The sequence below is a fragment of the Tyto alba genome, unplaced genomic scaffold (genome assembly GCF_018691265.1).
Source record: "Tyto alba isolate M040663 unplaced genomic scaffold, T.alba_DEE_v4.0 Super-Scaffold_48, whole genome shotgun sequence".
Lineage (NCBI taxonomy): Eukaryota > Metazoa > Chordata > Aves > Strigiformes > Tytonidae > Tyto > Tyto alba.
Window position 1 is genome coordinate 1,981,925 of NW_024881324.1, and position 223,962 is coordinate 2,205,886.

Genomic DNA, 223,962 nt, shown 5'->3' on the forward strand with positions numbered 1-223,962 from the left:
GATGATTTAAAACATATTTCATAATAGTTACTTGCTGAAAACTTACAATAGTAATGTTTTATTGTATGAATGCAAATAGACAGTTTATTCAACATTTAGAAGTGATAAGTAATGGCAATTTTGTTTGAGGCTTAGGCCAGTAGGTAGACAATGCTATTTGTCTTGAACACTACATTTTACAAAACAGACATAAAAACATTTTAAATAAAAAATAAACTATTTTTACTGTAATTATCCTTCTGACAATCAGAGCATTGCAAGCTAAAGTATCTTTGCTGTTTAAGGCCTTACCTGTCCTACTCCCAAGTTTAGACTTTGTGTGATTTCTATACAAGTTTACAATGAGGAATCATAAAAACAAGTAGAAGCTTTTTAGCCTGTATCACTTCAAAGACTGCTTATTTTACTTGTAAAATGTCTCTCTGGTGATTAACTATTAAAAATATATGAACCGAGTAGATTTAAAAAAAAAAAAAAAAAAACTTGTTTAACTGTCCTCTCACTTGTTTCCCTTAGGGAAGATCTTTGTCATTTAAGACCTTCCTCATCTGGGTTTTAATCAGTATTTACCAAGGTAGGAGAGAGAGTCCTAATTTTGCTGAACTGAGAATTTTTTGTCTGCTATTAGCAATATTGTTTTTCAGCTGCAGGTTGAATTCCCAAAGCTTAACATTTCATCAGCAGTTATATATATTGCTTTCTGTTTATCTCGTAAATCGATATTCCGGCAGTGTGCCAGGCCTATTAAAAATGCGGTGTGGATTTGTATATTTATTGATGCGTGTCGCCTAAAAAAAGGACATGTTTTTAATTAAATGCTAATCCAGAAAAATTTTAATGAGTGCTTATCACATTGCATATATTTACACAGTAGTTTTCTTTCATGGAATGACAGAAGTACCATTGAAGAAATCTGAATTATGTAATCAGTTAAAAGTAATTACACTTTCAACAGTATCTCATTTATTTGTAGCACTTGACAAAATGAGGTTAATTAACAGTTCATCAGATATGTTGCCCTAAAAGGTGTTGAATTTTCTAATAGTTTTATTTCTTCACAGCTTTACTTCGGTTGTTTTATTTCAAATGCAGAAAGTACAGTAAATATCACATTCTTTTTATAGAAAGATCGATGTTGTTGCCTTATAAAAAAATTACTGGGCAGTTTTTCATAATAAGCAATCAAATGTTCAGTGTGCAGTTGTAAAAACTGGTACACTGAAATTTCATTGCACAGTGTATTGCTAACTTTGTGTGCCTTTCCTAGGTGGCATTCTGATGTATGGAGCCCTGCTGCTTTTTGAATCGGAGTTTGTGCACGTTGTTGCCATTTCCTTCACTGCCCTAATCTTGACTGAGCTCTTGATGGTTGCACTGACCATACGAACGTGGCACTGGTTAATGGTGGTGGCTGAATTCCTCAGTCTTGGCTGCTATGTGGCCTCTCTTGCATTTCTAAACGAATACTTTGGTGAGTAACATTAAAAGTATTTTAGCAAAGAACTGTGCTTTCTATTTTTGATATTTTTTTTTTCTCATTTTTAATTAAGAAGAGGTGATGTTGTGCTTTGTGAAATACAGCTTTCTCCATAGGAAATATGACTGGGTTGAAATTAGGCTTAATTAATGTTGGGTTAAAGTATTCTCGTATCCTTTTCTCCTAGAGTGTCGCAATCTTTGTTCCCATTAGTATGATTTATCTAGAAGATAAGCTTTACGCAAACCATGCATGCTTTTCCCATCCTTGATCTGATCTTGGCAGTCCAAACTGCATACTTTAAATTGGCTTTGAGATTGTCACTGTTGAAATGGCTATGATTTTTAAAAATCAGGATCTTTGACTGAGTTGGTGAATTACTTTGTGTGCCAGACCGAGTGGACCTCATTAGATCTATCCCACAATCTTAAAAGAGATGAAGTATTGCTAGAGAGTGAGGCAGAAGGCTATTAGAATAGATACTTTATATAAGAATCATTGTTTCATAATTATAGTAAGCTTATATTAAGCTTGCTTTGCATTAAACTGCAGTATGCCATACTGTGTCTTAAGGTTCTGCTTGTTCACCGCTCACAAGATGGAAGAACACATTTTATCTGCAAATCTTAACAGTCAAGGATCTGAGCATCAAAATAATACATTCTTCTTTTTGTATCAAATTATCCTTTCAGTAAAAACAATTATCTCAGTCTTAATGCGATTTTACAAACGTGACTTTTTTACAGAAATACATATAACAATTTCAATTCCTCACAAGGAATAGAAGCCAGCTCTTTCTCCCTCTGTTTTCCAGGAGCTGATGAGTAAGGAGTTGTCCTTCTTCAGTTGTCACTTCTCATAGCAGAATTAAATGTTACATGGTAGTTTCTAGGAGTCTCATAGTTCTGCTTTCACTCTCTCATGCTCCAAATGCTCAACACTAGGGTAGAGTATTTACATTATATAATTTTTTTTCTAATCAGTAAATGCTTCACTGCCTGTCACAGGTGTTCTGTTACTTCCCAGATTTCTCAGGAGTCAAATTTTAATGAAAAACCAACCCTGCTGGGCTTGGTACTTGTGTTGCACATTGTTTCAGGTTTGCCAGAGTACCTTTTTCTTTTCTTTGACACTGATGCACAGACTCTTTAATAGATATTATTGGGTTGATCCCTGAATCTCCACAGCCAGCTTACAAATTAAAGGAACAAGCAAGAACAGACACAGGCACTGGCTCTTTAGTCTGAAATTCCAGGCACTTCATAAAGCAGAACTTGCTGCTTCACCTTTGCAAGTCTCTGGCGTTTGTGCCAGGCAGTCCTCCCATCCATTGTAGGTGGTGTTCAGTGAGAAACACTTTTAGGTGGTCTTCACAGATGTGTAAAAACTGCAGGGACTGTGTTTCTTGCAAACCTTTCCGTAGAAGGGGGTGCTTTAGTATCCTCGTGTCTTTGCTGGACGAGTCCACGCAACTGGGTAGATAAATGGTTGCATGCCTGGGGACTTAACTTCTGTGGTTTTCATCATTAGGGGTACTGAAAAGGCTGCAATTTCATGGGCTTTTGTAAAGATGTATTTTACTGTCTGTTATCCATCAGTTAATCTGAGAAAATGAATTTTGATTAATCTCACTTCTGCTTAATGCTTTACTCTTATTTAATTCGTCACATTATAACCAGGGGGAGGGAGCCTTTTTTTTTGCTTTTATTGGTGCATGTAAGGTAGTAGAAACCTACGTGATGATTTACAGTTCAAAGTATAGACCAACTTCCATGTATCAGGGAAAACAATCCAGACCAATAGTGATTGGCTTCGTCAAATAAACTGTTTCTTTCAATTAAGTTACTTATAAGCATCATCTCCTCCCAAAGCAATTATATCGCAAATATGACAGGGCACTCAAAAAGACAAAATTATTTGATACTGCCCTACAGCTCTGACTCCTGAAAGTAAATCGGTTTTTGGGTTTCTGAGTTATTGCACACATTGGCCTTTTTAGGCATGTCTCTGATATATTATGTAGGCTTTTAGTATGTCTAAGCAGGCTTAGGCTAAAACTGTGTAACAAGTTTATATGTTGATCTCTAATATACAAAGTATTTTTAATGAGTGAAGTTGGAGCAGTAAAGCATTTCTTTACTGCATTTTCTGAAGTGAATTTTCATGCACATTAAAACAGTTCTGATCAAGTTGTTTATACGGTAAATTATACCTTGAAGTCAAATGTAAGAAAACTGCCTACCTACTCACAACCTTAAAACATGACCAAATATAAAATCTCTGTATTTTGAAAATGTTTGGGTTTAATTGCTGTTTGAAATATTCCAATTGTCATGTGAAAGGCAGTAATATTCTAGTTAATGCTGCTAACATCTTTTCCATTTTCTTTTTGTGTAGCTAACCTGTTTGGGGGGTTATTTAAATAGAACTTTCATGTTTTCCCTAAATCTATATTTTCATTCTCCCTCTTTGTGAAACAGGTATAGGCAGAGTGTCTTTCGGAGCTTTCTTAGGTAGGTGAATTTTAACTTTTCTTGGAGGTTTTTTTTAAGTCTTTAAAAAATCATTAGAGTAGTAAAATAATTAATATACACATTTGTAAAGAGTGGAAAAAAGCAACAATTCTTCAGGTTACCTGGGTCCTGAGATATTTCCATGATAATTAAGTATGACCTGACCATTGCAAATACGGTGAAAAAATTTCAGCAGCAAGTGTAGAGTGTCACCATTCTTGTTTGTCACAAAAAACAGCTTTTCAGTGTGACTTGTGGCAATATCTCTACATTGTTTTCCCTTAAAATTTTTGAGTTCTAATTTAATCTCTAAGGTTTTAAGAATCATTCAGTCTAGATGTTGTGACTGTTTCAGAGAAAAATAATCTGAGTATGGAATAAAGAATCCAAAATGGTAGCAGAATTTCTGGCTGGGAACTTATAACGGGTAAAAATTATTCTTACTAGTAGAAAAATAAGCTGGTTTAACTTTTTATTATGAGAGTCTTGCTTTTAAACTGAGATTCTCTTTCCCCTAAAATTATTTTGTGCTGCAAAACAGCGTAAGGACCATAAAGGAACTCTGAAGTTCCTGTCTAAACAAAATAGGCAAAAACAAAATGTTGAGGTTAATGTTCTCTTTCTGTTGTTTTGTTGCTTTTTTTTTTTTTTTTCTCAAATTTTGCATGGTCTTGAACAACAGCCCAAGCAAACAGTTCAGGGAGTTGTATTGACTTTGCACTATGGAAGTTCCGCTTCCCATGTTACCAGCTCCCATTACTTTTTTCCTTTTTGTTTCTGCAGATGTTGCCTTTATCACAACTGTGACCTTCCTGTGGAAAGTGTCAGCAATCACTGTTGTAAGCTGTCTTCCACTTTACATTCTCAAGTACTTGAAGCGCAAATTTTCTCCTCCAAGTTACTCCAAGCTTACCTCATAAAAGTAATTATATTCCTCTGGTTTTTCACTCGCACCAGTCTGCAGATTGCACATTCACTGTCCTTTAGTATCCATGGATTGATGTCGGACTAAAGAAATTAAAAAAAAAAAAAAAAGTAAAAAAAGCACGATAGAGCACAAAAAGAGGAGGAAACATCTGACAGGTACAATAACACAGAAGTTACACTAACAAGACTATCAGATATAAACATCTTTTTCACTTTTTTTTTTTTTTTTTTTACATTCAGTTGGTATGATTATAAAATAAAACCGAATTTGACAGCGCTTCTGAATTGGTTTCATTGCTACTGTAAAGAATTTTTTGCTACTGTAAAGGATTTTTTCCTACTGTACTAATCTTCTGCAAGTTGAATTGAAAGTTTCATTATTTATTACATAACTTCCCTTCTTTGATTATTACATAACTTCCTAATTACAGCTCTTTCCTTTAATGTTTATATATGGGAAAGTTCATTCATCCATGCTTACTATAACAAACCTAATACCTGTAAATGCCCATGTCTGTATTAGCAGCTAACTACTATTCCTCACCAGACATTGAGTAATATGCACTATTTGAATTATGTACAGATGTCTGCATAGCACAGTATTATTTTAGGAGCTGTTGTCCCATTCTGTACTCTCCATTTCTGGCACCAGTAAATTACAGATCTGTGATGCTGACAGCAGTTCTTCAAATGCACATTACAGCCAGGTGACTCAAAAGCTGCTTAAAAATTACATGATAAATTCTGTACATAATTCCACTGCACCTACTGATCTGTACAGATATCAAAGACATGGCTGCTCAGTAAATATGTTTTAAAATTCTTACTCATTTTGTATTTGTAAAACTGCAAATAGTGTCAAAGTACATTTCTATATATGAGAAGTCCAGTAAACCTTGTATTAGCTAATATGTTTAAATTGCCTTGTAATCTGTTTACTTAGGTTACTCAGGTAAAAGAAAATAAGACAAACACATGAACATTATGGTAGGAAAATCTGTCATCTTCCAAGCTGTAAATGTTATGTTTTTATAACTTAGTTTGGGTGCAAACTTGTTTAAAAAAAAAAAAATCCAAACATTTTTTGCTTGTTGTGAACTGTCAGAGTTGAGTATCTTGGCTGAGTTATGACACTTTACAGCGGTTGAAGATTTGTTACAGAAGCTCATATACTCTGATACAATCTGAAGGGTCCAAATATTGCATAGTGTAATGGAAAATAGGATATATAGTTTTCCATTGTGATATAACTTTGCTTTCTCACGAAGTACTTATAATGAATCTGTCATGGTCTATTAATCAGCGTAAGGAACAGCATAATTATCCATGCTTTATTTATTAAATATTTATGCGTGTGTTTCTAAAAAACACTTAATATGGATGTCATTTTTATGTTTGACTGTATGCCTTTACAACGTAATTCCTTGTTTAGTCTCTTACAACTTTGCCCTTAGGTCATTATTATATTGGATGAGTGATATTTAAGTGATAAATATAACTACTTCCTGGGAGAGCAGAGGAAACTGCTGCAGAGCTATTTGGACTCCATTAGTTTTTGTTTTGAAAGTTTTTCTTACTAGCTATTTATCTGCCTTTTTTTCTTTAATTTTCATTCCTCATTATAAAAGCAATAAAACCTAATTTCTACCAAATATTACTAATGGTATATGTATTAAATAAACTACTGAAGTAGTGTTTATTTTAATTACACAACACTGCAGATCAGTTGGCTGTCTCTGTAAGGTCACTTCTGTAAAACCCCCACAAGATGTCACTGTTCTTGCATCCTAGCAGGAGCCCTTCTTCATTTTAGGTGGTTTTGGCAAGATACTCTTGGTTTATATTTTTAGTTGAGTCCTGTGGTATTTTTGTTGCCGATTTGCTTTAATTTTCTGGGTTTCCCCAGTAAGCGGTAATCACTTTGCATCGATCAAGACAAGTCACCAGCGTGCAGTTGTTTTGAAGCAGTGATGATGTTTTCTTCAGACCTTTTTGTCCTGTACGTTGTGACCTCCCAACCGTATGCATAAGATTCAATAGATAAGCAGAAGCTCAGAGTTGGTCATCCTTCATCTGTGCATCACATCTTTGACACTAGGCAGAAAATGAAGGTGGGGGGGAGGAAACAAAAAACAAAAACTCAAACAGAAGTTAAACTGGCAGTCTGAAGGTGATAGTGTTACCGTAATACAGCCGTATCCACGTGTACAGCATTTATAGTGTACCTGTCTTAATCCTCAGCATTAAAACTGTGAGGTGCAGTGTGAGAGCACACGTATAGATCCTACAAGCAGATACAACAAGCCTTTCAAAAGCGGAGCCTGCTCTTCCTAGAGTGCCTGCTTTCTTAGGGAATTTTCAACATACAGCAAAGGTCTAGTTTCAGCTAGCGCTTTATTTTGAAGACCGCTGAAGTATGCTGCCCGTGGCTTACCTTGCTCCTGAGGTTCAGTCACCACGAAAGGGTGTATACCAGGAAAGCCTGCTTTCTGCTCATTCATGTGGCTCAGCCACAGCCCTGCAAAGGGGCGGCGCTACCCTATCACGGTGCTTTGCAGGTAACAGTGTCGATACAGAATGGAAGTGGTGTCATATGGCACCTTTCAGTAGGAAGCTTGAAGGTGGTGTGGATTTCAGTACAAAGCAAGCTGAGTTACCGTCACAGTCCCTGGCTCTTAAAACAGATGAGAATGGTAACGTGGCTGGTGTGCAGGTGAATAAATCATTTCGTAAGAATCTCACACTGTTGTCATTTCACATCGGTATATGTCAGGAGTAAGTCCGGAGCACCAGACCAGTTTACATAAACACAGATGTAGGCCTTGGATTTGCAAGTTACACCCAGAAGGACCTTAGTTTTGTTTGGTATTAAATAAATGTTTACTTTTGTGAACTGCTATATCAGATAGGTATTTCTGAAATGATAACCATGTCTCTTTGAAAACCTATTTGGAAAAACAGTTTAAGAACTGGGATAGGATGGAGGAGCGAGATGTGAACAGGAAATACATCTTCACCAAAGTAACATACGAACAACACTGACCTATTTGGACCATGCTTAGTAAGTGTATGAGCTAAACATCTGCTAGATTTCCTGTGTAGTCTGATGGAAGAACACAGGGAAAAGGAGAGATCCTGCAAAAAAAGGGAGTACTAGTAATTATTATTTTGGTTTCTTCTGATGCTATTCTAAACTTATGTGTTCATGTAATTGCTGGAAAACATTTTACTACCCAAGGTATTAGTTTGCAAATGGAAGCCAAATTAAATCCTTGCATACTTAACATGAAATCTGTAGCACTCTTCCATGAATGCGAGTGTTTGCAGCGGTGGTTTTATGTTCAGACTGAGCTTACTGACACCATCCAAATGCAGCTGCGTGGCATCTCCTGTTTTCTTCTCCCTAAAATTTCTGAACGGTTGTCCAAGAGCATGGCACTGCTTTTGTATGTACGCAGGGAGTGTGTATTATCTTCATGAGCAGCATCTACGCAAGCCAACCTCTATTTTAAACGTCCTCTACCTCATGCCCACAAGAGAGTGTGAGCTTAAACAATTTTCTGTTCCCCTTTTAATACTTGTCTGCAAGAGGGAACTCTGCACCTTTTCGGGCTGGACCCCCGTTCTGCAGGCGTTTAAGCAAGAATTTTAATATTCACCTGTGTAGTTAAACAGCTGTTAGTTATGGGAGTCGACTTCTGTAGACAAAGAGGAGACGATTTCCCTACATCTTGCTCTTACTGATGCCCGCCGGTGCGTGTTAGAGACCGAGCCTGGGCCGTACAGCCTCTGTATTCCTCTGCAAACCTCTATTGCTGTCTCGAGGCACCGGGATTGCTTTGAGGAAGAACCGGCCTCCCCTCCCGCAGGCGAGCTAGGCAGTGCAGTCCCGGGATCGCCCTCCGGCCCGGCACCCCCGTGGCCTCGGCCTCCTGCCGTGGGGCAGGCGGGGGGTGCCTCCATCGCCGGGGCTGGGGCTGCTCCCGCATCCTTCGCGCCGCTAACGAGGCCGCTCTGCCCTCCGTCCGTCACACCACCTCCCCCCTTTTGCAGAGCTCTGTGTTCCCGGGGTTTATATGGGCCGGATAACTTGCCAGAGGCTCACGTCTGTTTCGCACTTGGCATGGCCGGAGGAATTCGTGTGGCTCCAACAGCCCCTGCAGGGCACAGGGATTTAGTGCAGGGCATGCGGAGTCTGGAGAGGCTTCAAAAGGGACAGCCACGGGGGGAGAGGGGGCTGTGCTGCTCTCGCTGCTGCTCCAGAAGCTCCTCCTTGTAGGTCCTGCTTACCCTGACATCCACTTGAATTTTGGCTACTGTGGAGTTTCTCCTTATTTTCACTGTCTAGAAAGGCAAGAACGGGGCCAGCAGCCCCTTACAACACTTCGCTTAATAACCTTTCTCTACCTAGGCTGTTAATATTATAACCCAGTTGAAACTTGAAGGCAATCAAAAAAGCCCTCCGATACGTTAGCCCCCTGTAGGGAGGAAAATCAGTATGAGAGAACAAAAACGACACAGATCGAACATCCGATGTAAACAAAGAGGAGGTGTAATATCGTTAACACGGTGTTAAAAAGCATAGGAATTCCTTTTGTAAACAAAACACACTCAAAGCGAGAGGCTTCCCAACAAGTATTAACTACCCACCAGATGCCCTCAGCAGGGTTCACAGCTGTTATTGCGAGTGGGAATTTGCTCAGCCAATTGCTAGCAAAATCCTTTTCAGAGAGGGAATTGCCCCGAAAGATCTAATCGGTACGGCATCGAGCAAAACCGTAATTTTGATCAAAATGTTTTACAGCAGAGGTCGTGAAAACCGGATGGCTTGAACGGGAGGGGAGCACGCTCCGCAGTTGAGTTGACAAATTCTACTTTATTCTCCCATTCCTGACCAGGTTTTAGCAAAACTGCAGCCGAGATCTCTCTGTACTGTAGCCTCCTCCTGTCCTCCAGCACGCTTTCAACTTGAGATCGTAATCGGCAATGGCAAACCTCTAAATTGCTCAGGAAAAAGCGGGTGTGAGGAACGCTCAGCCTCTTTGCATTACTGAGCTGTAAGAAAGATCATCTGCTCTAAAAAGAGGAGATACGGTTTTCTATAACTATGATGCATCATAAGTATTTATGGCCCTGCCTTTATTCTTCTAGCGGTAAACTATGTGCATTTCCTCGTCTCTTGACAAAAGCAGTGAGAATAAAAATAGCTTTGGTTATAATGTTCCTTTAAGCAAGCAGTACACAACATAGACTATTGTAATTCTTACTTGTAGAACTGCTGTCCGCTGTTTCTCTGTAATGCACACATCTAGTATTTTCCATGGGCCCGATGTGTTTTGCTCCCAGTTCTCAGCATGAATTTGATTTTTCAACGTAAACACACGTTGCGTGGAAGGAAATTGCAGATAACTACGTCAAAAGTCTGTTGAAAATTAATTCTTGGCCATTTGTGCTGGAAGGCTGGGGGATGTTCATGGATGAGCAGACCTATAAGGGGTAAGTGCATGTACATATGTTTTGTATTTACTGCAGTCATCTATTGCCTGTTTGAAGGAGAGAGCTGGGAATTTGCGAAGATGTTCCCTTGGGGAAAACCTCTGCATGGCGGTTGCTCGGTAGGGGAAGATGAGCTGTTGTCTCCCCTGCATGTAATCGCTGGTTGCTGTTTCTCTTGCTATTGAATTCCAAATTCATCTGCAGGAGCACAGCTGCATCTGTACTTCCCCAGCTTCTGGCTCCCAGAGCACTGCCTCCTTTTATCAGAATACTGACTCCTCCATGACAGTCCTCTGAACGTAAGTGTTGCTTGTCTTGATCCCAGCTGAACGGAGTTTATCCTAGCTGTAGGAGGAAGTTTTTCCATCTGAGCGTTATGAGCAAGATAGCTGACACAGGCATGGTCTAAGACATATTTATCCCTATCCAAATGCAACTAAAGCAATTGTAGGCAATCTGTGATTAAAAAAAAAAAAAAAAAAAAAAAAGGAAACCACCAGACAAATGTACAATTTATCAAATTCCATGAAAAAATTCAAGGGAAATAAGATTTAATGGCTTTGAGACTTTTACCCTGTGGCTGTAGTGGTTCGGTGCCTTTCAATTTTCAGCATCAACCTCTTCATGTGAGGAGATAGTTAAAATTTTTCAAGTTATTAAAATAGTAATAATCTGATTTTTTAAAATGTCCTAGCTGGAGGCTTTCACATTACCTTCCTACCTGTGCATCGCTAGTTAGAATTCTGCTAGGTCCTTTTACATTATTTTTGATAGTGGAATAGATGGAGGGCTGATAGTTGAAAGCAACATACGAGGACATTCTGTATGTTTGTTAGGAACGGGATGCTACAGTGAAGGATGCCAAAATTTCAGAAATAAGTATCCTGAAGTGTTTTAAACATACATATTTTGTATGAGCTTAGAAATAAGGGCAGGAGGGGGAGAAGAAATCTGCTGCTCGCAGTAACAGGTTTGTGATGCCCTTAACTTGTGCAGACTTGACCAAACGCCCCACGTGGCAATCTTCTGAAAGAAAAAAAAAAAAAAAAAAAAAATCAAAGTAAGCCTTGTCAGACAACCCACATCTGAATGCTTGGGACTACCGAGGGAAATCACGCTTTTAACAACCCATCTCAGGACCCCGAGCCCGAAATCCCGTTTCAGCCCGTCAGAGTGCCCTTTCTGCCCGGCGCTGCTCTCGGGTTCATCCCTGCTTGCACGGGAAGAGATGATGTTTCCTGGCCAGGCGTGACTTGGTGCTTCGGTCCGGCTGTGCCCACCCCCGCAGGGAGAGACACGGGGGTCAGTAGTCCCCAGCCAGAGCGGTTCTCCAGTTGTTGAGGCAATCGGCTTCCGTGTAAACCGGTTTGTAGTGCTGGCAGGGAAGGGAAGCAGGGCAAAGTGAGTTATCTCTGTATAAGCCGAAGCAGGTTCCTTTTTGGGGGGGGGTGGGAGCAGGAAGAAAACCGAGCTGCAAGTCGCATCGCCACGCTACCAGCTCACCACCTCTCCCAAAGCAATTACCTGCAAGTGGCAGGCGAGGCAGGAGAACGAAGTTATAGCTCAGCTGCAACACAGAGCCAGCCCGAGCCCCTGAGCTGGTACTTGGCAGCGTGGGAGTCCCTCTTTTTGACGTGCAGGTTACTCACCCGGCCAGCTCGGAGGTGCCAGCACGGCCGGTGATGGAGTTCGCTGCTGGAGGATCAGGAAAAGGCGTCTTAAAGCGAAGCCTGCCCTGGTGTCAGCCGCCCCGGCGCACGGGAGCAGGGGAGGTGCCTGAAATGGCAGAACTTGGCGTGTTCTGCTCCGCCACGGGAAATGCCTTCCGAGGCAGAAGGCTGGGGGAGAAAATGAAAGCATGTGGGGAAATCTCATTTTGCCTGAGACCCAAGAGAAATATCCCCTCTGCCCTCGCCCCCCCCCAGCCCCTCACAGTGCGTTGCCCAGTGTGGTGGGACAAACACCCGGGCTGTGCCGCGCTGCGGGGTCAGGGCAGCTCTCCACGGCTTCCACCAGCGTGGCAGGAAAGTATGGACCGTGAGAAGGTGTTGGATTCCTGCTTTTCTTGTTTCATCCTGGGCCCAGCTCCCTTGCTGCCTGCCATGGTTAGCAGAGGGAGCTAGTGCCTCCCAGTCCATCGGGGAAAAAAAAAAAGAGAAGGCTGCTCGCAGTTATCTTCAAGAAACCCTAAGCTGATGCTGTGGGGCTTGTCTGTGTGGTCCTGTGGTACCCAGCATTCACACGGAGGTGCATCCCCCAAGCGGGGCGTGCTGCTTTGACACGGGTTGGAGCCGGACCCTGCCCTCACAGTGAGCCACCCCGGGGACACTGGGCCGTCTCCCCCCACGAGCTGGTCTCCCTGAAAGCCAGCCATTTCATTTCATTGCCCTAGCCCTTCCTCAGCACCTGCCTCCCATTCCCACTTCTGTTCTCCTCCTCCGAGTGACCTGGGTGTCCAGGGCCTCTTTGAAATTGCAGCCTGCTGATCTGGTAGCCGTTGACTCAAGCGGAGTCACATCTGCGTGCGGGTCAGGGTTGGTGACTACGGTCACGAATTCATTTATTTGTGCTGTATTTATTTTTAAAGATGGGACACAAATTCCATGAGATAGATAATCATCTGGTGATCATGTGAAGAGGGTGACCAAGCCGCTGCTCGTGGCTGAGCTTCTTTCAGGCGAGCTGAATTCAGTTCAGCTAAGGGTGAAATTTTGGAGGGAAGACACCAGATAAAGAGCCCTCCAGCAACTCAAGGAAAACAAGAAAAACAAAGGCCTCTCTATAGCCTTTCCTGCTACCTGCCCGTCCTGTTTGAGTCCAGGACATCTCGCAGCTCTTCTACTTTGCATCCCTCCTTTTCGGGTTTGATACTTTTCCAAGGCATGAAGAATGGGGGAACTGTACCGCTTCTTAAGAGAAAGCAGGAGCTGGTTGCAAGTCTGGAATACAGCCTCATCTCGTGCAAACTTCAAGGGCAGCATCAAAACTCGAGGCAGAAACTAAGAACTTAAGAGATATGAGGCAGATGAAGGGGGAAGACTAATATTTCCATGGTTTTGCCCATACAACCATTTCTATTCCCAGTCAGAGGGGGGTCTCCACCACAAGTGACTGGTGATTTTAAATGCTCCTATTTTTAAGATGTTTGCTTTGTGAGTCAGAGCCTGGTTTCCAAAAAATGCTAAGTGTTCTCTGTCGGAGCCTTCAGTCTCTTGACAGATCTCAAGCCGGTCAACAAAAATGATCAGCCAAAATGGAATAAAAGGAAGAGTATAGGAGCAACAAATAGATAATCATTGTTGGTATCACATTATGGGCCCCAAGCAGGATGCTGGAGGAGGTGATGCAGGTTCTTCAGAGAGAGGGAAAGAGCCCCTCCACCCATTAATTAAGAGATGACAAGGGAGTAGGTTTTGCCATCAGTGAGAACGGGTGGAAGCGAAGCATGGTAAGAATAGCAAGATGGGGGTAGAGCCAGTGGGTAAGGAGGAAGGTTCTAGGGCCTCGCTGAAGTGACTTGGGAGGAAAGAAATGGTACCTTTTTCTTACAAGGAGTCAGAGCTTTCATCGAGGTGGTAAACCTGCTGACTTAAAATCTTGGGCATATGGGGGCTTGATGGTGTCATTTGCACAAAGCGTAAAGGAAGGATTTCACTTTTAACCTGAGACTTGATCATCCTGCTTTTGTTTGACTGGCACTTCACCATAAGGATTGCTTTACTTGTGCTTTCTTTTTTTTTTTTTTTTTTTTCATGAAAACACAGCATGATTTTTAACATATATTCAGGAGTGGCCACTCTAGAAGTTAGCTGGTTAACTTCAGTGTAATTCCTTACCTGTCAGGCTTTTCTTTCCATCCTCCTGATTACTGCATTTTTATGCAAATATGTGCACTTGGCTGTAGGAAATACATCAATGGGGGCTTCTGTCCTGCTCAAAGCTCTGACCCCGTACTCTGGCTTGGTGCTGCTTTGAACGGGTCCCACCTCCTGCTCTGCCCCCTTACGTTGCCCCAACCCCTGCCAGATCCTGGCTGTCGGTTCCTTGCTTTGCCCGTCTTCCAGCGCCCAAACTGCTCGATCTCTTGTTAATGCTGTCGACAGAAAAGCACGGTCGCACTGTCAGCCGTGATTAGCGTGGGACGGAATCAACAGAACTGAAATTCCTTAGCACGGCGTTAGGAGTGAAATAATAGCTGTAAACTAGTGTGAGGGAGTCAAAGGCAGAGACAACTGGACGACTCCCCCCCCCCAAACAGGGTTTCACACGCCCGAGGCAGCACCGGCAGCCTTTCCCTTCCAACCCAGCATCCACGCTTCCCAAAAGTGGGCTCGGGTTCTGTTGGTGTGACTGACACGTTCAGGTAGGTATGGGGAGGCTTGCCTCATGGTTTCTCTTCTAAAGGAAGCTGCAAGACGTTTCTTGGGGAAGCTGGTATTTTTACACAAGCCAGAAGAGGGCGGTGGAAGCTAACAAATAAGTAAAATCCTGCCTCCGCTGTCCTAATAACCCAAGGGAAAAAAATCCCCTTCTTCCAAGGTACACAGCGCCCGTTTTCTAAAATTGTGTCTCAGTAGTATGGGAAAGAAAAGTTTCTTTAATGGCTTAGTCTTAAATCTTCCAGACGAGACAGAAATCACTGTTCTAGAAAGGATTTATTTCCAGTGCAGTTGTTGTCAACCACCAGCAGCCCAACATCTGCCGCTGGGGATGCGGTCTCCTCCGAACAGGCTGGTTTATCAGCACGGGTGTTGAAGGGTGGAGGGGTTTCTGTCCATCCAGGCTGGCTTCAAACGAAAGTCTTGGGCGTTCAGAGCCATCCCTCTCTGAAGCAAGTTTGTGGTTCCTATTGAAGCTTTAACTGGATGAAGGGAGGAGAAGAAGCCCTTAAGACAAAACTGCTCAAGGGAGTGCTTTAGTGTGATAACCTAAGGATGGCGTTTCAGTAGCCGTGGAGACAGCTGGGTCAGGACAGACTTCACGTCAAGGCCCTCACTGACCCCTTTTTGTCAGATTTGCTGGCCAGTAGTGCCAACCATCGGAAGCAACTCCCTCCTAGCAGGGCGGGATGTTTTGTCTCAGCAGGAATCTCCCCCTCCTCGCCGCGCACCATCGAGCTCGGCAGGACTGCAGTGCCAGAGCCAGCCTTGCGGTTGGGTCCGTGGGCCCACGTCCCAGCAGCTCTTCCCCTGCCCCTCCTGCCCTGCTCCAGAGCTTCGCACCGATGTTCCTGAGAGCCCCTCTGGCAGCTCGTGCTCTGGCCCCTCCACACCGACCTCCGACTACCCCGCCTTTCCTCTCTCCTGACCCACCACTGACACTGGCCTTAAACCCCAACTTGGCTGTTCATCCAAGCCAACCCCCGGAGAGAAGGGGTGTCTTTTACTGGTCTTTGTCGCCAGGCAGCCACCCTGAACTACCTTCAGATCCCTCCTCAAGGCAAATTTCTACCCCGAGGTGACCGAGCCTAGCCGGCCATGAACTCCAAACGGAGGAGACGGTTATGTGCGCGTGCGTGCCCACTCGTGCACAATTTCTCTCTCTGATCCCTCGGGTCACTCTATACCTGTTGGCATTCAGAGGACAGGAGCCTCCAGACCCCCACGCAGCACTGGGCCGTTCCAACCCAGCGACAAGTGGAGGAGCTTTCCAGGGGTGGGAGCAGAGCCTAGGTGTGGGTGGGAAGGGCCTTTCTTTGTCCTGCTAGAGGTTGCTGGCCACTTCTGTCAAACCGGTCTGCATCCACTTACCGGACTGCATCCAGCAAAACTTGGAGCCCAATCCCAAACTTGACAGCTTTGACTCATGTAGCTTGAGAAACACCAGGAAAAGTATTTCACCGTGGTACGGCTCTTAGGGACTGCTCAGTGCATCGGTGCCGGGCAGCAAGCAGGCAGCAGCCCTTCAGCAGTAAATGCAAGTGGCTTCACTCTCAAAAACTCACCTCCAGTGACAGATTCTTCAGCAGAAGTCCCAAAGTGTCCTCCGAAGCAAATTTTAGCCCTTGCCTTCAGTCTGCCTTTCTAAGAATAAGCTTGGTGGCTGGGCCCAGCCTGCATCAGTAGGTCAGGGAGGGTGTTCTGCCATTGCTCTACCTCTTAAGGCATTACTGTCTGCATGTATCTGTCTATGCAGTTTGTGTTCCCTCACACCGCACGCACGTCTGTGGGGAGCCTCCTTCTCACACGCTGCTGTTGAGAGGCTTCTTTAATTTCATCATTTACTTAGTGCCCTTAAAAAGCAACCTCAAAATAAATTTAACTGGACTCTTGGGAGGAAGGGAGTAGAGAGAGGAAAGTCCTGGAAGCAAAGAAGGGGAAGAGATTAATTTGTATCATCTTCATGGTTTTCTTTAACTGTTCTGGGCTTGCATTTGATATTCCTGCATTAACGTGAGGAGGAAGAGTCTGTCGATGGAACCGGAGCCACAGAGCAGCCCCAGTGCCTGATGTCGGGAGCCTGTGCATTTTCATAACGCCTGTACTTTCAGTCGCGCTGGAACACAGTTTAGAGCAAAGGAATCATGAGGTGCTTTCTGGCATTTTTGTTAACGATGAGGAAAATGATTGTCTGGCTTTGCAGAGCTGAGAGTCTCAGGTTTGAACCGCCGGGCTGAGGAGTTTGTCCTGAAAAACTTTTGCACGGCCTTTGAAAAGTCCTGCTCTGTAATGTGTGCCAAGTAACTGCGATGACTTCACACATTTGGTTTTCAGAGACTTGACTGAGGGATCCCAGATAGAAGTTTGATCCCACTAAAGTTTGCAAATGTGTCTTGTTCTAGGTGCTGGTGAATTTGCACTCTCCCATACAGCCGCAGATGCAAGACGAGAGATGGGGCTCTTCCTGAAACTTTCTGGTTCTGCATACTCATTTGGAAATCAATTTAATGCATTTTAATTGCCTATTTTTCTCCTCGGTTTTCTCTTCACCGCTAAACACCAGCAAAAAAAAAATAACAAGGTAGAGTCTAGCCAGGCAGGCTGCGAATGAGGAAGCTTGACTCATGAAGATTTTAATTTTGAGCATTTGTTCTTCAAGATAGCTAGTTCAGCATGCAGGGATGTCACAAAACAGGAATGCTGCCATTAGCTGATGGAACAAAGGCATTGGGCTCGTACGTCATTTTGTTGCATGAAGAACCAAACACTTACATCCTTGACCGAACTCCAGGAGCCTGGCAATCTGTTTCAGGATGCTGGTCCCCTCAGCCAAATCGTCCCTATGAAACCCCACGCACTGTACATGAAGTACGGTGTGAAAAGGATGAGGGAGATACAGTGCAAGCTGTGAAGAAGGAAAGGTGTGTGTTGAAAGCTCAGCCTCTTGCCAGCTTTTCCTGGTTCACCCTGGTGAAGAGAAGCTTCTGGCCCTGCCAAGCTGATCAAAGGGCTTCTCAGAAGCCCCCCATCCACGGGGCATTTCGGTGAGAAACGGGGTTTAGCCGAGGTCTGTGGCATCCCTGGAGAGCCGGGGCAGGCAGGGTGGCACGCAGCTGGACTGGGCGTTAGGATGAAAGCCAGGCCGCTGCCGAGGTGCCCCGGCTTGGCAGACGGTGCGGCTCAGGAGCGACCGAGGCACTTTTAGGCTGAAAAGCTCCAAGTTTCATCCCTGTCCAAGGCCACTGTCTTCGGAAACACTGAGCAGCTCAACGTTTGGTGAAAATAAGAGGGGAGGACAGTATGTTGCTTTACACCCTTGGGTTGCCGATCGGCACTGCCTACCTTATGTGAAATGTGAAGGACGCTCCTCAAGAGTACACAGCCACAGGCGAGTGGACAGAACCTTGGCACCTCACTTCATCACCTGGAAAATATTTCCTTTCTTCCGCAATACTTCTCATCCCCTGGGCTGTCCCATCATGCTGAAAGTGCTGGAGAAAGGGGGAGCAGGACGGGTGTTTACAAGCATCTGGTGCAAGAGGCCATAGTCAAAATTGCTGCTAGAGTAGTCCAAATCCTATTCATAAAGTTTGTGAAGGTGAGCCCAGAGAAGTTTAAAGCAATGATTTTGCGTTTGCTGGAGTTTAACAAGGTTGCTGACTCTGCCTCAGAAAATGAGCTCAGAAAAAAAGTATACAAGTATTGGAGTATTGATATTAGAAGGATAAACTTGGGTTAGAGAAGAGAGAAGTGTAATAAAGAGGGCCGTGCAGACGAAGAGAGCTAACAGGCCATATCTCCCAGGGCTCGGTGCCGGGACTCATTCTGTTTAAGTTTTGTACAAATGAGCCCGAGGTTGGCGCGATATGCTGGGTGTCCAGATGCGGATGACATCATGATAGGAGGGGAGGCTGCTGATAAATGTCAGGAATGCACCAGACTACGGGAGGATTTGGAGACGCTGGGGGAACAGGCTCATACGAAGGAATTCAATATTACACAACGGAAGGTTATTCACGTAGGGAGAACCAATAGCACATTTAAATGGAAGTTTAATGAACTAGAGCAGGAGGAAGCTCATGAAGGAAAAGGCTTGGGCTGGTGCTGAGGAGCAGTGGGGATAGCAGCAGCCCGACCAGTGAATAATAGCGCGGCTGAGATTTTGGAAAAGAGGGCTCATGCTGCAGCTGGGGCGCCCAAGGCTTCGCATCGGGTTGCTCGTTTCATGTGGCGACCGGGGTGTTCCTGGCATTGAACTCAGAGTCCCAAACGGGTCGGTCCCTGATTGCAGAGAGGGAGTTGACACGGGCTGCCTCAGCGCTGCTGGGCCTGATCCCTGTGTTGGGACAGGGAGCCTCAGGTCCAAGAGGAGATGCTGGCGTAACGCGCGTCTTGGCGGAGACAGCCAAGGACGCATTTGGCCCCCCCAGGGCACCTGCTTGTGACCACAGCTCAACACCACACGCCACCTTTGGTGTAAATCAGACTGGTCTCAGTCTCCCCTGGCTGCGGGGAGAGATGCACTCGGGGACCAGCTACCGGCAGAGGAGAGAGGATGAGGAGGAGGTACAGGGCCCTGTCGCTAAAAGCAGCAGACTTTCCAGGGGATGTAGAGCTTACGGGCTTGGCAAGAGGGAAAGGAGCCCCTTGGGCAGCAGAAGAGCCGTGGGCAGCCTTTCCTAATCCCCGACCACCCCGGGCTGCCAGGTGAAGCAGCGCTGCTGCCCGTGCAGCCGCCCCCCATCCCTCCTCCCAAGGGGTCAGCGCTTCCACGAAGCCTCCCGCAGCAGCCACGCTCCTCCGGATGAAATGCAGACATCTGGGGGAAAAAAAAAAAAAAAAAAAAAAAAAAAAAATCCCGGAGCTGCCTGAAAACGAAAGGGGCGATCCCACACCTCGGAGGATGGATGAGGTGAGAGCCACCGTCCCCACAGTGGGTAGGAACCGATACCCAGCCCAGGTCCCAGCCTCCCGCAAGACATCATAAATCTGACGTTTCCCTTCCCCCGGAGAAGGGTGGGCTCGGCTGCCAGCTTGGGTCCCCGTGCACCCAACCAGCCTTTCCTTCATTAAGTACTTTTGAGCGAGGCAAAAAACTTGTTACCACCCTCTGTACCACCAATTGGGGAAATCTGAAACACGTTAAGTATTTCTGGAGCTAAAATACATTGTCTGGTAGAAAACTTTGTGTCACTGCTACTTTGCAAGTCTGGCTATGCTGCACAAGTATAAGAATTTGCCAATTCTTCAGTACTATTTTGCAAACAGAGCGTTAAACGTGCTCTTATTTTTTAACCACCCCTTATTTTAACCACCTGGGTATTGCACATTTCGGGGAGAAACACAGAGGATGGGTGCTTTCGCTTTTGACGGTCGCTCTGTCGTGGGAAGGGGGGCACCTGAACCGCCGTGGCGTGCATCGTTACGAAATGATTCCTCTGAACTAGCATCTCAGTTTAATTCAGTCGCAGCTTTCCCTGTGTGGGTCTGGTGTGGCTGTCTGATGTCTGTCTTTGTTTTAAAAAGTCGGTGTCTGAACGGGTGACTGTAGCTCCAAAAAGGTTTAAGGTCCTTTGCCTGCAGTCCCTGGCTGCATTCCTAAAGAGTCGTTTAAAGAGTCCACTAAATCAAAAGCCAGGTAAATCAACAGAGCACTCAACGTCGTAATGAGACCGGTTATAAGGTAAATTACAACATTATTCAAGCACACAAAATTCCTCCTCTGGCATTTGTCCTGCTAAGTGCGACGCACCTTAAAAGTAGCCGAAATGGTTCCTGGCAGCCTGTGAAAGAGGCTGTGTCTGGGGGACAGGAGGCTGAGCCCAGCCCCTGCCTTCGCACCAACCTCTAACTTCGGGGGACCCCGGGCGTGCTCCAGGCCTTTGCTGGGAAGGTCCCTGGAGCCCGTTAGCGAAACGGCGGGGTACCGGCCCCAAACGCTGCCCACGTGCGCTCTCACTTCCCAGCAAATCTTGGTACAATTTTTCAAAGCAGGGGATTAGAAAGACTTTAATTAGGGACTCAGTTAGGGAGGCTTGAGACTTATAAATCTTTTGTTACAATGAATGAAATTCTGAACAGATGCTGATGCTTTTGAGGCTGCCAAGACCCAAAAGATGGGCGCGCAGACCCTAAGGAGATGGCCATTATTGTATATGCAAGATAAAAAAGGCTGTAAGGACGAGAAGCCCCCAAACAGAGCAGAATTTCTGTGCAGAGCGGGGGTGGCTTTCTCTGATCCATATCTTGGATTATGGGATTCTGTGCATTTCTTGTAAGAAAATATTTCACATTGGTAAACAGTGGAGAGAGGGCTGTGTGTCCATCCTCCTCCATCCCCCCCCCCCTCCAACCCCGCTTTCAAAACAGTTTTGTGAATACAAAGCTGAAAAGTTCTCATTTTACAGGACACCATGAGGAGAAATAATTTATCCCAGGTCTTGCAAGCATGTCGGGGTGTGCGTCAGGAACGGCAGCTCTGCCTGCCTGTTGCACCGTGCTCTGAACCCGGGTCCTCTGGTGAGGCGAGAGCGAAGGCGTTTGGTTTGAATTAGGGGTTCCCTGAGAAATGCTGCAGTTACCATGTCCAAAGCTCCACGCGAAACATCCCTCCCAGCCTGCAGAGGCCCAAAGAAAAGAGAGAGAAGCGAAATGCAGGAGGGAATACACACCCTCACAGGACTTAATGTGATGTGAAACTTGGTGAGCGTGAATCAGACTCTTTGGTGAATAAAAGGTCCTATATAAATACTCCGCAGGTTTTGGGGTGGTTTTTTTAAAGGATAGCATAACATTTACACACAACAGCTGAGGCCTGCGGGCAAATTTATAGCTTTGCTTGCAAAGATGAACAGAAGGGGTGAAAAGGGATCAAAAAGTGCCCACTCAGGCCTGTGGCACTTGGCTCCTTTTTGCAGCAATGGAAGCAGGTGTCGGAGGGCCAAGCCAACGGGGGGGGGCAGGCGGCTCCAGCATTTGGGGTGGGAAGCAGCGCGGAAGGGAAGGGCTCCTTCCCCACTCCCGCCCTCCTCCCTTCGACGATGTGCAGCTTCTTCCTCTGCCTGATTTCTCCAGGATGAATCGCTCGCTGTCGGGGGGGTGGAAAACCGGCGGGAACGCAAAGAGGCAGAGAGGCTCTGCAGCCTGTTCTGCTCCCCGCTGCACTGCCACCCTCCCCCCCCATCCCAAACTCGCCCCGGCCTGCTGTCCCCAGCATCGCCTGGGCGATGGAGCAGCCGCCGGGACGAGCTCCTCAGCCCCTGCGAGCTCAGCCCCCGCCGCAGCGGGAAGGTAGAGCGGGGCAGCCGAAGTCTCCCTGGCAATTAACCTAATTATGGGCCGAAAGCTCAGCGTCCGGCCTTCGCGCCCCAGCCGCCATGCGGGGAGGAGCGATGCGACAGGGAGCTGCCTCCTTCCCCCTGTACCTGGGAGGCAAAGAAGTCCGGCAGAAGAGCTGTCGGTCCCACAAAAGGCAAGAGGGGGGGTCCCATTTGAAGTCCCCGCTGACCCGTCGCAATAAATTGCTCCAAAACCTCCAAGACTTTTTTTTTTTTTTTTTTCCCCTTCCACCCCATTTCGTTTTTACTCCTGAGGAAAGAGTTGTAGGGTTTGGGTGTCAGAAATCCCAATTAATTAAGAGTGATTGTAGCCACAGCGATTGGGGGGTAGGGGTTTAGGCAGGAGACTGTAGGCAAGCGAGGCAAAGAACGCAGCCGTGTGCACCGAAGAAAGGAGCTGGTATCTGGGAAGTGGCTGCTCAAAAAGGGCCGGGGTGCATTCGCTACAATAATCCACTGAAACAACAGCCGGCTAAAAATAAGGTTGTTTTCGGTACTAAGCTCCTTTTAACTCCGTTAGTCATCGCCAGCTCCCAAAATAAGCTCCGTGTAACAGCCCTCTCCTAGTAGCGGCTGTAAACAGGGGGGGGGGGAGGCGGGGGGGAGGCGCAGGGGAAGGGGAGCCGCGGGGCCTGGGGGGGGGGGGGTGGCCGGGGGGCGGTGGCTGGCGGGACGTTGGAGCGGAGCCACGGTGGTCCGGGCAACGGCATTAAACAGGAGGAAACAGCCGGGGATTCCGTCATTTCAGCGGGGAGCGGAGCGAGGCGGCGGCGGCGGCGGGCAGGAAAGGAGAGTCCCGCCGGGGGCGGGGGGGGGGGGGGGGGGTAGGGGGGGTGCGGAGGGGGGTGCGCGGCTCCCCGAGCCCCCGCAGAGGTGACGGGATCCCCCCCCCAAACCCCAGCACCCCCCCCACACACACACACACACGGGACCCCCCGGGCCGGCCCACCGTTCGCTCCGTCGGGGGGAGGCGCTGCGCCCCGCGCCGCAGCGCCCCCTGGCGGCGCTCCCCCCCCCCCCCCCCCCCCCCCCCCGGCGTCATCGGCCCCACCCGCTCCGCGCCCGCGGTTCTTCCGCGCGTCCAGGCGGGTGTGGGTGTGGGTGTGGGTGTGTGTACACGCGCGCGACACGCGGACTGCGCTCTTCGGTGGGGAGCGTCCCCCACCGTGACTTAGTGGAGGAGCTCGCCCCGGGAGCAGGCAGGATTTCGTTTCTATTGGGTTTTCAACCACATATGGGTGTCAGGCGCTAGATTTATGATTGTTTTATTTCTTCTTCAGACACCAGATACGCTCAAAACCACCCCAACTCTCCGCACGCCTCCGTCCGAGAGGAAAGTATGGACCCTCCCGCCAGCTGTGGGGGCAGCGGCGGGACGAAGGGGGGGGGGGGGGGGGGGGCTCGAAGGGGCGATTTCGGCAGCACCTCACACCCCCTCCTCCCGTCACCCCCACCCACCCGTGCCGGGGTGTCGCGGCGTGGGCAGGGCCGGGGCATCCCGGAGGTGGGAGGTGGAAGGAGGAGTCGCTGCGGGTTGGAAACCTCGCCTTCCCCCCGCTACGAAGTGATGAGTTACAACTGTGTTGCTGAGATATTTACAGAATAATAATAAATAAAATAATAATAAATCTGGAGCGACTGAAACCGAGTCCACCGAGTCTGTTAGTAATTTAGCAGAATGGGATTTTCCTTTCTCTCGCCTGCCAGTTGATGCTCTTTTCCAAATTTCCACAGCGGGGGAAGCCTGCGATTTTTTACATAATGATTTCAGCATGCGAGGCTGCCTCGCTTTTCCCCCTCCCTCCCTCCCTCCCTCCTCCCTTTCCCTCCATGCCTACCTCCCCCCTTCTCCCCCGTCTGCCCTCTTTCACTTCGCGACCCCGGCGCGCCGCCCCGCTCCCCCAGGGACGGGACCCCGACTCCTCGGGGGGCGGGAGGCGGTCGCTGTGCCCCGCGGAGAGGCGCGGAGGGGCGCGGAAGGTCCCGCCGGGGCGCGGAGGGTCCCGCCGGTGCCCGCCTCCCGCTGCCCGGGGCCCGCCTGACATCACGGGGCCGGGGCGGGGAGTGGGGCCGGGAGGGGAAGGGAGGTGGGAGGGAAGGTGGTGGAGCGGGGGGGGGTGGGTGTGTGTGGGGGGGTGTTTTCCAGCTTTAAAAAGGCGGCGCCGGGCGCGCAACCCTGCGTCAGAGCGAGACTTCCCCGCTCCGCACACCCCGTTCCCCCCCCCCCACCCCACCCGCGGCGTGGGGCAGCGCCCGCCGCGGGCAGTGCCTCTCCGAAGTCCCCACGCACACCCGCCCTGCTCTCCATGCCCCGGCCCCGGGGGGGCGGCGGCGGCGGCGGCGGCGAGCTCCTGTGCCTCCGCGGGCGCGGCTGTCACGCCGGGGCGTGAAGGGTGGGTGGGTGGGTGGGTGTAGGTGTGGGGGGGAGGGGGAGGGGGGGTGTCGTAGCACCCCCGGGCCAGGCGACCGAAGGGCCGGCAGCGTCCCGGGGCGCGGCGCCGGGGGCTCGGCCGCCCCGCCGGGTGGATGCCAAGCGCTGCCCCGCCGCCGCGGGACCCAGGCAGCGGGGGAGAGGGGCCGGCGGCCGCCCCGCAGCGCGGCTCCCGCCCGCCCGGCAGCACCATGAAGGCGGCGGAGGAAGGTAAAAGGGCGGCGCTGGGGGCGGGAAAGGCGGGAGGGTGTCCCCCGTCGTCGTCGTCGTCGTCGCCGTCGTCGTGTCCCCGTCCCCCCCGTCCCCCCCCCCCCCCCCGGTGTTTCCCGGAGGTTTTGCCGGCGGCCGGGCGCTGATCGGTATCACCGCCGCTTCGCTCCCGCCGGGGCTGCGGCGCTGATCTCCGCCGGCGCGGAGCTGCGAGGGCGCCCGGGGTACCGGGGGTAGGACGCTGAGAAGCGGGTTGGGGGTTCCCTCCCCAGCCAGCCCCACGTTTTTTTGTTTTTTGTTTTTTTTTTTTTGGGGGGGGGGCGGCGAGGTCAGAATACAACCTGTAATCGCAGCCTCCCTCGCTCTGAGGAAAATAAGGGAGCCTTCTCCAAAAAGCGGGTGCCGGGCGCGCACGGACACGGGTGGGCATGGACACGGGTGCCCACCCCCCCCCCCCCCCCCGCCGGGGTTGCTCTTCCCCAGCCCCGCGACCGCCGCTCTGTGTCGCGACTCCTTTCACCGACGCCCCGGCGGCGAAAAGCTTGCTGAGAAACCCCTCGCGGGAAAGTTTCTGGAGAGAAAAATATCGTGGGCGCGGGGTTTGGGAAGCGATTCGCGGGTGGCGGCTCGTCCGGATGGAGCTCTCGGTCCTGCCCGGGGCAGCTCTCGTGCCAGTCGGGACATTTCCCCCCCCGCCACGGCGAGCATCGTTACCCTGCACGCCTCTGCCCACTGGTGAAACTTGGGCAGCTCGGCGCCTTTCGGCACCGGTTCGCCCCGGGAGCGGTACCCCACGGGCGGTATAACCGGGCATCACCTCCCTGCCGCCGCAGGTGCGGGCCCGGGGGCTGCCGTGACCCCACGGCGTCTCCCAGGCTCCCAAATGACCTTCCGATCCCGTGGGGCTGCCACTTTGCCTCTGCCGGGGCTAAAACGACCCACGGGGCTCGGGCAGGGCACAGCGAGCCCCCACGTCGTAGAAAGAGAAACTTGGGGAAAAAGTGGAGAACAGGGATTCTGGGGTGGGGAGGGGTGTCGTGTCCACGTCCACAGTGGTTATTCCACAGCATGGGGGCAACGGGGATCCCTTCCCTGGGTTTATCCTCAGAAAGCTGGATGGGCACTCAGGACCCAGATTTTTTTTTTTATTTTTTTTTTTTACCACAGATGTTTTCACTCCAGGGGTTTATTTCAGTTGACAGGATCCTGCCAGTGCAAAAGCTCCAAGCGCGGCGGTGACTGCGGCTCCACTTTTGAAGCATGCGAGTGCCTTTTTGGCTGAAAGTTAATTACGTTTTATTTCATAGCGCTGGCTTGCGCGCCTTTTGCACGCTCGGACCTCCGAGGGCTGCACCGCACGGTGTTTCCAGCGCTCGGGGCTTCAAGGGCACCGAATGCCCTAACTTGTAAAAATTATACCCAGAGGCAGCTGACACAAAAAGTTTACTGGAGCCTCTTGTCACAAAAAAAAAAAAAAAAATCCCCCCCCTCTCTATTTCTGTGGCATTTCTGATGCCTGTGTTAAAATGTCGCCAGCCGTCGGCGGCAGTTCTCTTCCCTGTTGATGCCTTTTGTAAAGGACTGAGAAAATGAGGCCAGACAGAAAGTGTGACCCAATCCAGGAAACCCGCAGGGGAGCCCTGCAAATCGGGATTGCTGCCTGCCAATTAAGGTGCCCCTTGATTGCCAAACGATGACAATCAAAGCAAATACTCTATTCCTTGCTTAGCCTGGAAAGAAACTCTCGCAAAGCGTCCTGGTTGGGAGGACCCCGCTTTTTTTTCTTTGGGTTTTAGTGAGGTGCGGAGTCCTTCGCCTCAGAGAACCCGCCTGGGTTCATGCCATGCACAAGTTAAATTGTGCTAAAAAAAAATCACAATAAAGCCCCCCTTCAAGGCCAGGGGGCTGCTGCAGCCCATGTCGGGTCGGTGGGAACCGCCAAGGTGCCTGACGGCACGGGGATGGGCCTCGGCCGAGGCACATCGCTTTCCCCCTGACCACTCGTTTCCCTCTCCCCGGTTTAATGACAGGGTTTTAATTTAGATTACGAACCGGCATGCCGCTGTTATTCCGTCCCCACATGTGGCATCACTTTGGTTTTACCTTTCCATAGTACGTCCTTCCTCTTTCTCCAAGGGAGGGGTGCCGGTTGGAACCGCTCATTGACAGCACTCTTGGTTCCTGGAACTGGCAAATCCAGCCATCCGTGGAGAGTTTGGGGCCAATTCAACAGTTCACCCACCCTGCAGGGACCAGGCGAAGGAGCGAGAGCAGCGGGTACTGGGGAGCTGCTCCGCCGCCGGCACCCCGGCGGGACATGGGGAGCAGACAGCGGGGTGAGCCTGGTGAAACTGGGAGGACTGGGGGGTGAGGCATCATCTCACCGGTAGGCCCTGGGCAGGGGACAGGAGGTGCGGCAGCCCCCACCGTCGGGGCAGAGCCTGAGGGATGTGAGTGGGTCCCTGAGGCGTGATACCCCCCCACACACCCCCCCCCGGCCTGCTCTGGCATCCCCAGGCGAGCATGGTGGGCCAGTGGCCGCAGGCGGGGGGGTCCGTAGCTGCCAACGCCTTTTGGACACTGGGGTGACTCAGCCCCGGCACGTTGGGGGGAGCCCTGCTGCCCCCGAGGGTGCTGCACGCAGCGCCCGTCCCCAGTGGGGTTGGAGTGCCCGATGGCAGCACCCACTGGGGGTGGCCCCGGGGGCTGCCGGTGCCAGGGACGGGGCTGCAGCATGGCTCGTCCCGCTGAGGAGGGGAAAAAAGTGTAACGGGCTCCGATGGAAAAAGACTGTGTTTTCCTGGCACTTGGTAACGGAGGCTTCAGCCGTAAGCCTGGAAAATGGTATTCCCTGGGTTTATAAGGGAATACCATTTCCATAACCGCTTTAAAAAACCATTCCACTTGAAACCCGGCCTGAAGCTCGGGGAGCTCGGGAGCGGGGGCGAGCCGAGTGCTGGGAGCTCCTTGGCCTGGCGGAGGCTTTTCTAGCGGGACGCTGGAATCCGACAGAAGTACATTTTTTTTCTGAACAGAAAAAGGGGCCTCGTTTTTTTTTCCCCTGCGCGTTTTTTTTTTGTTGTTGTTTTTTGTTTGTTTGTCTTTTTTTTTTTGTCTTTTTTTTTTTTTTTTTTTTTTTTTTTTTTTTTTTTTAGCGCGCCGGGGGAGCACCGTGCCTGCCCGGCCGCCCCGTGGTGTCACGGCGGCCTTTTTGGGGAAGGGGCCCCCGGTGCTCTCGGCCTCGGCCCGGGGATTTTTTTCCCTTCCCCCGGCGCAGGGAGAGCAGCCGGTAACTTTAGGAGTCGCGCTTCGACGCGCTTTTTATAGCAGTTGGCACTAGTGGGTGCTGCGGCTGAGGCTGATAGATGAATAATAAAGGGGGAGCGGAGCCTCGGAGGGGACCCCCGGGGGGTGCTTTACCAGAACTCGGCGATGAGGGGGACGCGGCGGTGTCCCGGCGGGGCGGGAAGAGCCACGCACAACCCCCCATCCGAACCCCCCCACGCTGAGGGCGGAAAGCTACTTTTGGGGGGGGGGGACGGGGACACGCGGTGCCGGTGAAGTCCCGCTGCCCGGCTACCCCCGCCCCGCTCCCCTGGGTGGGGGGGTGTCCCCCTTCCCAGCCCTTAGCAGCGCGCAAGTTGCGCACTAGGGGCAGAACGCCGCGGGGGGGGGGGGGGGGGGGCGGTTGTTTGCATCGACCCGGAAACATCAAACCGCGGGAGGGAGTGAGGCGGGAGGGAGTGAGGGCGGGCGGATCAGGGGCGGCGGCAGATAGGCCGCCCGTCGGGGCCGGGCTCGCGTTACCGGCCGCCGCCGCCGCCGAGGGGGAGCTGGGCCCGGCCCCGCCGGCTGCAGGTGTCGGGGCGGGCCCGACGGGGCGGGCCGGGGGCGGGAAGGGGGGGGTCGCGGCGGGAGCCATGACGGGCGTGGAGGCCGAGCAGGAGTTCGACTTCGATTTCCTCTTCGAGTTCAAGCACAGCGATGAGGGCGGAGGTGGGTGGCGGCCGCGGAGGGGTTGGGGGGAAGGTTACCCCACCCCCCCATCCCCCCCCCGGGTTTGGAGGGAGAGGGGGCGGCATTCCCGCCCCCGGAGAACGGGAGGTGGTTCTGGAGGCAGCCGGTGCCTAATTTTTAAAAGTTCGGGATTGTTTGAGTTGGCCTTGTAGGCTGCCCGGCGCTGGCGGGGGTTCACCCCCCGCGCTCCCCACCCCCACCCCCCCCCCCCCCCCCGCCCCCCGAGGCGTGGAAGTGGGCATCTGGGTCTTGCCCATTCCAGAGATGGGCCAGTTCCGAAAGCCACTTCTGCTCCCCTCCCCTTCCCCTATCCAGTGAGCTGGAGCTACTTAGGCTCCGGGTTTAGCTTGAAGGTCATCCGTAAGTAAAAATAACGGGCCTGGATTTATCACGGGTCACACCGTTCCCAGCTCTGGTGTCCCTGTCCGTCTGTCTTCTTTTTTTACGACTTTTAACAATACTTGAGGTGGAAATGAGGTGAACGAGCCTGGGACTGAGGAAAGAAAGCTGCCGCTTCCCAGGATGAGGTTGATTTTGCTTCGGCGTCGGTGCTCGCTGGCTGCCATCAAAAACTCTCCTGCAGGTAGAGGGTTTAACACAGCCCAAGAGTAAGGCTGGCTTGGTGTCCGCACTTCATCTTTTGCCTTTAAATCGAAGCAGGTTGCCAAGTTCTTGCCTGCGTATCGGAGGCTGCCAGGGGGCAGGGGAAGGCGGGGTGCTCCCCTTCCTCACGCTCCCCAAGCACCCGGCTCCCTAGCACACTGTGGGTGTCCACATGGCTGTCCAAACGGAGCCTCTCCGTTTTTAGAAAAACGTGGTGTTGAGAGTTTCACACCAAGCCTTTCAGCTGAGCGCCCTAGTAATTAGACACCTGGCAAGTGGAAGGGCCTAAGCAAATTAAGTGTCAAAGTCCTAGTGAGAAAAGTGCCTAACTCCATTAGGCGGATTTGAAAGCATGAATATAAACACAGACCTAGACGTGGCTTCATCTTTAGAAATGTAAAATAGCCCTCACCTCCTCTGAAGCCCCTCAGCGCTGCAGGTGTTCAGCATTCCTATTTAAAGAATGTAAATAAAAACTGATGGTGCCCAGTGCCTTGCAGGACCAGCCCATTAATGACAGAAAGGAATAAAACCTTTGCTCTGTGAAGTTAACTAGAGAAAAAAAATATTTTTCACGTTGTCACAAAGTGAAATGTAATATGTGAAGTTGTACTCACAAATCGATCTCTTGTCCTAGTTATACTTAACGTAAGTGTGGATTTGTTGGAACAGAACTGTCGCAGACCTGCCCTGCTCTATCTGATACTGGGGTTTGGCTCAAGATAGTAAAATACACCACTGAAAGTATCTTGGTAGTACGTGCACGGGTCCCGGGGGCCTCAGTGGAGCACGGTTGTGACAGTGACTCCAGGTTAAAGTGCTACCTTTAGTCCCTGTCAGCGCTGTGAGAATACCCTGCACGGCTGCATTACGTGGTACAGTTCCATGCCTTTGTAGCCACCTCCATCTCCCGCCCCTGAAGAAGGGCATTTTATTTCTACATGTCTAGTTCACCCTGGTGAGGACAACGTCAGCATGTTCCGAATGTTGACTACATATGTGCATTTGGTGAATTTTGTAAATACAGAAGTTGCGGAGAAGAATGTGCTTTTTCAGAAATTGTAGCTGGTGGGTTTTAGCTCGCAAATCAAGGGCTCGGTCCTGTTCCTAGCTCTGGCTTTGGGGATTTTATATTTGGTGGGCATATTTTCTACACGCTGCCTGAAAATTCAGGATGCCTGAATATATTTGGAAGGCTCTGTATCTTCCTTCTTTCAATTTTGGGTGCTATTGTGTGAGAAGTTGTATGACACGTTATTTTTCTTGGCCCTTTAAAAGTTGACTTTCTAAAAATATGCATTATAGTTCTAAAAGAGGCTATTCTTTGCCATGTGCATTAGGAGGACTTGTTGCTCGGAGTGCTTGAGGCTGTCTTTTAATTTTTTTATATATATATATTTTTAATGGATTCCAAAGCCTGGTCTGAGCCTTTATATTGCCTGCTTGGCCTGGGCTGCAGATCTCCAGTATTTGAATTTCACCCTAGCCCTGCCTTAGGTTTTAAGAGAGCTGCAGGGTTCGCAATACTTTTCACGCGGGTAATTGTTATCCCTGCTCTTTTGTTCGTTTGCCTCTTTATTTTTAACAGAAGATCTGATGGCGCCGATTCTGCAGTCGGCAGATGCTGCTGTTGCACCCCCTGTTTGCAAAGCCCACCCCGGGGGGGTGCAGAGCCCCCACTCTCCTGCCCGGGACGACGGACCTGGGGGGGGGGGGGGGCCCAGCTCTGCCATCCCACCCACGCGGCAGAAGGGCCCGTGGGGCATTTGTGGAAGAGGAGGCAGCATCCTGGCAGCAGCGTGGTGCCCAGGACATCGCTTTCCTCCGGAGCTGGGCGAAGGAGGGAGGGGGTTGAAGCTGCCTCGAAGGTGCTGCTTAGACCTTTTCTCTGAGCTAATTTCTGAAGGTCTTACCGCTGTTACACCACTTTGGGTTTTTTTTTTTTTGTTTTTTTTTTTTTTTTCCTGCAAAGAGGTGGTTGTGGTGACACTGAGCCATGTGGCAGGGCAGCAACAAGGGGGAGTGATTCGGGAAGTTTTGGAAGGAGGGGACTCTGATTCTCCAGGCGGATCTGCGCCCCGCTGCGACCACTGCAGTCGGATTATCTGTGTCGAAGTAGCGGCTCTTTCTCCATAGCTGCTGCCTGCCTTGTTGTTTGAATAGAGCGGTTTGAATAATCCGGTTTTATCTGTGGCATGCTCCGGTGTAATTTAATGACCCTTCCTCAGTATAATGGCCGGTCTCTGAAGGCAGACTGGAGACTGAGTTCAAAAGGTGTTGGTGCTCATTGTTCCTGACCATTGCTTGACATGACATACATCAGCCAGAGCATCGTGGAGTTGCTGTGAAACTGCGACAGCACATTAATTTTTCCTAAGGACCGCTTGCCTCGGCGGCGAGAAAGGCGAGCGCAGGATTGCCGGAGGATGACACCAGAGAGGGCTGAGCTGATAAACAAGAGAAAGAGAATAGCCGGCTGCGCTGGCTCAGAGTCTTGTTTGCATCCACGGCGCTCCTGGGGAGCGGGTCACGGTGGGAATAGCAGCTGCGGTAATTAGGATGGCTTTCCTCGTCTCCCTGGGGAAGGTGGGCAAGGGTGAGGGCCAAGGGAGCTTGCCCCCTGGGAGGGAAGGGGGACAAAGTCCAGGGGGGGACACAGAGTTTCCCTCTGTCCTGCAGGAAAGTGCTGCTGCTGTAATAAAACGATCCAGGAAGGCTGATGTGCTGAGAGCACAGCTCGGGGCTGGAGCTGGGGCTGGAGCTGGAGCAGGTTTCCAGCCTGCGGAGCAGCGTTACCCCAGGCTCAAAGTTTTTGAGAGAGGTTTAGAAAGCTTTTTGCTTTCTAAAAAGGTTTTGCTGCCTTTTCCCAGTAAGGCAAGAGGTACCGGCGCTGGGGGGCTCTGGCCCACGCATGCTGGTGATGCAGAGCCTCCCTACACCGCAAGGCACGGGGTTGGCGACTCCTGATCCCACCGCTGCCCAGAGCACAGGGGGCACGTCGCCCTCAGTTGGGGGGCTGCCCGCCTCCCCACGCGCGACCCACGGGTGTTCAGTGGGTGGCACGGAGTGACACAGGTGGAGCCCCGGGAGAGGGGAGCGGAGCCGCAGGAGCCCCTTTGGCAGGCCGGCGGCAAGGCGAGGCGAGGCAGGGCTGCTCTCCTGCTGACAGGCTTTGAGCTGCCGGTCCGCGTGGCGCAGCGGGGACGGAGGCCCACGAAGGGCGAGCTGTTCCCCCACCCTGGCTCGGGGAGCCCCTCAGCACAAGTCTGCGGTGGGATCCGGGCATTTTCCGCGCCGGCTGTGTGACTCTGCCGTTGCTTTCGTACGGCCGGAGCTGCGCGATGGTTGGAGCGTTGGCCAAGGGCAGTGCTGGACGCGGCACGCGCAATAACCAGCAATTTCAGTGGAATTTCAGCTGTCACGGCGTAGCGAGACATCCGTGTTTATCCTTCACCTGGCCTCTGCCAGTTGGGCTGGAAGATAAGTGGTCCCAGAAACCAGAGCAGGTCAATAGATCTGCCTCATTCCAAAATCCTAGTTAACTGGAACCAGTTGGAAACTTGCTGTAATGGAAATTTTGGTTGTGTATCATTTTTTTAACAGAATGCAGTTGATCATGTTCTTCACTTTAGTCTGCCTCCACTTTGATTTTTTTTTTTTTTTTTTTTTGGTCCTGCGTTTTTTGTGTACTCCAACTTTTGAGGGAAGGATTAGGCTTGCTTACGTAAAAGCAGATCTCTTGAGCAGCGCTGCCGTCTCTGAGCGCTGAAGCAGTGTTGTTTGGAGACTCAGATTTTTAGCTCTGAAGGCTCACATAAGAAGAGTGTCCTCGAGACAAACTCAGGCCGTGTACATCCCCGTCTCAAGGTAGCTTCTCTTGTGCTGTTCAGTCAGTGGCATTTTCAGGGACGATAGCCCACAGCATCTCCCCAAGCACGGCACACCTGTGGGCTGGGGTGTTGAAGAGAGCTGCACTTTTGGGCGTTGTGCCGTGTCCCCCCACCCCAGCTGGGTGTGTTACTAAGCCAGCGTATTCGTGCAGCACCTCATATCATTCTTTGTTGTTTGTTTGTTTTCCAGAACACTATAATTACCCATCTTCAAATGTCAACGCTGGCTTGCCTCTAAACGTGGCGCATTCCTCATTGTCAACCCCATGTCACGGCCTTCAGACATCAAATCCCGTCATTTCAGTTGTTCCATCAACAAACCATCCTTCTGGATACGGAGGACACATCGATGGCGGGGCCTCCGAGTATTACCTGCCACCAAACATCAGACCTAACGGAGCTCCAGCGCTGGAGAGCCCTAGAATTGAGATCACTTCCTACATGGGACTTCATCACAACAACAACCAGTTTTTCCACGATGAGGTTGAGGAGGCCATCCCGAACGCCAAGCGGTCGCCTTCCACCGCCACTTTGAACTTACCAAACATTGAGGCGTACAGAGACCCGTCCTGCCTGAGTCCAGCCAGTAGCTTGTCTTCCAGAAGCTGCAACTCCGAAGCGTCTTCCTACGAGTCCAACTACTCGTATCCATACACTTCACCCCAGACCTCTCCGTGGCAGTCCCCCTGCGTCTCTCCAAAGACCACCGACCCAGAGGAGGGCTACCAGCGCAGCATTGTGGCCTGCACTTTGCTCAGTTCCCCGAGGCACTCTCCGTCGACGTCTCCCAGGACGAGCATCACGGAGGAGAACTGGCTGGGGGCTCGCAACTCCAGGCCTCCGTCGCCCTGCAACAAGAGAAAGTACAGCCTCAACGGCCGGCAGACCTCCTACTCCCCCCACCACTCCCCCACGCCTTCGCCGCAAAACTCACCGCGGGTGAGCGTCACGGATGAGACGTGGCTGGGGAACACCAACCAGTACACCAGCTCCGCCATCGTCGCCGCCATCAACGCCCTCACCACCGACAGCACCATAGATATGAACGACGGGATTCCCATCAAGTCGAGGAAGACTGCCATCGACCACACCCCGTCCATGACTCTCAAAACCGAACCGGCCGCCGAGGATCACGGGACCATATCGCCAACTGCCGACCTGTCACCGGAAGACTTCTCCAGCTTTCAGCACATCAGGAAAGGAAACTTCTGCGAGCAGTACCTGTCCGTGCCACAGCATCCCTACCAGTGGGCCAAACCAAAGTCTCTGTCTCCGACATCCTACATGAGGTAAGGAACCCTGACTTAGAGGGCAATGCTGGTACTATCTTTATTGCATGCCTTTTTCATTTTTTTTTTGTTTTTTTTTTTTTTTTTCCCCTCCTTCCACCTCCTGTCTCTCCTTCCTGCCAGATCTGCCCATCCACTCATTCCACTTCGCTGTGTCTCGTGATGCTGCCTTGGTTGTTGGTGTGGCGTCACCACGAGGAAAGCCTCGAAAAGTTCAGGAGGCTGTCCTGGGAGCTGGCCCTGTGTGGGTTGTAACTGGTTATCTTCTTCCCGGGGGATGAGCCCCAGCCCAGGCAGACTGGAAATGGGGTATTCAGAAGCTCCTCAGACAGCAGGACAATTTGGTGCCATCAAACCCGTGGCTTTACTTCAGTAGTTTGTCATGGCTTAGTACGCTTTTATTGCAGGACAAAGAGATGGTCTTGTTATTGTGGCTGTTACAGGGCCTTTTACATTTAACACTTTATAATAGGCAGTGAATACAAACAGAATAGGAATATGGTTCTTTTGTGCTTTATTTCAGCTTTTACTTCATCTGAAAGCTGCCTATCAGTCTTCGTATCTTATCTGTGTTGGACAGTGATTTTCTTTTTTCCCCTCTTCCTCACCATTTTTATGCTTAAAAACCAAAACCTTACTTGTCAGCTGATAATACTCAAGGTACTGGTCACGTTTTTTTTATTATGAGAGGATTCCGGGTAGGAGGCACCACAGAATAGCCAGAATTTGAGTTACATCCACTGCTTTCTCTTTCAGTCTCAGCTATGGTCTTTATTTTGAAGTCTTCTAAAGGCAGTATACGCAGAAGCATGTGATGCAGGAAAAGAGTTTGGCTTTCCAAAAGTTTGCAGGCTGTTCCCAGTCCCTGTCTGTGATGGCCACCCTTCTCCTCACCTGCCTTCTTGCTTTTGACAGCAAAGTTGCCTTTCTCAAAATGAAAGAAGCGGGCATGTAGCTGAAATTTCTTAATTAGCGATACATCCCCTGGCTCTCAGCCCGCCCCGTCTTGCTTTTCTCCAGCCAGCACCTCTCTGCCACATCCCACCTCCCAAAACTGAGGGTGAGCGGTCCATGGCCCTTTGTGTTACCGCATGTAGCGCTGTGGTCCCCTTCCTCATCGTTCTCCTCCTCCTCTTCCTCCTCTCTGTGTTGCCCAAGGTCCTTGCAGGACCCCGGCGCAGTCCAGCGCTGGGAAGTGCAGCAACCCCTCTGGGTCTGGCCAAGCCATCCAGAGGTAGGCACTCGCTGCCTTTCGGAGCTGGGATAGGAGCTTTTACACCAAGCAAATCCTTCAGAGCCTTCCCCCTTACTTAAAAAAAAAAAGCCTTTCATGTTTTTCCACTGAAGTGCCAAGTAGCCCACGTTTGTCAGAGAGGCCAGCGGCTGGCTTCTGCGTCGCGGGGGCTGCTTTTTGCCGAAGCTTTCAAGGGCAATATTGGGACAGTTTGACCAAACAGGGTTTTATCTCCGCGGGCGCTTTGCTGCGGGCTGTCAGGAGGCACCCGGCATGCCCGTGCCCTAACACAAACAGGAATGGTGAAGCGCACAAAACAGAGCCCCATCACGTTGCGTCTTTAACATTTTTTTCCACTGTTTCGGTCTCTTATAAAATATGTTTCCTGGTTTGCAATATGTTTCCATGTGATCTCATTAACTCGTGCTCTAGGGCAGTTGGAAGTTACTGTCGAAATGTGATTTTAAGTTATTTTACCAATCAGATACACTGACCATGCTTCCTTCCACCAAAAATACCTCTCATTTTATGTATATGAAAGTGCTGGGCAACTGAGCATGGACGTCAACAGGATCACAGCCTACGCAACAGAAACTATGTTATTTTAAATCCTTCAAAAAAAATTGGTTAAGAATTTGTCACAACAGAGCTGGATTTTTTTCCTGTTATGTTACACATCTGTTCTATTTCAAACGCAAGGGCTGGAGGGGTGGGTTCCAACAAACAACTCAGGCTCCAAAACCTACCCGGTCATAATGATTTTGAGATAACCAGATTTGATTACCTCCTCTGTCTCTTCCTGAATACACGGTGCAATTTTCATCAAAAGCCAGCGTGCCTCAGAAAATCACTGATGCCTTTTTCCCTCCCTCTCTGGCGTTCCCATCTCTTTGGGGGCAGGAGGGAGCAGGCTCGGGCAGGCCGCCAGCTGGGGGATGCCCGCCTTTCCTGGGGTTTGATAGTGGGCATCGGCCTAAGAGGGAAACTGCTTTTTTTTTTTTGCATTGATTATAAAATTGATGATGTTTTTCATTTGCTGTTATTAAATCTCAATCTGCTTTAGGCTTTTCAAATCTTGGAGCAAGGGAATAGTAAGAATATATGATAAGAGCACAATAGTGCCTGCCTTCACAGAAACACGGTCTTTGTGCCTCGGTGCTTCTCTTGGTTGCCAACGAGGACCGTGAGCTCGGAGGCTCATCCTGGTCCCCAAGCACCGAGCAGGTTTGGGCTCACACGTGCCCCCTCAAGGGCTCCGAACGCGTGACTCCATCCCGGCGTGGGGCTCGGCACATGGGTGCTGGGGGTCGCGAGGCAGGGTGGGAGGGCAGAGCCCGGCCCCGCGGCTCAGGCTGGAGCTGCACAGGGTAACCCGGGCCCGGCTGGCAATTTGGCTGCGGTGCTGTGGTTGCAGCCCGGGGCCTCGTGCCAAAACTTTGGACTTACAAAATATTTAGAGATTGAGCAGAGATTTTTCCAGGGAAGCTTTGGAACAAGCCCCGAGGTAGCGATGGGAATTGTACTTTTTCCAGATCCAACGGGGTTACCTACATGGACCAGTCTGCCTAGAGACCTACTACTGGAGGTAAATCGTTACGCAGAGAGTCGAGAGAAGGTCTTTGTGAAACTCTGCTTTAGCTTTTAGCTCCAAGTTCTTATTTCAGTATTTATGCATTGGTGCTGTCTCACTCAAATGCAAGAAGTTTCCATCTGTAGACCCTCTTTTACAGTTGATGTAGCAAATAATTTAAAAAGAAGCACAGTGGCAGGCAGTTACTGGATGAGCAGGTGATGATGCTCTGTGTTCCACAAGCCCTTGCTGTCTCAGGCGCGTCCCTTTCTCTGACATTTCTCCGTCACTCCTCAGTGCTGTGGAATGCAGAGTCTCTCATGGGCAAGAATGGCAAAGCCAAAATGGAAGGACAGGACTGGCCTTCTGCCCTCGGGTATGGGGGCAGTGTTACTATTTCCAAAACTAAAATCCCATTTTTATTTTTTACCTGCTCTATAGCATGTCCCAAGTCATACTATATTAGAAAAAAAATATGTATAGGCACTCACAAAAGTGCCGGATTTCTAAGTATCATACACATTTTTTATTACTTCCTCTTTAGCTACTGTATTTGACTAAACGCAACCTGAAATTTCCTAGAGACAGTGTCTTACTCACGGGAAAGCGATGCATTGTAGTTATTTCAAGTGTCATCAGTTTAATCCAAGAAGCATGTTGGCCTGTAACACTTGAGTTTTCATTAAATACAGTGTTTTTTTCCGGGGGAGGGGAGAAAAGAAATGGTTGGGTTTGTTGGTTGGGCATATGGCATGTGTGAGGTCTACCACACCAAAAGGAGCTTCCAGGAATAGGCACCCAGTTCCAGGTGGCTTATAAATCTCCCTACGGTATTTTCTTGTACAGCTTATTCTTTTTAACCGTTGAAAGCCACATTTTCTTTAGCTGCTGTCTCTTTTTCAACCTCAAAAATATACATGTGTGTTCTTGACCTCAGAGGCATGAGGTCAGGTAGTTTTACATGTGAAGGCTGTAGTTTGCACCCAGAGAAGGTAGAGCTGGATACCTGTCTACCAGTTGCAAAAGCACAGTTGGCTTTTATCTGCATCAATGGGCTTGTTTATTTTCTGTGGATTTTTTAGATTCTACTTTTGTGCCAGTGACAGTATTAAATTCAAGCATGCAAAAATCATTCATTGAGGCCCCAAAATATATGATTTCCTTAAAAATCGTGATTTTTAAAATAATGTTGTGTATTTTTTCCTTCTTTTGGTTTGTGAACCTTTCAGCTGCTTTTTTTTTTTTTTTTTTTATTAATAGAGGTTTTGGTCCAGATGATGAGATAGAGAGGACAACCTTACTTGGGAGAAGTTGAGTTTCTCAAGAAATTGGGGTTTTCTGAAGGTGGAAAAGGGCACCAGCTGCCTTGAGATAGTCACGGCTGCAGCAGCACCGGATTTGCTGACCTGTGTGTTTATGGCAGGCGGGAGGAAGTTCCACAGACAAAAGGCAGGGCTGTCTGGGCAGGACCCAGCGACATGGGGACTTGTGGCTCTGTGTCGGTTGACCGTCTCCCGGGACTCGTTACTGTTAATTGAGGGGTAGGGGGAGCGGGCAGGGAAGAGCCCGCAGTACCTCTAACCTTTTTTTCCCTCTCTCCTGCTATGTTCGTGCTGGATGGGGATATTTAGATGCTTTGACAAGTTCAGTTTGCCACCAGGCAGCAGCGGCTTTTGATTACGTTAGGTTGCTGTACCAGAAGGCTGAAGGCTGCTTGGAAGCCTGTCTCAGTAAACTGATCTTTTGTTTGTTTGTTTGTTTGATTTAATCCTCCCCACACTTTCTCCCCACGGTTTTTCAGTTCATTCAAACGCCCCTGTGAGCATCTTACTAATGGCCTTCCTTCATCATCTCGTTTTAGCACCCGGTGATTCTAAATTCAGAATGAGCAGAGATGCGATGCCAGCCACTTGTTATCTCCAATTCCCACGGCAATGGTTTCTTGTTCTTTCCCTAAACCAACAAATGCAAAATTTCCGATGCAAATTGACCTCTGAATGTGAAATTTTAGGGCAGTCGTGTTAAGTATGATCTGGGAGTCTGTCGACGCCTTGCATTTTCAGACCTCAGTGTGAGGAATTCCAGTGCGCCGCATGCACTCCACGAAGGAGCTACTTGCTCCGCATACCAGCAAAATACAGCCAAGTCTGGGGTGGGACGCAGCATCTATTTTAACAGCTCGCAGCCAGATTGCTCAATTGTCAGACAGGAAATTAAAAAAAAAAAAAAAAAAAGAGCAAAATCTACCCACATTAACTCAAAGGTGAAATATAAAGCAGGTATATTTTTCTGGTCGCAGTCAGGTTGGTGGACACGTAGGCATCACTGTTGTTTTCTTACTCTTCAAAAAAATCTTTAACAGGCATAAGCTTCAATGTGAGACACGGGCAATAAATAATAAATTATAACCATATTTGCATTTGGTGCACAGTTGGAGCAGGGGCAAGCTAGCAGCCTAGTAAAAGTTTCAGCAGCCCTGTGGTTTCTCTAGTTTATGTTTTTGTTTCTACAGGAACACTCCTTGCTAGAAAAAAAATAAGTTTAGCGCAGGGCACCCAGTCTCTGGCCACACTCCTGCTCAGTCCCTGGCTTTATTTGGGGCACTGAGAGCCCCTTACCAGCCTGCTGCTCCAGGCAGTGTAATGGTAATGGTAATTTAATTCCCAAATGCAGAGTAGTCATGTGACAATGGGGCTTAAACACCTTTGCAAAGTTTAGTAGAAGTTTTTGGCTTTGTTTCCTCCCTGTCTATATTCCAGTGTGCTGCTTAGTATCTTTTTTTTTTCTTTTTTTTTTTCTTTTTTTTTTTTTGTAACTTGATAAATCTTTCTGCTAAAGGCAGAAGTCAGCCAGACTGGATAATCTGTTTTTGATTTAATCATATTGTGTATCTGGTGTATGCAAAATAAATCACTATTCATCGGTTTTGTAATCTGATTTATGTAGGACGGAGTTACATTGGGCGAGTTTTCTACAGCCTCACACCAGGTTTTGTGAACCCACCTTGAAGCAACCATGTCTCATTACAGCATTTAGGAAGACTACAGTTAGATTTATTGTGGCGTAGAAAGGAATGGGATAAGTTTTGAGTTGGTGGAAAATTTGATCTGAGGGAAATGCACTGATGTATATGTGATAGGAAGACTGTGTGAAGACCTTTAATTTCTCTTTTTGACCCCTGTGGGGGGGTTCTTCTCCCCTCCGTGTGATGCCAGTGAGATGAGGTAGTTTGGGCCTTTTCAAATTGATAAGGTTTCTTTGCAGCAACCAGATTTGATTTTACCACTACACCATTTGCTTGGTGACTTTTTCCTTTAACCACGTTTAGCTGCAGGAAATTAAGTGCATGATGAAGATAACCTGACATAGGAAATAGCTCTGACAGCCCCAGCCCATGACACTGTTAAATGCATCACTCTGCTTCCTTTATCAGGAAAACTGCCATTAATTGTCAATTTATAATTGGGCAGGTGGTATTTTGGAATTTCGATGACAGATTGCAGGCTACCAGCACACTGTATTTTTATTTTCAGGCTTTATTTGAGAACGTGAATTTTACAACTTAATTATACTGACATTTTCAGGTGCTGATTTGAAGGGGTTTTTTCTTTGTGGTTTTTTTTTTTTTTTTTTGTGTGTGTGTTTTTTTTTTTTTTTTTTGAAGAGATGTCATTAGTTATGGAACCATTGCTTCCATGTATCTTAAAAAAAAAAAAAATCACTAAATCACTCTTCACTTGAGGGTTATATGCTGCTGGTCAGAGTTGTCCTTTTTAATTAAGTGTTAAAAATTTCTAATCTGATAGATGTGTCCTCAGGAAAAAAAAAAAAAAAAAAAAGACCCATCAAGTGAGAATTTACTTAAAACCAGAAACATCTGTTTAAAAATGTGTGCTGATCATCACTAGGAGAGACACAGCTGTTTTGCTCTGCTCTTTGTCATTTATCATTAGTCAAATACAGTTTATCCAGAATTTTTTTTTCTTTTGGAGACTTTTTCAGACTAAAGTATGTGTACCTAACATGCTAGGCAAAGAGTAGTGGCTGTATACAACGGCCAATTGCCTGTAATTTTTTGCCATCTCTTCATTCTTTGTGTGTCTAGTAGCAGAAGAGCTTCTCTTCGCCCCCAGGGTGGGCCATGGCCATTTTGGGGGAAACGTTTGCACAGGAGCTGAGAAGACAAAGTATCCTGCCTTTATCCAAGGCTGGGGCTCCCGTGCTGGGTGGGGGGATAGCCAAATTCAGGATTTGTCCCTGGCAGGGTCTTGCCTCTGCAGAGAGTGCCCCACTGTCTCCTGGATCCAGCTATTCGTGGGAGCTGGGAGCCCTCACAGAGGCATCTTTCCTTTGGATCAGCTCCCTCTTGGGCCAGCTGGGAGCTGTATAGCTGCTTTCTCCTCTCCCCCTCTGTTATTTTTGAGGATGCTCCGTGTCCTGAGGGCTGGAGAATGGAGTAGCTGGAAGTTCGGAGCCTGCGACTCGCCAGCAAGCCGTGCTGGGGTAGCAGGGGGTGGCCCAGGGAGGGACGGTGGGCCTGGTCCTCACCCAGGGCTGGGACGTTGGCTCCAGCTGACCCCTGAAAGGCCCACAGCGCATGTCTGTAGGCATTCAAACCACAGGGCTCAAAGTTATAAGCGGGGAGGAAAGATAATGTAGAGAAATGTAGCACCACCTGGCCATCCCATCAGCGTATGTGCAGATGTGCACTAGCAGATATGAGTTAAATATGCTGGGGATAAAGGGCTGGAGAAGCCCTTAAAAAAAAAAGCTGGTGCAAGTGGGTGAAGTCTCTGTCCTGCAGCGGGAGACAGCAGGGATGCTTTGGGGGGATGTGAGAGCTCTCATGCTTGAGGAGCCGCTGGTGTGTGGGTCGCTGGGACGGTAAAACGCAATATTCGGTGGGGAAGCTCTTCTGCCTCCTTTCCATCTCAGCCGTGATTCATGTGCTCAGCCTGTCCTTGCAGCAGGGCCGGAGCAGCGGGGCGGGGAGCTGGTGAATCCCAGGCTGGGGCCAGAGCGAACTGGCCCTTGAGCTTCCTCCTCCGCACGCTGTGGGGAGACGAGCCCGCTCGCGATGGTAGTAGCCCCGGCCCGCGGATTTTTTGCATGCTGGTCGTCTTCTGCAAGCTGATGTGAGAGATAATAAAGTTCGATGTGAGAGGGCAGGGTAGTATGTTGTGGTCGTGCCATTTAACTACTTGGAAAGGCGTTTGAAGGACACCTGGTGAGGAGAATTCACCAAAGGGAGGAATATACGATATACAAAATTAGTGTTTTCATCGTGAAGCTTTTTGCTTCGATTTTAAGATCAATAAGTTTGTCTCAGGCCTACTGTTTCTACAGTGCTTGTTTGTTTCTTTTTCATTTTTTTTTTTTTCAACCCAAAGTGTCAACTTGGCATTTCTTACAGCCAGGCTCTGATGAGTATTTTCAAGTGTGGTTTTACACTGGAAGTGGGTTTATAAGAATGACACTTCTCCACCATCGCATGCTGTCAGGCCTGCTTGCTTGGGTGATGGTAATGAGTCCTTAATATTTTAGTTAATTGCAGAGTCAATACACGGCCGGAAGAGCAAGCTGGATTTTCCTTGGGCTTGTGCATCATCATTAGTAGGATTTGTAAGCAATTTCTGACTTCAGAGCTTGCTCCCTTGCAGTGCATGAACCAGAAAGAGATCAGCTTCACTTTGAGACTCTCTGACGTGTTTTATGTTGAGAAGGAAGCTGGGAAGTGGCTGTTTCTCTTCTTTCTGCCCCCTGTAAACCGGGCAGATTTGTCGGAATCAAATGCAGAACTCCTTCAGAGCTGGTTTGACATTCACTTTCGCAACAGAAATCCTCTTCCTTAAATTCCTCTGCATCTTTCTGCCTACCTTTCTCATTTTGGTTCGAGAATCGATATATTAAGATATTCGTAAGCCGTGTCTTAACATTTTTCCATTTTGTTTATGAATCGGAGAGCATCTGGGCCATCAGATATACTCAAACCATACATCTTCATAAAATAACCATTACCTTCTAAATTACTTCTGTCGTGGCATTATCCATATCGATGAAATTTTAAATGTAAGATGGTGAAGGATGAACTGCGAAACTCAGTCTCTAAAGTAATAGTCCTGGTTGCTTGTGGTTTATGATAGTGTACTTGTTGTTAATTTTTAATACGTTTTCCTTTCCATTATAGCCCATCCCTGCCTGCCCTTGATTGGCAGCTGCCATCTCACTCAGGACCTTACGAACTGCGTATTGAAGTGCAGCCGAAATCCCACCACCGAGCTCATTACGAGACGGAAGGCAGTCGCGGGGCTGTGAAGGCATCTGCGGGGGGCCACCCTATCGTGCAGGTACCAAACCGTGTAACGAGCAGCACAGGTTGTTTGGCTCGGCGCTCTGTGGCGAGCACCCTTTCTTCTCCAAGACCGAAAAGCGACAGGAGATTCTTTCCTGTCCTCAAAGCTTTACGGCGCCTGAGCGCGCCTTGGAGCGTATTTTAAACTGGATGGACCAAGCTTCTAGTAAAACAAGGTGAGAGCATCCACTTGCTCTTAGCAGTGGGACTGCTGCTCTGTCTGTGTGTGACTGAGCAAGTGTTCCGCTGGCAAGGGCTGACCGTGGACCTCTCTGTGCAGTTAGGTTCCAGACATGCAATTTATACTGAAATCAGCTGGGGACGTGCCCCAGTACATTTAGTCCTTAACTTGCAGTCGGATCTAATGAGAGCTGCGAACATGTGTTGGAGGGCAGAGCTGTAGCAGTAATGTGTAAGTATGTTGCTGGTTTGGATGTTGCAGTGAATGCTGAGCAAAGCGAGGCTTTTCGAGTTTCTGCTGTTCAGTTTCTTAAAGCCTTCCAGCCGCTCTGGAAAGCATCTGAGGTCGGAATCTAGTTTCGTGAATTCTACAGAACTCTTCAGTTACTGTGTATAAGGCATTTAATTCAATAACGCTGTAAACTGACCCTTAGTTCATTTATATGACTAGTCTTATTCATTTCTAAAGGACTTTTCTCAGGAGTGTGAAGAACAAGATTGAGTTGTTTAAAACAAAACAAAACAAAAAGTAGCAGGGGAGAGCCAACTGTGCTCGTCCCTCCTCAGCTGCTTCTTTCTCACCCAGAAGTTAAACTTCCAGTGCCTTCTGTCGGGGCAGTGACCCCCCCGTGCAGCAGAGCCCAGGTTTTATCGCTGCCCGCTTGCCGTGGGAACCACGGGTGTCAGAGCACTGTCTGTGGGAGGGAGGCAGGCGCTGCCCCTTGGGTTCGTGCCACAGCTCTTCCAGCTGGTCGAAAGGTGCCGAGCGGACCGGGCGTGCAGGGCTCGTGCGCAGCCGTTTCCGTGCCGTACAGCCCGGGTAGCGGACGCGCGGCGGGAAGGACGGATGCGGCTCTGAGGGGCACGGCGGGCAGGGAAACGCCGCTGCGGTGGCGGGAAAAGGAAAGCGAGGGGAATCGTCAGCAGCAGGCACAGTTGGCTCCTTGGCTCTGCCAAAACCCACCAGTGACACGGGGTTAGGGAAGTCATCTGCCGAAAGACAAAAAAGGTTTTAGCAGAACATTTGTGAATGATATTCAAGAGGGGTTTGTGGCAGACACGCCTGATGGCGATTAATACTTACTGCATTTGCGGCTCGATGCAAGGAATTGTAAACGAGGAGGCATCAATTCACAGCGGCCAGCCTGGCGTTTAAAGTTTCCTACGTGCTTTTTGGAAAGACTGAATGTGATGCCAGCATTTAATTGGACTAAATGCGTCCAGACATTTCCCCTCTCATCCCCTGTCCCGGTCTGTCGGGAGTGAGCGTGCTGCCTCCAAACACAAACAAGTGTCAGAAAAGAGGAGAGGAGAGGAAACTGCGGAAGGGCATGAAGGGAGAGGGGAGGAAGCAGCCAGTCCTAGCCCTGTCAGTTGGCTCTACCGGTTTAATAAGGATTAATGTATTTTTCAGTCCTTTTACTACAACCTGAACATCCTTTTTTCTCCAAAAAGAACAGAAACGTAAAGAGGGCCAGAAAAAGCTTCTCCATGCTGACATTGCCATCCCAGCCAGAGTTACCTGTTTGAGGAAATTTTTAAAAGCTTCTGACTTAGACCAGAGTTGGATGGATGGATGCAAAGTACTTCCAAAAAGAAAGAAAGTACTTATAAATTATTTTTTTTATAAGAGAAATAGTAAGTACTTATAAATAAAGAAGTACTTTAAAAACAAAAGCACTTATAAATAAATGAGAGGGAGGAAATCTAGGGAGTAACTTCTGATAAGTCAGTGACTAGCAGAAGCTGTAAAGTGCATCTCTGAATCATCGTGTTGCAGGTGTTTGGGTCATGTTTGATTCAGTCCCCTACATCACCCGAGCTTCAAAGGTCACACCCAGATATAAGCTGGAACAGTATCCGAGTGTCTTCAGGTGAGAGGTTTTGGATCAAGCATTTCTCTCTAATAGTTCCCAGTGTTTAGTCAGGTCTTTCTTATGTCGCTGCTTTGGGAGAGATTGCTTAAATTCTTCTTTTGTTAAAGCTCTTCCCCTTTGCCTCTGAGAAGAGGAGAATGCAGAGGAGGTCTCTTCCTCCTCCATCGCAAACCCCCTCTCATTAGTATCCTGCTTCCCAAACCAGGAGATTTTCTCATGCTAATACCTCCACGTATCTATAGGGCATGCTAAGGCAGAGCAGAAGTAAATCCAAAAAGCATCCACTGCTCATGGCACGGTTCCCTGGCCAGATTGCCAGGAGGTTGCCTTCTCTGCAGCTGGAGCGTGTTTATCTTTTTTTCCAGGCAGCATTAGCTTCCTCGCTGCTGCTCCATCTCTTCTTGTAGGCGGTGGAAGGTCCGAGAATTGAAGGTTTGCCAAGGCAGGCGTGCTGAGTGAGGAGAGCGGTGGTGTAGGAGGGCGGGAGTCCCTCGTGGGTGTGAGATGAAGTCCAGGGTTGGAGACCAATTTTTTCCTTGGCTCTAGTGACTTCTCCAGGGCAGTGACTTTTCTCTGGAGCCGGAGCGGGCCACATGGAAAGCCGAAGAGCTTTGCACTGGGACCCGTCAGCGTGCTGAATGCCCGTTGATGTTGGAGATTATTCTCCTCTCCCAAACCTGAGCCTGGGAAAGGGCAGGCTGTGCTGAGCGTGGCAGGCTGCCGGCGGGGTTTATGCTGGCCCACAGAAGGGGCAAGCCTGGCCTGTGCAGGCAGCTGCCCACACCAGCGGAGTCTTGCCCCAGCCCAGTGCTGGAAGGCACCACTCACTCCGTATTGTCTCTCCATCATCTGCATGGGGTTTGCTCACTGGAGGCTCCTGTGGGCTGTCTCCCAGGCGTATTTCATGCCAGTAGGATTTCCTATGGATTTCCTTCTGCGGGATGGCTGCACCCTCCCTTCTACGCTGAGGAACGAAACGGTTTTGAGCGCTTCGAGTAGCCTGCGAGGGCTAATGAGCCCGGTGACGCAATATTCCTCTCTCCCACATTTCTGCTTCGCCTGTTTGGGTGTTTGGCTGCCGCGGCAGCCCCAAGCTATTGCTGTTCTCGATTGCTTAAACATTTTGAGAGTGGGATGAGCCGGCACACCTAGCGAGCTGAAAATGCTGCGGAAGATTGGCAGGCGAGCGGTGCTGGTGAGCTCACGGCTGGCACCAGCTTCTACCCCTCGGCTCAGGGAAGTGTTTTGCGAGTTGTCATTGCCTTCGGTGATTTCAGGCCGGAGTACTCCCCTCTCCAAGGCAGAACGGGGGGCCGGTGCCCCCGCTGGCACTGGGTGTTGCGATGCTGCACACCGTGCCAGCTGAGGGTGAAATCCGGGACCGCTTTGGGGAGCAAAATCACGCCTGTTAGCATCCTGCTGGCACCTCCGCGTTTGCAGGAGTTCACGGCTAGGGTGAGGATTTCTCTGAACGAAGCAAGTTGAAGGGAATGAGGACTGCAGGAAACCCAGTTAGAGAGCTGCAGCCATATTTTAAGTGAGGTGAATTTAATTCAAGGGGCTTACATCTAGAACATCTTAAAAACATCCTCTGTTTGGACCTATCTCCCATTCTTCATTTTGAGAGTGGTGGTGAGGAGTTGCACAAGATGGGGATGACATTCCAGCCAGCGATGGCTCTGTTTCAGCTCCAGGTAAATAATCTGGCAGATAAAAGTTTGGGCTCCCTGAGGAAGGATGGCACCAGATTATAAATGTATGGTCTACAGATACTCTAATTAATAACTCATCTTTGGAATAAGTCAAGCACTTTGGCTCCCTGAGATGGAATTTTTACAAGCAGGGTGCGGTATATCTGTGAGATAAAATCCAAATACCCAAGAATGTTTAATTAAAGGGTATGATGTACTCCCATGGAAGACTGGAGTAAATGGTGAAAGAAAATACTCAAATGCACAAAGTAGTCTAGTAAGCACTTTTAAAAGTCATGATTATTATTCAGTTTTTTGACACAAAATATGCCAGGAATTTTCTTCCAGATCAGTCTTGACGTGGGGTAGATAAATTGATTAGAAAAAGGAGAGAAAAGGAGTTGTGGGGGTTTTAATTTTTTTAGCTAGGTAACCGGTACTAACCAGAATTTATTTTCCCCTTGGAAGAATAAGTTAATATTGAAGATACAGTGAACGCTGCCTTGCCTTTCACCATATCACTTTGCAGTGAGATAGTAGAGGTTGTGTATGGCTTGTGCGCTCCAATACAGAATTTGATCTGAGCCTGTGAACAGATGCATAGTCTGAACTCCCTCGTTTTACAGGCAAAACACAGTGATTCGTCTGGTAATTTGCATAGTCAAAATGTTGTCTGTGCCAGGAGACTTGCTCACAGGAGTTGGCTGCGTCGTTTCCCGACAAGATCTCAAGTAGGCATTTTGGGTCCAATTTTCAAAGGCCTTGAGGCATATGTTGGGATTTTTAAATCCCCTTATGACTAACAAGTGTCAAGCTCTTCTCTAAAGCAATTGCTGCTTCAATATTTTTGTACATCTCCACATCACCCTAATTAGTCACCAACATGCCTCTGAGCTATTTGTGCACCCCAGTAACACATGGAGCGTGTTATTGTTCGCTTCATGGTTGTTTGATCCATGGATCTGTTGGTATTGTTGCTTTTGGATAACAAGCTCAGGTAGTCCAGGTTGAGGTGCTGGCCACCACAGCTATCTATTAGAGTCCTTTCATCTTCCCAAGAGCTATGAATACCTTTTGTAAAGGCCCGAGGGAATAGAAAGCCTTGTCAATCAAAGCACTGGTAACTTCAGGGGGCAGCAGTCAGTCCAGAGGGCACTGAGGTTGGGGCTTTATGTTTTAACGTCACAGTCTCATATAGCACCTCTCACGTGCCCAGCTTTGCACAGAAGTTGACAGCGTGAGGTAGCAGGATTGTGCAGTTACATGGAAGGCAAAATGGGAAGAAGAGAGGAATGAAGAGCTAAAGGAAGAGACTGGAAAGAGGTGTTCACCACTGGTGACAGGGGGGAGATGAAAGGATAAGGAAGCTGAGAGGAAGGCTCTTCCAGGCTGAGCGGAGCAAGACCTTCGCAGCAGCGCTGTGGTGCTGCCCAGCATGAGTGAGCCCGTGGTTAATTTGAAGGCACGTAGCGTGGGACTTCTCATCTACCTGCAGTGCATGTGTCAGAGGTTTTCTCGGTAGGGGTCCCCCGGTGCTGCAAGTTTGTTTTAAACAACAGGGCTGCCAGCATTGCTGGGTGAGTCAAGGGAATTGGAAGGAGAAGGGTCCCCGGTGGGTCCAGCTCATGGCCATCTGACACCTGACTGAGAGGAGTGAATGCGGAAAAAGTCGTGTTAGCCGCTTTCCCCTTCCCTCTCTGGGTCTGTCAGAGCAGAGAAGAGGGCATATTCTCGTTAGTAAGCAGTGATTCAACTTGTCATGCCACAGTGGACTTCCTCTCTGAGTTGCTCTTAAATTCTTTTTAGAAGTCAGCGTCACCCTTTTATCCAGATGGAAATACAATCCTTTCTTATGCTGAGGGTATAAAGGCATTGGCAAGCACCTGTTAGCCAGGTTGCAATTAATAGCACAAAGCCATGCAACCATACAACAAACCAGACAGGGAGCCTACATTTTATAGCCTCGTATTAGACAGCCGGTACTTCTTAAGAATAAATCTAAGCTGAATGGCGTTCTCACTTCTTGCATCTGTATAGTTAAAGCTAACCTCCAACTAGCAGTCAGATAATCAAAACTGAAAAGTAGAATGGTTTGGCAGATGTTTTAAGGCTGCTATCGCTTCTATAAATCCAACAAATGGAAGAAAGCCCACTGAAAGCTTTTTATCACCTTTTTTCGTTGTTAGAAGGTTGTATTTTGGGAAGGGGGAGTTTCTCTTTTTTGGTATTTCACATGAAGTTGGTCCCACAGGGCAGCTCCACAGGCACAGCCGTGCAGGGAGCTGATGGCCTCCCTGAGAAGGGCCGAGTCCAGAAGGGAGCCGTTCTGGAAAGAGTGCTGCTGCCTGCCAGTGACGACTTCACGACCCTGGAAATGCAAATTCAGCTCTGATTTATGAGCAGTCCTGGGGACAGGCCTCTGCTGTTTGGCGCAACAGCTCTTTCCAAATGAAAAACAAAATTTCCACCAGCCAGAGCCTGGGGGATGCACTCTGCTCTCCTTTAAAATCGATACCTCACCCACGCTCGGCCTGACAGAGGCCGCAGTACAAATCCCAGCTGTTAGGATCCCGGGATATTCAATCTGGCTTTCCAGCCCAAAGGATTTAGCCCAGCGTCCTAGGTTTGCCTGAAGTTTGGACTCGCTGGCTGCTGGCAAAGCAGAAGTCAGTGGTGGCCTTGAGGGAGGAGGGGGTGGACAGCATTCCCATTCTTCCCCCATTTCTGCCTCCGTCCCCTCAGGAAAAGGGATGGTGATATCAGCTCCCAGCTTTCCTCTTCCCCGGCCTCTCCCGGTTTCCTTTCTGCCTCGTCCTTTGCGACAGGGGAGTCGGTGGCATTGCTCTCGCTGTGTGGGGTATCTTTTAGCTGTCTCCAGGTGGTGGTTGATAAGGCAAAGACCTCCTAGGTTGGACCTAGGAAGGAAGCAGAGGAGTCATCTTTATCTCCACCACTGCTCAGTGAGCCGTCCTTTCTGCCTCCCTTGTCCAGCTGGTTTTGGTGACCAGCAGCACAGTCACCCCGAGTGTCTGGAAACAATGTGGTGGAAGTCTCTGCAAGAACAAGAAGGACAGAACATAAATGTAGTAGTCTTTTGTCTCTTACTCCTCATTTACTTTGTCCTCATGCCTCATGCTGCATCCTTCACCCAGTGAATTGTTTGCAGTGTGGACAGAGCTTTTTCTGCACACTGTCTGAAAGGGCGATTCATCATTATTTTGGAAGCATACCTCAAAAACGTGTATTGCTGCTCTCCAGGGAGGAATCAGGACTCATTCTTGACTGTTGGAGTGCTATGATTTTTTTTGTTCTTTCCATCCTTTTTGCCCCCTGCTTAATATTGCATCATTCCTGCTGAAAGTTGCAGATGCCATGTGTCTTGCTCTGTCTCCAAATCTTCTTTCTTTCTACAAGTTGCCATTCCCCTTTCCCACAAGCGGTTAGGTCCCAAGCAAGATAAGAAAAATCCCCTTTGCCTTTTTTTTTTTTTTTTTTTTTTTTTCCTACATAACCTAATCAAGTGCAAGTGTGTTTTTGGGCCCTATCAGTGGATGGTGTTCAATGAAGATGGAAACAAAAAAAATTAATACAATCAGCGCTTGAAATAGGTTATTTCTTTGCAGTGGTGTGCTAGAAAAGTACCTGCACAAGCTGCAGCAGCCTGGCAAAGACGTTTGTGGTACTGCAAGTGAGGCTGCTGCAAATGTGCTTACGGAGCTAAATGTTCCCAGTTCCTTCCTTTGTACTCTCTGTCAATATCTGCTAGAGCTCAGGAGCCCGTAGTGTGATCTGTTCTCTCTTACATCTCTTTTTAAAAGAAGTATTATGAAGAAATGGTTCAGCTTAAATGATGCAAGAAGAAAAAAACAACAGCCAGCGAGATTCCTGAGGGTTTTGGCACATTTGAAAGCTTAAAAAATGGTCATAATATAAAAACAAAAATTGGTAATGGCTTAATCCATGCTCTAATAGATCTTTGTCTTTTGGGAACTTTATTCGAATGCCTGAGGTATCGGTGTTAAAAGATGGCCCCTGCCTCTGCATAATGGTTGTTTTCTCACAAGGACAATTGGTAGTGGTGGTGTGTGTGGGGTTTCCCCTAAATTTGTGGTAGAGGCACCCTTTCACTGAAAATGCATGCATCGGGGGACACAGTGACGGAATCAGAAGGATGCAGTTCTGCAGACCACTCTTGAGCTTCAGCAGCTCTTTTTCTGCCCTCCCAGCATCTGAGAAGGAGCTGCTGGTTCTGGTTAGCCAAAAGAGGCTAGCAGTAGTGCCACAAACAGCTACCCACTTTTCTAAGGAAAAGTACCGACACAGGTAGACCTTGTGCTTGCCTCAAATTACCAGGCCTCAGTTACAAAAAAATCTCCCTCAAACCCAAACCACATTCAAAGCAGTATTGGGGCACTCCTGAAGTCAGTCTGTCTAGCCTGCTTAATTCAAGCACATACTTAGGACTTTGCTGACTCTTAGACAACTTAGCTGTCTTTAAGAAAATAAGACCGTGGATGGGTAAGATGTTGATGACTGGGTTTAAAATGGCTTTACAGGGAGGCTTAGGTGATACGTGAGGCTGTGGTCTGGGTGTGAACCACAGTTGTTACTTGACTTAGTTTTGGTTGCAGTTGAGAAGACCTACACCAAAGTTACCAATCAGGAAATCTGCTCCAGACTTGTCAGATTATTGTGTGTTGACATGCGCCCAAAAGCTGAAATGAAACACAGTTAAAATTAAAATGCAGCTTTACCAAAAGCCAGATGCTTCATTATGAGCTGAGCTAACCTACCTGCCAAATACTGCTAACCTGCATGAGGCAGGTGATTAATTTTTTACAAGTCTGCTTTGGCAACTAGACATCTGTCCTCTATTCCTAAAAGTAATATCACAGGGCAAACTTCTTTTTTTTTTTTTTTTTTTTTTCTTTTTGGTGCTCCAAATTACATAAAACATATATATAGTGAAAATTACACAGTGTGCATTCTGTATGAAGATATACTGGGGGCCAGTTTGTGTTTCAGATCACTTTCACACCAGTGTAACTCAACTGAAATAATTTCTGGGTTTTCTAATTTTTATAAGTAAGAAGAGAAAAACCATCACATGCGTAACATACCTTGTAATCTGGAATGTCAGTATTTGTGTTCATAATATAGATTTTCCATTTTAATCAGTCATTGTTCCAACTAAGAGGCTGAATCAGTGGAAAATATGGTCTCAAATTACTCAGTTGCTCTCTTGAAGTACGTTGCAGCTTTCATTATGAGCAGGGTTTTATCATTTCTTTCCTTGTGAAGAATAGCTCGAGATCTTCTTTGATACGTGCTGTGAAAGGGAGATGATCCATTACAGCATCTGCTATATACATACACATAAGTAAAATATGTTGCATGCTGTCAGTGCAGCAAAATCAAATAAACTTTCTCCTCCCTCCACATGTTTAAGGAATAATTTAGCAGGAGTTGCCTATTTTCACTGAAACAGTTGAAACACACTAGTGATCAATTTACTTGCACATGGTAAAAATAATACAGATTGCAGACAGATTTGTAATACAGTTTTAAAACACCTGTTTTTAATGTTTCAATACCCAATAAAGCAGAGGAACTCCTGCTTTTGGTTGTTTTTTTCTTTTTTTTTTTTTGCGTTTTGGTACAGACATGATATACATTGGGATTTAAAAGTCTACTGCTTAGGTTTCAAACACAGCCCTGTTCAAAGCAGTAAACAACACTTGCAGGCGCAAGGTGGGTATGTTTTTGGGAGTTCCTCGGCACTTCAGTTACAGACACCAAAGTCCCCCTCAATGACTTTTGCTCTTTGGGCCACTGATAACACAGTGTTACTGCCAAATATGAATCCTGGCAAAATCCCATCGTCCTCACCAGAAAGGGAGCTCCTCCAATACCGCTTGTAATCGTACTCATGTAAAAATATTGCTGGTCCAGTTCTGTGTAACGTAAGGGGGAAAATGTGAAAAAGATTGAGCAGGGTGATCTTTCTGTTACAGTGCGACAGAGCACTTACGTACATCCTTAAATTTTCACAAAGTGGGATTGAAGGTTGGACATGTGCTTAAGTTTTCTGCCAAGCAAGGGCACATTGATCAACTGGCAATTCATTGCATCACTCACTGTCACTCAGGCTCCTCAGGTGGGAGATGTGGATTAAGACACTTTCACTGCCTTGTGTGGGTGTGACCAGCGGTTGGGTGGCGCACGTGGGGCTGCCAGCCGCCCGAAAATAGCATGGAAAAGGGGAGCGAGTTGCCAAATCCGCACTCAGTTCTTGCAGACCTCTTTGCTGCTTTGCAGGAGAGCTGATGGGGTTTCCCTCTTAAAAATCCGATGCGCTTTGGCCATCGGTTGCAGGTTCCCCCCATGTAGCTGTTTTCTTCTGATGGTTTTCAGGTGACTGCTGTTAACAGGATCCTCCTTTGCCTCTGCCTCTGGTCCCTTTGATTTGGGGATCCCTTAGGATGATTGCGTCTTTTTTTTTTGTTGTTCCAACACCATTATGCCTGCCCACATCCAATGGGCATGAAGTCCCCATGTCTCGGAAGCTTTTACTGTATGTCTTGATAGCAAGTCAGGCGCAATGATGCTAGAGCCAAACTTCCCATCACCGTCCAAAATCTTCCCATTACTTTCCTCTGTCTTTGGGCAAACTGTGCCTTTCTTCATGTCGTTTAAGGCTGTAATTTAGACTGGTCACTGAAGCCTGCTATATTTAGCGAGTTCCTGTCCCCGCACCTGCATCAGAATAGCAATATCAGCACATCATGTGCATTCTGCGCAGGACACGGACGCCCATATTCGCTGTAGTTAATAAGCCGCCCGTTCCTGTCCCCTCGGCTCGCTGCCTGTGACAGGACAGCGGCTAACATTCGGGAGGCCCGCAGCAGATCGTGGCTGGGCGAGTAGATAAGTAGCTGGACGGGAGCAGGTTGGAAGAGAGATCACGTTTCATTTCTGGAGAGCTGCTCAGAGCCAAGCCGCACGTGAAGCCCAGGCGCAGCTCAGGCGCAAAGGGTTAGTCCCAAGTTTTCATCCTCCCCCCCTCCTAACGTTTTCGCGTGGGGCCGCTGCCCGATTTAGCGCGGCAAGGAGGGAGACCTGAGCCCGAGGCGGTGGCGGCACGTCAGGATTGAGAAGGTTGAGCCGGGCTTGCGTGGCGTTGCCTGTGCTGGCCCCGGGGCCAGGACTCCCAGCGCCGCAGCTCGCCTGTCGCGGGGACCGAACGCTTCGCTTAGGAGCGCGGGGCGGCGGAGGAAGGGATGCGAGCGGCTGGTTCGGACGGGACCTGACCGAAGCGAGCACCGGCGAGCGGGGCAGCAGGCACCCGCAGGGTGCTGGATGCGGCCGCGGGGCCGGGCGCTGCACGGGTGCTGCCATGGCGTGCCCGGCACCGTGGGCAGCACCGGGACCGCTGAGGGGCCGAGCTCCCGCCGCCACCCCCCATTATCCCCCCCCCCCCCCCCCCCAGATCCTGGCCTGGCATGCTGTTGTTATGATTGCTATGGAAATCATTCCAATATGTTTTGTAGCTCTGAGATGCTGCGTCTTGCATTGTTTGGCTGGAAAGCTGCTTGACTGGTTTTCGAGGGTGACTGTACATGCACAAACACTAGCTGATTTTTTTTTATTTTTTTTTTTTTCGTGGTGGAAAGTAGAAGATTCACAGCATGGTTTTAATTAGAATCGCTCATTTAGTCTTTCACTGCAGTGTGTTCTTCAGTTGAAAGATAATTTAATTTTCTTTGTTTTGGAAGATTTTCGTGCTTGTCTGTGTGAAATGTCTTTATTTACTGTGCCTCATTGTGCTTTGTGCATAGCTTTGATTGTGAGGAGAGTTAAAAACAAAAACTTCCCTGGGCTGTATTATTTTCCACCTGCTGTGGCTTTTAATACAGTCTCACTGCTATATATGTACCAAGTGCCTGCATTTCTAGGAGAAAAACGCCAGAGAAAATTGGCAAAGCATGCACGGTTAGATTTAGCTGTAAAGCTCTCATTGACTTGAAGAGGAGTAGCACATCTAAGAGTTGTGAAGTACTGAAGAAGGGTACTGGTATGGGTTTGGTTTTTTGCCTTGGAGAAGTCTACAGAAGATAACACTTGTTGAAAAGAAGGCAAAAGCCATGAGTCCTGCCGCTCTTTGCAGAACTCTGTATTAAGATCTTGTAACACCTCCTGTGCTACAGAGAGCATTTGGTCTGCTTGAAAAACCAATACATTGTGGAGCAGTCGTGTTTATATGTATAACTGTATTTAGCTAATGCCTGTCATCTCAGAATTAAAAAAAAAAAAAAAGCTACATAAAAGATGTAAATCTCTCCCTATATATGCAGGAATTCATAAAATGGCTTGGAATGTGCAGCTTTTTTTTTCTTTTTGAAAAAAATTATATGTAGATGGCATTTATTCATCAATAATCCTTAATAATCCTGCAATAATCTTCCAAATGGCTTTCAAATGAATTTTCAAACACTTGTTTTGCAATGTTGTTATTTTCATTATGTGGGCCTTATGTGTCTTGGCTCTTATTTGCAGTAATATAATCAATTAGACTCGATACAGACTCAAATATTGTTACTTAATATAGGTTATAGAGTATTATTGACTACAAAATGGTATACAGTAATAGAATTTTACATGAACTCCACCCATCGCTGCAAACATGAGTTGCCAGGGACAGATTTAGACCACAACTTGCAGGCACATGTGCTAGCATCTAGGTACACAAGTAATCTCAAGCACATGTCCTGAACACATCAAAGCCTCATTTTCTAATCCCTCCCGGTTGTGAGGAAAACCTTAAAATATGTGAACTGACATAGCCCCACTGCTAGCTGCAAGAGCCCTACATGAAATGGAGGCAGGTTGGAGAGGTTTTGCAAAGAGCGAGACAGTGCGGTGGGGATGCTGGCGCTGGGCTATGGCTCTGCAGTGTTGGTAGCCCCAAATAGATTTTACATGGGTAGTTGCTCTAATCACAGGGCAGCATTAACCTAGAAGGCTAGTTGTAATAGCAGATGTTTTTAGGAAAATCGTCTAGTGAGTCAAAGCATTCTTCTCTTCCTCCAGTGTTGAGTAAAAGAACATAAATAAAATAAAGAAAAATCTGGCCTCTCGACTCTCTAGTTATTAGTGAATGCTCTTTTCCCTTTTTCTATTTGAAAGGTATGTAATATAAGTTTGAATTTAGCATAGAAATTAACATTAGCAAGAGCACTGCCTTTTTATTACGATTTTAACATGCACTCCAGTTTTGAAACAACAAGGCCACCCAGAATGTACCTGACGCTGCTCCAGAATTTCCCATGTGCTCCAGAGCTGAGCTGGGGAGCGCTGCTGGGACCGGGGCAGGGGAGGCTGCTGCAGCCTTTGCACAGGAATGAGTCGATCCGTGCAGCACCTTTCCTCTGAGAGAGGGAAGGGTTATTGGTCCCATCTCAGGCACGGGCAGGGAGGCTGGGGTGGAGCTGGTAGAGTGTCCGTCGTCTCCCAGCCGTGCCCACCTTCTGCCCACTCTGTGTCAGGACTGACTCTGTAGGTCCAGGGTACAGCAGGCCCCCAAAACCAGGGCGGGAAGAAGGCGAAGCGCTGAAGTTAAGCTATGGTGGAGCTGACTTCGACTTGGGTTTGTGGGACACTCATGCTTTGAACTGTGGCCTGGACTGGTTACAGGGGCAAATCTACATTTTGGGTTTGTTTGGCTAACCGTAGATGTCTGCAACTGAGCTAATTGCCTTAGTTTCTCTCTGTAATCACAGGAAAGCTTGTCAGTATAGAGTTTAGGGAGCTTTTAATTTTATTCTGATGTGAACATCTGAAGCAGTTTAGGTAAGTCACACCTTCAGAATGTGTGTCTCATTTTGCTGGCTGTGACGGCAGCCAAGGTGACTAGACCCTGTTGTTGTCCAGCCTGTATGTGTTAAAAGTCAGGTAGCATGACTCAGCTGGCTTTTCTCCGTTTCTTTTTGACTTGATGTGTTGTGTGTAATTATGTGTAACTGGGCCCAGCAGGCTTTAAGATCTTACCAGTTTGCCAGGACTGAGGTTTACTTCTTAGGTTAGATACCCACGTAAGGCTTGAGTATGATGGGGAGGAGCAGTGCCTTTTAATCGGTGTGCCTATCTCTGGCTCGGGACGTGACCCATGTTTGAAGCCTCATGTTTGATGTCAGCAGGTTGATATAGATGCTCTCTTGGTTTGGGTGTAAAAACACAGGTCCTGGTCACCAGCACTCATCCTACCTCCCTTCAAAGGAGAAAGTGTTACCCCTCAGCATCCTCCTCACATCCCAGTCGTACACAGACATCCCGCTACGCCGACTGCAGCAAGGTGTCATCCATTTGCAGCAGCAGATAAGCTACTCTGTAAAACTTTTATTGGCGAGTTCTGCCATTAATATTTGCAACATTTTATTTGGCCGCCTTACAAGCTTTCAACTGGGTTGTGGTATTAGCTCGTCAGTATTTGGATGAAATTCCAGTGCAACAGCTGTTGCTAAATAATGTTACTCAACGTGACAATATTTAGAATGATTGATTAAAAATAGTCCATATATGTTGAGAAAGTTTACCTAAGAGTCTTTCATGCTTATTTTATTCACTTGCTGTTGGAGATCACAAACCTTTCAGTTCATTTTAGCCCATGTGGCCTGTTGGGCAGAGCTACTCATGGTAATGTTTGTCGGTCAGAGGGTCTGGTCTGTGGCATCCGTTACTTTTTTTTGGTAAATGGCATCACCGTCGCTCTCAAACAACTCACAGTGTGGAATCCAATCTCTTTGGGTTTTTCACAGTTTAATTGGACTGTCTTGGAGGTCAAAACCTTGAAGCCGAGCTATAAGATATACCTGACCTATTTTTATTGCTGCATTAAGATGCTTTCCATGGAAGGCATGCTCTCAGATAAAACTGTAGCGTAATTGGAGCTCTGGGACCAGGTGGATCAAAGGTGGCTTGTGGAGGGAGAGTAGGACCAGAAGTGTGTAGTGACCTGGCAGAAAACACTGCCTTTTTCTGCTCTGAGACGGGAGGCACAAATAGCACGTTAATGAATCATGTACATGTGATGACAACACTTTTTATGGGTTGAAACAATGGAAGCCGAACCTGTCCTGAGGAGCATACACGTGCAGACAGCACTTTTCTGACTCTGAAGAGCAAGAGGGGTTGCATTAATCTGCTTTCTTCCCCAAGGAAAGTGGGTGTAATTCGCACGAGGATTGGAACCTGAGGGCTGGGAAGCGCTGCATTTTCCATAGTGAAGAATGGGTTACCCAGCCACATGGCATGGTTACTGGCTTTTATTTTATCAGAAGGCTGAAGCACAAATGGATTAAACATAGAGCAGGCTGGAAAAATGTAAAAAGTTGTTATGAAATTTTCTCTGCTCTAATCAAGTCATGTATCTGTGATGGAGCAAAAGCTATCTGGCAGAGCTGCAGATGGGAACTCAATCACCCTATGCCCAGCTTGCTACTCCTTCAGCTGCAAAGCCATCCTGCTCTGTGCTTTAATAAAATGCCTTGAAATTCTCTCCTTCTTTTAATTCATGTCTGCATGAAAAGAAAAAAAAAAGGACGGAGGTACTGTGAAATTTGGAAGCCATCGGTATTCGTGCAACTTGCAGAAGAAGTAAGGAGGTTCATTTCAGACCTTCAGACAGCCTCCCTTCCCACTGCCTTCTTCCCCCAAAACCAGAAGGCAGTCAGGGCTTGACTCATGGTCTGGGTGATTATTGTAAGTCCCACTTGGGACATACAGCTACGTAGCACGCTAGTGCACTGCGTGCTTTGCCTGCCTCTTATCACTGACTTTTTAAATCCCTGCTCTGTGCTGTGGCCTTTGACTCGGATGGCTAATTAAATCACAGGATGTCTTACATAAGAATTTTTTTGTCTTTTTAAAGGCGTTCTTGGCAAATCAGAGAAATTAAGAATTGAAAGTGTATTTATAGTAATTTTCATGGCAACAGAACAGTAAGTCCAATATTCATATTATGAATATGGCTCAGTATTTATAGCTCTCCAAATATTTACAGAGATAAAGCCTTTAAACATAGCCCCAGCTTTCTGTCTTCAGTAGCAGTTTAAATAAATCTCATTGGGATAGGAGTTAAAATTTAGGGGAAAAGCAACCATTTCTGGTCTAATACCGTCTCACTGGTGTCTATGAACCCCAGAGGTATTTTGCCTGGAGCTGTATTGCCCCTGTCCCGTGTGAGCCAGTGTCCATCTTGACGTGATGGAAAAGCACCTCAAAAGCATTGACCTGTAAGCAGATAAACCCCTGAGGGTGGCTGGGTACCCTGTTGCCCTCGAGCTTACAGGGCCGGGAATTCAGAGCCGTGCAGTTAAGGGCAGAGCTAGTGAGCCACCGAGTGATACTGTGGCATTCAGGGGCCGCGGGGTGTTTTGGGTTTGGGAGAGGTGGCCGGTGGATGCCGTGTCTGGGACGGGCCCTGGTGAGGGCATCGCGCCCGTCCCGCTTGCGCTGACGGCACCTGCCGCGCCCCAGGCTGCCGCGCCAGCCCGGGCTCACCCACCACCGGCAGCGGCGCGGCAGCGCCTGACGAAAGGCAGGTTCACAGGTATAAGCTTGCCCAGGGCATCTGCCTAAGAATATGTAATAAATTCCTGTTGCAGTGCTCCCATGAATATAATTTTTTTTTTTTAAAAAAAAACTCTTACAGGACCATGGGTATGGCTGTCCAAGCGGAAAAGCTGTTAGGGATGCTGAGGGCGAATGTTTGAATGGAAACTGAGTAGACGGAGGGGTTGGGTAGTTTCAGGCAGGGCAGTCCGTTGCGTTGAACTTCCCCCCACCCAAGACCTGGTTTTTAATCCGCCTTTTTCCAGAGCCCCTCTCCCTGGTGTCTGCGTGCATTTACCGAGCTGCGGTTTGAAAGGCTCCCGCCCTCCCGCCTCGCACTGCTGGGGGTCCCACCCCAGTGCCGACGGGGGCAGGCGGCTAGGGCGGAGAGCCCCGGGGAGGTCACCCGTGGCGGCCGTGCCGCAGGACAGGCTGTCCAAGGGAAAGGTTGTCCTCCCGCCAGGGCTGGCGGCGTCCCCGCCTCGGGGAAGTGCGGGGCTGTTCACGAGGAGGAAAACTGCATGCAGGTGGACTGCCTGACGCGGGTGCCAACCTCCATCCCCCCCCCGAGGGAACGACTCTCCCCAGCCCTGTCCTGCCAGCAGGTTTTGGAAGCGCCCGTGGCTGCACCCTGAGAGGCCGCGGTGCGGAGAGGGCTGGCTGCCTCCCGTCGCCTGGAAGAGGGACTGGGGAGTGTGGGGAGGCAGCAAGGACTAGGGGAAGGACACCCCTTCGGGCTCACAGTAGAAGATGGCACGAGAGCAGTAAGGATTTCCCAGTGTCCCGGTGAATAAGGTACCCAAACCGGACAGATTTATTAACTTCTTTGCTGATGGGCATCCCTCTTGTGAGTCTAACAGTTTTAGAAGGAGTGGGACTTGGGTTGGTTTCCAAGTACATGTATTTTTGAGGAGGAAAATCCTTCCTAGAAATAGGGAGCAGCATCTTGTGGCTGTTTAGACAAGGAGATTTCATGGCTGTGCTGAGAGCCAGCAGCCACGAAGGCTGTTTTTGCCTGGATAGAGACGGAAATTACTTGTGAGCCAGTGACTGAGTGTACAGCATCTCTATTACATTAAGATTAATAATTCCTCACACCATATTTGCAGCTGGAAGTTTTATATAGATCTTTATTCATCATGATGTGAACAGCTGCTCTTTCGCTGCACTGTTGAATTAAAGTCCAAGTGGCAGCACTAGAAAGTGCCACATAAAACACACTCCTGCTGTTTTCCATTCACTCCTTCTCCTGTCCAGCTCTCGCCCTCTGCCCAGGCTTAGCCCTTTGCAGGAGCAAGCCATCTTATTTTTATTTGTGGACCATCTCTGAATACATTTGGATCTTAAAACAGAGTTTGAGCGAATCCAAGGAAAATTAGTTTTAGAAAGGAAAAATAAACCTTGAAAGTAGCGCAAAAAACCATAGGAATTCCTGTTACATTTTTATGTGAAGTAAGTGAAGGACTAAGGGGAAGTGGCATGTAGGTTAGGTTGCACAGGGCATAAATTATACACTTTTTTTGGTTAACTGTGTCAGATGAAATTCAGGAGAAGCTATCACAGCCAGAGGGTCACCTCAGCTCCTAAGGAGGTGTTTTATTTTCTGGTTTGTTTGTCTGTGGTTTTTTTTTGTTTTTTTTTTTTTTTGTTTGTTTGTTTGTTTTGTTTGTTTGTTTGTTTTTTGTTGGGGTTTTTTTTGTTGTTGTTGTTGTTGGTGGTGGTGTTTTTGTTTTGTTTTGTTTTGTTTTTTTTTTTTTTTTTTTTTTATTATGAAGTCTGCCTGCTCTGCTGTTTTGAATAAGACACTCCTCTTTTTTTGGCTTGCGCTCTCACCGGAGAACAGAGTGTAAAGGAGCATCAGAGTGGCACCTCCTCCGAAAACTGGCAGCCCCTGTAGGATGCCTGGTTGGGATGATGTGCCTCTCTCTGTCCTGGGTACGCTGAGGCGAGAGAAAGCTGGGAAGAGAGCTGCGGGGCACCGAGCCGTCATGATCCCTCGCCTCAGGGCAGCTGGGCTGTGTTTTACTTCCCTCAAGCCTCCCCTAGCAAAGAGATTCGGTGCCAAAATGGGGTGGAATAGGTGAAGAGGATTTTCCAGGTCTCCCGACCTCACCCTTGGTGCCTTTGCTTCACGTGGCAGTCAGTCATTGCCCGCAAGAACAACTTTTCCTTCTTTCCGTTTAAACCCATGATGTAACGGCTTGCGTCTTCTAGTGCTTCTCTGTGGCTGCTGAAAGGAAATTATTTTTTTCTGAAAAATCAGATTGATGACCCTGTTTTTATGCATGCTTGGTGCTCACAGCTGAAATCAATACCCCAAATGCTGGGGCACTTTCTTTGTTGTTTGGAACAGTTTGAGCGTCAGTTTTGTTTTAAAAAATCAGGACAGCAAGCATGCGCTGGTGTTCTTTTTTCGGAGGCTGCATATTAAGTACATTTTTAAAATGTGACAATTTGTTTCATTTTATCATTCATCATGTGTAGTTACCGTAGCAAAAGAAAGACCTACCGCTTGAGAAAATTAGCACTAAAGCTATTTGGTGTACAGCTCCTGAAGCTCTGCCTTGAAGAGGCAAGCAGCAATTACTTTAAAAATGTAACTATTTTATAGATTTTACCCTTTTTGACCTTTTTGAAATCTTTGAAATTATATTCCGATGTTTGAAAACATTGGAATTACGTTAATGGGGAAAAAATGGAAAGAAGCCCCCTTTCCCCAGACTCGGTGTTTAGTCTCACTAAGGATTCTCACCAGACTGACTCAGCGTATTCATTGAGCAGTTCTAGAAGTGCAGGTGGGACAGATGGATGTGTAAGGCATTGCTCAGCGTAAGCACTGCAGTACTCGCCACAAGCAGCATGGCCATGGGTTACATGGTTGGATAAGAAAATGTAGGTATTGTTCTTACTGTTTTTAGAGGCATAAATGGGTGTATTTACTTGTGTCGTGGTTTGGGCCTGGTTGGCAGCCAACCCCCACAGCTGGTCACCCTCCCTTCCCCCTCCCCACCTGGGAATGGGCACAAGGGGATCAGAGGGGTGAAGGGAGACTCACAGGCTGAGATAAGAACAGTTTAATAATGGCAATAAAACGAGAACAATAACAATGATAGGGGGAAAACAAAAAGAAATATATAACCAGGCAATGTACAGCGTAATTGCTCCCCACCCGCTGACCAACCCCCAGCCCGTTCCCGGCCAGCGACCCCGAGATACCAAGATCCCACAGTCGCAATCCTGGAAATGAGAGAGAGAGAGCGAGCTCCTTCCCAACCACCCCTCCTCTATACAGTGAGCACGACGTTCCATGATATGGAATATTTCACTGGCCAGTTTGGGTCTGGTGCTCTGGCCGTGCTCCCTCCCTGCTCCCTGTGCCCTTGCGCACGGGCAGGACAGGGGGAGTCGGAGAGTCCTTGGAGTCTCGGTAGCAGCTGAAAACACCAGTGTGCTATCAGCATTCTTCTCGTACCAAACCCAAAGCTAAATCCAAAACACAGCACTCATCTAGTCCCTGAAAAGGAATATTAACTCTATTTCAGCCCAAACCAAGACAACTTGTTATCTTTATTATGTGCCAAACGTACAAAGAGCTGGCACACACATTTGTAGCTGCATCACTGATATGGATATTACCTATGGATTTTTTTGGCAGAGGCACATCATTATCATTAAGGATGCAGCCCCTCGTAGCCTGGGGAGCCTCAAGCACAAGCTGCTGACTAGTTTAGAGGGTGAATACTAAACCCCCTGGTCGTGCCCCACTTTGTTATTAGTGGGAACTCTTCCCTGAATGCATTGGGATGGGCTAAGCCCTAAATCAGCCACTACGGTCATTTAACATATTTTCAGAGTCAGAGTCTGGAGGGATGCACTCCTGCAGGGTTTTTACCGCCTTCTCCTGGAACTCCTGATCAGTACACTGAAAAACTCTTCTGTAGTGTGGCTCCCTTTTTCCTGACGGTGTGGGTGGCTGCAGAGGGTGTACCTGGCTGGTGTGTCCCGTCAGAACGGGACCGTTCTTTCGGTGGCCTCCAGGAGCCTCTCCAGGCACAGAGGGCTCCGTGCCATGACAGGTAGCTTTCTGAGCATTTCAGCAGAAGCTTTGGCATGCCAAGAACACAAAGCGCTTGGAAGGGAGCACACAGAATATTTCAGCCGCACTTCTTAAAATAGATGTTGTGGCTTCAATAATAGAAGTTTTCCTCACAGGATCTAGAATAACCACCGATGCTGAAAGAGCGTTTGAGTTATTGGACACGCCGTTTGCAAAAATTCCTTCAAAATTTAGTAACTAGAGCGAGGTTTGGGGAGGTTTGGTTTTGTTTTGGGTTTTTTTTTTTTTTCCCCTAATGCTCATGTTAAAAGCACCTCACTGCCTTCTGCGCATCATTTTTTAAGTCTGTTTAATTCCGATCGCCAAATTTCACAGAGACATAGCAGGCTCACGGTTGGAACCCAGGCAGGCTGGGTACGCTCGCGTCCGTGATAAACCTCAGGTTATCGTCGCTGCGGGACCGAGTCAGACAGAACCTTGCAGTCGGGTGGTGGCTGCCAGGGGTGAAGCAGCGCAGTTTCCCGCCCGTTTTGCTGGCTGCCAGAGGAAGACGCCCGGCATTCAGCACCGCCGGCGCCGGGACGCGCGGAAACCTTCAGCCCCGGTGCACGGCGCGTCCGCCCGGGGAGAGGCTGGGGTTTGCTTTGGCAGCCTGCGCCGAGGTGAGCGGCAATCTGCTGGTGAGAACCGAGAGGTGTTGGTGGGAGAGGGCGTTGGGAAAGCGGTGACGGAGAGGTGTGGGAATCCCAGGGGAAGCTTGGCGCGGCGGAGCCGTCGCCCGGCCGGCGCAGCCTTTCCCTGCGCATCTTGCGTAAGACCATGTAAGGTGGCAAAGAGCTTAACTGTGATCGGTCCTGTTCTGCTGTTAATTACCAGTGACTGCATCGCTTTTGATAGAATTAGAGGAGTGCAAAACAAGCCCACAATTAAGTCTGATTTTGATCTTAGCATCTTCAGACAATGTAAATGCAAGTGTAATTTGAGACCAGTTCAAATATTTTTAACAGTGTTGCTCAAAAAGGGAAAGAGCAAAGTAGTCAGTGGTTGGTCAGAACAAGAGAATACGACCTACTTTCATTTGAAAACCAAAAATACTGGCCACAGAGGTCTTGCCTGCATACTTCAGTCCTGCCTGCATATATGTATTTCCTTTGTTCTAAACCGGGTGACTGCTGTATCCTCACCTTTATTTGGGGAGGAAAACTCATTCCAAAACGTTGTGCACCTGATCCTTATTTGCAGCTAAGTCCTCTTACACTTCCACAGCAGGGGAAAGTACAAGTCTTTCCACTTGGATATACGTATCGCCAAGCAAAGCATGCTTGGTAGGAAAGGCACATCCTTTATTGTGAATGCCACAGCGGAGAGCAGCCTTTGCTACCCCCTACTCAGCTGCTGAGTTATTAAGAGAAGAGCTTCGGACTGTGTTACACAGAGGAAAGATAAAAATAGGGTGTCTGACGCATGCATCCCATGTCGCACACCAGGAAACAGAATCGCTGTACCACTGAGTACAGTATTCCAGAGCATGCCTGGAAAATATGCATGGATGTGAACGCGCGAGATCTTTCCTCACCGAGAAAAATACTCAGTCCCCCTTCTCCCCCACCCCATTTTAGATCTGTCGTGTTCAACATTCCCTTTACCTGTTGACAGACCTAACAGCCTCGAGTACCACAGCTCTGCCTCCACTGCCACCGCCCCTCTCCTTGTCTCGCTGGACGATGTGACAGGAATACCGCTCTCCTACATTTTGAGGGAGCTGCAGAATATTCTCGCTGTGCCCAGCTGAGAGTAAGCAAAATCTTGCCCATTCCCCAGACACCTGCAGCACACCGAAAACTCCCAAAGCTCAGCGCTGTCTCTCACAGAAATTGTGCACTGGGTGCGTAGTCTAAAATTAGTCACCTACAGTATGTGCAGCTTTAAATGTTAATCCTTGCATCGTTTTCTTTTATTGCTTCTGTTGGCATACGCGATTGTGTGACATAATATAAAAGTAAATAATGTGATGCAATGGGTAAAACTCAGAGAGAAATACATGTCGGAGATCAGATGCCTCCTACTGCAGAATACGACATAAAACTTACAGTGACACGAGTGCAGATTTTGCCTGCTTCGAGGACAGCAAAATCAACCGTGTAGTGATTACTTTAGCCTTTCTGGATGTTTCTGACACTTCCCAGCTCATGAAAACTCATGTTTGTTCAGTGCTGTAGACACTACTTGTCTTCAGGTGCAGAAGAAGCTGTCGGGGAGTAAGTAACTGTGGGTAACGGATCCAAAGCAAAGCCCAGCATGGCTGTACAACGGGGCCTTTAAAAAAACCCTGAAAATTTAGTTTAAAGATCATGAACCTTAGAAAACAATGCAAAACATGCATCTGAGATCTTATTATTTATTTTCCAGCATGTGAACACTTCTCAGGGGAGGGCAGGTACGCAAAGCTGAGGACATTGGGTGTTCTGTTGCCTCCTGGTAGGAAACCTGTGGGAAAAACACAAGCTGAGACTCAGCAGTAGGTTATGAGATATGGCAGCAGCCAAGTTCAGATTTAAAGATAAAGCCTGAAATAGCAGAACCCAATGCAAGACCAACATTTTTTGACCCCTTCGCCCAGATTCAGTAAAACATATGGGTACCTCAGTGTGCGATTTTGCTTTTGCTGAATTGAGGTTTGAGTTACTCGCTAGTCTATTTTTACCTTTTAAGCAGCCTTGTAATTCAATATGTGTTTGTTTTAATTTTACACTCTCCATAAAAAGCACCGTCCGTGGTGAGTAGGAGAAGTGACCGCTGGTAATGCATAGAAATTTAATTGGCTGGTGTGTCACACTGTCTTACTTCTCCCCCCCTGCAAACCTGCGTGCCGCTCTCCATCCAAAACACCCTGGGATGCCTCGCGTCTCCTCCGTCACCTCGGCTTTGCCGCTGAGGCTCCAGAGATGCCGAGGCGGGGTGAGATCAGCTGGGGCCGAATCCAGGTCACCCCGCCGGCCCCGCTGGCGTGCCGGTGCCAGCGGCGAGCGGCCCGGGCTGCGAGCTGGTGGGGCCGGGGCGCCGAGGAGGAGGAGGAGGAGGAGGAGGACGGTGCCTTCCTCGCAGTGGCCGGCTGTGCCTCACGGCACGGTTTTAAAGCCGGAGAGCCCTCTTTTTTTTCAGCGGAACGCGAGCGTTGGCATCGAGGGTGGTGGGAGGTGGGTGTTGGTGGGGGGGCCGAACCGAGACGTGCGGCGGCCGGCACCCTGCTGAAGGCAGCGTGCGAGCTCGGCTCTGCTTTTCTCTCTCCGCCGTTTGCCCAGTACCGCAGATTTTCAAACCACCGCTAACATGTTTTCAATTTGACAACGCTGATATGGAAACCACCCCCCCCCTCACCCCCCCCCCCCCCCCCCCCCCCATATCATATCCCAACCCCCCGGCTCTGAGCTGCCTTCATGCGGTGTCTCAGCAATGCAGAGCTGAGAAAATACTGTAGTGCTGGAAATGAGCCTCCTCCTCCTGTCCCTGTGTCCTTCCAGCATCCCTGCGCTTTCAGTAAGGATGTAAAAACTGCTACCACCAAATAAAACAAATCAAAGTGCTTCTGTTTTCCTCTTGGCTCTTCTGACCAAAGCGTGGGGTGAAGAATCTGCACTACGCCCGATTAGTGATGGAAGACGTGCCTAGGCACAACGTCCTTCCTTGCTCGTGCAGTGGTCACCGTCATCCCTGAAGCACTGCCATTGTGCATTCCTGTTGCCATCAGCGTGTTCGATAGCAGTGGGACGGCTTCGTGCCCATGTTTGCACTCACCAGAATTTTGCAGTGCTCAAGGAGCAAAAGTGACTCAAGATTGTTGTCCTTAATAGCATTCCTACTGTCAGATGGTAAAATACCCTGGAGAGATAGGCCTTATGTTATTATGAAGCCACAAATTACTTTTTAAGATTTAAGGAGAGTGAAAGCAAGCAAAACACAAATGTCAACAACATTTGATACAGGTTTCACCACTTGCTTTCGGCTTTATTTGGCTTTGAACTTGCACGCACCGTAAATTAAAAATGTTGCCTCTTACCAAATTACGATCAGTGGTCTGATTTTGATCTACCAGTTTTAGTGATGGTAGGTAACCCGTGCCCAAACCCGCCTGAACCATTGGCAGGGGAAGCGAAACCTCCAACAAAGTGGGTGGGTTTGCTCCGTGATGGCACGTCTCCTGGAACAGCCCACCTTGCCCCCGCTCCTCTCGCCTGTAGTTGCTGCGTCCTCCTTTCCCTTGAGACACGGCGTCACAGCTAACTGCTGCAAGATAACTATTTTTGTGAGACTCATCTCCCAGCGTCGGGCGGCAGTGTTAAGCAGGGGTTGGAGCTCTCTGGGGACAGGTCCACCCGTGGTCTCCTTCGCGCCCGCATGAACCTGGAACAGTTTCTTCAGGAGATGGTGGGGATGAGGGCAGACTGCTCCTGCTCCGTCCCCAGCCTGGGGCAGAAATAACTCCTGTTGTCATCAGAGCGGTCACTGTAACGTGGATGAGGTTCAAGTCAGGCCCGGTAGCTTCAATGAGATTTTTGTGCGATTATAGCAAGAATTTGACACACGTGGTGAGCTACTAGTGTGTATATGTGATCTGTCTCCATGATGTCCCAGGAGGTATTTACCAGCATAAAAATCAGTTAATGAGGGGACGTGTCACGAGCAGCAGCCTGCTGCTGCGCAAGGGGTGACCCGGGAAGCTCAGGGACGGATGAGCTGTGTCTGTCCCACTTGCAAACTCCATCGATTTTGCCATCCTCGGTACTGGGAGGGAGCATTGACTTCGTTTAAGGTTTTTTTGCTGAATGCCACAGCAGAATTTATGCAAAATTTTCTGTGGATGTAGCAGGAGTGCTCAAAAGCTCACCCCATCTAAAGTGCCTCGGGTCCTTAACGATAACGAGACGTTTTCTGAGTGCACCTTTTTATTGTACCAATATTACGTTACAGGAAAAATGGAAGGAGGGAACTTAACACATAGCACCTGTCACAAGTTCTCTCCTTGAGTTAGGCTCTCCTGCTTATAAAAATTTAATTGATTCCTAGCAGTTTATGTGCATGGTGCTCAGTGGGTGTTTTCTGTTCTCTTGCCAGCTACACGGTTACTTAGAAAGCGAGCCGCTCACGCTACAGCTGTTCATTGGGACTGCAGACGACCGCCTGCTGCGACCCCATGCTTTCTACCAGGTTCATCGAATCACCGGGAAGACCGTTTCCACCACCAGCCACGAAACAATACTTTCCAACACCAAAGTCCTGGAAATTCCACTTCTTCCAGAGAATAACATGAGAGCAATGTAAGATGCAGGCACTGTACCTGACTCCTAGCAGTTCCCTCTCAGTCGCCTCACTTGCTGTGTTGTTTCGGGGGTTTTTTTTGTATCCAGTTTTCCTATCTTTTTTTTTTTTTTTTTTTTAAAAGTCCTCCCTGTAATAGTAAGTTTTCACAACTTTCCCAGGAGAAATTGCCCCTCATCAGTTTAACAACAAAATGAACTTCACAAATATTTATGACAACTGATTGCTTTCATTCTAGAGTTTCAGCCAATGTGCTTATTTGCCATTTAAAATAAGTACTCAGTTACCAAGCTGTAAATATCTCCTACCTCAGCTCCTGCATTTAGTTTCTAAATATGACACCTCTGGCTCCTCTACACACTAGCACAAGGAACAGGGCCTATTAAAATTTATCTTTGGATGTCAAAGGAAACTCTTAGAGAGCATTTCCAAGTACCCTAGTGGTTTTTTGAGACAGATAAAACCACTCTTGTTACATAATAAAAATCAACATTTTTCATGGCATTTGTTTAGAAGCAGAGCTGCTAGAACCAAGGAGTAAAGGTGATAGAGTTTACAGACTGGAGTTGTTAAACCGGGGTAAGTTTAGCCCTATGCAGAAATGCAGACACGGATGTCTTAGGATCTCTGAATTAGTAGGGGTCTGAGTGATAACTAAGTGCCCTGTTAACACGCAGTTAAATCTCATAACAGGATTCTATATAAAGGTTCAAATACCCCACTGTGGATGAGACACACATGAGATCCTCCACATGATTTAATCGCATCCTCCCTGCTCTCCTCGTTCAAACGATCCTAGCCCTTATCTGAGTTGCCTCCCGCCTCGCTCAGATGATCCTAACCCTTATCTGAGGTGTCTGCCTTGAGAGGAATTTGTGCGTGCTTGCGTGCATGTACAGCTCTCAGTGTGTGTATGGATATGAGTGTATTCTGATTTATATATAGATGCACGCACCTTTGTGTGTATGTATAGGGAGACAGAAAGATAAGGAGGTAGGTAGACAGAAAGCACGCAAGAAATCCTGGCCTCAACAAACCAGGTATCCCAGGAAAATCCTAGAGAGCTTACTAAAATTGCAATTTCACTCCTTGCTATTCACACAGTTCTCTGAACCTTAACGAAGTGAGAAAATGGTATCAGACACCTGAAGTCCTTCCTCATGTAGTGGTTATTAGAAGCTGTTTTGCAATGTCATGTACAACATGCCCCCGGAGTGCCTCATGTAAACAGAAGAGCTAGAATGTGTTTGGCTGCATTGCCAGCTGGGCTTAGGGTGATCACTCAAGACCTGAGGACCTCTGTCAGTGCATTGTGTTAAAAGTCATGACAAGCCTGCAAAATTATTGGCCCCATTTGCTGTCATTGTAAGCTGGCATGACTCCCATTGAGGTTATTAAAATTTCACCGATTTGCACCCACGCGATATTTATTTGGTCCTTTATTTATCCAGTTTTAATCACATTTTTGGCCATCTGGGAACACTGTTACTGTTTCAATCATCTTTCTCCCCAGAATAAAGGTAGTTACACTGTTTGGGAGCCAAGCTGAATATTTTTGTGACGTGTGCCAGATGGTAGTAGAGCTCTCTCAAGAATCACAAACAATGCTTTGGCATATATCAGCCTTACACATCAGTAGTCTAAAACCTCATGTAGCACTAACAACAAGTTGAAATTTGGAGCCAAGGACTTTTCTCACACATATTTGGTGTATTCAGACCTTGATTCAATGAAACGTTGAAGCTCATCTGCACGTTTAAACTTTTGCACATTTAGCTACTCCTGGTGACTTCAGATTTCAATGTCCATGACTTTACAAGCTTGAATTTAAATGCTTTTTCTCCTGTGAATTTTATTGGCTCTAAACTAATAGTCATGAAGTACTTCTTATTTATTTTACAAGTGTTGCTATAAGAGAGACAATATTGAAAAGCACACCGTTTCTTCTGTATCTTCCATACCTTTGTGTAGAATTTTGACGTGGGTACAAATATTTCATAATTCCTATGGCTTCGCCTGCTAATATGTGCTGTTGAGAAGCTTTAATACTTTCATTAGTTTCTTGGATCGTATCAGCAAGGGCCTTTTTGTAATTCTGAAATCCATACTTTAGAAAAAATGCAGATCAAAACTGTGCTGCCATAGTTCTTGTTTGCAGTTTGCTTCAGAACAGAGCTTCAAAGGTCTGGAGGGGGAATTAAACTCTATGAGTGCAAAATAAAATTAAACTATGCATATTCAATGTAATAAAATGCATGCCAGAGACCAGTACCCAGAAGAAATTGCTATACAGGCTTTGTAGTCATGGCCAAAGCAGAGGTATTTTTGCAGTGGATTTTTGAGTGTGTATGTTTATATATCTTTTGTTCTGGGACCTTCCTCTATTGAAAGCTGCTTTGACAAAAGTCCTGACTTGTAAACTCATCCAGGAGAAAACCAAAGTTAAAAAAAAAAAAAAAGAGAGAGAGGTCAGAAGTAGTGATAGTTCTGTCTGACAAAAAGCACGTTTTTCCCTAACATGGAGGGAGGACTCATGGGCTTAGGTTTTTTTCATGCAGAGCTTCAGCTTGGGAATATTTCCAATTTACTCAAATACAAACACATTGACAGTAGAATTGAACTCAGAGAGAGCTGTGCTCATTAATAACCATTTTCAGGACTTTGCCCTCGGATAAAAATCATGTCAGATTTTTCTCCAAATTAGCTATAACAAGTGAAATCATAAGCGAGCTTGTATTCTAGGTCAGTAACACCTTGTGCGCTACTGTCTCACCCCTTGACTTTTCTCATCTCGCCATTTCTTTGGGCTTTGGTTAATCTGTACGTTCCATCCTTGCAGGATGTGTTGGGGAGGAAGGATCTTTAGATTTTCTTCCTCTGGGAAATGAAGTAACATCCTAAATTTGTGTGCTCAACAGCAGCTACTATCTGTTACTACAGATAGCCCCAACTTGGCTACTTGTGAATGCATGTACTAGGCTTAACAAAGTCTGCTGCGTTCAGCCTGGTCGTTGGGTCGTGTCTGACTCAGATTTTTAAGAAGGATGTACAGGAGAGAGGGAAGGTATTGCAAGCTAACGGGTCTTCCTGAACCCTGCTTGAAATGAACTGAATTGCTCTGTGTTGCCTTTTGGATAGCATTGACTGTGCTGGGATATTAAAGCTCCGAAACTCTGACATTGAGCTGCGCAAGGGAGAGACGGACATCGGTCGGAAGAACACGCGCGTGCGGCTGGTCTTCAGGGTTCACATCCCACAGGCCAATGGCAGGACCCTCTCCTTGCAAGTAGCCTCCAACCCCATCGAGTGCTGTGAGTAGCAACAAACATCCTTCTCTTGCTGGGTATTGGGCCACCCCACACGCACTCTTCGTTCACCGACATGCTGTACATTGGTTGTGCTTTACCTGTCTGGTTGGTGAGCCTCAGTCAGCTTCCCAAAAGCACCTGGTTTACACTGAAGACAAAATAGCCATGTCTTAGGAAAAAAATGCATAGCTCTGTGCATTGATTTCTATAGGAAAGAACACACTTAAAACAAAAGTAGAGTGCACCTAAGCTAACAGTAGACCTGGGAGTGACGATGTGTTTTTATTTTTTGGTGACTCCCTGTCACACAAGTAACTACTGTAGGAGTTTTGGAAGACACCTATCGTGTCCTTTTCACACTCTGTCTCCCCATCATAAAGCAAAAACCAGCAAACAAAACACCCAACCCCTTTGATGAGGAGCTAGCAGTATACTAGAGGTGACACACTGGCAGAATCTGCCTGCAGCTTCAAAAAACCTCCAGAAACCAGCTTTCCGCACTGGGGTCTCTTTGATTGAACACACTGCTTTTTATCAGATACACTGGGGCACCCTCCAAAGGCACCCATATCATTCTTGCTCTGTAAGCCTCAGCAGCTTCCCCACGCAAAACAAAACCTATTTGCTCTGTGTAGCTTCAGCACTCCAGTACAAACGGTAGAAATTGAATTTCAGTCTAGCTAATTTGGTCGGCTGGATGGACTGAAACAGTTTTTTAAGGTTTTGTTGGATTCCACGAAGTGACTCTTTCTGATGCCGACACGGTAGGGAGTAACAACATCCGGCGGGTATGTGGGGGGTGAGCTCTAGGGGTGGGGAGAAGAGGGGATGGGGAGGAAGGCTCGACCATTCCTATCTCCGTGCATGCTGGAGGGTCCTGTCGGTGCTTGTCCCTGTGTCGCTGCCAGGCTGGAGTCCCACACAATGTGTCTGGCAGGTCCTGGAGCGTGTCGGCGTTTGATCTTTCGGAAGCGTGGTGCTTTTTCAGGGGTTGTTAATAGAGGGGTTGCAGGAAGGAGCATCCCTGCATTCCTCTTGCAAAAGCAGCGGCACTGGTGACAGACTTTCAGAGCAGTGACTACTCCATCCTCTTGCTTAGGGTAGCACCGCTGCTGCTCTGGTAGCCCGAGTCTGCAGGAGAGGCAGGAGTTGTAGGAAAGGGCAGTGCTGTTAGACCAGCAGTGCTAGTTTCTCTCCTTCACTGTCATTCATTTAAATAAACAAATGAGCATTGGCACTGGGAAGGGAGTTACATTAAGATAAGTCTGTGTTACTAATGAAGAATAGCAGAGCCTTCTTACCTATAGCAGGTAGACTGGCATAAAGCCCTGTCTTCTGTCCAGAATATGTATGAGGTGAGTAATTTCCCTTGTTTCTTATTCAAGGGCAAGTTCTAGGCTCACAGTCAAAGCAAAAAATGTGAGGAGTCATAGTTTCATCCTACTCCTGTATGAGAGCTTTTCAGTTGCTATATAGCAAGATGAGGCACAGTTTGAGCACATCCTGAGCTGGTTTGTGCAAAGGCGGCAGGCTCGGGAAGCCACTAAATATGAAGCCAATTGGATTTGCATCAGTGAATTGCAGTGTTGAGGGTTGCGTAATGAGCAAAAGTGTGGTACGTGCCTCCTGAAAGGAGCGGAAAACAGGAGAAAAAAAATAAGTGCTAGTGTTATTTCCAGTGCAGAATGTGGAATAAGCGGGTGCCAAAAACTTCATGCATCTCTTAGTGCATGTGACACAAGGAGGAACCATGTAATCTGGATAAAATGTCACGTCATCCCTTGAAGCACAGCCACGCTCGCTTCGTGTCCCAGTTGGGGGGGAATAAAATATGTGCCACGAGAATACCGGATTCTGTTTGCAGGGATCCACGTGTGCTTTGGCACTCAGGTTGTGGTGGAAATGGGCTCTCTAAACCGTGAGCTTCTGCTGGACCGCGAGGCCCATGGCTGCTGCTGCGGCGGCGGCGAGACAGCTTGCAGAACTGACAGTACAGTCTGTAATGGCTGACACACATTTTGGACATGTATGGTCTTCTTGTCAGGTGTGCCTTGTAAAAGGCATATATGTTACAGATAATGTAAGAGAAAATTATTAAAATAAACAAATTTCAATAAAAATATACTTTTTGATACAGTACAGATCAAGCTGAGTTTTAAAACCACTTGTTCTTTGTGAGCCTTTTGGATCTGTACTGCTGTGTTGGATAACCCTGTTATTTATGATCAAGGCGCTTGAAAACCAACCACATTTCCTGCAAACCTTCTGACCTTTCTTTGTTTCTATATCAAACTCAGCTTATCTTGTGAGGGTAAACATTAAGTAACTTACTAATGCAGTACTTCTTTATTTGTGTGTGTGTGTGTGTGTTTGCTTTTTTGTTTGTTTGTTTTGTCTTCTTTATAACTCTCCAGCTCAGAGATCTGCCCAAGAACTGCCTCTGGTGGAGAAGCAAAGCACTGACAGCTTTCCTGTTATTGGTGGGAAAAAAATGATACTGACTGGCCATAACTTTCTGCAAGACTCTAAAGTCATCTTTGTGGAGAAAGCACCAGGTATGTCTTTTCAATCTAGACTCCGGTCTGCCTTTCTTCCCTCATTTTAAAATCTCAGCCAAATGATGAAAGCATAAATAAGGTAATGACATTTTCTTCTGCACCTAATATGTTTTCCATGTCGCTGGGCAAAGCTGTGAAAGTGATCTGAGCCGTTCCTAACGCTGAGATTTCACACTGTAGCAGGTGTAGTTACAGGTAGACAATAGTGACATTGAAAGTCAACGTTTGGCATTTGTTTTTGTAGCAAACCATGGCTGTACTGGTCAGGACCCTCACCCGGTGCTGCTCGGGCGATGCATTGGTGGTGGGACTGGTCCTCGGGGAAGGGTCCCGGGCTGGGCTGAAACAGGGCGAGCAGGACGGGGTGGGAGCTGGGGCCGGAGCAGGAGGTGTCTGCAGGAGCGATGTGTCGCAGGGTGACAATGCGTAACACACGCGAGCGCAGGAAAAGGCAGTGGGAGCGGAGCTGTGAGTCAAAGTCAGGCTCTGAAATGAGATCGTTCAGGGTAGTTTTGAGCCTTGTTTTGGAAAGGGTTTCCGTGGCGCTGGCACAAGCCACGGATTCCTCAGCTGCTGGCTGAAAACCCACCCCCCACCCCCCCTGAACTTTAAACAGGCTTGGGCTCTCCTCATGCCGCCAGCGCTGGCTTGGATGCTGCGCCCGTTTAACCCTCCATGTCCACGAGGTTCCCGCACCGGGGCCGCGGGAGGGGCTGGCGGGGAGAGCAGGGGAGGCTCTGGAGGTAAAGCCATCCGCCTCTTGGGACTCAGTGGGCGCAGGGGAAGAGCAGAAGACTTCCCTGAAGTTCCCTGGCGGAGTCCTGGGTCGGTGAGGTTTAAGTCACCAAAAGTACACGTGGGGTGGAGGTAACGCGCTGGCCCCTCGGTGGGAGCCGGTCAGCACCGTTCCTGTGACCCCCAAGACCCTCAAGTACCGCACCGCGTGTGCTGGGCTGTGGTCATGACAAGAGCAGAACACCCTTTTTTTTTTTTTGTTTAAAAAAAAGGTGGTACCGCAATTAAAAAAACACTTCGCATGGCACGAGGGGAGGGAAGAACGTGACTGTGTCCTTTATAGTCAAACTTCCTTTGCTGCACAGAAGCGGGTTAGTGTGACATGTCAGGAACAAAGTCCTCGATCTGTCTCATTACAGGAAGGAAACCATGTTAAAGGGTGCTTTCCTTCACATTTATTTTCTCTCTTCTTCCTTTATTGAGTTGGACAAATTTTGAAGTATCGCATCCCAAAGAATTATGATGGTGATGCCACTCGCCCACCAGCAGGTACTGCAGTGTGGATTTGGAGACCGTCTCCCTTAGCATTAAGTACACAAAAGCAGGATGTTCACTGTATAGCCTTAAATTACAAAAATGCAAAACGGGGCCAGCCTTGTACTTCTTAACCAGACAGATACCTCCCTGGTGCAAAAGGAATTTGAGGCTGCACAAAGACAGCATACAGGTAGAAAATAACTTATGTAAGCGCCATTTTTTAAACATTGTGAGAGATGAAGGAGTGTACTTCAGCACACCAGGTGTGCTGATGAGGAAGAAAATGGTCAAAAGGCCTTGCTTGTCACCCTGAAAAATTCCTGGGGTGAACTCTTAAGAGTGCACGGGTTGACAGGATGGACCAGTGCAGGAGTGTCTCTTCGAAGTGAAAGCACCACAGGAGACCCCCTGCTGCGCTCTTCCCCCTGGCATGGGGCAGGGGGCAACGGTGCTGGAGTCAGTCAGTGAGCTGCTGTCATTGAAGAGTAATCAAGATCATTAATTCCATACTGAAAGATCTGATCTGAAACTGCCCTGCCTGGTTTTAATTGACTCACAGTAGATTTGGGGCGGCTGCAGGGCTGTCCTGTCTTGTGGAGGTACACTGCAGGGACCAAGCCTTTAAAGCTGGGAGTGCTCAGCATCTCCAGGAGCTGCAGTCACTGTCGCTCCGAACGGCACACGAAAAGCAAAGTTGCCAGCTGATCTAGGCCGAGCAATTTCTAGGGTTTCTGTGGTGAGTTGTGTGCTACGTTGCCTAACGCAGTTCCACGCATTGGGAGCAAGCAAGTGCCATGCATCCTTCTCTTAGAGGCAGACTGCTCCAGCTCACTTTTTAAGCAGAGCCGCTGTATTTAATGTCAAATGAACAAGCATTACCAGCCTTCACTTGGTTAAATCAGCACACGGTGTTTCTTTCCCTTTCAGCTCTTGCACATCTATGGAAGTAGGTCAAGAGAGGGAACACCAGCATAGTTTGTCTGCCTCTTAGAAAGCTGGTTATGAACTTTTGTGATTAGCTGGAGACACTCATTAGTTTGCTGCTTTTGTTTTTGAATTCGAAATGTTAGTCACGTTCCTAGTGGGTAGCAGCCAAACACAGCTATTACAAAGTAATAGGTCACAGGAATCACTGAACTCATAAAGAGAACGTATCTTTTACATAAAATTTAAATATGATATTACGTGAGCTCATGCCTTCAGTCCTCACGCGGGCAGAGTCCCCAGGCCAGGAGGCAGTCTCCAGGAGCTCATCTAATTCGTGCTAGTCTGCATACTTAATTGGTTAACGCAAAGAGTTTGAGAACCCTTTTTGTTGGCCCTTTTTTTTTTTTTTTTTTTTTTTCCTTCTGTCTGAATAATTTCTTTAAGTCTGCTGAGCACATTGTGGTCTGCTGAGTGTTTTTCCAAGCATGAGTCCCCAGCTCTCCGTCTTCAGGGCTAGCCCTCAGCTGTTGTAGTCTCTGGAGGAATGGCATTATCCTGGCCTCCTTGCGTGGGGAGTCTGTCTGAGCAGTGACTCATACAAGAGGGAATCCCTGAAGAATGATCAAATCAATCCTTCAGCCAGGGAGGCAGCGGCTTGGTGCTTCCAGCTTAACCCCTTACTGGCTGCTTCTCAGCCAAGAAGCATATGAAACGGAGCAGAACGTGCTTCAGAGCCCCGCACCTCTGCCTCTCGCAGAGGAGGAACAAGGCACGAAGGCGAGGCGCGCCGAAAGGACCGCGGGAGGAGCGCTATGGGACCTCCTCTGAAAGGAGAACCCCGCACGGTGTGGTCCAGCACTCGGGCAGAGGGCACCCCTTTGGATAAATAATGAGCCTGTTCAGAAGTGGGCTAAAATTTGCTCAAGCCTTTTACAGTACTATAAAAAAGTTCTCATGTGTTGAAATGAGTCCTTATTTTATGGGACCTTGGTCTGTGTTTTATTGCTTGCACATCAGACCATATTTTCCAGTGATGAACGATGGTATAAAACAACCGTCCAAGAAACCTAGTGGTAGTAAAAATGTGAATGCTGACTGTGCTTTGAGAGGTTCAATCTCTTAAATTCAGAATTTCCTTAGAATGCGGAGTCCCATGATGACTTTGTCTCTTACAAATTACACTAATAATTGTTTTTCTTACCTTCTTTCACTTTCCGTCTCTTTGTAGTCATGCTTTTCTTTTCCTGAGTTTCAAAATGGTCTTGTGAGTCTGCATGTCATGCTTGTTGGGTGCTAGGTTTAGCATGTCCAATACCAATCTGGTTTCCATCAGAAGAATTAGTACTTTCTAAAATATTAAAAAGTCTGCAGCTTCATATCGGCAAGGGCCTTTGATGTCTGTATGCTGATATTCACTGTGGCGGCAAGGTGTGCATTTTAGTTACAAAAGTAGGTGAAATTCAGTTGATGTTTGTTAGCTGTGGGGTGAGGTGTTTGGCTAGGGGGGACAGAATGTTTCCTAACACACTCATCTGCAAGAGCACAGATCCTGATCTGGAATTATAACAAAAGACACTAATTTATTTACTTACCCTTTTAAAACTTATTATGTCATTTCCAGATTATCGGTGTTCCAGACAACAAAAATCTTGAGGGAAGTTCAGAAAATACAGAGGTGCTTGGAGAATATGTTTTAAGGTCTATATATCTGTCATCTACCTTTTTTTGGTACCAACTTCTGCAAACACTGTGTATTGGTTTTCAAAGCTGTTTTTTTGAAGGCAATCTGAGTTACTGAACACAAAGCAGCATGAAAGCCTAATAGAAATGACCAGACTGCTGGCTCTTAATATATCAGATTATGATTAGTGATCTATAAAACTGAGTGCAGCGGAAAAACTCCTATTTTCTTGTCAATCAGTTCACAAAATGGTTCCGGTAACTGACAAGTGAAAGCTCACTGATGAGACACAAAGCCAATATCCCAAGCACCAAAGCTTGGGAAAATTATGGGCGTCTTCTTGACATGCTCTAGGACATTGTAGAGTTGCCCAAGATATTTGGGGGTTTAGAAAGAGTCTTGCAGTAAGAGCTGAAAGAGTTAATCTACCCCCCCAAAAATCACTCCTTGCTCAAAAATTGCTCCTTATTCCTGTAGCTAGAACGGTTTTGGCACTGGAACTAGCTCAAGTATTTATGGACTTCACAGATTTGGCCAAGTCTAGACATACCTAAGAGATCAGGTTAAACTGACTGAAATCTTCATTATTAGCAAGTTGTGATCTATGGGAAGAAATGGATATGTGGTGTATTATTAATAATTATCATTCAGTTGAGTTTCCACTAGTTAAGTTAGACCTCCTAACCCATTTCTTTGGTTTTGTGCTTAGTGATCAGAGCTCAAGGCAAGAGTTTTAAAGAGCGAAAAGGCAGAAATGTAACACCCAACTTCACTACAGGATTAGTTTCTCAAATAACACTGACTTTGAAATTCTGATTCTGGGCTGTTAATGTTGAGGGCCATTTTGTCCTGGTCAGAGGCCCACATTTGAGCTTCCTTGCGACAAATGCCCCTCCCTGAATATGCATCACTCTCTTTGGTGGACATTAATAGAGTTCACAATTTGTAACACACTATCTCTGCATAACTCCAGGCTTACAGACTGGTTTTGAAGGTGGTGTTAATTACTCTGCCTTCAAATCAACAGTGAACCTAGCACCTACACACTCTGTAACCTAATTGCATAATATCCTCAGCTCTTATGCCCAAAGCCTTTGAAACTCAAATTCCTGAGAGACAGAGAAATAAACAGCACCTAAGCAACATTTCCTCCAGGGATTTTTCTCTTTTTGAATATTTTCAAACAATGAAAGAGTTTCTCAGATTTAGTTATTGCTTCAAACTCTTCATTCTGCTGCTGTTTTTATTTTGTTAAATGGATTTTTCTGTCAAAACTCTTCCTCTTCCCTGTTGGAACAGGTTTTGCCCTTAGAACATGAAGGTGCTGACGTGGCATGGTAATAGTTATATTAGAGCAGATGAAAGATAGCTTGGTGAAATCACTGAATTTTTTGGTGTATATGCCAAAGGAAATCACACTATTCTGTAAGTATTTCAGATGGGAAAACTTACAGTTTGCCTCCTGTTAGACGTGTGGTCAAGCTTGGTCAGCCAAATGTTTTCACAAAGTAAATGCGATATGGAAAAGGAGGAAGCTGGATGAAGTCAAGTGTCCACTCAAGCATTTCACGGGTTTTTTGTTCCTCTCAAATTTCACTGTCTCTGGCAAAGATTAGACTCTGTCAGTTGCTGCTTTGTGGTACAAATGTCAGTCTGAGAAATTCAGTTCTGTTTCCTGTATGTTGTGTGCGGAAAGGTTACCTTGTTGTATGGCAGGTAGCTCAAGTGCAGTATTTTAGCTTCAGGAGAACTTATAAAAAAATCTGGGAAAATGATATGTTGACGAAACATTTGAGTGGCATGTGGATGGAACGGATGCGTTGGGGAATCATGTGGGCTTTTTGGTTTGACTCAGCTACACTTTGGAGCTCCGGGTTTGGAGTCTGTTTTGACGTGATGTGATGTGATGGGGAGACGGGTGACCTGAGTCTTGGCAGAGCTCCATTTGGTAAAAGATCTTACATTCTCAGAGATCTTTCCATTGCTCTTTCCATTGCCAGTAGCAGTCACAGTTTGGGGGGCAACTGGCCAAAAAGGGGTCATGTTTCACACCGATAATCATACTGTGGCTCACATAATAAATAAGCAAGCGGCAAAACTCCCTTTCCCCTTCTACTCAGATGGACAGATACTACATAATTTTGTCTTTGTCTGCCTGTTTATCCAAGTTCAGGGCACATGTTCCAGTTGGAAGTGAGCGGTTGCACACCGACTCATGCGCAGTGAGGTTAAAAATTCTGGAAACAAGATAAACTGGAAACTTCAAAGGCATACAAGTTGGGAGCACGGAGTTCATGTGAAGGTCACTTGAACCTATTTCCTAGAGATGTATTGATAGCTGAAGGGGGTTTTGGCCACTGCCCAGAAACAGATATCCTTGGGCAAATAGTGTCATCAAATGGTGGAGTCATTTGATGGTGGAACCCTTTCACGCGCACGCAGGAGCCGTGATGTAGCTTGTAGGAAATGTCAGCACGTTTCAGTTTTTCCTGGCTGTTCAGTCTAGGGAATGGCAAAGACAGAGTGGGAAAGCAGCCATACGCATGAGACGTTGTCAGCAGCAGCAAGCCTCATCCAGGGTGTTGCTCTCACAGTGAAGAACGAGATCAATCAATCACAGATACTTACTGTGGACAACAGAGAAATAAGGAATAACCAGATGGTCTCTAGTTAAAAGTCACTTGTCTGAGTAATCCTGTAAATTTTTAATTACTATAGAAACTATGACCGAATGCTTGAAGTTTATTCTTTCAAGTCTTTTCCAGACTATGTGGCTTTAAGCAGCTGTATCTGTGCAATCAAAGCTTTGTCTCTGAAATTTTATAACTAGCACAAGATTTGAGATAGTTTTTACCATTACTGTTCCAGCGGGACCCTCTGTCCAAACAAACAGGAGTTCACAGCCCTTACCAGAAAGCCGAGAGTCTAATGAAGCAATCAGTGTCTAAAGACAGTAGATGAACCGAGTGTGGTGGCTTGACCTTGGGTAGCTGCCAGGTGCCCACCAAGCCTCTCTCTCACTCCCTCTCCTCAACAGGACAAGGGGGAGAAAATAAGATGAAAAAGCTCATGGGTCAAGATAAAGACAGGGAGATTGCTTACCAGTTACTGTCACAGGCGAACCAGCCTCTGCTTGGGGGAAGTAATTTATTGCCAATTAAAAATAGAGTAGGATAGTGAGGAACAAAGGCAAAGCTAAAAAACACCTTTACCCCCTTCTCCCTTCCCAAGCTCAACTTCACTCCTTCATTCCCAAATTCTACCTTCTCCCTCTGAGGGGCACAGGGAGGCTGCGGGCAGTCCTTAACAGCTCCTCTCTGCCACTCCTGCCTCCCCACACTGTTCCCCAGCTCCAGCATGGGTTGCTCCCGTGGGAGACAGGCCTTCACGAACTGCATCAGCGTGCCTTCTCTCCACGAGGTTCAGTCCCTTCAGGAACAGACTGCTTTGGTGTGGGTTCCCCCCCAGAGCCTGCTCCGGGAGCGTGAGCTCTGCGTGGCATGCGGGGTGGATATCTGCTCCGGTGTGGTTGTCTCCGTGGGCTGCAAGGAGACCATCTTCTTCACCGTGATCTTCTCCACGGGCTGTAGGGGAATGTCTGCTCTGGTGCCCAGAGCACCTCCTCCCGCTCCTTCCTCACCGACCTGGGTGTCTGCAGGGTTGCCTCTCACATGCTCACACTCCTCTCTCCCACAGTTGCTGCGCAGTGTTTTTTACCTCTTAAATACGGTGTCAGAGAGGTGTCACCAGCTTTGCTGATGGGCTTAGCCTTGGCCAGCAGCAGGTCCATCCGGCTCTGTCGGACGTGGAGCCAGCTTCCGACATCTTCTCTCAGAGGCCACCCCTGCAGCCCCCCAGCTACAAAAGCCTTGCCACATAAACCAACACATGGGGATACCTCCAAAGTACTTAGTTTCTGGAGGGATCGTCTACACCTTTTGGAAAAGCACAACCCATTGCCTCCTGTTACTTCCCTGACATTGTTAAGAGTTGGTTCGTGTCTCAGGTGGGCATCACAGGAAAAGTGGGGAGAGCTGAGGCAAGAGGAGCATGTTCCTTTCAGGTCTGCTGAGAGAGTAAGATTACACCTTCAAGAGCAATGTGGAAGAAAGTACAATGACATTTAAGAGAGGAATAGAGAGATAAGACATTTCCAAGGTGTGCCTCGTTGCAGGGAAGCTGATGTCGAGGCAGATAATCAGGGGAGAGGAGGAGGGACCTCTAAGATTGAGCTTGACCTTCTGGGACAAGAGAAACATGAAAAGGGACATAAGGGGCACAATGAGATGTAAAAATTAAAAATGCTGTTTCAAAAGCTTACTGTTGAGACTCTGCTAAAAAGTCATAAGGGGTTGCCATAATAGGATGTCTCTGGAAGATGAGAAGTTGTGGTCATATAGATAATGAAGAGTCTGTGTCTTAAAAAATAATCAAGAGGGAAGAATTACAAGCATTTGGATCATACTTCCATCTTAAGATGAGAAAGAAGTAGGAGTAGCTGTAGTACAGGTGGTGGTGGTGGCATCAAGCACAGAAGCAGCAGAGGAAAAGAATTGTTCATGGAAGGAAAATGTGGAACTTGGCTTAAACTGGCTGTGAAGTTTGTTACTCCAGTAGTCTCTGAGAAAAATATGAGACAGATTAGACTGAGTAAGGTGGACCAGGAATGTTTTACTCAGTTTCAGCTGCAAAGTCGAAAGTTCAGCCTACTAGAGGTTCCCCGGGGAAAGTAAAATTGTGAAGACAAGGAGATGACACAAATGTAACCAAAGACAGAGTATAGCATTGTCATGACTGCTGCTGGGTATCTTGTGCTGGGTGTGCTTGGGTCAACCTGCCTGCTCTAGAGAGATTTTGCAGGGATGTCAAGCTACAGTTTTACTTGGAAGTTGAGTGCCTTAGAGCTGGAATTACTGAGAGTTATTAAATAAAACCCTCAGACCAACAGTGATTTGAATAGGGGGAGGTGGCAGAGAGCACAAATTGCATAACCAGCTTCCATTCTGCTGAAAATACGATCTGGCAGGTAGGTCATTGTAATGGTTTTGGCTCAAAATGAACCCCGATCAGTCAGTTGTCAGCACAGTGCCTCCTTTTAATTACCTGGACTAAAATTACAGTTCATTTGCAAACACTTGAACCCAGAATAATTAAGTCTGTTAGACGTGCTGTGGTAAAAGCAGCTAAAAGGGCTCCCACTTCAGGCACAGTGAGTCCCTCAGCTTTTTACTTGCCCAGCTGAGCAACCAGAGAGGAAGCACATGCCTGGCACAGATGCCACAGAGCAGTAAGATACAGTTTGTAGTGGATTTTCATCACCTGGTCCCTGCATGACTTTTCTTTTGTTAAGGTAAAAAAGAGAGAAAAAGTAACTTGGGAGGGTCATGTGCGTGACAGACACGCTGAATATTCGGCTCAATGCTGCAAAAATGTATAGATGAAGGTACAGACAAAATCCATATGCTGCAAAAATGCTCATGGAGGGACACAAACAAATACACCAGCTTTAATGTGGAAATACAGATAGGACAGTTACACATGACCCCTGCTGCGCATGGGCTGAGGCGTGCCAGAAGACGTGCCAGGGACAGGGAACAAAGCTGTGGGGGGAGTCTCTACATCAGGCTCTGAGGAAGGCAGAGAAGAACAGCTCGGGGTCTTCCTGGCAAGGAAGAGGGAAATAAAGTAGGCAAAAATCAGCCCAGCTGTGTGATCTTACACCGAAAGTAGTGGAACAGCAAAGGGGAGATGAAGGTGGCTGGAGAGGCAGACGGGGGCGAGGTGCCGGGGTGGCTCTGGGCACACACACGACCTGGAGGCATCTCACTCCTCATGGATCCCAGAGAGACAGCAGATCTCGGGAGAGTGAAGTGCCACTGAGGCTGTTGAAAGAAAGGTCCTGGCCGCTTACACTGTAGATACTCTCTGCTCCCTCTGCATGTCTGAATGTTTGCTTGCTCTCTTCCTGCCCCGTCCTTGCCTGTCCATCTGACGTCCAACTGTTTGGCTGGTCCTGGTTCCTATCCGTATAGCCAGGCCCTTGTAAATGTCTTTAAAATGTGCACTGGTGTGTAAACACGGGCATAGACTCCCACCCACATATTATTGGGCTTGCTGATGTCCCTCTGGGGAAATGTTGTTCACGGCAAGAGCGGCCTAGGAAAGTGCCCCAGCTCCTGTGGCACCCTCAGACCCCAAAGGCTGCTGCCTCTGGAGTGAAATCCAGCCAGAGTCCACCCGTACCAGTGCCTGTCCGCCGGCAGGTGAGACTGCCCCGGTGGGTCGTGCCCAGGGCTGGCGTGGGGAGCGCTCTCCTCCAAGCCACAGAGCCACCTCTTTGCCTCTTCGATCGCCAGCCCAGGCACAGATCTGCCCCAGCCTGCCCTCCGCCTGGAAGCCGATAGCATCTCTTTCACCCAACTGGATGAGTCTGAGGTCTGAATGACAAGACTCTGCGTTAGCCTTCATCCTCTTCTCTGGCTGGAAACCCATCCTTTCCTTCCGGACGTGTTCACAGCGCCGTGAGTGTACTTCCCAGGGAAAAGGGGCTGGGGTGCAAATTGAAAACTTGCAAATCCTTCCCTCCAGAGGGATTTGAATATGCATTAACAGGACCGAATGGGAAGGCAGACAACCTTTGCAGAGCACCTCAGAATTATGCTGTCTAATCATTCCGCATTGCGTCTGTACCCTGCCTGTTGCAGACATGTTAAAGTAATCTGGGATGTAATACAGGCATTATTGTTCAGGGTAATCTCACAACACATTAATCAAGTAGTGGGTCCCTTTGGGAGGGTAGAGCTAGTTTCACCATCTTACTTGCAATATATGAATGTAAATACAGATTTACAGTCCAGCCAGTGCAGTCAAACTGTTGAGCTTCAGGCTGCAAGAGTATAAACTGTGTGCTGTGTACAGGCAGTGAAATCCTAGATAATGTCTATTCGTCTTGTATTGCAAGTGAACACAGGACTACTAAGGAACATAGACTGTTTTAACCTCCTGTAGTGAAGTGAAATCACTTAAATATATCTGAACGCTCCCATTATGCCCATTTCATAGAGGCAAGGTTTCGGTGATTGCCAGATGTTATACCCTCCCGAGTTTCCAGGCTTGGGGGTTTTTTGGTACTGTATATTCTTTCCCCTTTCTGCCATCCATCGATCTGTAATGAAAGTTACGCTGGTGGTTTGACCGTTGTGAACTTGTGAACCCCTGGCGCTACTCTTGCAGTTCCCCGGGGTACGAAGGTGAACCCAGCCCAGGAAACCCGCGGAAATCTGTCCTGATGGGCAGCGGGGAGGGGAAGACAGCAGGCAAATCTCTTTGGAAAGTCTTTACAGTTCTTTGTGTTGCTCTTCCATGAAGAAAATCCATATGTTGTGGTCTGGTAGGCTTTATGTGTGAATAACTGATGCCGCTGGATTTACACAACTACTTTTTAGCGCTGCTTCTGTGTTAAAACAGGCCTCTACAGTGGCTTTTTTATGTGGAAATCTTGTAGCTGGGTGTGGTGGGGAAGCCGTTCGGTGACTCATACTGCAGGGAATTCCCTGATGAATTAGAGTATTTTTACTTCTGGACTTGTGCGCAGTTTCCTTTAACTCCGGAGCAGTGGCTGATAAGGGCAGACTACAAAGGCCCATTCACCATTGAGCCGCAGCATGTTAAAACGGGGTGTTTATGCTTTGCAAAGCTGAAAATCCACCCCACGTAGCGTGGTAGGTTCGCGGTATTTTTGTCATGAGCAATCCCAGGTGCTCCGAGTGTCACAGCACCAAAAGGGAAAAAAAAAAAAAGAAAAAAAAAAAAAAAAGAGAAAAAAAAAAAAAGAGGCTAAAGCGGCTGGTGATGAAGTGCACCCGAAGCAGGGATGGCTATAAATAACAGGGATAGGTCTGTAAATGTCAGGCTTCCTGACAAACCCTGACTTCTTCAGCGGGTGGCAGCGCTGATGGCCGCCTGTCAGAGTGGGGGAGCCTGTGTGAAATGGGGGGGGGACTCCCCGCCCCAGCACCGCCGCGCTGCCTCTTCGGAGGGACTCGAGGGTCCCGCTGCAGCCGCTGGCAGCGGGGCTTCTGCCCTGCCACTCTGGGCATGGATGTTTTGTGTTTGCTTCCCCTTTGTAAAAACAAACAAACAAACAAAACAAAACAAGCAAAAAAAAAAAACAAGCAAGCAAACAAAAAACGGAAAAACAAAGACAAAAAAATCAACCAAACCCAGGCTAATACCTTGGCACAGCTTTTTAGCTGTATAAAATGTCTTTCTGTTCAAAATATTGTAGTATAAATCTTAAAAAAGCCAAAACAAAGCCAGGCATTTGGTTTGGAGAAGACATTTCTTATGACTTGGTAAAAGTAAATAGCAGAATGAAAGGGAATGAAATAAGACCTTTGGAAAAGCCGTTTTCTCCCTTCTCCCTTTTCCTCTCTGCCTCCTCCTCTCCTTCCTCTCCTGCCTCCATCTCCCCCCCCCCCCCCCCCCATATAACAACTGCCCATTTGGGTACGGTAATTCCAGAGAGTAAACTTTAACGGGAATGCCTGAAATGTGTCTGCTTCAGCTTTGTGTTATGTCTGTAATTTGAATTATTTGCATTTTGGAAAGGTATAAATTGCTCTGGTGTACTTTGGTTGGCTGGAGGCCAGGAGGGAGTTGCCTCGGGCCCCGAACCAGGCGGGCTGCTGCAGATGTGGCAGCCGTACAATGGAAACTTTTGTGGTCGAGCAGCCCTCGCTCCTCCAGCACACGCTGACGGGAGGCGGCATCCCGCCCGCTTGCCAGGCTCCCCGGCCTATGGGCACTGGGGGCAAAACCGTTTTCTCCAGCGTAGGCAGATTGTCTCGGTGCTTCAGGCTCCCACAAACCCTTCCGGAGCCATTATTCCTTTCTCTTTTTTTTTTTTTTCTTTTTTTTTTTTCTTTTTTAATTTCGGCTGAACTGTATAAACCTGCAAAACATGTTTACTGTAAGAGGTTGACGTAGTGGTCTAAGGTTTCCCTCCTGGAGCTGGTCCCAGTCCGTGGGCGTTGAGATTTCCCTCTTGGTTCACCAGACGTAATATGAGGAATTGTCTTTTTTCTTTTTTTTTTTTTTTTTTTATTTTTTGTCTCTTGCTTCATAACAACTTTTCCTCCCTGTGTTTTTGTTAAATGAAATGTCAAAAGCTGTTAATGAGTTGTCTATTCCCTACTCCTTCCCTCTCTTCCCCTTCCCCTCAGTCGCTGAGCAGCAATGGTCTGGACAGTCTCAGGGGAATTTCTTGGAGTGAAACCCGTATTGTTCTTCTTAGCTTCCAAAGTCGAGCCACGGCTCTGGATTTTTATTTTCCTAATAGTTTAGATTATAGCATTTAAAATATTTCTGAACAAACTCTCTTTGTCATCACAAAAATTTCAAAAGCGCATAAAGGCAGTCCTGCGTGAAGTAATTGAAAGATTAGCTAGAGATGGAGTCGTTTTGAATTTTACTGAAGTATCGGCAGGAAATAAAAAACAGAAACCTGAATCAGATCATTCGTCTTGCAAAGCAGAAATTAAACATAGCAAAAAACCTGAACTTCTGGTAATCCGTTTACAAAGGCAAATTGAACACATGTTAACTACTAGTCTGGACGTCTGTAGGTTTAAAAAAAAAAATAAAAAAGCACCAACAAACTCCTTATAAAGCAGAAGTTCCTAGACTTTGCAAAACGTGTGACAGTGTTGGTGTTGCGTTACTGTTACAACTGATTGAATTAATTGGGGAGGGAGGGGAAGGCAGGGAAGGGAGGGCTATAAGGGCTCTGTAGGGAGGGGGCGGGAGAGAAAGTAGGCTGCTCCCAGACAAGGGATGTGTGTCCTGGCTTAGCTGAATTTCGGTCAGGTTTTTTCTATTGACAGCTCGGGGGAAGCATCTGTTGCATAAATCGTGAAGCGACCGCCAGTCCTCCCCAGAAGCCTGCTTCATTTCTGGCACTCTCAAACGGCATCGCTGAGGAGACTCAGGCACGATCTGGCTGTTCCTTCTCTACCCCCACCCGAACGTGGCAGTACCAATTAAAGGGGTTCCTTTTCCAGTGTCACAATTTAAAATGTAGGAGGAAATGAAGGGCAGATCTGTTAATTGTTTCCTACAGAGAGACCTGCCAAATACACGGCGCTATTTGTGCTGCAGCTTTCACGTTGCACTTCTTTCCATACATTAAAAAGAAAGGGTTTTTGGACGTTAAAACAATCGCCAGGGCTAGTCCCTCAGCAGCATTCCTTTCACAGTAGGACAGCTGTACACAAAAATATTATTTACAGACATTTGTAATAAATCAGGCCGTTCTAAATGCGTCACCTCCATGCTGGCCATGAAAGCGAAGAGAGAAGAAAAAGTGCATTCACTCTTTTACCTTGCTGAGAGCTGTTTTTCTAAGGCAGGCCCACGTCTATGTGACGAAGTTCAAAATAACTAATATTTGCATGTCCCGATGCTGCAATAAATATACAAAAGAGATGACATAAAGTCTCGTTTTCCTTTTCATTCCAGTGACATCTGACAATGGTGGGACTCATGAAGCTACGTGTGTCCCCGCTGCCCAGCTTAGACAGCAGTCTGCTTGTGGCCTTTTGTACACGTTTGTGTTTTTCTAGGCCTGCAGAATGGAAACCTTACATTTTGCATTATTTTTTCTAATTTCTTTGCTGTTGAGTTTTGAAGCCACAGGGAAGAAAAAAAACCCTGTTATTGACCAGTGACTTCTGTATCAGTGAGGCACAGGAAAAATGATGAAACCAACCCAATTCCTTTCAAAAGATGGGTCCTCAGAAAAAGTGATAGCTGTGGCTTACATCTATGTTTGCTTGAAAACAGAAATACAATAAATTAGGAAGACCCAACACACCCAGCTCTAGCAAACTCTAGGTGGGACCACTGTAGCTGAGCTAAACCAGCTTTAAAATGGAGTCAAAAGCTATGTTTTCCAGCTCATGGCCTTGCCTTTTTGTCCAAGCAGCAGAATAATGACAAGCCAGACTAGGAGTATATTAAAATTAAGTACTGCATGGCTGAGGAGCTTCCTTAATACTACTTCTTTTTGTGTTGTTTAATATTAATGTTGAATATGGCTTGCTGCATATGTGGTGATCAAAAAGCCTCACAGGTAGCAGTATTTTTGTCTGAAAGTTTGGGGAACTGAGGTGTAGAACAGCTGCATATTTTGTGCAAACTAGTGGCAGAATAAACTCCTGGTGGCTTCCCCCCATCTCAGTATTGTGCTCTGACTCGTGGTTCCCCCCTTCAAAAAAACTAAGTGAACTCTGGTAGCAGGTTACCCAGACGGCCTTCTGGTTGGGCAACGCTTGGGCAATGCATTTTGAGAGCTCGTTTTCATATGTGCAGTGCCCCACCAGAGAGATTTTTTTGCACAAGGCATTCTTTTGTAGGCTTGGGAGAGGAAAAAAGGACAGAACTAGGTATCTTTTTCTTTTGTCTTTTAGATGGTCACCATGTGTGGGAAATGGAAGCCAAAACCGACAAAGAAATGTGCAAGCCAGTAAGTCTGTCTTAAATATTTTAACATCAAGATGAAAAATATATATTGCCTTCTCCAGCACTGTTACTAAAGAGGGATTTCCAAGGCTTTGGCACCGTGTCTCCCCACTGAAACAGAACAAGTACTTAGGCCTCCCCTCCTGGAAATCTTTCTTTAATGGGAGCATGGGGTAAAAAGCCTTCCTTGGAAGCTATCCCAAAAGTAGGGGAGACCATTTGGAAAATATTTTTTCATTGTCCAGGATGGGCCAGCCCTGTCTGCTCATCTTCTGTCTTGCTGGGTCAGTTCTTCCCTCTGCTCCCAAAGCAATTTCTGATCATTTTCCTTGGCTTTCGTCTACCTTTGGCAGAAGAAATGTGACTCCCCTCACAGGCGATCAGCCCCATGGTTGGAGAAGTGTGGCTTCCTCAGCCATGACTGTAAGTGGGAAATACGGCCACTATTCCACCCCTGCAGGAAAATGCAAGTTTGTTAGCTGCAAACCCGCTGGTGACATGCAGGCAAACAATTTAAAGACCTCAGCTGAATGCAGGCCAAATGCTAAGACGAGCGTTCCCTTTCATTCTTTCAAAAAGTGCCAAGGGAGGTTTTGATGGCCATAGCAGATTTCACTGTGCGTTTCTGTAAGCTGATGCCCTAGCAGCTAAGTCATTCTTCAGCCCCATACTGCAGCATTTGGTTTCTGACAGTGGAAGATTATCTGCACGCTCTCCAGCTCTTCTTCCTGTTGCACTAGATGTTCTTGCAAGATCTCCCATCCACAGAAACTAGCATGCTTAAAACTTCCTGAGTTGTTATATGAAAGAATATTTCACTATGGAAAATGGAAATATTTGAATAATCATATGCCTGTCCGAATTCTCCTTTCAAAGGAAGTTGTGTTAGGGTGAGATATACTGGGGATGACCTGCCAGCCAAGCAGTTGTGCTTTCTCCTGCCGAGTTAAAGACCACAATTTGATTGCAGTCCCAGATTCTTGCGGGAGGCGTAGAGCCTTGTCTGTACGCGGTATCGTATTTGCTGTCGGAAGGGAAGTGGGGAAGGCTAGTGATTTTGTAAATACCTGAGCCATGCTAAAATCTTATTTCCCTACCTCTGGAGTCCTTGACATGGACACCGTGGGTGGCAGGAGGCCATCCCTGCCTGTGAAGCCCACCAGTTCCCCTGCAGAGAGTGTGTTCCTCCTTGTGAGCCCAGGTCCCTCCTTCTCAGGGTTAACAGCTTCATACTATTGTACAGCTCAACTGCCTTAGTCATGCCTTGACTTTCTGATGCATTTCTTTTGCAGAATTCATTGGTGGTTGAGATACCACCTTTCCGCAATCAAAGAATTACCAGCCCTGTTCAGGTCAACTTCTATGTCTGCAACGGAAAAAGAAAGAGAAGCCAGTACCAGCTTTTCACCTATCTTCCTGCTAATGGTAACAAAATATATTCTGTATCTCTGTTAGTAAAAATGAGAGATAATGATGATTACTTAGAAAGATATATGGCTCTGATAATTCTTTAGTAACCTGAGTAATTTGGAGGTAGAGCTGGTGCTATGACTTGAGAGTGAGAATCAAACCACGAGAGCTGCCTTTCTCTCTGCTGCCCACACAAGAGACCTTCTCTGCAGATTATTTGCTTTTGTATTGGTGGCGGAGACCTGTTGGAACAAGGACTTTTTCTGCTTTTGGGAGCTGAAGAGCCCCAGCATGAGCTCACAGGTGTAGCCGCAAATTGTGAGTGCGCTGAGCTCCCTGCTGTATTGCTGTCAACCCTCGGTCTGACTTTGTGGCCCCGGAGGGTACACTGCATTTGAAGAATACTTCTGGATTCACACCACAGCACTGTAGGCGTGCTGGGCGCTGAGCTGGAGGTGGAAGGATTCTCCTTCCAGTCATCCTGCACCTCGCTGTCTCATGTGGGGTCAAAATAGCGCTCCAGGCTGATGCTGCTCTTGGGTGGCAATGAAAAGCACGATGTGGATGGAGATCAGAGTGCTCCATACAAAATGCTTCATGTATAGGAAATGTTCAGGAACATGTGCACCAGGTTTTTTTGGAAGTTTATATTGGTGGCTGTGAAGTGACAATAAAGTTGCTCGTTCTAGCTGAATTCCAAGCAGGCTCGTATGAAGATTTTAATAGCAAGCAAATTTAAATTTTTTTTATTATTATTATTTCAAATGTCTCTTTTTCTGAGAACGCTTTTTGGGGGGAAAGTAGGAAGAAAGGGTCATTGTTTTGTTGTTGTTTTTTTGGAAGGAAGAGGAATTAGAAGAACGGTTAGGTTCATGCTTTTCTGTAGACTTTCCAAGTGAAGATAGTCCTTCTCAGGGGAATTCCCACAAAGCAGTACTTCAGTCACATGACTTGAAGAGACCTGCCAACTTTTTGCAGGTGAAATCCCGTAAAGTACACCTTTGGAATTTCACCCAGTTAGGTTGCATGCACTCCAGACTTATCTGGACTTTAGTTTAAGATAAAAGTACAGGAAACCTGACATGGACAACTGACAGTGTATTGTGTATGTACAGCGTAGCTATGCTTCACTGAATCAGCCCACTTATGCAAACTCCATCCCCAGTGGGTATGTCTGTGTATATTTAAAGACTGTTCATTTCTTAAATTGGAAAGTAAAATAGTTGTTATTCTCTTGCACAACACTTTTCAGCAACAAAAATCTGTTGTAGAGGTCAACAGGTATTGCCTTGCCACCCAACTTTCCCTCATAAGTATTTCAGATGCATGCCTGTTGTTAACTGCTGTTTATTATGCAGCATCTTTCCTCGCCAGCCTTTACCTAGGCCATTTTTTACCATTTTATTCTAAACCATGAGAATAGTATTCACTACTGTGAAGTTGGTTTATGCTACCACCATTCTGAGTTTGAAGCAGCTCATGTTTCATTTGATGTGAAGAGTTGGAAGTGTCTACCTAGTGACAGGCAACATACAACCAGCCTAGGCTTTATTCTGCAGAGACATCTTTAATTATGGTAATTGTTGAAAACATTGAGAATCTTGTTTAGTCTGCTGAACTGATTTAAATTCATGTGAAATCTTTTCGTCTCAGTGTAGGGAATCCTGAAAGAAAAAATTCAACACCAGAGTAGGGTAAAGGGTAGCAGGTATTCATAGCAAATATGCCTTCCCCCCATTCCTGTTTGTTTGTCCACTCATGTTCTCTTAATATATATGTATATGTGCATATAGGTAGATGAAAAACATCTTACATTCTTTGCAGATTCTCTCATAACAGCGGTAAGAGTGAATGTCCTTCTGCAATCATCAGAAGTAGTAGTATAGTATGTTTTTATTATGCTTGTGTTGTAAGCTGTAAGGTTTTACCCTTACGGTGCTGGGTTTTTTTCCATCGTGCCTTTCAAAGCTAGATACGATCACCTTGACTATGTATTCAGAAATCATATACAATGACTGAATCAGTCATTTATGCTGCTGTATTTCTAGGAGACATTTTAGGATGTTCTGCTTTATTTGCTTTAAGTCACAACATTCTTTTAATGTTTCAAGACATTGTAGAAAACCAAAGTTTAGCTCATGAAGAAAAAAATATTTGAGTCAACAGCCACTGTGTGAACAGTGTGAAAAAATGTAAAGGAGATAAGCATTATTTTGGTCCAGGTAGCGCTTTGTCTCTACACAAATCCCACGAACATAGGTGGTGTGGGTTTTTGTCAAGCAAATGTCAGAGTGATCATCAAGTGTAAGAGGTGGTTTTACGAAAATCACATGGCATCCTGTAAGCTGCTTCTTCTCCTTCTGTGCTTTAGGACTAGTCAAAATACTAACATTTCAGTGCCCACCATAATTTTGCAGGTATTTCTGCACAAAGAATCTTTTAGAAGCTGCATGACACACAGTAGACATATATTTTAGAGATCAGCTGAACTGTGCCAAAGCAAAATACGGACTAAAGCCTAAATATTGTGTGAGCCCCTTGGCCGTGCTCCTGGGTTGGCTGTGGGCATGGACATTCAACCAGCAGCAGAGCCCTGGGCTGGCCTATGCGCCTCCCACCCCGACCCCAGAGAAATAGGGTTGTTTGGTTTTGTTTTTTTTTTTTTTTTTTCCTGTAGCTCCTGTTTCTCCTCATTCCCTAGGGGAAAACAGCCAGTGGATCCAGGGACATGTGGCCTCACTCATCCCACCTCCCGTGGATGGTCCTATAGCGTCTCCATGGAGTACAGCTCTGTGACATGCAGCCAGCACTAGCTGCCCTCGCCGGCAGAGTGTTGCGGTTTCGCCACCATAAGGCTTCTCCCGTGCTGCGGAGATATGGCAGGATTGTGCTTTTCCTCTCTGTTAGCTCGAGTGTTTTGCAGGGCAGGGACTTCCTTGGTGAAGATGAGTTCCTGCCTCAGCAAGAAAAAAAAAAAAAAAAAGCTGTAAAAATGAAAATCTTACTGCTTTAAATGAAAAGTTTAAATAGCAAAACAAAACAGAAAGTAGAGGCTTCACAAATGAGAGCCAAGGTCTGGAAAATGGGCTTGCTTAAATCTTTGGCTAGGGACAGACTGTAAACATAAGTACTTGTAATCCTCTTTTAATTGAAATTTTGATTTACTGTTCTGCTGAATTTGAGCAATCCCTGAATCCTGTATTAGCCTATATTGCACAGAAATGACTGTAATGTCATTTTTAAAAGTATTGCTTCACTATTACACATCACTGAGCAATTGCATATCAGTTTTGTCCTGGAGCCTGCAGGCTCTTGAGACTCCTCCCCAGACATGCCTGGCACAGAAATATAAGTAGTTTCCATACCATTCTGGCACAAGTGAATTCCCGCAGCTCCTACGGTAAGTACTAAGATGTTTTGCATTGCCACATCCCATCAGAATGTGAGGAGGAAGGCGCGGGACCAGACGCTGCAGTCGGGAGTCTGAGCAAAGCAGAATGAGCAGACACTTGGCTATTCGGCTTTTAAAGTCCCTGCACTACTGCAGCTCTGTGCAGGCATGCTCTGCAGCTCCAGTATGTGCAGCAGAACATTTCGGAAAACCATTGGTGAAACCTACCCTCTAGAAAAACGCTTGGTTTTCATTTTTGTTTATGACTGCGTATCGTTTTGCTTCTGTAAATTCATTACACCGTTGGCCCATATATGCATTTCAGACAGGAGGAATATTCCTCTGAAATCACTAGGCGTAAGCAGTAGCGTTTGAGGTATAAACTAATCTGGAGAGGCTGAAGAGGCACACAAGCAACCAGACATGCATGCTGTGGTTCCAAATCTTGTGCTTTCATCTGCTAAGAAAGCTGACGGAGTGCTCCAGCTCAGAAGACTTTAAACAACACACTGAATGATAAGGGTTAGGTATCTGTTTATTCAGATTTCTTTTAAGTAGGTACATCAAAATAGAGGAAATGTTTTCAAGAATTTATGTTTTGCAGATAGTAGTGAATGCTCTTTATGATTTCTGTTATCTAATGAATATTGATATCAAGAGTGGTGAACACAAAAAAGTTTTTCATTGAATTTTATTTAGACAAGTAGTGATATTTGAGTGAGGAAAGACAGGCACGTTTGTCTAGGAAATATTTAATAAGATGGAAAAAAGAAAGTTGATGTGTTTCTTTTACTGGAATGAAAAATATGCTTTTGCAAAGCGTTGATGATAAAGCATTTCCGGTTTCTGTTTCTGTCAGGCTTCTTAATTGTCAAAGCATTATTAAAAAATCATTTCACTACTTCTAGTATTTGTTAAAATGGTGTTGATATGCTGGGCAACTTTTACTTTGAGACGTGTTTCGGCACCCGTAGGGCCAGATTTCCAGGTGCACAGCCTTCCCTTGTCGAGCCAGCTTTTCCGCAGTGTCTTTGCCTCCCTGCAGGCAGCCTGCACAAGCCGCAGGGTGCTGAGCTCCTCGGAGAACCTGCCCATGCAGACGGGTGACTTGGTGGGGACGGAGCTGTGCTGAGAGCCTGCAGGTGGTGACTAGATGTGCCTTAGGATTGGTGTTCACAGCCCGGCAGCGCGGGAGTGAAGTCCTTGGTGTGCTTCTGAAAAAGGGGGAGCTCTGCTGCTCACTGCGCTCTGCTGACAGCATCCTCCTAACTTCCTGCTCTAAAATTATCTCCTGCCTGCCCTACAGATGAGTACAATCAGCAGTTTTCTAGTGATTGCGTTGAGCAGCCTTGCCTCTGTTTCACCTCGGCTCTTCCGCCCCCAGCTCACTTTCTACGTTAAAAGGCGAGGTCGGACGCCTTAGCAGAAAACAATAAAATGAGGATGCAAAGCTGACACAACACAGAGCATGGCTTTAGCTGATCGTCTCCCCACACCTCTCACCTCTTGACTCTTTGTTGAATTTTCATGCTTCAGGCTGGCAAAATTACGTCCACAAGATGCTGGCAGTTTGGGGGGGGGTTGGGAGAGCGGGGCCAGTGTTACACCCTGGCGTGCTTCTGCTCCCAGTTGCTGGGCCCCCACCAGAGCTGCCCACGCTTCATCCAGGGGACATCCCGTCTCAGTCATCAGCCTGAGCCTAGCCAGCTTGCAGACGCAGTCGTCTTGATCTCTAGAGGCAAAACTCTGCCTCCCTGTGCAGCGCTCCATCTTCATCTGGAGGGCCAAGAGGGAGCATGACCTGCGTGATGTCCCTGGACGAGCACTACAGAGAAGCTCGTCTGACCACGAGGCTCTGTCGCAGCAGCAACGACCACCCATGCTCGGTCACTTCCAGTGCATAAAGCTGTCTTTTGGCAGTACCTCCCTTTCCAGATATTCCCCTTCAGAAGACAAAAGCGAGCCTGTAGTTTTGGTCACCGACCCCCTCCGCGTGAGCACTTCAGGGACTCCCTCCCTTACTTCCCAGTGATTTCACATGCCTCTATTAGCAAGCGTGGGGCTTTAGGATCTTCCAATTAGCTTAAAAGCCAAAAGGTAAAACTTGTGTGAGGGAGAGCGGGGTTTAGAATTACATGGGCAGGATTACAGGAGATGCTTATTTTTGTTCTCCTCGAACGGCTGATCACCATAATTAATCTAGCGCAGCGATTGATCCAAAAGGGGACACGGTGGTGATGGCTGCGGGAGGTGAAATGCGCGGGCGAGGATGTGTTTTGCTGGCTGCGGGGGGGGGCTGCCTCCACCTCTGAAGACGAAGACCATGTCAGAGCTGAGCTTGCCGAGGTCAGCCGGGTGCAAACCCCTCTCTGGAGAGGACGGAGGGGGGCAGAGCTTCCCCCGGGACTGCCGGGGATGAGGGGCATCGGGCTGCCCCCATCCCACTGCCTTGCAGGACCCCTACTCGCGGTCCCCACTGTCCTGTTCTCCTCCCCTCGTCGGGAGAGCGGGAGTAATGTCAGCGCTGGGGGTGTAATATTGTGCCGCACGGTCAGGAAAAAGCATCACCCCAGCGAATTTTACCGTGTGGGTCAGAAATGCCGTAGGAAGCCTTGGCCTGTGCGGCCTGGGTGGTGTGCACAGTGAAACCTGCGGGTCACGGCAGCGCTGCAGCCGGGTGCTGCGCCGCGGGAGCAGCCGTAGAGCAGCCCGAGCGAGCATGCCACAGGATTTGGTTTATCCTTTTCAACATTGTAGGGTAGAATAGTTGATGTGATGGAAAACGAATTGTGCCTTTTAAGAATTTTCCCGGTTTCTTCTGTGAAGGAAAGCTTATGCATACCTCCTGTACTAAGACAACCCAATTGCCCTCCGCTCCTCCCCACCCGGTTTAAGGGTGCGTGCACCAAGCTACCATATACCATCTTCTGTCTCATAAATATGCATTGAATAGCCTAATATTTTAACAGCTGTTGAAAAGCATTTAGTAAATGAGTTAGCTGGAAAGCACTTTCTAATCAGATAATGGCACTATCCGAGATTATAGGCTGAGATGTATGCGCAAGGCTTCCACCTACCTGGAGGCTATTCTCGTATAAAACTGTACATATGCATCTGATCCCATCAAAATATATACACATAAACTCAAAGAGGGCAGGCGGGCATATGCGAGCGGTACCAGTAGCAGTGGACTAGCGAGGGAGGGGAGTGAGTTCAGATAGTTACGTAGATAAAAGCTGCGATTGCACATGTGTGCTGCCCACGGCTTCTTGATAGCACGAGGCTCCCTTTGTTTCCGAGTCGCCGTGCACAGGTCTTATTAACTAAAAAGCAAAGGCTCGATAGTAGCCTGACCTTTAAAAAATGTTTTGGTTGAGTTGGTGCCTGGGGGAAAATACCCAGTTCATGGACAGCATCTGCAAAGGCCCCTCAAGTGACTGTCTCTGGAGATCCCTGGGGTTGAGTGCCTGTCCCTTGTCACTGAGATTGCCACTGCTGCAGATACGTTGTCAGGGCGTTTCAGAAAGCTTTGCTGGGCCACTGCTGCTCTGGTGTTAGGAGGCGGGGGGATTATAGATCCCGAGGGCGGCCAGCCCGTTGCCTCTCCCCAACACCAGCCTGCTCCGGAGTCCGGCCAAGGGGCGAAGTCCTCGCTCCGCTCAAGCCCGCTTGGATCCAGGCCACAGTGGCCAGGGTTGTGCCTTTGGCACGCGTCCCGAGCGGCGAAAGCTGGAGGTGGAGATGCGCCCACACCCCCGCGGGCGTCGCGTGGCAGGGCGGGCAGCCCCGTGGCGGCGGCAGCGGGGATGACCCGCGCGGCGTCTTCGGCAGGAACGCCGGGTCCCTGGGGAGCGGGGTGGGCTGCCCGGCCCGGGGAGGGTTCCCAAGCACTTCACGGCTCCGCTGGGTAATGGCGATTTAACCACCTAACTCCTCAGGCTCGCTGAAAGTCCCGTCCCACATTCTTACCAACTCGGAGACGTTTAGTCCAGAAGCTGAAGAAATGTGTGTGCGCACACGATTAAAAAGAGTAGTGCTCTCGTTTTTCATACACTAACCAAAATCTGTGTGCCGGTGCCAGGGAACTACGTCATAGTCTGCACCGTGAAAGGTGGCTATTTTGTTTGATAGGTTCAATCAAACTTAAGGGTAAAATAAATATATTATAGCGCCGTAAATGTCTGCATTGATAATACTACGTGGAAATGGGAATTTGTTAGTTTAATGTTAATCAGGGTAAACATCTGTTTAATTTATATGATTATATTTTCTCAGTTCACATATTTTAATAGCACCCCACCCCCCCCCAAAAAAGTTTAAAAACCCATCTGGATTGCTAAAGTGTAAAAGCAAACAGACTTGTTAGAATTGTCAAAAAATACATATAATTTATATTTAAAGCACTTTCTGACTCCCTTTACTGAATGTGCATGATTTATTATTTTTCTTCAAAGTTTGATATATTAACTTTTTACCTGCTAGAAAGGCCTTTCATTTAACTGTGGGCTTGCAGAACTGGCTGAAATATTTCTCCCAGATTCAGACCCACACAGAAGGACCATTGTCTTCCGCCCAGTGCTCCGGTATGATGTCATAACCGTGGTCTCTCTGAGTAAGAAGCTTTGATTTATAGCCAGGGCTGCTGCCAACGCACGGTTCTCAGAACTTCGTATTAAATTGGATGACATAATGACGTGAGTCCAGAGTCTAAGAAGGCATCGTCGAACCACTGAAAAGCAATTAGCACAGATTAAGTTGCTTATCAGACTAATTGAGAACTGTGAGGTCTGTCACATTTTAATATTCAAAATCAGGGACTATTTAAAATCATCTGTTGGCTGACCCTCTGCATTGTGAAGTAACAAGCATTTAAAAATTAACCATACAAACCGAACTTGTGTTCATTTTTTCCTTTTTATGGCAAGGGCCTGATCCTTCAGCAGAATAAGGGTCTCTTAAATAACTAACATTACTTTTGAGTCTGAGCGTTACATAAAAGCTGCATCATCTTTTCTGTTTACAGTTTCACAAATTCTGGCTTTGTTGCTGCAATTTATTATTGGCAAATCTCAATGTATGGCAAAGTCAGTCACAGTTTTTCATGCTGGCCAGCTGGGAGTCTGCAAGACTGGGTGTTATCTCAGCACCACAGAGCAGCTTTGAGACAGAATGCTTGTTGCCATTTGATATGACTCTGCTGAATTTAAGAAATAGCCTGGTTTCTGCTAAAAGTGCTTGCAGATTCTGAACGGCTGTAGGGCTTTCCAGTTAATTGCCAGTCCAGGCCTTCTGTGTGACTAGAGTGTCTCTTTTGGCTGGCAGGTTTTTACAAAATCATTCAAGATTTGAAATATTGGAGATAGAAGTTAGTCAGACTGATACTGTTCTCTGTTAAATATTAATCCTGAGATTAATAATGAGTTACACTCTGCGCAACACATTGCATCTCCCTGTGCAAAATACTCACTTGTGCAAGCGAGTGATGATGGAAATGGCTATGTGTTGGGGCAGCTGGCTTACTGTGCCTCCACAGGGACGTACTTGGGAATGTAACCCCTTTTTCTAGCTCGGGTCTGTAGTGATTTGCAGTTAATCAGGCGTGAGTCACTAGGTAAGCAGTAACGCTAGGCCACGGCTGGCCGGTGATCAGCCCTGGCTATCCTGGAGAGGCCTGCTGGGCTCCTGCCTAGGAGAAAATGGTGATGGTGGGCACATAAGGTTTGTGTCACCAGACTTACATCAAACCTGCTTGCCCCAGCGGTGGGTCTCAGCCCCCCAGAAGTCAGTGAGGCAGTGGGTAGGGTGTGCTAGGAGCTGGTAGCCTTATTACATGCAAGTATTTTAACTTGTTTGAGTAACACCGTAGACACCGTGATGGTAAGTGGGTAGCCAGGGAGTACAGGTACAGGCTGTTCCTGCGTTGGTTTTGGAAGGTGTGCCTTGAAATACCCACAGCTCCTGCCTTGGGCCCTCTGCAGTCCTTTGCAAAGTGGAAGTAAACCACTGCCTTTTTTAAAGGAAGAATATAAGGAGATTTACACCAATTTTTGACGCATTCAAAGTATTTTCAGAACGACCAGGAGGTCAGACCCAGAGCTGGTTTGGGTTGAGATTGGAAATACAAACATTGGCAAAGATTTTTGGTCTTTGTTAACTCCCTTTGGTGAAGTTATATAGGCTGGGAAGAAGCAGATACGGGATGGAGTGTCATAAATAAACTGTTAACTGTTGTAATGTAGCAATTTATGGTATATCTGTCCTCCATGATTCAAGTAATATAGTTATTCATGGAAAACACAAAAGTTGAGGTCAAGGCAGAAAGGGAAGTGTTAATATCTTACGCTTCTGCTGACATGCTCAGCTTTGCAGGTCTGATTCCAGCTCATCTGGATCATTAGTAATGATTTCTCCAGGGGAAAAAAAAAAAAAAAAAAAGAAATCCTATAGAGCTTCCTTCTCCAAACTGGTACCCTGTGAAGACATTTACACTCTTTTAAAGGGGAGTGAGTGGCTGCCATCCCAGCTTGGTAAGATCCTTGTGTTCACTCTGCAGAGTGTTAAGTGGCTATACAAATGGCAGAGCACTGAAAAGTCAGATACAAATCCCTTCACCATTTCAGCATTAATACTTTTTATGTCTTTCAGTGTAATACCTATTCGAGTGATGAGGTTAGCATGCAAACAAAATAGAGGGTACTTAGCAAGGGGAGACTTTTTACTGAGTTGAAAAAACACATTAAAAAAGGTAATGGAGACAATTCAGCAGAACAAATTCCGACACCTCTAAGCCTAAGTCCAGGTAGTATCTGTCCATTTAAAGAAAATTTGTTTCCCATTATATGAAATAACTAATGCTCAGGAGTATCAGTTCAGAGCAATAGAAGGAGACAGTGTAAACAGATGTCAAATAAACTGGAGGTCCCACTTAATTTCATATCCCTCCTTGTTTTCCTCTCTGGCTACCAACCTGCCATGAGCAAACAAGCTACGACGACTTAACCTGACTGGTCCTGTAATTAACACCAGTCTCTGTTTTCCCTCCGAACTCTGAATTTATGGGTAGCCAGGAGTGTCCTTGGTTGCTGTCACCATCTCCAAAAGAGTTTTTAGGCTAGCGGGTCCCTTCCACCCATCGGTCCTCCACCCAGTGCAGGGTAAGACTTACTGGTTATCCTCTGTTGGTTGCGGCAGGTGTATTTTAGTGTAGCTGCATATGAAAAATGATTCCTGATGTTCATGGCCACTAATCAGACGGCCAGATAGACCCAATGGCATTGCTTTTATAGAGAAAAAATTCAAAGTGAAGTGACAAAAAGTGCCTAGTAAACCAAGTAGCAAAGATGTGCCGTAGAAGAGCTACAATGAGAAATCAGCCTGAGATCAGGAGCCTGCCTTCTTTAAAGCCTCCAGCCTGCCTGCCACCAGGGCTATAACCCTTTCCTAGGTTATAACATGTCAGACAACTCCAGGGTTTATTGGAGTTGAATTGCCAGTGGTTGATCTTGGAATTATTTAGCACAGGTGTTTCTATAACAGTGATATATTGGGAAAATTCAGTGTTCAACAACCATCATATTTCCAGCTGTGCTGTGGTTAGTGCTAGTACAGTGAACCTAATATAAAACATGTGAGAATATTTGCTAGCTCAGGAACTTGTTAAAGGTATTTTCTTACAATATCTGAGCTGCTATGTTTATCTAGGTGTGTTTCTTTGGTCTTGCATTTTCATAAAGGGTGTGATATTGGGTTTATAAAGCTGTCACTGAACCTGGAATCTGCTTCTCTGCAACCAAGTGCATTAGTAGCCCTGCTAGCCAGAGTGCAGCGCACGAGCAGGTGAAAATAAGATTATGAGGAATCCAGTGACAGTCCATTATCCTTACCACATTCATCTTGAGCAGCACCTGTGCATCTGTTACATATATAGACGTGTTTTTACTAGGGGTGCTAGAAATCTTGAAACAAGTGTTGCAAGCATCTATATGTAAAAGAACATAAAAGGAGCAAAGTTAACAAGAGGCTGGGGGACTGTAAAACAAGGGTAGTGAAGTGCATTCACCAGCAGCAAAATGTGTGAGTGTTAAAAGAGGTTTTATATGTACGCACGCACACACGTGCATTTTTAGGGGTTCAGAAGACTCATACACGAAAATAACAAATGACTGGAGAATGTATAAGGGTATTTGTAAAACACGTGCAAATAAAAATACAGTCGGAGACACTCATGCAAACCCGCCTGTGCTCTGAGCTGAGTTGTGCAAAGATGCTTCATTAATAACTTTGTGCCACAACAGGTTGGTTATTCTGATATTCTGAAAGATATTCTCTGGTGTCACCATACGTTTCCAACAGCACCTTCAAGTGATGGCTATTGCTGTGGATCTGTTTTTGAGAAAGACAATAAATGCCACTGTGCAGCCAAACTCAATTGTCGCATGCGTTACAGTTGCATCGGGCTAAAAAATAAATGCATCTACAGGCTAGCTTGGCCCTATTATTTCTAATTTTCCTGACAGAGAAAGTGGGTGTCCTTTACCTATGCACTGCATATGCTGTAGGAGAAACAGCAAAGGCGCCTCTCTCTGATTTGAGAGAGAAAACCAACACGAAAAAGACACTTTGATTCAAGGAAGTATCTCTTCTCTGATTTGAGAAAGCAGCTCTCCATTTGTTGTGACTGAGTTGACGCTCATAGTCAGTCCTTCTGTCCATGTGAGGGTGGTAGTTCGAGACGTGGATTGACAGCTCAAGTAGAGCCTCCTTTGGGACAATGGGTAGAGCTAGCAGAGATCTAGAATAGGAGTCACGTTTTGTTGGTACCCAGAGACTGAGTTAACATTTGTTAGGAGCTGCTGGCGTTAGCAGTTTGGATCCAGCTTAGAATCACTGAGAGTTGAGTGCAACTTACTGAATATTTTATACCCATGGGCTGGTTAGTAAGATTAAACACAATCACGTAGAAACTAAGTAAGTTGAATTCTACTCTTTCAGAAATACCCTCCTAATTGAAAACTTCTCGTACATACTAGTTTGTCATGGATCTTTGCAATTTTACTTTCACTGAACTCCGAAAGCCCCATCTCTACCTTCTTGTGCTCCAGTTTACCGAATGTGCAGACATTTATCAAATGGGCCATCAGTAGCCGTAGAAATGCAGTAGTATATCCAAGTTAAAATTCTTGCTTTGATTACTACAAATCCATGGAGCCCTTGGGTCCAAAGCTTCCACTGAAGCACGGCTATTTGCAAATAGATTTTTATAGCACATTAGTGCTGGAGGAGAGTCCAAAGAAAATAGTCCTTTTCAATATTAGAACCAGCTGTGACTTTCTTGTGCTGATGACTCATTCATTTTTTTTTATAGGGTGGGAGAACTAGGCAAAAGACACACAGAGTCTTATTCAAGACATTGTTTGTTTTGCAAAGGGTATCCTAGCCACAAGCCAACTTGATCATACCAATACGCAACTCATGTTTATTTAAAACTTTTTTCTTTTAACAGTTCCAATTATAAAAACAGAACCCACAGATGACTATGAGCCTGCTCAAACCTGTGGACCAATGAACCAAGGCTTAAGCCCTCTCTCTAAACCATACTACAGCCAGCAGATCATGATGCCCCCTGATCCTGGTTCGTGCCTCGTGGCTGGCTTTGCCTCCTGTCAGCAGAGGAACGCCGTGATGTCGCCCTCTCCCAACGCAAGCCCCAAGCTGCACGACCTTTCGTCCTCCCCTTACAAGTGCATCCCCAACCCGGGCCACAGTCACCTCGGACTTCAGCAGCCCGCTGGAGGTGTCCCCACCATACAGGAAGTGCCAAGGTCTATAGTTGTGCACCCAAGCTCCCCCGAGCAATCATCTCACATCATGCTGCAGCCGCAGGTGAGTCAACATCTGAGCAGTAGCTGTCCCCTTGGTTATCAACAAACACTTTATCCCAACAGTCCCTCTTCTCCAGTTCCATCTGTTACCCAAGAGCCAACCTATTTGCAGTCCTGCAGTCCAACTCACTCATCCATAATGGGTCAACAGCAGCAGCAACTGCCGAAGGTTCACAGAAATGAGTCTCCAACAACCCAACCACTGTCATTGCCAGAGTTGCATGAGGAAAGTAATCATAATTTGGCCCCTATTCCTGTAACGATCAAGCGAGAACCTGAGGAATTGGACCAGATGTACCTGGATGATGGTAAGTCTTCTGCAGCATAGGTTTGTGTTCAACCATGTTGCTATATCAGTGAGTTCCCTTAACCCCCTCCTCCTTTTGAATCATGGTGGAAAAAAGTTCAATTAACAGCCTGGTGGAATGGTGCGGACTTTTGCTTGGATTGTCTCTATACGGGAGAGGGCTCTTTAATTTCGTTTGCGATAATGAAACCATATTATCTAAGTATTAAATGCTGTTAGTTACCATAGAGCTAGCTGCATGACCGATAGCTGTGTTGTAATAATCTTAACCATATGGTCTTGGCTTACGCCCATGCCAGTGACCTGTGGAACTGCAGTGAAAACATATTTAACATTGTCCCATCCGTAATGCAGTGAAACGTCTGATGTGCAAATCTGTTCACTGGAACTAAATGATAAACTGCCCTACTTCAGTTGAGAAGATTTCAAATTAAAAATGGAGGCACATCTTTCAGTGTAACTTTTCAGTCTGGTGGCATCTGACATTAAGACTACGTTTTCTTCCATTCTTATTGTGGACTTGCTGCTGCCTTTTTTTTTTTTTTTTTTTTTTTTTTTTGCTTTTGTAAGATTCTCTATGTATATGTATTCTACACGCACCACTGAAAAGTTAAAATGCTGTGATGAACTTGTCAGACTCTAGTTTCCAAAGATTTATTAGTCGAACGTAATAAAAGGGATAATCTAGAATTTGATTATGTGACCCGACTGAACTGTGATTTAGCACTTGCTGCTAAGTATCCCGGTAGTATTCTGGACCCTCACCTTAATGCAGTACGTGAGTTCCCTTCCAATAGCCACATAACTTTATATAACATACCATGCTATTCGAAGAAGAAATGCCTTTGAAATGGCTGCATTGAAACTAATTGGTGCCAAGGAACATCTGAATGTGATTGTCTTTCAGGGAGAATTTAAAGACAATTCACTGCACTGTTTTTTAAAAAAAAGGACATTTAGTCATTCTATTTTAAACAGCATGGTACTCTCTGAATTAGGATTACAAATGAATGTTTTGGAGCTTGAGTAGCAGCCTTTTGCCTTTCAGCTTGAGAAAAATGATTTTTCTTAACAGAAGTTATTATTGGTTACATGATAGACAGGACTAAAGAGTTTTTCCTAATTAGGAGTTCAGTTCACTACAGTTTTGCACAACACATCTTTTGTGACAAGGTTTTCTTCATATACTATGCATTTTCACCTCATATCTACGATGCTGTAAGGAGGAAGATTGCAGCAAACCAAACAAGAAATGTACACAAACCAAAACAAAAAGCCAGGCCTGAATTTTGGTTTTTAGAGAAGCCAGAAGTTATCTGTGGAGGGATTTCAGTTTTTTCAGCACTGCTCATTCTCTTTGATGAAGCATAAATGGTTTAGTCTTTACCCCCATCTCTCTTCCATCCTCTCTTCTGGACACACACACACACCAGTCCTCTCATGGATAATCAGAAGTAATTGTAGAAGCCATCATGTACGTCGGCACTGATACTTAAAGTTGACTTTGAAGATCTCTTCGGATAGCCAAATCCAGGTATACTTCCTTTTAGCATCCAGCAAGCTATCCAAATCATTCTGTGGCTGACCGCAGTAATTACAGACCAAGAAATAATTCATAGCTGTAACAGTCATGGTAACAATATATAATAGCAAAAAATTAATTTATGTAGTTCCAAAAAACTAAACACCGCCAGTTCACTCTAAGGGTGGTAATCAGAAATGGTAACTGGAGGAAGTCCCTTTTCTAGGTCTAAATTGATATTTAGATTTGTCTCAGGAGTCACACTGATGGAGCATAACTCACGTGAGGGGCCCTTTCCTCTCTGTGCCTTTTCTCAGTGCCTGAAGAAAAGGTCATCCACTCTATGGTTTGTGTTGACAAAATGAAGCCCTTGTAGAAATCGGGAGTGGACTACTGCTGTCTTCTTTTTTGTCTCAGTATTTGGGCAGTCGAGAGAGAAAGTATGTGGCAGAGGGGCTAAAGGCCAGAAGCATGTCTTGTGGGACTTGCGTTGGCCAAGACCCTCTGTTCAAACCACGCGGAGCCCCAGCATGTCCTCAGGCACACAGCACAGGAGCACAAAGGTGTGAGTCAGGCTGGAAGCCTGTTTAGCTCTATGCTATATGCATTTCATGGAGGCAACCTTACCACCACCAGTGCAGACTTTGGTTTCACATTACTTTTAATCTGATTCAACTGGAGGCTCCCATGGAAAGGGTGGCCTTGATCCATCTTGCCCTTAGACACATGCTCTTGCTGCTTCCTTTGAGTCATATCAATTGATTATGGAGTGGCAGAGCAGGCTGATGGGAAATAAACCTGCCAAAAATAGCAAACCCCACATAGTTTTCCACTGGGTCAGCTCATGGAACCACATCCCCTGGGTCCAATAGCTGGGTCCAGCCCACGAGGGGCAGGAAGCCTGTTGCTTTGGGTCAGGAGTGCAGCGGGACCGCTCTGGGTGGCAGCAGCCCACCCGTAGGCCAGAGGAAACGGGACTTGAAGCCTCATCTGATGTCATCTTATCCTCCCCCAGCAACTATCTAGTCAACTCATCCTGTCTCGGTAAAAAAAATCCCCTTCTCATGCTCACCTCGTGGTTATGGAAGGATGACACCTGGGCTGCCTCGCACCGTCTCAGAGGGCAGTTTGGCCACTGTGGTGACTGCCTGGAAATCAGCAGTAATTGCTTCTGGTGCCCTGGCAGGTGCCGTTCACCGAGATCAGCACCGAAAAGGCAGAGCTCCCCATACACGCAATGCCTTTGTGCCTGGTGCTGTTTCATCCCAACCTCTGGCCATAACTGTGGAATAAGGCAGAATGGGTTTTGCAGACTGGCTCACAACTCATTTTTCATGTGCTTGATTTTTTTTTTTGAATAGGAGCTTTTACGCCATCGCTATTGTTTCTTGTTATTATCCTATCCATCTTTAAGTGTTTTCCTTGTTGGAGGAGCGGGTGGGATATCTGTGCTTTGTGACCATATTCTGAAAACCAGAATATCAAATCATAGCCATGACTAAGGACAGTTACTCTTTTTTCTTAAAACAGTTTGCTGCTCTACCTCTTCGTAATTTGTTGTCTCACAGATTCAGTTCAGATCCCTTTATACAGCACAATTTAAATTTTTTTTTCCAGTATTTTCTCAATCTTTGCACCTGTAGACAATACAAACACCAGAGAGAGGTCAGACGTACTTGACTGCTTTCCTTGCCTGCTAGTCTATGTATATCAACTCTTTCCCTCATCCCTAAAGTAATTTAAAAGTAATTAAATATTTTAGTGACATTGAGAATTAAATTCTTAAAGCACCACTCCATTAAAAAAGTGTATCTTTACGGTGTCTTGTAGCTATTTAATACCTCCAGTTTTACCTGAAAGTATTTATGAAGTGTGAGGTATAGACATCTAACATACCTATGGGACTACCAGACAAATAGAATATCTAACTGGTTATGCCAGACTGTATTTGGTAAAATTTTGGTTGCTTATTTACCACGTTGGGGAGGTTGGAGTTACGTATCTAATACACATACAGCAATTTTCGACTAGGTATAAACAGAAATCTTTTGGTTTCAGCTTATGGCATCAAAGCAATATTCATTCCTTTTGGTCTGGAGTATCTCCAAATATAGACCATCTATACTGCAGAGTATAGATGGAAAAAAAAAACGTCAGTGAGTTTATATAAATATATATCCTGTATATGACATTTTTCTGCTTCGGTAATGGAGGGCAGCTGAAGTGATATAAAGGGAGCACCCGAAGAGACTTCCATTCTGGCAAATAAGTTTTGGTCTTGGTGATCTTGTTTTAAATCAAAATCTACAGTAGTTACCTGGGCTACTCATTAAATGTGCTGTCCGGTTCAGTATGTGAATATGTGGTTCAACATGTAGAATGTATTTAAAACTCCCCCCATAAAGTGATACCTGATATATTATGCCTATGTTCTTGATATTGAAAGGTAGCTGGCTTGTATACCAGCACTCATTTCAAATAATTCTGAGTTCAACCTCCTAGCAGAGATTATGGCTGACTCCCTTTGCTGCTTTCACAGCAAGATTTGATTAAGAGCAGTTGAAAGGTGACATTTATGACCGGTTTGGGTCCTCTGCAGGAGCCCATGGTCCTTCGCAGTGGGAGACGGGGTGTCTCCTGCCCTGCCCACCAGCAGCTCCTGCAGGAACCCGCAGGGCACCGGGGCCCCCTGGCAGAGCAGGCCAGGGCTAACAGGGGCTCCGTGGGCTTGTGCCACCCCTGCCCTTGGCAGCGAAGGGTACGTGACATTCCCCTTTCAGATCTAACCTGGGAGTGGGGTGGGGGTGCGGGGGTGGCGGACCTCATGGAAAATCCTTAGGCAGGCCTGAGGGACCTCTTCAGTACAAGTCCACGCAGTAACTGCTTTTAAGAGAAAACGTTTTATGTTACGGTGAGTCTAATACGCTGTGCAGCCCTTGGAGGCGTGACGTGGAATTAGCATTGCTGGAGGAGGTGGCAAGTTTGGGGAAGCTACAAGCTGATGAGAACTCTTCCTGGTCCCTTGAACCAGTCGTTCTCTCAAAGGGCTGTGAAAATTTACCTAATTTATATCTCACGTTTGAATGTGCTCCTCTCTCCAGCCCTCTAACCGGGACTTGGGTCAAAAGAGGTGCCAGTCTGCTCTTGAACTAATCCGGCTTCTTTTCTGTTGACCAGGGCTGCTCAGATAATTTTTCCAAATTTTAACTGCTTTTCTTAGTGGTCGAAGAAACCCCACGCCAGGGGTGGTGGAGTGTAAGTTCACACAGCTTTCGGGATGTTCAGGCAACTGGGAACTGGCCAGGCTCACCACAGGAGATGCTAAAGGTGACTCGAAATCGCCTTCCTTATCCCAGTTTCCCTTTCCTGGACCTAGCATAGCCTGGGTGGAACACAGAGCTCAGCTCCAGATCTTTTACTTCACCAGAATGGAGAGAGTTCAATTAGGCATGCTAATGCCAAGAAACATTTTTCAGGCTGTAACTGGCACTCCCACAAGCTATTACATTTTTTACCTGCAGCAGAATGACACTCAGTTGTGAAATTATTTCCTGCCGTTAGAAACATCAAAGAAAGTAGTTTTCATTACAGATTAAAATGAAGCTATTTTGAAAAAGCAAGGGGGAAACACATTGGTACCTACAGGAAAAAATGTATGACGTACGTTCTCAGCAGATTTCGAGGTGTATTGTACACACTGTGATCCCATTTGTTATAGTAATGTGCAGAACATTACAAAAGCAGTTTTTAATTGAAAGCGAAGCAGCATCCTGGGGGATTCTTTAATCAAGGTATGCTTGAGTACTGAAGCTGAAGAAGATCTTGGCTTCTTCGAGCTTTGCCTGGGCTCTAATCTCAGCTTTTGAGATGCAGTCCCAGCCACACTGAAATCAGCAGCACGCTCCCATTGCTGACAGTGGGGCCAGGGTTCCACCCACCATTGAAAAAACTGTTTTCCAGAACATCCCGAGTCCTGTGTAGGAGCCAGAACTGGAATAACAATATCTGAAAGACAGATCTCTTGTCTGAAGTTTTGTATATTAATTCAGCTTCCTTCTCTCCACGCGGATGCTTTCATAAAGGTCAGTGCTGATCTTGCCTTGATCAGATCTATAAATCTTTGTGTAGTAAGATGAAAATACATAAGCCATAAATGAAGGTATCTGATGTTTAGATACATGGCTAACAGAAAGTATCAGAACCACATCATCATCTTTTTTAAAACAAGGAGGCTTTTGTTCGTGTGATTGTCTTTGCACAGCTGTGAGTTTTATAGCACCATGCCAATGAATGTACTCATTGCGACTTTTATTTTACTCTGAAAAGGTAAATTGGGAGCATTAAGCCCCCAATAAGTATGTAAAAGTGGCAAAACCACAGGTAAAGTGTTACTGAAAGCTGCAGCCCTGCCAGCCATTTCATTTTAAACATGGCTCTTTTAAAAATAACTTTTGCAGTAAAAGCTGTAACTCCTGGATGTAATATGAGCTATTGCTAATGTCATTCCCATGAATTGCTTACAGTGTTGAACTGTTAGATGTCTGACAAGTCCATATATCTCCTATACAGTATATATGAAAGTTTTTTGCCTCTAAACCATATGTTCTTTTTTCACTCCTCTATATTCTTCAAATGCACGTGGTTTGGTGATATAGTTTATTTGAACAGGAACCATAGCAGACAGAATTATTCTTTTGCTGAAATGTATCCTTTTTCATACATCTCAGCTTCATGATTAAAGTGATTGGCTCTCGAGGCATTAAGTTTAGTCTGCTGCTGCCACAATTATGCCTTTGAAAACTCCTGAGTGCACTCGGTGATTTCCAGTAGTCCAGATGTCATTAGAACAACACGCAGGTAGTCTGCAAAGTCCAGCACTGTCTACACTTCGGTCTGGCTTGGGCGAGCTTTTCCCTCCCTCCCTCCTGGCCAAGCCTCGCAGCTCTGGGAGAAAACAAATAGCTTTCCTCATGGAAAGTTTTACTTAATCTGGCGTGGTGCCTGAGCCTAGACCCTCCTCGTCTCTAATGATGATTGAAAGTGTACATGCTACCGTGATAAAACATGCTGAGTCGTTAACATTTGGGGCTTGGGTTGTACGCGATGAGTAAGGGAGGACTGAAGTAATGCGCTCGAGTCAGACCTTCGGTGGACTTGCACGTCTGGGTTTGAGGGGTGTCCTGTTACACGAAACCGCACGCCGGTGGGATCGGGTTTTGCTGTTTCTAGCAGGTTTGCTGAATTTGGAGGCCCACCAGAAGAAAGCCCCCCAGAAGAGCGGCTGACCGGTCTCGGTGTCGCTCCTGGTTTCCTCCAGTCCCAGGTGTGCGGTTGCCCGCGGAGCAGACCTGCCCTACCTCTTAGCTGCAGCATGCCGTGAGATCTAGCAGCGAGCTTTGCATTCTTCAAACATCAGCGCTTAGATTTCCAGGGAGGTCCTTGAGTCTCAGGCTTTCAAGGAAGTGTGCCTGGTCCCTTGGGAGAGCTCCTGAGTGCCTCCGCCCTCATGCAGCGACGGCAGGCGCTGGTGGAGGGAGCCGGAGGCTGGCCAGGTGATGGGAAAGCTGCAGAAATCAGCAGGCGGTGCTTTGCAATGCTTTGCTGCTCGAGAGTATTTTTAGTGTTGAAAACCAGCGTTTGCTTGATGTGCGTCTGCATGCGCACCTTTGCGTTAAACATTTTGAGTCGTTGAGCCGAAGCCACAGTGCACCCCCTCTTCTCAGCTAAGAGCCAACTTGATGCTGCAGCCCTGTTAGTGGCTGTGCAGTTAGCCGGGGAAGAGCTCTCTTCTCCCTCCCATGCCCGATTCATTCTCCTATTTCCATAGTAATGGCTGTTGGCATTGCTGTTTCAAATGATAAAGGCTTTTTGGGTTATTTTCTATAAGTTTTCCTTGGCGATCGGGGGAGAAGTTGCTGTATCTGAGCCTTGGTAACATTTACATCTGCTTTCAAGCCTGGAGGAGTGCCAAGGAAAATATGTGGCTTGCAGAAGCACAAGCTTCACGAGGAAGCTTTGTTCCGATGCAATTCATTTTAGGAAGATGTTGTTTTGTTTGAAACGTTTCTGCTGAGCTGTGCAGTGTTAGCTGGTCAGGTGTGGCCTGGTGGCTCGTGTAGGGCCTCCATGCTCATGTGCCCTGAACCCCTCCTGGCAAAACACTTGGGGGGGAGTCGCTGTAGAAAACCCCTCTGCTCCAGGGAGCACAGTACCCCACAGAGCCCGCGCTGCATCTCGGCAGGGCTGGGCTGAAGCAAGCTGCCGGCTCGGCCCGGCAGACACAGACGTGTCAGAGGAAGCGCCTTCATGAGCGAACTCCCTGCCTCCACGTAGGGCTAGCTCTTGGCGAAGCGCTGGCAAGCTGCAGCGTCGCCAGATCGCGGAGCAGCGCAGGGCCTGCCTCTGCTCCCACTTAAGTCAATAACACCGTTCCCTTTGGGTTCGTTGGGAACGGGACCAAGCGCATGGCTGGTAGTTAAAACGCATAATAGCTGCATTCATTGAAATCTGGTCGCTGATAGACGGGCAGAGAGGGAGGCTTTTCTAGCAGCTTTCTGCGCGGCACAGTTGAGCGTCTCATCGGCGTCTGCCGGACAGCTGGGGGGCTCAGTCTGATAGCGGCTTGACCATCGCTGTCGAGAGCGGGCTGCTTGATAACCTGGCTCCTGGTCTTTCCTCCTCACCAAGGAGCTCATACTGATTGCAACCAAAGGGGGCACAGGCTTTCCACAACAGGCTTATCTCCAGGCTGGGAGGAAGCTGATGAAAAAAAGCAGACCCTCAAAATGTTCCCCTCCTCCTCTGTCACTGAGGAAGTCTGCAAAGTCTGGACACTGAAAATACCTGGAAATAATCGGTGAGTAAGAAATGCAGTAGGAAAACCGTGGTCCTGTTCCTCGTTGGCCAGCCTGGCTGAGCTTGTTTGCAAACCAGAGAGCTGGACCAGTGCTCTGCCTGCTTTACAGGCTTTGCTTTATTTGTAGATCTTCTATGTTTTGCACACTTTGAAGCCTACTGCAAGACAAATATCGGAAAGCAAAGTGAGATGGTGCTGCAAGTGTATTGAAATTCCCAAACTGTATTGTCCCTGAGCAAATGAATTGCAATATGAGCATCTCAACAGTCTTGAAAAGCAATGCTACAGACTATCAAAGTCCATAATTAGTGGATCAAGTAAGTTCTTTGGTCCTTATATAGTTATAGCTCATATTGTCCAAGCATCACGTATGCACAAGAACATTCCTCACTTACCTTGCCTTTGCACAACTAAAGCATGATTTTTTTCTACTTACTTTTGGCCCTTCTGCAGTCATAGGAGGGTGCAGAAGGCAAGATTTGGCTCTTCATGTCTGTGCTGTCCAGATAGCTCTTGATGTAAAATTTCAGTGGGAGGTAGGGCTGAAGATTCATTCCATTTCATGACTCTTATGATATCTTCGGGGTTGCAGAATAGGTATTGCACTAGATACTACAGATCAATTTTGATACCCTGGGAGCAGCAGTAAGTTCCTTTTCTCGTGCTTCAGGGAAAATACATGTTTCATTGCCACCTCTTCAGCAAAATCTGCAGATTACTTAAGTAGTAGAAAAATTGCTATTTTGGGTCACAAGAGAAACCTTCAGAACTACAAAACTGAAGAATAATTATATTAACTTTTATTTCTATCCTGTCTATGCAAACCCATACACACATAAAGTATGTGTGTGCATATATATGTGTGCACACATACAGGGACATAAATGTAACGAGCTGCAAGGCTCGTTACACTAATCCTTCTGCTTCTTTGAAGGTGTGGTGGGTGAGAGTGATCTAAGTCTCTTCTACACATGACTGACTTCTCTGAAAATCTTGCAGGTGCCTGGTGAGTAAAACCTTTTAGAAACACGAGGGCAGGTGGAGAAGCCCCTCCTGTGGACCCTCTGTTGCACACAGTTAGTTTCTGAACTGAAATGCCCATTGCAGCTCTGAAGCCTATAGCTTGGTCACTATTAGTTGGGGTTTTTTTCCCCCTGTGATAACTTGGTGTTCCACCATGCTCCACGGTGCTCTTGGACTCAGCTACTCACTTGAGGGTTTTCACCTCAGCGCATCTGCATGAGACATTAACAACTTCTCCAGGCATCTTCTTTTCATAGTAATATGTCTCTGAATCAGTAGTAGTGGGAGGTTCAAACATTCTCCTCAACCTAAAACAACTATGTGTGAAATTGTCATTCAGAAAAAGGTTAGCAGAGAAACTGGGCCTGATATTTTTTTTTTTTTCAATTATGCACACTCTTGTTTGTTTTCTTTCTTCTGAGAAACTTCCCCGACTCATTAACTGTTAACCGTTGTGCAAGACAATACAAAGATGTCCCTTGGGCCCTAGCAGTCAAAGGCTAGAGCTTCCTGAAGTTGCTAGAATTGATGCAATGCAAATTCAGGTTTTGCAGAAAGATCTAATGAGTCCAAGCTCTGGTTAGATGCACCTCACACAGGCACTCCACCAGTGGTGGAGATGGCTGCTCTACTGCAGCCCCTGAGTTCCTAGGTAACTTTGAAAGAGTTCTCAGGGATTTTTGCTTATATTTCTTCCACATAGAGAGTATGTTAGGATAAGGAAAGGCCTCGTTGCAAAAGAAAAGGAAGCAAAACTGGTTCCGGGGCAGAAACTGCCATCAAGCACAGGGAGACAACTCTTTTTGCATCAGCGGACAAACACAGCAGCAGCGGCTGCTTCCGAGAACTTTCCAGGAATTCTCCCACTCTTTTCAGAAACCCAGGCTGGACTTTTACAGGCCAGACAAAGCACCACTGGCTCACCATCGGCCGTACCGTATCAGATCACCACCTGATAGGAACCTGCAAACCTCCACTGTTGCCAGACAAACCGCCGGTTTGTGCCTGATTCGACAGATAGAACTGTAGAGATAAAGGCGACCATCTCCTCTGCAGAGAGTTTAGACTTACCTTTTTGCAACCCAATACCCCAGATATTTCACACTATTTCAATGGTAAACAAAAGTCCTAAAGAGGAACCAGCAGTGCTGAAGTCCAGGAAGGGTTTGCCAGAAGGACGTGCTAATGTGAAAGCATCTTCTTCCACTGTTTTATTAACTATTTTACAAGTCCAGAGATAGCTGCGTTCCTCAGCCGAGCTGGTACACACTTGCTGGCAGTCAGACCTGTGTGACAGCACTCCAGGACCCCCAGCTGGAGCTGGGGCTCTGCATGGGGCTGCTCCCTGGCAGGGATTCGGCACATCTGGGGGATCGGAGCCCTTTGTGACAAGGGCAAGCAAGTGCGTGTGTGACATCTATTCTATCTGAGAAAAAATACTAAAAAATAAGAAGCCTTTTCATCATGCTGTAGCACGGTTAGCAAGCATTTTAAAGTTTCAGACTCAGAGTATGGCTGTGAAACTACCTGGTGATGTAATTAAAGTGAAAGAAGGCTTGAGAAAAAGAGAAATGAGAGGAAGGTTAAATATAACAACCCATAAAAAAAAGATGAGCAGAGATGAATTTTGGAAGAAGAGGGGAAAGGGTGAGTGTGGGTGTGAGAGAGCGGAGTTTCTCTAAAACTGAAATGGTACAAATGAGTAGTGATAGCCCAGGATTTGACTGCCATGGAGAAGTGCATCTAAAGCACACCTCACTTTGCCCCAAAATAATTTAAGTATAGAGAGAAAATGAGAGGAGATGATGAAATGAGCAGTGTGCTCATTAAACTTACATGTGTCGGAGGAGAGAGTGTATCTGAGCAGAAAGCTGGAGTTGGAGGAGCTGTCTGTCTGTCTGTACTGACCTGCAGTGAGATGCCTGCACTGCGGGGAAGTCAGAGGGACCGGTGGCCTGACTGCACCGGGCCAGGACCCTCACATAACCCGGGGAGTTATTTCCATGCTCTATTGCCAGGTTTTCTAAGGAGTGAGGAAAGGCTTCAGTGCTACCACTGGGTGGAGAGAGCTCCCGTAAGGAGCCCCAAAAAACCTCAGGAATAGGGTGGGAAAGAAGGGGGTGGGAAGTGCTCTTTGAGTAAATGCCGTCACGTCACCTGAACTTAGTAGAGAAATTTTCTTATCAGTTTTAAGACTTCTCTTGCAGTGTAACAGGGCATTCAATAAAAATGAGAAAAATCAGAAAACGTTATCCATTGGCTCTTCCCCAATTAGAAACTACCCAGAAAAAATACTGCTAGAAGGAGTAGAAGCGATCAGCTTTGACAAGGCGGAGGAGGATTTGTAAAAGCTCATTTTCAAGGCTATACGATTGAAGAATAAAACAGGAAATCCCCTTACTTTGCAACTTTCAAAAGATGGCATTCAAATTACATTTAGGATATGATCCAAATGCCATGAAAAATTTTTCCATCAACTTCGGTGGATGTTCTAAAACAGGATGTGTTAAATCAGAGGTAATAATAACAGAGTTGCAAGTAAATTAACAGAAGATTCACAACACATTATGAATCACTGTATTAAAGAGTCAATTAGAGTCAGCTATTTAAATAAAGGCAGAGTAGTAGCAAAAAAAAAAAAAAAAAAAAGAGAACTAGAAAAAATTAGAACATCTGCTGAAGTTTCCAAAGCTATATTTAATGTTAACTTGGGAAAAGCACCTGGACTGAATGGTGTCTCATCAAAAATTTGTAAGTGTTTCCAGACCAAAATCACTCGGATACTTTAAAAAAAAAAAAAAAAAGGCATCTGCTTGACTAAAAGAGAAAACTCCTCTCTAAACCGTTCCCTACCACTGAATTTTGTTGTGGGGAATATTGCCATCTTAAACCAGAGAAGCAACAAAGTGCAAATGTTTCTCTGTGATCCAGTTTTTTTGTTGGTAAAGATCTAGTACCAGAGTCCCTGCCCTGCTGGCTGCTGCACACAAACTGCACCTTCTGCCCCAGTGAACTAGTTTGCTGGAATAGGGCCTGCCCTTGTATGACAGTACAATTAGCTAACAGTGGGGTAGACTTTATGGTTATAAAGAATATTTTGGATTCAAGCAGTCGGCACAGAGGAGAGTATGAAAAGTGAGCAGACTTCTGGTAGGGATGCCAGATTTCCTTCCAAGAATTCTACAGATGGATGGGCCATTTCTTTGGTTGATAGGTGAATATTCAGAAGAAAAATCTGCTCTTGAAATTTGAAGCAAACTTACTCTCTTTTTTTTTATTTTAGTCGGGAAGGTAGTAGGAGACAGGCCTGCCTATGTCTGATGGGTGTGAGATGTGACCCTAAAAACGTTGGGTCAGCCAACTAGAGATCAGCCACTCATATACCTGATGTTTCAGTGGCTATATTTATGGCTTCTCTGATGATGAAATCTAGATTTCTGCAATGACCAACGTAATTTCAGTTAAGACCTTGTTTCAGGGAGGAGCTGGCAGATTCTTGTGACGCCAAACGAGGCTGTATCATGCTTTCTGTTGTGCATGGTCCCCTGAGCAATGTGGGCCACCACCGCCTGGTGCCTGTTCTCTGAAAAGTGCTAGGGTTCAGAAAGGTGTCTGAAGACAGATTTAAATTTCATATGAAAACCTATCATTGAGGGAAAGCACCATTGCAGGGGGAAAGCCCCACACCTGGACACATTAAAATGATTGCAATAATTCTTCTTTAAGATGTCTAAGAAGGAATATTTCTCATAACGTGGAAAAGATGTCTAGATTTTACATTGATGCTGCAAAATGAGAACCTTAGAGCGGAAGGACTTAACCTTTGGCTGTTCTTGACAGAGACAACTGGAGTAAGTCAGCATAGATCCATCTAGATGTGGTGCAGCTGCGCCGATTTCTACCTGCTCAGACCCTAAACCCATTTATTTAAGAACGAATGTACAAGCTGCAGGGGTGATTCTTCTAGCTACATCCTGACTTGAGATAACCCCATTTTTAAGTACAAACAGACATTTCTGTGTATCTTTTTCTTTTCCTTTACAGACTTTTATTTATGTTATGTATCTGTGTCTCACATGCCAATGGAAATCAGGAAAGGAAATTAATTTGTATGAATGGACTTCATAAATTTAATGATTTACCAGTAATGAAATCCTGGTTTGCAGAATGAGAAATAATAGGGCTTTTCCAAAATATCTTAATCCTTGGCTATGATTAGTGGCATAAAATGAACCATTCTTTCCTATGTGTCTGAAGTCCAAGTTGTGCTCCATGTAGCTATGTGATATTCTTTCCAGTCTCATGTCAGTAAATAATTGCAGTGCTGCTCTTTAGTCTGTCTCTGACCTTTGCTATGCTCGCCTTTCTTGAACAAAAGCTGAGAATTGTGACAGATTGATCTCCTTCTGTGATCTGATCTAGTCTAGTGTGAAGGGAAAGTTCATTAATCGTACTCCCAAATTCCTTAACCAGTTCACCATAAATGTACTGCTCTATAAGCGTATGTAATACAGCACAGCCATAACCGTGCTTAAAACAGGATTAGGCAATATCTCAAGTTTTCTAACTACTTCTACTTTTGCAGAAATAGAAATTCACTTTCTTTAGAATGTCAAGGGTGATTTTTTGGTAAAAAAAAAAAAAAGAAAAATTATTTTAACTAGTTTAGGTTTTATGAGTTTAGACTAGAATATTGTCTAGTCTGTCTGAACTTGGCCACTTTGTATAATTCTCATTGTTATTACCTGAACATGAACCAAAGATGATTCTTCTTTTAAGGAGCCTCTTTTGGGGATAGGAAGAACCAAGTGGCTTAACATCATTTGTTTTAACAATTAAAAATTGGCAGCAGAGCTGTGTACTGAAGAAAAGCAAGGATTTTTAGCCCTAGAGAAACGGTTTAGAATCTAGCAAAGATAAGCCACACGCTACTAAATCCCTGTGTATGGTTTTCCACTGTTCCCTAGAAAGCGGGTAGGGCTCTAGGATCAAACTGTACCCACACACATAAGCGTTAAAACCACGTTTTACCCTGAAGTAAACACAGAATTGTGGTTGTCCTCTTTGCGTGGTAGGAATCAGAAGTAAGTCTGCTGACATCAGAAAAGTTGTGTACACTTCAAAATTCCGACAAAATAAGAGATCTACTTGCCTTTTTTGCATATCAACATTAAAACATTTCAAGTAATCTATAGGGAACAACGTGCAAGTAGGGTATTTACAGTGCAGGGACTGATTTCTCTCCTGCCATGCCAGCACATGTACCTTGTGCATTTGTAGACCACCTGTACGTACCTGCCTGTGTTTAATAAGGACTTGACTCAGAGCCCATTGAAGGGAATAGGAATCCTTCTGTTGGCTTCTGTGCTCTTTGGATCAGGCTCTGACTTACAGTCACAAGAGCCTATCACTTAATGCTCTTTAAAAAAGTCCTTTGTTAAAAAAAAAAAAAGAAGGCTGAAAATCTCCAAGAGTGGGTGAAAATTTAAGGACCCAAAAGTTGATGCAGACACAAGTTGCAGTTCCCAAAGTAACTGTAAAAGATTATATTACATTAATACGTAAAGGTGAATGGCACGTATAATAATCTGAAATACTGTCTGTATTGTATATGCTGTGTGACTGACTTGCAGCGTTTTAAGAACCCTCACTTGGTTGTTTGGGTGTGCTGATATTTAAAGCCATGTTTGTGTTGGTTACAAGGCTTAGGCCAAAGGGATCTCAAGGAGCCCTAAGTTCTTGCACATTGAATAAGATAGCTGGATAAGAATATTTTGAGTGAATGCAGTGTGACTGTTTCTGTCCCCCTTTATGCCCGTAGGAAAGAAAAATAGTTGTTGTACAGGTATGCAAGGTCCCTTCGTGCCATTTTGGAGGTCTCTTGAGTGGCTGTACTCGTTCCTGTGGTTTGTAGTGACGACAACACTTGCACCATGCATCTCCATGGAAAATGGGATAATTTCAACAATTTTCCATTTTCTGTAATGTTTTTCTCTGAAGCGAAGGGCCTTGTTTATGTGTGCAGAGCTTTCTGATGCAGCTCTCCATAGATAGCCATGACAAAGAGAAAGCATGAAAGCTTCTAGGGCAGAACATTCATCCTCACTTATCTGGCCCTCGGAGACATTAGCTAATCGAGGCACGATACTCCATACAATGGGACAAGTGCTGTAAAGCTACCTCTGTTATCCCAGCAAACATGGAGACTTATCATTCCCATGGCCATTTTACAGGATTTGTTTTCTTCTGACAACAACATCCACAGCCTACAGTGCTATCGACTCCAACAATGAATCTGATGCTGCCTGTGTGTGTTATCGGCTGTCTAATAACTGACTTTTTTTTTTTTTTTTTTCCTTTTTTTCCCACCCCATTTGTGAGGATTTGTCCCCTGGAGCTCTTCTCTATCAGGCCCCTGCAGCTGCTGTTATTTTAGATATGGCAGGAAGTAGGTACCGGAAAACAGTGAGAGCTCGCAGCGCTCAGAAAAATCTAGAAATTCCTCTGATTTACCCCAGGCTCTGGCTCCAATCAAAGCCAGTTGCAAAAAAAAAAAAAAAAAAAAAAAAAAGAAGAAAAGCGGGAGGGAGGGTTGTTGGCAGCGGGGGAAAGGCCCAAGCAGATGACTGTGTCTGGGCTGCGTGTGTCAGGAAGGAGAGTTTCAGCCGTCCCCTCCCGCAGGGTGCTGGGGAGATGCTCGTCGTGGCCGTGCGAGCCCGGGAGCACGTGGCCGGGCCTGGCGTCCCACGCGTCCCACGTGGGCAGCCCCACGCCGGCCCAGAACCGCCCCCCTCCCCCGGGGGGCACGCGTTCCACAACGCTCGCCCATCGTGTCTGGTGTGCGCCCAACGCGGCTCAGCTTACCTGGCCAGCCGCGGGCTCCCGTAAATGCTTTTAGCAGCACTTAGCAAGGGGTGCCAGCCAAAGCCACTGGTGGAAAGCCACTAGAGCAAGAAACTTACATCACTACTACTATTATTATTATTATTACTACCGCTATTATTCTAATTTTACCGCTCAGATGCGATACTTCTTAATCTGCTAAGCAAAGACATTTTTAGCCACTTTGAATACCTTTTTAAATCAGGCTGACTCTGGAGGTGACTTCTAAAAGAAAAGAAGAAAAGGAGAAACGATAAAGAAAAACACCTCCAAACCTTTCAGTTCGGCAAGCAGTTTAGAAAAAAAGACACCACCACCCCCATGCACAAAGACATGCACAGGAAAGATACCACCTTTAGAACTGGTTTTAATAAAGAAATCTTCCTCTCTGACACAGCAGATAAGGAGGAAGATGTCCGCCCACAGACATCTCACACCATTAGCAATCTAGTTAACATCTGTAAATGTTTTAGGGAAAGAAATTACACTTTGAGACATTTCTTTTTTAATTACAGGCTCCAGATGAGATTTGTTAGAGCAGGGAAATGTATCCCATAGCGACTGATGTCAATAGCAAGCAGTCCCTAAAGCCAGCCAGGATTGGGAAAGCCATGCTGTTTGCTGCTCTTGGCACTGCTCCCTGCTTTCACAATGTCAAACTTAGAACCGCCTTTATATGCACTTTCCATTTTTTTTTCCACAGTAGCTGTTGCCAGCAAGCTGTAAACTACCGTATATCACTCAGATTTAAGAACCTAAACTTTAAAACAAATTAAACTCTTGTTGACATTGTAATAAAAATCAGAATCGAACTGAACAGCTCAGTAAAACTGCACTTCAATTATTTTATGGATTTAAGATTGTTTTCTAGGATTCCCAGACTCCCAATACAGCAAAGATATTTCCTCTTGGCAGATGTCTGGAAAAAAAAAATTCATTGAATGGATAAAATTATGTGGCAGACGCTAGGTTGAAGCCTAAAGGGAGGAAATGGTGTCTCCCCAGCACCTGTAAATATTTGCTCTGTGTCTTGACCAGAAGAGCCTTTCGTCCATACTTTGAAAAAAAAATTCAAGGCATTTATTTTGTGAGTTTTTAAGAAAATAGAATTTTCATCTGCCAAAACCCAGTTCCTAACTAGGTGTTTATGTGGTTTTGAACGAGAACGGCAAATACGGGTCTGACCCACCCTTCAGAACCATGTCCAAATGCAGGTAAATGCATTCAGTGCACAAGTGCTCCCAGTCGCTGGCCTCTGCTTATCTTTCATCTCCCTGCTTAGCAGTTAATGTTGGGTATTCTTTTTATAATTCTCTCTTTTCTTTTTTTTTTTTTTTTTTCCCCCCCTATTCTGTAAAATGGAAACAGAGGTTTCCATCCGATTAATTGCCAGGTTTCCATTCTTTATAATGTTTCCTCCCAAAACAGTTTGGAATGAAAGTATTTCAGAAATGTGTGTAGACGGAAGCTACTGGAGATAATAATTTGTTTCATGTAACTGCGTTTTACAAAAGGTGTGGTGCATGAGAAAGGCTGTTGCGTGGAGCAAACAACAATCAGCTCGCGCAGCCTTTCACCGAAGCCTTTGTTGCACTTGACTTTTTTTCTTTCATCGCATCAGTGAAATATCCTTTATGTCCCTAAGGCCCCAGCCTGAAAAGGGTTGAGGTCCCAGGGTCTTCAGCAAGAGCTGACCTTTGCTGGGTCGCTCCTGTCACAGGGATGCGTCTGAAGGTTGAGCCAGATGTTGCACATCTGCATGCCCACAGCTAGGCCCCGGGGTCTGCGTGTTCTGACTGAACTCCCTGGGGCGTGGGGAGCTGCCTGTCCCTCCAAACAGCGTGTGGATTTTCCAGAGCTGCTCTCTTAGGCTCTCTGCGTTCACCTTCTGATCTGAATTGACCGACTTGACCCGACTGAATCTCACATAAGCTGCCAGTTTTCTTCACTGTAGCATTAATAAATTTTTTAAAGCCACACTCGAATTACTGTTGAAGTTCTTCCACTAATTTTGTTGCCTGGAGCACCTCTCAAAGTGCAGGCCAGATTCCTCCTGGAGTTTGGATGTGCTGCCAGATCACAGCCCGGGCCGTGGAAGCACCCTGTCATTTCTCAGCTACTGAGAAGCGAGGGGTTTGGAGTCCAGGTGCTCAAAAAGAGGCAGAAAAGAAGTCTGTCGCATATTGCAAGTGGTTGGTTGGAAAGTGTAATGCAAACATTTTGAATAGAATTTCAGGTCCTTAAGTGTGCTTGAGAGATGAGTGTTGTACGCCTGTGCTTCTCAAGTGCCTTTTTCCTAGTTCTTTAGTGCTGGCTGCAGGTTTGCCGTGCTTCGTTTTTGGGGCAGAACAAATTTCCTCTTTCTCTCTAGGAGAGAACACTGGGCTTCAGCATGGTTCTTGTGTCAAGCACTGAGCTGCAAGGGGGAAGTTTTCTTCTTCCCTGGGAGCCCGGCTGTGATACTTACTGAGTTTTTGCAGCCGTATCTGGTGGTTTTTCTGCTGACATTGCTCTGTCAGTCCAGCGTAAGGAGCCACTCTGCAGTGTAACGCAGCACGTGGGAGAGGAGAAAAGAGGGAAAGACATTTTGCCGTGTTTGCAGCTCTGTCGCACTGGGACCACGTACAAATAAGAGTAGTCTTCCAGCTGCTCTAATTTCAGACCCTTGCTACAGGCGGCTTTAGCATCTGAGGGGCACTGGAGTCCAGCAGCTGTGTGGACGTGGTGGTTTTCACAGCTACGTCTTCCATGCTGGGGAGGGCACACCTAATAACCCCCCGGCTGCTGGTTTCCCCACCATGACCCAGCTTGCGCTGATATGTCGTGTGGCTCCACTAAATCAGCCTTCGACTCAAACCTTCCCAGCCAAACTGGGTGGGAGTTTTGTCACGAAAAGGTCTTTGCCTAATGTAGTTAGCGGGGTGCAAAACCAGCGCAAGGGTATCGCTAACCACTGCCAATTCTCTTCTCCAAGGAGCTGCGGCAGAGAGGACGTGCATTCCTCTTTGAACTGCGGCGTTCTTCAGGAACAGATTCTGCTGTGGTTAAAATAAAATCCTGTGGCATTACATGCAGTTCGCATTATGGTGGTGGCCAGGTCACCATGCCGCAAGCGAATTTACTGCATGACGATTTGCCTGCATCATTTTTTGTGCCGGCTGCTTGCAGATTCCCAGAGCTAGCCCTGCTTCTGTGCTCACTGCTGAAGATTAGCAGCCATTTTCCATCACCTAAGGATTTCCCCCAGCTAGTGTGACCTTTCCTAGCCTAGCCACCAGCAGGCTCATAAGTGGATTTCTTTTCCCTTATCAAGGACATTAAACATTTTATTAGCCCCACCTAGCCTTTCTCTGCCACTGAGCAGTATGTGGCCACTCACCGAGTCATCTCATGGCCATTTTATGTGCCTGAGCAAACCCCCTGTAAATTAGGGGTTAGCAAACAAAGCTCAGCCTTCGCTGCAGCCTAGGGGGGAACGTGGCCCAACAGTGGTCACCCCCCCCCAAAGCAGCACACGGACACATCATCTGTTGTGTATGCAGCAGCATCTTCATGTTGTACCTGCCTCAGTGCCCTCTTTGCTAGATGATGTGAATAATAGCATTGATCTTTCCAGTTCGGCACACACTTTGAGGCTTGCTGATGAAAAGGGCTGTAAAGAAAAGAGGTGGTGATGATGGTGATGGTAATAGGGCAAGGAAGGGCCTTTTTTAAAAAAAAAAAAAAAAAACAAAAAAAAACCAAAACAAAAACGAAACCCTCCTTCAGTAGAAAAAGGTCAGTTAGACCCTGTTTTAACTTACCTCCAGTATGCTTTTAGTGTTGAGGATCAGTGTTACTCCTGCTGAAGTCAACCAGACTTTGAGGCTGGTTGAGTGGAAGAAGAGCTGAGCCTCTTGGATGTTCTCTGCCACGGAAAGGAAAGGGCACTCAGCAAATACTCCTGTGTGACCCAAGGTGCTTCTTTCTTCCATTCATTATTTCTTTGCTTTATTTGCTATGCGCAGCTGCACATGAGCTGTTTTTTTATGAACAGCAGTGCAAAGTAGCTTATTTTGGAGGATTCCAGATGATCACTAGGGGCCACACTATTATTACATAAAGTCAATTAAAGAGCATACGTGCACATCCCATTGATTTGATTTAGAACTAACAAAAGCTTCAGTAATGTGCAATTACAAGAAACTTAATGACCCCTTTATATTGAATGCAACTTCTGTGGCACCTAATATGCTTTGATGAATTGCTCATTATGTGAAATGTTGGAAAAGCTTCTAAAAAGATTAATAATTGTATAATCAATAGAGAAATTTAGTCTTATTTGACTTTTTTTAGACTCTGAATCAAGTAAGTCATAGAGAGTATGGATCCTCTCTTGCTCCCCTTTCTCCTCCTGTACCCCCCAGAAACATGTTTGGGTTTTTTTTTTTTTTTAAAAAGCTAATCTGTCACTTTTCCAGCTTGTGGAGAAATCCCTTCTTGTGTTACGTGGAGAGGTCTGGCCTGGTGTGGCTTGACACGCGAGGTCCAGGAGGTCCCCAAGCAGCAGCCACCAGCGTTGGGCTCAGAGCTTTGCCGCGTGGTCTGGACCTGCCCCCCCTCTCCTGTTCACTGCCCGTAAAGCTTCGGGACCCACCGAGCCCTTGGGGCCACCGGGTGGGCTTTAACCTTGCCCTTCTAGCCGTGGGATGCTTCGAGAGCCTCGTGCCCCAAGTGTTGCCCACACCACAGTTCACTGCTAGTTGTGAGGTACAGCCAGCCGTGTGGGATGGGATCAGAAATAGGAGAGGAAAAAAGGAAAAAAAGGAAGTTTTCATTTCTGTTACATTCAGGGTTTAGTAAATACTGCCAGAGGTGTCTGAAGGCTAAAAAACAGGCAAATGCAGAATTGCTTTACATTTGTTTCAGTTTTGGATCCACTCTCGTCATGCCTCAGGGCATGATTCATGAGTTTTGAATGCCATGGTCTGACGGCACTATTCTGCTGTTCAGCCCTCAACTGGAAAGTAAAACTGATCACCGGGATCCGTTGGTGTTACTGTACTTCTTACGGCAGGGACAAATTTCTGTTGTCTCTAGCAAAGTGGTGCACGCTCTCCCTTATTCTTTCCTGACCGGTACCCACAGAGCTTCAGCAGTACCGACCTCGGGTTTTGGCTGCCTTAGGTAGCGTTTACGTAGTTCTTCTGTCATGTGGAAATTTTGTGTAAAACGTAAAATATGTCTGTTTTGTTTCCCTTACAGATGCTCTTAGGAACGTAAACACATCATTTTGGTTAAAATGTGGTTTATTTGTCCGTTGCCCAGCCCTACCCTCACGCGTGTGGGTCAAACGTGGCCTGCACCAAAGCGGGGCACACGCTGCAGCCACTCCGGGCAAGGTTGGCCTCAGTGAGGGCTACTGAAAATCCCTGTTGACTCTCTGATTCTTTGGTATAAAAGCTAAATCGGGTTGAGCGCAGCCACCCGCAGACTGAGAGTAAAACTGAGCTGAAGTTTAGACCCCAGCATGTGGGGAATCACGGCGGCTCTGCTGATTCCTGCTCTAATTCCCAGCAGCTGGGGAAGTCACCCCTAAGTGTTTGCAGAGCGAGAGACACGGGGTGTTCCCAGGGTTGCGTATCGGAGGGATGAAAAAAGAAAAAAAATCCAAACCCAGGAGTTTTGGCGCGATAGGATGGGACTGATTTAGTCTGGGCACCTAGTCAAGAGCCCCAGTTAAATTACTGCTACACAGTGCTGTCATCGCACCGCGGCGAGGAACCTTTCCCATTAGCCCTCCGCAGCACGGCCGCTGCGGGAGATTCTGCGGTATTTGGAGTTGTTGAGCTAAATAAGGCAGAAGGGAGGGCAGGTAGGAAAACGACTCCATGTTAATGGCTGTCACGCACAACAATGCCATCCATCGTGCCAAGCCGACGTTCGTATGGGAGGATCATGTTTTATTAAAACCTGCTACTTGTTGTCACTCACTTGCTCCACTGTCCTATTCGCTGTCTCCAAAAATAGCATGCCCTGTGGTGGTGGCTTATTACGATTAAACAGATAAAAATAAGTTTAAGGTTTAAACACATCCAGGACACCTGAGGTGATACAAGATCTGACTTCTTTATGGAACGTGTGAAGTTATATTTTCCATTGCTTCACAAGACTTGTTTTGTTTGGTTTTTAATTCACTAAGCTTTAATGTGACCTATAGTTTTGCATTACAGGATGGCACCCCAGGAATTTGTATCACTATTTTCTGATTTTTTTTTTTTTCTTATTCACAGGACAATACTTACTAGCTTTGAAAAAAAGAATTTCTCTAAGACAGCCCTATTCTTTCCAGTGATTTAAGTAATAATTCTGTGTTGTTTGTTGCAGCTTTCATATGTCAGAAAGAAGTAGTGAGGAAGTAGATACCCTGATAAAACCAGTAGGATTTTACTCATGTGATGGAGATAATGCCAGGATCTTAATTTCTGTACCCGCTGTCTATATTTAGCCATTTTTCTCTTTAAATAAAATCTGTACATGGAGATAAGGGAAAACATTTTTTTCCTCCCGTATTTCTGCTTCCTCTGCATTCATTTGCAACTTTGAATTCCTCTTCAGTGGTGCTAATATGTGGCATTTCATCTGAAGTGAAGGGCATACAAGAGCGCGGGAGCCTGATGGAGCAAGATGTGGCGTTGCTGGTGGAAAAAGCCAAGGGCAGTAATTACAGGCAGCGAGGTGAACGTCACACCACAAAGCATTACTACAGGTGTGAGCATCAAACTCGGAGACTCGCTCCAGAGTTATGTTTCCCTGTCCTTCTTCAGACGCTGAATAGTGACGGCGTGGTCAGAGCTGTGCCCAGGGGAGAGGGAAACACAGTCCCCGCTCCACAGTGCCGGTGAGCAGCGAGCTGCTGCCGAGAGCAGACATCCAGAGCACTTAGGGGCGAGCTGAGCGTGGAGAGATCCCTGACCTGGGTGTTGCTGTAGTTGTACCGACATAAGACTCGACCTGAGCTCGCCAAACCTGCTGCAAGGCAAAAACGATGAGCCAAACAGAGGCAGTTTTGCTTTCAGGACTGCCGCTCTTTTTCCGGAGGTTGCAGTTTGACCAGCGTCAAACGTGGTGCGAAGGTGGTACCCAAACATGGGACCACATTGCTTGGGCAGTTACACCCATCTGAAAGGTGAAGCATTATTGTCTGGACACGGCAGAATCCAGGCTCAGTTTCACACAGGCTTTTAACGCATGTAGCTTGAAAGATGCAGCTGGTATTACTTGTATTTTCCATGACACGTGCACCAGTCAGAGCAGGTCGCTTTTGTTCCTTTTCGGTGAGAAAGCATTATGGCATCTGAACCTCCTGCTTCGGTTCTGCTCCGCGGTGGAGATGGTGGTCCCAAGCTGTCACAGGTGGACACGAAGCAGAGGTTGGCTAGTCAGCTGTGGAAAAGAGCTTGATGTGACCCTGAACTAGATGTCTTGGGACATGCCATGCAGCTCTTCCTATTGATTAGGAAACCAAAAACCATCCTGAAGGAACCCAGCTGAGGCCATCGCTGTTTACACAGGAGCAGGGGCACGTACGCATTCAGTGACTCACAAGGTGTCAGCTCTGTGCCACGGCTCTCAGTGCCCTTTTGCTCCAACCCTATCACACCCCTTCAAACGGGAGTGGAGTGAGGAGCAGCGAAGCTCACCTGTGAAAGAGAAGCGTGCATTCGGAAAGGGGCGTGACAGTAAATACAACCCACAGCTCCACTACTCAGTCTCCTTGCACAAGCCTTTCTGGGCTGCTGCTGAAGTGGCTTGGAGTCCGTGGAAGGATGGTCATTGACTTCCACAGCCTTCGGTGTGCCGTGTGTGGAGAGACATCGGCTTAACCCGGCCAGAAACTGGAGCCTTTATGTCACCCCTAACAAAAATAGACGGAGGTGTTTTCAAAGCGCCATCGTTCCCTCCCAAAACGGTAGACTTGTGTCAGACTCTCAGCTGACCTTACATTTTTTTCAGACTCTTGGGAGCATTCGTCTTTAGGAGCATGAAATCTTCCAAGTTCTTGTCTTTGTAGCCCCAAAGAGCTCTCCAGTTGTGGAAACCCCCTGCGTGTGCCTCGTCCCGCTCCCTGCACCACTGACCTTGCAACTTCTCTGATCTGAGTGGGATCAGTATCTGAGCTGGAAGGCAGACCTTTGTCTCAGAAGAACAGGTATTTTATTAAAACAAAAGGCCCAGTATTGCCCATATTAGTAGTCAGATACAAGGAAAGCAGAAATCTGCTGAAATTTAAAGTTTTGCCAGTTGATAGAATCCATGTACAGCCACCGAATGTTAAAAATATTCCATTTCCGATGAAGTTCACATCTATATATGGAACCCACGTTTGTTCAGATATATCTGGTTGTCCTGTTCTGTGCAGGAACCCAAACTGTTGCATCTGTAAGACACTGATTTTGCTAATTAGTAAAGCAAAAAATTTCCATTGCAAGGGCATTTTAAAGCAAAATTACATACAAGAAGAAAAAACTCCTTATTGAACTAAAATGTGGTATAACAGCTCACCACATCCTGCTACCATGGCATCTGCTGTTTAGCAAAGGAAAGGTTCCTCTTTCAGACTCCATGACAGGTAGAGAGGTCACGTGTTACCTGCATTTCTCAGCACTATTATTTTTTTAACTTTCTGTCAGTGGAAAAGCTGAACATGACAGTGGAAAATACCAGTTGAGGGAAAGCATTGTGGGGAACTGTAGGTGTTAGCTATAAAAGCGACAGTGCCCCCCCTTCCCAAAGCCAGCAGAAAAACAGTGAAAAAAATCTGATGATAAAGGTGCTGTAAATCATTGTACTCGGCTGTTTGATCTGATAGGGATCAACCTGTTGCTTTAAGGGAAGTGTTGTGCTAATCTAGGCGTTGAAAATTAAACATCTTGCATGCTATTCCAGATCTGCTACTCAGCTGTGTGTAGGGCCTCCAGCAAGCCAGGTAATTCTTGGGGTCTCATCTGCCCTGTCTATGAAATGGGTCTTTCTGAGTACTCAGGTTATGTTGCTGTAAAAATAAATGTAAAGCCTTCGCAACCTTTATTTGAAAAATGTTGCCCTCATTCGAAACACGACGACTCTCAGAATGGTACTACAGACGTGAATGGATGCGTATCCGAGCAGCAGTGGAATCAAAGACGAGCATTTGCTTTAGGAATGAAACTCAAACTCAGGCCAAAATACTGCTTGCGCTGAATACCGCTGTTCTGTGGAGCACACACAATCCTCTCGTAGTAACAGGTTTGCAAGCCAAAACTTGAGCGTTCAAGACAGCAACCAGCTGACTGTCCTCAAGTACATAATAAATATTTTCTTAGAAAGGTAGGAACTAAGAGAAAAATACCAATTATTTTCTCTGCCCAAGCAATATATCTCACCTCTCTGGGGAGTTCTGCAGTGGTCCTACAGGACCGAGTGGATCCCTGAGGATACTAAAGGGAAAGGGTGTGATGGATAGCAAAGGAGATGGTGAACAGTGGACAGTCAGCTTGTTCACATGGCACATGAATGAAATCATCCAGAAACAAATTTAAAACAACAAAAAAAAAAGTACCTTCTCCACCAGCTCGTCCTTGAACTGTGGAACCTATTGCTGCAGGAAACCGTGAAGGCCAGAAGAGCTTCAGAAGGTTATTAACTTAATGGAAGAAAGTTCATCAAAGTTTCACTAGAAACAAGGATGCAGAACTCCTCTTCCTCACCAAGCCCTCCGTCAGAGTGGAGGTGCACTAGGGAAAGCATCAATGGAGGCGTGCCTGGTTCCTGTGCTCTTGCCCAAAGAATTGGCTACTGGCCGTTGTGGTAGATGCAACACTGGTACGGACAGACGTACAGAACACTCCAGCAGAGATATACTTGAGTAACAGGATTTTTGATTTGCTGTAGGGGGGGCCAGTCTTGGGTCAACGTACAACAAGAATATTTGATGTTTTCTTGCCAAAAGGGAAAAAAAAAAAAAAAAAAAGAGTTTGAGGTCAAACAAAACATTGCAGAACATTCCATTTGATCCAAAATAAAACATTTCCTAACACGCAACAAAAACGTTGATATGTTTTGGAGTATTAAAAGAAGCAAATTTTCCAGAAGCGTGAAATAAAAAATGTTGGTGCTAAAGACCTTCGACGCTCTTCGAGAAATGTAATCCGTGCTTTCCCGTCCCTTTGGCTGCCCCAAAACTGCATTTCCCTCCCCCGCCCAGCCTCCCCCCCCCCGGCAGGTTTTCCCTCAGCGTCTGTCCCTCGGAGCTGGAGGGAGAAGAGGAGGCACGCCCTCACGGGAGCGCCGGGCGCGCAGCCGGAGGTGGCGGGGAGCATCCCCCCGCTAGCCAAACCCCGCCAGCCCGGCCCAGGGCCCTGCGGGTGGGCCGCCTGCCCTGCTTCCGCGCCCGCCGGAGGGTTTTCCTTCCAGCCGCCGGTGCCGCGGCGGGCAGGGCGGGAAAGCCCGCTCTCGGCACACTTCCCCTTTCAGCTCTCGTCTTTAGTGCTCCCTGCTCGCGGTCTGCCCCTGCAGCTGCTCTGCCGGATCACACATCGCCCCACCTGCGCCTTCGGCCTGCACCCTTGTCCCTCTCTGCGGATTTTTTTCTACCGCGTTACTGGGAATTTTTTGCCTTTGCGACGCTGCGGTGGGTAAAGGGGAACAAGCGGCGGTGAAATAAAGAGGCCCGTGTCTGAGCTGGGCCAGCCACGGGCCGCCACAGGTGAGAGAGAGATGTTGAACGTCCTCTTGGCAGTTTTGGCCCCGCTGGCGAGAGCCAGCAGCAGTGGGTGCGCTTTGGTCAGGGCTCTGCTCACTCCCGGGCCCGCGCTGACATTGCCCGGTGACTGCCGGTGAACCGATGCCAGGTGTTGTTCCGTGAGGGACACCGGACTCCGATGCCACTCTTCAAGGTAGCAGAAGTCCACCTCTGTTAAGAAAGTAACGTGTAATAAAAATGAGCAAGCAAGCCAAAGGTCTAATCTGTATTCGAAGCCGATAACAAAACGAGGAGTGATTCCAGCTGAGGGCAGATTGGTTTGGCTGCTGAGAGCTGGAGAGAGCGTGACCGAAGGACCGTGGTGGCCTCGTGGGCTGAGCTAGGGCTGGTGGACTCCCAGCTGAGAGGAGAAGTCACAGCACCTCTGGGGTAAGCCACGTGCCCTGCAGAGCTCGGGTGGCAGAGGATTTGGCTGAGGGTACCCAGCGTGGCTGGGAAGGGCAGGCTCTGAGTACCTAAGCCAAGTTCGGAGATGGACCTTTGGCTCTTAGACCCTCACGTCACAAGTTGCTTCCAAAACACTCAGTACTTGAACAGGAGAAAGCATCAGCTGGTAGGCTGGGGCATGTTCCTTTTGAAAGTTTCACTGAATGAATGGAGCAGGAGTACCTCGGCGTGTGCTGTAGCATTAGTCCATGATACCTGAGTGTTACCCCTCTAACTGAGGTGGGGAGCTCCTTCGCTTTTCCGCACCCCCCATCCCAAACTGTGAAATGCCGGTAATGCTTATGTTCACATTTTACAGAACCGCTGTGAAAATTCATTATTTAATGAATGAATGCATTAATGAAAATTCAATGAAAGCATTAACTAACTACAAAGACCAAGGATTGCCTTGAGTAGTATCTTAATTCTGTTTGAAGTAACAGAAACTTGGAGGGAAAGTTATCAAAACCATGACACTCTCTGGCCCATATGAGGATTTGTTTCCATTGTCATGCTCAACACCCAGATACCACTGTGTGGTTTTGCTTCATACCCAATGTTGCTTTGAGAAGATTATCAAAGAAACTCTCTTTACAAAAGCATCACGGGACAGTCATCCCACAGAAGTGCTCTGTTTGCATTCAAGGCAGAGACTCGGTCCCAAAAGCTTTCCGGGGTCTTGCAGGGTATAAATGGGGTGGCACTTCTTGCTGTGTTTGGGTGCATGCAGGGCAGTCCTTGCCACAGAGCAGGGCTTGCTGCTTGAATTTGTTTCCACTGTTTGGTAATACTAAAGATGAACTCAGCAGCACTCTCAAGAGAAAGAACTGCTTTCTCTTCACATCTCATTTCCATACCGCTCTTAGTTTGCTGCCATAAATAGGTAGTTACAAATACAACTGATATTTCCTTTCCGAAGTATGGCGTGTGTATCCATTGGTAGAAGTGGTTTCAGTGGCCAGGACCTGTGACACAAATCCTGACTGATTCATGTGCTGCAATTACTAAACGGGCAATAGGTCTGCAGGGGAAAAAAAAAAAAAAAACAACAAACAAAACCAAACAAAAACAAAACCAAACAAACAAAAAACAAAACAAAACAACAAAAAACAAACAAACAAAAAAAAGCAAAAAGGCAACTACTTGCTCCAGGAAGTTGGTTTTAGACAGGCCTGGTCTTTTCCAGTAAACATGTGAAGTTATCTGGTGGCTGTGAACAGCAGCCCACGAGGAAAGGAAAACACGGGCTTTTCCGTGGTGCTTCTCTGATGCGGGCGCGTGTTTCCTACTGCCAGTAATGTTAGGGAAACGCGGGAGTGGTGATAGCCCTGCTGATGGCATTTTGTCTATCTTCACGTAAATCAGGTGGTGGCAGTCACTGCAGGGAGGTGGGGTGGAAATAAAAGGGATGTTGTGTAGTCCACTGTAGATGGCCTTTGCCAGGTTCAGTCATTTCCTGTCCATCTGCCAAAAATCACAAGCTGATAAACGGACATAATTGGAAGTGTGGGAAACTATTGCTTGATGATCTGCAGGGGAGGGGGAAAAGAATGAAAGAAGACTCATGAATAAAGAAAACAAGACTTTATCAGGGGAGATGCAGTCTGACTGGCTGATGCTGAGATAGTGGACCTTGTTTATTCTTTCCCCTGAGTCTTGCCAAGGGTTTTAACTTGCTTGTCCCTCCCATCCGTCGGTGCGGATAGGAGCGAAGACTGCCTGTCCATGTGTGGTGGTCACCACGAAAGGAGGGTGTATATTTACATGTGTTCCCAGCTCCAGGGGATGGGCAAGGACGCAGCAGTTTCTTATCTTGTTCTTTTTTTTTTTTTTTTTTTTTCCTAATATTATCCCACAGAGGAAAAAAAATCAGCACATGAAGTTGTGTCCTATCTAGGCATTGCAGCTGCACGTGCCCAGGTTCAGTGCTGGCAGCTTTCTGCCATCGGTACCTACCGTGGCTAACACACTTCCCAAACAGTGCTTTTTACGGAAGGGGTAGATGACTCTAAGATTCCCTGTGGTTCTCTTCGCTTTACATTTCCGAGCCAGTTCTAGAGCACATGAAATGTTTTATCTGTACCTGATTTGAAATGTTAAATATGTTTGATGCAATCATGGATCCGGGATGCTGCTGTTCTTGTGATGCCTGGTTGTCCCTGGTATTGAGCATGTTCATAACCTTGGTTAATCCTGCTGTTTTGCACTGTGATCAGCCTGTACGAGCTGTCTCGTGACGTTACGCTGACTGTTCAGAGCTGTACCGAAGCTGTCAAGGAACGGATGCAAGTGGGGGGGGGGGCTGTGTACTGAAGAGACCCACCTGCAGCAGCGGGGTGCTAATCGATTCCTTTTCTCTTGTCTTCTTTCTTTGCAGTAAATGAAATTATAAGGAATGACCTTTCCAGTACCAATGTCCATTCATAGCTTTCAATACGGGCCTAGTATGAAATCCACACACACTTTTGACTTAGCTGGCGTGTCAGCTCGAGTAGAGAGATACCGACTAAAACCGAAGACGTTGCCTGGTACCAGTCTGATCTTCCACCTTACTGAATGTCAGGAACTGAAGATTTACCTCTTGCTTACAAAGAAGTAGCTCCTCGACTTCAACTGATGAGACAGCTCCTTTGAAGAAAATCATCTCAAAAGAAAGAGGAGGGAGTACACTCTGAGACGGCGCGTTTCATGGGACAAAACTAGGAAACTCAGCAGAATCTGAGCGCTTCTCCCCAGTGCTGACCTTTTTGGCTTGGCACCGCTGGAATACAGCCCTGGAAGTGCCTTATTTTACCAGGTCGTGGCATCAGGGCATTTTTAATAAGTTTTGAATTTGCTACTATTAAAAGTGCTGGTAGGTGCAGAAACTATAGAGCTTGCATTCTGGAGAGTGATATTGGAAAAAAAGCATAGGACTCTGCAGCGAAGTAGGGAGAGCAACCCCTACTCCAGTAAAACGCGTTTATGAATTCCAGGATTTCTTCAGCTTTTCCTCTGCTGTAATGTACAGCCTATTGCCTTATTCTCAGTGCATTTCAAAAGCCGCCTGATTTGTCATCATCTCAGCTTTCTTTTGTGTATTGTCTTTATTATGTGCTAATGAATCATAGGGCTGTTAGTAGTAGCATGTTAAGATTTTGATTTTAATCTGGCTTCAGTCATAGCACAAGTGAGTTGAATAGCACAAAATAAACAAGGTTGATGGACAAAAAAACTGAAATCTATCTTTTACATGATAGATGAATGTGTATGCATGTACATACATACTAGTATATATGCATATATTTATATATGACAAATAATATAGATGATTGCCTAGTGAGGGCACTGAATTTAGCAATAATTTCAATTTCTGAGAATGCATTTCAGATCCACAACAAATATTTCAGCTACTTCTTTTGTTGCACCTAAAGCAGGTATGCATTTTCTTTCCTCATGCAGTTAAGCAAGCACTTTAGATAGGCAAGAAGGATGCATACAAGATACATGTTATTTACCAAATGACAAAATATGAGTTATAGTAACTGTAAATACCATTATGGAAAGAGTGTAAAATATTTGTTCAGTTATAATGTTATTATTCCGCAGAAGCCTTATAACTCTCTGCTACATGTATGAAAAAGAATATTACCAAAAAACCACAAAGATTTAATATGCAGCGCTGTATAATGTGTTTTCAGATTAGCTAATGTTTCTGGAGCTACAGGTAGGCATGTAGTGTAGCCTTTAACATTGTATTTTCTACAATCAACCGCTTATTATATAACTAGCAACAACCTATTATTTCATATAACCAAAAATATAAAACTAAAATAAAATAGCATGACTTAAATTAAAAATGTTTAACATTAATATTGTGCCTTAGGAATCTGTGCCCCCTTCTGGAAATACACCTGAACTACACCTCCGTGCTGGGGTGGCTCCTTACCCCCAATGCAATGAAGATTGAACAGGTTTCACAACAAGGTGAAATCCTCCTAAGTGTTTGAAAACATTATTCTGTATAATTATGTCTTACTTTCTTTAAGAAAAAAATGAAAGCCATATTTGTCACATTTGCACATTACTGTGAAGACATGAGAATATAATATGGCTATATGTACATAATATGCTGTTATTGGTCCTTATAATAGTCTGTTATTCCTCACCTGTTTAATCCGAGTTATTTACCCTCTATTTAGCATTGTAGACGTTGCATGAAACATTTCTTATAGACTGCCATATGAAAAGTTAAAAAGCTTGACAGATGTCAGCTTGACTTGTAGCTAGATAATAGATCCAATAAAGCAAAATGTTTTGCTGGAAGCTAGTCTTAGAGTGGTTCATTTTATGTTATCTTGACAAATCTTCCTTTCTCATATAAAATAAGCATTTTTACATTATATACATATATATAAATATATATCTCCATCTCTTCTATTTGAAGCTGTTTTCATCCTGCTGCATCTTGCTAGTATAACCATCTTAGTACGGAAGAAAAGTCTCTTGTCAACAGACTCTTCTTCATTCCCCTCTCCCACTTACCCCCTGCATTTAAAGACATTGCTGCCAAGGAGAGAAAATGATATATGATATAAACCTCAGCTTTTATTCTCTAAGTATTTCAGAAATGTCAACAAAGCGTGCATGGAGGAATCTCTGGTTATGCCAAAGCATTTTTTTATTCATATACGTAAATACCTTGGGTGAGGCTTTTACAATACAGGACGATACAGACACACACAGGTAATACACCCTCCACATGTTCACATTTCAGCAGTAATTTTAGCAAGGTTTTCAACTGTATGGTTTGGATATGTTGCACCTCCTTCATCCTTATTTTTATTTTCCTCTTTAAGCTATTTTGGAAAAAAAAAAAAAAAAAAAAAAGGAACAACCACCTGTTACTTTTAAGCCTGGATAATGGAAGATTATGCATCTCTTGTATATGTATTCATAAAATAAAAACGAAAGCAGAAATATTTCCCGTATGAGACTGCTATCTTGTTTTTGTACGTGTGTTATGGTTGTTGCCATCAGTTTATGAAAATGGTTTTCATCAACCCTTTTTGAAAACAAAGCAAAACCAAAAAGCCACAATGCTCTGAACTTAGAGCATAGTCCTTATAGGTTCAAGAAGACTTTCGCCAGGCGTGATTCTGACTATTAAAAAGAGCCCTCTGGATGAATTTTAAGTGGCGAAACAAGCTGCCTTATTAATCATGCAACAAAGTACTTGCATCTGCATATATTGCTTGGACAACAGTTTCTTTTGCTCTCCCTGGAACTATTTCTGAAATGCGTGGGTTGCTACGGGCAGGCGTTAGCTCTGTGGTGTGCACGGCGGTAGATACAAGAGGCATTTGGGGGGGGGGGGGGCTGCCCACGGCCTGCCAGAAGGGGAGGGCTCGCCACGGGCCGCATCTGTGTGACGGTGGGGCTGCACGATGGGGCTGGTCTGTGCGATGGGTCCTGCGCCCCAAATCACCCCCCTGATCTCCCCCCCAAAGGAGGAGGGGGTGGCAGCTTAGTCGCGGCTCGGCTGAGCGCGGGTCTGGGTTTCTGGTCACCTCAGGAGCTGGTGCATATTGAAGTCCCAGCGCGGGACACCTGATGGGCCGAAGCATGCAGGAGCGCTGGAAAAACCCGAGCTCCTTGGATTTTCCCAGACCAAAGGCACGTTACGAAGTGCATACGCACGCCAGCACGCCTCCCACAGCGGTCCAGATTTGGGTAAGCATTTAAACACCTTTCAAATGAACCCCTCCAGGAGACACAACTACACATTTAAGCCTCTGTTGACTGAAGACCTTTCTCTGCCTTGGGTTTGTCTTCTTGCGAGTGCAGGGTGACACGCGCTGCTCACTCTGTCCCACCCGGCTTCCCTGGGGCTGCTACCGAATCCCTCGCAATTTAAGGAGAGGCAGATGCTCCAAGACCATCAAAACCCAGCTAGGGCCCAGATCTTTAGAGCTCGGTCAAAATGCTCTTTCTCTGCTTCCCTGTCCGGAGGGTGGAAATAGTGATATTTACTCCTCATGTGGGCAGCGCGAGCCGTGTTGTTGGTGAGGTTCCTGGAAAAAGGAGAATACTGAAAACTCAGTCACAGATTCCCCGTGTCTCTCAGAGACCGTGGCACCATTTTGTACCACAGCAAAAGGTCACAAACTAAATTCGTTCGAGCAACGTGTTTCGGTCATTGTGCTACCTGGCTTCCTCGGAGCTTCCTTTCCTGGCTTCCTCCAAGCTTCCGTTCCCTCTCATTTCCCCACGTCCCCTCCTCAAAGCACAGCAGACCAGAGCACGGCTACATTAACCACATCTTGACCGGACTTCTTTAGGCAAAAACAGCCTTTAGCAAACTCCTAGCTGACTACTTTCATTCATGACCAAAGCAGAAGGTGAATCCCGCACATCCATCTGGTACTGTTTGACTAAATAGCCTGCTGGAGTCATGCCTTTGAGATTTTTCCTTTCCAGCTGAAAATGGCAAATTTCAAGGAGTTAAGTTTCTTGGACAGAGCTGTACTGCCTTGAAGCTAAGCTTTCCTTCACCATGTGTGTAATTTTATTGCATTCATCACTGTAAATCTATTGAATTTGTCTCAGTAAAAATAAAACAAAATCCCTCTCATCAAGTATATTACAGAGGAGTGTTAAGGTCAATGGCGTAAGATCGTCTAGGTTTCTGTAGCTCTTTTTTAAACAAATGGTCTAATTTTATGTGGTAAGCAGCGATTGGATTGTTCATCAAAGTAGAGCGAGTCCCATCTTCTCCACCTTTGCGCACGCTTGCCCAATACGGAGGTCAAGTGTTTGCCTCTTTCTCAGCAAGTTAATGTTTTTCTTCTTCGAGCCTCTTTCCCCCAAAATAAAAAGGTTTTGATTCTCTTCTTTTCAGGTAGCCAAATAATTTGTTCAGAGCAGATCAGTTACAGATTCTCGTACTGTTGGCTTTAATTACAAGCCGATCTTGATTCCAAAATCAGCTTTTTTTTGGCCAAAAGAACTGTATTTTTGGACTCTGAAAACTCGTGGAGCTCTAACAATTCAAATGGTTGCGTTTTCAGGATTTAAGGCGACTGGTAGTATACCTGGCACTTGCCATCGTCTATGGGCACATTAGCTTTTGTCATTTAAACTGAAAAATTGCTGACTGCAGCACTTCCGTTGCTACTTTGAAGGACAGGCAACCCACAAGCCACTCTTTGCAGATGTGGCAAATTCGTTTTCAGTCGTTTTAGGAAATCCCTTTTTTTCTTTTCTTTTTTTTTTTCAGCTCAGGGAAAGAGTTTCCAAAAATGCCGTCAGCATCAGTTTCCAGCACCTCTTCTGAATTAGTTTCGCACCCACAGCTCCTGTCCCCAGCCTGCTTCCAGCGCCGCTGACAGAGGGCCTTTGGGTCGAAAATAACATAAAGTAACCACTGAGAGTGGGCATTGGCGGCAGGGCTGTCCTTGCCCAGGGCTCACCACTCTGAGCCCGATGGCCAGTTCACTGACTTGATTTCACCCAGGGTGGGGGGGTGTCCAAAAATTCAACGGAGCGATGTTCCCATCCAGACAGGGGGACATTCCAGTGACACCAGTGTCATGGTACCAGGGAAGAGCAGAAAAAATTTCAGTGCTTGGCAGGAATTTTTTAACTGCAAGGTTTGGGGGTTTTCTGGTCTGGTTGGTTTTGGTTTTTAATAGGAAAAATTACATTTCCTCCAACATGAAATCTTTTGCTCTACTTTGTTTTTGTTTTGTTTTGTTTTTTTTGTTTTGTTTTTGTTTTTTGTTTTTTGTTTTTTTTTTTTAATTTTCTGCTTAGAAAATACAAGCCACATCTTATTTTGGGTCAGGTTGATCCAAACTGCACCTTCTTTCCCCCTCGCCCCCCCTCCAAATCTCCGGGCTGGGCTGCTTTCCCAGACGCTGGCTCCCCCTCCACCCAGGCAGAGCCGCACAGGCGTCACATGCATACTGCCTCTGCCCAATTTCTTGAATGGTTTCTTTGCAGGAAACTCCTCATGGATCTTTCCTGCCTCCCTGGCCCCCTTCCAGGCCTCCTGCCTGGGTTGAGCTGCTCCAGCCCACTACTCTCATCCTCCTGGCAGTCTCTTCTTTTTATTATTTTTTTACCATAAGCTTTTTGTATATTTTATGCTATAAAACAGGCTGGCCCTAGTCAGATGATGACACTAAATTGAGCACGCACCTTTGGGCGTATTGAATGAGTTACTCCCGTGCTTTCCACCCTCCCCATGCACAGGCAGCCATTTCTCTGCGTTTTAACCCCGTCTGCACATCAGGACGGGGAGCCAGGGGCAAGCGTGGGCCTGGCCGGGCATGGGCTGAGAACAGCCACACTTCAGCACACCTGTGGGAACACACGCAGTGCCAGCGTGCCCCTGGGACGCACCCCGGGGGGACCGCCCCGTCACCCTCCTTCGGGCAGGTGCCGGTCAAAGCGATTAAAGCGGGTTTATGGTGGTTTCTCCATCCAGCGGCGTGGGGGGGCAGGCGTGAAGGGGCTCCGGGGCCAAGGCTGCAGAGCAGCGGCTGCGCGTGGGAGGGGGTGAACTCCGCCTGACTCCCGGGATGAGTCTGCGCAGGTGGGCGTATGAAAACTCATCTGCTTTTCTCTTTAACTTTCCAACTGAGCAACGTGGTCTGGGCAGAGAAGCCGGGGAGGCCAGGTGGGGGGGGAACCCCAGCACCGTTCCCCTGTCCCTCCTTGCTGGCGGGAGCAAACCCACCCTTTCGGCAGGGCTGCGCCCCGGGGAGCGGGAGGCAGTTTTCGGGGAGAAGCCGCTCCCACGGCTCCCACCAACCTCAGCCACCCGAGCGAGCGTCTACGTGAAGACGCGGGCCGCTGTAGGAGTTGCTGGGTCAGCTTCCCCTCCAGCGCCCGTTGCCGCTCGAGGCGTTAGCAAGCCGGTTTCGAGAGGGGCGTGCGAGGTCGGAAAACTCTCGCTCGTAATTTAGAAAGTCGGTAGTTTCGGGGTTCGACCCGTGGAGCGGGGCCGGGGCCGGGTGCTGCTCTCCTGGCCCAGCGCTGAGGCCGTGGGCCCGTTCCCGGGCCCACCTCCGCTGGCAACGCCAGCCGTGGGCTCATTCAACAGCGACCATCGTCTCGCTTCGAGGCGAGGCGGCGAGCACCGGAGACCTCTGGCAAGGCTGGCAGGGTGTCTCCAGCAATCCCCCCAGCTCGCAGGGAGAAGGATGCTGCCTTTAGCAGATTAACCCCTTGGTACCGCTGCCCGCGACGGAAAGGGCTGGGGACTGCTGCGTTAGCAGGATGTGTCGGTGAAGCAGATCACTGCGGAGTAAAGAGCATAATAAAAGCTTAGATCCGGTAAAAAAAGTTCTGGTCTGCCCAACCCCTTCTAAATATGTGGGTGTACCGAGAGATAAGTAGAGAAGTAAAACTTGTTGCTAAAAATAATAACGGAAAATGATTATTAGATTTGTGGTTCACATGTATGTGGCCTGTGTGAGCTTTATAGGCCTGAAGAGTTAAACAGAGTGTTTGATTGACTAATAACATCAAATAACTTCTTATATAACACCATGTGTCCCTAAAACATTTTTGTGGCCGAAGCATGCACATTTCTGGTGACTCAAGTACGTTCCCTGAGCTCTAAAGCAGTGGCCAAGCGCGGTGACAGCACATCACTTATCATCACTACCTACTGGTCCAGCAGTTGACCTAAAACCCCAACATTTCCTTCCCCCTGCCCCGGCCAGGGTGGTGATGTGCAGGATAACAAACGCAGCGCACGCTGCCCGCTGGCACACGTCAGCCCCAATGCAGACGACAGCCCGGTCTCACAAAGTATCGCTCCCGCCGGCTCTGCTGGGTGTTGGGAATTCTTCCTAGGGCCGATCTTCATCCGCTTGATGTGTCTGAGCCACCCGGGTCGCAAGGGAAGATGCAGAGGCGGCCCAGCCTTGGGGTTTGTGGTTTATCCGGACTCCTCTCTCTACCTCACTCACGCGGCCCCGGGTGTGAGGGCACTGCCCAGACGTGCCGGGGGGTACCCCCGTTTGCCCCCCGGTGCCGGGGACCTCTCCTGCTCCCGGCTCCCACGGACACGCTGCCGAGCGCCGCTGGGCTACTGCAGAACCAGCATGGCCCCGGGGCGGGGCTTGGATTTTTTGATGCAAGAAATCAAGATTTTAGTCTGTTGGAGGCCTTGCTTTAACTGCGCATAAAGCCTCTCGTTTAGGAAACCCAGTGAATTGCGCGACACAGCACTGGTCTGTACTACGCGACGGCTCTAAATACCTTTGTTTCTAGGATTTTTCATGCTTTGCAACCACGACGAGGAATGAGTTTACGCCTCCGTGGTCACACATGCAGTTAATCTGGACGGATCCTCAGCTGGAAGATAAACCCATCCAGCACTCGGGGTTCCCGTCTCCTCCCGTCTTCTCCCACCTGGAGCTTGGCACCCAGCAAGGCACCTCCCCAGCAGCCTCCCTAATTCACTGGCGGTGCCTCCGCGGGCTCTGCGCACAGCCTGGCCAGCCGCCAAGGCTCCAAAAGGAGGGTTTGCACTTCCAGGGGTCCGAAGCGCCGCGGGCGTCGGCAACTGGGCCCGCGGGGACGGCGGCCGCCCCGCCACGCTGACCCCGGGAGGGATTTTTGAGCTTCGTGAGCAAGGTAGCGTGAGAGATCCAGGCCTGCGGGCAGAACCATTGCCTGCTGGATGCCGTTGCTCAGCGCTGACCGCCCGCATCAGGGTGGGAAAAGAGCCGTGTTTTCCAGCTCTGTTTTCCGGGTATCCACTTGACATTGCTCAGCAGAGTTCAGTCGGTGCTCTTTAATAAGCAAAACCACGCATCCCATCATTGCCATATTCTGTCTTATAATACAAGTTGACACTGGAGACGGTATCAGTACTATTTCCAGCTGATGGGAATTTTCCAATTTTTGTTTTCTTCTATAAAGTTTTGCATCATAATGCCAAATGTTTGGGTACTGTGGGATTTTTTTTTTTTTCTCCCACAAAACTATTTTTTCAATTAGATAAAGAGCTAGCCAAAAAAACATTTAATTTTGAAGGAGGAAAAAAAAAAAATCTCCTTCAGCTGGCTCTATTGTTCACATCTTTGATTATTTTCTTCTTTCTGCAGACCACAAATTTTACCCAGTTAAAAGGAATTGGCCTGATTTTGGTCTTCGACAAGTATACCTGTAGTTAACTCCTGAGTTATGCCAGGAGGAGTGAGATCAGAATTGGGCTCAAAATCCTGCTTCTGCAGAGCTTTATGATCGAAGATGCGTCGTGCAAGAAACAATGAGAAGGTAAAGGGAACAGAGGACAACTAGCATATTGCAGTCAAAACCCGGGCTAGTGCAGTAGCTGCGCTATGCGCAGTGCACTTTGGCTGCCTCGCAGAAGGAAAAAATGCTCCTGTGCCCCAGCCCCATCCTGGCTCTTTAGAGAAAGTGAAGTTGCATCACCCTGGTCCCAACTGATTTCCAGGCTCCGTCTGGCCGCCTACTTGGGCCCATAGTTGCTGATTATCGGCGCTGCGAGGCCCCGTCCTGACCCAGGACGTTTGGCTGAACCTGTGGGTCTGAGGTTCTGCCTGCTCCTGCCAGCCTCCCCGTCCATTCCTCCTCCTTCAACAAGTAATCTTTGTTGAGGCTTTACTCGCAGGTAGAATAATGATTAAACCATTGAAAAAAATAGAAAGGAACACGCCCCAAAATATTCTTCCTTTACTTTGGTTGTTTGTTTTGTCTATTTTTTTCTTGTTGTTGCTGTTTATACTTGAGTTTGCTCCTTGTTTTAGAAGAAACTCTTTGTTAAGTTTTATATGTATGTTTTTTCAGTTACACTCTGTAAAAATAGAAGTCAGTGCTGACTATCAGTATTTATGCACGAAGCAATTATTTTAGAAGGCCCATAGCTACAGCTCAATCCTTCCTCTGTATAGTTTCCACCGTGATTTCAAATGGCAAAAGGAGTCTTCAGAAGTAGCTTTTCCAGGGAATGCACCCTGGCTCCCAGTTTTGATAGAAAAGGGGGGCAATCTTTCAAGTGGCTATGTAGCGAGGACAACGGAAAAACTAGTATTTCAGCCTTGGTGGCGTACAGCGCTGACTGCCAAATCGCCGAATTGGTTTGGTTTAATGCTCCTTCCCTCCGCCGTGGCTGACCTTCCCCGAAGCTCCGAGCTGTGCCTTCGTTCCTGCATCCTCCTGGCTCTGCCGATGCGGATCCACGCCGGCCCTGATGGCGAATCCCACGGAGGCGTTTGCCCGGCTCCGTTCACGCTGCGCGGGACGGGAGCAAAGGCCTCGCTGCCGAGCAGCAGCCTCCGGCCCGGACGCAGTGCCACCACCAACAAAAAGAGATTACGGCCACACTAGGAGTTTTGCTTCGTTTTAAATCGCCGCCGGAGGTTCGTTTGTTTTAATAGTTCTTTCTTGGCAATATTTTCAGCATAGATGTTTTCAAACACGGGTATCTACGTTATCTGTCTGGTTGTGCAATTTATGGGCTCTAGTAATAATATGCACTCGCACTTCACCACTCATTTAAAGCCCTAAACAGAAGACCCGAATATTCTGTTTGAAAATTTGGCTCAGCGTCTCTGAGGATAGATTTAATAATTAAAAAAACAAAACAAGAATGACAAGGGGGAGGTTTTGGAAGGGCTGTGTTACACTCACAGTCATAAAGCAGCCTCTGAAAGCAAAGCAGTGTCTGCCACTGCCAAACAACCGCATTTCATTACTTTGGAACCCCATTTTAGTGCTCAGGCAGCTTGTTTGAATGCGTTTATAGTGCCCCACTACCACGGGCAGGCCTGCTGCAGCCTCGCCTTGGGTGTCTGTCATTGCTGTCTGGCTCTGCGGGGCAGCTCCCTTCCAGCCCCGTGCAGGATCACGGGGCTCCTGCTTATCCCAAGGGATGTCGGAGACCCCTGCCCCATCCCCCAGAGCAGCAGGGGGGGATGCAGCGGGCATCCGCCAGCCGTTCACACACAGATCCCTTGCTAAAGCAGAGAAGTGAGGAACAACTCCTGCAATTAGAAGCACAGAGGTGATTTGAAGTAGGTAAACTGCCAGAGCTGATGACATGCCAGAACGGGATTTGGCCAGGACACCGCGGCTAACACCTGCACGGATACAAGGAACGCCACGGGATCAATGTCTTTGAGTGCTCAGAGCCTCCCGTGTCGCCCCAAATCCCTCCCCTCGGGCGGCACGGCACCGAGGTGCAACAGCTGGTCTGCAGTTGACACCAGAAACATCACCGTTCCGAACTGTTCCAGTGAAGGCTCAGCCTGAAAAGGGCAACCTAATGAACCTCCAGCCCCGCACGGCGAGAAGGCTCTCGGCCTGGTGGGGGCTGATGCAGGGATGCTGGAGACTAACAAACAGAAAACCTTCCCTGCAAGCTGCCAGGCACAGCGATCAGGTCAGCTCAGTTACCGTAATGCGTGAGCTCCGGCAAGAACGTAGCAAAAAAAAAAAAAAAAAAAAAAAAAAAAAAAGAAAGACCTGACCACAGGCAGATTTCTTCCTAACTGTGTCACTGGTGAACACCATAATTCCAAGCCGGAGGTGGGAGAATGGGTTTGTTTTTACAAGAAACCTGTCGACGGAGAAAAGAAAAATTCAAGGAGAATTTAGCAACTGGCTGAATTTGGCAAATAATTTCAGCTGGAGAAAATAGCTAAAATAGTTCAAACTTGGAGGGGTGAGTGGGAGAAGAGAAATTCTGAAAATCCATTATTTGCACAGTTCTCCTCCAAAGAGCTTATATTATACTGCCCGCTACCAGCTGGCCCGAGATTTAGGTTGCCTAATATTTTCCGTTATAAAAGATTCTTTCAACATTTTTATTTTTTTAGAAGCTCTAACACCTCCATTGTTTGCAGCAGGCCCTTATAATTTGGCAGGGACAAAGCCCCTGGGCTAGAGAAGTGCCTTTTCTTTCATCCATGAAATTCCAGTCAGGTTTGGCTGGATGAAAAAAAAAAAAAAAAAAAAGAAAAAAAAACAAAAACCTGTTAAAAATCACCATTTCCCTTCTCTCTCTTATGTGCCTCAAAAAAATATGCTGGCGGGCTGCCAGCATAGCAAGTGAACGTGAACGTTCTCATTAAATTGAGCCCAGGTTGTCACCAAAGCAGCCGTCCAGACTCTGCTGGGAATGTCTGGGGGCTTCCAGGGCAGCTGCAGCAGCAGGAGAAGACTTGCGGGAGACCGAGCACCACCCCAACAAGTTTCCCTGACAGGAGAAGGAGTCAGAGACGGGAAGGAGCTCCTCCTGCTCCTCCTGCCACTCATTTAAAAGTCCTGGCAAGCCAGTCTCTGTGTCCTGGGGCTCCTGCCCCTACTTCTTAGGCTGGGAAAAGTAGAGCCAAGTTCTCACTCAGCCAGCTGTGAAATAGCAACACTAAGCCACGCTCCTCTTTCTCCACCACCTTGGTCTTCTCCTCAGGAACAGCAATCTTATCCTGCTGTCCCCTGATAGAATTAACCCTGTGGTCCTATCGTATCAGGCTAGTCTGCGACGCTGAACAGAGAATGGGTTCGGTGGTTGTTGTTTTTTTTTTTTTTTTTGCAGCACCACAGAGGGGATAGTTGTCTTGGAAAAGTTTCTGGTCTACAGGTTGGAAGGGGACCATCCCAGAAGACTGTGCAGGAAGAGACGAGAGCCCAGGAGCCAGACTTACTAGGGAGGCAGCTTCCAAACGGTGGTCAGGAAATAGAAATGGGACCATGTGTACAGAAACGAGCGCAGAGAGCTAATGGGAGTGGAACGGGAAATGGGGAAATTTGGACATCATTGTGCAGGAGACCTGGTGAAGGCCTGGAAGATCTTAAGTAGCCAATATAATCCACTCCTGGCAGAGGAGACTGTATTTTGAAAGTCAACACTGAGTGGAATATAGCAAGATGAGCACTAAAGCAGGAAGGAACACAGAAATATATTATTCAGTGGTCCCTCAGCCTAGTTTTTGGCCTCCACCAGTGACATTGGAAAGGATGGCATACAGAAGTTCTGCAGCCAGCAAATTCCTGCCACTTGTGAAAAATCCTAGCTCGTTCCTAAATAGCAAGAAAATGGTTTATGCCGCAGAGTATCAAGTTTTATAAGTCTTCCCAAATCTGTTAGTATTAACTGAAAATTGGATTGAAAGCCAAGCATCAGAGTACACCACACAGAAAAATACTCGGCTTGCCTGTGCAGAACTCTTCATTCCCATAGACGTGTAACTGTCAAGAGAATCTAGCTGACTTTGCGAGGGAGGTGCTTATCCTTGAGAAAGCTGTTAGTGCTCATTAAAGAAGTTTGTTTGTTGCCTGTAGGCAATAGGGAGAGAAGAGCAGAAGGTGACCTTAGCTCTGTCATCCTGCCCCTGCTCTGCTGGCTATGCGTGCAAGGTTCAGGCACGGTCTGACCCTTCGCTCCATCCAGAGATGGAGCACAAGATAAAACCACTAGCTAGGCTCATCCCAAAGCTGAGCTTTGTTAGGAGGTGTAACTTATTCCATTGAGCAGAGTGGACCAGGACCATACTGCTTTTGAAACCTGTGCTGCTGTGTGTGCAGAGCGTGGATGCACGAGCTAGTGGGCTAGTGCTAACTTACGGTTCTTTGCATGGCACTCCGTTGTGCCAAGTAGACACAGCGGTAAATAAGTTGGTAAAACACAAAAGAAAGACTGAGTGGTAGCAGTGAGAAGGCAAGAGTTGGTTCCTTCACCTCTGCTTAAGGATTTGCTTTACCCTAAAGATGGGCTTCTAAGTTAAATGAGAGATGGGTGGCCAAAACTATACCAAAGCTTGGCTTTGCTTTCATGTCCTTTTAGAAATAAAACTCCACCCTCACGTGTGAATTCAAACAGAGTCAAATCTGTGCCGCTCAAGGGAAAGTGGCAGTTCAAAGACGGGCCTCAGTACTGCTTCCAATTTAAATAGAAAAGACTGTGTGTTTTCCCCTTCAGCTGATTATTGTATTAATTAGCACAATAACTTCTGGAGCTCTACTAATAAACTATACGTTCAATGACTTTGGCAGTAAAAACCAATGAAGCAAGCATCAGCAGTTCTTGAAGACAGAATATAACTATGAGTACCTGAAGACTCTTTCTTTGGATCGCAGGAGTGGGATAACTTGTCAGGAATGACTAAATTGGAATCAAATATGTCTAGAATTCAGACTCGCTAAAGACGGAATAATCAAAACCATCAAAGCTTGGTGCATAATGGCTTGAGACAAGTGGTCCAGCAAATATTGTTCTAATATCATCTTAACCACAAGGGCTGCTCAGATGTGTTTCTTGAAGACGTTTAAGTTAGCAAAGAGTACTCATCATTAATCTTTTATAATGGCTTTTGGGAGCCACAGTTCATTTAAACATTTTACATTTTTATTACTTATGTATGCAGGGCAGCAATTAAAGCTGTCGTGGTCATATAATGAAGACTAATGAAAGCAAGACGAAGGCAGGTTTTCATTTTCTGTCAACCTGAATATCCATCTGATTCTGCCATCTCCCTGCCCCCTCTCCCCAAAAACAGTTTTTTTTTTTTTTCTTTGCCTGAAAGCCAGATCTCCAGTCCCTAGGCATCCAACCAAACGCCTTCACAACTGTCCGGGACGAACCGTGAAGACTATGTGGTCCTTTCTTTTCTTACATAGAAGAAGCATATCTCGTGGTAATCAGACAAGTACCGTAAAAGGCTCAGTCTTTCTCAATGCAAGTAAATGTGAGTGATGCAATAACAACATCTTTATGGTATGTTTTCTTGGCTACTGTGAAGTAATAGTTTTGGAGGGGAGACAGGGATTAGTCACCCCACAATTAGTCATTCTGCTGTGTAGTTTGATATTTGAGAGATCTGTATTTCAGAAATGCGGTTCTGCAACCATAGGAGCTATTTTCAAGTACTTTCTGCTTTCTCCCTCTTTTAAATGGGAAGAGTTTGTAGAAAGAAAAAACATTCACTCTTTACATTTAACATGCTTCCTGCACTCACGTATCCCTATTTCATCTTCATACAAACTTTGCTTTCCCTTTCTCAGGAGCTGTGACCAAAACCTCAGTTTGGAAAGCCTGAGTTTGTGTAAGGTTGAGCCCGTCAGCCTGGCCAGGCATCCTAAAGCTCGTGCTACAAATGGCTGAGGGTTGGAGGGGGGACATGCAAAAAAGGGCCAGTGCTCTCTCCCACGTGTCTCCAGAAGCCTGGGAGCCCGAGAGGCTCCTCAGTGTTCGGCGAGGTGCAGAGGGGCTCACGGCCCCCCAGCTTGCGTGCCTGGAGGGAGCTCTCTGGGGAGGGAGCCGTGGGCTGGGGCACCTGGAGGCAGGTCCTTCCCAAAGGCCACTTACCGCTTCAGGAAGAGCAAAGCACAAAGAGAGCCGAACTAGAGGTCTAACAGACAGAAACTTTGCTACAGAAGATCGGTCCCCTTTAACTGGAATTTTTCTGAGTCAAAAAGGCAATGCAGATGTTTTAAAGTGTTAATCATAAATACCAAGGGAGAGGGAGCTTAATGGCAGCGCTCCCAATGAGTAACAACTTAATGTTTGGCCTCAAATATTTCAACTGGTAGGATGTTGCATACTTCACTGATCTGTACATGGCAGCTCCGCAGTTGTCTTAACCATTTCATTTTTGGAGTGAGTAGTTGCAGTCTAGCCCGTGTGTCACAGAAAGTGTGCTACCCAGCAGGGCTTGCGCTAAGCACACATCCGTCACTGGTCCAGGCACCCAGACCGGATCTAGTCCTCTCCGTAGAGGATAGCTTGTTTCACCCAATCTCCCCTCCATAACACGAACCTGGATCCTCTTTTCTAACCAACCTTCCTCCCAGCTCCTTGGTATTTCTCCATTGCCAAACTCTCGTCTCCTGAACGTATCCCATGCATACCAAAGCCTGATTGAAATTTGGCACTGAGAGCCTTTCATAATTCTGCTCGCACTGGTATAAAGAGAGTTAATATCTTCTTGTTTCAGACACGCTGTTGTCATTATTGCTTACCAGCCCAAGCTCCAAAGACAAAAATCAAATCTGGCAAGAGAAATACAGAGCGAGGAGTCATGGGCCAAATTGATTTGACTTTAAACAGCATTGAAACAGATGAAATACTGTGTTTCATTTGGAAAAACAGCAGCTGTGTCTGTACAGCAACTACTGTGCTTCTCCAAAGGGTTTTTCCCACATGCAGGGCCAAACTCAACCAAATGTAGCTTGGAGTGAGAAGGTAAAGCTCCCATGAAATTCCTGGATCAAACTGTCTGAAGATGTAAACTTGATTTGAAGTCAGCCGAAAGTGGCATGCATTGCACCGACTACGGGAATTCGGCATAACGTCTCTGCTGATGGCAGTCAAGAACCAAAGAGAAAAACTCCAGCCCTGAGGCCAGCCTTTCCCCTCTACCCTTTCCTCTCTGGCTGTAAGCAGATGCCGAGGTCTGTACCCTGCGGAACAGCAACCGTTGTGATTTGCAGTGATCTAATATTAAAACGTCAGCACCGAAGTGCAAGGAATTCTGTTCCTCCCCAGTCACAGTGTGGCAGCCAGACGTGTCGGGCATCTTCCCACAGCCCCGGCCGCTCATACCGAGTACAAACTACACGGGTTCCTGGATTCCGGGAGAGCCCCGCTCGGCGCAAGCGGGCTTCACCGTCATCTGTTCACCGGTTAGGTGGTTTAAAAGCTGAGCTAACCTGAAACGGGCCGGCGGGCTGCATGTGTAACTGGGGAGGGGGTTCGGGGTTGGTTGCGTGGTGCTGTCCCTGGGGGCAAAGTCACCCGGAGCAAGCGCGGTTCAGCCTTGCTCTCAGGGACGCAAACGCTGCCAGGGTCGGAGCAAGAACTCTGATGCCATTGTAAACGGAAGCAGCATCTGAAGGGATTGTTGTTTTAAATGTGGTTTAAATTTTACATCCTGATGGTTTCTCCGAGAACAGGATAACTAAAATCGTTTGCAGATCCCAAAGGCGAAGTTCCTTTTTGCTTCACTGGTGGATTTTGTGCCTCGGAGGGAAGGGGAGAAGCCAGTTTTCTGATGACACTCATAGGCCGCGTTTCCCATTACTCAACAGGGTGTGCATGGCACGCCTGCGTTCCTGAAGTTGAACGCTGCGTTCCAGCTGCCATAGAGTCAGAAAAGGAGGCATATCCTTCAGGCAGCTCCGGCCCTTTTACACAGGAATGATGGCGGGGGAGAAAATCAAGGCAGATGCAATTAGTGAAAATTAGAAACTGCAGTGCAGCTTCTCTCTGTGGCTGTGACCATGCAGCACAAAGCAGCTTCCCCTGAGCCTTGGACTCCTTACAGCCTAACAGAAGGAAGATCACTACAAGCACCAGGTATTTCTGTTAGCAGGAAGCCTGGTAAATGCTCTTTCCGTGCCAGAAACACCTCCTGTTGGCAGGTTTGCTTGGCAGGCTCCAGGCACTGAAGCAAACGCACTCTCTGTTTTGCAAGATTCACCCAAGTGGGGCTTAGCCCTGTCATGCCTCTCAAGAGATTCTGAGGAGCCGGTTGTGGCCCTTCAATGTGAGGGGATGAAGTGGCCAAAAAAATGGAACTACCTGAAAACGAGTTGCCCTTTAGTTATGCCAAGCAATATGGAAATAATTTCAGAGTGGGTTGTATTTCACTTTTTTTTTTTTTCCTCATAATCTCACTATATTTTAAGTCTGGGTTTTGCTTTACATTTAATTTTTTTCACAACCTCACTGTACATTAAAAGAACGGAAAGTCAGTACTGTGTAAAGAGGGAGTGGGGAGCAGAAGACAAGATGCAAAAAGCTTGGGAGAAGCAGCCAGCCCGAGCTGGGCACTCAGGGGTGCCCAGAAGGATTACAGGATCATTCAGTCTGGAAGGGACCTTCTAGCCCAACCTCCCGCTCCCACCAGGGTCAGACCTGAGATGGACCTTACGCCGTCTTCTGGGCAGCCCTGGTGAGTGGAAGCTCCCATCACCGCTCTTCCTGGCTTGTGATAACCAGCTCTTCTTTATACCAAACCCAGCTGGTGGCCAATGGTAGCACCACGCCATTTTACCTTCTACTTGTTGCTGCCTCTTCTCCCTTTCAATGCGTGAGTGAACAGAGGCACTTCAACTCCAGGTGATGTGCTGGGACCATCCCAGTGGAAGCGCAGGGCCTGCACCTGGCATCTGCCAGCTCTTCGTCCTGTCTGAAGAGGAGGGGGGAAAGCCCCAGCCCTCGGAGCATCCCGTTATTTTCACCCGTGCTGCCAGTGCTTTCCTGCCTCCAGGCATCGCCCCGGGTGCCTGCAGAAAGGCCGGCGAGGGCATTTTTGCTCCTGCTGCTTTGCCTGCTCTCTCATTACGACGAGACCGCGCTGCCCTCCCCGCCGCCGTCTGCCGGGGTGTTGCTGGGGGAGTCTGGGGACTGCGCTGCAAGCAGGCTCCCGCGCCTCTTGAGTACACCCACCACCCCCCCAGCTACCTCTTTCTTGTTGCTTTAGCTAAATCTGGCGACCTGCCCTGCCCTGACAGCTGCTGGGGGGGCTGGTCCCTGCAGCGCCGAGGGGCTTTGCTCGCTCTCAGGATGGAGGTGCTGCGGCGGAGAGACTGGGCAAAACGCGCACGAGGAGAACTGCAGCCTTGTGTGTCTGTCACATAAAGCTCAGAGCCCCCAGCCTGGCTCTTTAATCAATGATTAGCCTTCTGCTAAAAGAAGAAAATAGATTTCATAACTGTGTTTCTGTTCCACACACTAGACAGATAGTCTGGCTAAATGGTTTACGGGTATGAGTTAGTGCGTGTGTATGGGTATATGCACATATGGTTCAAATCCTATAAAGCAGAGTCCTGCCTCTGTGTGCGTGTGTGTGTATTTAATGCTTTATATGGTACATCATTCCTTTTTCATGTGTGTCTGTCTGGTTTTCTTGGGCAGCACCAGTTAAACTTTTTTTGTTGTTTTTTTTTTTTTTTTTTTTTTTTGTTGTTTTTCACATGAATTGTGTGGTGAAAGCCAAGAGCATCTGCCAACTATGCTGTCCCAAAAATAAAAGTTGACACTCCTCTAGAAACAGTTATCTCCTCAGTGTAGTCATGGTTAGACACACCCACACCAATCCCCTTCTTGAAACTGAGGCCAAATTTAATAATGTGCTTGGACGCTTTCATTTCTGACTTAAAATGTCAAAGATTGAATAGACCTTTTTCTAAAAATGCAGAGGATTTAAGCGGTCCCAGGACGCAGCAGTCACTGCTGTAAGTGTGCACAAAGGAGCGGACTGCTCTCCTCCACGCTGGCAGCTGAGAACAGCACTGCAGAAGCCAAGGGCAAAGGTGGAAGCAGTGATAGGAGAGTCACCCCAGTTTCTCTCCAAATTAAATTTCCTCTCTTCTCTCATCTGTGGTAAATGGACTGGTACAATTTTCAAATTTCCTTGAATTTTTAATTTTGTTCTTTGAGGTTAGGGACTCCTCCTCTTTCCACCCTCCTAGTTTACTCAGAGAAAGTAAACAAACATGGATTTCACCCTGACGATAATGCCACAAACTGAGTCTGAGGAGGGAAAGCGGCTCAGCTATGAAGCCAGTTCACACCCTTGCCTACCAGAATAGCAGGGAGGGGTTGGTAAGAGTCGTGCAGGATGCAAATCGTCCACTCTTAAGTTATGCTTGCCCTGTGCAACTTGTTTTCTAGGTCGCTTGGCAGAAAAGTAGCTGTTCAGTGTTGCTGCCATAGGTGTTTCAGAAATGGTGCTTTTAGTGAGAGGTGGCAACAGCCCATAGAAATGTCTGGTTCAGATAGGAAAACATAACTTAGGAAATGAATGGACAATCTGTTTTCCTGAATCACGCCCATTTCCACCTGTACAATCCCTAGACAGTGAGTGAGGTTCTTTTAAAGCAACAGAAAGTCGTGAATGCAATGTGATTTTTACCACTGCCATTGTGAAGAGCCATGACAAAAATATATTTCTTCTTGGCTTGCAGAGACAAAATATATTCCTTCTTGGCTTGCAGAATCCCCACATTTATTTCTCTCAGTTTAGGTGCGGTAGTTTCAAGCTCCCATAACGTGAAGACTCTTAGGCTATGCTAAGCAGCTGATTCTCATTTCTCTCATAATGAGTTTGAGCTAGTTGGGTATTTTTTTAGGCTTCCAGGGCTGAATAATAGTTCTCAGTTGCAGGAGTTCCTCGACGTGGTCAGAGCGGCGAGTGGTTTGAAAGCAGGGGTCAGATGGAAAAGGGCTGACATGATGACTGAAGAACATTTTATGGTTTTCACTGTCCAGGTGATTGTCAGCCGGATGAGACCATTGGGTATAGAATTCACTGACAGCAGCGATTTGTCCGTCTAAGTACCTGAGGAGGGTCTTGTGATCCTTCATGATGCCTGTCTACTTACTGCGGCTGTTGGTTCATTGCCTTTGGAGAAAAGGAGCGCGTGTTTAAGCCTTTGGGGACAGCAATTAGTTCAGCATCAATTTTGGGATATTTTTTTCCCCCGGTCAGCATGGGAGAATAAAACTTCAGAGCAAAGGGATGTCTTTTGCTACCCTACAAAGCAATATTTTCAGTACAGTAGGTGCCACACTGTAGGTGTGTTGGATTGATATTACTTACATGTTTTTGCAAACAGACAAGAATTGTGTTATCAACTCGTAAAAATCAAATACCGAGTTATTCTTGTCACACCTAGAAACCTGGCTAAATTATCTTTCTCAGTCATAAGAGACTTGCATATTTTGTACAAGAAACAGCTTGGATTCAAGGCAGCTGTCTGCCTAACTGCCTGTTTTGAGAACTGGGTCAAACTGATCCACCTGAGTTGTAAATTATCAGATTCCATACACAGATTGTGAAAGCCAAGAGAGATCCAAGCTGAGATGAACACTGCAGTTTGACTGTAGACCAAGTGTCCTTTTAGGCATGAATCTATGCTTGGAGCTGGTGTCTGAAAATGTCTTTCTTATTGCTTTTACAATAAACCTGGGCTTCTAACTAGTTCTGCATGACACTGAAATGAGATGTCTGGAGGAAATGGTATGAGTTGTAATCTGAATGTGTGACTATGTATGACTGTATAGCACAGCATCTTGCCTGTAATGGGTAATAGCTGCTCATCTTTCCCATTTCTTTAATATTCTATCCACGTTTCATAGACTTTAAAGATGTAGCATTTTTGAAGGGGAATGGTTTTTCCCTTAGAACATGTTTCTTTTTAATGGAAGGGGTAAACGTTGTGCTGAGTGGGTCTGTTCATCATGGCTGGAGTGTACAACAGATAGGAGACCGTATGAGTATTTAAAGTGTGAGGATCAGTAAGCAGAGTCTGAATCAACCTTTCAGTCCCTGAGAGGTTTTCGGTGGCATTTTCCTGTGCAAGGTGTCCAATATTGCTTTCATTTGGAGGTATGACCATCTTTATACACCGACCCATCTGCATATTGATGCGGTTAGGAGGAGTATGGGCATGATGTTTTGAGTGCTAGCCCAACACCTGGAAGACTTCAAGTTGGTTTCCTGCCCTGGGGAATCTCTGGAAATTTGGTTATTCTCTCTGTACTGTTTCTATCCATCAAAAGGCAACTATATGAAATATGTTAAAGGCTGTGACTCTGAATGTTTAACTTCTCAGAACAAAATGTTGAAGAGAAGGCAACAGGCATCTGAATGTGGCATCCCCATCTCTGAGGTGGATAGCTAGGGCAGATAACCTGGTTGTGCCAGGAAGTCACAGTAAAATAGAAATCAGTGATGTTACAAGTTTGAGTGTTATTTTTATTGTTACTGCACAGTAAAATCCAGCAAAAGCTTCATTCACAATCAGAATTACTTTCTAACGGGGTTGAATGCTGTGGCCCCTGCAGGTGCACAGCACCAGCTCATCTGAGGTGCATGTTCCTTGTTTCTAACAGCATGGGCTATATATGCAAACTTGCAAGATGGGCTTCCCTCTTAGTGATCTGTGTTTCATTCATATTCGACATATTTTTTCTTTCCAGTTTCAATATTTTAATGAACTTTTGATTCACTGCAACAGTCTTGATGTTTAAAAAATTTAAAGAGGTGAGAAGTAGTAGAGAAATCTAATCCTGGATTATCCCACCCATTCCTGAGTTGTGCTCTGAGGACCTGAGTGGGTGCTTTTTGCTAAACAAACAAATCTGACTCATAAGAGCTCCCACTCACTCTCTTGCTGCTTTTTCTATCTAGCATCCCTACTGTAAACAACAACAAGGGAGCACCTAAGTAACAGCAGAGGGTAAGTGCTGGGAGAGAACATCGCAGCAGAAGAGGCATAGAGAAAAACAATGCCTTTTTCTGAAGAAATCTAGTTAGAGGTGTGATCCCTGTGCCTCTTAGATCAGCCTGGATCAAGAGAAGAGGCTCTTAGCATCATCATGTTACATGCTATTGCACAGAACTTCATGGGGATAAAAAAGCCTCACATGTTATTTATTTGGGTCTATAACGGACACAAGGAGAGCGGTTTGAGTGTATCTGGGAATTGTTGCTTCCTTTCAACAGGCTGCTAGGAAATAACAGGAATAAAGCTTTATAAACTTTAGGTTAGCTTTGTCCCCTTGGAGACCCAGTATGAGTTTTATATAAGGAGGGAAGACTAGTTTCTGTTTGTTTTCAAAAGAGAAAGGAAATGAGAGAATTTAAAGAAAACCTAGGTGAGACTTGAAGCTACCTGTTAGATGCAAGTGAAGTATCAAGGCTTACTGACCAGACTGAGCCTACTCCTGCTGTGGAATTGGTCTCCAAGAAGCTGCCACAGGTCAAGACGGCTGCTGTGGTGGAGGCCACGAGAGTCATGATTCACACAGAGAGAATGTGAAGTAAGGCGGTTATTCTTTGGGAGTTTCACAATGGCAAAGAATGGGAACCAATATACTGGCCAAGAAAACAGGCAACAATGGGTGAGAGTATAAACATGTAGAGCAGACATATAGGGGGCAAGCAGCCAACAAAGAAGAAGGAAGAAGCTAAAATAAGCCAATGAATGAACAGACAGGAAATATTTAGCAGTGAAAGAGATAACGTGACTAAGAGGGAAATAAGAGGAAAGAGTTACAAGGTTAAATCTATAAAATAATACAGGGGTCATTTAGGGGAAATTTTTCTGATGTCTTGTTGCAAACAGAAAGGCCAGAACAAAGAAGTACAGAGGAAGTGCTGAAAAAGTACAAGCAAACAGCTGGCAGTGGCACCTTGCCCCAGCAAAGACTAGCCAACCCGTCTTGAACTCTGGCTTACCTCAGGCCATCACCCTGCTGCTTTATGCCTTCTCTCACCTGGCTTGCAAAATGTATGCAGTGTTTCTGGAGTCTTTTGATCACATCTTTGCTGCCTCGGGTCTAAATCCCCTCTTGCCTGTACTTTGTATAAGTTATACCCTGTGCTCCGTACTCTGCTTTGGGGTTCTGGCAGGGAGGGCTGCCGGAGCTGGTAGATTTGTGTTCGGGTGATGTTCACATAGCAGGGGACAGAAACAACCATCCCAGCCGTAGCGAAGTTGAAAGGAGGTGAAAAAGCAGATGAGACTAAATGAGGAAAAATACTGACTGTTTCAAGCAGATCAAGCTATTTCAACTGCATTAGCAAAGCACATCCAAAACCGGTTTGGATGTCTTCTTGGGCTGGGACGAAGTAAAGGCAGCCCCTGGCATGCCTCCAGTCCTGCACTTTCCTCCCCTATGGATGCTATGGGCTGGTGGAACCATCTTGTAGGCTGGCTTCAGGCAGATCAGAGAGAAAAAGAATAATTTGAAAGGCCTGTTTTTACAGGTTAGTAAATAAGGTAATGAACTTTTATAGTGGAATAGAGGCACAATTCTAGGCAAAGTTGCATATTATAAAGCTGTGGGTTTTTAGACAACTTAATAGAAGAAACAGGTGGGTCCACACAGAACTCTATTATTTTAGCATAAGGCGATTCATGCAAATATGGGAAGGGGGGTGTCTCTGTATGATTGGCCTCCCCCCCTCTTCCTGCATTCCTTCACATTGACTTGAGTTCCAGATTTGAATAAACTTGAACTCATAAAATTTTTAATTGGTTAGGATCTGCATGTTGAATTTGTAGCATCCTGAAATTAATCAAGTTCCACATTTTTCAAGTTTGTGTGGATGTGGCTTTTTTGGACAGCTCTGAAATAACATTTTGGGGAGATACCAGAAAAATCATAAGTCTGAGAAAACTACTCATCCATCAAAGAGGAACATACGTTATGACACTAAGGAATAGGGGATGAAGATGCTTCAGGGCAGCTTCCTTATTCAAAATTAGAAATAAGGAAGTGGAAAGGGAAAAATTAATGACTTTGCTTTGCTCAGCACAATACTGTGATTTGAGTGCAGCGCCTGACTTCGCTCTCAGCTACCTTGAAAAATTCAGCATGATCACAGTGTAAAAGCGGTAGGATCAGAATAAGACCTGAACAGTCCTCACCCATGTTCACATCTCACAAAACCTTCTGTTTTGGGCTGGCAGTGTGCTCAATATTACCCAAAATACAAAGGCAGGCGCTGATTTTTGGAGCTTACCATTTAAATGCAAACTGCTCTTCCTAGATTCTCTCTCCTAGATTAACACAAAATCCTGGAATAAGGCGTATATGGCTACGGGAACTTCTTCTAGTCTTGTGCTTTCTGATTGCCTAGGGCCAGGAGAAATCCCTGGCCTGGCTGCACAGGGTGCAGAAGGCCTGACATCTGCCCGAGAGTGAATCTAGTTAGCCTGGGCAGTCAGAGCAATGAAGACTACCCCACAACCCAGCAATCGAAAAATCAAGGCCTGTGGGGCTTCATGGTGGTGAAGAAGGTGCTGTTGTTGGAAGGTGCTAATGCTTTTACCAGCATGTCTTAACTGCTGCTGTTGTGTACAACTGCCAGACTCAAGCTATCACAAATATGTCTCTCCACACTGCAATCACACTTTCTTTCTGTCGCGTAGGCACGCACTTTGGATACCCCTCTGTAGACAGTGGCAGTCTTCCAGCTAACAATGGTGTCTGGACTCTGCAGTACTACCTGCTGAGGTGTTTCCTACAACATGCTGCTTCTTTATTTACCCTTACTCCTGGCTCTTTCCCTTCAGACAGAGCTTGGCAAGCAGCCCCGTGGCCATTTTCTGCACTGAACATGTGCCAGAGGAAACCCGCTTGGGTAAGGACTGGGACATTTTGACCAAAAGCAAGTCCCAATGGATATTCTTTTTTTAATGTGTTTGTTAGCATCATTGCTTTTCCTATTTTTGCTGTATGAAAGTTTTCTGCCCTTGAGTGATGCAGCAAGCTATTATTCATAAGCTTTTCCTACAAGTCCCTGCTTTGGTATGGAGGACATCTAGATTCCTGTCATTAAACTTTCTTCATTCCTTGGAAAACAATATAGCAAAACCTGCATGGCAAAGACTTGAACATAATTGAAGCAATGCTTTCCCATTTTCTTGGGTTTCTAACAGTTAATTGTTAAAAAATGGGGTTTGATAGTAAATGTTTTTTAATGATAAGGTGCTTTGACAAAACAATTCACAACTGCCAGGCCAGCTTGGAAAACCCTTGCTAACATCTGGACAGTACTTCATGCAGTGGGGTGCCAGCTTGAGACCTCCAGATGCTCCTCTGCAAGAAACAGTGCTAATGGTAGTTAGTTGCAACATGAGAAAAAATATGCAAATCACCCTTTTGATGAGTTATGTATTGGTATGAAAGATCAAAATGACTAATTTGTTCATAAATGGAGAGTTGCTGTTTCCATTTTCTTTTTTCAGATCAAAGCTGTTCTTAAAATCTCTGAGCCCACAGTGTGCCAGTTTTTAACTTTCATTTTCTTGTTTTCACTTAAAAGATTCAGCTAGCAGACCCTTGGAAACATCAGCCATGTTTATGGACAGTGATATTTGCTTAAGAAATACTGCCATTGCCGTACCATGTGAAGTGATGATAAACATTCTGAGCTTGTACACAGAAAAAGGTCAAAGATCGAATAGATTTCCTCACTGGGGAATTGTCCTGTAAAACACAACGATCCTGTTTGGATGGTGGCACGGGAGTTACGGACTGCAGACAATGATGACGTGGACTGGGGTGAGAGATTTTGAAAGACACGTGTAAGATGTTGGATCTGTCAAAGACAAGAAGGTTGTTGCTTTGTCACTCTGGCCCCCGGGTTTAGTTCTTCTCATGAGAATGGGGTGAAGGGTGTGTGAAATGAATACATGCTACTGGCCCAGGTCAGAAAGCGGTGGAGCTATTCAGCTGGGTGACATACAATCTAAATGTGGCTCTCCTCCACCTCGCAGGATAAGAGCTGCTTTCAGACAAAAGAAACTTAACCTCTAATGGTGCTATGAAAAGAGCAGTGACTATAACTATTAAGCAAACCAAGGCAGGTGCTGGGCTGTCTGTGTGCGTTCACCCCAGCGCTTGTTTCCCTTTTGCTGACTCGATTGCCTTCAGCGAGCTGCTGCTCAGACGGGGGGAACACGTAAAGTGAGACCAGCTGAGTGTGCAGACAGCGTTGAGGAGTTCCAGAGGAGCAGTTAACGTTAGTTCCTTCATAAGATTTCCAAGTTCCAGTCAGCCTGGAGTTTGCATTTGGTTTTGGGTTCGAGTCAGCATTGGTTGGTTGGACAATTTCATTGTCAAATTAAATGTTAGTCCAAAGCAACATTAATATTACTTGGTCCTACTGCTCTGCTGACTGTGCTGTAGCCCACAAAATCGGAGGTATGAGCTGCCTTTGCCTGTATCAAGAAAATTGATTTTTAAAACAAGACAAAAATGTCACTTGCCGTATTAAAAAACAACAACAACAACAACAACAAAAAAAAAAAAAAAAAAAAAACAACACCCCCCCGAAAAAAACAAACAAGCAAACAAAAACGAAAAACAAACAAAACAAAGCAAGACAAGATATTTCTGTTTGGGTCTGCTTGGTGTTCGTGCTGTCTTTTGCTATTCCCTAATACTTGTTCATCTGGCATTCTCATTATATGAAGGGCCCATCCTATGAATATATACCAAGTGACAGATATCTCCTATGGAGCTGAAAATCAAAATTATTACATGATGCAACAAGTCAGTGTGATAAATGAGCAGAGGGAGTGGAAGAGAAATGATGAGGCTAGCAGTGACAGGAAACAGCTATATAGACTGTGTGTAAAATTTGTAATTTTGCAGTATGTGTTAGATTTGTTTCCCTAAGATATAAAAAGAGGAAAAAGATTGATGGTGTCAGTAGTTCCTCTTGGCCACCTGCTTTGCTGTTATTTTGAAAAGATGAAGGTGCATTACTTTTATACATCAGGGTACATTTTATGCTTTCTGTAACAAAGCATACCTTGGTATTTTGCACAATTGCATTTTCTGTTTAGTTATAAGAAAAAGAATCTGAGAAAATAGAGTAGAAGTCATAGATCTTTGAGCACTATGAGCCTGCTAATTTTGTAGTTAACAAATGTCTAGCACATTGCTTTGCCTTTCCCTTATAAATATTTTCCAGAGGAGTGCTATCTCTTGACTGGACCATCTTGTGACCATTAATAAGGAACAGAGCAAACAGTGATGAGTGCTGTGCTTGGACAAAAGCCTGCCAGAACCAGTAGTACTGCAACACACAACACCCCTGCTCAGACTTTAAAGCCAACATCAGACTAAATAATCCATTTTTCAAGGGTGGGATAGTGGTGCAGCCAATAGTTATATGACAGAAAACTACAGGATTACAGAACATATACACAAGTACATATAAAATAATTTTGTGTGTGTGTGAGGGGGCCTGAGACAGAGAGAGAAATCAGACTGCCATTTTCTCAGTGAAATCTAACCACACGTCAGAATATAATTTTGTTTACATTTGCAGGGAATGGGAGTCTTTCTTTCCAAAAACAAATGTGGGTCCTGGTCTAAGGAGAGCAGGGAGCGGGAAGGAGGGACAAGGCCTGATGCTCTGCTGAAGGCCAATAGCTAAAATGACTTCCCTGAGTCCATGGCAGGGACTGCCAGCCACACCCACAGCGGGGACTAACTCAGGTCTGTGCAGCTCGAGGAGCACAACACTGTTACCCCAAGATGGAGTGCCTCTGACGCAGAGTACCATACCGCACGCTCGTCACTTTTATTCAAGCAAAAAGGAGGAGCCATAACCCAATTCAGCCAGCAAAATGGCATCAAGGAATTGCTATGAAAAAAAAAGTGTGATTTCTAATGTGCGAAGTTTGATCCAATCTTATACCAGTTAGGATTAAGGGTCAGAGTCAGGGTTAGACACTTCTAGATTTACTCTCATGTAGGATTAGGGATAGGGTTAGGGTTTAGGATTAGGGTTAGGGTTTAGGGTTAGGGTAATTAGGGTTAGGGTTTAACGTTAGGCTTAGGGTTAGGTTTAGGTTTAGGATTAGGATCAGGGATTAGGGTTAGGGTTTAATGTTAGGTTTAGGGTTAGGGTTAGGTTTAGGGTTAGGATCAGGGGTTACGACTTAGGTTTAGGGTTAGGGTTATTAGGGTTAGGGTCATCAGGGTTAGGAGTTAGGGGTTAGGGTCAGGGGTTAGGAGTAGGGTTAAGGTTGTAGTCACTAAATTTAGCGCTGGGTTCAGGGTTAGGTTAATTAGGGTTAGGGTTTAACGTTAGACTTAGGGTTAGGTTTAGGTTTAGGATTAGGATCGGGGATTAGGGTTAGGGTTTAATGTTAGGTTTAGGTTTAGGGTTAGGATCAGGGGTTACGATTTAGGTTTAGGGTTAGGATTATTAGGGTTAGGGTCATCAGGGTTAGGAGTTAGGGGTTAGGGTCAGGGATTAGGAGTAGGGTTAAGGTTGTAGTCACTAAATTTAGCGCTAGGTTTAGTGTTATTAGGATTAGGATTAGGGTTTAGGTGTAGAGTTAGGTTACGGTTATAGTCCTTAAATTTAGGGTTAGGGTTTAGGGTTAGGATTATAGTCATTAGAGTTCGGGTTTGTGTTATAGACATTATGATTAGGGTTATGCTTATTAGGGTTAGGTTCAGGATTATAGACATTAAAGTTAGGGTCAGTGTTAGGGTTAGGATTTACTGTTAGGGTATTAGGATTATTAGCGTTAGGGTTAGGTTTAGTGTCAGAGTTTAAGATTAGGTTTAGGGTTTCGGTTAGGGTTTGAGTTAGGGTCAGGGGCTAGGGTTAGGGCTAATGTTGTAGTCATTAAGGTTAGTGTTAGAGTTTGTGTTATTAGGGTTAGGTTTAGGATTAGGGTTTAGGGTTAGGATTAGGTTTAGGGTTAGGTTTATTAGGTTGTTAAATTTAGGGTTAATTTTAGGGTTAGAATTTAGTGTTCTGATTAGTGTTCATGTTAGGGTTATAGTTATTAATGTTATGGTTATATTTATGGTTAGTTTTAGGGTTGTGGTCATTTAGCGTTTAGGTTACGGTTAGGGTTAGAGACTTCTATATTTGCTTTCACACAGGACTGCTGAAGTTTCTACACTCCTCTTCCATTATCTTCTGTATTTTTGCACTACTGGAATTCTTTAGCTGCTGATTTATCTGTGCATTCTAGAGCCCTGTGACCTCCTTGTCATCCCCATTATCATCCCTTCTATTTTTAACATGGACCACGCAGCCCAGGCTGCATGAGTACTGTTTTGTTCTTGCACATTCCTCTCCGAAGATGACCTGCCTGCTCTACATATGAATTATGTGGTGCCTAATTATTCCCATCAGGAGAAAAATTTTGGGGGGTCTGGGAAATCAGTCAGACTTTAACCGCTGTGGTGCCTTAGTCATTTGTTTGTGGTAGCACCTAAAGGTCGCTGCATTAGGGCCTTGCTGTGCAAGGCACTGCACAAACGCGGAGTAAGAGGAGCTGCCCATCCCAAAAAGCCAAGGAAATTGGGCAGAAAAAGTCCAGGCGTGGGAAGAAATGACACAGAGCAGTAAAGCCATCGTCCTGCAGGCATACCACCCTGGGGCAGCGTGCAGATTAAGAGCCAGCTCTCCTGATGCCAGGGCTCTACCCGGTGGGCTGTGCTGCAGGGGTGACAAGAACAGCCCTTTGAAGAAGAAACTTATGAACCTCCAGATGAAAGGAGCAGCTGTTTACCAGCGATGCAGGATGTGGATTCAGTGCAGTGCTTTTCCTCACGTGCCTCCAATTAATCTCTAATTTCTTTTAGTCATTAATTTCTTTTGCACTTGGATGGATTGATGTCCATGCAATGCAAAAATCTTTTTCTTCACCTTTTTTTTTTTGTTTTGTTTTTGTTTTTTCTTAAGAATGACACCTCTGTGATAGAAACGTCTTGTGCGTAAAACAGAGCAAGTGGCTCAGAAGATGAAATGTTTGCCCCTGGGATCTTCCCCCTGCACATCGCAGCACACATCCTCCACGGAAGGGTTTCTCCTCACCCTCCAGGGGCTCTCCATTTCCTGACCAAACACCACATGGAAAATTAAACTTCACAGAAAATATATATAAAATCTAACACCTCTCCAAAACAAGCTAAATGGAGTGGCCAGATATTAAGTCGTTAATTCTTGCCCCTGTTTAATACACAGTATATAATTACCACTGCATAATACTGTACAGCACACCATTCTTTTAATGTGCTGACCAAATTGTAATTTATTTCACTCTTTTTTTCTTTACCTATTCTCTGTCCTCCCTCCCATTTCCTTCTGTTGATAGTTTTCTCTCTCTCACTTGCTTCTGTGCAGTAACATATGTGTTACACAGCCCTGTCCCTGCAGTGTGTACCAGATTTCCTAAGCTTACCAGAACATGTACCTGGGACCGGATTAACTCAGAAACACTGATACTGGTTTTCTGCCTCAGGCCACTGCCCGGGGCAGCCCTACCTTCAGCCTAAGCATGGCCCCAAATCTCACTCTGTGGGGAAGAGAGGAATGGACGATGTGGAACAAAGTAGAAAAAGAAAAAAAGTTACTGCTTTGGTTTCTTTTTGGCTGTAAAATCTATTCACCTTTATAAGCCTGTGAAGCTCTGCGTCTGTGTGTGCACAAATGCATGCATGCATACATGTGTATATGGAGATATATATATATATATATATATGGATGCATGCACCTAGATACACATAGCTTTTTAAAGGTTACTGAGTCAATGCCCCCTCTTCCTTCCCTGTTTTTAAAGCCGTATTTCACATTCATTAGGAATCTGACCACGCTGATAAATGACACATCACCGAAGTGCATTTGGTGGATTTTCTGCCGTGACGCGAGGATCGGAGCTGGCTCCTTTTTGGCGGAGGGCCACTTCTGGAAAATACAGGCGAGCGGAGGGGCTCCCGCGGGGAGACGGGAAGGGGAACCGGGAGCAGAAAGACTCCCGTGACAGGCCGTGACTAGCACGTGCCGGTCGGCCGCCGTGTGCCAGGGGAAGGGGGGAGGCCAGCCCCCCAACCCTCAGCCCCCCAGCCCCCAGAGCTGCTGCGGGCCCCAGCACCGCTGTCTTTCATTTCGCCTTCACCCAAGACTCTCTCCAGCCTCCCTTTTTACAGCTTTATGTAAACTCTGGGGTCCTGCTGGATGAAAGCGCTCTCTGTTTAGCAGCGGAGCTGTGGCTTTCGGACTTTACAGCCCCAAAATTACTTCACGATGATCCAGAGCACACATCACAGCCCAGAAACCACATGGGAGCCGTCCCGGTAAAGGAAGCTGAGAGTTGCTGAAGTAGCCAGACTGAAATTTATAACCGTGACCTGGGCCTTGTCAGGCCTTTACGACACCGTGTAAAGTGAATTGCTGCTTAGTCACCAATTTGCTTGGCAAGATTGGCTGGATTAGGAAATACATAAAAGGTCAGACAGTAGGAGTTTGTCTAGACATCCTATTTTGGATTATATGCTCTACATGTTTCTGTGGCAACTCCTGCAAAACATTCATATTTTAGCAGTATTTTTGAAGGCTCCTTTTCTGTAACGAGCTACCGAAGCCTTTGTGAGCAAAATTAACTTGTTTCTCTACCGCCCGCAGCCCAGCAGCTGCCCAGCGACACCCTTTTTGGAGGCAAAGGGAAGCCAGCACCACCGGCTTTCCTGGCGAGGGCGGAGGCCTTGGACCGGGGGAGGCCTGCGGGCCTGCCCTCGTGAAGGAGCCGAGGGACCGGGACCGCGGGCTCCCCGGCGGCTGCCAGCCCAGGCTCCGTCGCCCTCGGCCAGCCCAGGCTCCACGCTGCCCTTCCCAGCAGCGGCCGGGGGTGAGGGTGCCCGGCAGAAACAGGTAGGACCTCGGGTTCCCAGCTTGCCCGCAGCACGCCGAGGTCTGTCAGTAAAAGAAGCCAAGCTGCGGGTCGCCCCCTGCAACCGAGCCCGCGGGGGCTTGAGCTGGGGTGTTCAGAAGTTTTAAGAAAAACACATGTGAAAAAGCGAAGTATGGTGGCGGGAGAGGAAAACCAGCCAGCCAGGCAAGAACAGGCTCCATAGCCAGGTTCTTTACTTCTGTGACATTATTGTTATTTACACCCTTCCATCCCATTCCTAGTGCAAGCAAAAAGTGGGAGAAATTTCAAATTTAGACCTCTGGAATTCTTCCGCTCTGCTGTTAAACTAGGGGATTAAAAAAAAAAAAAAAAAAAAAGAAAAAAGAAAGAGTGAACTCCAGGAGTTTCAGTGACACTAATTGGATTTGGCTGGGCTTTCCAGGTTGAATCAAATAGATGCCAATTTAAACTAAATAGAATGTAGCAAGAAAGATTTTATGAAAACCAAGGGCAGATTTACTTTGTCTACTCAAGTAAAAATTAATGAATAAATAAACACTCCAGACAGCGCTTTTGACCAGGTCCATTAAAGTAAGCGCATGCTTTAACTTTATGATTCCTATCATCTGATACCTAGAAAACTGGCTTTCAAATTCATTCCTGAAAAGGCTGGTATTTATTAGGACTGGTCAGTTTTCTTTCCTTTTCCTCATAATTATCTTCTGGATAAATAGTACTGTGAAAGGGGTTTTGCATTGCTGTCTGCTGACATAGCCAGCACCTGGAGCCACAGTGGTGCTACTTCAGCGGTGCAGCAGATATTCCTCTGAGAATATCATGCACCTTCCTAGGGCAGTCCTCTTCCTCACCCACCTCCAAGCCCTTCAGAAAAGTGGGTATCGTTATCCCTACTCTGCAGGTGAAGAACAGCTGGAGGAAAAAAGGGCTTAGAGAAATAAGCAGACAGTTTCGAGAAGGTGTGGACTATTTGCAGCTTCCCTGAGAGTCTTGGGGCAAGAGTGCTGTTTCTGTCACTGCTGGCTTTTCATACATGTGTCGAGAAGCTGTGTAATTAGTTTACTTTGTAAATTAAACTGCAAAATACTGTACTGAGGTTTAGCTGGGGTAGACCGAGTCACTGAACCGAGCAAGATTTCTGAAGTAAGAGCAGAGAATAATAGCTGCTGTGCTGATACCCTTTGAATTTGAAACCTAACGCTCCGGCACTTCCCAGGCAAAGTGAGTCAACATGCATTCATAGTTGTCTCTGGCACAGGCAGAGGAATTGCACATGAATTTGGGGAGTGTAGCAACACCCTCAGGGCTGAGGGTGTGTGCGCTGATGCATGTACTTGGATGTATCAGATTCTACACTCTAAAATAACTGCAGGCAGATGCATATTTCATGTCCTACCTGTTCACGAAGGCTCCCAGCTGACAGCCTGTGAGTCAAATAATGTGATACTGAAACGCGTAGTGAAAGGGAAGCTCCAGGTTTGACCAAGCAAACACCTCTGTGGTTCTAAATTGTTTTCAGCCAGCTTCCTTTGGTCATACTTCCTTGGTGATTTGCCTATAAAATGAGCTTTTATTTAATGTTTTGAAATACTGTGTTAATAAGAAGGCTATAGAACCACATCAGATATTTCTGAATCCCAGCACAAATCTGTTATCTATTATTATTATTATGCAAACAACACTGTTTAGGCAAAGGAGCGTTGCAATACAATTTGCCAAATGAGTAACAGGTCTCTGCTCTAAGGAGCTTACAGTCTAAAGGCAATTTTGGCAAGATTTTCAAAGGTGTTGCGTACCCACAGTTTACAGTGACTTCAGTGAGAACCTGGGAGTACAATGACAACTTTGAAAATCATGCCAAATGTAAATAATTATGTTTTTTCCCTTCTTTGATATATGGAAGTCACTCATAACTTTTTAATTACAAATATATTATCAAAATTTATTGTTTGACTTGCTTAGTCCCATCTCCCCCTTTCAGAACTGATCTTCATTTGCTTGATAGACATTTATCATTTCTTCCCCTACAATGTAAGAGGATCTTGATTATCCTCCTAGGGGTGTCAAGCCACTGCTAGGGAAAATCCTACTAAATGGTGCAGCTATAGGGGTGAGCTAGATTCCTATTTTTACAGGTGGATATAACTGGAAGGTTGTCTATTACTTGTAGAGGATAAATTGAGGGGACAGATGTAATTAATGCTTACAAATACAAGGGGCAAGTAGGTGGGATATTTTAGATCTGTGATAGTATGTAGAAGTCTCAGGGTGCAGGGAAGGAAGGTTTTGATAGGTGCTTGTGCATAGCTGGGAGGATATTTTAAAGTAGTTTTTATCAATAGGCTTCCTGGTAAGATAATATCTTCAAAATGCTAGGGCAATATAATCTGTAGCAAAATATATGATTACATTTAAAATTGAAGCAAGTTACACACGACTCATGATGTTTTCTACTGTTTGTAAATATAACTGGATGCAGGGTATGCACTGTGTATTGTGGATGACATCTGATCTCTCCATACTCCCTAATGAACAGTGCAACACAGTATAGATTTCTAAAGTGGGGTAAAGGCAACTAACAGATTATGCCTAAACTAAGAGGAAGGCGGGTTTTGTTTTTCTGGAGTCTTGGATGATGTTACTGTCACTCTGCTTTATGACTCCATATTCTTCACTCTTTTACTTTAAAACTAGGCTATGAAATACCAGAATTTTTATGAAGTAGAAAAGTAAGTAAAAAAGATACATCTGTTGACATGATCTAGGTACTAAGCAGAACAGAAGAGCAATGTAGAACATGTGAAAGGCTTGCAAATGAAGAAGAAAATTAATTCTGCGTACACAGGGGGAAGAGCTAATTTTAGTTACACCCAGCTTATATTTAGTGCTTTTCTCTTGTGGATGTCAAAGTACCTTAGCAAATCAGTGGGTACCACTACCTGATTTATGGATGGAGAAACTGAGGAACAGACCGGGAATTTCACATGTTCAGGGCTGCCCAGTATACCAGCTAGGAATAGCAACAATATCGCGCTGCTGCAGTGCTGCATCCACTAGACTGTATTAACTAGGAATGCCGATTCAGCTGAAATCTATGCAACGACATTGTTGCATTACCACCAATACTGGCATGCAAACTACAAAAGAAATTAGGTTTCTCTGACCCAAAATATGCTGTCAGAATGTCTGTTCCATCTGACTGTGACATCCTCACTTGAACCTGCTGTGAGATGAGAAAAGGCAACAGACTCTTTTGATGACCTGCTCAGCCCTTCCTCCTCCGCAGGTGAGCAGAGGCAAAGGGCTTTGCCTCTGCTCCAAACTTTCCACGCAGGTTGCCCTAAAGAGTTTCCATTCCCTTCAGAAAAACTGCTGGATCGTCTTGCTGTGAGTTTCCCCAGTGCCTGGCATTCAGCCAGAGCTACATTCTTTGGTAATCTCCTCTTCACCTTCACGTTGTTTGCATACACTCATTAATAACGGTAACTATAGTTAAGTATTATCTTATTTTGGCAGCAGTTTTCTAGAAGATAAAATAATAAATCTATTGCTTTTGTTGATGTTGATTATCTCCCTTGCCAAGTCCTCACCTCCTTCTCTTTTCTTTTTTGGGTCTTTTCCAACGTCTGTTTTCCCTCCATATAATTTTCCTTCTTGTTGAATATTGTATTGTATTAATACTTTTTCTTCTTATTTCCCTCTGCCTTTTCCCCTCTTGCACACGTTGTTTCTGTTCATGACCTCCATCCTTCTTCTTCCGTGCCTCTTTCCCACATTCCTCCTTTTCTATCTGGTTTGTCCCAGTCTCCTCAGCCAGAAACAGATCAGTCGTGTCGGGAGGCTTGGGGAGTTTCAGAGCAAGTGCACGAGCAGCAGTTGGTCAGGCCAAGTGAAGCATCTGCATTCAGCAGCTTCTCAGCCATTTTTCATCTACCTGCTGCTTAGTCTGAGCGTGTGGAAGAAGGCACAGCTGCCACATCTGCTGGAAAGGTGCTCTGTAGTCATAAAGGATGAAGAGGTGATGCAGCTATCCAGAAATTAGAGTGCACATGCCTTTTCACCCTGTTTGCCATGGCTGGACCTCACCTCCAATTTCCTTAGAGGTTTAGAAAAAGTTTTTGGCTGTGAGCTAGGGCAAGGGCAACCCATTAAATATTTGTAAGATCAGCATTGTTATTTAATACAGTGAAGCAGATAAACTGATACTAAATTGCCTGTGTTTAAGCAGGTGGTGGTCTTCAGTGTACTTACATGTCCTGCCCTGTAGTATCACAAAAACGTTATTTAATGAAAGGTATTCATCACAGAGAAGACACTTGTGTGTTTGTGTCATTTGAAAGTATTAAGAACAAAAATTGTACAATTGCCTGCCTTCATACCCAGTTGTCAGTCCATGCGGTTGGGTGCATACGCAACAGTATCCTGTGACTGCTGTACAAGAGAATGGTGACACCAGCACTGGAAACAGCATTCAAAGAATAGAAACACCTCAAAGTGTGCCTGTTACTCAGGCAGATCCAATAACAACCAGAGGGTTCACCTGCTCCCCAGGACGGATGCCTTGAGCCCTGAGGCTCATTGGCCCCCCCCACCCCCCCCACCCCCCCCCCCCCCCCCCCCCCCCCCCCCCCCGCCACGGGAAGGATGGGGAGGCAGATGCTGCTTCTCCAGCTGCTGGCCTTTCAAGCACCATCCCATGCAGATGTGCTCTCAGCAGGGACACATCCTTAAATTGCCTGGGGCCCTGCCTACCCTAACTCTCATCATCGCTACCACCAGTGGGAAAGTTGTAGACCAAAAAAAGCTTCATGTAAATAGACTCTTGCTGAAAAGAGTAGTGCCTTCAGCTATTTCTGACTGAAGCATGTCAAGGTGTAGGAGGGAAGCCCTAATGGCTTAGGGCGAGCTGGGAAACACCAACTTCTGTGAAATGCCTGTGGCCAGCTTTAAATGTTCTTAGAGGTTTTATTTTTAACTGTTTCAGTAAGCAAGAGATCTCGAGTGGTTGTTTGGAGGATAAGTAAATGAAGTGTTGGTAATTTAATATGAGCTATGTATTTGGCCTCATAATTTTTCTCTTCTCTCTCTGACAGTTCTTCATCAAGCCACAGAAACCAAACTCTAATCATTGTCTCTACCTCAAATCAACACAATTGCTTTTGCAGTTCTCCCCTTGACAAGCTGCCAACAGTGCATTATCATATACTCAGGATCTCACAAGACTTTTAAAAGCTACATATCATCACAAGCTGTCTTCTTGGTCAGAAACAGTGTAGCATTTGCTCTACTGAAACAGTAGTTACCTGTGAGGTATAAGTTTCTAGATGATGACTGCAGAGTTTGGATGGTGATGTAAGGGCTGCAGAGAAAGCAGTAACTCTCTGAGAATGCCTGCCCAGGACTCCTCATCACTGAGGAATGGCTAAATATACCATAAATTGCAGGCTGATTGGCTGGAGGAGACTTCAACTCCTAATTATCCCCCACTAACACATGCACCAGAATGAGACATCTAACCGAGTTACTGTGATGCATGGGCTATCCTCCAACCCACCCCCTCCCCAGCTTTTTTACATTCTGTTCTTTAATAAAAATGCTTACTGGTTTTCTACCCCTTCTTGACTTTGCCTTTTTCCATTCTCCTAACACTCTTTTGAACGGGTCTGCCTGCAGCCTACACCGAGTCACTAAACAGAAGGTTTCCAAAGGGAAATTGCCCGTTCCCTTCATCTGATTGGTGAGGTGAAACCTCAGCCTTTGAAACTTTGTTCAAGCCAATAATACATCCGTCCCCCGATGCATATACTGTCTGCTTCCTATTAATGTCCTTCTAAGATGTAGGTCATCTGGACTGCTGCTTCTGCTGATACATTTTCATAGAGTTGAGTTATCATCTGTAGTGTGCTCAGAGGTTGCTTCTGCAAATAACCTCAGTGCAGTAGAAACACAATTTTATACTGTTTTCTTTCCATAAAGTAGTTCCATCAGTGGAAGAAAGTACTTTAGGTTTGCTGGATTTAGCTGTTACAAATCAAGGTAATTTGTCTCAGAATTTGACAGGATATCCCCTTTTACATTATGTTACTTTTTGTAATTAAAAAAAAAAAAAAAAAAAAAAAAACAAACCTGAGCAGTTAACCATTGTTTTCAGTAGAGCAGAAGTTTTCTTGCTTTTATGTATGAAACCTTGCCAATTAATGTTTCTACCTAACAGTTAATCCCACTAATAATTAGGCTCAACAAAACCCTGGTAAATCTTTCCTAGTCATCGCACCACCAAAGTCATAGATGGGATCCAGCAGGTGAAAGTAAATGGGCTATGTAATGGATAATCACAGGTAACTACAGGGCGGAGAAATGAGCAAGTGCATGGATGAGTTATTTTTGGATTAGTGGATATTCTGGTAGCTGTAAGGACACGCACACTTTGTCAGTCAGGCGATAGGGAGCTACCTGCTGCCATCACTTCCCTGCTGCTGGACTCCAGACTGGGCAGATCAAAACCATTTGAGCATGGTGTTGACTCCAGGGATGGCCTCGCTGAGCGCAGAGGACAGGGTTTCCCCGCACTCAGATGCTGAGGAAGTCACCCCGGGGCTCCCCAGTCCAGGACCCCACTTTACGATGCTGAAGTCAGTCATATGGGGCAGTTCATCCTATTTAAGAATGTCTCTGTAATTGGATATGGGCACAGCTTAAACTGACTAATTAAAACATGGTGCCTAATATTTAGTCAGTTAAAACAAATGATCTAAATTCTGCACCAGTTTTGAACATTTCTTGTTTAACAGCCTTAGGAGGCTAAACCACGTGGTAGTACTGGAAGTGTTACATCCAGCCATATTTATTACCAAGCCAAGAGCTAAGAAGATAGTGTTGCTGTCTCTTCATCTTCTGAAATGTCTCCACGTACATATTTACTCTGTCAGTGTTGGAATATGCTGACATGCGTTAACTAGCAAACCTTAGAAAGAATCAATTATATCAATAATTTCATCTATAAATACTTTCCAGGATCATCAAAATCAAGTTAATAGGTAATGAAATGTTGACTCAATCATGACCACTCAGGCCTGAAGCCATGAGCTGGATCATTCACCTCACCCATAATTGGAGTTTGCGTAACGGGTACAAATTGATTGATTAAGAAGCAGCATGAGATGGCTCTGGTTTCTTCAAGTGCCTATTTAGTACCTGTTTCCAGTAATCGAAATGTATAGTCAGCTGGGATGGAGCTAGCCTTACAGTTAGAGCAGAGTCCCCAAGACAGCTTTCCTGTAACTCTGCTGGTTCACAGGGGGGTGGCGAGTCTGACAGCTCCAGGCCTCCGTTGCACGGCTTGCGGGGCACTTGGACTCCAAAAATAAGGATGCAAAAGCCCTCAAGACATCAGGCAACATGTCTAGAGGAAATTCATTCCCCTGTTATTCTTAAAAATATTACGGAGGTGAACAATGCCAGATGAGAAATGCCTCTGTTTTCTTTTGATCATAGCTGATGGCCTCAATTAGCACTTATGCCTTAACATTTTTTGTTTTGCTGTTGTTTAAAAGGAATGTGTAAGCCCGGGACCATTTTAGCATGCAGCTGAAACCGTGGCTTCCAGGCATAAGGTGCAGTGAGTTAGGGCTGTGCTGGCACATGTCCTAGCTCTGAGGATCTTCATTCGTGTAAGCTGCTGCTGCTGTTAATTGGCATTTGCAGGATCAAGCTCTTCATCAGTTTCCCAGTCTTTTCGCTCAGGTTTTCACAAGTGAGCAGTGGCATTTTATTTTAGAAGAGGAAAATACTGGTAATGGAAAGTGCCAAAAATTGTTTGGAGGACAGGGTTTTACCACCTGAAATGGCCTTGGCTGATTTCTTCTTTTTGTTTTTTTGTTTTGTTTTTTTTTTTTTTTTAACTTAATGAGAATATAGAAAAGGTTGTTCCTCTGAGTATACCTTATCTTGATGGTTGGCTTTCCACAGAAATTCTCTGATTTGTTTCATGGTTTTATCTGTAGCTTTGAATGAGCGATGGAGCAAGGGTTAAAAAAAATTGCTTGGATTTGAGAAGGATATAAGGCAAAATGTTGTTAGAAAGTTTTTGCCAGATGTCTGTATCCAGTGATATTTTTTTAACAGAGTTGGTATATTTTCTTGAAAAATAGGACATGGTTCTACTTCACTCTTAACACTAAAATATTTCAAACCTGTTTCACCTAAGAATTCACTGGTTATATATACTTTTAATAAAATGGGCCAATAGAAATGGCCACTGATTTATGTTAGATTGGTTTTGAGTCCTAGCTGTGACACGGGTAAGTGGGAAATGCTTTGAGAAGGGCTGAGTTAGTTTTCCATGACATTCTGAAAGAACGAGGTCTGGTATTGCTGCCTCCCAGTTATTCACTTACGACCTGGTGAGCATGGCTAGGATGGCACACATAGCAGGAGGAGAGGAGGCAATCTTGCTTCATTCCTCTTAAATCAAGAAGTAAGGTGGGAGGGATTTCAAGTTGTTATCACCAAGGCATAGTTTGCTGGAAAAACATTTTTATCCATGATCTAAACTCAGGGCCAAAATTAAAAAATTCTAAAGTAAAGAACAAAAAAATCCCTCGGGATCCTATCAAATGTTTTCTTGGAACCAAGACTGTGAGTTAGGCTTCTATTTTGTTCCCCTGAAGGTAATGAATAATATTTAATAACCTTCTTATGTTATTGTTGGCCTGCCTCTGGAGGGGTTACCCTGACTGGTCAGTGTGGATAATGGATGTCAGAAAAGGTGCTAGACTATTTGTATATACCTTGGCGAAGATTTTACCATCCCCGTTCAAGAGTGATATGGGTCTTTATGAAGTGTACGATTTTACAGCTTCTTTGGAAAAATAGTCATTGTTGCTGCATGTAGGACAGATAGAAGAAATCATTTGGAAGGCTGTCTACTAGGTGCACACAGGGGATAAGCCGTTTCATTAATCGACAGCGTAGCCTAATCTGGATAGATTTCCCCTAATCAGGCCGGGGTTCCGTGTCAGAGGGGCTGGCCACTGCCCCACCATCAGGGCTGCGAAGCCTTCGCCTGCCCTTCAGCTCTTCCTCTCGCCCCGTCTCCCCGCGCCGCATCGGCTGAGGGCCGGTCGCTCAGGAGCCCGTGCGCAGAGCCAGGGTCGTACAGAAGAGCGTTAGCTGAGCGCTCGGTCCCGAGCCCTTGGAAATCACTCACTCGGCAGCTGTGCAACCCAAATCTCCCATCTCAAAGCTCCCTCTCTCTGAACGAATAAAAAAAAATTGATGTCAAGTACCCCACCTCTGCTGCTGAAATGGCTGCCTGTAGCATAACAAAATATCAATGTGAAGCTCTAAGCAAATTTCAACCTCAGTTACCCCCTTTTCTGAAATTTTATTTTTATTTACAGAAAAGAAAATGTCATGATGATTACATGGCATATCCCATATTTTTCTTCTTTCCTCTGTTTTCTGCAAGTGAGCAAATGCATCGATTCTTTGGACAGCCCAAATGGTGTTTCTTGTCTCACTAGGGAGTTTCTGGGCAGCACATGTGAGGATACAGACCATTCCTGTTCCGTTGAACACTTTCATGCTTTGATTTAGGGCTACTTTCTGATTCTTTTCTTGTCAAAAGGTGCTGAAAAGCAATAGCTAATTGTAACTGGTTTGCCCTCATTTAGCAGGGACTACTTCTTGCTGCACTGGGGGCTGCTGATCTGTCATCATATCTCCACAAGGCTGAAACTTTTATTTTTCATCTAAATCCTCCAGAAGATTCTCTGCATTTCATCATGTTATCTTTTACTTACGCTGGCATACAAAAAATCTGCTGTTTCAGCTCCCCAGGTTTTCTTGCCGATCCCCTCACTACAAGGAGAAGGAAGCACCACTTCCAGCCTCTCTTCTGCCAGTGCCTCCATCTGCTCCCCTCCGAGAGTCGCCCAGCCTTGCGGCTAACAGAGGAGTTTGTCTGGGGTCACATTTTTTGTGCTTTTTATTCTGAGTGGAATTTACACCACATTTTTGCTAGTTTTGTTGCTTAGCAGCCACATCTCCAGAGCGGTCCTCGCTGCCCCACTGGCAGCAGGTCAGTCAGATGCCATGGGGTCTGAAGCCAAAGTTTCTGCTTTCTGCAAAAAAGTTCAGCTGATTGGTTTGGTCAGCTAGAGTCACTGAGAGCTAAGCACTTGCCCAGCAAGTATTAAGGGCCCTACAGTTAGTTACTTAGAAGTGCAGCTATCCACGTAGCTTACAAAGCACATGTACGAACGTTGGTGCTCCAAATACCACTGGTGACCACACAGAAAGCTCCGGCTGAGCCCATTTAGCAACTGGCATTTTTAAGCCCATCTAGGTAGAATGGGCACCTGATAAGAATACAGCACTGCAGGGGTTTTATCTAGGAGATAAAAGCCTTTTCCACAGATTTTTGCTCTGTGCTCCCTGGCCACATTGCCGAAGCCACCTGTGCTTGGCTTTCTGCCTCTGCCAGCCTCCCCTGCCTCCACGGGCCAAGGAGAAAGGGAAAATAAGAGGGTGTGAATGCGCAGAGAGATAATGGCATTTAGAAATTCCCTTCTGGCAGTGCATTAAATCTTCCTTAAAAGCTTTGAAGAGCTTCCTGAGACTATGAGCACCAAACCATGTGCCAGGGATGTCAAGCCTCAGGCCTGTGAGCTGCTGTAGCTCACCCAGGCCAGGTCACTGAGGCCACATCTTTCTCTCAGCCAATCTCTTTCCCCACAGCCACTCAGAGCAGGAACAAGCTTAATAAAGTGTTTTGGAAGTCATTCACTGCTGGCCGCCACCTTTGCCAGGGTACCGGAGCCCTTCTGCTGTGATGTGACTAATTACACAGGTGTTGCTTCTGACCCATGCCTATCCAGTGCAGAGCAGGGCTCCAGGCTGTAGCCATACGGGGCAACATCGCTTGCCACAATGCGGACGTCACAGCTGTATGGCTTGCCCTTGAGCACCTAAGGCTAGAGCTACTTTTCCTGTGAAGTGACAGCGATGAGATAAATCCCCCACGCTAAATAAGACTTTGATTTTTGCAGCTGGAAAATTTCGCTGCAGTTTACAGAATAGAGTACTATGATTTGTTGGTATTATGGTAGTGCTGAGGAGCCTCACTCGAGGGATGTGCTCATACACATGCTGAGTAAAAAAAAAGTGTTCCTTAGCTACAAAGCTTAAACCATTCAGCAAATGAGAAGGTAAAACAGGAGACCAAAACAAGTGATTAGTCAAGGATTAGAGAATGGTGAAACAAAACCCAGCTGATTAGAAAAACAAAACTGTAATTCGCAAGCCAGGTCAGGATTTAACCTTTCTGCTTTCTTGATGGTAATAACTTAGAAAGGTGCAGGAATGTGCAAATCACTTATGGCACTGCAAGAGCTACGGGCCTGGCAGGGCAGCAGCAGTTCCTGAACACGCTGTCTCCAGGATGCCCGTGGGGATGGCCGGGGGGCACCCTGGAAATCCCCGGCTGCTGCCGCGGCAGTGGTGGGCACAGAGCACTGCGCTTTACCCTTTCGGTCTTGCAAACTCACTTCCCAAAGCACTGCCTTCCGAGACCGTGCCATGCTGAGAGCGCTCCGTCCACGGAGCACCCTGCTGCTATATCATCAGCTTTTAAATTATTTCACTTTTATACTTCTAGGTGGCTCTCAGGTCAGTGTTCAAAGCTCTTCTCCACACCCATGAGGGCTGCAAGCAGATGTAAATCCAGGACCTCTAGTTTTAATTAAGAAATTGAATAGTGAGAGATTTGTAGTTAAATCGGAAGCACTGGCAGCCTTGAAATCACAACAGTTTACATTGCTTCACGCACCCCACCTTGACAGCAGTGCTACCGAGTGCCATCTTCAGCGTGAGCAGAGGGAGGACCTGGGAAAAGAAAGCTACACTGAAACTGGGACCTCTGTTTGGTGTCCCTGTTGAAGAGTGCAAGTCACATCACACTACTCCCACATCCCCTGAACATGTGATGCTGTTCAGAGAAGATTTCTTTCTGACAAGTCTACTTTTCTGGCCCAATAATTATTGTGTCTGCAAACTGAAGAATCCATCTAATATCTAAAATGTCAGGAACACCGGTGTGATTCTGGGAGACCTTGTACCAAATAGGAAGAGTAAAATTAATTTGCTTCTGTAGCTTTGGAGGGTGGAGAAGAGCAAGTGTTGTAGTAAAATGACAGTAGAAGGTGTTGTAAAGTGAAGAGTCCCCCTCTTTTTGGATGGGCGTCTCTACCCAGAGAAACTGAGAGCACTGGAAGCCTCAGTGGTCTGGATCCATTATGGGAGTAAGACAGGATGGCTTGTGAATCTTACTCCTGAGGTTTTGTGCAAATGAAAATTCATCCATGCCTTCAAATACAGCCTAATTAGAAGGTGGAATTTATGTAAAGCAACTGCATTTGGTGAGACAAGCTTCCTGGAAATTAGAAATTAGTTCTGCACCTTTGCAAGCCAATTTTTAAGCAGTTCAAACTCTAGCCTAGTTGATCATCTCTGCATCACAGTTTCTGAAAATCCATTAAAGATTTGGCCTCTGCAGGTACATTATCAAAGATAGGAGAAAACTTCAAAACACACATTTGAAACCAGTTTTGGTTTTTGGAGACCCTGATGGACAGAAATACTTAAATTCTTCTTGCTGAATATTATTCACAAATTTGAGGTTTCTGATTTTGATCTGAACCTGGAGTTTGGTGACACAAAAATACAAGACCTTTGCTTTGTTCAGTCTTTGCTACTAAAGTCTTGTGAACAATGGGCAGACCTTGAACTCCTGCCCCTAAAATAGCAAATTTTGTGTATTTTGAAGTTTGTGGAGTGTTGCAGAAACTATAGGTGAAAAGTGTATTCCTAATATGGGTGCAAAGACTGTGATTAATTCACACGAGGAAAGCAATCTGGTTTGAAGTGTGGGGTTTGGGGTTCTTTTTCCTGTGGTCATTTCCATAACTGGTTAGAAAATCAGCTCTGATCAAGGAATGTTTTTATTTGTTTTAACTATGTCCTACATAATGGGTATGTAATAATTCAAAACAATTACATTAATGTTATAATAAACATAAGCTTGGCGCTTCAGACTGGAAATAGAACCTGTACCCTGAGCCAATTAGAAGCTGTGAAACGAATAGCAGACAGCTGATTGCAGTTTGTGGAGTGTATTTATTAAACCAGTAACAAATAATGTATTAATCTTTCTCTAAACATCAACAACATAAAAGAGTTCTGCACCTCAAAGTCAGTTGCATTAAATAATTTCACGCGGACAAAATGAGACACCAGAAGTTTGCGTGTCGGAATATGATTTATAGCATGAATTAGCTGCTTTTGTGTGATGAAGGGCATAATTAAACTCCGGTGGCAGTGTGTGGCCGTAGCGAATGGCTTGGCAGAGAGCTGATCTCTGGAAGCCGGCTCACAGGGAAAAGGGTTTGTCTTGCTGGTGGCACCGGCAGGTCAGCAGGCCAGCCTGGGTCCCGGGCAGACTCCTTCCTACCTTTGTCATGCACGGAGGAAATGCGCGGCTTTACCAGGAGTGAGGTACCGTACGTGCCCGGGCAGCAAAACACAATAGCCTCTGTAAAAACAACAACATTTCACAAAAGCCTTCAGATCGAGACTAGAACTATTGCAAGTGAAAAATGTAACGGGAAGTAGTCAATTCACAAATGGCATTACTTTCTGAGAGCATGCTTTACTTGTGATGCTGGTGTTACCAAACTGAACGGCACAGGGAAAGGCTTGTGTGTTTTCATGTGGCTTCCTTTCCTTCTCAGCCCTTTTTCTGCAGCCAGGTCTCCCGGTTCTCCCTGTTGCCTTTATTTCTGATGCAGCAAGCAGAGAAAAGCATTTCAAAAGTTGTAATATTGTGAATCTGTAGACTGCACAGAGAAACAGGAAAGGCCAGAGGCACTTGGCGTAAGCGTCATTTCAGAAACTGCTTCTCATGTTTCCTTTCTGTTAGGCAGGATCTCTAAATAGCTGGGGGTCATCTAGTGGGGCCCCCAGAGTCTGCCAGAGCAAAAGTGTGCACAGATAGCCAAGGCTTGTATGTCAGGCTATCAAACATACTTATTTGCAATCTATCTGCTCAAGTAGATGGTTTCTTTATTCATTTAACACCGTGCAAGGACACACCGCTGCTCTTGCCATTGGTATTCTCAAGATTTTATATGGATGGCTCTTAATTCATTAAGACAGATGATCTCTTTCATATGGCAGGCAAAACCAAATAGCTTAAGTTCATTGGTAGTGGATCACAAGCTTCTAACTTATTTGAAAAAAAGAATGAAACAATCTAATATTTTATTGGTCTGATGCACCAATGGAAAAATTGCTGTCTCTGTGCAAACCGATACATTTCCACTAGTAGCATCATTGCAAGTGATGGAGCTAAACTTCCCTGTGTAAGTAGCTTTCCTAGTTATACTGGTTCTCTGGCTTCACTTTTTCCTTCTCTAAATCCACTTTTTGCTTGTTTGATTTTCTTTTACTCTTTGTAAAGCCACACAGTCTTTAATGCCTTAGTTAACAATCTTAGCATCTTTTTAGGGTCTCCTATATCTATTGTGCAAAGGGGTATTTCAGCAGATATGAAGCTGCTTTGTAATTATCAGCATTATGGACTGTAATAATTCATGTAATTTATCCATGAGCTGGATTTGGTATATCATAGAGGTTATCAGGGCACTTGTTTTATGTCTGTGTGCCATCGAATGCAGCAGTGGCTGCTGGAATAGCGGCTGGGGATCCAACATGCCATCTCCAAACACACAAACAGTGGTTTATGCTTGAAAGGGTGAAGCTGGAAAGCTACGTCATGGGTTTTCTGAGTCTAGTAAAAGAGCATGGCATGTATTGCTTAGTTGAAAACCTAGATTTTGAAAGATTGCTGAGTACTCAGAAAAGCTCTTTTATGAGACAGAGGTAGAGACAGCTGTTGAGGAGTTTTAGAAGGACATCTTACAGAGATTTGGGGCCCTCTCTAGGGAATGATAAAGCTCCTGGAAAAGGCAGATGTGCATGTAGACTGTACTGCTACACGCACATGTTGTTATGTATCGCTTTTCTCTCTCATGTTTTTGGTTTTTAGTAACTCTGGTTTACAAAGTCACTTTGGTTTCCTGACTGCCATTGTCACGGCACCTAAAACCACAGACGCTGAAGGTAAGTCAGGCTACTGAGGCAGTCACACGTAATGAGCAGGGGGAACAAGCCGCGGCCTTGCCTGATGTCACCTCAAGGGAGCAGCTGTCAGTTAAGGTCTGAGCAGATGCGGCTGGAAGGCAGGAAGGATAAGAGCTGCAGTTAGCCCAGGAGCTGTGACCAAGGCTCTCTTAATCATAGCTTCAAGTTACTAGCCCAATGGCTTCTGGTATGAGCTGCCGGTGCCTCCTGTGAAGAAATGGTTTTGTTAAAAAATGGTGGGTTTGAATGGGTAGCCAAACACTCCATAACACAGTTTTCAAAAGAGCTGATCTGAGAGCAAGAGAGAGAAGCGCTCATTATCAAAATTGTTGTGTGCGGTTTCCATCTCTCTCTTTTAGGTATCTGTCATCATTTATTGGTTAAGACTTAATACCTAAAAGAGTGTATAACTTGCGCTCATTGCCAGAGCTCCCACAAGCAAACATTACTGCTATTTTTTAAACCACAGACAGCAAATCTTTCAGAGCACTTCCCCTAGCAGCTTGACCCCCGCTCTCCCCTCCGCAGCACCCCCTCTGCCGCGGGGCAGCCAAAGAAGCTCACAGCCTAGCACCGAGCCAGGCTACCTCCTCCCGAGCAGCAGTGAGCATGGCGCAGGGCATCACGGCCGTGCTGCAACCTCCACGCGAGGCAAAGGCAGGCCAGCGAGCTTCGACAGCACCCCAGGGAAGGCAGGCTCACCCCACGGCATGGTAATGAGGCCAGCAGGTCTCCATCAGTGCACTCTCTCCCCCCTCGCAGCGCATGAGATAATAGTGAACTTCTTAACCTCAAAGTTTATCAACAATTCAGTGAACTTAAAGGTATTACCACAATACATCCCTCAAATCATAATGAGCAATCTAATCCGAGTTACCTGTCACATATGAATCAATGAAACAACTTCATTGGCAAGCAAGCACTTTATTTCTGTTTTATGGGTTGGAAGCAAGTCCCTCTTGATTGAGAGTCATGAGACAGTGAAGTCATATATGTCAATCAAGCTCTCAGCAAAATCCTCTGTGAAATGTGAATTCTGGTACCCTGTTACATATAGTTTCCATCTTTTGAGCCATCAAGGCTACAAGTTGTCATGGGAAGCCTCTCATGATAAGCCAGGCCAGGAGCAACACAATGCCTCAGCCCACAGAAACTTAAAACAGAAGGCAAGAGTGATTTTAAATATACACCTTTAAAGACTGGAGTTTTCATCCCTTGCACAAAGGTTCTAGTGTATTTTAATCAGACAGCTACACAGACACTTTAGCCCAACAAAATTCTGAATGGCATGGCAAGACTGTAGGCAATCAGAATTTTATTTCTAGGTCTGTGCAACCAATGGTAAGGAACTTGCTGCAGCTTGATTTTAGACGGTCTCCAGTCCCCTCTGACTGCAAAATGAGCTCAAGTTCACTGATAGTTTCTGTTATCCTGCAAGTCCAAACCATGTGGTCAAGAGTTCTGTAGTCTCATTTGGTTTTTAGTATCTCGCTTGGTTTGCTTCCAGCAACCTAAACAGGAATTCTTAGCACACAAAACTGCTAATATCTGAGCAAAAAAAAATCAAACCAACCCAGAGACAACCAGAATCAATGGCTGCTTTCCCCAATATAGCTCTTTATTTCTCAGCAGCTTAAGTTTATCATAGTGATACGGAATAAAAATCTCGCTCTGTCTTCTGGGATGTTGAATAACTCACCATTCAGGTGGTGAGTTATGCAGACTCTACAGCGATGAATGCAATAATTGACCATTCCCACGTAGCGTTAGTATTGTGCTGCATCTCATTTTAGTTCCAGAAATTCTGACACTTTATCTTAATTTGGACTGGTCTTTTTTTTTGCCACTTTACTACTCATTTATTTACATCAAGTGGATGTTGTGCTCCCTCCCTACAATGTAATTAGTACAGTGCTATACATTTTGCATTTAATTGAATTCCATATACTTCTATTAAGGCTGCTGATCTCATCCCAGTGCAGTAACCTCCTTGATACGAAATACCATTGGAAGAATATTTTCTGCCTGAGAGCCGTTCAAATATATGAGCTGCTGCAACCAATTAAAACATTAAGGAACCTACAGTTGAATAAATATCAGTGAAAATATAAGAACAGACTGGTAGTTTTCAGCCAGTTTTATGGAAAGCCAATAGGTATCCAGAGGTCCAATTACAGGAAATGTTTTTGCAGTATGAAATAAAATTATAAGAAATAGAGAAGTAAATGAGAATGTTATAGGTACCTAGCATGCTTTTGGTCCTGGCATAATGAATTAATTAAGAAGAATCAGTATTAAGTAGCAAAGATTAAATTCTGCTGTGAGCTGCACCTCTTTAAATCTGGCATAATTTCACAGACTTCACAGAAGTCACACTGGATATAAAAGTGAGAAACATGGAAAACTCTCACCCTGACAAGCCAAAATTTATCATCCCTTTTGGCCTAAGGTCCACCTCCCCCTGCCTATTTAGTGCAGTTCAGGGGCCAGTTTGAAGCCAATGCCCCAGTTAATAGGCAGCAGCAAGATAAAGGGCAGCATTTTATTCTCACTCAGCTACTTCAGGGTGTCTGAGCAATGAGGCAGCTTCTTTCTTTAGCTTTGTGTTTCAGAAGAAGTGAGGAGGAAGACTACTGTTCCTCTCCCAGATTCATTTCGGGCCATATAGTCTCCCTGGCTTTATGCTTCAGCACTTTCCCCTGTTTTCTTGCAGCGAACCTGCCAGTGAGCCCCGTCTGCAGCACGCGTGGGACGGCAGTGTCGCCCTGCCCCATCCACCTGCCGTTTGCCCCCTCAGCACCCGCAGGCACCGTGTGCCGGTCAGACACCCCGCGGCGCACGGCCGGTGCTGCCAAGCGTGCTCGGTGAAACCTACTGAGCCATTCGTTTAAATAGTTGTTAAACAGGAAGCCGCTGCTGGAAAGTTGAACGCTGTTTTATGTTTAAACAAATAGTGGGAAGTGGCACGAGTGTCATTTTGTGAGGTAGTGGAAAGTCTGAATGACTTGCGCTATCCCACAAGTATCCCCCTTGAAAACAAACCCGAAAGGTTGTTAAGGGTCCTGCCTCAAATCTATAAGCTTTTGCACTGGTGAGAGCAGCAAGAGGGTTAACTTGCACAGTTCTTTCACTGCGAATGTAGGCGTTAAGGAAAAGTGATGCACACAATGGTGTAGCATTGGTGTTTCCCTTGTGATTGAAGGAAAGTAGTTATTAAGGTCAGCCATGCTTATTTTTGGCTGCTGTGGAGCCACTTTCAGCCTGAACACTCCTAAGGAGTGTACTTAAGGTCAAGAAAGTTGCATATTTTGCGAGTGAAGTAAACAAGGGAAGCACGAAATGTTGGTGTGTTGAGGACCTCCTTTTATTAGCTGTGGAATATTAACATTTAAGATTTTGATTCAGCCTGTGTCTCCTGCAAAGTTGGGCATGAGTACTGTCAGGGATGCCAGCCAGGTCAGCTGCAGCCAGGGTGTCTCCAAAAAGTTGGAGGCATCCAGGGGGATGCCAGGTCACAGAGGCGTGGGAAGCTCCGAGACACAGCCGAAGGGCTCGGGGGTCGGAGTCATTTGGGCCTTCAGATGTTCTGTGAGGGCATCGCTTTGCACCTGTGGGGCTTCACCAGCATTTTCTGTTCTGCAGGAAGTCTTTGACCCCTCCGGTCTCTTTCCTTATGTTTTGATAGGCCATCCATCTCACGATAGTGCGTGAGCTCTTGGGGTAAAGCAGACCTTTTCCTCCTCTGTCATCCAGCGATGGTGTGACAGCCACCCCAGTGACGCAGTGTCTGTTTTACCCCTGTAGGGTTACTCCTCGCCAGTGACGGTCGCTGTAGTGTACGCAGCTGACGGTGCCTGCCAAACTTCCCAGCACAGCCAGGAGACCTTTCCTGAGGATGCATCTGGAGACATGCATTAGGCTTTCATGGAGTCAAGTATTAAGGTGAAAGCGGGAGCGAGCCCTACATTTTTCCCAAGTGACCAAAACGGTTACCAGCCCTAGTCAGCTTTCCAGATATATCACAATATTTTTCTAGTCGTCATCACACTTCATTTTTCACGCTCTCCTTTTTTGCCTCTCTCACTTCATGTTGATAATGCCATGTAAATGATCTTACTATTAATAGAAAAAAATTAATATGTTTATATATTCATAATGTATATATTTTATAATTTATACAATTAGCATTTGAATTCCTATTTATAATTTATGCTTCAGAAATTAAGATGGTTATTGGTGGTCCAGTGCCAAGAAAATACTTTCAGTTCTAATCATTTTCTCATTTCTTCTTCTAATCAGTTGCTTTTTGAGCTTAGGCATGTACTGGCATTACAATATTTTGGAAGGATGCCCTTTTTCTTCAGTCTTAAAAGTCCTCTCCATTTAACATTTAATATATTCTCGTCTGGTGGCGTGTTAGACTGAGCTCAGAAATGCACTGCAAACTCCAGGCTGAGTTATTTCTCCCACGAATGCTTTAAAACACACACAAAAAATTTTCTGGTCTTGAAACTCTGGCCTGGGAAGCATGCAGAATGATTCTCCGCGCAGTGGGTAAGATGTTGCAAAAGCTCGTCCGCGGCCAGGTAGCGTCTGTGGCTGCTGGCAGCGCGCTTCCTCCCGGCAGCCCGAGCCAGCGCTCATCCCCTTCCCCTGCGGAGCCCACCCTGACCCCACGCGAGGCAGGTGAGGGAACGCAGCTGCGTTTCATGACTGTGACCCAAGAGGGTGGTGGGGTTTTTGTGTTGGTTTGGTTTTTTGTTGTTTTTTTTTTTCTTTTTTGTAAGATTTTGCCAAAACAGAAAGTCAGAATTAGCGCGTACAAAACACATCTAAACAATGGAACACATACAAATTAGAGTACCCACCCACAATGCCTAATACATAACCAGTGAGTCATGCCCGGAGCCCAGTGTGAGAAATCTGTGTAGGTGGGTTTTATTTAGTTTTCTTTCTGATTGCAGTTGTGCTTCTCTCTAGCTAATAATTACTGCACTCTGAACTAATAAACATAAGGATCTGAGCTTTCCAGCACGTCCAAGTGGTAAATATTCCATTTGTTAGACTTAAAATTTAATCCGTGTGGAAATGCAACTGGATTATGTCTTAGGACCCTAAACCCTTTGCTGCACATTTGAGTTCAGGGATTAAAAGTGAGATACTAAACCACTGGGATGAACCCAGTTCGAGGCAGCAGTGACCAAAACAGTCGCTGTTAGCAAGTTATTTGATCACCTGTGCAAAATGTGAAATGAAACGCGCGGTGATAGTCTCCCGCAGATAAAAGCACACATCACAAACATCACCGGCTACTTTCTTATTAGGCTTAGCAAAGATTGCCAGAGGTTTCAAAGGTGTGGAGCCCGAGCTGCCTTCTCACGCCCAGCGATGGTCCCTCCAGGTCAGGGCTGGGGCTTGCTGGCAGGGCAGCACTGGGAGGCGCGGGGTGCCGCTCCCTCCTCTCTGATCCGCCTCTGATAAACAGGGAGAAGCCCAGTCCCTGGAGACATGAACTTGGCACCTCTCCTGAGCGCTGCAGGAGGAAACCGGAATAATGAAAGAGCTCACAGAGGCCTAAGCTGTTTGTAAATGCAGTCTGACTTTTAGTGATTTCATTTTAATTATTCTGAGAAACAGATTTTCCTAAGGTCCACAATCATGGATGTTTTTACATTATTTAAAACAAGTGAGTTTTCTAAGCAGCCTCTGAGGCCCTCAGAAAGTTCCTGTGTTATAATTGCCACTGGGTGTCTTAATGACACGGACGTGTGATGTTTTCCAGAACATCTAAGTGGACACTGGCTGTAATTTAGTAGCCATGAGTATTGCTTGATGCAGTTGTTGCAGCAGAAGTTGTAAGAAAGCAGTGTAATTCTAAGGTGAGATTTTTTTTTTTTTAAGCGTTCATTGCTAGCCTGACTCTGCCACCTCTACTCATTTTTGTTGCCAGCGTCATTGGGAAAGTAATTACAACTTTTTAGGACAATGAGGCACTTTTCAAAATCCTGTCCTTAATTTACTGCTGCTGCAGTGCTTCCTCTTCATTTTCCCCCTTTCTTCTTTACTTCTGATGTTTCCACATCCATTCCCTCCATCTCTACTTTGGTATCACCCTTGCCTTTGATCCTAATGTCTCCTCTTTTTTCTTGCTGTCTCTCGGGGTGTTCTCTCAGGGTTGTTTTCCTATTACACTCATTATTGTCCATAGATAATAAGGTGACTCATGGTGACCCATCCTCATGTTGTGACAAGCCACAAAAATCAGTAAGTCCCCCCTCAGTTGGAGCCTCCTTTTCACATCCTCACTCAACCCTACATTTCTGATCTTATTTAATTGTTCATCTGACTATTAACAAAGTCATAAAAAGCAATGCATAACAAAGATTTATTTCTAAAGTAATTCTAGAAGTAAACCGCCACTTATTCCAGGAAACTTCAGTGAATGGATAGACTTGCTCATGTCTACAGTTGCAGCAATTCAGTATTCGGTGAGATCAGGCTAAGTTCAGTGTTTTCTGACGTATGGAAATGCTCATGCAAGATACACAGACAGTGTTTAGGACCCCTGCAGTTCACGTTGAAGGTCTTGGTGAGAACAGCCCAGCTTAGCTGCTGGTATGGCAAATGCTGAGTGATATGATTCACTTAGACCCCTGACACACTGCAGAAAGACACATTAGAGGGAAACGTTTATTCAGTCTCTTGGATTCATGCAGCTTTCCCTTCTTCCATCCTGAACAGGAACACAGCCAAGGCTGACTAGTGTTTCCATGCAGAGTCGCCTTAAGTCATGGTCTAGACTCAGCAGTTTTGGAACGGACTGTAAATTACCCTCTATTACGCAGCCCAAAGCAGACACCACAGCAAGGAACTTGGACACTGCAACTTTTAGTTCCCAAGGAGATTTTGGTTCTCCAGAAGGATTAAAATTCTTCCAAAGCGGATGTCTTGCATAGCCATAGCTCTGTGCATCCTCAAACACTTTTTCAGAGCATATGAGTCCAATGGAAATCCGGTAACTTATTACAAGCTGTGGAAGCTCCCTTTCATCTGGACACCTTTCACTGCCAGTCTAAACCACTGTCTTCAAATAGCACATGCATTTTCTTCCTTCATTCCACTCTAAGGGTTGTAAGGTTTTCAGTCTCTTCTTGGAGAGAAGTGTCACTTGAAGGAAGATAAACACTTGGCAGCTTTCTCTCAAGCCATGATAGACAGCACTTCTGCGCGCTCATGCAGCTTGTTTGCTCATGACCTGCCATGGTCCGCACATTCAGAGCTCTGTCTGCTGTAAAAGCAGAAAAATAACATCTCTGCTGTACTGAAGACTTTTAATTGTTGTTGTTGCTGTTGTTGTTATTGTTGTTGTTATCATTGTTGTTGTTGTTGTTGTTGTTGTTGTTGTTATTATTATTATTATTATTATTATTATTATTATTATTATTATTATTATTATTATTATTATTATTATTATTATTATTATTATTATTATTAGCTTGGAGAAGAGAAAATGCTAGTGCTGCCTGGAAATCAGGAAGGCATAGAACAAGAAGCCTCAAATGTCTACATATGCCAGATGCAGTCCACAAGTAGCTCCATTATTACTAGTTGTCCCCTCAGTAACCTCTCCCTCTTGTGCACGAAGGAGTGCTCACAGGCACCTGCTTCTCTGAGAACAGCAGGTAATTTATTTAGCCTCCGTGGTAGTTATAAGAAAGTCCTCAGCCACTAAGTGGGGTCTTATAGTCCCAAGAGTCAATCTCATCTGGAGCACAGTTGTCCTTAAAATAATGTGATAAGTTTAGTGCAGTGGTGTATTAGGTGGAAGAAAAGAAAAAAGTACCTTTTTCCCCCACGTTCAATGTTTTTCAACTGACCACAGGAGCAAATGCAGGGAATAGGGCTCAATGAGACTATGGAGCGCTACCAAACTGTTCCAGTGAAGTGTTTTCCATATGTGCTGAGCAAGACTTTCATTGCCACGAGCTGATTATACAGAGTTCAGCAGGTTGTTAAGTTTCGGCTACTACAAATACAGAAGTTAATGGCAGTGTTGCTGGTGAGGTACAGGGAAAGTGAGTGGGTCCCATATTTGCAAACCACATTCTGCTCTCAGTCTGCCCAGCAATATTACTGGGGTTTGGAAATGGTATGGCACCTGAATAAAGCTCTGTCTGGGTCCAGCCTCCGGGGATGGAATACCTCCGACGCTGGTGTAATGTGTGGGTCTCACTGATGTGGCATAGCCCCTCAAAACAGCAGCCAGCAAAAAGGAAATAAGCAGCACCAGGTGCCTGTCTGGACTACAATGTCTGAAAATGAGGTGTGCAGAAAAGGACCCGCAGTTTTAGTAATGTTACGAGGGACATCTGATTGAATCCCTCTCTGTGGACAAATACAGCTGTTCCATCCATACACATTTTCAGTCTACCCTCTCCCAAACCATCCTCTGATCTCTTGCACCCTCCAAGCCTCTTGGCCTTTCTTGTCAGCTGCTCTTCATTTCTGTTCTCACCTGTTGTTTTATCCCTCCCAAACCTCGCTGGGATCCAGTTGTTTCCACTGTGACGACCGCTGGAAGGGACCAGCACAGCTTTCTTGTCCTCTCTTCACTGATGCCCTTTTTGCTCCCTCCCAGCTGGCAGGTTTGGCTATATGCATTGCTGAGGCTGCGGCACCACCAAATACTTCCCACACCAGTTCGCCGGCAGCAGAATAGACGTCACTCAGGTGTTTCAGGCATTTTAACGTTTTGCTAGAGGAAATCCTGTACCCTGCCACTGTACTCCATCACTTTCTGTGACAGCTTGGTGTCACTTGTATTTAGGTAGTTTTTTAAACTGCACGAGCTCTCCCAAACAAAGTATTATTATTTAAGTGAAGTAGATTTCCAACAGGCAGGGACATGAAGGCTAAAGCCAAGTAATGTCATGCTGCAGTCCACCACTGTTTAGAGTGTAGGACTTTTAGGTAGCCCAGCCCAGGAGGGTTATTCAGTTTGCATCTCTCTGGGGCTGTTTTTAGAAGGAGCTGAGCCAAAGCCCCGATCACAAGATCAAGGCAGTGATCTGTCATTCCTGATGTTGAAGGTCAGCATCTCATCTGGATGACAGTCAACTTCAGCTACAAAAAAAACCCTACTCTATTTCAGAAGACTTCTGTAAACTAAGATGATGCTGTTCCTGGTGATCCCTGCTAGGGAGAGGATGCTACCTCTTTGTTATGCTTCTTCCCACCATCCCACAGAAGTCTTTCATTTCACTACTGCCAAGAGACAATCTCAGCTCCAAAATGCTAGCAAAGGTTAGTAAATACAGGTTCATAGCTGTGCTCAAGCACATTATTCCAGTGAGGCCACCCCTCTGAGTGTCCAAATCTGTTGCCCTTCCTGCAGAGAAAACTATATGGAAATTCTGAGATAAATGTCCTTGATTTTTTAGCCTGCTTGCCTCTACCTGAGAGCAATTGCACTCCTTAATTTAGCCCTGATGGAAGAAAACTGGAGTTAGACCTTAGAGCTTAATATGGCACCTGTGCAGGTCTACTAAAAAACTGCATTCCCCTTATAATGTTCCTCCAGCTGTTAGCAACCAGGCTCAGACTTGGCTAGTCCTGCGCAGAGGAACCCCTTACTGCCCTGGTCGTTGTCCTTCCTGGGTCCAGCCAGGAGATGTTTACTGTGAGATGTGGAAAGAGCTGGGGTGACGGAGAGTCTCTGTTTCACATTTGTAGGAAGACTGTCCGGGTCCCCTGAGACAGCTGGCCCTCGTAGGATGGAAGGATTGACATTTCCCATCTATAGGGCAAGGATGGGACTAACTAAGGGAAAGGCACAAACTGAGGTGGGATCACTCAGTGAAAAGGTTTGGTGTCCATTGTCAGTCAAGTGCAGACTAAGAGAAAAATTCCATCAGCTTTGTGGTCCCAAATCAACATTTCACATCAGCTAGCTACCTCAGCCAGCTACACCTACCCCTGTCACACTTCCACTGCATGAGGTGACTTTACTCAGTTTGTTCCTTGTCTCTTATGACATCCCAGACATTTTAGAAAATATAGCATCTTCTAGGTTTTTTACTGATAAAAATATTTTTCTCCTGTTGCAAATTAACTAAACTTCCTGCTGTCTCTCCTACAACCCAAGTTAAAATATGAAACAAATCACAGACACTTCCTGGAAATTTTAGCTCATAATTTGTTCTGAGCTGCAAATTGTTCTCCATTGGTTACTTCAGTGTCATTTCTCGTAGACCATGACTCTCAGGTGGTGGTGAAACATCTTGGATAAAACACCATGGAAGTTGCATTCTCATCTATTTTATTTTTTTTTCTTTATTATTTGCTTCTTTTCATGGCTGCTGATTTTCAAATTTATTATTCTTATAAAATGATGGAGAGACATGACAATTTGGGTGACCACTGAGGACTGGAAGCTTCCTACTTGGACAGAGCTCCCATTCTTCATATTCAGTGGAACTTTATTTAATCGTGAAGTATAGGCTCAGGCGTGCAAAGAAATGTAAATATGGGCTTGATTCTGCAATTAGGTCAAAACTCACATTGGCCTGAGATTAATTTTTACCTACAGAAAAGCTGTAGGGTTTTATTCTGTGTGTAAAACACATACAAGAGCTCTTTCTTCCTTCCATTTAATTAAAACTAACACAGTGGTCTGAATTCCTTTTATCTGCCCATTCCTTCACTGGAATTCAGATTTTTATATATTTTTCATTGGAAATACTTTAGACCACCCTAAGTAGACCGCCAATATTTTACTGATCCTATAAAAAGTATCTATCTCAGAGATGTTTCGGTTGTTGGTTGTTAGAACTATAATCAGATAAAGCAGCACTGCATAGAAACAGTTGACAAACGAAAAAAGCATGGGTGGTGCCGTGTTGCAGCAAGTGATGTGTGATTTATTATTAACAAGAGAAGTACAAGGGGAGATCATCATCCCAAGGAATCTCAGGCTATGGGCTCCGTCAGGCGCTTTATTTGCTGCTGCTCCCACCTTCTGGAGGGGTGTGTAACCTCAAGTCCTGGAGGCATTTTGGTTGCACTATGATGAGGCGACCAGCATGCCCCAGGAATGTGGAGCAGAGAGTTTCTTCCTGCCACAGCCCTGTTCAGAGTGTTTTTCTCTCAAAAACCGGTAACCAGCACTTCATGTCAATGCGACTGTGTGCAAGGAGAAGCATGGAAGTGGTCTTCCCGTGCAGTTTTATTTCCTTCTGGGCACCATATAGAAGAATTCAGTCCATCCCCACATTAGATAAAGTGGGTTTATTAAAAATCCCGTTAACATTTATGGTAAACTTCCTACTGATTTTAAAGGGATGTGGATCAAGCATGAGAGGCACAAGGATCTGGAGCTAGCAGAAATGTGATCATACATTTCTAGTTTGTGTTTGCGTGTGTGCATGTAAATATGAGCCAGCAGAGAGGACTGTTAGTAGCAGCAAATTAGGTCAAATTTTACTGACAGTTGAAATATAGAAGTAGAATCCTGTGGCGATGAGTGTTATTGAAAACACTAAGGCAGGCAGAATGAAAGAAAACACAAAGGCAGAAAAACAGTCTTGGTCTCTATGATTACTGAATATGTGTTAAGAAAAACCACAGAGCGCTGGAGACCAGAGCTGACCCAAAGCTGAGGAGCAAAAACAGAGGCATGGACAAATGCCATAAATCACCCTGACAGACCTATCATTTGATCTGGAGGAAGGACCACCTAGAAGGCCAGAGGGAGGGACTCACCAGGACTGCGTCTTCTGCTGGAAAGCATTATGGCTGGAGATCTGCTGCTTGCTGTAGAACTGCAGCTATTTTGAACACTAATAAGGGTGTTTCTTTCCAGTTAGTATAAAGCAGGAATTGTTTCCCATGTGATAGTAGAACTATTTAACTTACTAGAGTGGCCCATCATAACCCCAGAGCAAAAAGCTGTGAGGTCATTTCATTATCACTTCTGTATTAAACTATCTTGATGAGCCAGTAAAAAATTATGTTTTCTCACAGCTTGAAAACATCATGTCTACTTTGTTTTTGAGGAGTTGTTATGACCTCCAGTACAGATAAGAGTTTCTCCTGGTGGGAATAAACCAACTTTGTTAAGTCATGAATCCCAGCAGCACTTCAACAGGGCATTTTGGCAGAGAGAGAAAGAGAGAGATTCTGCTTTTTCCCTCAGTGGCAAAGAGTGTATCTTGTAACAATGTAATCCTCTTTTCCTTTCTGTGTTTCAAAAAGACATCTATTGTCAGCTCAGTTTGTTTATTTACTTATTTCACTGGGAGGAAGAATCATTTATTAGAAAGTTCACTTGGCAAAATTGAAACAATTGTAACTTGTTTATAAATGGTCTATTGACAACCGGCCATGCTTAAATTTCATGAATCATCCTAATACGCCATAGATGACATACTAGAGTATGTGAGGAGACTATCAAACAAGGGTTGCTGTTGGTCTTTCTTTTTGAGGTGGTTGATAAACCTTGCGTTGCTTTCTCATGATTCTTGAAGGTGGACTAAGCCAAGGGAGCATCAAACTGAACATTAATTTGATGTCTGAAAATTTTAATGAGATTCCTTGTGTGTGGGTCATTCTTGTTGCCTGGCCACAAAGTACTCCAGGCTGGGCTCTATATGGTTAAGCTGAGTGACGCTCAACATGGGTGCAGAGAAAAGGGTGAGGCAGAGCTGAGTATTTCCAGCATCCTCATGTGTGCATTACTCAGCAATGGCTTGTCCTAGAGTCTCGTACTAATTCTGACCTGAAAGAAAGGGTAAGGTGGTGTACGTTGGCTTTCTGAAGCATCAGACTATCAGTTTCATGGCCAGTTTTTTACTGTAGTAACTTCTCCATTTCCAGATTCAAAAAGGAAATGCATGTGACATACACAGCCAGCAATTTTGTCTAGCAGTACTAAGTATAACGAGATTTTATGGGCAGTGTTTTCTAAAACAAAGATACTACTTTTATATTTCTTTCACCACCAGTACTGAGGGTTCCATTCAATACCAAACATGAGCTTCCCAGCCAAATCTGAGCCCCATGATGCTGCAGCTCAAGCGCTAATGCTGTCACACCTAGCTAATTTAAAGCTAGCTGAGGTGTTGCTGTGCTACACCAGGCATCCACAGAAGAGTACAGTGACTGGTAGTTTTTTGTGCAGGAAGAGAACTGCATCCTGCAGTCTGCAACAATCTATTTGACATTGGTATTTCTTTTGCCACTGGCTTCTGCTAAAACTGGGACACTGGATTCGATGAAAAATCTTTTCAATAGGCTAAGAAAGAAACAATAGACACTCTGGAGAGTTGACTAAAACAATTTCCAGTTCAAAAAGACAAATCAATATGTGAAGTAACTTCTGTTTTTGTCCCTCAGTGCTTAGTATAATGCTAGTATAATGTTGGAGAAAAATGGGCAAAATGAACTAGCTGGGAGGCTGCAATACCACAAAAGGGTGAACAGGAAAGGCAGTTTAGGCCTTGAGATCAGTGGACCAGGATGGTTTTTCTACATTTCTGCCACTAATCTGTTGTATGACCCTAAACAAGTCACTTCTCTGAGCTATCTGCTTGAAAAAAGAATTGATAAAAGCCTTATTTCAGACATGTAGAAACACATTTAAAGAAGCTCTATAGACAATGATGATCATTTCTTTAAGGTATTTTTTAAAAGCTATCCAGTTTGCTGCTGTGCAAACTCTGTTGGATCTGTCTCAAGAACTGAAAACCTCCATTTCTATTTGATCAAAAGTGAAAATGTTTTCTCATTATGACAGTCCTTGAATTTAATCAGGAGTTATTTTTTCCATTTTGTATTAATATTCCTTTAAAGTAAATGGTAGATTTTGTTTATTCCATGGTTGGTGCCCATCCCTCTTTACCAAAAGAACAACCCGAGCTGGGGAAGGACTGCTCTGACTTGAAACCCTGTTGTTGTTCCATGAAAGTTGTGCCTAAAGTCACAGTCAGCACATGACTAATCCCCAGCCATACGGATGATGGTTCAGTTTTTCCTCTGGGTTTCACAGATGCTGGGAAAATAGGATTTACCTATTTGGCGTGTTTGAGGGCAGTAAGATCTCCATGACTGCCCCACACCATTTGCAGTGATCCTCAGGGTTGAACACACCTGACCTGAGCAGCAACAGTGCCTCTCCTTCGACATCAAGCCTGTATCTGCGCGGAAAGGAGCTCTTTGGACAACAAGTCGAATCACTTCTCGTTGTAGTTGCTCCCTCTCTTAATCCCTGTAATAAATTCATCAGTCCAAAGTCAGTTTTGGCAGTTGAAAAATGGTAATGTGGTGCCTGGGCTGTAACTTTGGAGCAAAGGAGGGGAAAGTGGTATTAAGAACTGAGTACTCATCAGTTTTAATAGCAGCGAAGCAGTTACAACACCAGTGTTCTAAAACTTTACTTCAGAGAGCAGTTGTAGGGGTTTTGTACCCCCAGAGAAGATCTGTTGCCAGCCACCACTTCCTATGTGCATAAAGTTAAGCTGAAATTGTCCACAGCTGTAAAACAGTGTGTTAGGCCCAGCAGGTAAAAGGAAAAAAATAATAATAAAAAAAAAAAAAAAAAAAAAAAAAAAGGTGGGGAGGATACCACGGAGACTCTGCTTCGGGCTGCAGGGGCCATCTGAGCTGCCAGCCACAGAGCACCTTGGGCAAACTGAATTCAGCATGCGCTCCTAAGCACAACACTTCCACTCAGCCCATCATGTTCCACTTGTGCTGGACCACCTCTAACAACCCAGACCTCAAAAGGGCACCAAACAGCGAGCTCTTTTTTACTCCAATCAGTCTGTTTCAAGAAATGTCTTTCTTTTAGCCAGATTCAAAATTTTCCTTCTCAAAATAACAGCAACTTGAGATTTGGGCTGAGCAGCACTGAAACTGGGAGGAGAATGACAAAACTGAGACTTGCCATCTAAAAATTAATACTAGATAGTAAAAAATATCTCTAGTGAGTACCTAGCAAAGCTCCTCTTTCCCTGTAAAGATAAAGTATTTTATTCTATTTGTAGACTAGGCTTCAATGTCATAAAGAGAAAAACAGTCTTTTTTATCTCTATTGGTCTCAGAGGGTCAGTTTTATGGCACGTGTGTCACCTTTGCTTCCCAGATATCTGACACACCACATTAACCCTACAGCTCGGTTTTCAACTCCGGGAAGCCAACAGGACACGCAGTGGTGTGGCATTTGGGCGTACTGGGCCCTTCTCCTAAACTATTTGTGGCTCCAGCATTCTCAAAGCGCATGGGCTTTCCCAAGCTCCTGCCAGGATCCGTTACACCATCCCTTCCTGAATCTGCACTCACCGCTTCTGTTCCCTTCTCTCACCCACACCCCTCTGTCATTTATACATGTTGTTGGGCTGGCAGCTGAAAGTGTCTATTGCTGATGTTTATCTCTCTGTACTGATTGTTGTTCTCTCCTCACGTAATTTTATTGTTTTTCTATCCTTAACGCCTGTTATTTGTTGGCAAAGGGGAGCTAATGAGCAGCCAACAACAAGTGCTGTAGCGCAGGGAAGCGCGCAATGGAAAGAGGGATTGGACGGAGCCTCCCTCTTGTTTACCCTCAGCGGACAGGGGCTTGCAGCCACTTGAAGTGTGGCATTTTTCCATTGCTCTTTTTCAAAAGCACATCACAGCAGGGGGCCGGGTGTAGATGCGGCGGCCGCTCTGGGCCGTGGGGCAAGCGAGGCCCTGGCGGTGGTGGCCACGGAGGCACTCGGTGGGAGCGGGGTGGCCGTCGGTGGCAACGCCCCCCCCAGCAATCTTAATGCATGCCATTCAGTTAATGTTTTCACTGTTGGGTTTGCTCTCTACTTACTTGCATGTGTAAGAATGGTTTGGATTCAGAAAGCAACACCCGACAATTTTTTCGTGAGGTCTGACCTCCAGAAAGTCATCAACACCAAAAAGCAGAGAAACTGAGGGCAAAGGATAACGCAGCACCCAACAGAATGGGAAAAGGTGCTGCCACACAGTCGAGACGGGTGTTTCTGGTGAGGAATGACAGACACAAAACCTCATTGTGGATTTTCTTTTGAACAGCCATAGTGTGCAATGTTTGAACTCAAACCTTGAAGTTTAGAGGCTGTTGGTTTAAGACCGCCTTTGATGTCTAAAGCCTCACTGATGTTTTGTTCAAAAAATTTTGGTTTAATCTCATCGCTGCTGATCACTCCAGACATAACCAGTAAATCCTCTCAGCGTATATGTGCTTAACTAACTGCAAACACAGTTTGTAGCAAGCCCATCAGAGTACGTTGCAGATTTGACACATTGCTGGATCAGAGAGTTTATTGCAGAAGTGGTGGAAGACAGAAAGTTAGAAAAGGGTACTGGAAATTATTATGCAGTGACAGACAGCGTTAAGCTACTTTGTTTCCTGTTGATACCATGAGCTTTAGCCTGCTGCTGATAGAAACATTTGGGCATAGCCTTAGGTGATGGACACAAAGGGATGGAAATCAGACAGTTTATGGAAATGAAGATGATACATTTCCAGTAAAATTCTTGATCTTGTTTTCTGGAAAGCAAAAAATCCTTGTTTTCACTGGAAAGCAAATTTCAGAATGAGGGGTAACACCACAGCAGAGTGTACTGAACCTTAAAGTTGTCAATAGCAGCTTAGCTGTCTAGAAAAGTCTTGCCTGGGCTCATCCCATCATTTCCTGCTCTGGGTAGGCATTTTATTTTCTAACATTTTTACTTGTCAACTTCATTCTGAACTCCTGATCCAGCCAGATGCTCTTGTAGGGAATGAACCAGAAGCCCTGGAAAAGTCTATTCCTTCGTGACAATGCATTTCAGTGTAGGACTGATCTTGAGCATATCAGGAATTTCAGGGGTAGCAGTACACCAACTGAAGAAGTATCGGCCATGATTCAGCAACATATCCCTATTCAGCAAAGCATTTCAGCATGTACTTTAAATTCTGTGGACTTCAATAAGATTGAATCCTGTACCTAGGAACCTAAACATTTAGATAGGCTTCTTCCTTCGTTTCATAACAGGAGTGACTTACTTAGCCTTTTAGCAATTTAAGATGGAAAAGACTGTGTAGTTCATCACAGTCCATCCCCACGCAGGCATGTGAGACATTAAATGGGTAGGCGACACAGAGCTAGAATCTAAGTGAACTCACCTTTATTTCACTGTGCTCCAGGGGCAGGAGTCTGAAGCATCTCTTCCCGAGTCTTCAAGTCATCACTTCATCATCCAAACACCCCATTTGTCAGAAGGCTTCATGTGTCTCCCAAGACCTTGATATAAGCAGAATTTTATTGTCAAAGCCATTTGAAGTTGAAGAGAAGCCATTTCTCACTTTTTAATAAATAGAGATACTGTTCATATGAATAAAAGTGAAAAGTACTTTCCCCAGATACTTTTGAAGCTTCCAAAAATAGTCCTAACTCTCAGCCAAAGTTACTGTTGCTGAGCTTCCCCGGGAGAGCATCAGTACATGGTACTGCTGTGTGAAATATTCTTACTGCCAGTTAAACTGGTGAGAAATCACGTTTTGGTGGTTTTGTAATAAAACTAAATATTTTGTGGCCTGGACCCTAATTCTTGGCTTATTTCTAAAGAAACAAAAGGCTGTTTCCATAGCTACGAAAATAGGGAAACATCTCTGTAAAAAATTAGGCTGCAGTCTAAAACTGAGAAATTTCACATTTTGCCCATAGTTAAGCAGTGATTCAATCTGCAAATAGAGAACCTTGTTCTGTTTGCAGTAAAACACTGTTTGCAGTAAAACACTGAAAGATATGTTTTCCTCTTGATCAGATATGAGATGAATAGGTGGGCAGTTTTCACACGCGTTACTGCAGAAGCATTCTCTATCACAGGACCTAATCCTGCAAGGTACGGAGTGCTCAGTTCCCAGTGGTGGTAGGAGGAGAAGAGGTCTCAGAGAACCTAATTTTTTGCATTTTTTCACTTTTTTTTTATTCTTTTGTTTTGTATCAGAAAGCGCTAGATTTTGGACTTGCTTCTGCATTCCTCGCCTACCTGAATAATCCCATGGGGCAGCCAGATAACAGAGTAAAAGCTGTGCTAATGGATCTTTTACTTTTGACATAAAGGTAACTGTGAATAGGAGAGCCACTCAGGCAAACACTAAGGACCAGGGGATTCAGTCTGTGATACTTACTTATTATTTTCTGTAATGGAGAGACTATTTACCAGCTAAGCAGTCTTTAAAGCTGGGTATTATAATGTGGAAAAATATTAAGTAGATCAATACGGTAAAGCAGGAGGCCTGCCGGGCACCAGTATCACCGTCATCAATTTGTTTTGAATGCCATATCTTCTAATAGTAGGGGGTCATTAGTAAAACTACCTGTGTGTGGCTTTATTTTCAACTATCATACTCATCTACTCTCTCTAAAAATTATAGCTTTACATATGCATGCTCACACGTGATTACATAACTATTTGTTAATTGGGAATTTTAAAAATTATTAACACATTCTAGTGTTTTAAAATGTGTCTTTAACATAGCAATGTATGCCTCTGTGAATGTGCAAGAAGCACAAAAGTTATCAAATTATAGCACCTTCACGAAGCCTCGGAGCACCGCAGATAGCAGCGGTGGTTCCCCTTTAGAGAGAATCCATGATTATTTCTTTGCAGACGTGATGGTCACTTGGGGCAGAACAAGGGCTGCATATTTCTTGAGTCTTCTCAAAGTACAGCCTGAGATGATGGGAACCATCTCCTCCAAACCATCCAAAGATCTTATGGAATAATTTCACACTTCAACTCTGCTTCATTGCAAATGGGATTTTGTTACCGCTGCATCACCGTAACCAGGTTCCCGTGCATGCTTCAGCATGCAACTGCCACTGCACTTCACTTCCCACTGAAGAGAAGCCCCTTCTAGGGAGCAGAAATCTCCGTGGCTGCTGTCAGTTCCTGCCTCATACAACGACCTGAGAATTGTTTTTAATTCTATTACTACTTCATATTCAGGACTCTCCTTCAGTAATATGCATCAGTGCATTTTCTATTAGCACTGTGGATGGTAAAGTCTAGTATTATAGCTGGGGTCACTGACAGAATTCATTTACTGCCAACATACAGATGCTTGAATGTTCAGCCATTCCTAGCACCCAAGAGAAAACACTGCGTTATAACTGGACTTTACGTTAACTAGCTTAGGTCTTGTTTTTCCACAAGCCAAGTTTGGAACAAGCACTCAGCACTTGTCTCTTGTGTCCTGTTGACTTGATACAGACATTTCTCATTGAAGCACAGTAATTAGATTTGCTCTTTAATACTTTCTAAGGTAAAACAGAGGTTCTGCTTAGATGGATATGTCAAGCCTGCAAGTACGGTAAGCCTGCAACCTAGATGCTAACTACAAGCATATTTTAATCTATTTCAGGTATTGTGGGTTTCTTTATAAAGTGTGGTGAAGCCAGGTACACCTGTACTAAGCGTTGGAATCAGCTCATAAAAGAGAAAAGCCAGTTCATCCCTCAGATCGTTTTTCTCCAAATTCTTAGGACAAACACGCGAGCTCAGGCAGCAGGTCTGGCAGTTTAGTGTGGTGAACTGCTGCGCCAAGGCGGCTTTGGCAAACCGTGCCCCACCGGCAGTCCTTGCCATCAGCCGAGCCTCCGCTGACGGCCGGCTGGTAGCATGCTTTGAGGAGAGAGCCTGCATCCAGAGTTTCAAAGGTCAGCACCGATACCTGGAGTCCTGCTGGCAGCCAGCGCAGCTCAGAGAGCGCTGGTGTTACGTGCTGCCAACTTAGGCTCGGATTAATATGTGACTGCTGCATTCCTGACTTGCTTCAGGCTCCAAATGATCTCAAGCGATAGCCCAAAGCAAAGCATATTACAGGGGCTAATGGTGAGGTGAAAAGACTGTGAAGAAGCATAGCAAGTTCCATTTAGATGGATTTTTTATTTTTTTTTTTTTTGTTCCAGGTGGATCACAAATGGTGGGATGGAAATTAAAATGTGTATGCACCTTTTGAACCGCAGCACATGTGAGCGATGGCTGTTAAGTGCAGTGAAGTGATTCGATGTTAGACATTCTGGGAATGAAATGATCAGCATTTCATTTTTCTACAACCGCTATGAGTTTGCTCTGCCTGCCTGCCTACAGTTTCTTCCCCTTCCTTTTTAACCCAGTGTCAAAGGGATTCTGATTCCTGCTCTGGACAGCCAGTGAATGTTCTGTTTCGTCTTTCCTGTCTGCAAAATGGATGCACAGAGATTCTTCTTTGGGTCTCAATAGCAGATTGCTGCTATTGTTCCAGACCAGTTAGAATAGACACTCAGAAAATAATATATTAAGTCCACTCTAACAGACTTGTATGTTGCTCACAGCAGTAGATGAGTTGTGTACAGAAATATGCATCTTATGTTACATGCAGCTTTTTTGGAATATAATGTCCCACTAATGTTGGCTCAACTCCCATATTCATCAAAGGCCCCTGACTTTTACAAGATAAATGGGGATTTAAATTCTAGGAAGCAATTTGCTGTGTTGCATGAAAATTAATGAAAATCTTGCTGCTTCAACAGTGGTAGACAGAATGGTGGAAAAATATTTAGCTCTGGGACTAATTAATAAACCAAGGGATTTTAATGCATTGGGTAGAACTGAGCCAGAGATTAATTTGGCCCACATTACACATACTTTGTGTAACGAAGGACACTAACCTCCTTTATAATACAGTGTTGTAGTATTCCTACACATTCAATACAGGGCTGCACCAGTTCCCAGTTGCTCAATATTGAACCTTCTGCAGAGATGGTGGCAGAGGTGTGGTGTGCCACTTTTGCTTTGTACTGAATTTTGTCTATGGTTTTCCTTTCCCCTGTAGCTTAACGCTTTATGGCCAGAACCTTCTATCCTTTCTAATGATGAGCAGTATCTTGCCTTGTTGCTTTCAACAGAGCATTACACAGAGGTGTCACTTCAAGACTGTATAGGTGACAAGAATCTAGCCCTGAAATGGGAACTCCAGTTAATTATAACTCAAATGTTCACAGAAAAATCTGCAAAATGCCAAATCGTTGCCAGGGCTCTTTGCCTTGTTAGAAGTGAGCTGGTAGGAAAGAAACATGCTTGTTTGCTCTAGAGACCTGCCCCCCAGTGGCAACACACCCTAGCCAGGCTGGGAGGGAAGGAGAGGCCCAGAGGCAGAAGAGGCAAAAGTCAGCTTTCACAAAAGCAAAGGATGATGCCAAAATTAAGTACAGCAATAGAGCTGTTGCATGGCATTAGGTAAGATCCTTTGGTTATGTCTGTCCCCATGAACTGTGGGCCAAGGAGTGCTGTGAAATTATCTGTGGCCAACTAACACTCTCCTAGACAATCCGTCGGCATGGTCTGGGGTACAAACACAGGCTAGGAATCATTCCCAGTAGGTCATTTGAAAGTGGCCACCCTGTTCTGGCTGAAGTCTTTCACCATCTGTACGGACATAAAATACGTTGTGCCAGTCATTTCAGTGTCAGGAAATGGGTAATGGCCCATTTTATTATCATTTTCTATTAATACAGAATGACTGTATACTACTTACTCTATGTCTATACTAATGCAATAATTAGTATAGACATAGCCTCAGAGACCTATCTGCCTCACTTCATTCATTCTGTAATATAAGGATACATTTGTCTACCCACCTGCCTAACAAGGATGCTGTAAGAATTTATATTCTATTAATGGTAAAGCATTGAGGATTTGGGGACAGGAGGATGGGACGTACATTAAATAGAACTTATTACTTTTCATCTAACCTTGGCATTGCTTAAAAGTATTCTACCAGCAGCATTTCCTGCCTAGCACCCAGTAATTTTTCTTTTCTGATACTGGGTGAAGGGGAGGAGCCCTGGTTAAACTTATTACACCCTCTGAATGAGAAGTAATTCATTTAAGAATTAGCCTTTTTACTCTGCTGGACAACTGCTACAAAACCAACTGTCTCCAGAGCAAGGATACGGTATAGTGAGTTTGCCTTTATGAAGGATGTAATACGTAGGCCATGGGCAGAGGGACAGGCACATACCTATCCCAATATACAGTGAGACCTGCTCATGTAAAGGTCACATAACAAATATTAGCTATACAAAATAAAAAGTTGGCTATCAACTGTCCCTAGGGTCGACATTCTCCAAGACCTTATGAAATCAAGTTGGCAGGGTATGAAAGGTACGTTGTTGCTCCCACATGTCTCATGCAAAACTTCAGGAAATTGCATTCATGTTTCTTACACCAACACTCACAAATGAGATTCACTTTTTCAGTTCAAGGACACTCAGAAAGACATATTAAAGAACTGCTATCCTCATCCACTCTGAGATTCCACAGTATTAAGTCTTGTCTGGAACAGTGAAACCAAGAATATTGGAAAAACACCAGGAGGACGAAGAAGAAGAGAGGGCAGTTTGTCTGCTGAAGATGAGGGAAGTAGAAGAGGAGTGAGGCAGCAGGTCGGTCTGTGCAGACAGGCCCAGGAGAAGAGCCCTGGTGTTGTCCTGTGTCAGAGGAGGCCACGGCCTCCCCAGGAAAAAGAAGGCAGGAGGAGCTCCAACAGGAGCACGGTGTGTGCCCGGGCTTTGTGTGGAAGCTGGGGGGAGAAAATATGAGATGTTAACACTCTAGAAAAGGCATCTCAATTTCCTAGTGTTGTTGAAGTGCTTAAATGTGCTGTGGGCTATGTATTTTTTTTTTTTTTAATTTACATCTTAAATCTATCTACCTCTACTAGGGTTTAAAGGAAGAGCAAGTTGAACATTTCCCTTTCCTAACCCCCACAGATATCACAGATCGTGAAAGGAAGAGTCCCTTATGCAGAAGAGATTATGTAGAGTAGAAGAGACAAACAGTCTGTTGTATGTCCTTTCTTTCATCAGTTCGGGGAATTAATGCTTTCATTAATGCAGTAATCATAATTCAACAAATCTCCTAATGCTGATGCTGCCTTGTTTATGTTTTTATTTTGTTCTTTTAATCCAACCTCTTCAGGTAACTTTGATGGTCCAGCAGATGAGTCGTGTATATTCCATCACTGGAAAGCACTGTCTGGAAATTATTAATGATATGATCTTGTTCAGTCTTGGTGGTTTTTTTCTTTTGCACTGAAGCAAACAAAGAGTCTTCATATTGCCAACGAAGATGCTCAGATAAGGAGCAGGAACAAACCACTGAAGCAGGGGAGAGAGATTAATCTAAACTGCACGAGCTTGGTTGGTGATGCACTCAGACTTACACTGCATGAAAAAAGGGGTCTCTGCCACGTGAAGCTACGTTAGCATATGGTTAGCATATATCCAATTGAAATCGCTGTCTCAGTCCAAGGACTACTCATACACGGGAGAAGTTTATGTCTGGAACTGTGCTTTAATGCTGAGGTGGGGACAGCTGGCAGAGGTAGCTGTGGAACTCAACCTACTCCTCTGCCGATGCCTGGAGATCTTGATGCACCACAGATGAAGTCCCAGCAGTCTAAACGAATACTCGAGTTCAGCTTCAGCAGCAGGGTCCAACAGAGAGCACAGGTGAAAGCTGTGGCTTAGAGGCCACGTGAGATGATGGTATTTTTTCCATTTACCCTTCAAAAACCTATCAACTGTAAAATTCTTCAGTGCCTAGAAATACTGTAGGAGATTGATTTGTCATGAAGACTGTGTCTAATGCACATGAAGTGGCACGCACCTCCTGTTGCTGCCCTATGCTGAATTGCTTAGCTCAATCTATTGAATCGCCTGTGTCCTAACGGAGCACACTCCTTTACCAGAGCATCCAAGCTGGGACAGCCAGGCTCAGAAATTATGTGCTTTGTGGCGGTGGTTTTGTTGTTGTTTGGTGTTTTTTTAGGGATGCTAATTTAGAAAAAAAAAAAAAAAAAAAAAGAATCTTATTGATTCAAACACTGGCTTTCCAGTCTCAGGCAGGCACCTGAGGAACAAGCTAAAGAAACTGGTTTATAATTGTCATTTGCTGATGGCAAAGCTATGAAACAAAGTGACAGTGCTGGGTGTTCAGCCAACTGCTAACTACAGCCACGCTGAACAGAGGCTGAACCACAAGAGCCAGACTTAATTTGCACACCGAAGGAGGCCACTGAGAATGGACCGAGGGAAACTCGAGAAAACAAAACGCTATGATTTCTTTTCACAGCCTCATTGTAAAAGAAGCCTAAGAAGTCACTACTGAAAGTCAGCTTTGCCTGGTGAATTTTTTCTTCTTGAACCGAGGGTGTTGTAGCACAGGGCCTGAGTGACGGGAAGAAGAAGGTTTGAAAGGTGACTCACTCGCTTTTTTGCGAGCAGAGGCGAGCACTTGGTAATTACGGGGAATATGAAATTAATACCTAGACAGCCTCATTGCTGCCTTTTAATAATAAATAAGAGTACTTCTTCTGGTGGTATAACACTGTATATTTGAATCAGCTGTCCTATGAGGAGTCCATGCTTTCTCCCTGGAGTTGGAAAGACGCTGCACAATCATCATGTAACAATACATGTTCTGAGCTTCTGTGCTTCCTGCTCGTAACAGACACAAAAAGGAACAATCAGGGGTAATTATGACTGCTAGTAAAGAAGGGATTCATGCCTTAAGGCCTCTGAGTGCTTAGCTCAAATATAATTAAAAACAAGAGTTTAAAGCAAAAAACCAGCCTGGTCTAGTAAGCAGCAGGATCATAAATTTATCCTGTCCATCTAGGTAGACAAAACCTTCCCAGAGTATCTGAATATGCTGGAAATCAGCCCCTAGTAACCTTACAACGCACTTAAGCACCCTTGGTCTCTAGCTGCAAGCAGTTCATAGGGAAGGAGAAAGGAATCTGGGCTGCTTGTACGCATACGTGGTAAAAGTACAGTTAAAAATCACTGGAAGTCAATCGCACGGCTTCGGACCCCCGCCTTTTCAGGGTGACACCATGCCAGCGCTGGCTTGTCTTTCAGCTCAGCTGATCTTAATCACCACAGTAAGAGGTAGGTCAACAGGCAGCACCACGGGCTCGCCCGATGTTCTTTTCAGTTTTGCATGCTAAAATGGTTTTGAAGTGCGTTTTGCTGGCGACACCCTTCGCAGCAGCTCCTCGGCGCAGGTCTCCAAGCCGTGCCGGCGTCGCTGATTCCCAGCCAGCCTGCCGCACGCCGTCGGCCAGCCGCAGTCTGCGACAGCAGTGCCTGACAGCGCTCTGCTTTGCAATGATACGGGATGGGAACTCCTGTGATGAGGCGTGAAGGCCATATCTTCCCACATGTTCAAGGTGAAAGAAGTAGCTTCTGACCGTACCTGAAATTTGTTCCCATATTCAATCGGTAGATAGGGGAAACAAATCAAAGACCACTGTTCTGAGCCCTGGAGCCCCCTCCCCTTGCATCAAGCCAGTTGCAACGGGAGGGATGCTGTCATACAGGTGACAGCCTTTAGGCCATGCCTCAGATTCATCTGGTTGTTTTCAACTGCTCGACCCTCACTGCCGGGTCTTGGGCAGGTGGCAGAACGCTACAGCAAGGAATCGATCCCGTCCAGGCCGGCTATTTGATGCAGTCGGGTCATCGATATCCCACAGTCATCAAAAGCTACCTAACAGATACGGCATTACCTTTATTAAAAGTTGGGTCTCAAAATTATCCCAGTCATGAGCTTTTCTGTGCGAGACCGTGGTCTGAAAACAAAGCCCACAAGACACACTGTCTTTTGTCCAGACGCTTCTGGAATTATTTACCTTCTGCTTCCAAAATTTACTTGCAAAAGTACTTGCAAAATTACTTGCAAAAGTAATTCACAGTTACCTCCTGCAGACCTGATCTGTGATGGTAAAAAGTGACAACTGGCATTGTTTAGATAATCTGACATTCTGTCCTATCTGAAGGAAACATAGTTTGACAGAACTCATTCACCCACTGAAATCTGTATTCAAATTTCCAAAATGCTCTCTGAACACTCTGAACTCTTTGACTTTGTAAAGGTGAGTAACTGTGATCTTTCATGTGTGCATCTGCACTGTCAGAGCATTTGCCTACTGTGACTAACATCTTGAGGTCTCTTCCAATAATATGGAGGGTTTAGTGCAACGCCGTGGGTGCATTTTCTAGGAAAAATCTCTTTTCTGGTTCTTCCAAAGTCCTTTTCAAGGGTCTGTCAAAACCTCTTGAGGAAATTAGATGGTGATGTAGAGAGATCATCAGAGATCATCAAATGGCGCTTTCTATGCTGTACCTACCTGTACTGGGCATAGACAAAAAGTCAGTCTTCAGAGCTGCCAGCTCTAGTCATCAGCACATTATTTAGAGAAAACTAATGTGCTAGGGAAAAACATTTGGAAGAAAGGCCTATGTTTCTTGCAGATAATCAGTGCTGGCTTATGTGTGTATCTTCATTTCCTGTGATTACTGTGAGCACTAAACAATGTGAAATTACACACCTATGTAATCATCTGCATGGTTAATCTCCTTGTCTGATGAATACAATTTCAGACCTAATTCTTCTGCATATGAAAATGTTTCCTTTAGACTGTACCTTCCCAAAGCACTTCAGACACCTCCATAGACTGATCTGTGACACAGATGTAATTTTGGCTACTCTTCATAAAACTTAACCAGTAGTCATGATGATAAGGGGTTTCTATGACTGATGTGCTTATTAGATCTTTCTTTTTTTAATTAAAAAATCTCAAGAAAAATGGTGTTTAAAAACCACCAGGGACTTTCCTTGTCTAAGTATTGTAGCTTCTCTTACAAAGACATTTCAGCAACCACATAGAACACTATTTAAAGAAAAAAAGGAAACAGCACGTTTAAAGCAAGATGAAAATAAGTATGATTGATCTGAACTTCTCTGTTTTTTTAATTCAAAAGTTTGTCCTTCCCATATTGTTCAGGAAAATGCGCCTGTGTGCAAAAGTATATGATTCCTAATTGGTTCTGAAAGTAGAGTTCATCTGTAAATACTTCAGTGGGAGAAGACAATGACAAATCTCCTCCATTACTCATCAGGATAGAGCTCTTGCTGATTGTCAGTGCACAGTTTCCTGAGCTATCACAATTCTGTTGGTTAAAGCCATATTTCCAGAGTACCAGGTATCTGTTTCTGTCCTTAATTTAGTACGGAATATTTAGAGCTAGCGGATGAGTTAAGTCTGAGAGTGCATTTTCTCCTGCTGGCATTTATGCTAGACCAGAAAAGGTGGGGGGAGGAAAGCAGAAAAAGGAAACCTTAACCTTTTAATATTTAAAAGCAATATTTTAAAAGCAAAATTAGGGAGACACAGTTAACAGAAATAACCAGGGGAATATAACATTTAAAACACACTAAAGGAAGCGGATTTAGTAATATCTTTCAAAGACAGTGTAAAGTCAACGGAGTTGCAGTATGTATCTCAGTATTGCATTTTTGTGGTAATATTTTTTAATAGCTTTTCTTATGGCTCAGTCTCCCTCATTTCACCCCAAATTTACCGTATGGGGAAGACCCATGGTAGTCTAAGGGCCCTGGCAGATAAAGACTAGACTCATAAAGTTTTAAGTTCTACTCAATCAAAAATTTTTGTTGGATCCAAACTCTTGTCCATCTAAAGATAGCTCTTGCATCCAAACACTGTCTCCCAAATCTCTCTTTAGTGGCATAATTTAGGGGTGATATAGATACCAAGGGGTTGGTTTCTTTCCATCTTTACTGTTGGAAATGTTCCATTTCATATAAATTATTAACTACTACTGGTCTAGAAATCGAAGTACAGGGAAGAGATCAGGGAGAGAGAAGACACCCTGACTCTCCAGCCCATTAGTTGGGAAATACAGCAGAGTTCAGAGTTCAAATACCTTCTCAAATAAGTCCTTAATTATTGATATTAAGTGGAGCACCCCTCAGAGGAGAGGATGAGAGAGATTTATCCCATATTAGCCAGTAGCCTGGTCACTCAGGCAGTCACCTAGTATACAAGAGATGAAGTTCAGCTCCCTGCTTGAGACCAGAGCTATGAAACTGTGTAGGAAGGAGGGCTCACACTCCGGTACCTAAGGTAGGAGGATAAATTAGGCTCTAAGGAATCTAATTTAAGGCTAAGTTAGGAATACCTGTGTTAGCAGGTACCCTTGAGCAGCTCAGCTGTTGGCCTCTTTTAAGATGGGTCTTGGTGTTTTCCTAAACTCTTAATAAGTAAGAAAAGGTTTCTTAGACAAATACTTTGCACAGTATTGGAAACCCACATTTTAGAACACCTACCTCATGAAATATATGCAACATTAAAAATGTTTAAATAAATAGCTACCATCTACTCTGCAAAAACTAAAGGTTCAATGGGTCAGACAATTTTCCTGCAACTGATCTCTATTAATGCCGTTCTGGGTATTCCCCTGGCACGAGGAAGTAACTGTCATCTTGCTACTAAGGATGTATTCATCATACTCATTGACCACAAGGAATGAGTGTAAGATACCACTTGGGTACCTACATGAGGAATCTCTGTCTGGAACGACAGCTGAATTTATATATATATCCGTTATATATATATATATATATATATATATACACATTTGTGTATATGTGTGTGTGTGTGTGTATTTTTTTCCCAGTGATTACAGAATAAACATCCACTAAGAATCAGACACTTGCTGAAGTACCTAACATATGCAATAGGTGTAGACAATAATTCAGCCTACTGCTTGCAGATTTGAACCTGTGAATATTTATTAGGAAGGTCTGTTCACTGGCTAATTGTGTTCTGCCAAATGCTGTTAAAAACATTTTTTAGAACACATGTAAAATGTAAAAGTGGGGGATGTAGTGAATTTCTGCTTAGATCTCAGCCCTGAAACAAATGACGGGTACGAAAACCTCTTACCTTTCTCCTCAATATGTTTGAAATTTAAGGTTAATGTAAAGAATCAGATTGCTATTAGAAGGAGACAAGAGATATACATGTTTCAGCTGATCTACACTTGCACATAAGAAGAAAGATGAGCCAATGATAGGGAAGGGAATGAAGCTATTAGTGGATTGTCAAAGGAAAGGAAGTGCTGGAGAAGAGGTTTTGGAATTAGGAGACCGATAAACATAAGTTCTGGTCAGAAAATTTGGAGAATGGATTTCCCACTGGAAAACTGACATATTTCAGCAGAGGAGTGATGACTTCAGAACTGTGATCTATAAATGCGACTGCAGTATCCCATTACAGGCCAGAAACCCCACCTGCCTGAGCCAGTCTCCCCATCAGCCCGCACCTCCCCTGGCACGGTATGGCTGGCCCCAGCACGAGCACGGCTGCCCAGCATGATGGGAGCTGAAGCCAGGATGGGAAACTTGTTTGTAGAAGAGAATGGGGAAACCAAGTCACTGGTTCACATTTTCTAAGAGGTACCACTGTGCCACATTCAAATGAAGTCATTTTGGCTTGAATATGCTGGCTGGAATGTTGCATTTCCTTATATTTTCATGCATTCACTTTTTCGGTTACAGTCAACAGTTTCCACGGTAAGCAGATACTCTTCTCAGGTCTACACTGCACATGCACAAAATAAAAAACTCAATCTTCCACCGAGAACAGATTTGAAAAATTTCAAGCAACAAACAGATTTAAAAACTATACTTGTTAGTAATTTATGAAGCACTTCTATTTTTCAAATAATTTCTGAAAGTTTGGCTAAGCAGTTAGCAGCCTTCCTGAGGTATTGAATCAATGGCATTTCTTGACATTGTAAAAAGCAGCAATCTCCATGATGGATCCTCAAGGTTAGTCAGTGAAACTGACTTTCTCTCTGATTATCTTTCTACCTGCCTGGCGCTGACAGTGAAGACAAGCCAGAATGTGGCCTCTGAATGTCTTCAGTAAATCATGTACTTAACCCTGGGGCATCACTCTAGTTACTTTGGAACAATCTTGAAAAAAAAAAAAAAAAAAAAAAAAAAACAGTACAGAAAAGGCAAACCTACTTTTGTTCCACTGAATGAGCTATTTGTACATAGGTCACCTCGACAATGAATATTGCAAATTTGTCGTTGGATCATTTCATCTGGTACTTGTTTTTCATTGTTTGGAGCTTGGAAAATCTCCGTGAGAAACATCTTTATCGCAGAAGTAAGCCTTGCCATTGAATCAGTACATGCTGCATGGTATGTTTTGCAAAGATGTGGCTAATGTGGGGGTGGCAGGAAGGGGAAGCAAAGCTGATATTTGTTTCTTTAATTTCTTACAAGGTTCCATCAGAAAAGCTTTCTTGCTCTAAAGTTTCCCCTGATGTTAATCTCCTAATAGCTTGGTTTCCCTCCACCCCATTGATTCATTGCTCCAATCTTTCTCCAGATTTGAACAAAGGAAGAAAAAAACAGTGTCTTCCCATCTGCAGTAGAAATCCCTATGCTGGTTCTCTGCCCTTTACTATCAGAGGCCTATGGGTTAATACTTGATAAAAGGGAAGAGGTAGGTATTTGTCTCTTGCCTGGAGAGAAATTCTTTGCCTCTTTGCCAGGGAAAACATCTGATCCCCTTGCAATGATTTTTCTTTTAATTGGAATGCAAAGATCTTATCTTTTTATTACTCCTTTACTGTTGATAACCACTCCACTTGCTCACTCTCCACAAATGTCCAGCTTATATATACTACTGGGGAAGCAGTTCATTTTTCCTCCTTTTTAGCTTTAATCATTTGCCTAACAACTGAATTGTGCCAGAGTGGTTCATATATCCCGTCCCGTGCTGCAGTCTCTTTTTCAGATGCCTGGTCTGTGTCTGTCTCTCTCTAATTTCCAGGCACAGATCGGCCCAGTGACTGCCTCTTGCTCTAATAACTGCCTGAGGTGTGGGAGACCACTTTATGGGAATTCAGTCACACGGGCCTATGCAAAAATAACAGTAAATGAGAAATTTGCAGTGAAAGGGAAACATTGCATGCAAGTCATACGCCCACCACTCTCTTAATTTAGTTTCTTTGTGGCTTTGCGTCGCCATACGTTCTGTAATGTCAGATCAGTGCGTGGGGAAGCGGCGGCCTCGTGGATAGAGCCGAGGTGCAGGAAATCTGGGGTTTATTCTGAGCCCCGTGCGCGGCTCGCCCTGCCTGCTCGCCAGCGGCCGTGGAGAGCCTCGCCGGCAGCCGCCCGCCCTGCTGCTGCCGCGGCTGAAGGATGCTCTGGGGGAGCGCCTGGGGGCAGCTCCAGAGCCTCGGGGTTCCCACAGCACCCCCAACCAGGAGGCCTGCGGGGCCTGCTGCTAACCAGGACAGCCAGAAATGCTGTGACCCTGCCTCTTTCGACGTGAGGCAGCCTCCCTCCTCCGAACACCTCTTTTCTGTCAGTCCTGGCCCATGCGCGAGCATGCGCTTGTGCGCAGGCAACACCCCTCGGTCTGTCGCTCTTTGATTATTGTTGCTTTTCAAGACCCCTCTCCCACCGCCGTTGGTCCTCGGTTGGCATCCTAAGTGCCCGTGCCCTCCATGCTTCCTGCCCTCCTCCCTTCTCTTTCTTCCCCCTCCCCATATTCCTCGTCCTTCTGCACATTTTCTGTTCTGGTGTTGAGCACCCCTTCGCCTCCCCTCTTCAAAGCGCCGCTGCCGAAGGCAAGCGTTTGGAGCACGGCGCGGGCCGGTGCCTTCCAAAAGCTGGGCTCCAGCTCAGGTAGCTAAAGGCACGAGAGGCAACAGGCAGCCCTTGCCCCTGGCCACGGTCTGCCTCCACCACTGCTGTTCAGGCTCTGCACCCTTCGGACGCGGGGGGACCCGCTGCTGCTGCCTCACCTGTCCCCCTGATAACCACGCCCTGATACCCTGATAACCCCTCGCCCCAGCTGCTGCTCTGCTCTCTGTCACGCTGCAAACTCTCCTGCAGAACTACTTCTACACGGGCTTGTAGGACAGCAAGCCTAGTGGGACCCCCCCCCCCCCCCCCCCGCTCCCCGCGCCACCTCCTAACGATGATTTGCAAGGAGGCTGCCCCACGCCCCTTCTGCCCTTCCTGCCCCACACAGTGCCCCACAGCAGCCCACGGCGGTGGGGGGGTTCACGCTGTGGGTCACACGCCGCGAAATGGCTCCCTGCTTCCCCGCTGTGCTGGCCGCTGGCTGCTAGGGAAATACAGATCATCACCGTCGGGAATCAAAGTGCTTCCCAGTGCCACAGGGGGTTTGTGAAGTTTAATCCCTCGCAGGCTGTGTGGCGCACGCGGGGTCCGTGCCGTTGTGAGCTGGCAGTGGCTCTGCTCTGGGATACTTGCGCCTTGAAACACATGAGAGTATCAGCTGTAGCACAAAAGGTTTGTTTTCAAAGAGTTACTGCAGTTGCACACGCACAAGTACTCTTTCTGACCGTGCGTTACTGTTTTCTATGTATGAAAGAAGAAAACCCAAATTATATCATGTCTGGAAAAGAAGGAAAAAGCTTTTGTATAGTCTAGAGTGAACAGGTAGATGTTTTTTCTCGGTTCTATTAAGACAAAGTAGAATGTAGCCACATCTCATACTAAATAGGCATTTCTGTCCACTTTTCAGTTATCACTACACCATTAGAAAAGATGGAGATATGGGTATGTTCTGGAAAAAAAAGAAAAATATTTTTCTTTTTAGACAAAAGGGCGATTTATGTGAAGTTAACCTGCAAAGAAGAATACCAGATTTCAGAAATGTTACCGATACGGGCTGAAGTCTAAGACTGACATGCAGCATAAGAGTAGCACCTGTCTCAGATACAGCCAGACTGCTGGGCGCTACTAGCTATGGAAAATGCACTTTTCCTCCGTTGAGCCTTCCAGTGTAGATTCCCACTACATACAGGCTGGTTCTGTATCAGATCATATCAGTCATCCCAGAAACCTCCTGAAACATAAAGCTTCCCTTTAGCGGGGTGGGGAGAAAGCAGAAGTGCATGCTGCTCTGCTGCATTTATGCAGAGCCTTTATTACAGCTCGAGCAGCACTGCTGAACTGTGTGTTTTGTTTATCTCTCAGTGAACTACTGGGACTACTAAACACATATACATAAGCCTTAAAAAAGTAGCAACATGGACAGGTAGATGCCACTTGAAGAACCCTTTAGCTTTTGTTTATCAAACTGTCAAACTACCTGTCTCCAGCAGCAGTCTAAGCAAATAGGTGAACATTATCCATGCCCCAGTTGTGCCTCTTTCTGTGGTGGGAACCGGAGCAGCGGAGTTCAGAGCTGAGAGTGCCCAGCCGTCGCTTCTCTGCATTCAAACCGAGGCCCTAAGGCCCCTCCTCGCTCAGCCACGGGGATGATGTGGAAGGGAAGAAATGACAGGGCTGCCAGTCCCAAGGATTAACAATCAGGTTCCCCCAGCATCCAAAGCACTGCCCTAAAGATGATGGATTTACAAATTAAATACGCCTTCATGTTTTTGAGCCGGAGAGCTCATATTTTCAACTCTTCTGTTGAACTGTGAAGTTTTTGGGTGACAAACAAGGTTCTCATATAATCACAGTAGCTGTGAAATGATGTCAGTGTTCAATATGGCATTTGGCCTCCTGGATCCCACCTGTGTAGCCTTTTTGTAGAGATTCAGCTGTGCAGTGGGGGCTATTCGCTAGCACGGACACATGTATCAGTGAGAAGTTGAGTGTATGGGTGTGTTTCAGCAGCAGTTCAAAGCAGGACGCATCGTTTAAACCCGGCATTGCCCTTGGCATTAATATAGCCCTGATGATACCTGACTGTATTGCCTCCTGACAAGAATGCCGCAGAGCAAGCTACGCCATCAGCATTTCGCTGCGAACGCCAAACCAGAAAACAGCACCTGCGATGGGAGGCCGGTTGAGTCAACAACTAGCAGAGCCCAGGCCTGAAAGTTTTCTTCAGCTCTGGCGTCCCGGGAACCAGCTGGGGCATGAGGTGCAGCTGGGAGGATGGTCCCAGGCTCCCTGCCGCCTCCCCTCGCCGCGCTGGCACCCAAGCTGCAAACCAGACGGGGGAGAGCTAATCCCATGAAAAAACGATTGTTTGGGTTTGTCAGGTACGTTTATCAGGCAAACCAAATTCCCTGATTTGCCTCGTGAAAAAAAAAAAAAAAGAAAATGTGAATGTGAAGCTGGAGACGGGGGAAGAAGGCTGACCTAACCTTCTGGCAACTGCTCGCGGCTCTGTCGGCAGAACGTGCTTTGGGACCGCACCGGCGGGGAGTGTGCCTTAGCACGCAGGCCAGAGATGCAATTTTAGGACACTAGCTCCCTGAATTCAAAAGCCACTTAGAATACATCGTCTAACTGATCTTTGCAATGGCAGTTGTATACTTGGGGGGGGGGGGGAGAGAAAGGTGTAAATTAATTAAACGCATAGTCAGCATAGGAACAAAGCTGAGGTACATTTCTGAAATGTGTCATTTATGGCAACACCACACATGCAGCAGCAGCAGCAGCATTGTTTTCTTATTGGTTCTGTGTTTTCATAATCCAGCTCTATTGGAAAGGAAACTAGTATCTTTGTTTTCAAAATGGAAAAAAAAAAAAAAAAGCACTACTGGTTTTAATTTTCTGTCTAACTACACTGTCACACGCACAAGGCACGTACACATACAGTAGAAAGAGAGGCCAAAAAAATAAAATCTTGCACTGCCATCCTGTGGTGAATGTTAAGAAAACATTAGGTTTTCAGGCTCACAGACACAGGGTTATCCTCCTTAAAATGTGGAGGCTTTGCAGCAGAGCTAGCAACAGCTCCAGGGCCAAGAGTTAAACTGGGTGTTACCCCAGGAAGCAGAGAGCACAACCTCAAAAGTCATTATTTCCCACTATTCCTCCTGCGGCGCAGTATCTTCTAGAGACCTTTTGGAAGACACACAGTCCATCCCCAAGAATATAGGTTCATTTAAGAGAAAATATTCTGGGTGTAGCAAATAGTGAATAGCATGTAGGACATGGCAGGCCAGGTGGGGTAAGCACAGAGGGGCTGGAGGGGAGTCCTCGGGAAGCACTGGGAACGTGGCACGGTTTCTAAAAGGCAGTCTGGGGGGTACTTGGGGGGTTGACTTTGGCCTGCAAAAAGTATCCTGAAGTTCACTTGTAAATAGGTCACAGATTCCTACTCACTGGCTAAATGGATTTTTTTCCAGTGAATCACCACTAGCTTAAAAAGAAAAAAAAAAAAAAAAAAAAGGGACAAGCCAAAAGGGCACAAAGTCAGCCAACAAGGGAAAGAGAGAAGAGATGTCATGCGAATAGTGTGCAAAATATGCAGCTGAAAAGTAAAATGTTTACCAGAAAGTCTTGATTGCAATTGAATTCTGTATGAGGATTGTCCTGGCTTGTGCTATCACACCTGAAGTTTGTTTTTCTATTAGACTGATTTTGCTACTATAAAAATGTGCATTTAGTGTACTGAATATTGTCCCCCGGGCACATATCCTGTTCACTTGTATTTCTGAGACAGAAGCATTTTTGCCAAACTGAGATGCATACAATGCATACATTTGTGCAAAAAACAGTGATGGAGTACCCCAGTATACTGTGGCTTCTTAGTACTTACTATGTCTCTTCTGGGGGACTATTCTTGTAAATGAGTCCATATGCTAGGACTGTGTTAGCTGAGAGCTGGCCTCTCCACGTGTGTGATGCATCCAAAGCTAGAAGAAGCTGGCACCTGGAGCAGAGAGAATGCTGATTGAGGTTCCTTCACGGATCATCATTAAGAGCTTCTCTCCTTTGCTTTAAAACTGCACATCAGCAGGAACACGGTGAGTCCAAATCTCACGTTCCTGAGAACAGAATATAAAAACGTCTCTCCCCCAAAATATTCCTGAAAAAAAAAGATATATCTCAGCACCACCCATACAGCAAGTTTTCAGATAAAGTAAAACGAGAAAAAGGATTTAGCTCTCAGTTTGTGCAGACACCCACATTGTTTCTGCGTGTCTCAATGTATGATTATGGGTTTCTTAGTAATGCGTATGGAACTCCACTTTCACCAGTTCAGACACTCACGACTAATGCTGCTGCCATAATTTATGGTTTGTAAGATCAGCTTATGAAGCTGCCATCCTTGTTTCTTATGCTAACACAGTATATGGTATGTCTTGTTTGATTGTTTATGTGGTTGTACCACCTTCCCCCTTCCGCTTCAGATGTACTTGGTTTTATCCCTGCTTTGAAAAAAAATTGCCTCACCCTGTTCTCACCTGCTAATGACTTCTGTCTCCAGGCACATCTTTCCTCAGCAAGGCACCAGACCAAGTGATTTTGCTGTTGTCACTTCTATCAGCAGCTCTGTCCTTGATCACTTTTGATTCTGCTTATCTTCTTCCCAGCGCTATGATTCTTCTCTTTGATTAAAAATCACTGCTGACAGCTTCTTCCTTTCCCCTCTACATTCCTGCTTGGTTTTCTGAACTTTTCCTGATCTACCATAAGCAGGAAAGTATTACCTTAAATCCTCTTCTGAACTTTGAATCTTACCTGTTATATTTCACCTGTGCCTGTGCAGACGAAACAACATACTTTTCATTTCCCAGTTGAGTGGGTTTTTCCCCATTGCTCTAAATAGATAATTTTTTCCCATTTAAGCAAGAGTTGCCATGCTCAGTATTTTCAACATCACTGCTCCTTAGGGACCACTCTGCAGCACTCTGCTGGAAGGAGATGATGGAGAAACATGAGTCCTCCTGGGCAGGGGGAGCGGTCCAGCTCTACCACCCCATCCAGCCTGGCCCCAAAGGGGGGTCCAACACCCCTGGTTTTCCCTGGGGCTGGAGACTCATGGCAGGGGGAAGGAGAAGGGTAAAAGGGAAGGGAAGAACAAGAAATTTCAGTCTGATAATAATTTAAAAAAAAATAAGGTTTTGTCCTCTATAAAGGGAAGGGCAGGGCAGGGTAAAAAGTTTTGGTCTGAATAAACTTTTCACACAAGTCTGATAAGAAGAGCTTGCATTTCATTATGGCAGGGCTTTTTGGCTGTTTGCTGATTTCCATATTCATACATTTTCCAGTAGAGGTGAGGGGGAAAAGTTTCCTATTTGTAGATTACTAGAGAGCAAAGTGTCTTTCTTAATCATCATCCATAGGCTGTGATCAGCAGGGCCAGGGAGGGGATTGTCCCCCTCTGCTCCGCTCTGGGGAGACCCCCCTGCAGTGCTGGGGCCAGCTCGGGGGCCCCCAACAGCAGAAGGACACGGAGCTGCTCGAGCGGGGCCAGAGGAGGCCACGGAGATGCTGGGGGGGCTGGAGCAGCTCCCCTGGGAGGCCGGGCTGAGAGAGTTGGGGGGGTTCAGCCTGGAGAAGAGAAGGCTCCGGGGAGCCCTTCGAGTGGCCTCCCAGGGCTTAAAGGGGGGACAGGAGAGGTGGGGGGGGACTCTGGATCAGGGGGTGGGGGTAGGATGAGGGGTGATGGCTTTAAACTGAAAGAGGGGAGATTTAGATTAGATATAAGAAATTCTTCACTGTGAGGATGGTAAGGCCCTGGCCCAGGGTGCCCAGAGCAGCTGTGGCTGCCCCCTCCCTGGAAGGGTTCAAGGCCAGGTTGGACGGGGCTGGGAGCCCCCTGGGCTGGGGGAAGGGGGCCCTGCCCGGGGCAGGGGGGGTGGAACTAGGTCATCTTTAAAGTCCCTTCCAACCCAAACTGTTCTACGATTCCATGACTCACCAGCCCCAAGAGCCTGCAGAGCACAGGCTGAAAATCACTGTTTTGCAGTCACAAACAGCTTCAGGTATAAAAATTGCCCATCCTGTCTGGTCGATGGCCCAGTCTAGAGCTTGAATGAACTTCTGTTGTGATGGCACAGGGATCTCTGCCATCGGCTTCTCTTCTGAAATGAAAATGTTTAGACATGTTCTCCTTATGCAGAGGAGGAAAGGGATGTTAAGTTGTATGCATCCCTGCTAAGGAAAGGGAGAAGCGTTGATTCATGCTTCCGAGTCACGCATTTCAAAACTATGTGGGCTTCAAGATGTGAAGCATGACTGTGAAGGCACCGTGGGAGTAGCCCCAACAAAGTAAATAATGGTTTACTTTATGAGTGAGGACAACTACCCGTAGGGTTTTCAAGGGCAGGACCAAAAGGTTGTCAGTGCTGGCATATGTATGGGTAGGCAGCCACACTCATGACGATGTGCACGTGGTAATTCGTTGTGCAGTTGATCTGGCATGAGCCAGACTGTATACAGCTATACAGAAAAATGTCCATGCAAAAGTATTGTCACTGCTGAAAATACACCTGTGCAGTGCAGATCCATCAGTGCAAAACTAACCCCACTCGTAGTGAAGGAGCTGTGGGGAAAATGTAACTAACTTTCACAAATGATTTCTTTTTTCTCCCTTTTCTTTCAGGTTGCCCAAGAAAAACAAAAATTGAGAAGCTAAATTAGTCTCTGCTATATTTCCACTGAGGAGCACGGAGCTTTGCCAAAGATATTTGCTGGGATAAAAAAAAAAAAAAGATCCTCAAAAGATCGTCTTCTAACAGAGCATGAAGATCACATTTTCAAACACAAAGAGCCAGGTAATGTAAAAGTTGGTGACAGCGCAACTTAAACTGCCTGCAAATCGATTATTGTGATGTTAAGAATTTGCATTGCCTCCTTTTGAAGGCAATGACAACATTTGTAATAGTTCAGTGCAAGTGGGATCAAGCCTCAGATATGCATTTTATTGTATTCCATGTGTTAAAGTCATTCCCTGGGTTGCTTCTGTAAAAGCCAGCAGAAACCCTGGCAGAACGTCCTTGGCTGAAGTCGAAAGTCTAGAAACAGGAAAGGATTGCCACAATGGAAACTACCCAAAACTCTTTTACACGGGGCGCTCACGTACAGCAAAAGCTCCTCTAGTTTCTGATGTTAAGTCCTGCCAGCTTCTGAGGAGCTTCCCTTCCTACTGGAAACGCTCAAAAAGCAGGATGAGGTTATTTCATTTCCCCAAGTGAAATCCGTCACTGGTTATCACGGTGGATCCAATGAGGTGTCTGGGCATGGAAGAGCTGTGAGAGCTTTTGAATGTCTCTGTATTTTGTTGTAATATTTAAATGTGATACTGCCTTGCAGACTTCTTGCACTGAGGAATTATATATAAATAGCTATAAACTCCCTGCCGTAGGGACTGGCCAAGCTGTGGCTCTTGAGCAACTTTTGCATCACTTCTAAGTAGTTCAGATACAGCTCTCACAGCAACATTACATCATGTAACTGGCAACCGGGCTGTCTAGCACCAGGACGGCTGGTTCATTCAAATCTCCAGCCCCAGGGGAAAGCCGGGAGGGGCTTTGGCCAGCCCCCCCCCCACCCCCCGAGCCGCAGCTGCACGCCCCGGGCTTCGGGCTGGAGCGGGGCCTGTGGGTCGCGGCCAGCTGCTGTCGTGTCCTGCCTGCAAACCACCCCCCGCTCTCCTGGTGAGGTACTTCGCGTGCGCCCTGTGGCTCCTGCCCACTTGCAGATTTCCGTGAGCTGCCTGTAGATTTGGGGAGGTTGGCCACCTTATGCTCTACAGCCTCCTGAAAATTACTACAGAACAGGTATTAGTGTGGCTTGAGTACGCTGCGATGGGTTTACAGCATCGAAGCCGTCAGTCTGAACAGGAAAATACTCAGCCAAGCCACCTTTAAGAGGCATTTTGAATTTTCATTAAAGCTAGAACATCCAGAGCAGGGGAACGTGTATTTTATTTTAAAAGAAGTTTTAGCTAAGCGTGTTTCAACCTTAAGTAAACAAACTGCAGCTTATCTCCTTTATCTTCTTGGAAGTCAGCCGTACTGAATGCATGTATTTTTAAAAATCTATCACTTTCAAGAAATGCTTCCCCACAAGGCTATATCTACCACCCCAGTGCTTTCATTCGACAGCTATATGAAGCTGATATCTACAGCATATGCTTTTGTTCATGCTACGTATTCAAATACAAAGGCGTGGTTAAATTCTGATGTCCTTTTTGAGGGGAAGACTGGGGAAAACATCTGCCTCTTGATGGAAGCCATCTGGTATAACCAGACATGAAGTCAAGCATTTTAACACAGTGTGTTCCTTAGAATTATACTTACTTAAGAGAATTACAGATTCTCCCCCTAACGTTCTCATCACACACCATCTCAGGGACTTTCCCTTGCACCTACCTAGGATTGATGGGTCGCAACTATTTTGCAAAGCTTTGTCTCAGTGCAATCAAGTAACCAGAAACAGTAAGAATTATTATGTAGATTTCTGTTGTCATTCTCCCGGCTGAGCTTTTCATCTGCACAATTACAGGTGCAGAGGAAATCAGAAAATAGCTTCTGTGGAAGGAGGGGCTGCAGAGGCTTTTTGAGAGCAGCAGTACTGTCGAAGCTGCAGCACACCCTGGGTTTGTTCCAGAGATAAGAGTTAACACATCAGGGTTGGTAAGGCCAGGTGAGCTCTTCTGACTTCAGCCCCTGCTTGCACCATTGCCAGTTCTAGACCTCTGTGGCCATGCAGTGTCAGACTTGAGCCACTCAGTTCTTACACGCGTCCAACCTGCTGGTGAGGAATCAAATACTGCCTGTCCTCATCCATCCAAGGAGGTCTGGTAGGGCAGATGCGATACTGAAATATAGAAAAGCTGCGCAGCAGGCCAGCTTTCGGGAAAATGGCAAGTGTTTAGAAAGCTGCATGACCTTAAATGTACGTCTTTGGGTGAGGGGGATTAGCAGGCAAAAGGAAAACGGAGTAACCATTGGTTTGAGATATATGCAGGGCAAACAAAGCCACATCATTTTTATGGCATGGTCCTTCTCTGCTGCCAAGACTATCATCTCCACATACAATTAGGGGACACTCAGTACCAACAAATACAGTTTGTTTAACTGAGCTAATCTGCAAACACAGAGCAAAATTGCACTCAGGGAATCTGGAGGAAATTTGCAGTCTTTTCTGATTTCCTTAAAGAAGTTATTCCCTATGGCAGAAAAAAAAAAAAAAAAGATATTGCATGAATATGAAACTGGTCCCTGGTGCTTCATGTTATGCTAGGAGTGTCCTGTCACTAGTTACCCACTGACTAGTGGTTTGCCCAGGGGTCAATACCGGGACCAATACTGTTTACCGTCTTCACCAATGTCCCTGACGATGGGGCAGAGTGTGTGTTCAGTGAGTTTGCAGGTGACACGAAGCTGGGAGGAGTGGGTGACAGGCTAAATGGTTGTGCTGCCATCCAGAGGGACTTTTGACAGCCTGGAGAAATGGGCAGAGAGGAACCTCTTGACGTTCAAGAAAAAGAAACGCCAAGTCCTGCCCCTGGGGAGGAACAACGCCGGGCACTGTGACAGGCTGGGGGCCATGTGTCTGGAAAGGAGCTCTGCCTGAAAGTAACGGCCCTGGGGACCCCAATGGACACCAAACTCCCCAAAAAGCAGCAACCGTAACCCTCGCAGCACCCCATGCTGCAGTAGCAAGAGCACTGCCAGTAGGCTTGAGGTGCTCCTTTCCCTGGACTTAGTGCTCGTGACACCTCGGG

At 45.9% G+C, this 223,962-nt stretch overlaps 2 protein-coding genes across 10 annotated transcripts in view; both read left to right on the plus strand.

Moving 5' to 3' along the window:
• ATP9B (ATPase phospholipid transporting 9B (putative)) overlaps window positions 1–5,074 on the plus strand; it is a 166,512-nt gene extending 161,438 nt beyond the window's left edge. For all 3 annotated transcript variants that reach the window (XM_032998843.2, XM_032998844.2, XM_032998845.2), the window contains 4 exons: window positions 517–574; window positions 1,268–1,471; window positions 3,958–3,990; window positions 4,774–5,074. In XM_032998843.2, coding sequence (XP_032854734.2) covers window positions 517–574; window positions 1,268–1,471; window positions 3,958–3,990; window positions 4,774–4,910 — 432 coding nt within the window. In that variant the 3' untranslated portion in view covers window positions 4,911–5,074. The remainder of the gene's footprint in view (window positions 1–516; window positions 575–1,267; window positions 1,472–3,957; window positions 3,991–4,773) is intronic.
• A 19,536-nt stretch (window positions 5,075–24,610) lies between these two features.
• On the plus strand, window positions 24,611–138,163 carry NFATC1 (nuclear factor of activated T cells 1). 7 transcript variants are annotated; one of them, XM_042806847.1, is made up of 11 exons: window positions 24,611–24,770; window positions 33,471–34,569; window positions 43,561–43,720; window positions 69,252–69,454; window positions 72,594–72,766; window positions 75,178–75,318; window positions 90,670–90,725; window positions 92,014–92,146; window positions 105,025–105,404; window positions 105,516–105,711; window positions 135,580–138,163. In XM_042806847.1, exons 1-11 carry the CDS (start codon window positions 24,656–24,658, stop codon window positions 135,627–135,629), a joined length of 2,706 nt encoding a protein of 901 aa, XP_042662781.1. In that variant the 5' UTR covers window positions 24,611–24,655; the 3' UTR covers window positions 135,630–138,163. The 7 variants fall into 7 exon arrangements, with proteins under 7 accessions (XP_042662781.1, XP_042662779.1, XP_042662783.1 ...); XM_042806845.1 differs by having other exon boundaries at window positions 105,025–105,711; XM_042806849.1 differs by lacking the exon at window positions 105,516–105,711.
• Window positions 138,164–223,962: the final 85,799 nt, after the last annotated feature.

What these genes read in the sequence shown, in the direction of transcription:
- NFATC1 (XM_042806845.1), top strand. Translation starts at nt 24,656, where the DNA reads ATGCCAAGCGCTGCCCCGCCGCCGCGGGACCCAGGCAGCGGGGGAGAG. An exon ending in TCTCCGACATCCTACATGAG is followed by an intron (nt 34,570 to 43,560) that starts GTAAGGAACCCT and finishes TTTCCATTATAG; the next exon opens with CCCATCCCTGCCTGCCCTTG. An exon ending in GAGAATAACATGAGAGCAAT is followed by an intron (nt 69,455 to 72,593) that starts GTAAGATGCAGG and finishes CCTTTTGGATAG; the next exon opens with CATTGACTGTGCTGGGATAT.